Here is a 225,687-nt window from a genome sequence, read left to right on the forward strand (position 1 = left end):
GGTAGAGTTTTGATGATCTTCTTGGGGTAGATCTAATCACCTGGGCAGTTCATTTTGGAAATTTTATTAAAACGAGAAGAGCATTTTGGGCCCTTGCTGTTTGTCTAAAAAGTCACCCACACTGACATTTAAAGACATGACATGGAAGAGGTTCAGGGATTTTGTCATCCATCTCCCTCATTAGGAATGGTTTTGTGTAACTTTCTTGTTATTTGAGCCTAGGTTTGTTCAGAGGATTATTATGAAGGCTTTGATCTTAAAAGTCAAAGGACAGAAACCCTTTAGAGATCACAGCTAATTGAACCACCTTCTGATTGGGCCAAGTCCAGACTGAAGCCCTCAGCCCTTGTACGACGTTCTGCTGGCTGAGGCCGCAGGGTGGTGCTGGAATGGGAAGGTCCCCCCCCGCCCTCCCCCCCCCCCCCCGCCCCCATGGAATCAGACAGCAAGCACTGGGAATAACAGAGGGGAGCTGAACCAGAAGCCTAGGAGGCTGAAATGAGATAAACTGAGTCAGGGAGTGGTTGGGAGACAAGCATCTTAATAGAAACATCTGCAAAGGCTGTATACTGGCAGTTTTCGAAAGAGAAAATCAGAATGGCCAATAAACATATGAAAAGATGTTTAACCTCACTAGTAGAACAATGCAAACTAAAGCCACAATGAGATGCCATTTTATTAGTTCAGGAAAACCATAAAAGGTTGATAATATAAAGTATTGATCCAGATATGGGGAAATGGGTATTCTCTTACCCTGCTGGGAGGAGTATAAACTGATACATTATGTTTGGAGGCCAATTTTCTGCACCATTCCACACCTGTAAAAATTTATAATACAGAAGTGCTGATTCAAGTATTTTAAGATGTGTACAAGGATATTCATTGCACGTTGCTTGTAAAAACACAGGAGGAAACAACCTAAATGTCCTTTGGTCGTAGCAGAGCAGTTGAATGAGTTGCAACAGACAATGCGATGCAGTCCTGAGCAGCAAGTGAACAGGCAGGAGTGACTTTCTATTCACATGAGAGACGTCTATGAGATATGGCTCCCTTGTTGTCGAATTATACGGTGATTATTTGTCCCCAGGTCTACCTGTCTTTCTTGACTTGAGCATCTCAGAGACAGGAACTGTGTGTATGTTATCTCTGGCAGAAGCAGAATTTAAACTGAGACCTGATTACCTCCAAAACCTGGGGTCATTGCTTCACTCCAGGCTGAGCTGTTGGTTTGGAGTTGGTGAATGGGAGAATTGGAAATGGGGGAGGAGGAAGAACAGGAGAGAAAATGGAGAGAAGTGGCTTGCCCAAGGCCCCTCAGCTCTGTCCACTTACTTGGCAAGCAGGATCCAAATGGCTGCTCTGTCTGGTGACTAACGAGATGGTTCAGTCTTCTGCTGGACTGGAGACTACTTCACTTCTCTGAGGTTTAATTTCCTCCTCTGAGAAATGAGGGTAACAGCATGGCTCTGTTGATTTTGGTAACAAGATGGTCGTACAGTGCCTGGCACCACATCGATGCGCAGTAAATGTGACCTCTTCAAGCTGACAGGTGCACCCAGCAGTGGGGTTGATTGACAAGCTGGACAGGCAGGGGAGCCCAGGTTTTCTAGAGAAAGGGGAGGAAGGCTGATGGAACACAATGCCCCTGGAAGGCATTCCCCCCCCCCCCACCCCCACTGATACATTATGTTTGGAGGCCAATTTTCTGCACCATTCCACACCTGTAAAAATTTATACTACAGAAGTGCTTATTCAAGTATTTTAAGATGTGTACAAGGGTATTCACATCTTAAAATACCCCCCACCCCGCATTCCCTGTGAGTTGGCCCACAATGATGCTAATGAAAAGGCCATGTTCCCCAACAAAAGCACCCACCCAGCTCCCAAGCCTGGAGACAGCTTGACTCAGTGGATAGCTCTCATCTTTGGGGAGGATTTCAGCCTGTGGGTGGACAGGGGATGCAGGGTCCCTCTTGTGCTGTGTCTGGCCTCCCACTTGTTGGCAAACCCAGGGCCAGAAATCTCGCGGGAGACTGGACTAACTCACAGGGCATCAGAAGGGGAAGGACCTTACAGACCAATAAATTCCTTTTACTTCACGTATAGGGAAATTAAGGCCCACAGATGGGACAGGTTCAGACAGCAGCAATACTAGGACTGAACTTTGACTTCCAACTTCCTACTTTGGACTACCTGTGGGGCTGCAATCAGAATTAAAAAGTTGTGCTGAGCTGGTTGTGTGGACAATAGACAGGAAGGACTTGCCTGCAGGGGGAACAGCGTGAGCGGAGGTCTGAAAGTGGGAGGTCCATCATGGAAATGGTAATAAGCACAGCTAACATTTGGTGCCTACTCTTTGCTGGGCACTGTGCCAAATGTTTGACATTTATTGGCCCATTTATTTCTCATGACCATGCCACAAAATAGGCATTCTTGTTGTTCCTATTTTGCTCTGTTTCAGAAGAAACTGGAGCTCAGAAAGTTATGGCATTGTCCCAGGTCACACAGCTCGAAATGGCAGAACTGGGATTTAAACCCAATTTCGTCTGACTCCAAAACTGTAAGTCTTTCTAAAATTTTTATTAAATTTGTTGAGGTAACATTGGTTAATAGCATTATATAATTTTCAAGTATACAATATTGGAATTTGATATCTGTAAACACTATAGCATGCTCACCACCAAAAATCTAGTTTCCACTAGTTTTCATACATTTGACCTCCTTTACCCAGTGTTTCCCTGTGCCCTCTGGTAACCACCATTCTGTTGTCTGTATTTATGAGTTTGTTTTGTTAGCTTGTTATTTTTTTTGTTTTATATTCCACCTATGAGTGATATCATATGGTTTTAGTCCTTCTTCCATATGACTTATTTCAGTTAGCATTATACTATTGAGATCTATCCATGTTGTAGCAATGGCAATATTTCATCTTTTTTATGGCTGAGTAGTATTACCTTGTGTATATACCACATCTTCTTTACCCATTTATCTGTCGATGGACACTTAGGTTGTTTCCATGTCTTGGCTATTGTAAATAGTGCTGCAATGAACATAAGTGTGCATCTGTCTTTACAAATTAGCGTTTTCACATACTTCAGATAAATATCCAGAAGAATTACTGGGTCATATGGTAGTTCTATTCTTAATTTTTTTAAAACCCTCCATACTGGCTGCACTATAACTCTTAACCAGTCTTAACACCCCAGATATAGATAATGCATGTGGAAATGCTGGGCACTTAGTAAGCTTGAAAAAGGTAGTTGACAATTTCCATGATTCAGTCAAACTCACATTTTCCAAATGACTACTCAGTGCCCAGCACTCCCACATGCATTATCTATGTCTGGGGTGTCAATTACTGCTTCTGCTACTACTGTTGTGATTACCCACTTGGATCAATGTGCCAGTTCTTCTAGTTAAGGATAAATTCCCAAGTTTTAGTTGGGGAGCTGAGGCCCAGAGAAGTTAGGTAGCCTGCTCACAGCAACACAGCCGGCTGGGGACAGAGTGAGACATCAGACTCAAAGAGATAAGCAAAAAGGATGGCCTGGCCAAGTCTCAGGAGGTGGGGAGGGATGGGGCAGGCCCAGGCCCAGGGCAGCAGCCCCTTCCTGGCTTCCTGACAGCGCTATTGTTTGAAGCCTGTTCTTGGACATCCAGGAAATAGGCGACATCACTCCCAACAAAGGAGAGGAAGCTGCTTGAATGTTTCAGCTCCACCTCACGCGCTTGTCCTGGGGCTGGAGATGGGAGACCAGCCAAGGCCGCCTGACCCCTCAGCTCAGCCAGGCCATCCATCCCCCACCCTCGTGTCTCCTCTCTGCCTGTCCAAATCCAAACCCTTCAAGCCCTAGGAGCCATCACCAGAGCCCCGTTGGCACCCCTCTTGGTGAAGGTCTGTAGCCCCTCAAGTCCTGTTCCGTGGAACTCACCTTTCACCATGCTCCGTGGCTGCACCTTTCATTCTGGCTCCAGCTCTGGCTCTTCCTCACAGGGCCTCAGTTTCCCCATCTGTGCAGAGGCAGAACCGATCAGGTAGGGCTCTTTCACCTCCGATGCTCTGGAATTCTGAGTCCAAGAACTTTCCTGCCTGGATGAGGAGGAAGAAGTGTCCTGGGCAGCACATGGGACCCCAGAAAGAGGAGTTCCAGGGAGCAGAGCTGCCATTGCAGGTGGGACGAGGCAACTGCATAAAGCAGAAATCGGGAATGGTCTTTCTCCTGGGCTCTGGAATCAGATAGGCTCTGGGTTCAAATTCCAGTTCTACCATTTACTGACTGTGTGAACTTGAACAAGTTACACCACCTCTCTGAGCCTTTGTGTCCTCACTCATGAAATGCAAGCAGTAAGACCTACTTGGCAGAGTGGTTGTGGGAATTAAATGGGGCCATCCCTGGGCACAAATGGGGCATGAGGCATGTGGCAAGAACGTGGTGCCCTTTTCCTCACTTCAGTGACTTTTCTGGCAGGAACTGGACTGAGATGGAGAAATAGACACTGCAATATCCTAATTAAGAAGCTCAAAGCTCGGGGGGCACGGGGAGAATAGACACTGTTCTGTTTCCTGACTCTCTGAGTGTGTGTGAAGCATGGCCCATCTGTCAACGGGAGAGGTCTGTGTCTGGCATTTCCCAAGATCACAGGCCACTGTTGCCCAGGGTTGCAGTGTCCCCTGAGCATGTCTTGGTATAGAACAGAAAACACCGCCTGTAGGATTGGGACATGCCCTTGAGGGTCATCTGGTTCACCTTCTAATCTAGAACACAGTTAAGTGAGGCCTAGAGATGGCAAAAACTCCCTCCCCCGAGGTCACAGAGCCAGTCAGGACTGGAACCCAGGCCTCTAGCCTCCCAGTCCCAGGCTCTTACCACTGCGGAGGGCCCTGGGGTCTGAGAGGTTCCCTTAACTCCCCAGCTCTAGAAGAGACTCTTGGCTGGAAATGGGAGGGAGGCAGGCTCAGCTGTGCTCGTGGAGAAAGGATGATCCTGAGCCCCATCCTTCCCAGAGAGCCTGTCTCCTGGGGCTCCCCTTCGTTCCTGACCTGGCCCATCCAGCCGGGGTTGGTGACTTTGGCCCTTCTCTCCACCTCTCTGACCTCAAGCTCCTCTTCTGTTAAACAGACACCTTGAAACCCTGTAAAGATGAGGCCTTGTTTTAGACCTTTAATTTTGGTTACGGCTTATTTGAGACCAGAACCCCGTCTCTACTTCCAGGGGAGCCCCCTCCCCAATACTACACTGTCCCAGCCTGGCAATGGTGCCATCCTGGGGGTGGGGGAGGGGTGTGCAGGAGAAGAGAGGAGGGTTGGAGGTTAGGAGCCCCCTACCCTCAAGCCTCCCATCATAGGGAACAAATCTCCAGGAAGCCCAGCGGGGTGGCCAGGTCCCAGCGATAATTACAGGAGATGTCAGGAAGGCCCAGCGGTTGCCATGGCGACTTCCTGAATTGCAGTGCCTGTTCCTGCTGAGGCTTTGGGAAGTTGAGACAACCTGGGCAGCCCCTGCGCCTGGCTGGGCCTCTGCAAGGGGGCGGGCGCATGGGAACGTGGCATGCCTACTCATATAGAATCCGTGCACATGTGCGTGAGCTGGGGCAGCAGCGTGCGTGTGGCTGAAGCACACGCTCTGGCCTAGGATACATGACCCGTGCAAACCCTGACAGTGAGTGGAGCCTCTAGGGATGACGACAAGCGAAGGAACAGAGGAATCCAGGAAGGGTGTTCACGGCAGAGGAAGCGTCAGGGGGCGCTAGAGAGCAGTACAGGGAGCGGCTGGCTGGAGGATGAAGTTGGCCGGGCCAGATCATGCGGGGCTTTGCATGCCAGTCTAAGGAGCTTGGACCTTCACCTGGAGGCACTGGGGAGCCAGAGAGGCTTTCAGGCAGTGCGGTAGCATGGTTGGACCCAAGATCCCTCAAGCAGCCCAGGGAGGGTGAATGAAAGGGGAGAGAATGAAGGCAGGTAGACTAGTGTGGGGGCTGATCCTTCTTACCTGGCTGTATTTTGTTTTTAATTAGCATCTATCTTACTAACTCATATCATTTCCTTATTTATAATGTATGTTGTTTATTTTCTATCTTCCCCACTTGGATGCCAGCTCACAAGAGCCGAGGGGTCTGTCTGCTTCATTCATTGATGTGTATCAAGCACCAAGAAGAGTGTCTGGCACATAGGTACTCAATAAATATTTGCCAAATGAATGAATGAATGAATGAGGCCTGGACAGGAGGTGTGCAGAAGGGATGGAGAGAAGTATAAGGACGGAGAGAGAGAGAGATGTACCAGGTAAAATGGTTGGTTGGATGAAGGTTGAGTTGGTTATTAGTAGGTGTATGCCTAAGGCACTTCTGAGTTGGTGGGGGTGGCCCTGGCAGGTGCTCTTTTGACTCAGGTTGAGATTGTAGGATGATTCCAGATGGGATGCAGGATACTGGGGACACAATGAACTAGAGGGCCAGATGGGGAAATTGAGGCAGGCTCCATGTGCTGTGTGCTGGGCCTGAGGGCACTGGGAAGGAGCCTTAGGGTCACCAAACATCCAGAGTCTTCCCCTGAGTCCTCTGGGGTTTTCTGTCTTTAGCCTCTTCTAGATGCTGTCCAATGAGAGTCATACCATGTCATTTGAAATGTTCTAGTGACACACTACAAAACTAAAAAGAGACAGGTGAGGTTAGTTGAACAGCACATTTTACTTAACCCAATATGTCCACAATATTATCATTTCAATAGGTTATCAATATAAAGACTTGTTAACAAGATACTTGACATACTTGTTTTTGGTACAAAGTCTTTGAAAACAGGTATCTATTCCACATTTAGAGCACACCTCAGTTTTGACTAGTCACATGTCAAGTGCTCAATAGTCATATGTGACTACTGCATTAGACATACCAGTAATGAGGTCCTGGGTGGGGCTGAGTCTGTAGAGGTGGCGTGGAGACACCAGCTGATGAGGGATAAGGTGGGGGAAGGGGAACAACATGGGTCAATGCCCAGACTTTTCCTGCTGCTTTCTTTTGGTTCAGCCCTTCTCACTCCATCACTCAATCATGCAACACACTTTTAATGAGCAATTACTATATGTGAGGCATTGTGCTAGGTGCTAGAATAGTGAATTGGGCATGGCATAGCAATTCTTATTACAATGCTAGGTGATAGGAATATCACCTAGATGAGGAAGCAATGCCCAGAGAAGTTGAGTGTCTTTCTGGAGGTCACACAGCTAGTAAACCCTCTGAACTCTTTCCCCTGCCCCATGTTACATGGATCACCTAGAAAGTAAAACCCCCAGGAAGGAGGAGGCTGGGATACAGGTGGGATCTACAGAGATCTTTCCCAATGAAATGCATGCCTCTAGGCTCTACACCTCCCTGGAGACATGCTTCCTCTCCTCCCTCCTCAACATTCCCCCACCCCACTGCCTAGCTTTCATGCCCAGGCCTCGGAACCAGTATTTCCTGATTAACCTGGGTTTAGGCCACCTCCTTCCTGGATCACACTCAGTCCAGCAGCCCCCAGAAGGGACAGTGATTGGTGGCTTTTGCTGACTTTTGCTGACCTGGTGACAGCTCCAGAGGCTTGATTGGCACCAGCCTGGATGTCCCCAACTGTTCTTAGTGTTCAGAGGTGAGGGTTCAAGTCCTGATGCCTTTTTTACCTGTTGGTGACCTTGGGGAAGAGACTTTGACCCTCAGGTGTTGGGTCCTGCTTCCACATAAGAGGAGTAGCCTGCCCCTCAGGAGGAGGCCACATGATGGCCCCAAATCACAGTGTCCATGCGAGGGGTCACACAGGGCTTGGAACGAGACCATTTTTCAAGAAAGAAAAACTCGTATGAGTTTTGCTTAGATACCCTGACTCAGTGACCTTCAGCAGCTGGGGGCCTGGAGGGAGGGTTCCTTAGGAGGAAAAGCTCTGAAACATGTACCTGGCCTCTGTGCTCTGGGGATAAATCTGGCTCAAGGGGTCCCTTCCTTTGAGCTCTCCTTCATCCTATCATTTACTAAGAACCTGGTGCCAAGTGGACACCAAGTGAATTAAATAACTCTTCTTTACAGATGAGGAAACTGAGGCACAGGAAAGTTTGGCAAATTGCCCAAGGACACCCAGCCAGGAAGTAGCGGAGCTGGGCTTTAAGCCGTGGCCTCCTGGTCCAAAGCCATTGCCGCTGGCCTCTGTCCAGCACACCAAGGTTCCAAGGGCTGTCCCCCAGGAGACGCTCCCAGCAGCTGCCTCACAGATAGCCTGGGTCCCTTGAGGGCTGGGGTTAGCCATGCAGCAAGACACTCGTGTGGGGCCGAGCGTGGCCGGATTCACAGGTTGAAGACTGTTCCTCTGGGCTTCCGGCCTCCGTGCCTTCCCCCACAGCCCCTTCCCTGGCCGCCTCCCTTCCTGGCCCGGTGCTGGGGTGACCAGCGGGTGGAGTGGCATCCGGGCTGGGGCTCGAGCTGTGAAGAGGGTGTCTGGGCAGAGACTGATGGCCTGTCAGTTGGCTGCCAGCACATCCTCAAATTCTTTGTCTCTGCAGAGCAGGGACTATGCAGGGGGGTGGAGGGTGGGACACTGCAGAAGAGGGGGGTGTCAAGTGGCGGGAAGTGGGATATCTGCATAGCCTGCAGTCTCTGCTCTTGGCTAGTCCTTAGGCTTGGTCTGTGTTGTGTGTTTGTGTGTGTACACGCAAGTGTGTGTATGTGCACACATGTGTGTTTGTGTCTGAGGAAATCAGGCCCTTGCCCCCTGTTTGGGGGCCAGACAGGAGTTCAAATTCTGGCTCTGCTCCACACTTGCTGGGGAACCTCAGGCACGTCTCTTTCCCATTTGCTATTCCCTATGTAAAGCTGCGCTGATTAGAACATTTGGCCCTGAAATTCTAGAAGCCTTGGGGTTCTCTCAATGAAGGGAGCAGCAGGGGCTGGGTCTCACAACTGGGGAGGTGAATCCCCCGACCCCACAGGGCCTGTCAGTAGGGCAAAAGCTCCTCTGCCCAGCCTGGGCATCCTGGCTGACTGCAGGGCAATGGGGCTGAGGGAGGGGCGGCCAGGGAGGAGGTGGGGAGAACAGAAGCTGTCATCAGTCCTGAAAGAAACTGCTCCCCAGCAGCGCTTGAGCCAACCACATACACGGTCCTGCCAGGTCACCTGGCTGTAAAGGACACCCCCCCCACACACACACACACACAGAGTCACATAACCCTGCTCACACAGCCTTCCTGCACACACACAGCCACACTCAGTCCCGCCACTCAGCTCCATGGACTCACAGGGAGGGAGCCAAGCAACCGCTCTCTCTCTCTCTCTCACTCTCTCTCTCTCTCTCACACACACACACACACAGAGTTACAGGACACATGGTCACAACCACACAGGGCCCTGTGTATAGTCACATGATGACTTGCAGAATTGTAGGTGCCCTGGGGCACACAGACCCTGCTGCCAGCAAGCATGAAGTCCACACAGGCAAGTGTGCCCCTTTGGGGGGCAGCCACCCTGTGCCCAGCTCTTTGAAGAACCAGGGTGAAACCTGTCACAGGGGCCTGCTCTGGGTGGGGCCTGGGGTCATGAGGAGCCTTCTGTGGGACCCTGATCCCCCCTCTTTAATTAAAGGGGCTAGATGCCCCCCGCCCCCGCCCCCATCAGAATCCAAAGCACTAGGTATCCTTTCTCTCAGCGGATGCCTCCTCTAGTTCTTGGGGGGCGGGAGGGGGAATGCAGTGAGCGCCTCACCGAGGGGCAGACAGACTAGGGAGGAGAGGAGGAGGCGGGAGTGCCCAAGGACACAGCCAGAAGATGTCAGAGACAGGATTCGAACCTGGGGTGGTGAGCCCGCAAACCCGCGCTCTCCCCGCCGCCCACTTCCCACCTGCAGGGCTGGGGCCCCGCCGCGTGCTCCGTGCCCCTCCACCCCAGCACCCAAGGGCCTCAGGCACAAAGCCACTTGGCGGCGCTCGAGGGGGCGCGCGTGGGAGCGCGCGCGGGGGCCCGCGCCTCCGGCCAAGATGTTCCCTCTCGGCGTGATTGACAGGCTCGAGTGCCGAGAAACAAAATTGTTTATGCGCTAATGAATAAGGCCCTGATTGCAAGATCCTGTTTGGAAAATTATAGTGCGGCGGCGGCGGCGCGGCCGCGGCGGCCCAATTACAGCCCGCGCTGCATATTCATTTCGTCTCTCCTTTGCATCGAGATGAACGGGCGGCCCCGCGCCCTGCAAAGGCAACGCCAAATTTACTCCCAGGTTCCGCAGTCCTCCGCGCCATTGTCTGTCCCGCCACCTGCCTCCTGCCAGCCTGATTGCGGGCACCGGCGCGGCCCGGAGGCGCAAGGACGGCGGCCCCGAAAGTTCGCCCTCCCCCTTCTCCTTGCGCCCCTTCTCTGTCCTCTCTCTGCCTTCCTCAGTCGCCCGTCTCTGACTCCCTTTCTTTCTTCCCAGCTCTATTTCTCGCGCGTGTCTCTCCCTCTTTTCTTTCTCGTCTCTCCGTGTGCCTGACACACTTTCTGGGACTCTCTCTAGATCTCTATCTCCCTGTGTTCAGCTCTCAGGTCTGGAGTCTTCCAGCACAGGGACTTTCAGCCCCTTCTCCCCTCCCTGCTCCAGCTGCAGAAATTCTCTGGGTTCCTGGGTCCCTGGGAGCGGGGATGGGGGCCTGTCTGTTCTGTGGAGGCCGTGGAGGTAGGAGGTGGATTCCACCACCACCTTGGCCTTGAGGATGGGGTGGCTGGGCCAGTCCCCCAAACCAGGCTGCTTGGGAGAAAGGTTCTTCCCTGGGGCTGTTAGCTCCTGTCTCCCCGCTGCGTCCCCCAACACATCCTGCAGCCCAGGCACCTGGCCTGGCCAGGCGATGCTCTCTCCCACCTGGTGCCTTCTCACAGGGCTGTTGTTCTCTTGCAGGCAACCCTCCTGTCCTCCAAGCCCCCTCCTAAGCAGCAACAGGACAGCTCCCTCCCCTGAGCACCCTTGTTTCCAGGCGAGTCCTTCTGTTAAAACCATGGGCAGGGGTCTACACACATCTTTCTCCAGGGGCTTGACCTGTGGGGCCTGGGGACTGGGGCCAAGTCACCCTGGTGCCCAAACTAATACCTCCTCTGTGATGTGGGGACACAGTCACCCCATCCTTGTTGTAGGGCATTGGTGGGCAGGAGCAGAGGCTGGGAGGTGGGCCTGATGGCTCCCAGCCCACCTGGGCCCCACAGGTCAGGATCAGCGGTGCCTCCAAGCCTTGGTCCTCACGCCACAACAAGCACGTCTGCCTCTTCTCATTGGAGTCGCTGCCTTAGTCGACAGGCGCCTGCGGCCCAGGTGTGACCAGCCTATCTCCTGGTGATGGTGATGGTAGTGGGGGCTTTTCAGAGGGTGAGGACCACGCACACGGGAGGTTGTGCTCCTCCCTGGGGCCTCCTGGAATGACTAAGACACTCATTCTCGGGGTGGAATTGAGGAACTCAGATGTGCACAAAAATGGTCTGCCATGTACACCAACTGTTCTAGACAAACATCCCTGTCAGAGACAAACAAAATCTCTCTCTCTCTCTCTCTCTCTCTCACTCTCTCTCTCTCTCTCTCTCTCACACACACACACCCCCCTCCCTGAAAGACCCACACCATCTGAGGCTGGTCCCAGGGGCCGTGTATGAGACAGCACTGCCATCTGGTGGTTGTTCTGGTACGCTCTTTGTCAGGCTAGGCTGGCTTCCTAGAGTCACACACAGCTAAGCCATAATGGGGGCACCCAGACCCAGAGAACTGGGACTCCCAGGGAAGAAAAGGCATGCAAGTGTCCCTGAGGATGAGTTTCAGTTCCCTGCCCCTATTTCCATGTACCCCAGGAGCAGATCTTACTAACAGGAGGACCATCCAGGGATGGTGAGAGTGAGGGATGTCCCCATCCTGGAGGTATACAAGCTGAGCTGGAGCCACCTGCAGATTGTTGGCCTTTGGTGGCAGAGCAGACAACCTGGGAAGTCATCCCCAGCTTGGGATGATATATCCAGCCTCATCATTCCCCACCCAGTCCAGACACCCTCCCGTTCAGTTTGTTCATTAACCATCAAATTTGAGAGCTTCTCGGCACCTGGAGCATCCGTGTGGGATGGGTGCTGGGAGATGCAGTCGCCAAGGGTGGCAAAGCCATATCTCGGGGGCTTTCAAGGCCAGTCTTAGAAGTATTGACTTTATTTGGGGGTAACAGGGACCTGGGGACAGGCTCAGACAGGGAGGTGACATGTTCAGATGGGCATGTAAAAGCCCGCTAATGAGAAGAGGGTGAGGGCAGGAGGGCCAGCTGGGTGACAGCAGTGGCCTGGCCAGGGCAGGGGTTTGGTGTGGGTGGTGAAAAGGATGCAGATTCCAGAGCCATTACGGAGATTGACTCAACAGGCTTTGGTGAGGGATTGGCCTGTGGTGGGAGGGAGTAGGAGGAGGGGAGCATGACAGTGAAGTTCCCTCCGGGGATGTCAGTGCTGGATGGGGGTTCGGGGAGAGACGATGAGAACGATTTGGATCTGTTGAGCCTGAGAGCCAAGGGCACATCAAGGGGAGGTATCCAGAAGGCAAGTGAAGTCAGGTCTGGTGGCATTCCCGTGGGAATTGGAAGGCTATTGGTTGACAGCGAGTGAAAGCAATGAATGGGTGCGGTTACACAGGCAGGGCCCTGAGAAGCCCTAAGCACTGAAAAGCTGATGGTGCTCACCCTACCTTCATTAGTCAAACAGAAGGATGCTAAATTGTAGGCTATAACGTTTCATGTGTTATACAAATGCCATTATCATCAAATGGATGGGTTCGTAGAAACTGACATTTTCCTCCCCCTCTTCCTGGTCTGATGGCGCTCTGCGGCTACCTGCCTGCCTGCCCGGTGATCCAACTGCCAATCCAGGCAAGAGCGGCGAGGTCAGAGGCCCCGGAAACATCAACTGTCAGGGTCAGAGGGGAGCAGGTGTCACAGTCTGACAGGGAACAGTTGGGGAGTGTCACTTTGTTGGGGCCAAGGAAAGAGAGGATTTTAAGAAAAAGAGTGTGATCAGTCACGGGAAAGCCGAGAGGCTAAAGAGGTGAGGGTTGAGGATGTGCAGATGTGGCCATGGGGCTAGCAGGTGGGCCCTGATACAGACACCAGCTCAGTAACGGGAAGATGGTCCCCCCTCCGGTAGGTGTCCCTGCCTAATGGGACCAGCCTTAGGTGGGAAAACCTGGGTGCTTTGACCTTGAGTTCCTCCAGACTGAGAAACTGGAGGGGATGGGACCCCAGGGCAGGGGTTGAGGGAAGCTGGCCTGGGAAGAAGAAAAGCCGACCAACCAGTACATCTATGGACCTACAGTAGTACTTCAGGGGAGCGGCTGGGCAGCTGGTGGCAGTCCTTTCTTGACCACAAGAGGGCAGCATAAGAACAGGTCATGTCTTGGCCCAGCATTCTTCCATCTAAGGACTGTATTCCCAGGCTCAGACAGGGAGGTGGCATGTTCAGATGGGCATGTAAAAGCCCGCTAATGAGAAGAGGATGAGGGCAGGAGGGCCAGCTGGGTGACAGCAGTGATCTTGGGCTCCCTGGGTATCAATTTCTTTCCCTGTAAACTGTGGCAATTGGACATCATCATGTCCTAGAACAGGTTGGGGATCCCCTTCATTTCATAGGGAGAAACATAGATTTGCAAAACGTGCATAGATCCTGTGTCATTAGCATGCATATGCATATATGCACATACGCACACAAGCTGAGGCACACACTGACACATGCTCACGGGCGCACGTAGAGAAACAAGCAGACACACGCGGGGATGTGCCTTCCTCAGAGCACACCTCCAGGCCTCCCTGCATCCAGAGCAGACATGCCCCACCCCTTGGCAGGTGGGGGAGGGAACTTCAACTTCTTCTTGGAATGGAAGACATGGAAGGTGTCTTGGGCCCCATCTTGGATAATGTCGGGAACGTCTTTAGGTCCAGGGAGCTGTGGAGATTCTGGCGGCGGGTGAGGTGCAAGGCATGACCTACAGCTGAAGCCGCCAGGCCCCATGCGCTTCCAGCACCCAGGGGCTGAGGCTGAGCCGAGGGGCCCCCAGACCTATGGGCCCAGTCATGCAGCATTAAGGCCAAGTCCCCATCCTTTGGTGGCTTTGGCCGTGGCAGAGAGATGAGAGGCGCTGCATCATGCCCTGGGGTAAGGGTTACAGGGCCCCAGCCACCCACACAGGCAACCAACAGACCCAGGCCAGGCACAGCGGGGACAGGGAAAATTAAGGGATGCCTGAGTTTGCCATGGGGCTGGAGACTTCTGGGGACACCAGGGCAGCTGTGCCCTGTAGGAAAGCTATCCAGCCCTGCCCTGCAGATAGTCCTTGGACTGAGCCAGGACTGGCTGTGGCATTGGCCTCTGAGGTATAAGGGCGCCAGGCAGATCCTGGCCACAGAGGGGGCTAGGAGAGGAGGAATGCAGGCAGGCCAGAAGCTGCCCCAGGTCCTAAAGGGAGCCAAGCTAGCTGTTGCTGGGGTCCAGAGAGTTCCTCCTCTGGGTGCCCACTTGGGGCCTGGTACTTTGCAGCCATTGCTCATTTAATCCTTATCAAACCTCATACCAAGTCACATCGATAATTCCTTTGGCATTAAAAAAAAATTGATATACAATTCACCTACCATAAATGCACCATTTTAAAGCATACTACTCAGAATTTTTGTATATTCACAGGCGGGGCTAGAGGATCTGGAGGGCTCATCTGCCAGGCACTGAGCCCCTCTGTGCAGCCCTAGAAACTAGGAACTCATGGGAGACCGGCCAGGAAATAAGCCAGAGGGATTGGGATTGTGCAGCGGGCCAGCTGGGGGAGCCACCGTGGAGAGAGGCAGAGAGTTGGCTGCTGTCGGGTCACTACCCCAGCTGAGATGTGACTCACACCCAGGATCTGAACAAGGCTCAGGGTCTTTGCATCTGAGTACTTGGGGGTTGGGGGGTGTTGAAGCCTGCCCTCTCCTCTCTGTGTAACGCTGAGCTAGCCCCTGCCTCTCTAGATGCCACTTCCCCATCAGGACTCTCTGTTCTGGGACAGCACCCCTGAGATCTGAAGATGGAGATAGCCATCGAGTTCCTCAAGTCTCATCCATTGCAATGTACCGAGCACCTACTTTTTGCCAACCCCTGTGCCAGCATTGCCTCCTAAAACCCTCTCCACAACCTTACGAGGAACCTGAGGCTCAGAGAGGTTAGGCGGCTGGCCGGAGGTCACACAGTAAGTATGTACTGAGATAAAATTCCAAGGACTTTTTTCCATGGCCCCATTCATCCTCCAATTCCATGGTTTTTAAGTGCCTCTGCTTCAGAATGTGCTTCAGTTTGTCTCTGTATTTTTAGGAATTTTTCCTTCCCCCACCTCCCAGGTTTGGTTGCAAAAGGAGGGAGCATGGAGGGGGCAGAGGTTGCTGTCAGAGAGGTCTCCTCTGCCTCCCAAATTGCCTCTGGATTCTTCCATGGAAGCCTGGCAGCTTCTCCAGGCACACCTCCCTCCCTCTCTCCCTGCAATCCCCTGGCCTCTTAAGAAGCTGGAGGAACAATTGCTAATCAGCTTCCAAGAGAGAGACTGGGGAATGAATGGAGGAGCCAACAACAGGCCTCAATTGCTGGCAGCTGGTCCCCTTCCCCAGCCCCAGCCCCAGCGCTGGCTCCTCGCTCTCCTTCTCAATTCCAGTTTTCCTCCTCCTTTCAGATTTCCTCAGGTCTCTTCAGGTTTCTTCCTTAACTCGATGAAGCCACAGAGGTTAAGGGACACCTCCCCCTGCCTGGAACACCCATTCCTTCACTTACCTCCCCATGGTGAGGCCCCCAAAACGCCGATCATATTTTCATCTCCAAGCCTTTGCACACCCCACGCCTTCTGCATGGGCAGCCCTCCTCTAGCTGACAAACTCCTACTCATCTGCTAAGGCCCAGCGTACATGTCCCCTCCCACGGGACACCTGTTACTATAGGCAATGGAGGGGGGATACTGCTTCCTACCAAGATTGAGAGCAGCAGGGGGTCCCCTGGGTGGTAGGGTTTTGGCTTGGAGGCTGCAAGCAAGAAGAATCTTTTCTGCACTTCCCCATTCACCGTCCCTCTCTCGTTTCCCTTTCTCTTTTCTCATTTCTGACTCAGGGACTCAGGCTAAATGACCTTCAAGATCCCTTCCAACATCCCATGTTGATACTTCTGCCATCATCCTTTGGGGGCCAGGTGACTCTGTATGTATTGAGTGCCAGCCACGTTCCAGGCATGTTCTGAGCATTTTACCTGCCCTCACCCTGGAAGCTGCCAGAAGCCCCTGAGCTCCCTGAGGGCCACACTACTCTTAAGTGTGGTTCCGAGACTGGGGCCCATTACCCTGGTCCCTATCTGAGATGCATTGTGGTTGTCATGAGGGAGTTCCCTAACCACCTCTGGCTTCCTCCATCCTCACGGGGTGGGACTGCCTAGCTTCTCTAACTCAGAGGTTTTACTTGCTCTGGCCAATGCTAAGTAAGCAGAACTGTCACGCATCACTTCCGAGTCAAGCTTTAAAAACAAAAATACATGTTTGCATATAAAAGCAGGTGGGAGCTGTTCCATTTTATTCAGATCCTTGATGGGAACTTCTCTGCACCTCATCCTCCTTCAGCTTCTTCCAAAACCGGACCTAAGGCGCCACCTGGTGGCAGCCTTTGGTTCTAACATGGCAGAAAAACCCAGCTGGAGTAAAAGCTGCCCACATCCCTCTCCCCTGAACTGTTTCTTTCCCTGGATATGAACTTGCTGTAAACGTGATAGAACAACAATGGATGAACTTTTTTTTCAATATTTTTATTGATTTCAGAGAGGAAGGGAGAGGGAGACAGAGATAGAACCATCAATGATGAGAGAGAATCATTGATTGGCTGCGTCCTGCACGCCCCACACTGGGGATGGAGCCTGCAACCCAGGCATATGCCGTGATTTCCTGGTTCATAGATCAATGTTCAACCACTGATCCATGCTGCCGGACTGTATGTTGGCATATTTGAATCCAATGTTTTTTTCTGTATGTAATTTTCACATAGCTGAGGATTAGTGTATACCTATGTTTATGTATAAATACACATTCATATATATGGACTCAGTTACATTTAAACATATGTTGTATGTTTTTGTAAACAAAATCTTGGTGTGGGAGTTGGTGTGGGTGTTGGGAGCCAGGTGCTAGTGTCAGACCACCCTGAGTTTGAATCCTGTCTTTGCCCTTACTAGCTGTGTGACTTGGGCAAGTGACTTCCCTGAGTATCAATTTCCTTCACCATCTGTAAAGTGTGGTTAATAATGGGTCTTATCCTGGGCTGTTGGGAAGGTAATGACACAATGTATGCAAAATGCTTTATACAGTTCCCAGGACAGAGAGGTTTCTCACTGATAATAAATGACTATATAAAGCTTAGTCTGCCTTTCTGATTCGTAGCAGAAATCTCTAGAAATGGGATGAGTTTCTGGGTTCAAAGGATATCAAGGGCCTCAACGGTGATACAGTTTGTCAAAACTGAGAGGAAGATTTCAGCAAGATCCCCAGCACCACAGCTGTTCTCATGTGTCTCTATATTCTCCAGGCCCTGTTTACACAGAACAATTTTTAAGCATTGTAATTATAATGCTTGCACAGTTTTCTTAGTATTACATCGTCAACATTTTCCTGAAGGGTTAAAGCTGTCATTGACATTTGCCATAATTTGCTTAACTATTTCCTTACTGCTGAATATCTGAGAAGTTTAATTTTTTCATTCATTCATTCATTTGCTATTGAATGCCTACTCTCTGCCAGGCACTGAACTAGGCATTGGGGTATGGGGTCACCAAGAATAGTACACTCCTTGCTTTTGGCACTTGGATTCTGACCAGTGAGTCAAACCACTATCAGTAAATAGACAAGTAAAACTCTATCAGCAGTGGTGTGTGCTGTGAATGAAAAAGAGACACCTACTGGTGAGACCTACTTTTTAAAACGCTTGTATATAGTATTTTGGAAGTAGTCCTAGTCCCTAACTCTCACCTGCTCTTGCTCCTCAGCAGCCAAAACTGAAGCTTCTCTTTGGGGAATCCCATATGGGGTTGAATTTTCCACTAACATATATTAGAGCTTCCTGATAAGTCAGAGCTTTCAAACACCCGACATTGAGCTCAAATAGGCCTTGCTTCCTGTTCTTCCTTCCTCCAAGGCTTGTGTTTCAAACCGTCCAGCCTGCTTCCTCCTCCCCTCCCCCAAGAGGCTAATGATTATCATCATCTTAAATCTATGTGCACTGAGCCTTTTCCTCACCTTCCCCTCAACACAGGGCCACCACTAGCCCTAGGATCCTTTGAACCAATCAGCAAAGGTGCCCACTTTGGGCAGACAAAGCCTTGATGGGTGAGTCTTGGTAGGCAGGACACAAGTTGGATATCCGCTCTTGTGAGGCCTTGTGGTTCACTTGCATGATTCTGTATGGCAGCTCTGCCCACAGCCTCCGGAATGACCACCTCGCCTACCTTCTATCTTCCTGAGTCTTACTCCATCAGTTTATATTCTATCTCTCATGGGAAGTCTTATCTAGCATTCTGATCCACAGTAAATTCTTCATTCCTTGAAGCCCTAGTTTTTATTTTATTTTTTAAAAACTATATTTTATTTATTTTTTTTACAGAGAGGAATGGAGAGGGATAGAGAGTTAGAAACATCGATGAGAGAGAAACATCAATCAGCTGCCTCCTGCACACCCCCTACTGGGGATGTGCCTGCAACCAAGGTGCATGCCCTTGACCGGAATCGAACCTGGGACCCTTCAGTCCACAGGCCGATGCTCTACCCACTGAGCCAAACCAGTTAGGGTGAAGCCCTAGTTTTTAACTCTTTGCTTTATTTGGCACTTAATTGTATACTGCCTTATGATCCCTCTTGTATCATTATTTCATCTGAAGAGGTCTGATTTAGATTGAGAGATCAGAGGTATCTCTATAGATGTGTTATTTACACTGGGTGCTGAAGAAGTGGGCAGAGACTTATCGAAAGAGTGTCCCAGGCAGAGGAACGGGCGAGTGCCAAGGCCTCGAGGCAGAAGATGTATTAGATATAAGGCCAACACGAGTATCTTTACATGAAATGGCCTATGCAGGTTTGACAAATGAAGTGGGAGACACCTCACTAAGTTGTGAATTCATACTACTTTACGAGGCAACCTTTGTTCTAGCCCCTGGAAATGAGGCTATGGAGATTAATCGAAACAGACATATTCCTTTCCAGACTAATGGAGGAGGCTAAGATGATTTCAGGAGACAGGCCATGGTGGGAGGTTATGGTGCATGTCAGTAGAAGGGTAGAGGCAGTAACTATTTCTGCCTTTGGGGACTGAGGGAAGCTTGACCAAGGAGACATCCGAGTGGGGTCTGACATAGGAGTTTCCCAGGTAGAGACACAAAGGGAGAGGAAGTCCAGGGAGTGCCCAAAGGGATGGAGGCAGGAGAGAAGGGTGATTTCAGAGCGTGCCAACCAGGAAGGGTTAGGAAAATTAACATGCTTGGACTTAACCCTTTGCACTCCCTTGCTTTTTTCTTGATTCCTGCTACCGATGCTAACCGTGTCGAGTCACACTCGACATCCGAGTGCAAAAGGTTAATCTGTAGGTAGTGGGATAGGGGAGGTTCCTAAGCAGGAGAGTGGCTGGTCTGGCTACCGTGCAGAGAATGAATAGGGATGTGGAGTCAGGGAGACCCATGAGGAGTCTGGTACAATGACCCAGGCTAAACGCTTAAATTGGGACAATGATTATAAGAATGCACAAGAGAGGAAAGATACAAAAGACATTTTCATGTAAAATCTATAAGGCTTGGAAACGGACTGGTTTTTGGAAGGCCGGGGAGAGGATGAGTTAAAACTTTGCAACTTTCAAACATGGGTGCCTGAATGAAGATGGTGCCCCTTGCTGAGACCAGAAATACTAGGAGGAGAGATAGGATTTGGGGGGACAGGTTGGATAGGATTTGGAGAGAGATTGGGGTGCTGTGAGAGCTTCTCTTTGGTACCATGGACAGCGCCAAGGTTCTCCAGAGGCCTCGGAGTACAATATGTAGGGCAGTGGTTTTGGACTGTGGCTGCCTTAAAATCAGCAGAGGAGCTAGTTTAACATGCAGGCTTCCCGCCCACGCAGATGTTCTTCATCAAAGTCTCTGGCGCTCCTGGCGTTCAGGGGCCTACATTCTAAATAAGCCCTCCTGGTAACTCAGGTGCAGGTAGGTGATCAGCTGACGGTACTTACACACTGAAATAAAGCCCTCCCCTGGATTGGCTTTAAAAACACCTGACAGCCCAAAAGAATTGAAAGCAGGGACCTGGAAAGGTACTTGTGCACCCGTGTTTATAGCAGCATTAGTCACAATAGCCAACAGGTGGAAACAAGCCAACTATCCTTTGACGATGGACGGAGACAGGTGGTGGATAGCTACAACGGACATTATTCAACCTTAAAACGGGAAGAAGTTGTGAGACATGCTACAGCATGGATGGACTGTGAAGGCATTATGCTGGGTGACATAAGCTGGTCACAGAAGGACAAACACTGTACGATTCCACTGACATGAGGTTGCTACAGGGGTCAAATTCATAGACAGAAAGCAGGGCAGCGATTGCCAGGAGCTGGGGGATGGAGAATGAGGAGTTAGGGTTTAATGGGTATAGGGTTTCAATTTAAGAAGAAAAAGTTCTGGAACTGGATGTTGGTGATGGCTGTTGCTCAGCGATGTGAGTGTACTTAATGCTATTGAACTGTACACCTAAAAATGGTTCAAATGATAACTTTTTGTTGTTTATTTTACCACAAAACCCGATAGTGGTGAATGTCCTCAACTTGAGAGGGAATCTGTAGGGCTTCTCCCTGGCTTCCGCATCTCATTGGGAGCTCTCCGACCCCAGGAAAGGGGGCTCCCCTTCTCTGGATGGGGGCTCTCCCAGGAGCAGCAGGTGTGTCTTCACACGGAAAGCTGCTGCCTCAGGGCCTGGACTTGTCACGTCCATCATCGGGCTGATGGTGCAGTTCCTCACAATGGGAGAGGCTATGCCTCCTCCTGCAGACCAGGGCGTGGGTGGGGGGTGGGGCCTCTTGTTGGGGAGCTTTGTCTCTGCTCCCCAGGCCCAGGCCCAGGAGCCGCACTGGTGCCCAACACTTTTCTACCCTGCATGTCACCTCCAGTCTCTCTGAGCTCTGCGCCCTGGGCGGGCAGGCGGGCGCGCGCCGCTCCGCCCTTTCCCTGCCCCCCGCTCCCCCATTCCCGCTTTGCCCTCTTCCAAGATGGCCGCTGCCGCCTCTGTGACCGGCCTGGTCACGTGGTACCGCCGCCTGTGAGGTCGAAGAGGCCAGGACGGCGGCGATTGTCCCTCCCCACGCGCCGTCCACAGGCGTCGACTGCCCCTGTCAACCGGAGCCTGAGCGATCATGGCAACGGGCTCGGGCGGGGAGAGCGTGGCAGCGGCGGCGGCGGCGGCGGCGGCAGTTTGGTCGCGGCCCCGGGCGGCAGAGCGGCGGCGGCGGCGGTGGCAGTGGCGCTGGCACCGGCCCTGAGCGCCATGCAGCAGGGCGGCTCCGAGAGGGAGCTGGCGGCCGGGTGGGAGGAGGCGGCGGCGGCGGGGCCAGTCCGCGTGGACCCTGGCGCGTCCGGGGAGCCGGAGCGCAAGGCGAGGGAGGAGCGGGCCTCGGCCGGGGCCCCGGCGCAGCCCCGTGCGGCCGAGGAGGGCGACGCCCGTCTCCTCCGGCGGTCGCCGTCCACGCCGCCCGGGTGCAGGCCGAAGCCGGCGCCCGCGCGGGGCCTCGGGCCGCTCGGGAAGCCCCGGAGCAAGGGCCGAAGCGGCAGGCGGAGCCCGGGCCGCCGGTCGGACGGGTACTACTCCCTGCGGCCAGTCACCGTGGACAGCTCCAAGGCCAGGACCTCGCTGGACGCTCTGAAGATCAGCATCCGTCAGCTCCAGTGGAAGGAGGTGAGGCGGCCGCGCGCGTGGGCCGGGGGCGGGGGTGGGCGGGACGAGCCCGCGGGAGCCGGCGGCCCGGGCCGGGGGCGGGCGCCGCTCTCCAGTCACTCCCGGAGGCTGTCAGCGCCCAGGCCCGTTAGCCGCCCCTGCCTCTGGCTCCCCTACAGCTCTCGTCCCCAGCGCTCAGCTCCTGTCCCCCGACTTTGTAGATATTTGTTTGTATGTCTGGCTCCTCCACTAGCTTGTGAGTCCCGGAGACCTGGGACCCTCTCTCTTTCGCTTTTTCATTCAAGTTGTATTTGTGTGGCCCTTACTGTGTGACTTTTGCGCAGTGGAACAGTTTGTACTTTGTAGGCAGACAGACCCGGGTTCTCACCATACCCCGCTGCTTAGCCATGTGACCTTGAGCAAGTTGCTTTACCTTTTAAGCCTATTTCGTCCTCTGTAAAGTGAGGCTAATAATAACTATCTCACAGTTTTGTAGGTATTAGAATATTGTAGCATAGCACAAGTGTGCAATAAATACCATACTCTCTCTCTTCCTCCATCACCATTATGACCATCCCCACCACCACCACCACCGCCGCCATCCTCCTCATCCTCCTCAGTGTAGGCACTGTATTTTATGTTCCAGGGCTTGGCATGCAGCAGGTTTCAGTCAGTGGTAGATGAAAGGGTGAATGAAGGAATGGATTATTTGTTCCTGAACCCATTTTTGACCCCGTGGAGGCTGGGATGAAGCACCAATGACATCCAGACATGTCTGTTGCAGTTGGCTTAGTGGATAAAGTCATTTGACTTTATTTGCAGCTCCTAAGACTATTTAACTTGCTTTCATGTGTGTGAGGATTGTGATTTAGGGTAGTCGAGTCTGGAGACTTAGGCCCACATGGCCTGCTGATGGGACAGGATCTGCCACAGGCAGCTTGAGGACTCCGGGACTTAGCCCTGAGCCGTGGCTGTGGTGGATGTCCAGGAACAGTTATGAAGTTGGAGCATGCATAGAGACGGCCACAGAAAGGATTGATGAGGTCACAGGTTTGATGTCCCAGCAGGAAGGAGTCATGTAATGTGGAGGGAAGTTAAGAATCAGGCAGGGCAGACTTCCAGGTAAGTAGATGTTAGCCATTGGGGAATAACTCCAGGTGTCAGGGTCCTCAGCCTTGGGGCTTGGGATTGAGGGGAGGAGTTTCAAGCCTAGGACACCTGGAGAAAGTGAGGGAGGACTCCCGGATCTGGACAGGGTCCCAGGTTCACCCCAGAGATCTAAGGACCAGAACAAGATAAAATTAGAGAACTCATCAGTGCCAGAGTCCTGATGGAGAGAGAATCCACGAACTGAAACCAGGCCACAGTGCCAGGCAAGCTGATTGGCCCAAGCAGGGCCTATGCGTAGCTTAGCCCCGTGGGAGAGAGATGTGTAGCTGGCTAGATCTTGAGAGCCAGAGCCAGATGGACTCAGAAATCAGCAGGCCTTCCAAAAAAAGGTTCGTTCATGCCAACCCAGGTTCGTTCTCTCATTCCATAAGTGTTCATGGTGGATGCTGGGCCCTACAGATCAAAGATGCTTAAGATGTAAGATATTCTTGCCCTCAGGGATCTTAAAGTTCAGCAAGGGATAAAACACAGTGAAGAAACCACTGCAGCAATCACAGGGTCTTTGCTTCTGCTTCCTGAAACCCTCTTTTCCCAATTAGGTGTATGTCTGACTCTGTCACTTCAGATCTCTGATCAAATGCCACTTCCTCAGACAGGCCTTGCGTGCTGATCCCTCTTTATTCATTTATTTTCCATAGCACTAAACTCTACCTGACACTGTATTATGTACTGTTTGTTTATTATCTGTTTCCCTCATTAGAATGTAAGCTCTATGAGGGCAGGTGTTTTATTTTATTTACCTCAGCTGCTTGGCACATAGAAGGTGCTCAATAAAACTTTATTGAATAAATGAATATGTCATGTGATAAGTGTTTCTCTCACTCTATGTAAAGTTGTATGTGTTGTGGGAGGTGGAGGAGGGCCACTCAGGGCGGGCTTCCTGGAGGAGAGAGATGGGAGCTGAGTGCTGAAAAGGAGTAGGCGTTATTTAAGGACTGTCGACTCCGATCCCTGGTAGAGGGAGTATTTGGGCAAAGCAGAGGTGTATTTGGGGTTCAGTATGGCTGGATATTGAGTGGGTGGCACAGTAGTGAGAGATGAGGTTGGAGAAATGGCAAGGATCAGATAGTGTGCCACACTGTGGGATTTGGTCTTTTTTTGGAAGGCTATGTGAGTCACTACAGAATTTTACGTTTCTTCCATTAATTGGCTGTGATGTCTTGGCAAGTGCATTCAATGTTTTAGGCCTCAGTTTGCCTATCAGTTGGATGGAGGTGGGTTGAACTGGTTCAGTGGTTCCTAGTCTCTCTACTGCTCCAACCACATAATGGTGGTGTTATTCTACCTGAGACCTTTAACACTGGTGAAGCCAGTGGGGTGGGCACTTTCCAGGGCACTACTGGTAACCGCCCTGTTTTCCCCAGTGTGAGTAGGGATGCTCGTTCTAGTATATTTTATACCATAATTCACTCACAGTAAGATTTTACTATTAGATATATGATTATTTACTTAATGCCATTGTCTCCTATTAGTCAGTGAGATTCTGAGGACGGGTGGTGTCTGACTCATGTCCCTAGTGCCCAGCACATTGAGGGTGTTCAATGAATACTCACCAAATGATTGAATGAAATACTTGCAAAGGAGCCCATATCTCCTCTGAACCTAGAATGTGGAGTTTGAAAAGTGCCAGACTAGGTAAGCTTTAAAGTTTCTTCCAGCTTTAAACCCGGATTATGGCATTCTTACTACCGGCTACAAAGTTGACTTCATGACAAGTAACCTGTATGTAAACCAGGTCCTAACAAAGTTATATTTGTTATGCCAGCCCAGGAACTCTCCAGGCCTCGGTGTCCCATCTGTTACAGGGCGATGTTGGACAAGATCATCTCTAACGCTCAGCACTGACTTTCTAGCAGCAGGAACATCTACTGGAGGCTGCCATGCAAGGAATTGAGCCAGTGTGCCTTGCATGACATACTGTGCTTCTGCTGCAGGATTTGAGGGTGCCCAGCTGGCCGGCTTTGGCAGGTGGTGGGTGGGTAGCCCAGGCAGGAAATAAGGTCATAAATACCAACCAGGGTGAAAGTTCTGTCTCCTCTTTTGAGTGCATAGTGAGGGGCTACATGACACAGTCCCCTTAGCAGGGCAGCACCCAGTCAGCATGTGAATTCCCACATTTGCTCTGCTACAGGGCACAATCTCTCTCCCTCCTTTACTTTTCTTCATTCCACGTTCATTTAACAACAACTATAACAAACCCTTATATAGCTCTTACCCTGTCAGACACTTTTCTGAGCGTTTTACATGCATATAATGATTTCATTCTCCCAACACCCCAATATAGTAAATGCCTGATTGTCTCCCTCTTACAGAGGAGGAAGTTGAAGTGCACAGAGGTTAACTTATCTAAGGCCACACAGCTGGTAAGTGGCAGAGCCAGTATTTGAAACAGGTATTTCATTTGAAGCCAGCTGTCAGTTATGTCTTTCCCCCCTGCTCCCTTCTGGCTCTCTGTCTGCAGACCTGGCTTAGGGGTTGCAGATACAGATGTGACTGGGATTCGTTCCATGCCCTCCAGCAGTGCCCAGTGCAATCTAGTCCAGGGACAGACATACCCCAGACTGTTACAATCTAGTCTGGGAGTTGAGTGGGTAAAGGGCATTTCATACAGAGCAGGAACAAAAGCAAGGAGTACAGATCAGGTTTTATATGTAGGATGGGACGCTGGCAGCTTAGGGGGCATGTGGGAGCGTGGAGAGGGAGGGAGAAGGAGCCGGATCACAGAGGACACTGAAAGGCTGTACCAAGAAGCTCGCGCTTCTGCCTGGATGTGATCACAGGTTCTTGCCACATGCAGCCCGGGCTTCCCTTGCCCACTCTCAGTCCCAAGTGAACCACGCCAACTGATGATTCCGTTTTAGCCATGTTCACTCTGGTCAGGTCTAATTCAACTGTGCCCATAACCTTAAAATTTGTTTGAAAGGAAAAATCGCATATGTTAGCTCTGTGAACTTGGAGATAAGATGTAAGTTCATTGTAGAATAGGAAAATCATGTTTACAGGGTCACCACTGAAGTTACAACATGAAAGAGAGGGATGGTTTCTGGCTCATGGTAGATGATCAAGAAATATTTACAAAATTGCATGGTCCACTTCCAATCATGTGAGCCTCTCTCTTCATCTCCTATATATTCTTTTGTGGTTTTGACACACTCATTAAAGAAAACCTTAGGGAGAAGGCGCCTCAGAGAACAGATGCCACTGTCATTGTGAGCTGCCCTCCCTGGAGATGTAGGTTGTGTATATGCGCACAGTGGTGCCATGGACACCGGCTAATGTGGATGAGAGATTTGATAGAGGGACCTTTGTTGTAAAGGTGTAGAGGCCTGATGCACAAACCCTGTCCCGAGATCTACGTATTGCCGTGTGAGCTCTTTGTTTCAGAGACTCCAAACCATGAGGACAGTGACCATGTTTCTCTGTTCCAGATGGGCTGACACCTCTCCTGCATCACATCACCTCGTGCCTTGCTGCCTCAGCTGCTGTTTGTGTACACATTTGTTTCCCTGAGTGTGTTTGAACCATTGTCTAGTAATTTTTATAAATGCCTCTTAAACCCTTAGCAGGCATTTCTGATGGTGCCTTCTCTTCTCTCATCTGCTTCTGTGTCATCTGAATAAAGCCTTCTCATCCTTAATGGAGCTGGGAGAAGAGGACAGTTCCCCCCCCCCCCCCCCCCCCCCCCGCCCATGCCATCATCCCCAGGTGTAGTGTTACTTTTCTAGGAATTCCTTCAGTCCTCTGCCTAGGACTCTTATGAAGGCCAGCTTCCATATTTGCTCTTTATGCTGGTAGGGAGATTTTATTTCTCTTTGTGTTGGAACTATGAATTGTTGGAATTTAAGAAAGCAACATTGGAAAACTTTCTGGATGTCTGAGGTTATTTACAAATTCCTTTGTTCAGTTTTCCAAAACAATATGTGCTTATAAAAACATATACAGTTCACAAGTATATAAAATAAAAACCAAAAATCCCTGCTCCCCACTCTCTGTTCCCCTCCCTTCTCCCCCACCATTTCTTTTTGGAGGCAACACCAGTATTACAGTTTGGTATGTTTCTTTTCAGATTTTTTTCTAATTCCTGTATGTATCAGCATAACTAAATTGGGCTATGGTAACAAGCAACCACAAAATATTAGTGGCTTCACAACAAAAGTTTATTGCTTGCTCACACTTAAGGGTTCAGTGTGGGTTGAGGGTGGTAGTGGGAGACGGGGTTCTCATCCATCTTGGTTATTCAGAGACCCACGCTTCCAGCTCATCACAATAAGTCACTGAGGGAAGGGGGCATGTGGGAGAGTGGAGAGGGAGGGAGAAGGAGAGGGAGGGAATGGGAAATTGTGGCTTTTAAGACTTCTATCCAGAAGTGACTGCTCACATCTTATTCATCAAAGCATGGCTAACTTCAGGGGGGCTGGGCTGTGCTGTCCTCCCCTGAGGGGGTAAGAGGAGAATCTGAATATCGTGCCAGGGACTACTCTGTAGCTATACTAAAAACCATTGAACTGTACACTTTCAATAGTGTATTGTCTGGTATGTGAAGTATCCTATATAATAAAACCCTAATATGCAAATCGACCGAACGGTGGAACAACCGGTTACTATGATGCACACTGACCACCAGGGGGCAGACGCTCAATGCAGGGAGAGCACCACTCAGCCAGAAGCTGGGCATGGCTGGTGAGCGCAGCGGCGGTGGTGGCAGCCTCTCCTGCCTCTGTGGCAGCACTAAGGACCCCTCGGGGGATGTCCACCTCCCAGCTTAGGCCCACTCCCTGTGGCAGGCGGACAACCCTTGAGTGGGTCCCGGACTGAGGGACCCCCCCCCCCCGCAGTGCACAAATGTTGTGCACTGGGCCTCTAGTATTTCAATAAAGCTGTTGAAAAAATGCTACCTGCTTACCCAGTTCTCATCATTGAAGAATTCTTGTCTTCTAGGTTGTAATTGCAAATATGCTTAGAAACTCAAATTAGTCCAGTGCACCCTGTTAATTCTGCATTGCACTATTGTCAGGAAGGATGTCTTAAATTATGTCTGGTCTAATTAGCACATTACCCTTTTATTATTATAGACTGTAGGCCCGATGCACAAAGATTCGTGCAAGAATGGGTCTTCCTTCCCCTGGCTGCTGGCACCGCCTTTGCTCCAGCCCAGAGCCGCCTTCCCGCCTTCCCACTTCCCATGCTGCCCAGAGGCCCGGAGCAGCTGGGGAGGTGTGGAACGCCTGTGTCGTCACCATGGCAAATCAACCTGCCATCTTTGTTGGGTTAATTTGCATACTCACTCCTGATTGGCTGGTGGGTGTCATGAAGGTACTTCCAATTTGCATCTTTCTCTTTTATCAGTGTAGATGGGCTCCTTGGTTACCTGTGTCTAATGGAATCTTGTCCTGGTGGCATAAAGTAGTGGCAGCTGTAACAGTTATTTGTTTTGTTTTTGTGGGGGTTAACTTGAATATTTGCCTAAAGAATAAAGTTTATGCTTCTTATGAGGGCTCCATATAATTCTTTCTACCACCTGAAATGCAGTATAGCGTGGTGGATAAAAGCTTGGGATTTGTAGCCAATTTAACATTAGGCCAATTTTATTGTGAGCCTCAGTTTCTTTACCTATATAACTAGAGGCCCAGTGCATGGATTCATGCACCGGTGGGGTCCCTTGGCCTGGCCTGTACCCTTTCACAATCTGGGACCCTTTGGGGGATGTCAGACTGCTGGTTTTGGTCTGATCCCCACAGGCCAGGCCGAGGGACTCCACCGGTGCACAAATCCATGCACTGGGCCTATAGTATGCATATAAGATCTTTGGTTAATCTCTTCTCACCTTCCCCCTTCCCCACTTCCCTCTGAGATTCATCAGTCTGCTCCATGTTTCCATGACTGTGCATTGAGCATCTGTCCCCTGGTGGTCAGTGCCCATCATGGCTACTGGTCAAATGGTTGGACAGTTGCTTAGGCTTTTATATATATAGATGGACATCATATACCAGTAATCAGACCTCATGGAGTTGTTTGTTGCCAGCCTAAAAAGATATAATCATGTCAAGTCCTGGTACATAAAGACTCGATTGAATTTTTTTTATTACATCTGGCCCTAAGCTTCTTTAGACTTACTTCATATATTCCAGGCAGCAAACTCATCCTATCTTTGGCATTGCAGAGTTCAAGCCAGAAATAGAGAGCCAGCTGTTTGTAATCTTTGGGTTTTGGCCGGGTTTACTTTCCATGACAACATAGCTTTCTTTAGCCTGTGCACTTGTTACTTTCTTAAGGAATCTTAGGCTCTGTGTGAAACTACCTACACAAATCCTTATCCTCTTACTGGATTTTTATGACATTTTCTTTGAAATTACGAAACTTTATGACTCTCTAGGTAGGTTGCAATGATGTTCCTCTAATGGTATGTTCTAACTGTGAAAACTTCTTACTCCTAAGACATTTTTTTCTCGGAAAAAGGGCTGTGTGCAGGGAATAAAGGGAGGGGCAAATGGTCCCTCTTGGGTGACAGTTTAATAAGTGTCAGCTGGTCACTAAGGATTGTTGTTTGAAGAGTTTATGCAGCACTATTCCATTAGAATGTGCAGAAGTATTTCTGGAAAATATGGTGACTAAAGCATGCAGATATGATCTTAAGTTCTGAGGCTTTGAAAGGTCTTCATTATTCAACAAATATATGCTGAATGTCTACTGTGCCCCAAGCCCTGTGCAAGGCACTGTTAGTAAAGACATAATCAGACGCCATCCCTGTCTTGAACCAGGGCCACTTCTATCCCATACTGTCCTTTTGTGTGAATTAGAAAAAGGTGCCCCTGCTCCTTAAGGAGAAAAATATTAAATTAGTCGATATATTATTTATACTCAAAACAGATTTGTTATAGCAAATGAATTATTAGTGAGAAATGAATACTAGCTATTGAATAATATTTACATGGTAGAATGAAGTTCTTATTGATGTTAAACTTGGAATTCAGAAATATTCTGGCATAGTAAACATCAGATGATTGAACCCCAATATGAAACTTCACATTTATCTAGTGTACTAATACAATGAAGGATTTTTAAGAAAAAGTTAAAGGAACTCACCAATTATACATCAGATGTAATAGCAGATCTTATTTAGAAACATGATCTATTTTAGATGTTACTGGACCAACAAAGTCTTTTGGTAATCCAGTTTGTCAAAGGAGAACATATATATTGTCTTGTTAAAATAGACACTTGACTACCGTGTGCCAGAAAATTCTCATCATAAATACAAAATTGCCCAAATCATCTGATATTTATTTACCCAACCAGAATATTTCTGAATTCCCTGCTTAAATCAACAAGTACTTTCATTATGATAATATGTAAAATTACATAGTACTAATATTTGTTATGAATAATCCATTTGTAGTAGAGTAAAAAATATAATTATAAAATATGAAAAGTGTTCAAAACATTAAAGATGTCTGTCTGTGGACAGCATCATGGCACCCTTCTGCATGACCTAAAAAGCCAGATGTGGTGGCCTTGCAGGCCCCAGGCTAGCGGGGTAGACATAGCTGGTGATTCTAATGTGAGATGCTGAGTTCTACTAGCAGTGTGTATACACTGTGGTGGGAGACAGAGGGAGGCAAGACAAGGTCAAAGGCTTGTGTGTGTGTGAGAAATGAGTAAGGAGCATCATCTTTTGACATATTTGGCTGTCAAGTAGCCTCTAAACCTTCTTTTAGATTCCAGCTACTCTCTGAATAAGTGAGGTAGCTGAGTTACAGATTGGAGAGGTGTTTATACTTTTAATAAGACTGGATGCTCTCTCCTCTTGCCTACACCTTCCTGTGTCTTTAGGTCTCTGTTATCATAGCATGAATCAGCTTTATTGTTATAGCTTGTTTAATTTTCTTTCTTTCCCTGTTATAGTTTAAATTTTTTTCTTTATTTTATTTTTTAAAAATTTTTTTTATTGATTTCAGAGAGGGAGAGGGAGAGAGATAGAAACATCAATGATGAGAGAGAATCGTTGATCAGCTGCCTCCTGCACACCCCACACTGGGGATTGAGCCCGCAACCCAGGCTTGTGCCCTGACTGGGAATCGAACTATGACGTTCTGGTTCATAGGTCCTCGCTCAACCACTGAACCACCCCAGCCGGCCTCTTTCCCATCAAATTTTAAATTCAACTAGTGCAAGAGCCACATTTGTCTTGTTTATTATTGAATCCTTACACTCCAATGCACAATGCCTGGCATCTTATATAATAAGCTTTTGACAGATATTGGCTGAATGATTTTTTTATTCATTCCTCAGGCATTTCCTGAACTCTCATTTTGTGCCATGGACTCCACTGAGCACAGGGCAAACAAAGAAATGACCCCAAGAGTGAATCAGGGAGCTCACTGTCTAGTTATCACGCTCTAGTGGAGGAAGAGCAGTGTTAAAGAGAGATGGAGAGTAGCTGACTCAGATTCTGGCTCAGTTAGGGCCTCCTATAGCAGGGGCCTCTCAGCTGAGTCTGGATGGAAGAGAGGGGTGAGCAAGGTTTCCAAGGGGTAGAAACAGGACAAGTATTCAGACAGGGATCAGCATGTTGGCATGCTAGGGCACAAGGAATTGGGGGGACTGCAAACATTTATCTGGCTGGAATACAGAATTTGAGGAAGGGAGAGCCATGAATGATTGGACCTGAGAGGTAGGCAGGAGCCAAGGCTGATAGGTTGGGGGAGCCATTGGAAGGTTTTGAATAGGTGTGTGTGTGTAACAAAAATCACATTTGTATATTGGACAGAACCCTCTGGCTGTGGTGTGGAAGGTGTGTTTAGGGGTTGGGTGGTTAATTGGAAGTAGAGAAAACCCTGAGGGCAAAGACAGTGGCTTCCTGGTCAATTTCCAGCTTCTGGCAGGGGAACCTTCCAGCATCCCTCTGATGCAAGTGGTGTTTATGTCATTAGCTCTACCTTACAGATGAGGTACCCAGGGCCGGGACTGACCGAAGGACTCAAACCCAGGTCTTCGGTGATGCCAAGTCAAGTGCAGTCTCCTTGTCCCATGTTGCCAGGCAGGTTGGCAGTGCTGGGGAGAGAATTGGCTCCTGGTGTCTCTTCTCTCCAGGGATCGCTCTCCTACTTTCTTATGAGGGAGGAGACTCTGTCTTCCAGCCACCTAATGTGGCCCTTCAGGTCATGGTACCGCCTTCCCTTAGCCTCCTTCCAGGCAGAAAGAGATGGAGGCCCAGGGGGAGCTGAAAGCTGTCCTCACCAAAGCAGTGGGGAGAGATTTGTGGGCTATTGGCATTCTCATTGCCTGGGTATCACGCTGCTATTTAATAAAGGCCTCATTGCTTGATGGGCCATTACATAACCAATGATATATTTCAACTTCATTGAGGAGGAAGATGCAGAGTTAAATCATATTCAGACAGTGTGGAAACAAAAGCACAAAGAGGCCACTCACATGCATGGACCTCCTCCAAGGGGGAGGGAAGGGAACAAACCATCAGGGGGTCCCAGCTAAACCAGGCACACAGGTTAGGAGCTTTTGCATTTTTTTCTTACTTAGTGCTTGTGGAGAAGGTGCTGTGCATTCTGTAGGTGAGGAAGCCGAGTGCCTGGGACACTGGCCATCGAGGTGGAACTAGCATCTGAACCCTGGGTCCGCCCTTGCAGTGCCTGCTCCTTCCCTGCACCACACTGCCTCCCCTGTGCACTCTGTTCTCTCTAGGAGACAAACCATGACTGATTGTTGTGCAAAGGATGAATGGTGTGGAGGTCAGCAGCCTGTGCCAGTTTAGAGTGAACACTCCCCGAAGGCAGAAGCTCATCTGTCTGCCCCTGGTCCTGGCGGGGTGCTGCACATGCTACATACAGGGCAGTCCTGACCTTCACCCTCTCAATCCTTTCCCTCTTGTCCGCCTCCCCTCTCCTCTGCTTCTCTGCCCCACTTCAAAATCCAGTCAGTTATGAGCCTCACCATGAAGCCTCGCCCTCCGCACAGAAGCAGTGGCTTCTTCCTCTTCGTCCTCATGGCACTTGGTCCATCCCTCTGTACATATTGCTTTTCATGGGGGACAGTGATTTGTAGGGGTACCAAACCCTGAGCAGTTTGATGTCAGTGATGGGGTTCTGTGTGTGTGTGTGTGTGTGTGTGTGTGTGTGTGTGTGTTTGTGTGTTGTGTGTCTAGTGCCTGCCCTAGAGCAGGTGCTCATGCAGGGACCTGGAAGAATGGAGGACAGGTGCCTGCGCTGGCCTCACCTGCAGCAGGGGGCTCTCACTTGCCCTCACCTGGGAGAGTGACCACCCCTCCCCCCCACTCCTCACCCCAGCCTCGCTTGTCTTCTTTCCTGACACCCTCGCTGACCAATAGTGAACAGACTTGCTCTGGAATGTGTCTGATGTGACCACAGAGACAGGGCTTAGATACTCGGGCAGTTTCCCGAGGCACAGAGAGAGACTCTCTCAGTCCTCACTGTATCCCCAAGCTCAGTGACACTGTTGAACACCAAGGGATTTTGTGCTTCTCAGGATCTGTTTTCTTTGTTCACTGTGTGTATTTGTTAAACTAGGCTGAACTGTGTGACAAGGAGACACAACATGTAAGGGCTCAACATAATGGCAGACTCGCCCTTGTGAACAGCCTGGGTGGAGTTAGTTTGGTGGGGTATCGTTTGGGGACTTGGGGTCTTTCCTTTTGTGGCTCTGCCATCCCTCGGAGTCTCTGCATCAGCAGCCAGGCAGCAGGCAAGGAAGGCGTGAGGAGGTGCACACATGGGAGGTTTCTCTGAGTCCTGCAGGCGGCACAGAGCATTTCTGCCCACATTCCACTGGGGGGAGCTGAGACACATGGCACAGAGGAAACCTGAGTGGACAGGAGTGGCAAAAGCATTTTATTCAGGAGCTGTTGTAATAGGAGAAAGAGACCTGGGCATGAAAGTGGGCTCCACTCCAAGAACAAGTGGGGATTTAGAGCCAGGGAGCAGGGTGGGTCAGTGGGTGGAAAAATCCTAAGAGGAAACATAGGGGTAAAGGGGAACCCTGGCTAAACCAATTTGATAGGGTTCTTGCTGAAAACAGGCCAGGGAGGTGATAAGCAGGGTGGGAGATGAGGAGTCTGATTACATATCGAGGGGGATTAGATATTGGGGAGGTTCTTGCTAATATTAAGCAGGATTCTTGCTAAAACTGGGCAATGCAGAGACCAATATGGAAGTGCAAAGGTTGAGACCTAGGGGGAGAGGGTTTAGAGGAGCCTGATTGGAATTTGGTCAAGGAGGGAGTCTTTATCACTGCAAGGGGGACTGGGAAATGTCATCTACTGTTGTGTCCAGGAAGAGGAAGAGAAGGATTTTGGGGAACAGCCTGTGATCTGCCACAGTGAAGTGTGGAAAAAGGATTTGGAGTTTGTCAAAACCGGGTTCAAATCCAGGCTCTGCTCCTTGCTAGCTGTGTGGATTTAAATTAAATAACTCGTCCAAACTTGGAGCCTCAGTTTCCTCAGCTGAATAACGGTGGATAGTAACCCCAGCCCTAGACGGTGATTGAGAGATAAGTAGTACGTAATAGGTATCCAATACATTGTGACTATTATTATTACTCTAGGCACTATTCTCTTTATTATTGCTATGTATCTCAATTTTACTTGACTGAAAATTTATTAACATGTACATGATAAAAATCTACATAATGAAAGTATAAACACTGAATAATATGTATCTCACTCATTCTACCTTCAGTTCACTTCCTCAGAGGCAACCACGATGAGCAGTCTCTTGGTGTGTTTCCAGAGCTATGTCTACACAGGCGAACTAGTGTACACAGCACTTTTTATTTACCTAATGCTTTCAGGTGATACACTCTACTCTGCACCTTTGATTTCATTTAACAAGTAACTTAGCTATTGATTTATATCAGTGTATAGTGACTTACTGCATCCTTTCTTTAGGGCTGCGTAACATTCTGTAGTAAGTGTCTAGCACTTACTTAACTGGGGGCCCACTGATAGCATTTAACTGGTTATAGTGTTTTGCCACTCTATAAAGCTGCAGTGACCATGTCCTTGAATATTTCTCTGTGCACTTGTGTGAAAACTTCCATAGGATAAAAATCCTAGGATTCATACTGTGCATTTAATTCTCTTCAAAAGTAGGACTTAACATTTGGAATGCTTCTCTCTGAGAGCTGTTGTAGAGAGGAAGGATTGGGAATTAGAGACTTGGCTTGTCAGGAGAAGGTGAGGGATAAAGTACCTTGTTTTTTTTACATTTAAAGCCATTACTAACATAAACCTTTATTGCCTCTTCCCATGATGCCTCGATTCCCGATTCCACAGCAGGGATATTTGGCAGATTTATAAACCAATGCAAATGCAAATCGGCCTTTAGCTTCAGAGTTTATTTTCCCACATAAACAAATTGTCAACCAACTTTCTAAGTTCTACACCCAACAAAGGAGTTGGATTGACCACAATAAAAACAAAAGTCTACTTTTTGTTTGTTTTTGAGTGGCAGATGCAAACAGCATCCAGTGCTTTCTCTATATTAGCTATTTTTCACACATTATCTCATTGAATCCTTGCAGACCTTTGAAATGAAAAATATTATCCCTGTTTTCCAAACAAAGAAAGGAACTTGCTCAGGGTCATGCAAAACCAAGGTCTGAACTCAAGTCTTGATGACATACTACTCAGTGATCCTGCTTTCATGGGACTTAGAGTTTAGTTGGGAGTGATGGACACTTCAAAACTTATTACAAAAATAGTCATGAGTGACCCAGCAGGTATTCTTACTGAGGAAATCAGTAGAGCTTCACTGATTGTCAAGTTTTACCTATTGCATGAACATCTGATAATCAGTAGTGCCTCTTAAAGATTTTGTGGCCTTTCGGAGGAGGACCTGTTATGGCTGCAAGCTAGGTATCTGGCACCCTTAGGCCTGACCTCATTCATCTAACAACTCTCACGTGGCTAGTCCAGTCTGCATCTTTGGATGGTCTCAGCTTCTCAGTTCAATATTGCTCTCTGCATGACCCTGAACTCTGGCTTGGTGATTTGTGTCCTTCCCTGATGTCTTCCCCATACCCTTTATCAAACTTCTCCATTTAAAGCACTTTCTAAATTGTATGCCATTATTATTATTAATGACTCACCACAACCCCACACCACCACTCTGCTCCCCCTGTTCCCCAGCCTTTGAGCTGGTGTCACCTCGACACTCAATCTCTACTTTTTGAAAACTGGGTTCAGTTCTTCTAGCTCCCAGGAGATCTACTGCCTATGAACAAAAATTGGCACATTAAACTCCCTCCCATTCCCACATTTTCAAACATCATATCAAGAGAACTGCATCCATTGTATCCTGGGGAGGGCCAGTTTTTCCATAACATGGCGTAGAATCAGTGCTTTGTGCCTGTGAATCTTTTATATTAATTTCATATATCTTATTAGCTGTTGGTTCCATGTTAGCACACTCCTCTTGTTGGGCTATAAATTCACTCTTGTTTTATTTATTAACACACTTGTTAAGGGCCTGATAGCATTAGGCCACCACCTCTATTATCTCACTTATGGCTCAGAAATAACTCTGCAGAGGGGGTATTATTAGCTCCCTTTGCCGTTGGGGAAAGCGAGGCTCAGAGAGGTTCATTAACTTGTCCATGTTTCATCTAGTGAGTGGTAGGTCTGGGATTTGAACCTAAGTGTTTGGACTCTAATAAATCCGTAACCTCTCCCAGATGAAAGCTGCAGCTTGTAGTTTCTTATTAACCTGCTGCTTTTGTTACTCTACTCAGCTCCTTAATTAGCGATGACTCTGAAAAAAAAAAAAATTAGCGATGACTCTGAATCAGTAGCATGTTACTGAGCCTTCAGGTGTGGGAATGGGTTTTGTTTTGACAGAAGTCACATAATCCATACTGAGAAGACATTACTTAATCCAAAATAAGAGACAGTAAAAATCCATAGGAAATCTGGAAGAAAGGAAGGGGAGCATTTTAATTTGACTGACTGACTGACTGATCTCTAGAGGATTTTTATCCCCCCCTCCCCCCCCCCCCCCCAATTCCTTTTCTTCTTGGAAGGCTAAGTTACTTCAAGGAGCTCTGCCTGTTTCTTAAAAATATCCAGGAGCTGGCAGTTAAAAGTAAGCTCCTGTGTATTGGGTTTTAGGTTTCCTGAAGCCTTTACTTAGCATCTCCCAAGCTTGCCTGATCACAAGAATCACCTAGGGCATTTGCTAAAATTTGATTTCTCAGTAGTGGTGGGACCTGGTGACTTATTTATTTTTTTTAAACAAGCTCCCTTGGGCTATTCTTATGATCAGATGAGATTGGGAAACATTGAGCATCATCTTGGGAAATTAGACCCTCTTTGTGGAGTGGCCACCTTAGATTTGAAGCTGGTCACATTGTATGGCAGAGATGAGAACATGAATGAATTCTGCACTCAGAAAGCACGGGATTCAAACCCCCACCTGATCACTTAAAATGGTGTTATCTCAGGCACATAACCGAATGTCCTCATCTCCGGACCTCTGTTGCCATCTCCCCTGCCTGCAGACAGGACATGGTCTTCCTTTCTCTCACCACCTCCCCTCTCCTCCTTTGTCTCCTTATTCTTCAGCTCTCAGGGGTGCACTCCCAAGTCCCCTCAAGCTGGGTCACTCATGATTATTTTTGTAATAAGTTTTGAAGTGTCCATCACTCCCAACTAGACTTTTAAGTCCCATGAAAGCAGGAACCATGACTCTCATGATTATTATCCTATCTAATAAAGAGGTAATATGCAAATTGACCATCACTCCAACACACAAGATGGCCACCCCCATGTGGTCAAAGATGGCTGCCCCCATGTGGACACAAGATGGCCGTCACAAGATGGCCAGCAGGGGAGGGCAGTTAGAGGTGACCGGGCTGGCAGAGGAGGGCAATTGGGGAGGACCAGGTCTGCAAGGGAGAGCAGTTAGGGGCGACCAGGTCGGCAGGGGAGGGCAATTAGGGGTGACCGGGCCAGCAGAGGAGGGCAGTTAGGGGCAACCAGGCCTGCAGGGGAGGGCCGTTAGGAGGGACAAGGCCTGCAGGGAGGGCAGTTGGGAGGGACCAGGCCTGCAGGGGAGGGGAGTTGGGAGCGACCAGGCTTGCAGGGGAGGATAGTTGGGGGCAACTAGGCCTGCAGGGGAGGACAGTTAGGGGCAATCAGGCTGGCGGGAGGGCAGTTAGGGGCGACCAGGCTGGCAAGGGAGGGCAGTTAGGGGTGACCAGGCTGGCAGGGGAGGGCAGTTAGGGGCAATTGGGCCAGCAGGGGAGCAGTTAGGCATCGATCAGGCTGGGAGGGGAGTGGTTAGGGGGTGATCAGGCTGGCAGGCAAAAGCAGTTAGGGGCAATCAGGCAGGCAGGCGAACGGTTGGGAGCCAGCAGTCCTGGATTGTGAGAGGGATGTCCAACTGCCCATTTAGGCCCGTGGGATCGGGTCCCAGATTGGAGATGGTGCAGGCTGGGCTGAGGGACACCCCCCCAACCCCATGCACGAATTTCATGCACTGGGCCTCTAGTTTATTACTATAATGTTTATTATGTTAGTATTATGCCTCTTGTGTTCATTATTGCACACCCAACACTTAGCACAATGCAGTGTAAATGAACTCTGGGCTTTGTTCTCCTCATCTGTAAAAATGGATGAATACAGTATATCCACAGTGGTACCTGGAGATTACTGGTAAATGAAATAGTGAGCGTGGAAGCTACTGATATACAGTAGGCATCTAATAAGTGTTAGTTTTTGCCTTCCTTTGGAGAACCCACTTATGACTATTGTCCTGGATAGCTGATAGGTTATAACTAAGGCTTTAAGGCGGTTTGCTTGACACACTATTCTAAAAAGTCCCTAATATTTTTAAAGTTTTAGAGGTTAGTCGTCTATTTTCCTCCCAAGCCCAAAGACTGTCTTCCACTAGTCTTTTAACTTCATTCTGGTGATTTATTTTGAGGTCTCCAATAATTTTTCCTGATTTCCTTTGGCTAGCATTTCTTTAACTTTTCTTTATTCAGTTCGGTGCTAGGAATGAAAATGGCATAATTATAGATTGAATGTAGTATTTTAAAAAGATTATGCATGGTAGAATGGGTTTCAAAGATAGCTTTATGGTATCTCTTTTACTAGAATTCTTTAGAAGAGAATAAGAACATTGACTTGTGAAGATTTCTTCTAATCCTTTGACTGTGAAATCCAGGCTGATATTAGCTGAACCAAATTCAGAATTTTATCTTGTTTTCCTACCCAGTTAGGAATAACTTTTGCATGTGTGACTGCCACTCAGATTTAAAGTATAGGAAGACTTGCCCTTATGAGGTCTTTCCTCCCACATCTGGCCAATGGAGCTGCCAGTGCCCCTTATGAGGCTGAAAACTGAAGCAGTTTGCTTTACTTCTCTGTGCCTCTATATTCTCCTCTATAAAATGGGCATGAAAATTGTACTTACCCCTAAGGTTGTTAGCAGTTTTAAGTGACTGTATACCTTTGAAGTGATTAGAATCATGGCTGGCACATAGTAAGCACTTGGCAAGTGTGATGGTAGTTGTTTTGTTATATCTCAGCACCTAGTCCAGTAGCCAGCACATAATAGGCATTCAATTAATGTTTGTTGAGTGGGTGAACTAATTAATTAGGACTAGAATCTTAGGTCTCCTGATTTTTAATTCTATAATATTTGTACTTACATTATTTGCAATAGGATACAGGTTTTCCCAAGGCTAACTTTGCTGGTTCAATTTCTTCAGGATGCACCAGGAAAGCACCAGGTTTATAACACTGTGAAAATACAAAGGCGTTTAAACTGGTACCAGAGTGCTTAAAAACCTGTGGGCTGTGGAAGCTGACTGCAAGCCATGAGTGGGCTGGCTTTGCCTTAATAGACCACGTTAGCTGATCTAAAGGGTGATATACACTTAATGCAATTGCCCAATTATGTGGCCATCAGGGAAATGCCAGCTGTCATTGCCCACTGAGCTGGGCCATAAATCAGTTTGTCCTGAGGTCACTAAGTAAATTAAAAGGTATTACTTAAATACTTAGTAGAGACATAACATCCCATCACAAGGAGCAAGGGAAAGCAGTGACTTTTGCCACAGCTATTGGCTGTGTTAAGCTGTGAAAAATGAGGAGATTTGGAACTTGACAATGTAGTTCAACATGGGAAACAAAAGGAGACTCCAAAGTTTGATAAGGATGCTCATATTCTCACCCCTGCTCCATCTTATTTGGTTGTTATTGCTTTTAAAATAATTTCTTTTAAAATTCTGAACAGAAGGGGTAGCTCTAGCTGTGAACTAGTCCATCGTCCTTGAACTGGCCCACATCGAAGGGTGTACAATTCCTTTATAAGGAATGAATTGCCTCATTCACCTGCAGAGGCATTAAGCCCTGGGCTGGAGAAATTGATGACCAGAGCCTGCACATATCTGCTGTATGCCTGAGCAGTTTCACATTAAGATTTGTTGTGAGGCTTATAGATTCTTGTTCCATTTGGTTCCCTTTCTGTTATAAGACCCCATAGTCTTGCTTTATTCCCTCCACACCAAACCACATGCCATTCATTTCTCCAGTATCTATTACTTGCCAACACCCACCATACCCCTATGTTCTTGGCAAGGCACTTGGAATACAAAGAGAATTAAGATGTTGTTCCTGCCCTGGAGAGACTTCTAATCATGTTCCCTCGTGCTCTCATGCCTTTACTCCTAGGCTGACTTCTCCACCAGAGACTATCTTCCTGGCTCTGGGCTTAGCAAATTCCAGCTCAACAAATTTCTACCAAATCACATCTTTTCCCCCAGAGGAGTAACTCACATCCTGCTTCATGCCCCTCATGTGCTGGAGCATTTGCCACTATGCATTGTGATTTATTTACAAGTCCACATCCTAAAGACAGGGACTGTGCCTTATTCTTCTCTGAGTCCCCAGTGCCTACCATTGAGTTGATGCATAATAACGTCTACTGAGTGAAAGACTGAGTTACTAGAAGACTATAGCTGTTATGTAAGGAGTGTAGGAGAGCAGAGGTGGGAATGGAGCTGGAGAATAAAGGTGCTTTTCTAATATTTCTGTTACCAGCAGGGGGAGAGATGTATTCATAAATGTCCCATGGTGTAAGCCTTGAGTTTCTGTGGTCTGAAAGGCCCATGAGAGGCTCAGGGTCTTTCTGAGTGCCATCTCAAATTTATAATGATTACTTCAAGTAAAGTAGGTATGACCTTGATTAACCTGAATCATGTCACCTTATGGCAGGCTAATTTCTATCTTTCCCTTGAATATGTTGTCATTTCTTGTTCTTCTTTGGAGGGAGGTTGAGGAGTTGTGGTGGTTATTTATTCACAGATTCACAGTTATAGACAACAACATTCTATCCACTCTGAACTCCTTTGGATGTAACATTGGAGTTTAGTTGTTTGTTCCTGGTACCCACTGTCTAGGACAGCTAGGAAGGAGTCCCCCTCCCTTTCTGACCCTTGCCCTTTGGTTTTCTCTCTCAGTAACCACTCAAATAATGCACTCACCCTTTCTCCATTTCTCTGTGATTCATGAATTTGCACTTCTTGCTTTGACTTCTCTTCATGCCCATTCCGGTATTTCTAATCCTTTGTAAGCTAGTTCTAATTAGATGTCCTGTTGTCCCTTTGAGCTCAGTACTTCTAAAAGATAACTGTTTGTCTCCCAGATGTACTCCCATTTCTATTCACTCTATTCTGTTAGTGGCTCTGCTGAGCATGGGAATCGGAAGGTGAGGATTAGGTTTGGCAGAGGTGCCAGGAAGAAGCAGGCACTCAGAGCCAGAGTACTTTGGCAGAGGCGGTTCAGCACCCTGGAGAGCTCCCAGTGGGCTCAGTCCCCTACTCCAGACTCTCCCCTTTTCGTTCCCCACACGTCAGCCTTATTATACAGGGAGGTGTCCTTGTCTCTGGAATTTTATGGTTGTTAACGGAACCTCATTCATTTCTCCTAGGCTTTAGTTCTCTGGGGACTGAGGACATAATGGGCTGAGTTCTGTTCCCTGCTCTACCACTTACTGGATACACTACCAGGGACCAAGTTATCTAATTGCTCTGTGCCTGTTTCTTTAACTGTAACATGGAATGGTAATATGTCTACTTATGTGACAGTGTTGTTGTGAGCCCTGATTGAGATAGTGCATGTAAAGTATGCAGCATGTAATGTGAACTCAATAAATAGTAGCCACAATTTTAAAAATTATAGGTACTATTGGTACGATTATATTTTTTATAATATGTGATGGTATGATGAGTCAGTGGCCTGTCTCTGGGAGATTACAGGCTGGTTTTAGGGCCAGGAGGCACAAAGGAGTTTAGTGGGGGCAGAGTCTATGCTCCTTTATCTAGTAAGTCCCCCAGGAAACCACGTTTTTGTCCCTGGGGAACATTATTAAGACAGCAGTGGGTGATTTGGGGTCAGCACAAATCATAATCAGTTGTTGGTAAGGAAGAGCAGACCCTCCTAGGTTTGCAGAATGGGAAATACCTGTGTGTGGCAAATGGGGAACAGGCCTGAAGGCAGCTCGGGTGTTCGTGGCCACAGACAGAGGAGGCCTGGATCTCCAGGCTCTCGCTTGTTCTTCGCTTGGTCTTTACACATGCTTTTGTTTCCTCCTGTGGAAACCCCTTTCCCCCTTTCGTCTGGCAACTTCTCTCTTTCTCATCGAGAGTCAGCTCAAATGTCCTCGACCTCTCTGAGCCTTGTTTGTTTCCTTTGTAAAATGGGGATAGAATGGCTATTCATAAGGTTGTGTAGCAATTAAAGGTGACAGTGTGGGTGAAGAGGGTAGCTCAGAGGCAGGTGTGTAGTAATGCTCAGTAAGATAGTGGCTACAGGCATTACAACAATCTGCTTAGGTGTCTGGCTCAGCTGCTTCACTCTGAGCTCCTGCAAGATCAGGACTCTTTCATTCATCCTATTTTCACCTCTCCAGCCCCGTCTCCTACCACTAACCCTCTGCTCCCATAGGTGGAGCCTCTCAGTGTTCCCTGAGCGCTGCCTGCCTCAAAGGCACAACTTGCTTGTGTGTTGAATGAATTAATTGATGTCCTGGCCGAGCCAGGGTGCCTTTAGACCAGCTTTCAGTGGGAATTGCCACTGTGGAAAGTACTGAAATGTCATGGGAATCTGGGTAGCTGGGGATGAGCTTCCCCAAGAGGTGTCAGGAGTGACTTCAGGAAAAATTGTTTGATATCCTGGCTGGGAGGAAAGTGCTGCTGAAATGGGAAACCTGATTTGCTTTGTTCATTTCAGTTAATAAACACATTTAAAATTTTTATGTGGAAGAGACTTAGTAATTGGAGGCCTCGTGGTGGATTGATATAATTTACCCACAGTAAGGGAGTAGAGAGCAGAGAGATTACTGTTGATAATTTTGCAGAGTGTAATGGAGTTAATTTATAATTGATATTGGAGTGCTTTTCCATAGGCTGAATTATGATGGAATGGAGAGTCATTTAATGTGGTTATTTTGTTGTTTGTGTCACCCTTATGAATTGGAAAGTGGAAAAAGAACATAGTGCTAAATTGGTATCTAATCTTTTCAGACTATTTGCTAAATAAACTGGAATTTTAATTAAAACTGCAAGCTGAGAGGTAAATCACTTCAGAATTTTGTGAAGTGTTGCTTTTTCTTTTGCCTAATATAATTACTACTAATATAGTTTCTTTACAGGCGGGAAATTAGACATCAGAATAAATAACTGGAGAAGATTGCTGCGGGACACTGAAATTATGAAAGGGGCAACGTTATCTTCCTCGGCTTCCAACATGGGCTTTTTTTTTTTTTTTTCTGTAGTTAAATTGTTTGGTAACAATTTTGATCTCATTAAAAGTCTTTCGATCAGAAGCAGAAGCAAGGCAGAGGACAGGCCTTACCACAGCTCTTCCAGCTTCAATTCATATGTGTCATTTATAATGAATGGATTTAATAAAAAATACAACCTGCTTTGTATTAATTCAGTGAACAGGGAATGGCATACTTACCCAGAGTAACATACTTGCGGTAAGGAGGAAGTGGTGAACAGGAAAGGGAAACTTCATAGATCATGAAAATTGCTACTTTCCAGCAAAAGGTTGTTAATTACTAATCCTCCTGCTGTATTTATTGGCTCTATTAGAGGATGAGTAATTATTGTCTTCCTGGGAAACCCACTGAAGCCAGACGCGCCTGTATTAAACTGGAAGGCTCCTCAGTTCCACTTATCCCTGTGGGGTCCTCTCCATCCCAACGGCCAGGAACCTGGAGGAGATGGGCCACGCATGTGCCCACGGGCACAGAAGAGGCACAGAAGTACATGGAGTGGCAGAGTAATTCTTACACAAAGAACCATGCTTTCCCATGCTTCTTCCCAGAGCATTCTTTCTCTCTTTGCCCAGTCATCACCCCACCCATCCCCTTCCTCCCAGCCTTGGCTGGCTTCCTTGTCCTCAGTCTCTGTCCTCAGTCTCTAGACTCTACCTCCTGCCCGGCCCAGCCTTGCCCTGCTTGAGTGAACCTTGGCTCTCTTCCACCTGCAGAATCGCTTTCCAATTCCTCAGCTTGCCCGTGAGCCCTTCGTGATCTGTCTTGGCTCAGAGACTGCTCCAACTTTGGCTCTAGGCACACAGAAGCTCTCATGCTCTCCTAGATTCCCTGCCCTGCAGGTGTCTTCCCACTGCTTGATTTCCCTTTCTCTTCATCTCTGCCTGGCAAATGCCTCCTTCCCACTAGCTCAAATGGCCCCTCCTTGGTTAAACTTTCCTTGCCTTGAGTGGAAACGTTGCTCCTCCTGGGCTCTCACAGCACTTTGTCACACAGAACCTGCTATCTGTTAACACCTCTGTCTCTATCCCAGGCTGTCTGCGGAATCCCTGGGGCTGTGAATCACTGCTGTTCTCCAGAAGGTGGATTTGTTGAGGGCCAGCCTCTGCTCTCTACACGGGGGATGACTGGGGACTCTGCTTCTCTCCTTTCTCACCACGAGACTCAGTTAGGTGAGGAGCAATCTGGGAGGCTCACTTTCAGTATTCTGTTATTGGACTAATTGAGCTCCTACAATGTGCCGGGCCTGTCACAAATGCTCTTTTACTTGCATAGTTGTTTTTAATCTTCACCACACCCCCTGTGAGGGAGGCTTTGCTAGTCCCCTTTCTCAGATGATGAAACCGAGGGCCTTAGTCATTGGCAGAGCTGAGATTTGAATCCAGATTCTTGACCTCAAGCCAAGGAGCTTTCCTGCAAGCATGGGCTTTCTGCAGAGGTTAGGCACCCACCCAGAAGACCTACATGCTGCAAATCCCCTGGTGTAGCTTGTGCACGTTTTTCTTGAGGCTGGTCCTAGAAAACACCCTGCCCAGCAGCTCCTTTGGGTAATATCTTACCAGCCAGTAGATATGGGTGAAGGGTGCTGGGAAGGAGCAGAAGCGAGGAAGGAAAGCAGCATTGTTTGAACACCTCCTGCACACCAGGCATTGTGTGCCAGGCACGGAGGTAGGTGATCAGACACATTATTAATCCATCTAATAACCAATCACATTGCCATTATTGTCCCTCTGAGGTAACAGGCTTGACCTATGTATGGGCTTTTCCCCCAGCCCCATCCAGAGACACTGTGGTCATGAAGCTGGCCGGTCCCTCACCAGCACAGGGAGGCCTTTTCTTTCAGGCCCACTTTCCACAGGCAGGAAGGAGCCTGGCCCCTCAGTGGGGTGGTTGGTTGGCTTTTCTCACCTGGCTGAGAGGATAGCGATACCATTGCTGAGAGCTGAGTAATAGAGTGAGCCGCCCTCCCTCTCTTAGGCTTGAAGAGGGCTCACCTTCTTTGATATGCTCACATTTGTCATATAGAACCAAGCCACATCTGGGCACACCCTTCAGAATTTGATGGATTTCCACCAGTATTTTCTTTCTCTCTCCTTTTCTTCCTTCCTTCCTTCCTTCCTTCCTTCCTTCCTTCCTTCCTTCCTTCCTTCCTTCCTTTCTTTCCTTCCTTCCTTCCTTCCTTCCTTCCTTCCTTCCTTCCTTCCTTCCTTCCTTCCTTCTTTCTTTCTTTCTATTTAATATATTTTTATTTATTTCAGAGAGAGGAAGGGAGGAGAGAGAGATTGAAACATCAATGACGAGAGAGAATTCATTGATTGGCTGCCTCCTGCATGCCCCCTTCTGGGGATCGAGCCTGCAACCCTGGCATGTGCCCTTGACCAGATTTGAACCGGGACCCTTCAGTCCGCAGGCTGACACTCTATCCATTGAGCCAAACCAGATAGGTCTGTCTCCTTTCTTGATTGAAAAAAGTGTTAAATTTTTAGTCCATTCTTGAAGGGCAATTGCTCAGTCCTTTCTCTGTCTAACTGGCCTTCTCTGGCATTTCTGTGCCACATTCTTTCTTCTTTTTTTAAAAAAAAATAATTATTGTTGAAAGTATTACATATGTCCCCCTCCCCCCCCCATTTCCCCCTTCAGTCCTTCACCCCTCTCCACACGCCCCCCCAGGCCTTCAGCATTCTATTGTTTGTTCATGGGTTATGCATATATGCATGCAAGGTCTTTGGTTAATTACTTCCCACCCACCTTCCCCACCTTCCCTCTGAGATTCTGCACTCTGTTCCATGCTTCCATGTCTCAGCATCCACTCCATTCATCAGTTTATTTTGTTACTTAGATTCCACATATGAATGTGATCATGTGATACTTGTCTTTCTCTGACTGACTAATTTCACATAGCATGATACTCTCCAGGTCCCTCCATGCTGTCTTAAAGGATAAGATATTCTGTTTTGTTTGCTTGTTTTTACTACTGGATAGTAGTCCATCGTATAAATGTACCACAGCTTTTTTACCCATCTACTGATGGCGTTCCACAATCTTTCTTGAAGTGTTAACCACAACTTAATTTTTTATAGTTATATTTGCTCAGTTTTTTGTTCACAGACTAGTCCATCTATCCACCCATCTATCTTGGAACAGTCCAAAGAGCACAGTCTTTGGAGATAGACCAGCATGACTTCAAGTTCTGGTTTGCCACTTATTAGCAGTGGGATTGCATTTTAAAAGAAGTATTTTTGTTGATTTCAGAGAGGAAGGGAGAGGGAGAGAGAGAAACATCAATGAAGAGAGAGAATCATTGATTGGCTGCCTCCTGCATGCCCCGTACTGGGGATCAAGCCCACAACCTGGGCATGTGTCCTGACCAGGAATCAAACTGTGACCTCCTGGTACATGGGACAATGCTCAACCAACTGAACCACACCAGCCGAACAAGATTGTATTATTTTATGTGCAAAATGAAGGCATGTATGTGCAAAATGATACCTGGTACATAATTAGTACTCAATAAATAGTTATTGTTATATTCATTATAAAGCTATATTAGTCTTAGATTCCTTCATTTTCAGAATGCTTTCCTTCTCCATGACCCAGCTCTAAAACTGGAATGGTGTATACAGTATCTGTTGCTGTGTGACAAATTTCCCCCAAAACTTAATAGCTTAAAACAACACACATGTATTATCTCTGTGTGTTAGGAGTCTGAGCATGGCTGATCTGGGGGTTGTGGCTCAGGGTCTCTCTCAAGCTGCAGTTAAGCTGTGGGCCAGGGTCACAGTCTCTAAAGACTTGCCTGGGGTCCAGCTTACTCCCATGGCTGTGGGCAGGAGGCTTTGATTTCTTAACCTCTTCCTAGGCTTCCCCAAAATGTGTGATGATGATGATGATGAGAGAGAGAGAGAGAGAGAGAGAGAGAGAGAGAGAGAGAGGAGGGAAGTGCTTCAGTCTTTTTATAAAGATACTAGAGGCCCAGTGCACGAATTTCGTGCACTGGGGAGGGTGTCCCTCAGCCCAGCCTGCACCCTCTCCAATATGGGACCCCTCAGGGGATGTCCAACAGCAGGTTTAGGCCTGATTTGGGCCTAAACCTGCAGTTGGACATCCCTCTCACAATCCGGGACCGCTGGCTCCTAACCGCTCACCTGCCTGCCTGATTGCCCCCTAACTGCTCCCTTGCTGGCCTGATTGACACCTAACTACTCCTCTGCGGGCCTAATTGCCCCCAAATACCCTCCCCTGCTGGCCTGATCACCCCCACGGCTTTTATTAGTATAGATATGACCCTGCACAGAAGATTTTACTAACCCTGCTTTACAATAAGGGCTTGACGATTGAATCATTAGTACCAGACACCAAGATTTCCTTTCTTTGAATAGTGGAGGAAACAATTATCTTGTCTTTAAGTTGCCCAGAAATTAAAATGAGATAATGACTTAGAAAAGTATAAAAGCATAAAAGCACCATATAAAGACAACTCTTTAAAATGAAAAACACTATTTTTATTCTCCCCTACCTTCCTTTACAGCTTTTATTTAAACTTTGAAATTTATAAAAATTTCACTCCAATTTTCATTTCTTTACATTCAATATTATTTTGTATTGGTTTCAGGTTTTATATTAGTTACAGAATAGTGGTTAGACAATCATATACTTTACAAAGTGTTCCCTGATATTTCTAGTACCCACCTGGCATCATACCATCATTACAACATTATTGACTATATTCCCTATTTAAGTGACAATGGGTTTACAGGTTCCTTTCAGTCTTTCTTTTGTGTTGCTCGTCCTTCCTTTTCTTTCTCAATTCTTCCCTCATTTTCTTTATATAGTATCTCAATTGGCCATCAAAGCTCAGTGAAGGCACTGGGACACGCTTCATCTATTTTACAGACCAGGAAACTGAGGCCAATTCCAGTTGGCTGTGGAACTTGACTCAGCACACAGGAAGCCCTCAGAGCCATGCTCTTTGCGCTTCCTAAGGGGCAGCGGCCCGGCAAACAGAACAAACCTTCCAGTCAGGCTTCCGAGCCTCTTTCTCGAGCACCTCTTCATTGCTCCACATTCTTTCCTCTCCCTGTCCCCTGCCCCCCATTCTTTACTGCCCCCGCTTCTCCGGAGCAGGTGGAAGGCTTTGCACTCACTGCCTAGGCATGCTCTGCCATGGGGCAGGGTGCCGCAGGCTTGCTTTTGGGTCAAGGCAGGAGCAGGAGTCATTGCCTCTGAAGTGTGAAGGCCGCCTGAGCGAGGCCCATTAGCACTGGGAGCTTCTCTGAATCACATCAGTCAGTCAAGTACCCTGCAGTGCAGCACCCCTCCACTGAGGTGGCACCACCCCTCAACCCCCGCCTCAGGGGTGAGGGTCCTTGTCCCTCTGCCTGGGAGTCCTTTCATGCCCCTTGATCCCTGCCTGGGCTCTAGTACCCATCTGGCATCATACCATCATTACAACACTAATGACTATATTCACCCGCGTCATGGGGCCACTGCAGAACCTGTCTCTTTGCAGATGAGACAGATCCCCTTGGTCTCCGCGAAGCTATGAATCTGTGGCCAGAGGCCAGGTCTGGGTCTCAGCAACCCCATACCTGCAATGTTCCCAGGGACTCCCGGGAGCGGCTAGGCAGGTCTGGCCTCGCCTCCCTGGGGCGGCGATGAACCTGGACCCCTCCTGTGCCATCTGGCGCTGCCCACCCCACTGCCTCCCCAGCCATGGCCTGGTACCTTGTGGGCAGTGTCTGGCGCTGCCCGCAGGGCCTCCTCTGCTCCCGATGGACCCGTACCCCCGGAAGCAGGCCGTGGTGCTGCCCGCCCTGCCTTCATATGCAAATTATCTGCCATCTTTGGTGGGTTAATTTGCATACTCACTCACTCTGATTGGCTGTGGGCATAGCGAAGGTACGGTCAATTTACATATTTGTCTATTTTAGGTAAGACTAGTAGTCCTGTGCACAAATCCATGCGCCAGTAGCTCGCTGCCGCCCTCCCAGTAGCTCTCTGCCTGTTGCCCCACCCCCCTGTAGCTCCCCCTTCCCCTGTCCCCCCCTCATAGCTTGCTGCCCTGCCCCCTCATGTAGCTCTCTGCCGCCCGCTTGTAGCCAGTAGCTCGCTGCCACCCCTCCTGTAGCTCTCCGCCCACTGCCCTGCCCTCCTGTAGCTCCCACCTCCTGCTGATCCGTGATCTGGTTGTTACACTGTTGGTCATTATGCTTCATGGCGTAACGACCATTTGCATATTATATCTTTATTATATAGGATTAGCATATTGGAAGTATCCTAATATCAGAATGTCACTTGTGCTGTAGCTATTGGTCACATAGACCAAGTCTGTGACAATGTAGGTGAAGACTACACAGAGTATGAGTTCCAGGAAACAGGGATGGTTGGAGGCTCCCTACAACAGATGGGTAGGTGGGGGAGAGGGTAGCCTTCTGTCTGGTGGGGAGGCAGTCATATAAACAGAAACACCCCCCCAAAGTGGTGGCTGCATCACCCACATCAACCGGGTACAGAGGGGGCATTGGAGGGGACTCTATTAACTCTGCCTGGGGACACCATGGAAAGTACCCCAAGTGCAGGTTACCACGGTGTTTTTATTCCAGAGGTGTCCTAATGATGCTTGATATTTTCATGGCATCTTTTTACATTGAAGTTACTCATGAGGTGATTTCCTTGGACATTAAAAACAATAACCTGTCCTTTATAACAGCAATTTGCTGTTTACAAAATGCTTTTCCATGCATTGCCTCTGTCCACATAACAGCCCTGAGAGGTAGAAAGGTTTTATTGCTGTTGTTTTCCTCTTCAGCAGATGAGCAGCTGAGGCTTAGAGGGACAGGGTCCACATGTCAAGGCCTCTGGGTAGGGTGTGGTGGGTTGGGGCTTGAGCCAGGGTCTTCCCAGTCCAAGATGGTGCTTTGGCTGCTACACTTTCTTTGTGTTCCCCCTGAGGCTTCCGGCCCCGCGTTTTAAAGCTGCAGTTTGGGTCAGTTCCCTCTGTAGATGCATTACACATATGCTTGCCCATATCAAAGCTTATTTGCCACTTTTATGCCCAATCACTTGAAAGATTTTCTGTTCATGAAGAAAATCATTCACAAAGTACAGAAATGTGAATTGTGCTTTCATCAGCATGCACTGTGAAATTTCTTTTTGCAAAAGCCCTTGCGGGGGTTCAAACTTGCTCTCTGGGTCATTAGAAGAGAGACCTGAATATCAGTTCCTTAAGCACAAATATGCTCAAAGGACATTTACTGATTTCAATTCTTATCTGAGCCTGGCTATTTTGCAAATGTGTTTTAGTCCTTTTGTGCAAGAGGGAAAGGGATTTTGGGTCCCTTCAGGTGTATTTGCTGAAGGAGGAACTTCCTTTGTGGAAAAGATGGTAGCATGTAGTGTGAGGGTAGGTTAGTTACTATAGTTCATGTGTGACTGATAAATACCACTACAGTGATCAGTTCAAAATTAGTTGTGTGTAGCTGGTTAAGTACATGGGCCTTGGAATCAGGCAGACCTGGATTTATTTAATCCTGTCTCTGCCCTTACTAGCTTTTACCTTGGGAAAGTTATTTAATCTCTCAAAGCTTTGGTTTCTTCAACTGTAAATAGGATTAATAGTAGCACCTTCCTCATAAGGTTGTTGTGAGGATTAAATGAGATAACTTGTTTAACAATTAGACATAGCATTACCTAAATGTTAACTTTAATGATAACGATGATCATGATGATGTATTTGAGTAGCTTGAAATTCATAACTTCACATATTCATTCTAACATGGTATCTCTTAACAGCTAGAGGCTTCAGGGAGTCTCTGAATCTCCTGGAGTAAATGTGATGATGTGACCTTGAGAAAAATGGAGAGTGGGGAGTCTGGGAAGCATTTGTCAATTTTCAGTTGCCCTATGAAAATCCATGCACCATTCCAGGCCACAGAGAGCTTAGAGTAGAGCCTCAAATGACCCCTTAGTGTCAGAGGGTGTAATAAGCAAACAGTTTTTGATGTTGTTTTATTATGGTAAAATATACATACCATCTTAACCTCGTTAGGTGTACAATTCAGTGGCATTAAATACATTCACATTGTTTTTCAACCATCACCACCATCCATCTCCAGAACTTATTGCATGTTCCCAAACTGAAACTCTGTACCCATTAAACAAATAATTTCCTGTTGTTCCCTCCCCCACCCCTAGAAACCACCATTTACTTTTCCTAGGAATCTGACTACGCTAGCTGTCTCATATATGTGGAACCATACAATATTTGTCCTTTTGTGTCTGTTTTATTTCACTTAGCATAATGTCCTCAGGGGTCATCTGTATTATAGCAGGTGTCAAAATTTCATTCCTTCTTAAGGCTGAGTAATAGTATATGTATACCATATTTTGTTTATTGATTGATGGACAGTTGATGGACACTTGGACTCTTTCCACTTTTTGGTTGTGAATAATGCTGCCATGAACATTTGTGTAGCAATATTTATTCGAGTCCCTGAATTCTTTGGGTATATATCCAGAAGTGTAATTGCTGAATTATGTGGGAATTTTGTTTCCCACAGAAGTTTTTTTTTGCATTCCCAATGCGCAAGAGTTCCAATTTCTCTACATCCTTATCAACACTTATTATTTTTTATAATAGCTATCCTAATGGATGTGAAGTGGTGTCTCATTGTGATTTCAATTTTCATTTCCCTGATGATTAGCATTGTTGAGCATCTTTTCATGTGTATGCTAACCATCTGCAAATCTTTTTTTTGGAGAAATATCTATTCAAATCCTTTGCTTATTCTTTTAATTGGGTTGCTTTTTGTTGTTGAGTTGTAGGCAGTTTAAAATATATTCTGAATATTAATTATTTGTCAGAGATATAATTTTAAAATATTTTCTCCCGTTCCATGGGTTGCCCTTTCATTCTGTTGACAGTGTCCTTTCATGCAAAAAGTTTTAATTTTGATGAAGTTCCATTTATTATTTATTTATTTATTTATTTATTTATTTATTTATTCCCTGTGCTTTGGTGTCCAAGAAATCATTGCCAAATCCAATGCCATAAATTTTATCTCCCATATTTTTCCTGTATTTTCTTTAGTGTTAGCTCTTAAGATTAGGTCTTAGGCTCATTTTGAGTTAATTTTTGTGTATGGTGTAAGGTAAGGATCCAACTTTATTCTTTTTGCATGTGAACATCCAGTTTTCCCATCCCCATTGAATAGTTTTGTCATCCTTGTCAAAACCATTTGACCATAAATGCAAGGCTTTATTTCTGGGTTCTATATCCTATTCTATTGATCTATATATCTGTCTTTGTGCTAGTACCATGATATTTTTTTAAAACTTTATTTTCATTTTTTTTATTTAGGGCTATAATAGGTTCACAGCAAAATTGAGTAGAAGGAACAGAGATTTCCTTTATATTCACTGTCCCCACATATCACAGCCTCTTCCTCTATCAAAATCCCATACCAGAATAGTACATTCATTACAATTGATGAGCCTACATTGATACATCATTATCACCCAAAGTCCATAGTTTATATTATGCACCCTTGGTAGAGTACATTCTGTGGGTTTGAACAAGTGTATAATGAGTTTTGTCTTTTCCAGAATGTCATATAGTTGGAATCATACAGTATGTAGCCTTTTCAAATGGGCTTCTTTCACTTAAAAATATATACTTAATACCTTCCACCATGTCTTTTCGTGACTTGAGAGCTCATTTCTTTTTAGTGCTGAATAATATTTCATTGTCTGGATATACCATGGTTTATTTATATATTCACCCATTGAAGGGCATCTTGGTTGCTTCTAAGTTTTGGCAATTATGAATAAAGCTGCTATAAACATCTGTGTGTAGGTTTTTATGTGGAAATAAGTTTTCAACTCATTTGGATTTTATATCAATTGTTTATACCAACAATTATACCAACAATTGACATTTCAACAATATTAAATCTTCTAATCCATGAACATGGGATGTCTTTTTACTTATATGTGTCTTTTTTTTTTCATAACATTTCATAGTTTTCAGTGTACAAGTCTTTTGCCTCAGTGGTGATTTCCTTAAAAAAAAAAAAAATAATCTATATATATCTATATATATATATATTTAATCCTCACCCAAGGATTGAGGATATTTTTCCATTGATTTTTAGAGAGAGTAGAAGGGAGGGGCAGGGAGAAAGAAAGAGAGAGGAGAAAAACACTGACTTGAGAGGCACATTGATTATTTGCCTCCTGCTCGTGCCCCAATCAGGGCCGGGAATTGAACCTGCAACCTAGAAATTTGCCCTTGACCAGAAATTGAGCCAACAACTCTTTGTTCCCAGGGATGATGCTCTAACCATTGAGAAAACTGGCCAGGGCAGTATTGTATTCTTTTTGATGCTACTGTAAATGTAATTGTTTTCTTAATTTCCTTTTGGGATTGTTCATGGTTAATATATAGAAAAACAATGATTTTTGTATGTTGATTTTGTATCTGCAACTTTGCTGAATTTGTTTATTTCTAACAGTTGTGTGTGTGAGTGATCTTTAATGTTTTTACATATAAAATCATGTCATATGCAAACAGATATATTACTTCTTTCTTCCGAACTTGGATAGCTTGTATTTCTTTCTCTTGCCTACTGCTTTGGCTAGAACTTCCAGTAGCATGTTGGACAGAGGTAGTGAAAATGGGCAGCATTGAAAAAGATCTTTTTTAAAAAATATATTTTTATTGATTTCAGATAGGAAGGGAAAGGGGGAGAGAGATAGAAATATCAGTGATGAGAGATAATCATTGATCGGCTGCCTCCTGCATGCCCCCTACTGGGGATCGAGCCCGCAATCAGGCACTTGCCCCTGACCGGAACCGAACCCGGGACCCTTCAATCCACAGGCCGATGATCTGAGCCAAACCGGCTAGGGCGAAAAAGATCTTTAAAAGAGATGGGATTATGAAGCCTTTGACCTATTTAAAATTGTGTTTCTCTGTGTTCTCAGTATCTAGCACAGGGCCTGGCATGGTAATTATTGAATGAATGGATTTTTTAAAAAGGTAGTTTCTCAAAACAAAATGAGTTAGAAGCACTTCTGAATGAAGGGTTGATTGGGGAGAAGGTAGCAAGGATTGAGTTGTGAGCATATGCGTGTTAAGGAGTCAACAGTTGTCCCCCGACAGAGAGCAGGTGTTGGTCCCACATTTTGAGGAGCAAAACCATTTTGCATCGTAGAAACTTTGCTGGGAGAGTCTGCTTTTGAAAGAGCTACCTCCCTGATTAAGTTAATTCCCTTTCTTCATATTAGCACTTACCAGCTGGAAGAAAATAGCATATGTTGTATCTCTTTGTATTTATGACTACTGAATTAATAAGTTCAGTCCATTGGATGCAAAGAAAATGAGTGAAATGCTATACATTATAGATGGACTTGTTAATGCTAATAGAGTGTAACATATGCCTCACTTTGGCACAGTTTAGAAATAATGTGAATGATTTAAAGTACGTGAGTCTGTTTGCCTCATTCTAATTGGGAAAGCTTCGAGTCACCACCATTTCATTAGTAATGCTGTGTTCTTCCATTGGAATGTAGCCCTCTCAAATTGGAGCAGATAAAAATTCTGATTAACTGTAGTCTTAGAGTGGGAAAATTAAATGATCTTATTAAATGTGTTGGTATTTCTCTTCATCTGGACTTTAAACAAGCAGGTTCTAAATATGGACTAACATGTCCTCACTTTTTCCTTTAACAAGGGTCATCTGAGTTACAGATTTAAAAATACATCTAATTTTTAAATGCAGAATTTGGTAACTTTTACAACAATTCTGTAAATTCAGAATTAGATCAAATTTGATAATCTAGGCCAGGGGTCCTCAAACTTTTTAAACAGGAGGCCAGTTCACTGTCCCTCAGACCATTGGAGGGCCGACTATAGTTTTAAAAAAAACTATGAACAAATTCCTATGCACACTGCACATATTTTATTTTGAAGTAAAAAAACAAAACGGCAAAAACACCCGCATGTGGCCCACGGGCCGTAGTTTGAGGACGCCTGGTCTAGGCTGTGGTGGAAAGTGCAGGCCCTTTGTCTCAGTGAGGGAAACCCTATAGCTTGTGCAAAAAGCAGGTGTGTTTTAAGGATACAAGACTGTCTTATAGGACCCAAGGACAGGAGGACAGCCAGGCTCAGGAGGTTCTGAGTCCAGGACCTGGAAGCCCTAGGCCAGTGATGGCGAACCTATGACACGCGTGTCAGCACTGACACGCGTAGCCATTTCTGATGACACGGGGCCGCATGCCGAGGATGAAACATTTGCTGCTCCTGAGGATGAAACATTTGCGACTAGAGTCTTGGAGTTAGTTTTTTCCTCAAAGTGACACACTACCCAAGTTATGCTCAGTTTTTTGGCGAAGTTTGATACACCAAGCTCAAAAGGTTGCCCATCACTGCCCTAGGAACTGGGGTCCCTCAGTATGTGTCTCCAAGGCCACAGCGTCTCACCTTTACTTTATCTCTGCACCTGCTCCTTTTCTGTCTCTCAGCAGATTGGCTGCCTTTGCTTCCCTGTGCACACAGTGAAGCACAGCTGCCTGGCTCTGGCTTTTTATCACTTCCAGTTCAAGGGCCAGCCGAGGCTGCCCAGCATCTCTGATTTCCAAATTCCTGGGAGAATCTGGTTATCTCATCTTGAGTCAGATGACCACTCTTGGTTTGTTCATTTATTTATTTAAAAACTCTTACTGAATGCCAGGAACTGTTTTAGGCACTGGGGATGCATCCTGCCCTACGGACCGTGTGCGCGCGCGCGCGCGCGCGCGTGTGTGTGTGTGTGTGTGTGTGTGTGTGTGTGTGTGTATGTGTGTGTGTGTGTGTGTGTGTGTGAAAGTGTGTGTGTGTGAGAGAGAGAGAGAGAGAGAGAGAGAGAGAAAGACTGTGAAAACTCATTCTTTCTGGGTTAAGAGTTGTAGTTTTCAGAGAAATAGAAGAATGGCTTGGAATCCAGATAGGCCTGGCTTTAGATCTTGATTCTTCCCTTACCAGCTCCTGCGTGACCTTGGGCATATTAGAATACCATTCTCAGCCCCAATTTTCTCATCAGTAAAATGGGAATAATCCTAGGTAGGTAGTTATGAGGATTAAAATGAAAAGGTACCTGTAAAGTCATGAGTGTAGTGCCTGCCACATGGAATCAGAACTCCACTCTCCTGGTTGTGACCCTGAGCAAGTTACTTAACCTGCCTGAGTCTGTCTCCTCACCTGTAAAATGGGAAAGAATATCAGCTACGGCACGTGCTTATTATGAGGACTGAATCATGTGATGTGTGCCAGGGTGCTGGGAGTTTGTACACAGTAGACATCAGTGTGGTCACTGCTCCTCTTGCTCTTGTGGTGATTAGTCCCTTTTTTTTCTTTTTCTTCTAGTTCCCTTTTGGCCGCCGCTCGCCCTGTGACATCTACTGGCATGGTGTTTCATTTCACGACAACAACATATTCTCTGGTCAAGTGAACAAGTTTCCAGGTATCCACTGTTATTTTTGTTGTTGGCATTTACAAATGTTTCCAGGCTGGGTCTCAGGGTACACTTGTCCTCAATAACATGACAGTGCTTTGAGATCAAACTCGAGATCTCTGCTTTGAGATCAAACTCGAGATCTCTTCATTGGAATTGCTGCCTGCACTCTGCCCCGGCGCCATCACCTTGGGAGGGATGCTAACGCAGAGGAATCAGGACTTAACCCACCAGGGGGTTGAAGATTGGAGGCTCAAAAACATCAAAAGACAGGCTTTCCAGGTCTGATTCCACTGGTAAAAGGACATGATTTTCACTTTTTCAGTTATAGATATAACATGGGGGTGTGGTGAGGGGATTATATTATCAAAATGAAAAAATAGACCATTTTACTTAAATAATTTGCAGGAAACAGAAGTACTAAAATTCAAGGAATATGTCACAGAAATGGGGTTAGCAGTTTTCATTTTCTTGAAGTATCACATTTGGAGGTACTGTTTTAAAAACCAAATGCACTTTTCTGGGAATAATAGGTGGCAGAACCTCTGCTTTTACCCAAAGCCATTATCCCAGTGAGACTTACCTGCAAGGGAAAGTGGCATAGCCAACATTTTAAGATACCCCCTCAGTCCACTCCCTACCACCCCCTGTGCTTCTGCTGTGACTGCTATTCATTATTTTTAATGGCTAAGTGAAGAGGTTAGTTACAGTGAGTGGAGGTGCTTGGGGGAAAGGAACATTGTTGAGCTGGGTCTGATCATAGCCAAAGCGTCTTCCACTGATTTTCTGAAATTTTAACAGATGGTTCCAAGCATGTTATAATATAATAATAAAAATGGTTTTTAAAAAGATCATCACCTCCTTTAAGAAAACCACAATGTGGATATTTCTGTATTTCCTCCCAAACCTTAACCCTGTTTATATATCTTTTTGACATAATTGCAGTCAGAGTGTAGTTGCCTGGATATAAGGTGGTTTCTCTTAGTGTTATATTATTTATGTTTATTTTATTTATTTATTTACTTATTTTTTATTAAAGAAATTATCTGCTTTAAATATATTTTTAAAATTGATTTCTGAGAGGGAGAGAGAGATAGATAGAAGTGTAAATGATTAGAGAGAATCATTGCTCGGCTGCCTCCTGCACATCCCTGCCTGGATCGAGCCCACAACCCATGCATGTGTCTTGACTGGGAATCAAACTGAGACATCCTGGTTCATAGGTCGATGGTCAACCACTCAGCCACACCAGCTGGGCTATGCTTATTTTAAAAAGGAGAATCAGTTTGTTTTTTTCCTTTGGCAATACATGCCACATCTGTAAGAAAACACCTCTCAGAAAACCCAGTATCCATACATTATACACTGGCTGGTTGTGCCTTGTCCACTAGGGGCTTTTCAACTGAGCATGCAAACTGCCCCACGCCACATGTGGCTGAGATTCACATAGAAGGATATAGGTCAGGACACACAGCTTACCAGCGGGTCAGTACCCAGCATGTCTCTCCAGCGGAGTCTTTGCAAGGGTTCCAGGGGCTAGTGTCTGGCCCCTCGAGAGAAAGCTCAGGTGCAAGGAGATAAGACCCACATTGGTGGATGGGAATCTGTCTTGGCTTAGATGACTCATAGGACCCAGGATCTCATGTAGCTACTCCACAGCATAGCTTCCAGGGTTCCCGCCAGGGTCATGCTAAGTGACAAGCATCACCACTCTCAGGAAAGCCTGGAGTCCTGGCTTCCTACCTGGTATTTATGCAATTTGCCAATCAGGGTCATTTTAACCATATCCTTTGTTGTCTAGTAACACAGCTGACTCTCCACCTTTATTGGTTTCCAGGGGAACAGAATTAGAAAATTAACCTGAGGTCAAATTTGTCCTTAGAGAAGGAGAGAGGATTTTGTTACAGAACAAGAATGATGCTTGCAGTCAGGGTTCTTGCACACGGTCTAATGGAATAGTTATTGCTTTCAGTCTTACTGCGAAGAAAAAGGTGACTTTTGTTGTTGTTGTTAATCCTCACCCGAGGATATTTTTCCATTGATCTTTTAAGAGAGAGTGGAAGGGAGGGGGAGAGACACAGAGAGAGAGAGAAACGTCAATATGAGAGAGACACATCAACAGATTGCCTCCTTCATGATCCCTGACCAAGGCCAGGGACCAAGGTATATGACCTTGACCAGAATCAAACCTTTAAGTCTCTATCCACTGAGCAAAACTGGCTAGGGCAAAAAAGGTGACTTTTTGGTGCTACTAAAGGACTTTTTGGGATATCAGGAGAGCATAATCTGAAAGAGAACAACTCTTTGAATGAGGACAGAGTTCCTAAGACCTGAATCTTAAGTGAGGCTTCATTTACATTTCTGATCTGCTCACGTCTCATCTAGAGAGAAGGAAAAAGGTAGGAGCTATGACCCTTCATTCAGAACACAAATTAGAAATACAGAGAAAAATATTGCCAAAGGCCTGGCTTCATTAAAGGTGAGAAAAGGATATTCATCTCAAAGAAGCAAGTTTATCCCATCCTATATTCCACCTGCCAGTGATTAGCACATATAATTTTCCCCTTTACTAACAGCAGTTAATTAGCTCTAATGACAAAGTAGCACCTCGAACCTCTAGGCAGAGGGACAGTGTGGCCACAAACTTCGCTCTGAGAAAGATGGCAGTCCTCAGCAATGGGTGATCACTGAGCAGTCTGTCCTTTGGCTCCAGTTTGTGTCCAAGCTTATCTTCTGTCTCTGATATATCCCATTATTTAACAAATGCACTTTGTATGCATTGTATGTTACTTATAGCATGTCCTAGTGGACGTGCCTGGCAAGTATAAACACTTCCCACACTGAACAAGCAAAACTTTTGGACATGCATATGGGAGTAATTTATTTTATTTGTGTTAGCACGTTAGATTTTAGCCATTTTTCTATGGACAATTTCCCTCAAAGTTTGTTATTATATCTTAACTGATGAATTAAGACTTTCTATAAAAAATAATCTGCTTTAAGAAAGCCTGAAACTCTCAATTCTCAGCTTACCAACAAGTCTTTTGATGAGTTTCAGGGTCTGAGATGTTGACAGCACATGGCGGTGGTGCCTGAGAGCCCACCCTGAGGAGGGGACTAGGGAAGGGACTCCACTGAGGAATCCATGGGGGCAGCCATCTGGCAAGCACTGGGCTGGGCTGGGGACTCAAGGACATGGAGAGAGGCCTGTGGAGAGGGAGGTGTGATACCAAATATGTGCTGTGCTAGAGGAAACTTGGGATGCTGGGGGGGTTTGGAGTTAGGACACTCGCCCTCATCCATATTCGCTTGGGATAGGTGGGGTGAGAGATCCTGGAGAGGAGGATTGACATGTGAGCTGAGCCTCCAGGGATGGAGGGGTCTGAACCTCATGTAAAGCAAGGGAGCAGAGCTGGTGCAAAGACATAGACTGCTTAGAACTCACTGCTCACTCAGCCAGGGGAAGTGGCCCACGATGGTTAGAAAGGGTCACATGTAATAGGGGCAGCGAGTGATGCTAGGCAGGGACAAAAGGTCATGGGAAGCTGCTGAGGAATTTTAAGCCACAGAGTGACATGGGCCAGTTTGGATTTCAGAAAGGTCAGCCCAAGGGGTGCATTGGAGGTGGGTGGAAGCTGAGAGAGGAAATGCAGAGAGAGCTAAGAGACTGCTGCAGCATCCAAGCAAAGGAGGTGAACTTATCAGTGGGGGTGGGAATGGAGGAAAGAGGATGGATCTGAATGGATTGTTTGTTTGACCTCTGGTTTGTGTTTCTGTTATAAATGATATTTGGATTGAATAATGCTTCCAGTGCAGCTCAGATTTTATTTTGTTCTTGTTTTTGTTTTTTAAATTGGGCAAAGCTGTTACACTCTTCTGTAACTCCACACGGGAAGAGATCTACCAGGTCTTGTGACTTTGCTGCAAAAAGAAGAACTCAGGCCTGGCCTGGGGGGGAGTGGCAGGAGGCAAGACCTTGGTGTGAGAAGCTCCAACCTGCTCTAGGGGGTTTCCCAGTCGATAGGGGAACTGCCGAGACAGGGGCATCTTTGGGATAGACCTTGATGAGAAACGTAGATACCCAGTCAGCCTCAAAAGAACATGTTAGTAGGCCCTGAAGTCACAGACAGGAGGACTCCAGGAAGAACATTGGAGAGAACAAGGCAAAGACGTTGCTCAGGTACCAGGAACAAAGGACAGGTTTCTAAAATTTGGGGACAAAGCAATGGAACCCCAGAAAAGCAGTTGAACTCCTCCTCATTTAATTGGACTACAAAGTTGGGGTCAAAGAGTGCCTTGTTCCTAGTCTTGGGAACTGATGGTTAGACCTAGGCTCCACCTCAGGTCAGAATGGGTCCCAAAGCCTAGGGCAGAGGTCACAGATAGGGTCAGGCAGATTCTGGCAGTGACCTCCCTATTCACACATTTACTCTGGGAACATTGGCTCTGGCTCAGCTAGAAGGCCGGCTACTCTTGCCAGCATCTTATTGAGAGAAGATGGCACGCCTCACATCTGTTTCTGAGCCACTGCCCGAGGGTAGGGATGCCAGCAGCTTCCTCATGGGCTTAAGTGAAGGGTGGCATCACAGCCAAGATATGGTAGCGGAACAAAGGTGGTCAGTGGACTGAGGGAAGTCTACACAGGTGCTTGCTGGAGACAGGTGTACTGGCGGGGTTAGGGCTGAGCTGTCTATAGCCAGCAGGCCGGCAGGGTCTGGGAAAGGTTGCCATTGGTGGGCAGGACTGCTTCTGAAGTTGACTGTTTTCAGTAGAGGACTACCTAGAGACAGACACAAAGGTAAACTCGGAAACAGATCCTTAGCTGGTATAGAGACCCCCAGTGCGCAGCACAGAAGGAGTCACTGCAGATTGAAAATGAGTATTTACTTCACTTGCTGGACCTCGATTTGCATAAAACTTTTCTGGAACATTCAAATGGCACCCCTGTTCTCAGAGCACTTCTGTCTGCATTGTGTGTGTCCTTCTGACCTGCTGAGTGGTTTCTGAGCCTTTCCCGGTTACAGCGCCCTGATGTGGAGCATACCACCACATTCTGGTCAGGAGGCAGCATCTGCGTGATGTAAGGTGCTGCGCCACAGTTCGTCCCGAGGGTTTAGTTTAATACTAACAGGGACCTTAGTCAGACACGAGTGAAGAGTTCCCAAGAAAACGGACAATTTGTTTTTGTGTCCCCTGTGTTCAGCTCCAGTGTTTCCAACTCAAAATTTCATAGGGGAATAAAGAGGAATAGCTTTGATTTTCCAAACTCATGCATATTTCTTGGGAAGCTCAGGACAGTGTCCTCAGTGAGTTTATTTTATTTTATATCGAAGAGTTCACATTAGAGCCCAGTTTATTAGAACTTTTTAAGCCCCTTTATTTCTTGCTTAATCCTTCTCTATATCCTTCTAAAAAAGAACTAAGAACCTGGGCATTGGCATGTTGAAGCTGCAATTTTTAGGTTTATCACTCTTTTTAATATGCTGAGGGAAGCAAGAAGTAGGTTATTAAAACCTTCATTCTCAAGTGTTTACCCTTTGCTTCCTGAACATGGCAGTTTAGAGAAACTTCGTTCAGTCTGATTGTGGCCTCTTGGAAGGTGTGATAATTCGGACATGCCGAGCTAATATGAAGCTTGGTACTTTCTATTAACAAAAATAACTTCGCTCAGCCCTAGCTGGTTTGGCTCAGTGGGTAGAGTGTTGGCCTGCAGACTGAAGGGTCCCGGTTCAATTCCAGTCAAGGATTAAAAAAAAAAACAAAAAACTTCACTCACCAATTTTCTAGTGTAGCTCTCAGGGTGAAGAACATTTTGTTGTTGTTGCTGTTAATCCTCACCTGAGGGTATTTTCCCATTGATTATTAGAAAGAATAGAAGGGAAGGGGAGAGAAACATCAATGTAAGAGAGACACATCGAGTGGTTGCCTCCAGCATGTGCCCCACCAGGGCCAGGATCAAGCCTGCAACTGAGGTATGTATCCTTGACAGGAATCGAACCCAGGACCCTTTGGGCTAACACTCTATCCACTGAGCTAAACAGGCTAGGGTATGAAGGCCATTTTTAGCGGCAATATTTGCTTTGAGAAATAAACATGCCTAAATATAAAATAATTTGCTTAAAATTTGCTAGGGTAAACACTTACTTCCCTTGTCGGTGTTACTCAAGATGTGAGAGAAAAAAAAAAAACTCACCATTCTTTTCAAATGTTTTATAAGTGAGATATTTCAGTTCCCTCCGGATAAATTAATGAGATCTGGTCAATGTCTGCATCAGTACTTAGAACTGAAGAACTCCTATGGATTCCATTTCCCCTTAAACTATAATTATGCTATGATATCTTCTCCAGTCCATGTCCTTATTCAGGGAGATAGATTTTATGCTGAAAGGTATATATACTTTTATTTTATATATTTAATACTCATGAAAGATTAAAACAAACAATTTAATTAAGCTTCTCATGATGTAAGCACAGTCTACTAGATGATATTCTCTAGGGTATAAGATGGAAGGAATCCCAAAAATAGGTATGGTGGCCCAAAATTTTAAAAAGATATTAAGTTTTAAGTGTAAGATAATAACTGCGTCTCTTTATTCATTATCTAGGGGCTGACAAAGAACGTAGTAATAAGCTAGGGGGAAACTCATTCCTTTGAATTGATGTTTCATTTTTATAAGGAAAAAAATTCACCTATCACCTCAAGTTTGTCATGAATTTGGTAGGTCTTAACAAACGATGAGTCACCGCTGTGGGGAACAACTCATACCATTTTTTTTAATCCAGTCTGAAAAGTGACTATGTCGGGTGGGTGGTTTTAAAAGTCCCAAACAATGGCTGTTTTATAGCTAGTGGCCCACTGTTGTTAAAACCTCACAGCTTCTCTCCTCCCCAGGCATGACGGAGATGGTGCGTAAAATTACTCTGAGCAGAGCAGTGAGAATTATGCAGAATCTCTTTCCTGAGGAGTACAACTTCTACCCTCGCTCTTGGATTCTGCCTGACGAGTTCCAGCTCTTTACTGCTCAGGTAGATGGCACTCCGTCCCATGGCCTTGAATCATACTGTGGTTGCGACCGTGTCCTGGGTCCTGCGTGCTGGGAGCTGGGGCCAGAGGTCCCCAGGGAGCTGAGACTGGCCAAGGGAGTTTCTAACAGTACACAGTAGGTGTTGGCAGCGACCACGGCAGATTGCAGAGTTGAACAGGTAGGGTGACAGGTAGGTAAACTGAAGAAGTCCTGACATGAGGAGACGGTCCTGATACTGATATTTGAAGCTGCATCAGGGGGTCCGGGTTTGGGGAGCCAGGGAGACAGAGCAACAGAGCTGGAGCAGATGGCTGAGCACATAAGAGGACTGGGATTATGAGTGAATCTGGAGGTGTGGTCCCAGGGTATGAAATGTGGGAGATCAGGCTCCGCTTCAAGGCGTGGGAGTAGGTCTGACAAACTGAGGGGCGGGAGGAACCTTTTAAGTGTCAATTTGTTCCAGAATCAGTATTCAAATCACCCATTCCATATTGAAGCAGTATGTTTGAGCATGAAATATTTAGTTGAAAGCCAAATGGCCATATATGTTTTAGTCCGTTTCTGGACTCTACTTTGTTCCATTCATCTGTGTGTTTACTTTTAGCTAAGAAAGCTATGGCTTTATCAGGTAGTGCCAGTCTTCCCACTTGGTTTATCTTCAGAATTGTTTTGGCTACTTTTGGTCTTTTGCATCTCTGGATCAATTTTATAATCAGTTTGTCCCATTTCTACAAAGAAGCCTGCTAGGACTTTGAATCTATAGCTCAGTTTGGAGTCAGTGGATATATTAACAGTGCTGAGTTAGATACATGACTTTTTATTTTTTTTTAAATTTAAATATATTTTTATTAATTTTAGAGAGGAAGGGAGAGGGAGAAAGAGATAGAAACATCAATGATGAGAGAGAATCATTGTTCTGCTGCCTCCTGCATGCCCCCTGCTGGGATCAAGCCTGAAACCTGGACATATGCCCTTGACCAGAATTGAACCCAGGACCCTTCAGTCTGCAGGTAGACACTCTGTCCCCTGTACCTATTTCCCACTCCCTCCCCAGGCCTTCACCAATCTATTGTCTGTCCATGGGTTATACATATATGCATACAAGTTCTTTGGCTACTCTCTTCCCATTCCCCCTTCCTTTATTTGTATCTTCCTTAATTTATCTCAACAATGTTTTATAGTTTTCCCTACAAGTTTTTATTTTTTATGTTAATTGTAAATGATAGTTTTGAATTTCATTTTCCAGTTGTTTGTTGCTAGTTATAAACATCCAATTAGCTTTTTAATTTTGAACTGTATCATATGACCTTGCTTGATTCCCTAATTAATTCTAGAAGTCCCTTTTTGTAGATTAGGATTTTCTATGTATAAAATTAATTCATCTGTGAACGAATGTTATTTCTTCCTTTGCAATCTATATGCCTTTTTTTTTTTTTTTCTTGTTAAACTGCCCTGGGCTAGGACCTCTATACAATGTTGAACAGAAGTGATTGGAGTGGACATCCTTGCCTTGTTCCCAGTCTTTGGGGGAAGCATACAGCCTTTCACTGTTACATATGATGTTAATATTAACTAGAGATTGTTCATAGATGCCCTTTGTTAACTTGATGACGATGTGTTCTGTAGTTTACAGAAAGTTTTCATCATGAATGGGTGCTTAATTTTGTCAATGCCTTTATGTATCTGTGAAGATGATATGGTTTTTTTCTTTATTTTGGTAATATGATGAATCACTCTGATTAATTTTTTAAAAGTTAAACTAACCTGATACAAGACCTACTTGGTTCTAATATATTATTGTTTTTATATACTGCTATATTTTGTTAGGATTTTCTGTGTCTTTGTTCATGAGAAATGCTGGCATTTGATGTCTTTGTTTGGTTTGGTATCAGGCAATCTTCATTAAGTGATTTGGCAAATGTTTCTTCTATTTCTTGAAAATTTTATATAATACTAGTATCATTTCTTCTAAGTTTGATGGAATTCATTATTGGAGGTATTTGGGCATGGAGCTTTCTTTCTGGGAATATGTTTTTTTATTTTTAAAAATACATATAGGTAATTTTTCTTTCAAGGGACTAGTCCATTTTATCTAAATTGACATAACATTTTAAAAAATAGTATTTCCTTATTATTTTTTAACGTCTATGAGATATGTAGTGATCCTCCCCTATTTCATTGCTGAGATTAGTAATTTGTGTTTGCTTTTTTTTATGATCAGTCTAGCTAAAGGCTTATTACTATTGTTGCTCTTTTCAAAGAACCAATTTATGATTTTATTATTTTCTCTCTTGTTTGTCCATTTTCTCTATCATCAATTTCTAATTTTTATTATTTCTCTCTACTTCTTTTGGGTTTACTCATCTCTTCTTTCTAAAATAAAAAGCTATTATTATTTTTTAAATTTTAACTCTTTATTGTTTAAAGTTAAAATAAAAAGCTATTTTAAAGAGGAACCTAAGTCCATTGATTTTAAACATTAAAGCAATAAGTTTTCCTCTAAGCACTGCTTTAAATACATCTCAGAAATCTTTGTATGTTACATTTTCATTACCATTAAGTTTAAAATGTTATATAATTTCCTCTAAGATTTATTTGATCCCTGGGTTATTTAGAAATGTGTTGTTTAACTTCTAAATAATTTGGAATTTTACCAAAACTTTTCTTATTGATTTCTAATTTAATTGTTGACATAAGAGTGTATATTCGGTATTACCTTGCTCATTTTAACTTCATTGAAAGTTGTCTTATGATCCATATATTGTCTATATTGGTGAATGTTTCATGTGCATTTAAAAATAAAATATACTCTGGAGTTGTTGGGATAGCATCCTACAAATGTAAATTAGGTCAAATTGGTACTTGGTACTGTTCACGTGACCCTTACTTATTAATTGCCTACTTGTTCTGTCAGTCATTGAGAGAGTATGTTGAAGTTTCCAACTCTCATTGTGGACTGTCTCCTCATTTTAATTATGTCAGTTTTTGCTTTACATATTTTAAAATTCTGTTCTTAGTTTGATGATTTGACTCTTTTATAAGGTAACTTTCCTTTCCTGAAGTCTACTTGATATTAATATAGCACCTCTGGCTTTCTTTGGCTTAGAATTTTCATGGTATATCTTTTACCAGTCTTTTACTGTTAACCTGTCTACATTTTTTAAAGAGTGCGTCTTTTTGACAATGTGTTATTGGGGTATGGTATTTTATCCAGTTTAACAACCCTGCCCTTTAATTGGTGTGTTTAGCCCATTCATACTTAATCTAATCACCAATATGGTTGGATTCAAGTATGCCATCTTGCTATTTCTTTTCTATTTATACTATATGTTTGGATTAATTGAATATTTTTAGTGTTTTGTTTTATCTTCTCTTTAAGCTTCTGAGTTATACTTCTTTTAAAAGTGTTTTTGTTTTTGTCCTGCCCCTAGAATCTAGGGTTTATAACGCATCTTTAACTTCTCACATTTACCTTTAAGTATTTCCTACTTCAAGTAAAATATAAACACCTTACAACATTATATTTCTACTTCCACTCTTCCTTTGTGCTATTGTCATATATTTTACTTCTGTGTTATAAACCTCATAATACATTATTATTTTTTCTTTGTAAAGTCAATCTATATATATAAAAGCCTAAGGGACTGTTATGACCAAATGACTGGAATGACCAGAATGACCGGTCAACTAGTCGCTATGACATGCACTGAACACCAGGGGGCGGACGTTCAATGCAGGAGCTGCCCCATGGTGGTCAGTGTACTCCCATAGCCAACCTCCCACGGCCAGCAAACCTCCTTTGATCCCTCCCCCTGTCCTGCAGGCCCTGTCCAGCAGGCCCCAGCTGGCAGGCCCTCAGGCCCCAGCAGGCCTGGCCCCAATCGGGACTGGCCGAGACAGCCCCAATAGGCCCTGATCACCTGCCAGGTCTAGAGATCCCACCTGTGCACGAATTTCTTGCACCACGCCTCTAGTTATCTTATAAAGAAATTGAGTATATTTGTCTTTTATACTCACCCATACATTTACATTTTCAGAATTCTTCATCCCTTTGTCTAGCTCCGGGATTCCATCTGGTATTATTTTCCTTCAACTTAAAGAATATTCTTTAACATATTTCTTGTAATGCAGGTCTGCTGATGACAAATTCTCTCAGCTTTTGTTTGTTTGGAAATACCTTCAGTTTTGTAAATGTTTTTAAATAATTTTGGACTTACAAAAAAGTTGCAAATGTGTAGTAGAGAGTTCACATATACCTTTCATCTAGTTTCCCTTATTATTAATATATTATACAAGTACTAAAACTTAGACATTAGCATTGGTATAATATTAGTAAACTATCTATACACCTTATTTGAGTTTTTCCTACTTTCCTACTAAGGTCCTTTTTCTGGTACAGGATCCACTCCATGATCCCTCATTGCATTTAATTGGTAAAAGTACTTAATAATTACAAAGAGATATACCTCCTGATTTTTATCTGCCACATGTGGGTATAGGACCAGCACATTGGTTTCTCCACCCCTCCTGCCAGTGTGGCTTCTTCTTCATATCCTTAGTTATAGGAGTTCTGTTTAGCTAGATTTCAGATGGTTCTGAATGATGAGTTTTCTGTAGTTTAGTTGTAATTTTGATATAGTTGTGGGAGGATTTGAGTATCACATTACCTACACTGCCATCTTCACTGGAACCCAGGGGTCTTCTTTAATCTCTTTGAACAGTGATTTTTGTTTTTGTTTTTAATGTACAGCTCTTTCATATCTTATGTTAAATTTATCCCTAAGTATTTCAAATTTTGACACGTGAGCAACCTTTTGGTTTTAAACTTCAACTTCTCATTATTCATTGTGAGTATATAGAAATATAATTGATTTTTATTTGTTAATCTTGAATCCTACAACCTTGCTAAACTCTCCTAATAATTCCAGTAGCTTATTTTGAAGGTTTGATGGGATTTTCTATATAGACTCTCATGTTCTCTGAGAATCGGATGGTTTTATGTCTTGCTTTCCAATCAGACCTTTATTTATTTTTCTTGCCTTATTGTCCTGGCTAGAATCCCCACATAGTGTTATAAAGGCAAAAGAGATGCTGAGGGTTGTATTAAGACATTATATCTTATGTAGGGAAGGACAGATGTGAGGGATATTTCGAAGGAGGAATCTATAGGTCTTGGAGACAGATCAGAGAGGGGTATGCAGAGGAGGTACAGTTGATGTTTTCAGGAATCTGGTGGGGATGCAGTTGCCAAGATGGGAAGCCCCAGAGGAGGAGGAGGTTTAGTGGGAAAGATGGGAAGCTGAGCAAGTGCTTGTTGCTTAACTGTCAGCTTTCTGAGTTTAGCCATTCAGATAGACTCTTTATCTTCGGTAAAATGGGGGTGTGGGGGGTGGCAATTGCTCCATCTCTTTCTGTTTTAGCATTCTAAACTCTCAAGTGTCACAGTCCATTTGATTAATGCTGAAGGTACTTAGAATGGTTAGTTCCCTAATATAAAGGAGGAATTCTTTGTCTCTTAAAGCACAATAATCTAGAATCTGCTGATTCAGGGTCTGGCACATGCAGAACAAGACTATGAAAACCCTATCATAGTAACTCACTGGAAAGCCCTGGTACCATCACTTATTTCTCATGGGATCTCAAGTAAGTCTCTTCTCCTCTCAGCCCCATTTCTCCAACTGTTAAATGGGGAAATGATTATAACCTCGGAGTGATTGTGAGCATCCAGTGAGTATTTGATGATGAAATGCTTCATTAGCTGCAAATCTGAATTAAAAAAGAATACATGTGGCATTCTAATTTTAATATCACCTTTGTTTTAATACAAAATTATACATTCAGTTTAAGAATTCAAATATAGGGATGTATAATGTAAAAAGTGGAAAAATATTCCCACTCCTCAGAAATTACTGGACACTTTAGTGTATATTTTTTCAGCTATTTCCTATTTATAAACAAATATGCACTGTAACACACATGGCTTTTTTTCTTTAAAAATGGGATTTTACCATACATTCTCTTTTTTAGCTCTTTTCCCCACTGAATATGTTTTAGGCATCTTTCCATGTCAGCACTATATAGTAATCAATTGTATGAATGCACCATAACTTTAAAAATTACTTCTCTATTGATGGACATTTAGGTGGCTCTCAAATTCCTTAGTTTAATAAGTAATGCTGTTGGGCATTCTCTCAGATTTATATTTTTCTACACCTGTGCCAGCATTTCCTTCAGGTGGACATCTCAAAGTGGAATTACAGTATTAAAGGGTTGTGCATTTACATTTTGACTGGTAAAGCTAAACTGAAGGAATCATTAGAAATGGTGCATTTAATTATGAGGGTAAACTGTCTTGTCAGGGCCATGGCAGTGAGCTCTCAGAGCGTATGTGGGCTTTGCTTTGTGATTCTTGGTAGCAACAGGAAGAGGTCTGAGTAGCTGTGAAACATTCTAAAAACTGACACTGTGAGTATTTTATTTCTGACATTAATTAGGATTAAATTTGCTTCATTAAAGAAAGGGGAAGATCCTCACTCCTCTGCTATAACCATTTGCAAAACTGGTTCCCAAATATGATCAGCAGGTGGCACCAGCGGGAAGCAAGTAGGATTCTCAGTGGAAATTTCTGTGAAAATTAGAGGAGGATGCAGGCTTCCTTTCCAATTTTAGCAGATGGCCAATAAAAAAATTCCTTGGAGTTTATTTTGCATATGGTCTCCCATCTGGGTATTTGAGAAAAGTACAGTTTTGTTATCAAAACAGTATTTATTATGGTGAAGGAGTTTGTATTTCGCAGAAGAATTTTTCAGTGAATAAAGCCAAAAAGCTGCTCAATAATGCTTTCAAGTTTCTTGGAGGGAACCAGTGAGCATGGTGTCCTTCCACTGTCCTCTCCAGTTACCCTCCTTAGTTAGCTTTGATTGATTCAGCTCCTCGAGGCTGAATGAAGCACATTATTTGCAAAACCCCCAGGGAACAATGTTCTCCACTGGCTTTAGAACTAGGAAAATGTGGACTTACTTATAAGTGGGTCAGAGTCCAGGCAGAAAGAAAAGCTGCAATATGAAGCATATGTTCCTTGTCCTCATCCCACGTTTATCAAATAAACTTCTGGTGAGTTGCTTATTTGCATAATTTTCCTTCATTTGGATAGCATGCTGATCTGACTGACCTTCAGGGCACCCGATAGTTGAAGTTCACCTACAGGGTGAAGTTTAAACTCCTACACATGCCTTGCAGAGCCGCTGCCCACCTCTGCAGCCTCAGCATCCAGTTTCCCACCTCTTCCTCTGGATCCTTCCATATTGAACTGCTTTAAGTACATGCCTCTTGCACACGCCTCTCCTTTTGCCTGGAGCACTGATCATTATCCTTCCTGCCCCTCTCCCAACTCCATAGCTGCCTTCTGTCACCTGACAAATTTTGCTAATTTTTCAGACCCCTGCTTATCTTTTACTTTCTCTATAAAGCCTACTCTGTCCCTCCCCACTGGGAGGCATTTTGGGTTTCTTTCTTCAATGTACACTGCACTCATGTTTATCACACTGTTTAGTGACTACATGTTTAGTTATCTTTCTCTCCTGCTCTAAGTTCCACGAGGACAGCGAGTGACTGGATCAGTCTTACTCATCATTGTATCCCTAGAGCTTGTCACGGTGCCTGGCTGTAGTGGGAAGTCAAGTATATTTGCCAAATTGAATTGCAAATTAATATGTATGGTTTAAAATAATTTCTCTTGTGAGTTTAGCCATCAAAAGTTAGCTTCTCCAAGGCCAAGGGTATTAGCCTGACCCAACCTGTCACTTTAAAAGGGTGTGGGCCACACCTGGGCCATGAGGAACTTAACAAAGTAATGCCATCCAGTGAGATGGTTGTTGGGCTGCTGACCTTTCCCAATGATGCCCAAACTCTACCCCACACAGAGTTCTGCACATGGGCAGCAGGCTTGGGAGCCATCAGGGAGACCAGAATGCCTTCTGCTTATGCAGCCTGGCAGCCTGGGAGGCCAGAGTTCTGGTGCATAACTAGTAGAAGACAAAACAGAAGTGAGGGGATTCCAGCTGTCAGAAGCAGGCAGATGATTCAAAGCTGCTGGCAGAGACGCTGTAGGAGCCATGGTTTCACCTCCCTGGCTGCTTCAAGTTTTATTGCCTTTGTTGCCAAAAATAGAACTTCACCGCCTGCTTAGATATATCATGCTGTTCTTGTGTCCCTTGCTTAACAGCTCAATTTGTTTACTGGAAAAATATCATCCGAAACTCAAGATGGTGCTCATCTCTGGAAAAGCATGCTTAGGTCCTACTCATTAGGACATCCTTTTAATTAGCCCGAGTGACACTGGCATCTGTGTGGTGCTTCGCAGTTCACTGTGTGCTTTTTATATGCATGGCCTGTTATTCTCCCTCAATTTGGGGAATTATCATTATCCCCAATTTACAGGTGAGAAGACAGAGGTTCAGAATCAAGGGTTCTTGCTCATGGTTACACATGACTCTACAACAGCTAGTGCACTCAGACCCCTGACTCAGTACAGTTCAAACATTTCCTGAGACCTACTAAGTGCCAAGTGGTAGGGGTACAGGTTCAATGTATCTTTGCCCTATGCAATCATTTAATGTGAAATGAAACACTGAACCAGGGTCAGGAGGCCTGCTCCACTTCTGGTTCTACCTCCTTTCTCCCCACCCCCCAGTTTTATTGAGATATAATTGAGACATAATATTGTATATTTTTACATCATGATGATTAGATGCACACATATATAGCAAAATGATCATCATAGTAAGGTTAGTGAACACATTCATCATCTCACATAATTACAATATTTTTGTGGTGAGAACATTCAAGATCTACTTTCTTAGTAACTTTCAAGTATATAAACCAGTATTGTGAACTATAGTCACCATGCTATGTATTAGATTCCCAGAACTATTTATCTTATAACTGGGAGTTTGTACCCTTTGTCCAATATCTCCCCATTTCCCTCATCCCTCATCCCTCATCCCTCATCCCTCATCCCTGACAACCACAATTCCACTCTCTGTTTCTATGAGTTTGCCATGTGTTGCAAATGGCAGGATTGCCTGGCCAGTGTGGCTCAGTGGTTGAACATTGACCTATGAACCAGGAGGTCAGGGTTTGATTCCCAATCGGGGCGCATGCCCAGGTTTTGGGCTTGATCCCCAACAGGAGATAGCTGATCATTGATTTTTTTCTCTCTCTCTTCCTCTCTGAAATGAATAAAAATTATATTTAAAAAAGCAAATGGCAGGACTTCCTTTTTTATGGCTCAATAATATTCTGAGAGAGAGAGAGAGATAGAGATATTTTCTTTATCTATTCATCTGTTGATGGGCACTTAGGTTGTTTCCATGTGTTGGTTATGGTGAACAATGCTGCATGAATCTGAGAATGCAGATACCTCTTAGACATAGTGATTCCATTTCCTTACCCAGAAGTGGGATTCTGGATCATATGGCAGTTCTAGTTTTAAATTTTTTGAGAAAGATCTATATTGTTTTACATAGTGACTGTACCAATTTACATTCATACCAGTAAGTAGGAGGTGACATCTCATTGTGGTTTTGATTTGCATTTCCCTGATGATTGGTGATATTGAGCATCTTTTCACTTACCTGTTGGCCATTTGTATATCTTCTCTGTTCGGGCCCACTGCCCATTTTTAAAAAAATATATTTTATTGATTTTTTACAGAGAGAAAAGGAGAGGGATAGAGAGTTAGAATCATGGATGAGAGAGAAGCATCAATCAGCTGCCACCTGCATACCCCCTACTGGGGATGTGTCAGCAACCAAGGTACATGCCCTTGATCGGAATTGAACCTGGGACCCTTAAGTCCCCAGGCCGACACTCTATCCAGTGAGCCAAACCGGCTAAGGCCCACTGCCCATTTTTAAATGAAATTATTATTGTTATTTGCTATTAAATTGTATGAGTTCCTTACATAATTTGGATATTAATCCCTTACCAGATATATGGTTTGCAAATATCTTCTCCCATTCTGTAGATTGACTCTTCGTTTTGTTTATAGTTTGTTTTGCTGTGCAGAAGCTTTTCAGTTTGATGTCATCCTGCTTGTTGATTTTGGCTTTTGTTGGTGTCATATCCTGCTGCCACCTCTTAGCTGGGTATGGGACCCTGGCCAAGTCATCTACACCCCCATTTCCAGGCTTCAGTGCTTCCTCTACAAGAAGAAAAGATTGCAGAACATCACTAAGGTTCCTTCCACTTCTAACCTTTTGATTCTGTGAGTTTGGCTTTCCTGGACTTCCATAAAACTCTCTGCTGGAGTTAAAGTTCTTCACAAATTTCTGTTGCCAAGGTTTTAGTTGGAGCACAAAGGGCCTTATGTAATCAATCATCATCTTGCAAATGCTGGGTCAGTGCAGTCCTGGGCATAGGGAAGCGCTGATGGTGAAGGCTGCCCTGCAGCTGCTTCTGGAACTCCACGGGGGCCGGCTGGCTCCTCACCTCCACCTCACCCTCCCAGGAGGGTCACTGAAGCTGTATCTGCACATTCCGTCCGAGCCCTATGGGGTGGTTGGCTGAGGCCAGCAAATATTGGCTAAGCCAAGACATCCTTCCTGTTGGTTCCCTCTAAAGCCCTTTCAGAAAGATTCATATCTGCCCAAGTTCTTGTACCTCTGTCTGTCTCTCCTGCCAGGGACAACCTTCCTGTGTTTGTCCACCCGACAAGCTTTCTGAGCTTCCCTGTGTCAGAGTTGATGCCACCAAATCTATGAAGGCCTTTTCTGATACCCCCTCTCCCACTCCACCTCCCACTCTCCTGCCGCCCAGACCCATGGACAGTTCCTCTGGGACCCCTTCTGGACTCTCCCTCAATTATAGGACCCCCAACATGCTATTTTGTGGCAGTGCTTCTGGTTGAGAGATAGTGAGGCAAGGGCTCGGGTCATTAAGACCTAGGTTAAAATCCTTCCTTCATCACTTTTAAAGTGTGTACCTGGATAAGTTACTTAATTATCCTGAGCCTCAGTTTCCTCAAAACCTGTAACACCACAGGGATGCTATGAAAATCATACTCTATCCCCTCAGTGAATGGACATTTACTTATCTTCTGTCCCTGTGAAACTGGGGGCTCCCAGGGAGCTTGGAGAGTCATTTCCATCTCCCCTGCCCAGCACAGGGGATACTCAGGCATATGTGTGTGAAATGAATAATATGGAAAGAAGTTTTGTGGTCTTTGATGGAAATTTAAGCTAGTGCTAAGACTGTTTACACAAAGTATTATGGGTATTTCTGGCTTATTAGAAATGGCCTTATTTTAATTTTTAATAAAAATCTAATCTTGAGACTAGTCATCTCATTATTTGATGATAGGTCATTTAGGAGGGAAAAGAGCTAAGACTTCTCTTTGACTGAATGGCATCAAGCTTGGCTTAAACATTTTCCTGTTAAGGTTCCCCCTCCCCCCACAAGCAGACTAGTACAATAATACTTTTAAAAGTAGAAACTCTATTGTTTAATTTCTACATTTCAATTTGGTCCCAAATACATTTAGTACTTTAAATGACAACTATTATAATCTTGCTGCTTTGCAGTCCTGATTTTGTATGAGGAATTTTGAGGTAAGTACTATCATTAAAGGGCTGGTGCTTTAACATGTCCCCCACTCCCCTCTAAAGAAAGGCAAGCTGTGAAAAAGTGAAAGAGGTAAACATTTTTCTGGGAGACTGTTTTAAAGGTCAAGAAAACCCTGCTTTCTAAAGCGAAGAAAAGGTCATCTTTCACCCTTCAATTTTTGTCCTTTCATTTCATTTTGCAAAAGTTTTTCATGATGTCGCCTTAGTCACTTGAGTAGAGATGCCTAATTTTCTATAAGAAAATAGTGGAACCAATCTTGAGATAGATCAGTGCCTATTTCAAAGGGAAATTATGAAAATTGCTCTGCCTGTACCTTCTTTCCTCATTTCCAAAGAAATGAAGAAGCCTCTCCTACTCTGTTTCTTGTTCAACTTCTTTTCTGTGTAATGGCTTCTTGGAGGAGTGCTAATGAAAGGTGACGCGAAGTCGAGATTTGGATTTAGAAAGATGCTGTAATTGAATTCTCTGGCCTCATTAATGAATGATTCTCTTGTCCTTCCCTCTCACCCAAACTTCCACTGACTTCCTCCTTGCCTCCTCCTGAAATTAACCCCATACATTTTCTAGAAGGCTTAGAAGAGTAGGATAAAAGGACTTGTTTGGTTAGAATAGATCTAATAAGTGCTTTTCTATTCTTTTGGAACTAATGGCTCTCTTCCATTTTCTTTTAACTTTTCATTTTGTCATAATTTCAGACTTACTGAAAAATTGTAAGAATAATAAAGTTTTCTGCACACCCTTCACTCAACCCCAAATGTTAACATTTTGCTACATTTGCGATCCCCCCTCTCCATTTTGAGAGTAATTTGCATACATGATGCCCTTTTACTCATAAGCATACCGTGCATATTTCCTAAATAAAAGAGTATTTTCTTTTATAGCCACAGTGTAATTATTGAAATCATGAAATGAACATCGACCAATACTATTTTCTAATTTAATCATATTCAGAATTTATTCAGATTTTGACAATTGCCCCTTTAGTCTCCTTTAACCTGGAAGAATTTCTCAGTCTTTTTTCGTTTTCATGCCAGAGGTATTTTTGATGAGCACAGGGTATTTAGCAGACTGCCCCTCAATTTGGGTTTGTCTGGGGTTTCCTCGTTAGGTTCAGGATATACATTTTTGGCATTGAATAGCACAGAAGCTGTTTTTCTCAGAGGTATCATCTCTGGGGGCACATGCTGGCAACATGTCTCATTACTGGTGACGTTAACTTTAATCATTTGGTTAAGGTCGTGTCTGCCAGATTTCCATGGAGGAGTTGCCATTTCCCTCTTTCTAATGATTAAGTATCTTGAGGGAAGATATTTAAGACTATGTAATATCCTGCTATTCCTCAAACTTTTACCTCTAGTTTTAACCTCGGTTAATGATTCTTGCCTAAATCAGTTATTATTGTGATGGTTGCCAAATGGTGATTAACCACCATTCCTTCTGCATTTGTTAGTTGAGTTTCTACTGCAAGGAAGAACTTTGCCTTTTAATTTATTTATCTATGTGAATATGCATGCACATTAGTGTGGACTCGTGGATTCTTATGTTATTGGATGTGTTATAATCCTCTTTTATTTATTTTGAAGCTCAAATGCTCCTCGATTTGTCCAGTGGAGCCTGGTGTCCTCTCAGCAGCCCCTGTTACTCTCCGAGCGCTCTGTTCTGCCACGACAAGAGGCCCCAGGCTTTGTCGTGTTTTCCCTGCACCAGCCTGGGAATCAGCCAAATTTCCAAGAAGCCCTAGTGTTTTTGTGCTGGTGCTGTGGGTGCTCACTGCTATAGGGGTGTCATTCCAATGCCCTCCCCTTTTATAAACATATTTTGGGACATTCTCTTCACCATCATGAATGAAATATAATCAACCTTCACACATATTTTTTTAAAAGACAACAACACCTAAATGTTGTTTAAAAAAGAAAAATAAGAAAAAGTTCTTTATAACAAAATTTTATACATTTCAATAAGTAACTGCTCTGGGGGCACAGTTACATAAGAATATGTAATTAAGTGGCCTGATGCTTGCATCTAACTGTAATGAATGAGTTTGGATTTAAGGAAAGTAGGACAATTTGATTAAACATTATTCATATTCTTTCTCATATGTCTATATATTATACATGATATCATAAATATGATATTTTTAAATATTTGGCTTTTTTCTTTTTTAAAATATATTTTTATTGATTTCAGAGAAGAGGGGAGAGGGAGAGAGAGAGATAGAAACATCAATGATGAGAGAGAGAGACAATGATTGGCTGCCTCCTGCACACCCCCAACTGGGGATCAAGCCTGCAACCTGGGCATGTGCCCTGACTGGGAATTGAACCATGACCTCCTGGTTCATAGGTTGATGCTCAGCCACTGAGCACACTGGCTGGGCTAAATATTTGGCATTTTACTTATTTATTTATTTATTTTGAGTTTCTTTCTGGGCCAACAGTTCTTTTGAGACCCAATTTCAATGTCAAACAGTTCCTTATGTGCACATGTCAGCAATGATATTTCAGTTCTGGATGGTGGACAAATGGTGGTAATGCAGGTCCGACCCTCTCTGGTTTGGTCCTGGGCAACCTGCAGTGACGCACAGCTGTTGACTGCTAGTATGGCAAGGCGATGTCAGCATCTTCCATCTCTGGACTGCTTCTCTTCTGTCTTCATGGCTGGAGTAGTCCTGTCGATTCCTCTCTGTTGCCGGAATCCACATGGTCTCAGAGTTGTTTTCTGAAAATATACAAACATATTCTCGACCAAAAGTTAATAAAGGAATATTTCCTATAAATTTGACTTGGGATCCTTTTTCATTTTTTGCCCAAATGATTTTTCTCTGGCTTGTTTTGACACCATGTATGTTTTTCATGGGTGTCTTGCTTTTAGCATTACAATTAATTATCTAAAGTACAAATTTTCTAGATGTAATTTACTTACAGGATATTTTTCCTTACATGATATTCTTCTACTATCCCCCCTTTTTTGATTTAAATATTAGGAGGCTTTATATTTGGCATTTTAAACTGTTCTTTACATATAATCACATTGTGTTACGTGGGTAACTCAGATAGCATAAGCCATGTGCCTTTAGTGACGCAGTGCTTCTGAAATATTCGATAAAATTCCAGGGCGGGGGAGGTGAAGTATAATTTTCCCTGTATTTACATGGTTGTTGCACTCCTGGAAAATGGTGGTGCTCAACTTAAATCATGTGGGAAATTCTTTTTGTTTACATGTGACAGTGGATAGGGGGTCTAGGCTGTCTCTATGTATACATAAATAGGTCTTTCACTTTATGAAGGTGTGGCGGGGCTGCCCAGTGCGTGGCAGTCTGGCATTCAGGCCCCTGCCCATCAAATGCCAGTAATACTCTCCATTCACTGGGACAACCAAAAGCACTCCCCAAAATTTCCAAAACCCTCCCTAGGTGGCAGTATTGGTCTCACTGAGAAACACTGATTGATCTCTGTGGAGCAGGAACATTTTTCTCTTCCTTTAAGAAACACAAATACCTGTAATGGCTTAAAGGCGTTTAATTTCTAACACTTTCCAGATTTGTGTCCAACACTGCAGGTTTCCCTGATTTCCACCTTACTTTGAGAATGAGGATTGACCCCGCTCTGTGTCCCTGCCTAGAGAGGGAGGCAGCCTCGGTCTCACTGCACACAGGGTGGGCGTCCCCACAGGGGAACAAGGTCGTGACCTCTCATAGCACAGTGCTATCCTGTAGGCAGTCTTGTCATAACCCTTGTTCTCCAGAGAGCTTCTAGAGAGAGTCCTGGAAGTCCTAAGCAGAGAAATCCCTCCATTGTATAGATGAGGAAACTGAGACACAGAGAAGGAAAGAGGCTTGGCCCAGTCACACAGCAAGTCAGAGATACTCCTGAGGCCTAGAGACCAGAGAATAAACAAATGTTAGGGATTGGAAAGGACCTGAGAAACCATCCAGGCCATTCCCCCTGGGTGACCAGGCTCCAGCCTGTACATGATCATCTTTAAAAATAGCTGGTTCCTCCTCTGTAAAACTCAACAAGGACTCTGCCTCATGGGCTGTTGGCAGACGCTCATGGGATGAGTATTAAATAAGATCGCTGTAGACCACCCACCACGATGCTCAATGAATGGCTGTTTCTTTCTCTTGCCCCTTTCCTCCCCCCAGTGTGACACGTTTAAAGCAACTTCTAGATATTTAGGAAGCGCTTACAGCTCGCGATAAAAAGGTTTATCAGAGTAAAAGCACTCAGACTTATCTCTGCTGTGTGTGGACTCCCCCTTTGTTAGATAACCGGGAATGCTTTAAAAAGTATCCGGGCGAACCACTAACAAGGAGATCAATCCTATTTGGATTCAAGGTGAGGGCAAAAGAGTAAATGGTCCCTCAGATTAATTGTTGTATATTTAGTGTTATAATACATATTGACTAATGTCACCATTGACTGATGTCACCGTGTCACCATGTCTTATACATGGAAATGATAATCAGTCCACATTATTAATGAGAATGTAGGTGAGCTCCTGTCGGTGTTCTCCAGGTGCATTACAGTTTTACAAGTGTTCCCTGGGCATGCATGGCTGGAAATGCTGGGCCAGAGAGCTTTATTGTAATCCCATGTTTTACATGGATGAGGTTAGTGTTGCTGTAGGGTAACAAATACCCTACTATTTTTTGTGCACATCTCTCTGTGACTGTTAGTTTATGGGATTGTATCCTGATATCCTGAAATGCTGTCCTGTTGAGTTGTAGCACAGCTGCCCTGCCTTTATGGGTCATAGGCGAGGTCTCAGAGCCGAGCCTCCCGGGACCTGATGGCTCCTAGGGCCTGGAAGACACTTCCTGCCACCGCCTGGGGGCACACTGAAGAGCCCTGGCACGCTGAGATCAGAGTCTCTAAACAAAACTATGTAGTTGCAGTCTCTCCTCTGTTTATCTCCCTTCTGTTCCCCTCAGGTCATTGATAAAGGCTTTTTAAAGCTTTACATCTGGTTGTGAGGAACTAAGGAAAGTGTTGGAGCCCATGCTTGGTTCCGAGCACTGAAGGGGGTCAGTGACTAGTGAGATATCCCCCAAGGGAAGTGGATTTGGGGGAAGAGACAGCGGAGCCTGTTCCCACATGGAGAGATGTCCTCCACTCCCTCTCAGATTTATTAAGGAAACCGGGAAGTTTTCTCACAGGTGACTCTGAAGTTAAGTGATGGCCAGAAGTTAGGAAGGGACTGCTGGGCTGACATTCCCTGTGAGCCCATGGAGAGCTGAGCCCAAATTCCCGTTCCGTGGTCACCTGCTCCCATTGAAGTGAAGGGGGGTGGGGGGACCCGCAGTGTTTGTTTAAGGAAAAGTGGCGTACAGAGCTGGCCTTCCATGGCACAGGAGGAGTTTCTTTGTAAAACTCGCCCAGCTTGGCTGCCAACCAGTGCGCTCATTTAGAACACCACAGAGCATCGGTGATCAAAGGCATGTCGGAGTAATTCCTCCCATGTCAACACCTTCCCGCTTCTCCCTGACATTTAAACCAGCGGCTGGAATCCAGTGCTTGTGGAGACCCTGACCTTACTCTCCTGATGTAAACGATCAGGCTAATGACTGTCTGGTCCCCGGCAGGCACTTGGCTGCCCAGCCTGGTTCTCGAGTAGATTGGTGTCTTGGCTTGCGGGTTTCCATGCAGTAGAGGGAAACCTCTAGTTACAAAATCCCAAAATGAAAATGCTGTTACTTATCTTGTAGATTAGATCTCCTGTGTACATGGTGACAGGCCTGGCCCAGTGCCTGGCACTCGTCATTCCTGCAGTGGGTGGAAGGGCATTGGGAGGGAAGATGCCCGGTGTGAGTGTTGCAAAGTAGGACACGGATATTCTCATAGTTGTTAAAGTGCAGTGTGTAAAGTATGGCAAGAATGTAAGAGGCATATGAGGGACTCTGGTGCTGGGAAGGAGGAAAGCTAGGGATTTGATTATAATGGAGTCATATACATTTGAGGTGAGCTAAAGATTATTTCGCCAGTTCATTAGCAGGAAAGCCTCAGTATCGGAAAAACGATTTTAGCTGGAAGGGGAGCTTACTCAGCAATCGAGTGTTGTGTTCGGATGGAATCAGCGCGATGCCTTCTGGGACCTCAGTAGGAGACTGTGGGGAAGAAAGGAAGGGAGTGAGGCCTGTGAGGCCAGGGCGGCAAACCAGGCTGTGGACTCTGCCCAAACCTCTATGGCCCAAAGGAGTAGAGAAAGGCTGCCATCCAAGGGGACCAGGAAACAGCTGAGACAGGCCCAGTCACCAGGGAGCCAAGCTGGTCTGAGATGAGCCTCAGTAGAGAATCTGGAGGATGATCAGGAAACCAAGGCAGAGTGATCCAGTAGAATGAACTGATAACAACAGTAGTGCTGTGCTAAGTCCAAATGCGAGGCATTATTTTATCCTTACAGCAGCATGGGAGCTGGGCACTGTTCTTCCTGTGATGGGAGAGGACACTGAACACAGGTCAGGTAGCTCAGCCAGGGCCCTGCTGCTAGGAGGCAGCCGATCTGAAATTTGAACCCAGGTCTGTCTCCAAAGCCCATGCCCTGCATTCTGCTGCTCCCCACGGACACTCAGATACGTGGCCCCAGTGAAGGTGAAGGGGAGCAGCAGCCTAGGGGCCCCCATGTTCAGGGATGCCCCAGGGCCCTTAGGAAGTAGCTTCAGGCCCAGCAGGCCTGGTCTGAGCCCCTGTGCTAGGGAAACTCAGGGGGAGAGGGGGAGGGTGGGACAGGCCAGGCAGGGCTGACTGGCCTGGCCGGTGAATCAGCTGTCCTTGGGTTCTCACTCCCCTCATGTGGCTCCAGCAATAAAGGTTCAGGTGTTATGGGGGGAGCTGAAAGGAACGTGGACAGTCTCACAACTGGTTCCTTCCTGTTAAGCAGGATTTATTGTCCCAGGTGTGTTCTAGAGTGGGGCTTTGATTGTTCACTAATGATGGGTAGATTATGGCCACGTAAAGTTGCTATTGACTGAAAGTGGGATCCATTGCATTGCCTTGACAACACCTGGATTTGGGCAAAGTGTGCAGAGTGGCTCCTCTTTGCTATTTGGTTGTCATGATCAGAAGGGCCAGCTTCCCCAAGCTGCCTCGTGATGCTGTCACCTCCCAGGTAAATTTGAGAGCACCTTCAAAGGAAAGGGCACCTTGGGCCCAGGACTTCTGGCCGGGGGACTGCAGGCTTCTTACTTTATTCTTTGGACCTCAAGGTCCTCATTCTTCCTAGAATGGAGATTTGATCATTAAATAAGGTGACAGCTCTGAAAAGCACTGAAATTTATTGTAATACCAAACGCACGCGATATTGTATTGAGAACGAGGAGAGAGTGCTTATTCCTAAGGTCTTACCTGAAAGACCACTTCAGATGTGCCCATCAGTTATGGTAGAAAGAACCTGGGGTTGGAAATCTGGAAATTTTATGCTGTAGTTCTGGCTCTGCCACTAGTTGTGTGGCCTTGGTCACGTCTTCCGTTTCTTTGTTTATAAAGTGTGTGTGTGTGTGTGTGTGTGTGTGTGTGTGTGTGTGTGTGTGTGATAATTCCTTCCTGGCTAGATGTAGAGATATAGGCAACTAGCTCTGTGGCTGTGTGGAGTCTCTCTTCTTACCCTGCTGGCCCCAACTCAGGCAAGATGAGCAGGTTGGCTTGGCTATAACTTTGTATTCCCACAGTGATTTCCCTTCTTACTGTATTAAACAGAAGTTCCTACACCTCAACTGCTTTGAGTTTTCCCAAAGAACATAGTTGTCATGGAAAGATCACAGACTTTTGACTCTGATCAACTTGGTTTCATTAAAACTTTACTGCCCGTTGGCTGTGTGACCTTGACCCTGGGACTCCACCCTTTCTTGCAGGGCTGTTGTGAGGATTCCCTGGATGGTGGCTGCATAGCACATAAGGCAGGAGATGTGTTCCACGGGTGTTAGTTTTCCCTTTCCGCTTTCTTATCTTTAAAATACTTTTGTTTCTATAGAAGAAGTTAGTTTACCTGGCAATCTATCAACTAGATATATGTTAATTAATGTTTCTGGGTTCATAAATGCTATGGCAATCTAGCTTTCTTATCACTTCATTTTGGAAAACATTTATTACGCACTCACTCTGCTATATACTGGGAATAGCAGTAAAATAAGACCTGGTCTTCATCCTCAGCGAGCACATCCTCAAATGGGAGAGACGTCATCACAATCAATAATAATAGCCTACCATTTGTTAGCCCCGGCACTTCACATTCTTTGCCTTTTTTAATCCTTATACTAACCCTATGGCAGAGGCATTACCATTACTCTCATTTTCCAGGTTCACAAACTGAGGCCGGAGAGGTAAGGAAATTGTTGAGGGTTATGTAGCTACTAAGTGGCAATAGGGCTGGGCTCTCTAGCACTGGAGGGAGTCTAGCTTCAGCACCCATATTCTTAGCTTTCATAATGTATTTAAATATCCTATATAATAAAAGCCCAGTGACCATAACAGCAGAACGACCAGAATGACCACTTGACCAGTCGCTATGAGGTGCACTGACCACCTCTTGGTTCCTTTCCCCAGCCGGCAGGCTCCCATCGCCCGATGGCAAACAGGGACCCAGGGGTGGGTGGCAGTGGATGCGGGCAGTGCCAGCCTGGCTCACTGTAGAAGCTTTAGCCATCATCTGCGGACCGGAGGACCCGGATCTCTCCCCCAAGCTCCCGGCCCACATTTCCAGACAATTATAGAACCTCCCCAGCTGGGTGCCCTCTAGGTCCCTCTATCTAGCTCAACCTCTTCCCGGCATCCCCTCCAGTAGTCGGCAAACTGCGGCTCGCGAGCCACATGCGGCTCTTTGGCCCCTTGAGTGTGGCTCTTCCACAAAATACCACATGCGGGCGCGTACGTACAGTGCAATTGAAACTTCGTGGCCCATGCGCAGAAGTCGGTTTTCGGCTTGGGCGAGTCTATTTTGAAGAAGTGGTGTTAGAACACTCAAGGGGCCAAAGAGCCGCATGTGGCTCGCGAGCCGCGGTTTGCCGACCACTGCCCTAAACCCCTCTCACTCCTCTTACATGCCCTGTGAATATAACATCATCCACCTAGACATTCGGAAGTTGTCCCACATGCTCCTGTCTCCCTCACCTAGTCACCCAGTCCTGTCGATCTTACCTCCAAAATATTCCTCCAACCAGCCTCCTTTCCCTAATCCCACTGCGAGCCTCGGCTCAGGCATTTCCCCTCTGTCCCTGACCACATACCCTACCCCCAAACTGTTTTCTACGCAGCAGCCAGAATAATATTTCTAAATACATGGCTAATTATGTTGCTCTCTCCTCAAAACCTTCACAGACTCCTCATCACTTCAGGACATTGTCCAAACTTTCCAAAATGATATTCAGGGAATGGCCCTCTCTCATGCCCAAGTTTGGTCTTCCATTCCCCTTCCTCACTTACCCCTCATTCATTCTAGACGTGGGTTCTGGAACCTGCCGCCTGCGCTCAGATCCTGACTCCAGTCCTGCTGGCTGTGTACCTTTGGCAGATTTTTTAACATTCCTGGGTCCCCATTTCCTCGTCTGTAAAATAGGACTGTTGAGGATTGAATGAGACAGTGCGTGTGAAGTGCTTCCAACAGTACCTGACCCCGAATACGTGCCCGGTGGGTTTGGGCTGATGTGATTGTTGTTGCAGTGATCTGGCCCGGCAGGTCTCAGCAGTCAGATTTCAGTACACTCCCCGCTCCACCCACTCTCTGCTCTCTAGCCATCGGGGCTCTTTGCAGTTTCCCAGACACACGCCACTCTCTCCTGCCTTCATAAAACCCATGTGGCAGCGTCTTCCTGCTCAGATCTTCCTCTTTGCCTCAACTGCCTACCTCACAGTCTGGCCCTGGGCAGCCTAATTTTCAACTGACTCAGGAATTGCCTGAATGCTGGGAGTAGGGATTTGCCCTGAGTGTGAGGCTCGGTCTTCTGAAGCTGGAAGGGGAAAGGGCTGGTCCCTGCACCCTGTCCAGCATGTGCTTTGTGACATGTTTGTCTCCCCAGAGGCTTGTTTTTGCTTAAGATCTGCCTGTGCCTGTGCCATGAAGGGTCTGGGTTGCTAAGATTGAACATACATCCACCCGAGTGATAGAGGACTACTCTAACTGGCTTTGACTTCCCGGGTATTGCAGATACAGTTTCTTAAGAAATCGTCCTCCTACCTGCCCCTCACTGCTAATAGTGCTTTATGGCTTGGTATTCCTGTTGCTGAATTTCTCTCTCAAAATATTTTAGCTTGCTTCCCCCAGATGCCCAGCCAACTTCCTCAAGTGCATCGTAAATCTCCCATCCAGATCCGCTCTGGTAGATTATCCCGATGTGCTGCTCACAGCAGCTCAGTATGAACTCTCCGCCGATAAATGTCACTTACATGTTTATAACACAGCCTTCAACTGTGGTGATGTCAAGATAAATCATTGTTAGAACCTGTGTGCTGGCAGAAGCCAGGAACCTTAGTGTGACCTCTTTATTTTATAGGTGAGTACAACAGAGGCCAGGAGGTCAAGTGACTCTTTCAAGGTCACTCTCCCAAGGTCACCTGACTGAAGTGGGAGTAGGAGCTAGATTTTCTGTCTTTCGCTTCAGTAGTCTTTCTATTATACCAAAAGCTATTTCTTTTCTATTTTTTAATTTAAAAAATTTTCAACTTTATAAAAATTGTGGGAAAATATGCATAACATAAAACTACCGTCTTAATCATTTTTAAGTGTCCAGTTCAGTGACATTAAGTACAGTCACATTGTTGTCCAACCATCACCACCATCCATCTCCAGAACTTTTTCATCTTCCTGAACTGAAACTCTACCCATCAAACACTAACTCCCTCCCCCAGTCTCTGGCGACCATCATTCTACTTTCTGTCTTTATGAATTTGACTACTCTGGGTACCTCATAAGTGGAAGCATACAGTATTTGTCCTTTTATGTCTGGCTTATTACTTCACTTGACATAGTGTCCTCCAGGTTCATCCATGTTGTAGCAGATGTCAGAATTTCCTTCCTTTTTATGGCTGAATAATATTCCATCGTGTGCGCACACCATATTTTTTTAAATCCTTCTTTTGCTGATGGGCACCTGGGTTGTTCCCACCTTTGACTATTGTGAGCAATGCTGCTATGAACAAGGAGGTACAACTATCTGTTCACCAAAAGCTATTCCTTATGAAAATCTTTATATTTAGAGGCACTCACTGCTGCCTGCAATTGCTATTTTTTTTTTCTAACAGAAAGTTTAGAAAATACAAAAAAAGCGCAATGAGGAATATAAAAATTACTGATTTTTATGGCATATATTTCCAGAATTTCATATTCATGTTTACCCAAATTTTAAAAGTTTATATAGGCTGAGAAAATTTAAACAGGTGGGCCAATCTGTGTAGTAGGGAGGACCCTTGAAAATAGTTAAGACAGAGTATGAAAATTGAATGTGACCTTGGCTAACCCTGGCATTTTAGAGATGAGTTCATCCCAGAGTATAATCTTATCTTTACAGTACCACAGCTTTTTAGTGGTGCTTCTTTAAGACAATTTTAAAATCTTAATAGAATGTCTTACTGCTAAGAAGAGACAGAATTTTGAATGTGGGGAGTCGGGGGTTGTCCCAGTTATATTTCTCAAATATCCACTAGGGGGCGGTAAAAGACACATAAATTTTTTAACAGGCCAGATGACTGCCAAGCAATCAGGCCACCACATCCTCGTGGTATCTCTTTCAGCCATCAATGCATACAGTTACAAGATAATGGATTTCACATCCAACAGCAGGTTTGGGTAAAAATGGAGATACCATCAGCTTTAGCCTAAGTGCAGGTCTTCCTCATGTTCAAGCTGACATCAATGCAGAAAACTTCATTTAGTATGTTAATCCCAGATTATCTTTTTAGTTAAGTCACATTAGTCCAGTGACTCTCAAACTGAGTGAACATCAGAATCACCCACCATGCTTTTTTCCAAAATACACCTGCCCAGGTCTTTCCCCACATCTATTAAATCAGAATTTCGGGGGTTGGGGCCTGGTTATATAGATTATATTTAGATTCTGGTCCATGACTTCTTGCTAAGAACCAATGCATTAGTTCTTAACATTAATAACTTTAAATAGCTGGGAGGAAAGGGTCACCCTTGAGTAAAACCTCAGAGGAGAATGGATTTGAAATTTTAGAAAATCTCTCTCCCTTTTTAAAATAGAAGTTGCTGAAAGGTCTGGGGGCTGGGGAACCACATTCAGCACAACTATCTGGCTTTCCCATCGACTGTGCCAGGAACCCAGACAGAAGGTCCTGGCAAACTCGGGGTCTGTGCTTCCAGTTCCAAGGAGGCCATGCTCAGGGGCTACCCACTTTAATGTGAAGACAGAGACCAATACTGTCTGCTCCATTAAGAGAATCTTTCCTATAGTATTCAGGAAAAAGAGACCTTTGATTTTATCTTATCAGAGGTAAAAATGACGCAGGGAATGTGCAGTGGGGTGAAAAGACCTCAGCTTTCAACTTCACCATCCCCCTAGCCAGTTGTGGGACCCAAGCAAGTCATGTCACCTCTTAGAGCGTCAGCTTCGGCATTTGAATTATAGAGGACTGGGCTGTGCTGATCTCCGAGGATCATTCCAATTCTAAAAATTCAGCGATTCTGTTAGCATTAATAATCCTGATTTGTATGGTACTACGCTGGCAAAGAGCAAAAGAAATATCCAGTAATGCAATGAATGGCAGAGACTATTGACCATGTAGTTTAATTTATTTAAGGCATATACTGGATTCAAAGGAGAAAATATTGCTCCTGATAATATATTAAACTGTTAGCATCTTCAGCATTGCAAAAGCTTTCCAGAGGGAGGAATTACCCATCGGTGCAAACCTGACATTTTTCACTTCCTGATCCATAACTGCCATTTCTCCAGCACACTTCTATTTACTGTAAAGGGCCAAATGTATGAATGCTTTGGATGAATATTAAATAACTACACATCAACGTCAAGGTCACAGTTGTAAGAAAGGATTGGTGGAGGGCCCAGGGAGGCTTGCATTGATCTCTGGTGAGGTTCCATTCTCGAATCCTGCTGACAAGGGGGAAAAATTGATGTGGGCCATTATTAAGGCTTTAAGTGTTTCTCCATTGTTAAAGATCTTTTACAAGCCTGGAGTAACTGATAGTGCCCAAGGAATTGGCAAAAGCTTCACTTAGAAATATAGGCTGGTCAGAGAGATAAGTAAAACTCAGAGTGCACATGTCCTGGGTTGGGCTTTCACAGCAAAGGTGGAGGCCAGGGCGAGCCCAGCGCTGGGGCATGCCGCCTGCACTCTGAGTTACAGACTTCAGAATGGAAGGAAGGCCTGTTCTTGGGCTCTTTCATGCCAGATGTGGCAGAGAGAGTGGCTTTAAAGCCCATCCTTGAATTTCCTCCAGCCCCTTCACCCCGTCCCCCTGTGAAAACCTCCTCTCCTGGCGTTCAGCCCATACATTCCCCACAGCTGCATGAAGGATATGACAAGGGTCCGGGGGAATTGGCTGCATATGAATTATGCAGACCTGGATCCAGACTGACTGTCTGGACTGGTCAAGTGGCCTGGATAATTATGTGAATGTCCTGCTGACCTGGAGCTGGTAGGACAGCAAATATTACGGATGGCAGAATCTAGTTTCAAAAGGTCTCAATAGACTGAAGGATTGGCTACGTGTACTAGGTGAGCCTGATAAGAGATATAAATGATGAAACTAGCATTTCTGTGCACTGGCTCTGTGTTTAGTATTGTGCTTGGCCCTTTGCACATTTTTGTTTATTTCTTCCTTACAGTGATCCATGAGGGTTTGTTTTATATTCCCATTTTTAAGACAAGGAACTCAGACATGGCAGTACAAAAGGAGGTACAAGCACATTAGAGTCTTTGATCTGGATTCCAATCCCAGTTCCGCCCCTCTGTTAGCTGGCAAGTTACTCCATCTTTGAAAAACAGCCTCAGCTAGGCTTGATGGCTGCCTTGGATGTGTCAGGGCCTGTGGGCTTAGCCCTTTGCATTTATTATCTCATTCATTCTCAGAACACTCTTTCTCCTCTTTTACAGATGAGGAAGGCACAGATAACTTAAGTAATTTGCCCAAGGTCACACAGTAAGTAGTAGGGCCAGGATTCGAGACCAGGCAGCCTGACGCAACGCCCAGACTCTTAACAACTGATGCACCATCTCCTGCTTTCTGTATCATAAGAGGAGAGGCACCATATTTTCTTAGATAACTTACGTAAAGTGCCTGGCACATAGTTGGCACTCTTAAACAGTAATAGATCATCATCATCATCAATTACATGACTTGTTCAGGGTTATAGCTAATAACCGGCAAAGATCTGGGATTCGAACCCAGGTCTAATGACAGCAAATCCACTGTGTTCTCGATCTCCCTCTTGGAGGACAAGATTGGGGGGAAGCCTTGGGTTACTGTGTTGGTACCTAGCACAGTGTTATCTCCCTGGCAGGTGCTCAGTGAGTGTCACATAGGCAAGACTCATGTTGTTACTCATTCACTAAACATTTGCCAACATCCTGCTCTGTCTTGGGGGTCCAGAGAGAAGAAAAACATCATGCTAACCTTTCTTTTCTCCCCCCAGGTTCAAATGGTGAAAGACGGTGACCCCTCCTGGAAACCCACTTTTATTGTGAAACCTGATGGTGGTTGTCAGGGTGACGGAATCTACCTCATTAAAGACCCCAGTGACATCCGCCTGTCAGGGACCCTGCAGCGCAGGCCGGCGGTGGTCCAGGAGTACATCTGCAAACCTCTCCTTATTGACAAACTCAAGTTTGACATTCGCCTGTATGTCTTACTGAAGTCCTTGGACCCCTTAGAGATTTACATAGCCAAAGATGGACTCTCCAGATTTTGTACAGAGCCATATCAGGAGCCCACTCCCAGAAATCTGCACCACATCTTTATGCACTTAACCAACTACTCACTGAACATCCATAGCGGTAACTTTGTCCACTCGGATAGCACTAGCACAGGCAGCAAAAGGACTTTTTCTAGCATTCTTTGTAGGTTGTCTTCCAAAGGCGTTGACATCAAGAAGGTCTGGTCTGATATCATCTCCTTGGTGATTAAGACCGTCATTGCCCTGACTCCAGAGCTCAAAGTTTTCTACCAGTCGGACATCCCTGCAGGGAGGCCGGGGCCCACATGCTTCCAGGTAACCATCCCTGGTTCCCAGCCGAGAGTTCCCAGCCTTGGCCTCATGGGGGATGAGCGTGGGGGAGGGGGAGTGGCCAGAGATGGGGAGGGGTGGTTGCTGGTGTGATAAACCGGGGTCCAACTTCTGCTTTCTATTTGCTAGCTGTGTGATTTGGGGTAAGTTACTTCCCTCTTCTCATCTATAAAATGAGACAAACAGTACCTCCCTTAAAGGATCAAGTATCTTATAAGAATTAAATGAGACAACATATGCAAAGCACAGTGCCTGCCATTCATTTATGCATTCTTTCTTTCGGCAATTTTTACCGCCAGCTGAGTAGGGGGCCGGGCACTGTCTGAGCTCCTAGTGAGGCAGTGGCGTGATGGGACAAGGGTCAGAATTTAGGGGACTGAGCCAGAGTGTGGTAGGGAAGGAAATGAGGATGAGGGTAGAGCATTCTTTCAGGTCATTTGGCTGTGAAGGTGAGGGTGGGGTGGGGGGTAGAGGAGGAGGGAAAGAGGGACATGGAGTTCAGGCACCCAGAAGGCACAGTTTTCTGCCACCAGATAAACAGAATGGGAAGGAGATAATAAGACGGAGTCTGGGACCCTCTCCATCTAATCTTTTAAAGTATCTTGCAGCATTTGTATATAAAAAAGAATTCACGGACATATATGTAAGCATATATTCACAGAACAACAAAATAATCATCCCCAGCCCACCTCCCAACCCCAGAGTTCCAATTACCATGCTGCTCCCCATCCCATTCTGACCCCCGAAGCATCCATTATCCTGAATTTTATGTTTATCGCTTCCTTGCTTTAAAAATATTTACAGTACCCTGAATGTATCCCTAAACAACATATTGTTTGCTTTGCTTGCTTTTGAGCTTTGTGAGAACTCTGTTATAAGGTGTGTAGACATAGTAACATTCTTTCCATGCATGTTCATGGGAATCACTGGTGCCGTTTGATTCCCACTGCTGCAGAGCCCATTGTGAGTGTGCACAGTCTGTTCATCAGTTCTCCTGCCAGTGAACACTAGGGTTGTTTCTAGTCCCCTGTCTAAAACCGTGACAGGGAAGTAACAGCTGAGAGGAGGCTGGTCCCGGAGGGGGTGGGGAGGTTGCACTCCAGGGAGGCTACCTCAGGTGCTGGGCACTAGTCAGCGGGATTTTCAGGCAGGCTGGTGGAACCCTTTGCGGGCGGGAGGGAATCCAGGCAATAATCAGTTTCAGGAGGGGCTAATTGTCATCCAGAGACCTGTCCGTAGGCTCTTGGACTCCCAGGCTTTGGTTCCCAGGCAGGATGTCCAGCTCAGCCATCAGGTACGTAGCTTATGGCATTAGAAAGGGTCAGTGGGGAGAACCTAGAGGTAGCACCAGAAAAAATAGGGCCTGGCCGGAGCCATCAATACGTTAGGGCAAAGGAGACAGTTGCAACGTGGAGGCATCCAGGGGTCATCCTGGGGACTGTGTGGTCACATCTGTTTGGCCGTGACAGCTATTCCAGGAGTATCATGTGGGCCTGGCCTGCATGGCCAAGCCACAGAGCCCTGGCACAGTGAGAGTGCAGGGTGGAGGGCCAGGGCGGTTGTCTTGCTGTGGACAAGTGGCCTGGGCGGCCATTGGGGTGGAACCAGGGGCCCAAGCTGTGGGGAACTGGAAGGCAGACAGGGAGAGAGTCACTGGTTTGGACAGATCACATCTAGCAAATGGAACCCCAGTCCTGTGACCATTTTCCATTGCTTGACCACACTAAATGCTTCCGGGCCTGGGGTCAGGGGAGGAGCACAGCACCAGAAGTAAACTCCAGGGGGAGCTCTTGGGCCTCTGCTTCTTTGTGAATGACCACTCACTTCCCTACCTGCCTCCCTAGGAGCCTTGTGAAGTAATGTAGGTGAAAAGGCTTTGACAACTAGAAAGTGTTAGGTATTTGAAATGTGTTTACCACACATTTCAAACTCATAGCAATTGATAAAATATTATCCTTTTCTCCTTGGAGTCCTCTCTTGCTTTTTTTATTCGTATCACTTGTTAAAACACTTGTTAGTTTGAGTTTCATACACCTGAATTAACTTGGAACCCAAAGATTTAGGGACAGTGTATGGTTCTGCCATTGACTTGCTGTGTGATGTTGCATAAGTCACTTAATTTCTCTGTGCCTCAGTTTCCTCAACTACTTACAGGCTTGTTGCCCAACTCACATGAGATAAAGATTATGCAGGGCTCTGCAAACTATAATAATGTTCTGTGCATGTATAGTATGATGCATTGTTTCTTTGCTATGAAGCCTCTTTTGCTTGTAGCTTGGGCCTGGCCCAGACTGCAGCATTCCAGGACATAAACCCCAGCCGGTAAAAGTACATTTATCTTAAACATGTGACTGTGACCCCTTTCCAATCATAGCCACAATAACTACTTGGGAAATCGTGATGGCCCATAGCGGCTGCTGGCATAGCTCGGGCTGTGGGCAGGCTTCCTGTAATGTGTTGCCTAGGAACGTGGCCGCCCTGTCATTCTGGCCTTTCCCCCTGTCATTTCCCTGGTCGCCCCCAGCAACATATCCTCATGTCAGTCTTCTTGAGGGCAGAAGTGTGACCTTGGCTTAAACAGTGAGGTCTGTCTGGGTGTAGATGATTCATGTGGCAGAAATGCACAGGCGGAGGAAAAGTTTCCAGCTCAGCGTTCAAGAACATCCGATCCCAATTCCATTGCTCGGTCTCTATCTGCCTATAGCTCCGTGTCTAATTCTCTCCTTGGCTGTGACCTTCTCTCCTTCCCCCCGCCCCCATGTCTGGAGGAGACACCTTCCCTAGGTCCTCAGGTGCTTCTCCTCTTTCTTCATTGTTCTTGTGACTTCCTCCTGCCCCTTCAGCCCCAGACAGCCCATGGGAAGGAGGGGAAGAAACAGTCTATGGGTCTTGCAAGGCCTTGGGTTTTGTTCTCAGATGCCCTGGGTTTGAGCTAATCCCAGCTCCTCCTTCCAGCACTTCTAGCTGCAAGCTTGGCAAGTTAACCTCTCTTTACCCCAATTTCCTTATCTGCAAATAGAGATACTATTTGTATCTACCTCACAGAACTGTTGTAAGATTGAATGAGAGAAAGCCATATGGAACATTTGGCACAGTACTGAGCACACAGTAATCACTTAATAAATGACAGTTTCAATTATTATATCATTTGTTATTTATAACAACAGTTCTCAAACTTGTCTCTGAGGAAGCGCCTTGAGGTTATATGAAGCCATGAAATTGTCACATTTTAAACATAATGGAACACCAGTGTTCCTAGGCACCTAGTTTAAGAACCAAGTCCTTAGCTTAGTGTTGGCTGCCTCCCAGCCTGGCTCCAACCTCACTTCCCCCCCTCACCACCCCCCCCCCCCATACCCTTCCTGAACCTTGTAGGCTCACCAAATAGAGCCAATTCCTGTCTCTTGGGCATAATTTGTGTTTGTTCTCTTCTGTCTTGGCCTGCCATGCTCTCTCCTATTCTTGTAATTTTTTGAAATCCAATGCTATCCAATAAGATACTGCTCAAATCCCATCTTCTCTGTTAAGCCTTCCTTGACCACTTCTGATATCAGGCTTTTTTTTTTCTTTTGGACTCTCACACACGCCCTGGGTATTCACTGAGACGAGCTAGTTGTGGGGTATGTGGGTATGGATGTGCCCTTAAGAGGTACACAGTTGAGTGGGGAAGACCAATATGTGGGAATTCCTTGTAATAAATGTTGTAAGAGGACACGTGCAGAATGCTGAGAGAGCACAGAAAAGGGAGTCACTAACTGCCTAACTCAATTAGGGAAGGCTGCTCAGAGGAGGAGATGCTTAAGCAGGAGCTTACAGCATGAAGAATTCACCAAGCAGAAAATGATGAGGGACACAATGCTCTCCTGGTTTCCCTCCTGCCTCTCAGCCCCTTCCTCTGGACCTGTCAGTGTTGGAGATTCCCAGGACTCAATACTCCGAGAGCTCCTGTCTTATCTACAATCACTCTCTGATCTCATCCAGCCCCAGGGCTTTTAAGGATCAGCTATGTGCCCTTGACTCCTAAATTTGTATCTCCAGTCTTGACCTCTCCTTGAGCTCCACACTGATATAACCAACTGCACACTTAATCTTTTTACTTGGATTTCTAGTGGGCATCTCCCACTTGACATGTGCAAAATGAAACTTGATTTCCCTCCTGAAACAACTCTCCATTGTCTTTCCTGTTTCAGTACATGAATAGCATTCAATTAGTTGCTCAGAACAAAAATCTGAGTCATCCTTAGTTATTATTTTTCCTCCTTTCTATATCCATTCTGTAAGCAACTCTTGCAAATAGGCTTTAAAATGTAACCACTTCTAACCAGCTCCACTGCTACCATCCTAGGCTAGGCAGCCATCACCTTGCACTTATACCACAGCAGTAGCCTCCTAATTGATGCCCCTATTCCCATTCTTATATCTGTAGCCTCTTTTTCTCACTGTAACCAAAGTGATTCTTTTAAAACATGTCAGATCAAATTATTTCCCTTGTGCAAACTCTCCAATAGCATTCTCATTGCATTTAAAATCCTGGCTCCTTACCATGGCTTACAAGATGCTACATGATTTGTCCATTGTCTTTTTACCTGACCTCATCTCCTACTACTCGCTCTCACTCTTGCTCCTTGATGTTCCTCACAAGTGGCCTTTGTTTTGTTGTTCATTCAGCCTGAAGTGCTTTAGCTTAGCTCTCCAAATCACTTATTTGCTCACTTCATTCAGTTCCTGTTTATATATCACCTCTTGAGACTTTTGCTTCTGGTCATGATGGAGTAACAAAGACTGGACCTATACATACAAAACCAATACATTAAAAAAAAAAAAAAAGTTCTTCTCTCTCTCTCTCTCCCAATTTTTTTTTGGGGAGGCAACCAAAATTTTTGGTGGCCTTGCTTCGGCAAGGCTTAAAAAAGAAAAAAAAAAAAAAAAAAGGACTGGACCTAACCCCCTGCAAACAAGTATAACACCAGACAAAATGCATGAAATAACTGTTTTAAGACTTTGAACAATAGATAGCTCAGCACTGGGATTCCTGAGGAAAAGGGGACTAAAACTACAGTTGCCTTGGTTTTCTGTTTGGGGCAATTTCTGGAACATGGGAGAGAAAAACCTAACAGATCCCTGTGACCTCAATGAGTTGAGGAAATGGAGATCAAATTTTGGGAAGGCTGAGGTGGCTGGAATTCTGTGGGCAGAATTCTGAAAAGGATGGAGCTAAGGTGTATAATTATGTACAAAATTTTTAAAGAAAATATGAGCTTAATGAAGAGAAAATGGAAGTTATTAAAAAGAACCAAAATGGAACTTCTAGAGAAGAAAATACAATGACTGAAATGAAAATTTCACTGGATGGGATTAACAGCACATTATACACTGAAGGAAAAATTATCAGTGAACTTGAAGACATACAATAGAATGTATCCAAAATGAAACAGAGATAGGAAAATGGCAGGAAAAATAAATGAACAGACCATCAGTGACCTGTAGTACAATAGCAGGTGGTCTAACATGTATAATTGGAGTTCCCTGAGCATAAGAGACAAGGAAGATACAGAACATTGTATAAAGAAATGGCCAAAGATTTCCAAATTTGACAAAAAATATAAACCCATAGTTCAAGAAGCATGAGAAGCTCCAAGTAGGATACATAACCATACACACACATGCTCACTCAAGGCTTATCATAATTAAATTATGGAACACCAATGATGATAAAATTTAAAAGCAGCTAGAGAGAAAATAAATACACATTGTGTTCAGAGGAACAAAGAATAACCAACAAGTTAACATCAGCAACTGTACAAGTCAGAAGACAGTGGGATGACCAATGTCACCTCAGAAAGGACTTCCCTGACCATCCTATCTAAACCACCAGACCCTCCCTTTCTCCCACTGTTACACTCAGTGTTCTTACCTTGCATTAGTTCATAATTCCCATGTTGTGTCTCTGTCTCCACTGGAATGTAAGCTCCAAGAGGGCAGGATGTTAAAACATCCTTTGCCTTGTTCACTGCTTTATTCCCAGTGCCTAGAACAGTACTTAGTATTTAGTAGGTGCTCATTAAATATTTGATAAGTAAAATTGTCTTCCAGGCAAAATAGTATAAAGGCAGAGGGGGAGTGAAGCATTCTAGAACTACTCATAGTTCGGCACAGTTGGAGCCTGAGATGTGCAGTAGTGAATGGGGGTGGGGGTGGGAGGAAATAAAGCTGAGTGTGATACAGATGCCAGATCAGAGAGGAATTTGTAGGCCATGCTGTGGAACATGGGCTTCATTCTGTAGGTGGGGATTTTAGGCAGAGGAGTGTTGGTATTCTAATTGCATTTTATAAAAATACTGTGTCAGCCCCCTGTGCCCAGGGAAACAAATGGGAAAGTCCCGGTGCAAGATGGTGCAGACCTCATCCAGACGAGGAGCCGTGAGGAGAGGGCAGATTTAGATAGTTCTTTGGAGGTATAATGTACAAGAGTTGGTGTGCAGGTAGATAGAAAGGATGAAGGAGAAATTTTTGGCTTGTGTGATTGGGTGATAAGGAATACTGTGTAGGCAAAGTCAACTTTAGAAAGATGGTATGTTAATTATCTATTGCTGTGTAATAAATTACCCCCAAATTTAGCAGCTTAAACTGGTAAACTATTGTCTCACAGTTTCTGTGGATCAGGAGTCTAGGCTTAGCCAACGGCCTGTGGCTCAAAATCTCTCACAAGGCTGCAGTGAGCATGTTGGCCAGGACTGCAGTCATCCCAAGGCTTTACTGGGAAGAGATCCTCTTCCAAGCTCACTCACATGGCTGCTGGCTCAGGTCCCCGCTTTCTGCCCCTGGCTGTTGTCCCACCTGGGCCTCTCCATTGGGCAGCTCACAACACAGGCTGGCCTCCCTCAGAGTGAGCAAGCAAGGGAGTTAAGGGAATGCATGCCAAGGTGGAAGTCATGATAGTTTATAACCCAATAGTGGCAGTGACGTTCCATCATTTCTGCCCTATATTATTAGAAAGAAGTCACCAGGTTCAGTCCACACTCAAGGAGAGGGGATTATACCAGGGCATGAACAGCAGGAAGTCGAGGTCATTGGGACCTTAGAGTTTGCCGACCACAGATAGTGAGCTTGGAGATGTTTGATTTGAGGAGTCTGGGATCTCAGTTGGAATACCCTGGATGCAGATGGATGAGTAGTTTTGGATCTCAGGAGAGAATCCCCTCTCCTTGGAATGTAGCTTGGAGCTTTCACATTAGTGTTCTCCCCAAATTTGGAAGCTACTAGAAGTCAGAGATGAAGACTAGAGATCTTTGAGTCCCCAGGGTCCCCCTCAAGTAGGAGGCGAGCAATACATACGTGCTGACTGAATTACTTGGAGGAGGGCAGAGTATCACATGATCGAAAAGGTCTCTCTCTCTCACCATTTGACAATTCCTGCTCTACCATGGAACCAGAGAGAGACCTCCCCCTTTCTAAGCTGCAGGTTTCTGGTCTGCATAAAGCAGATCTTATTCCCATTTTACAGATGAGGAAACTGGGGCCTAGAGCTGCTAAGTAACTTGCCTGTAGATACACAAGTTAAAGGCAAAACTAAAATTTGAAATTAGCTCCTCTGGACTCAAAGCCACAGATGTCATTTCTGGTCAGTGAGACGAGTAGGAAACTGGAAGGGGGGTCAGCATATGTTGAGTGCCTCCTATATGATGAACGTAGTCCTAGGTACCTTTTCCTTCCATGAGCAACTGCCCGGCAAGGTAGCCACTATTATCTCCATTTATAACATACCTAGAGTTGTTTAGCTAGAATGAGAGACTGAGCTGGAATTGCAGCCTAGGTCTTTCTGACTCCAAACCATTCTTCAACTACATGCACCAAAGTTTGGGTTCTGGAAAATATTATGCCACTGGCAGGTTTAGGTCAGTATGGCTGATGAGGTTTTGTCACCCCTTCTCCAGCATTTCTATAGCTTTACATTCACGAAACCACTGTGTGTTGAACTGGAAAGAGCCCGCAGGTGGAGAAAGTACGAGTCCAAACTTCTAAGATGTAGCAAAAAGTAAGCGTTGATGACCAAGGATGATAAACGTTGGTACAGCAGCCCGCCATTCCCTGTGGCCTCATCCACATCACATGTCTCAGACCAGGTCTGAAGTTAGATGGATGATGTCACCAGAGTCTCTTAAAGGCCTCATCACTCATATCCACTTGTCATATATTATTAAGCAGATCTATAATACATGTAACATTTTCTACTGGATTTCCATTTTTTTTTCTTTTCATGACCAGGGAAAGAAAAATAGAGTGAAGATGACTTTTCCCAGCTTCTCATCCTTATTGTCCTTCTTTGAAGAATAACCTTGTCTTGCATTATCCCCCCAAATGGTCATTTAGGCTCTGATTTCATTAATAAGGATAAAGCCACAGTTTAATAATTATCATTTAAGTGATGCATATTCTATCTAGACAAGTAAATGGATTTCCTCCCATCTTTTTGAGTCTATAGAGGAGGGTGCAGCTATATCTTTTTCTTTTTTCACCTTTATTCTCCACATTATTTTTTGAAACGTTGGGATTGCATCAATTATGTTATAAGCTTTCTATCTTATCACCTCCTGTAGAGATAATGAGAGGTCTCTTAAGAATCTGAAAGAACCTGACATCCTCACTGTCTGAGTCTGAATCTAATTAGGACCTGTGATCTCAAGGATGAGGAAGAATTATCTAGGTGAAGGGTTGTTTCAGGCAGATGCACGGGTGGCTTAGGGCTTATAAGGAATTGAAAGAGGCTAGAAGAGGAGTAAGCCTCACCGAGTCAGCATGCTGGGTTCAAGGGCAGATGGCCAACAAATGGTTAGCTTTTGGAGTTAGCTTTGGGTGTGGGCCAGATTCGTGAGCATGTGATCTGCGCAATCACCCAGTGCCCCATGGTCAGAAGGGCTCCGTGCCTGGTTTCGTGCTCTGTTCTCACTATCGTGACATTGTTAATACTTTTTGAACAAGGAACTTTGTGTTTTCATCTTGCATTGGGTTCCACAAATTATGTAGCCTTGTCCTGGTTGGGTGTGAAATCCGGCTCTGTCACTTACTAGGGAGGCGGCCTTGGGGAAATCCATTGGCCTTTCTGAGACTCAGTTTCTCCTTCATGGAGAGTATAATCTCTACTTTAAATACATTGTCACGTGGATTAAATGAGATGGTGAAGTTACTGGTGCCTAGTAGGTGCTTATAAATATTCCCTTCTCCTTAGCTAAGATGGTATATCAGAATCATCAGGGGAATTTGTTATTCAAAATACATTTGCCTGCATTCCACTCTGGAAGATTCTGACTCGGAGGTGTGGATTGGGGATGCACAGTGGTTGTGAAAGGGGTCCTTAAATGATACTGATATACACCCAAGGTTGAGAAAGGTAGCCTTGGGTTTTCGGAGATCTAGCTAAGAAGCAACTTAATAGAGGAGAGCAAAAGGAGAGGGAGAAGTTGATGGACTACTACTGATCCTTAACATAATGAAAAACCTGTTAAAGAAGAAAGAGGTCATCATCTATAGCACTTCAGATGATGGTGATAGTGCTGCAATGCACTGTGGGAACTCATCCCATTATCAAGGCGCCTATAAAATGTTCTGCCGTCCATTTGGCTTGACAAGTATGCCCAGAGGAAGAGGGGCTGTGGACAAGAGAAGCCAGGGTCAAGGCCCAGGTTGGGGGCCACATTTCAATTTATTTTCACTTTACTGACCTTTACACCAACCCCAATTCCTGAAAAGAAATTGCAGCTAAAGGGAGTAATTCTGAATTATTTTTATCCTGTGCAGATTTTAGGCTTTGACATTCTTCTAATGAAAAATCTGAAGCCTATACTACTTGAAGTTAATGCAAATCCCAGCATGAGAATTGAACATGAGCAAGAAGTAAGTCTTTTGAGTATCTCATTGAATATATTGCCTTATAGCTGATGTTTCTGCTCTCATATTATTCACTTGGCTAAACAAGATTCAGCTTTCCCAAATTTGCACAGCAAAGTTCTGTTTGAGTCTAAATAACTCCAGTTTTGTTGAGCTCTGAATGTAGTCTATTAATGTAAGACCTATCCGACCTGTGGTAATTTCCCAGCATGCTGTTCTTCTAGTTTTTTTTTAAGATCTAGAAATGTAGAAGCAGCTGAGCCTTTCCATCAGTTTTGACATGAACTAATTAGCCTCGGGAGATGAACTAATTGAAATTCTATGAATATGATTTAGCCATGTCGACATGCTTGAATCACTAAGATAAATAGTACATTTAACAGTGGTTATATTACCCCCCCCCCCGAAAAAAATGCATTAAAAAGACTGGAAGGAAATACATCGAATACTAGTAATAGGTTTTAGGGGGATTATGTGGATTTTAAAATTTTTCTTAACTCCTTTCGATATTTCTAAATTTTCTACAGTGAGCATGTATAATTGTAATAACCAGAAAAACATACTACTATTTTTCCTCCTCATGCATTTTGTTAATTTGTAAAAGGAAACTGACATTTTTAAGGTAGTTAGTATACAGGGAGCCTTTAAAATAGTCTCGTCTAGATTAACATAAGCAAACTCGACCACTGGGTACAGACAGTCACTTGATACTGAATCCCTGAGTCTCTCCTCTGTAACATGGAATTCTTACCCATTCAAGCTTTCTCCAGGGGTGTTTGAAAATGTCCCCAGCCTTGTCGATGAGGAGGTGAAAGTGGCCGTGATCAGAGACACCCTGCGCCTCATGGACCCACTGAGGAAGAAAAGAGAAAACCAGTAAGTGCTTTTTGTATCATCTATTTCTATCAACTCTGCTCCCCATGCCCTATGCAGCAGGTAAGTTAAGTTCTTGGAACATGTTAACATCATGAGTGAGATTTACATATGAAATAATTGAATGAATCATTTTTCATTTATGAATATCAGACTCCAAACATAGTGACTCGGAGATGGAGACTTGCCTATGAATTTCTAGGTAGTTGTTATCTGAATCTGAAAATCTAAAAGCCCACATCCCCCTAGTGACGGTGTCACACCACTGTTGACGTGGTGCTTCTCTTTGAAATCCTCAAGCAGAGGGAGAGAGTAAAACAAATCAGAAGAGGGCCACAGGTACCATGGATGTGGTGAGTAGATTGATTCCTTTTTATTTTCTTCATGATGGCTGCACTCTTTGCAGTATAAACTTTTCGTTTTGACATTTGCAGAGCCAATTTATTGACTGCTGGTGCTTCTATAATATTTACAACAGTTATAGTTCCTGTCAGTCCCACCTACCCAGTGGACGTCATATTGGGATGTTGGTGAAAGCATGCCCCCCTCTCATGGAATCACCCCTGAAATGAATGACATTTCACTTGGGTATTTTGTTTTGCTTTCCGTAAATTCCTGGCTTCCACAAAGTAAGGGTTGAGTAAATATCACTGTGGTGGTTTTAGGCAGAAAAATCAAAGACAGGCATTTCAAATAGCACTCCCCATACCCCCCCACAAATCAGATGGACCCAAATGCTCCCAGACAAGTAAAGCGCTTGTCAGCTATGGTTCCAGGCTGTGAGGAATGCTGACTTCCCTAAGCAAGTGGTGTTTTGCAGGTTCCTGGACTGCAGCCCCTCACCAACTGGGCTCAAGCTCAAATACTGTTAGAACCACCCTGCAGTACTGCCCTCCTCTTGGCTGCATTCTCGAATCGTCTGGAGAGCTTTCAGACACACCAGTGCAAGGGTCCCCGCTTCTACAGATGTTGATTTTAATTAGCCAGGGCAGGAAGCCTGGCCACAGACATTTTTGAGGTTCCCTAGGTGACTCTACCATGCAGCCATGGTTGTCACCACTGCCCTGCAGGAAATGTCACTCTGATGGAGTGTTTGTCATACTCTGAGTCAGGCTGGGTGGTGCCTGCTTGACTGAGTTCCCCTCCACAGTGCACTTCACCATGTGAGGTGCACACTGTCATTGTTGGCAAGACTCAGCCAAGGATGGTCACCTCTCATTTGCATGGGCCAAGCCTGCCAGATGTGGCTTTCACCCATTAGACATTTAAAGTGACAGCGTGGCAGGTCTGCCAAATCCTCGGAGCAACTCAAACACTATGGCAGCCAGACAATGTCCATATGTGCATGCTTGCAGCTGCGTTCTTGAGCCATCTTTAAAGAAAAGCGGCAGATTTATGCAGCTTGGTCAGATTAATTGCAATATAACTCATTTCTCGAAAATCTATGATGAGTATCTAATGGTTATTGATCTCACTAGTAGAGATTAGGTCTTGAAAGACTGGTGAGATTTTGGTGTCATGCTGGTACAAGCTTTTCAAAGGTGACCTTGATACATTAGCATTCTGGTTCCTTCGGTGGGAAACAAGTTCAAAGGCCATTGTGTGGCCCAGCCCTCTCAAACTCTGCCACCAAAATCATTTTTGCATTAAGTGGACCTGAACGTGATTTGCTTTCTTTTTCTTGTTCTAAGTTGTTTTGCTTTACCTCCTACACCTGGCATTCGGCATAGCTCATGTGAGCTGTGGATGCGATTTTTAATAGCAGTGGGACACAGAGCCATTAGGAAGGATGGGAAAGGCATTTACAACTTATTAAGTCATAAGTGGCAGCACTTCATCTTTAATTTAAAAAGCATTGACTTTTCTTTTAATTGATAACCAGGAGCAGTTTGAACTTCAAGAATCTGACTTCAATTCTAATATAAAAATTCTTTCATCTCACCCTTTCCTTACCGACAATATTAAGGGTATATGTTAATAGCTAAATGTGATTACTTACATTTTCCCTTAATTTCATCTTAAAAAAAAAAACACACCAGCAATGATTGTTCATGAAAGCACTTAGTAATATGTGAGGTGCACTTCTATGCAAGAGATTATTATGTTCATTTTGATAACTTTACCAGGCAGAGAAAAAGGCTGAAATTCGTCTCCACTCCTCTGTGTAGAAATGTTTCAGGATAGCTTGGAAAAGCACCATGTTTATGGCCACAAAAAAGGCACAGGGTTGCACTGAATCACCCGTGTCCACTGAGACCATGTCACTCGAACTGTAGGAAATGATGTCACATAGACTTCTCAGCTGGAAGTTACCTTTAGAAGCCAGAGCTTTTGCGTTTGCATAGGATGTGACCTAAACCCTTGAAAACAAATGGTATGCTAGCCTTTCTCTTCAACTTGTTAGCAAAAGTTGTCCCTCAGTAGCTCCTTCTTCAGTACATTTTGTCAGCAAGATTGCTGAGGTAGGTCTTCATTTTTCTGCACAGACTGAAGGCAAAAGGTTGCCTCAACTGCTCAGATCTCTAAATTCCTCTGAGATGATGCAGAGGGGGCATTAGAAGGGCCGAGGATGTGTGTGCATCATGCATCTTCACACACCCCGGGGGCCTGTAGGCTGCAGTCATGTTCATGGCGGGACTGAAATCAGTCCTCATGCCTTTTCTGGGGTGAGAATTTGCTGATACCCTTTGGCATAGTTGAAAGAGCTTTTTCTTGATCTAGAGAGACTGAGATGCAAATTCTGACCAGGGGGATGTTGCAGAGCAGTTTTGAGCCTCAGTATCCTTTTCTATAAAATGGGGATAATAACATTTATTTTTTTATTGTTTAAAGTATTACACATAGTAGTATATATATATATATATCTCCCTTTTTTAAATGAAACAATGTGCAAAATTTGTAATATGTAGTAGGCACTTAATAATGCTTCGTTTACTACCCAACAATAAAGTTATCTACTAAAACATTAAAAAAACCCACAAAAAATAATGCTTACTTCCTGTTATCTTTTCTGTATACTTAAAGTAAAATCTTGAGTTTAAAACCAATAATATATCCTAAAACTGAAGCTACTAGATCACTTTGACATTGATGCTGGTTGCCAATGGAAACGTCTGTTTCCAACTAGCAAGATGTAACAGGCCCAGGCATATTTATTTGTTGGGTTAGGAATAAAATCACTGTCATATGAGAACTATTTGGAACTATGATAACATCTACTGGTATATAATAAAAGCCTAAGTAACTGTTACAGCCGAACAACTAGAACGACCAGTCACTATGATGTGCACTGACCACCAGGGGGCAGACGCTCAACACAGGAGCTGCCCCCTGGTGGTCAGTGTACTCCCACAGAAGGAGCGCCACTCAGCCAGAAGCCAGGCTCACGGCTGGTGAGCACAGCAGCTGTGGCGGGAGCCTCTCCTGCCTTCATGGCAGTGCTAAGGAGCATTGAGCCTAGCAGTAAGGAGCAAGCAGGAGGGCGGTAAGGAGCGAGGGTTCCTGAACTGTGAGAGGGCGCAGGCCAGGCTGAGGGACCCTCCCCTCCCCAGTGCATGAATTTCATGCACCAGGCCTCTAGTTTTGTAGTAAGTAGTTAGTATATTCATTTTCATACGAGGGCTCTTTGGAGGCACTGTTGGGACATTGGAATGGGGAGGCTAGTGGGATGGGACTCTGGAACCATCATATATCTATACAAACACATATGTGGAGGTAAAAATTGCATAATATAAAATTAGCCATTTAAAAATGTACAATTCGCCTTGGTTGGTGTGGCTCAGTTGGTTGGAGCATCGTCCTGTACACTGAAAGATGCGGGATTTGATTCCCGGTCAGGGCACATGCCCAGGTTGTAGATTTGAGCCCCAATCTTGATCTATGAGAGGCAACAGATCAATGTTTCTCTCTCTCAAAAAAAAAAAAAAAATCAATAAAAAAATAAAAGTGCACAATTCAGCAGCACTTAATATATTCGCAATGTTGTGTAACCATCACCCCATCTAGTTTCAAAATGCTTGTCACCTTGAAAGGAACTTCTGTACACATTAAACAGGCACTGCCCATTGTCCCCTATACCAATCTACTTTCTGTCTTTGGATTTACCTATTTACCTGTTCTGGACACTTCATATAATACTCAGTCTTTTGTGTCTGGCTTCTTTCACTTAGCAAATGTTTTTTTGGTTCACCCATGTTGTAGCATGTATCACAACTTTATTTTTATGACCAAAATAGAGGCCCAGTGCATGGATTCGTGTACCGGCGAGGTCCCTTGGCCTGGCCTGCGGGGGTTGGGTCGAAACTGGCTCTCTGACATCTCCAGAGTGGTCCTGGATTGTGAGAGGGCACAGGCCAAGCCGAGAGATCCTACCGGTGCACAAATTCGTGCACATATACATATAAGATCTTTGGTTAATCTCTTCCTGTCCTCCCCTCTCCCCTTTCCTCTGAATTTCATCAGTCTGTTCCATGTTTCCATGCCTATGGTTTCTGCTCCTGCATTGAGCATCTTCCCCCTGGTGGTCAGTGCACATCATAGCTACTGGCTGGTTGACAGGTCGCTTAGGCTTTTATATAGAGAGATAATATTCTATTATTTGGATATACTACATTTTATATTTATTTGTCACTTGGTGGACATTTGGGTGGAAGCCATCTCTTTTTCAACCAGAATGATCTGTTTTCTATTTTGGCATTCTACCATAGATTTCATTTGAGGGAAAAGAAGCTTTTTTGCTACAAGAAGTTTTTAAAACCTTTGGTTTAATCCAACCCCCTTATTTTATGAATGGAAGCACAGACTATTAGAATTGGAAGGGACCTTAGAAACCATCATGCCAATCAACTCCCTGGTTCAGGAATCTTCCTCCTACAATCCCTGACAGAGGAGCAGTGTCCACAAGTCACTGGACATGGCACCCATCAGGTCTGGGATGATGTCCTCAATCTCTGATCATTGCTCCAGGAGCTTGGCCAAGTGGCTTTGTTCTCTGATCTTGTCTATAATATGGGATCCTGGCATTTCCTGGGCTGGATTGTCATGGTCGTCATATGAAATGACACATGGGGGAGAGCCTTAGACAAACTCGAGTTCTTCAGGTCACCAGGTGGCCAGTCAGACTTTATAGTTATGCTGACAGTGACAGCTACGTCACCAGCTATGGGGCAGCCTAACAGAATTGTGTGTATAGTGGTTCTGAATCGTAGAAGATAAAACTAAGAAGGAGGTCAGTAACTTGCCCCAAATCACAAAGCTGGTTAGAGGCAGAGCAGATGAGCTGTGGGTCCCCTGACTTTTACCCCAGGGTTCTCTTCGCTTTGCTACAACGCTCCATTGACCTTCAGCTGCTACTTTAATTCAAAGCTAAACTCATAAGATAAGGGATGGAAATCAGGAAAATCAACAGAAAATCCTCCCCTGCTCCCCTTATTAAAAGGTATTTGGGTAGCTTGAAAAAACTTTTTAAAAAATTTTATCAGAAGTAGAAGTGAATAAATTACATTCCCTGATTATTTTAAAAACAAGATGATGCCATCAATTGATTAATTTGGGGGAAGTCAGTTTACCCCTTAAAGGAGCCATTTTACTCATATTTTGCTCCTTTTCTGGAATGTAGATATTTCTGGTAACCAGATTCCTTTCTCAGGAATCATAATAAGTTAGGACCCCAGAGTAATAAAAATGAAGCCAGAGACAGGCTTGGAGGACTCCAGGGGAATTTTCTTGCTATCACGATGCCATGCAGTGCCTGGGAGCTGGGTGTACACTGCTTGCCTCCTATTCAAAAGTGTATTTTTGGAACCTGCCTTATATAAGGCACAGAGGCCCCTTTCCCACAGTAACGTTTCCCCCTCCTCTCCCAGTTGCATTTACCTCCTGTCACCATAACAACCAGGCTTATTACACAGGCAGGGCTCAGCCTGCAGGGCAGCTTTTGCCCTGATACAGAGAGGATTGTCCTCTGAGAGCTTCCCTGGGAGCTCAGGCTCCACTTCTTACCTTGACTCCAAGGATGGCCCCTATGCCATGTTCAGAACCAACATGTTAGGTGAATCCCCACCTGAGGTCCATTCCACATGGAATCTAGGATAGGTGAGACATTCTAAGAGAACAGAGATCACGGAATCTTTTGGTGGCTCCATTCCATGCCATCGGGGGGAGGGGAGGGGCTCATTTCTTCCACCAGGAACGTCCTTTCATCCGTTGTCTTGTTTCAGATCCAGCTCATCCGAGGATGGTAACTCTGTCCAGGATTGTTGAGAGCACATTAATCAGAGGTCCTTAGAGCCCAGACCTCTGCCCTTAAATTGGCAGTATGTCCTATTGAAATCCCCTCAACACTAGACGAGAGGTTTCTACACTATCTCAACTAAATATACCTTTGTACATGTAGAACATCACCTTTCTCATCAGAGAGTGTTCTTCTGGGAACACTTTTTTTCAGGAGAATGGCCTGTCCATGTGTGCACAGCTGAAATTTTGGTGAAATTCTTGGGTTTTGTTGATTCCTAAGGATTCCTTTGTGGCAAGACCCCAAGCATCTTTGAATATTTCATATAAGTCAAGAATCTAGTACACTGGGAGATGAATATTTGCATATCCATTTGCATTTCAGTTATACCATGTGTGCATTTGAGAAACAGGTATTGATTATTTAGAGTTTTTATTGAGCACTTACTGTGTGTCAGGGAGAAGACTACAGAAGTGAATTAGCTCACAGGCCAGTTGAGGAGGCAAGACCCACACATAAATATCTGTGAGGCGGAAAGTGTGACAAAAAAAAAAAAAATGACTAAGAAGAGGTGGCACTAGAGATGGGTTTAAAGGATGCATAGAATTTGAAGCATGAAAATGGATAGAAGGCCATCCCTGGTGAAGGAGACCAGGCACAGGGCTCTATTGGGGGGAACTTTGGGAATTTGAGTCAGCTGGGGAGAAAGTGTAGGAAGTGGATTAGTAGAGAGGAGGGACTTCTGGGAAGGGGGATGGAGACCCAGAGGCCAGAGGTGATGCCTTGAATGTCAAGCTAAGGAAACCAGAGCTTGTTTCTAATCAGGAGTACAGGAAGGATTTAAGGGTATCTGTGAACCCAAAACCACACAAAATTGTGTTTTTCCTGGAGAAAAGGCCAGAAATTCATCATAATTTCAAAAAGTTAACCCAATAGTTCTGTTATTATCAGAGGCTATAGAGAGCTGAAGCACTTTGTCCAAGGTTGGGTGTCCTGGCTTCAGATACGCTGTGCCCCCCTCCAACCCTCGGAAGTCCTCACGTTTTAGATGGCAGTCAGCAAACTGAAAAATGTGCATGCACGTTTTAGTGAGAGCAGACAGGACATGACTGCTGATAGGTGCATTATGTTGTGTGCAGGACATAAAACCAGGCAACTCTCTTCCATTGAAAAATGTGGAAGAATTAAGTCAGAAGTAACCAGCACGCGCCTCTCTTGCATGAAGTTAGTTGAGCAGGAACCATTTCTGAGGCTTATGGGGAAGGTGGAGTTTCCTGAGCTGATGTGAGAGTGTCTTTTCAGAAACCATTAGACAGGAGCCGAGCCGTCTGTCCGCAGGGAGCAAATGGGACAGCGGACAAGCATATAGCTGGTCCGTCCCCATTCTGGGGAAGTGCAGTGCGGAATCCTGCAGCGGCCCGTCCAGAGCCATTCCAGGTGGTAAAGGGATAGCAAATGTACTTGGAAACTTCCTTACACCTTGCTCCAGTGAGCCTTAAATGTCTGTGTGCTTTCAACCAGGAGCTGCTGGCGTTGGGAAGGAGGTGGTATGGTCTGCGCTCAGGATACCAAGGTTTTGGTACCAATTCTACATGACCTCAGACTTGTCACTATCCTTCACTGAGCTTGGTTTTCTCATCAGAGAAACAGTGGAGGTGAGGGCTGCCCCTCTGCCTCTTTCTTTTTATTTATTTATTTATTTAATATATTTTATTGATTTTTTACAGAGAGGAAGGGAGAGGGATAGAGAGTTAGAAACATCGATGAGAGAGAAACATCGATCAGCTGCATCCTGCACACTCCCCACTGGGGATGTGCCCGCAACCAAAGTACATGCCCTTGACCGGAATCGAACCTAGGACCCTTGAGTCCACAGGCCGACGCTCTATCCACTGAGCTAAACCAGTTAGGGCCCTCTGCCTCTTTCATCAGCTGTTTCTGGAGTGCTTACCATGTGCAGCACAGTAATGTGTCCACTCAGCCCCAGTTCAGCCTCACACAGCTGCATGCAGCCAGTACCATCACTGCTCAGTTTATACTAGTAAGTGAGGACGCTGAGACTTGGAGAGGCTGAGTGACACCCCCAAGACCTCACTACTTACGAGCAACAGATGGAGACATAAAGCCGGGTCTGTCTTACTCTCGCCTTGAGAGAGAATGTTTGTGAAGGTATTTAGCCCATCAGAGAGATGTGTGTCCATGAGGTGTTATCATTACCTGGTTGGGTTTCCGCCTTCCTTGTAAACTTTGGGGCACGGACTCATCTCTTTATCTGCAAGCACTGAACATGAGTAAGTACCTATGGCTGATTGATTATCTCTTGTGAGGAAGCTCTGTGGCCATTTCATTTTCAATAACCTTCAAAACCAGAATGAATAAAACATAAGCCAGTGTGCAGAGAACACCAACTTAAAGCAGGACCTACACTTGAGACAAAAGAAAATAGTACCAGACGAAAATTATTTGTGTGCAGTGTGCCTCCCGGCTGGCAACATTTTGAAGTTCAAAAGAGGGCAGGGTGAGCCAAGAAGTAGGTCTGACCATATGATGTCACCAATATTAGACCTTTCCTTGGATCTACAAGAATGGCATTTTTCATATGATTCAACCTAATAGCTGGCTTGGAGTAATCATGGCAGGCTTCTTGGAGGTGGTAAGAGCTTGTTTATATTCACTTGAGCTTGGTTTGGTGAGAAAGTGTAAGTTTGGGGGAGGAAGGATGGAGGCAGGAAGCTGGGCCAAGGGGTTAGCAGGATTGGGGAGGTCCATGGCAGGCCAGGACCACCAACCATGCTTCCTTTGGGGTGGAGAGGACAGGTGCTTCTCTGTTACACACTTCTTACTACATTTTTTTTTTCTCATAGAAAAATCATATGTGCTTATTGTAGAAAATTAGAAAATGTTGAAATGTGTATAGCATGAAATAAAAGTCTCCAGCAAATTCAACCTCCAGACTTAAACTTTATTAACGCTTTAGTTCATAAAAACAGTAAAATTTTCTTCTCTCTATATTGTTTTAGAGTTGGGGCCATGTTATATAATTTTTATGCTGTTTTAGTTTCTTTCCATTGTTTTGTGTGACAGTAATTTCCCCTTTTGATTAACAACTCTAAACATCATTTTCATCAATGGCTGGGGCAGAATCTGCCTCCGTGTTGGTGAGTGCTTCATTTAGGTCCAGCATCTTGTGCTTAAAGCTCTGCGTGCAATTTGAATGTTGTCTTAGGGTGGAGAGAGCCCTTGAGGAAGCAGACCTGGAGATCCACTCGGGTTTGTAGTGCACAGGGGTGAGCAGAGTGAGTTAGAGAAGGGGCCCGGAGTCAGAGGCTTCATAGCGAATCCTGGCACTGCCATTACAGCCGTAAATGGTACGGTTCTCTCCCTTCTCTGAGCTTTGGTTTCTTCATCCATAAAAGGGAGTTTGCAGTTGGATGTTTTAAACCCGCAGAGCAATGTGGAGTTCTTAAATTGGAGGAAGGGAAAAATGTTACTTACTCCTAAGAGCCTTTGCCATGGGAAATGTCCCATCTGAATGCATTTAATTAAATGAAAAAATATATATACAACCTGGCAGCTTTTTTTTTTTTTTTAAAGGAAAAAGAATGTGAAGGAAGAGCTTGTGAAGTCAGTGGGAAGGGAGCTCCAACAGTGACAGGTTCATCTTTGGCTGTGGGGACGGGTTTGCTTTCCCACTAATTATCTGCTAGATTAAAAGAAAAGAAAGATAAAAATTAAAGCCAGTCTTAGTAATCATTTGAAAGCTCTTGGTTATCACACCAAATGGTGGGGAGTATTCTCCAGCTGCTTTCTTTCCTTTTCTTGTTACACAATTTCCTTTTTTCTTCTTCTTCCCTTTAAGCAGCATCACAGAGGCTGGCAACTCTCAGCAACAGAGGCTAATGTGAGGGTGGGGAGGAGGGTGGAATCTGCACAGTTCAGCATGGGAGGATCCACCCCCAAGCTCATCCGAGCTGCGAGCTCATCACAGTGAGAATCAGCAGCACTCCTTGTCCAGCTGTGGACTGGCTTTCAGGGTGTGCATTTCCTGTCGAGGTGGATGTCTTCACTTGCTTAGAGAGGATGGCTTTCTTCCTCCAGACCGTCCCTGCCTCTGCAGCCCCGGGGTCAGCCTGGAGGAGCTGCTAGCACGTGCCTGAGTGAATGCAGGCCTGCATGCGTGAGGGAATGAGTGTTGTGGGCCTTGTGCTGGCGGCGAGGGCAGGATGCAGTGGCAGCTCCAGCCGTGAGGGCAGGGTGGAGACAGTGAGAGGGGGCTAGGCAGGGAAAACAAGGCCCCCTGAGGGCCACAAGGCAGAATAGACACGGGACCCTCAAGGCACAGAAAGAACTCTAGCTGGGTGGTTCACAAAAGCTCCAAGCTGGAAACAATCGAACTGTCCATCAACAGGAAAATACATGCAGCATGGGTATTCACTCACTGGAATACTATATGTCAATGGAAACGCACAAACTATAACTCTGTGTGCTGATATTAGTGTTGAGCAGAAGAGACAGGTCATGGAAGAATATCTACAGCATGGTTCCAATGAAATAAAACTCAAAACAGGCTAAAGTAAACTTTACTTTATAGTGATGCAACTGTAATGGCAAAAGTATGAAGAAAAGCAAGGAACAATGAATGATCAGAGAGTTTACGGCGGTGACTTCTAGGCAGGGTTTGGGAGAGGCAGATGTGCCCTGCGAGAGGCACATGGCAGTTGGGATCCTGGCTCTGCTCTAGTGCTTACCCTGGGACAGCTGCATAACTGTTAGTCTGTTTTCTACACTTTGGCATGTGTGATCTATCACAATTTTACAGGTGAAGGAAAGCAGTCCAGGGAGGTAGGATGATAAGAGAGTAAGCAAGGAGGGTTTCAGATGCTGCAGGACCTAATGGGTCAGGCCAGGAATTTGGCTTTTTTCACCCTAAAAGCAATGGACACATTTTAAACAGCAGGGCATGATGATATTTGTGTTTTAAAAAGATCATGTTGGCTGTAGCATGAAAACCAACCTGGAGCGAGGCGAGGATGGGTGTGGGGGCAGCAAAGAGTTTTGAGAGATGGTTGTGTGGATTAGATGGCAGTGGCAGGGATGGAGAGACGTCACCTTCAAGAGGTATTTAGGAGGATGAGTGGTAAGACTTGATGATGAATTGGATGTGAGAGGTGAGGGTGGAGGAAGAGTCAGGGAAGGGGCCGGTTTAACAGCTGGGTGGCTGTTGGTGCCAGGGAGCAGCTTTGTGCGGGGAGGGAGAGCACAATGCCGGATTGGATACTTCCACGTGGTCTGTCTACTAGTTAGTTGGGTACATGAGCCAGGGGGGCAGGAGAGGGGGTGGGTCCCATTATGAGAATAAATGTTCCCTAAAGTAGATCAAGGCATCCACATGGGCAAACCAGACACTATGTCGTCCAGGGATCCAGGGGAAACTGGTGAAGTGGAGTGAGCTGAGGGGGTCTAGGTGGAGATCCTGACTCTGCCCCTCTTTCTGGCAGATTCTTCAGCTCCTCCCAGCATTGACTCTGCGGCAGCATGCTCATGGGCTCACCCGCTTGCTGGCTCCATTGCTGGGCACAGAACCATCCCGCCCTCTAGGCACCTTTTGCATATTGTCATGCTGTTTTAATTTACTTTTAGGCTCTCAGAGCTGTGCGGGTGCCTTGGTGTCCTTCACAAGCACCTGGCCGTGTGCCCTGGCAGGAGGAGTGACGAACTAAGCTCTTGGCGCAGGTGGGGAGGGTTTCTCTACTGCACCTGCTTTGGGGGGCTTCCCTGATCAGCCTCCTCTTCTGCGCGTTACCATCATTGCCATGGTCACCCCACAGCTGTACAGTGCTCTGCAGCTCAGGGAGTCATTTCAAAGCCAGTGACCTGGAATAATACTCATCCAGCCATGCAAACGAGGCAGGTGCGAGTCATCATTCCCATTTTACAGGCAAGGACGCGTGACATTCCACAGGCTTGGGTTTTAGGAGAGGGCATTGCCAACGATGGGAACATTTATCCACGTGTGCAAATCTAGCCGAGGCCTCTGATAAGTTGTACTTGTGCCCGCCATGACCTCTCTCAGGTGCTGCCAGGGACAGTGACTGGAATCTGTCCTCAGAGGCCCGATTAGAAAGTGGGCTGGACATCCTCCACTAGGAGGAAAAGGTGAGGAGAATAAAAGGCCCCAGAGGATTCTTGCCATTTTTAGTTTGAAAGGTTGTTGTGTGGGAGAGGGGATAAAACTCTGCAGCCTCCAATGGGCAGAACAAGGAAACATGGCTGAAATTTGCAGAGAGATTTAAGCTCAAGGAAAGGAGAAAGAAACAAGTTACTTTACTTGAAATATTAAAGGTTGGATCAAAGGAGTAGTGAGTTCACGTAGCTGGAAGTATTTAAGACGAGACTAAGTGGCCACATGTAGGGAAGGTGCGCCAGCTCTGGGATCAAACAGACCTGAGTTCAGTTCCTGGTCCTGAGATGGTGGGCCAGTCACCTACCCTCCCCGAGTCCCGGTTTCCTCACCTGCACAGTGGGATAAAGGTGCAGGTGGGCTGTGAGCATCCAGCAGGGCACCAAAGCAGACCGCCGGGTGCACTAACTCCACAGTGTCTCTTGAGTTCCTATTAGTGTCATGACACCCGTCATCTGGTTTAATTGTCACCAGGTTGCATGAGCAGGCCTGCCCCTCCCATCTGTGGGGCCTGAGAAGAGCACACATTGAGGTCCCAGCCTCCTGCCAGCCCTCATTCTCTCCCCCTCCCAACACCATCCACCACTGCACAGGGTGGGGAGGTTCCCCAGTTCACACACCTAAGCCCGGTGGGCACTGCTCCTCAGGTATTGGGGGCGGGGGGCACTGGGGGTATACCTGAAGCACCATTCATCCTTAGAAGGATGGACTCCAGCCATTGAGGAGGGGACTTACAGGGTGCTGGGTGCCCAGAGAGCATGGGACACAGCCATCGTGTGGGCATGTCTCCGTAGCCTCCAGGACTGCTTGGCCCATGGGAGGGGGGCTGCCAGACTTGGCCTGAAGCAGGGCCCTTTCAGTGCAGATCCCGGGCAGGGCCTGGTAGCCAAGTCTACGTAGCCAAGAATTTTCTGCAAGATTCTCAAGTGGTGCTCAGTTATCTTGGGTATGCTGGGCATGAGCAGGCTGAGAGGAAAGGGACAAAGCCAGAAAGTGGGGAGAGAGCAGGGGGCTGGGATGGGGCAGGACAGAGCCAGCAGCCAAACTGTAACTGGATCAGGGATCTTATTTCCAAGACAGTGGCGGAACTGCATGGGCAGGGTGTTGCCCTTAGAGTCCGTGGGCGGAATCAGGGAGCCTCCTGATTCTGGGCTGTCCAGACAATGGGAGGGAGATCTGAGAGCACAAGTGGCTCCTCTCGGAGTGGGGCTGGAGCTGGGGTGGGGGAGAAAGAGGCAAGGACCAGGCCTTAGCCATCTAGCCTGAATTTCAGATGGAACTACAGTCCTCTTAGCACAGCCAGCATGGCGGCCGGATGGCACAGCTGGCATCACACTCTGGGTCTGAGTCAGCAAGACCACCGTAGAGCCCCTTGAACGGGTGCTTCGGCATCTGCTAACTAACCCCTGCTGAGACCAGCACAGACCCTAGGCTGGATGGAGGCAGAGTCCTTGGATATACTAGTAGGGTCTTAGAGCCTGCAGCTAAGGAGGGGCCAACAGAAAAGGCTGTGAAAACTGTATGGGCAGCTCTCAAACTTTAGTGGGCGGGGGCTAGAATCACCAGGGTGCGGGGGGGGGGGGGTCGTTGCTAAACCCAGATTGCTGAGTATCACCCCCAGTTTTGATTTGTTTGCATGTCTAACATGGTCCCAGTTGATACGGATGCTGCTGGTCCAGGCACAACAGGACACCAAGAACCACTTGCCTGCCAGCCCCCGGTCCTTTGTCTGTTCCAAGCCACTTGAGGACCCAGCCCCTCAGGCCCTGGGGAGTTTGGCACTGAGCTCTCATTGGGGTTGTCAGGACTCATTCTTATGCGAAAGAGATGTCCGATGCCCCTGGTGAAGGAGGCGCTGGAGACAGTTTGTCAATAACACAAAGAACAAGACGCCCCAGTTTTCTATAATTCTACTCATAGGTGTCGCATACGCTGCATATGACCACAGAACTGAAAACACAGGGCCGCTTCATAAATTCACGTTCCTGTTAATCTGTTTCCTTTTCCTGCCGTTCTGTGCAGGTTTCTTAAGACAAGTGAAATATTAAGTGATTGTAAAAATCTAACCTTTAAGGCACAACGGAACCCTTATAACACACTTCTTCTAATGAGGGGAAATGTTGCAGATATTTCCGTCTCTTCTAGCTGGTTTGCAGGCAAAGTCCTTGACGCATCCTTAATTTTGACTCAGCCTTTCTCTACAGCAGAACAAGTGGTGGAGAAAATTTTTCTCTAGGCAACAGCAACATTTCTGTCTCATTTGTTTGGTTTTCCGCTGGAACGACAGCTTGCGGGGTTGCTAATTTGAACATAGGTCCTTCTAGGAATGCAGTGTTCATGATCAGTAAATACATCAGGTTGCAGATTTTAGCCATTTAATTGCTGAAAATGGGAATGTGTTCTTGCTATGAATATTTAAAAATGAACAACAGGCAAATTGTATTTTACTCCCAAATTTCACTGTAGTTCTGAACCAGTTTCCATTTCGGCATCATCTGATTACCCGATGCTGTGAGCAATATTTTTCTTCAGGGAATTTAGTAGCGGGGTTACTTTGTTCCAAACCACAGACAAGGCATTTACAGGGAACAGGTCATCTTAGCACCATTTCGTTCATCCTCACCTTCATAAATACCCTTGCTGGAAATGGAACTTGAACCAGTACTTTTTATAAATGAGCTTGTAGCACCGTGTAATGGAAAAGACAAAAGGTTCTAGAATTCAGTGGGTTTGAATCTTGACTTTTCTTCTTGTTCACGGTGTTGGGCGGGGCAGGTACTTAACTTCTCTAAGTCTCTGTTCATCTATAAAATGTGTTAATAGTAATAACTACTTAGGATTGTTGTGATCATTACATGAATTAAAGTACTTAAATGCATAGCATAATGACTAGACATGCTAACTTTTAATAAGTAGTAGATACTTTGTAATTATTCTTCCTGTGATTATACAAAGTGCTGAGCACACAGGAGTTCAATAAGTGGTAATTACTACTATTATTATTATCAATATCATCATAATTCTTATTGATGGACACATTAGATATACAGTTTCCACCATGCAAAAATATGTTTTATTTTCAAAGATATTTGATCCAATGGGAATTTATATGAGTAAATGGACAGTTTAGTAAGGTTGAAGTAAATGAATGATGCTCATATTAATACTTTAATGAAAATAATCACTTATGCAAAACATTTGCTCAGTTTGTGCCTCAAACTAAAAACGGGTTTTGTAGATTTTCAAGAACTCCTCTGTTGCACCACGGGTTATGGTCTACCCATGGAAAGGCAGCTCTGACTATGGCAGATGACCTAGGCTGGGAGTCAGGGTCCTGGGATGAATGTCGGCCCCACAGCCACCTCTGCATTTGACCTTGGACAAGCCCCCACACTTCAGGCTGTGGTTTGTTCATCTCTAGAGTCAGCTATGGTGGGAAAATGCTGGGAGCCCCTAAGTGCATGTGATTTATTCCCTTTAAAAAGAGAGATGTGAAAAATTTTTAAAAAGAAGATTTCATCCTTTAAAAACCCTTAGACTCTGCACATTTTGCCAGTTGCTTTAAACCGCCAGCTAGTAGGTGCCAGATATTTGCGGCAGGCTTAATTGGAAGTTGTGTTCTTCATCTGCAGTGTGCGCGTTCACACTACATGTGCTTCTGACAGCTCTCGCCATCCGGCCTCCTGCTTCCCACCCGAATGAGTTGCCTCTCCACTGCATTCAGAACACTCTAGTCCTGGTCACGAACGTTAATTAGTCTGAAGAAGAGAAACAGGATTGTGCTTCTAAAAATAGTTCTGATTCAGTAGGCCATTTTTTATAATCTTAGTGCTTCATGAGGGTGACATTACAAGGCTTTACATTTATTCTCTGCCCAAGTTCATTGCTAGCATCTTTGAAATTGGTGAACTGGTGCTTGTAATCAGGGGATGGAATGGTGCTTATCTCTGTGCTTAGCTATTGCACATGTGGTCCAGCATCTCCCATGGTTTGATCTCAGCACTTACTCTACCAATTATTTGCGGGAAATCTTTCCTCTGGTCTTGGAAGCCTGTTGGCTTGGCCTGTCATAGGGTAATAGTTTGGAAGCATGATGTCAGAGAAACAGACAGACAGGTATCACTCCGGGCAACACAATATAAGAAAAGGAAGGAGCGCTGGTGTGGGAGACCCGAGTCCTAGTCTTGGCTCTGCCACTAGTAAATCCTAGTCTTGGCTTTACTCCCACATGCTGTAGGCCAGGCACTGTGCTGGGACCTGTGGGTGTGAAGCTAATTCCCATGGCTCCTCTGCCCCGCTCCATCACCTGGGCTCTCTCTCTTCACCGAGGGGCGTGGGCTTGACTGCTGAGAGCTCTTTCTATTCTAACATTCTGTATTGGTAGGAATAGTCATAAATCTCAGGCTTGTTATTTAGTGGGCATTTTGGTAGAACTCTGGCAGCAGGCAAATCTCAGAAGGAGTTCCAAATTATGGATGGCTGTTTTCTTAGCTTGGTTTTACCTCCATAAGGTTTGTTGTTGGCTTGTGTGTGTGGGTGTAGGAGGGGGAGTAATCTCCATAAACTGGTTCTTGGCTCCATCTTAGTAATTGGGAAAATTGCTTTCAGATTAAGATCTCAAGGTGGGTAGGGTATGCCCTTGTACTCGTCTTGATTTCGGATGTAGTCATTTGAAGTTGTTTTTTATCTTTTAGTTTGTTTTACATTTTAGTTTGTTTTACATTTGAGTTGTTTATCCCTGAACTCTCCCATTTTTCTCCTCCTTAAACTATGTGTCCTAATCTGAACTCAAGGAGTTAGGTTCCTATAGGGTAAGAATGTTTGGGGCCATTTATCACGTATTTGCTGATGCTTAAGCTATCTCTTCTTCAAGAAAGAGCCATGCCTGTCTCGAGGTTTATCTGTGCAGCGGGGATCGGAATGGACAGACTCTCTGACGGAGGCCCAATCCACAGCCCTCTCTTCCACCTAAATTCTGAATTACTGGAGAATAAGATACAGGACTAAAGAGGATAAGAGCCCAAATATCACCTCCATTATGGAAATGGTGATGCTAGAGAATGTCTTAAGTCTGTGGGCAAATGAGACTCCTGGTGTTGAATCCAGAGAGATTCTTGCAGGCAGCACCGCCCCCATCCCCAGCAGGACTGTGGGATCGGGAGCCTGGTGTGCAGCAAAAGAGGAAGGGAGGAAGGGCCGAGCGTTTTCACCCATTTCCTCCCTCCAAACTCATAAAAAAAAGACATTTTATTTCCTCGGGGGTAGAGCAAGGGTGGGGCAAAAAGAAGCCCAAAATATTCTCCTAAGTGGGTCCTGACCCTGGAAGAAAAATCAAGGGTCGGGAAACAATGCCTTCCCCCAAAACAGCCACACTCACCTCACAGCAAGCAGATACTCAGAGGTTAAAAGGAGAAGCTTTGGAGCCTGATAGACCCGGGTTCAAATCCTAGTCTTCACTTATGGTGTGTGATCCCAGATGAAGGCCACCACCTGGCTAAGCCTCACCTGTGAAGCAGCAGTCACAATCAGGCATTGGGAAGGCAAAGCGAGATCATCCATAGGATGCCAAGCACATGACAAGTGCTCAATAAAGAAGAGAAAGTCAAATGCGATAACAGATAGAAGCGTCCTTTGTAAATTACACAATTTCTATAACTGTGAAGAAGTATTGCTATGCCTGGTGGTGGGATTAATGAAATATAATGTAATATTCTACTTGCTATGCAACACTGTTAGTGCCGCCGATGTAGCTTATTTAAATAGGCTGGGGGTACCCCGTGGCTTGTGCGCGTCTCTTTTCTATCAGCGTTTTGCACAGAAGGTCCACAAGCCAGAAGGAGGAAGAAATTAAATTAACGAGAAACTTCTATGCATCAGCATGACCATTCCTCTGATTCCAGCTATTTTTGTAGATTCTCCTGAAAGCTGTCGTGTAATTCTCTAGCGGCCATTAGAAAGTATTCACTCCATTTAATTTATGCTGAAAAATCATTAGTGGGAATTTGACACAGGCCTGGCATGTTCACAAGCCGATACTCGGCTGTCAGGCTTCAAGGGACAGCTCCATTTGCCGGAGGCACCCTTGAAAGGGGGAGAGAGGGAGAGAGGAGAAGAGAGAAAGGGAGAAGGAGAGGGAAAGAGAGAAGAAGAATGGGAGAGGGAGAGAGGGAGAAGGAGAGGAAGAGGGGAAGAGAAATGGGAGCGGGGTGAGGCTGTGGTTCCTCTCTGCCTCCTCTTTGTCCTTCTCTGTCATCATCTGCAACATCACCCTTGTCCAGTGTTACCGCGACCAGCTATTTTCTTGGTTAGTTTGTACCACAGCTCTAGGAGGTCTTATTATCTGCATTTCACTCTTACAAAGTCCACCCACTGACCTGGGCAGAGTCCAGCTTGGGAGCAGGTTTGGGTCATTCCAGTGCCCTGGTCTTTTCCTTGGGAGGAACTCTCAAAGGCTGGAGGAGAAGGCTCATGTGTGTCATTGTGGCATCCATGTCACTGACATTCGGCATGAACCCTCAGAGCATCCCTTTCCTTGGCAACTGTTATATCTAGTCAATATCCTTGCCTCAATTTTCTCATTTGCAATATGGAGGTAATGGTAGCTGCTTCACAAGGCTCTCTAGAGGATTAAATGAGATAATGTACCTAAGGGCTGGGGATAGGGCTTGACATGTAATAGTTGTTCAATAAATGTCAGTGCTGGAACCATACATGAAAGCTCATATCTGTCTAGCTCATTCCTGGTTGTAAAAATAGGCACTCAGTAAGCAGTGGTTTCCTTTATTCCTTTTCCATTTACAATCCTCTTCAACCCCTAAAAGCACTGGCCAGCATATCTAGGCTTATAGCTATGGAGCCATGCTGGTGGAGGAGCCATGCTGTGAGGGAAGAATGCGGCTCAGAGCCGCTGGAACCCGAGATCACAGAGGGCGGGTCACTTCTGTTAGTCTCTCCTGTGCTTCCTCAACAGGAGGCTCCGATCCAGCGGTTCAGTATCGGAACTCAACCTATCTGGGCAGCTAACGCAGCGACAGGGCTGCCTGGCCGCTGGTTTCAGTGAACATTTTCTATTATGCTCCCGGTGGGAGATGGAGCACCTCAAAACACCGTGTTCCACACTTTTACCTTCCATTTCCACTGCCGCTAAGTGGCTCTGAGCCGAGCTCCCCCAGCAAATAGCAGCATACAAAGCGCACTGTACCCATGCGGCACCTTAATAAAATTACAGGTGTGCATTTTCTACAGGCTCAAAGTGCATTTCTTTAAGCCCCCAAACTCCTTCAGTGTGAACTGTTTGGAGCTGAAATCTTCTAAAATGCATTACACACCTGCTTCCTGAATTTGAAGGAAAATAATTTGACTTTTTTTTTCTCTCTCTTTTCTTGGTGCCTTGGTGTTAAGAAGTGTGCTGGTAAACTGGCTTTCAGAAACAAAACCAACAAAACCAAAAAGCCCTGATTTTGTAGTGTTTGCCTATGTCCATGGTGTAAATATTTCTACAGCAATCAATTTCAAGCGGTGAGTGATTTTTAACAACCAGCTCCAGGAAGGAGTTGATGGGCAGCTGGAGCTCCCAGTGAAGGGGCAGCAGAGCAGGTTGGGGAGGACAGAGCCCAGCCGTCAGACCTGGACAGTCCTGCCTTGTCCTCATTCCCTTCCCTGCCCCCCACACCTTGAGAGCTGGGTTATCGGGGCCAGGATAGTTAACCCAAACTTCTTTATATATAAACTGAGGTAAAATGACTACCCCAAGGATGATGGCAAGGACTCAGTAAGGTGACATGGGTCCAGGGTCCCAAACTCAAGTGTCGTAGAGGCCAAGCAGGTGACATAATGAAGGCAGCAAGCTGGCTGGATCTTTTGGCAAACACCTAAAACAGCGATTCTTGAACTTGGCCGGGGAACTTCACCTAAGCCTGGGCCTCACCTCAGATCAATTAAACCAAAATTTCTGGGGGACCCAGGAAGGGGAATGTTTTTGTTGTTTCCAGAAATTCCTCAGGGAGAGCAGTTCCTATGACAGGATTTGTTCGTGATGGCTCATTGTGGACTACTTTCTTTAAAGGACTGAGACATTGGCTTTCAAAATAATTTCTCTCTCTAATATTGTCCTAAATGGAAACGTTAAGGTTAGGGTGAGTTTGGGGAATTGTAAGTACTTTGGTTTGGATGGAAGATGATGGTTGTAGGAAGCAGCAGGGATGAGGCATGGTTAGATTACAAAGTGCCTTAAATGCCAAGCCAAGGAGCTCTAGATTTGCCCGTGGGCAGGGCGCAGCACCCGGCAGACACTTTAGGGGAGGGATAGCAGTGACGTGATCTGTGGTCGGGCGGAAGAATCATCTACCGCTGGTCCACTGAACAGACCAGTGAATCACTCACCCTCCAGAGCGGTCCTCCACCCCAGCTTGTGTGCCTGCTCTTCCATTTGCATAATTTACCTTTAATTATCGCTTTCATTATTTTCACAATCCAAGCTGGCAGAATGGTCTGATGCCAGGGGGCATTAAACTGATGGGACCTCAGAAGACCTCCTTTGTTCATATTATCAATCTTAGTATTTTTCAGAGATTTTATTAAAAGAGATCCTCTGGGGTTTGTTTTCAGCTGTATTTTCTGGAGAGAGCATGGCCCACGACTGTCCTTGCGCCTGACTTCCCTCTGTGTGTGTGCATTTTTAAGCTGGTGTCACTCACAGCTCAGGGAGCGTCAGTTTCTAATTAGTTGCTTGTTAAACCACAGGCCTCCAGATTGTGCTGCTAAAATTACTAGCTTATTTGATGAAGAATCCCTGCTGGTAATTTTTTTTTCACCCTGAAAACAAGCATATCCGGTGTTTTACTCCTGCCACGTTTTTCTGAGATTGTTGTTGTTACTGTTACATGTTATTGTTACTGTGTATGGTGCCAGGGGCAGTGTGGGTGCTTTGCAGATATTATTGTTTTGTTGAATGTTCACAGGAACTTTGCAAATCCCGTCTCTTAGAGGAAGAAATATGATCTCAGAGAACCCAAGGTCACACAGCGGTAAGGGTCAAGCCCAGCCTAAGGCTGGGCTCAAGTCCATGTTCTGTGCTACAATCTCTTCTCTGTAATGTGCTCATTTTATCCACTTGCCTATGGTAAATTGGCCACATTTTATGATTTGGAATTTGTATTTAGTTAAATAGCATCTGGAATGTAATTTTCAAATGCATCTTAAAGAGTAGAGCAGGGATGTAGATTAAATACCACTAATTCTTCCCCTGACTGTTGTCATCCCACCTGAGTTCACTGAAAGGAACACATTCAATCTTTCCTGACTTACTATAGCAGTAAAGTCCCAACTTCTAAAATTACAGCAAGGGCAAGAATTCAGTTCTTCAGTGGTTATTCGTGGTGTAACCAGCCTTCCTGGGCTGGGTTTATCATCGTTAATTTGGTCATAGTTCATTCCTCCTCCCAGGAAAATGATAATTGTATAGAGTCACTGTTGAGAGATTTTTAAAACATCACATTGCCTTGTTTGCTTGTTTTTAACTCTCTCACTGTCAGCTGTTTACTTTTTTATGAGGGTAATTGTTATTCTTTGGTCAGACGTGAAAAGCGAGGAGGACAGGCTATAGAACCACTCACTCATTGACTCAGCAGACACTTTTCTGAGCACCTGCTGTGTGCCGATGCTTTTCTAGGAGAGGGGACAGAGCCGTGGAGCAGACTCATGCCACCTGCTGTCATGGGGCTTGCATTCCAAAGGAGAGAGGGATGTTAAATAAGTACGTTAAGGAGAAAGCGTGGAGAAGGGTGCTCTGGTGCCTGTGAGCATGATGATGGGCAACGAGGGAGACAATGAGGCATGATCCTTCCTCTGAGCTGCTCTCTGTATATACAGGGGAGACAGACGCTTCGACAAATAGATACAAATGCTGGCTTCTGGGCATTTGTCGGTTTAACACTTGCTATTTTCATTATTCTTGAGCAGTATGAAGATCTGCGAAATATAGCAACTTGTCATTTTGCTGAGCTGTACATTTTCTTCCATTGTAAAGGGAAAGATTTTTGCTTCCTGGTAAGATAATTTGGATATAAACAGTAGGTGAGTTAAGTGTCTGGGGGGGTGGGGTGAATCTTTCCAGTGCCCAAGGAATCAATCTGCATAGGTCTTATTTTACTTATTACTTCAACACATCTTTAATTTAGTGTCCGTACATTCTGTATACCTAAGGGGAAAGCTGGACTGTCCAATCCCTGTGCTGGAGAAGGGAGAAAAAGATGCATTAAGAATTAGAGTACAGTTGGCCCTAGACAGTCATGAGGGACACTCATGAGGGACTGTTGTGCCTCTTTTTTAAAAAAATATTTTTATTGATTTCAGAGAGGAAGGGAGAGGAAGAGAGAGATAGAAACATCAATGATGAGAGGGAATCATTGATTGGCTGCCTCCTGCAGGTTGGACTGAGTCCGCAACCCAGGCATGTGCCCCCGACCGGAACCGAACCCAGGATCCTCTGGTCCGCAGGCCGACACTCTATCCACCGAGCCAAACCAGTTAGGGCTGTTGTGACTCTTTAAGTTTATTACTTATTGTTGTGCAGAAACAAACCAATTGTTTATTGATCAGCTAGACTCATTCGTCAGTTAAGTGACTTACTAATTCATACCTGCCTTGTGGAAGGTGTGAGTCAAGGTCATGCAAGTTGTTTTACATATGTCATCTCATTTCATTCTGGTGGCAATCTTGTGATCAGGATTTTTACCTTCATTCACTCTACCGCATGCCATGACCTTCAGGATCGTCAATGCCAAGGGCTTACTGGGCACCACCCCTAAGTTCTGTAATACATCTGTGAAAGGACATGAGAACACTGAGCAGTCCACTTGCTTGTGGGGACTTAGATGCACCTTCGCGGGGATGTTAGACGGAGTCCTGCAGACTGAGAGAAGCCCATCAGGCAGAGAAAGGGACAGTATCAGACAGAGGAAACCACATGTGCAAAAGCATGAAACTTTGTTTTGTTTTTTTGTTAATCCTCACCTGAGGATATTTTTTCCATTGACTTTTAGAGAGGGAAAGAGACAAAGAAACATCAATGTGAGAGACACATCGTTTAGTTGCCTCCTGCACACGCTCCAACCAGGGCCTGGGATCAAGCCTTCAACTGAGGTCCGTGCCCTTAACTGAAATCGAACCTGGGATCTTCAGTCTGCGGGCTGGCACTCTATCCATTGAACCAAACTGGTTAGGGTAAGGCATGAAACTTTGAAAGCACATGCTATATTCAGGTAAAAAAAGAGATCAGAAATTTGGAGGGCCAGGTGGGGCAAAGACGGATTGGATCCAGCCGTTGAGAGGCCTGAGTGTGCTTGGAGGCAGAGTTGACAGGATTCCTGTGGCCCCTCGAGGAAGGCAGGGAAAGGAATCGGGATACTCCTGGAAATGTGGTCTGAGCCACTGGAAGAAACTGGGAAGAGGGAGTTGGTGGTCTATACTACCCAAATGTCTCTTGGGGGACAGTCCCACAGATGGACTGGAAGAATGAGAACTAGAGGTCGGCTGGCAGATAGGAAAAGAATGCTCTGAATCAAGGCATTTGGCAGTGGAGCTGAGAGAGGGATCTACTAGAGACCATTCTTGGCTTGACTCAGTGGGCCGGGATCACTGGGATCTGATAAGGGGAGAAATTGGAGAACTTGCTTATGGGGAGGTTGAGAGTGTATCAGTTAATCTAGGTCAGGAATGCAGCAAGGAGAATAGATTTCAGGGGAAGACATGAAGTCCAATTTGGGACAGGCTGATGTTACCTGGGGGACTTCCAGGTGGAAGAAGTCTAATGGCTGCCATAAAGGCGAGCCGAGAGACGTCCTAACATGGGCTGTGAAGCAGACCACATGGGTGCAAACTCCAGCCCTGCCACTTGTCAGCTAAGTGACCAGGACAAGGTGCTTACCCTCAGGTAGCCTCAGTTTCCTGTGCGTTTAAAATGAGGACATTAGCAGCACCTACACTACAGATAATTATTTGTGAGATACATGTAAAAGAAGTTCACAGGGCACTTGGCATGTTGCCGGTGCTTGATAAATGTTGCCTAGTGTTATCATTTTGTCATTGTCATTATTGATTTCATAGCCATCAGTACATCAGTGGTAGTTGAGGCCATTGGTGTAGATAGAGCACGAGAAGGGGTAGAGGAAGAATGAGGTTTCTACCTCCGAGTCTCTTAGAAGCCAGTGCAAAAGGCATGTGCTTGTGTTCAGGGCTCACTTTCGTGATGGATGTGGCTTGACTTGAAAGTTTCTTAAAATTAATTGTAATTGTAGACGGTAAGGAGTCAACCACTGAATGTGTCTAGCGACCCTGAGGTCCCCCTTGTACAAGCGTTCTTCTGAACATGCGAGTAAGATAATGACAGGCTCAGCACAGCTAAGATATTTTAATGAGGAAAAATGGATGTAAACGGCAGAATCTTAAATGCATTAATTTTCAGCATTGTGAAATTAATTGGCTCCCACTCCTGGAGCAGTTGGAGTTCTGAGGAGCGTCCCGTTTTTACTGTTACCTTTAGCCAACATTTCTGGGTTCAATGGTGAAGAAAGACCTCTTTGTTTAGTTAGAGTTGAATCATGTTTTAAGACATTATTATAATTAAAATTATATTTCCAGTGTCTATGAAATAGAAAAAGAGGAGATCAGCAAATGTTTAATGGAGCCTTCTCTGTACCTTGTAGTGATGCAGGGTATCTAGAGAGACTCCAGATGATAAATGGTGATAGCCCAAGGTGCTGTCAGAGCTCAGGGGAGAAGGTGACTCCCTCGGCCTGGCGGGTCAGGAAGCACTCTCCAGAGAAGGTGACATTTGAGGTGGGCCTTGAGGGAGGCCAGGAAGACAAGGGAGGATGCCAATCTAACGGGAGGCCAGGTAGGAGAACGTCACAGTGGTCCAGGGAGTCTGAGGAGATCTAACCAGGCACTGATGCCAGGGCCATTTTACCTCTCCTATGGTGTGTGATGAGGTGTGGGTGCGTGAAGGAGAGGGATAATCAAGAAAAAGAGAGGAGGTCATAGCTGACATACAGTTAGAACTCCATGGGAGGGAGAGATGGAGAAATCGAAAGGGTGGGCAAGGGGAGAGGCTGTAGGTTACCATGAGCATACAATTTAATGTAATTTAGAAATAGGATTTATGACCAGCAATCAAACACGTATTCAAATAATCTAACGTTGCCACTGAAGCCCTTTGCTGGTACACTGTTGTTTGAAAGACTGGATAAACTTTGATCTGTGCCATTGTTGGAACCCCTGAGAGTGAGTTGATGTCAGGTTCCAGTTACGAAGGAAGACAAGCCTCTTATGGGTGTATACCTCCATAAGATCTCGTGATTCTGTCACTCTCTCCGTCTTTACTGTCACCACCATGTCCTGGTCACCGTCCTCTCCGGTTTGGATGGCTCTAAGATTCTCATAACTTATTTTCTCCTCACCTATCTTTTCTCCACCCATTTTATTTTTCCTCACAGCAGCCAGAGTGATCTTGCACTCAAATCTAACGGGTAAATTCCTGCTTAAAACACTTCAATGGCTTTTCACTGCCTGATAGGCTAAAGATAAAAACCATCTGAAATGCCTAATGAGGTTGGCACAACCTAGTCTAGACCAGCTGTTTTCAAAGCGAGGTCCTCCGACCCCAGACGCCCAGGGTTCTCCAAGATCTTTTCAGGATACCTGGAGGGTCAAAACTGTTGTCGTTATAATAATACTAAAACGTTATTTGCCTCTTCATTATGGTGACTTGCACTGATGGTGTAGAGCAGCTCTGCATGCAAACAGTACTAGCACTCACTGTGTTCTTCGCTGCCAGTTTAAAACAAACGAAAAACCAGATTCACATAAGAAAGTCCTTGAAGAAACAGTGCAAGTTATTAATTTAATTCAATCTGAGCCCTGAGTGCACTTCTTTTTAATATTCTGTGTGACAAAATGGCAAGTATAAGCCGAAGCACTTCCGCTGCCGCCTGAGACACGGTGCTTGTCTGGCAGAAAGCTCTCGAATGATGGTTTCGGTTGCAAGCTGCACGAGCCCCTTTCAGTTATTCAGATGTGGGCATTTGGCAGATATTCCCTTAAAACTGAAAAAAAAAAAGTGAGCTTTTTCAAGGAAAACAACCAATAGCATTTGCCACCAATGATAAGATGGGAACTTTTAAGCAAAAATTTGAATTTTAAGAAAACTTATATCTATTACCATGAGCTTAACAGCTTTGCAATATTTAAAGATTTTTTTTCATGAGCTCAGTGGTAATATTAATGAATGTAATCTTTGAGTATTGTATAATGAATTGTACAACATTTGGACAATCTGCGTAAATCATTGTTTTCCAAATGTCCAGTGCATGATGTTGGAATATTCTGCATGGGTTAAAGAATCATGCAAAGTGCAAGAAAGACCAATAGATTTCCTAAAAGAGTGCAGAGAGTTTAGTAATATGATTTCAGCTTCCACGTTGGGACTGACCTTTAAGAAAGCGCCATTTGACAAGGTTTTTATTAAGCCAGACATTAAAGCAATTTGTACAAATATAACAATATTTTATCTGTTGTTGTTTTTGGGAAAATATCCTCACAAAAATGTGATTTACATTAACATATAATGCATTTATTATTGTTATTTTTAATGAATGTTTTTTTAAGTTGTCCATTTAATTTCTATTACGGTAAATTGGTAGATTCTAAGAACATAAAAGGACTCTTGAGACCAAAACATTTGAGAATCACTGATGCAGACCCTTAACCTAGAGATGCAGACCTATGCCTCACCTTACATCACTCCTGATAATCCCGACTCCCCCCAAACTGCCTTCTTTCCATCACTCCATCACTTTGTGGCTGAAAAAGAGGCCACATACTAAACCTGACAAGTGCAGGGGAGGCCTGCACAGTGGCCTTACAAACTGAGAACGAAAGTAACCACACAGGATGGTCTGAACACAAAAATTCCTAACTAGAAGCGACTCATGGTGGGTAGTCATGTCCTAGGTCAGTGGTCAACAAACTCATTAGTCAGCAGAGCCAAATCTCAACAGTACAACGATTGAAATCTCTTTTGAGAGCCAAATTTTGTAAACTTAAACTTCTTCTAATGCCACTTCTTCAAAATAGACTCTCCCAGGCCGTGGTATTTTGTGGAAGAGCCACACTCAAGGGGCCAAAGAGCCACATGTGGCTTGCGAGCCGCAGTTTGCCAACCACGGTCCTAGGTGTATAGTTTCCTTGACAAAGGTCAATCTTTACCTTAAGTGAGCCTGTCTATTGTATTTTCCATCTAAAATAACACACTTTTGAAATGTCAGGCTGATCTTCTTCTCCAGATCTCTCAGGGCACAACCTCCCATCAAAGCACGAGACCACAGAACCTCTCATGTTATCTTGTCTCCCCGCCGCCATGCCATCTCTATGTGCTGCAAGTGTTTATTAACTATCATGTACCACCCCCAATGTAAAGCAAGTGGGTGTTTCTCTATTTTGCCTTTTTATCCCATCCCAGAGACTTCCCCCACTTTGCTTTCTCCCGCCCCCTTAATCTACCACCCATGGATTTCGTATAACCCTCCCTATGTCTCCTCCTTTTATTCTAATGCATAAAATAAGCTACAAAATGGTCATTCTCTGGAGCATTTTCTCAGTCTATTGAAGTTTTGCTTCCCAGCAACTGTCATCAGTTTGGCCTCAAATAAACTTATAAAAACTTTCTACAGGTTTGGACTTTTCTTAACATCGACACGTTCCTCCATTCTGTCTCCCTTCTGCTTCAGGGCCTCTGCACATGCAGTTTCTTCTGCCTAAAACACACTTGTTCCCGTTCTCCAGGTTTCTCTTATTACCTCTGCTCACTCTTACCCATCACAGCTCAGGAAAGCCTTCTCTTCCTGTATCCATTATGTCCACTCTCAACCTTCCCTTCCACAGGCTCCATGTTAAAATATACATGTTCTTCCACTCTACCTTCAGATCTAAACTTTTTCTTAAAATATATTTTTATTGATTTCAGAGAAGGAGGAGGAGAGAGAAATAGAAACATCAATGATGAGAGAGAATCATTGATTGGCTGCCTCTTGCACAGCCCCCACTGTGGATCGAGCCCATAACCTGGGCATGTGCCCTGACTGGGAATTGAACCATGACCTCCTGGTTCATAGGCTGCTGCTCAACCACTGAGCCATGCCAGCCGGGCTAAACTCTTGTTATGTCCCTCCTTTATCATTTCCCCTTTGTGCCTCTTTTGCAAGTACCACCTCCTCTGATGTCTGTTGTATTATATTAATCACCACCTGTCTCATACAAGAGAGAGGAATAATTAGCCGACATTTCCAAGGCTAAGGGAGCTGCTGATGAATCTTATCCTTGAGATTTCATACATTTTTAAGAGGATCCTCACATACCTCTTTACCGGCTCCAGTGTAATATGCTCGCTGGTTTCTTTTCAGCTCAGGAAGAAAAACATCTGCATTTTGTCATTAATGAAGCCGATTTTCCTGTCTCATATAGTCTGAATTCCCTGCAGTGGGCACTTACTTTTTGTATCTGCCAAACAGCTCATTTTAATGGTACATCATCTTTTCTGTGAGCCCCAACCTCTTAAAGTGTAAACTCAGACCTCCCCTATCCTCAAGATCAGTGGGAATTAGCCTTATTATTCAATTTTCCTTTAAAAAAAAAAAAAAGGCAGGTTATCGGGATCTATCAGTCTGCCATACTGCTGTGAAAGGTTTGATGCTATTTTCTTTTTGAACCGTTGGAGAAAGCCTTTGTAGTAGCTCAGGCCTCTGTGCCGCTGATGAGGTCTGGGAGTGGAGCTCCTCCTGGCAGCTAGTGACCCGGACAGGCCTCTTCCCCCATTTGTGAAATGAAGGGCGTTCACCAGAGCTCATGCTGCTCTGAGACGGTGATCCAAATGCATCCCGAGAGCCTGGTATGTGCCCAGGCTGCGCTTGCTACCGAGCCGGGCTGCAGCCGCAGGTAAACGGGCTTGTGTTCCCAAAGAGGACAGTGTCCTTGGAAATCAGATGCTACATTAGGTGCAATACACACTGATACTCGCTTCATAATATATACATATGTACACACGTGTGTGTGTGTGTGTGTGTGTGTGTGTGTGTGTGTGTGTAGTGCTCACCTTGTGCCAGGATCCTTGCTACATCCTGGGCACGGTGGAGGCAAGTGAGTACAGTGTATGAAGGTCAGCTCTCAAGAACTCATGGGCTTGTAATGGAGACAATAGAATGTACAGCCCACTGGACCCCAGAGCTCAACAGGCAGGACACATGCTGTAAGAAATACAGACCGAGAGGCCTTCAGAGTGTGCTGACATCATTGAGAAAAGCCATAAAGGAGGATGGCGAGAGAGGAGCCAGGGTTGGCACCCACATTTCTTTGCTGAGAATGCGGTAGGACTTGTACCCTTAGGAAAACGGGGTGAGTGAGGTGGCTGGCCTGATGGGACAGTGCCCTGTGGGAGGATCCTCTGTAGTGTCTTGAGGCATATTTCCAACGTTCATCAAATTGTTTACAGTCTGTGGGCATTTCAGTTCTTCCTGGGGGAGGGGAAGGTTGAGTAGAACAGGCTGGAAAGACAAGGGTGGGGCAGTGTGGGAGAACATTTTCCTCCCCTCACCCGAGGCTGGTAACAGAGCAGCTGATTTCAGCCTCTCAGCCACTCAGCTTCCCCAGTTTCTCTCTGGGAGAGGTCTGCGTGCCGCAAGGCGCTCTGAGGATGTTGGTGGCCCGTCACCATTAGCACGTGCTCTCTGCCCCGAGCGCATTAGATCATTACTGAGCGCTCTCGGCGCTTGACAAATGTGACAGCTGCCGCTCAGGCAATTTCCTAGTGAACGGCTGAGCCGGGTGGAGTGGGTAGATAGCTGGCTTCACCGAGCAGGGAAAGCTAATACTAATCATTAGGTCTTTGAACCTTGCCATGTTACCAATTAATGGGAGAATAAAGTGAAACGAGTAATTAGATGGGTTCCAGCCCACTGGCTGTGCTGCCTGCCCGAGTGCTTCCCGTCTCCACACTGTGTAAAGGAGTACAAATTCAATTACGGGGAAGAGGGGCAGGGTGGGATTATGTGGCTTCTAACGCTGATGGCCGCCGTCCACAGAAAACATAAAGTGAGCACTTACTATGGGCCAGAGTCTGTGCTAGGAATGTGCCTTTAAACACGTTTCCTCAGCACTGCTCTTTGAGGTGTGGATGGTGTCTCAGCTGCATCTCAGACACCCAGAGGTCAAAGTGCAGGGAGGCGTCGTGACCGCCAGCACCGCCTGACTGTGAGTGGCACAACTGGCATTCAAACCCATGTCTGCCGACCCCAGAGTCCGAGCCCTAGCGCTCTCCCTATTGTCCTCTCTGCACGGGACACCATGTTGCTGCTCACATGCACACGTCTCCTTTAAGCCCCACAGCACCCTACCAGGTGGGGAGTGAGTATGCATTCTGAATTCCCCCGAGAGGGGCCTGAGGCCAGAGAGGTGGCTTGCTTGCTGGGTCCACTTGGGGAGTTGCAGGCAGAGCCTGGTTTCTGCCCGACAAAGATGTCCTCTCCATTCCCTGGGGCTTCTGGTCCTTGTCTACACTGGGGTAAGCGCCCTGGGGCCCTGATGGCTCAGCCTTCAGCATCTCAGCACCCCTGTAGCCCGTAAGGCCCTTGTGACAGCAGCAACCCGGGGAGTTAGGAGCTCCGGTCCTTCTGACCCTTGGCCCAGGATTCTCCAGTGCCGGCCAACTGGCTGGCGCTGGGTGAGCCATTTCCTCTCTTGCAGCAGGTGACTTCCAGGACCAGCACTGTCTGGTGCAGATTGATATGGGATTGAATTTAATTCATCACCAGCCTTAAGCTTTATTACTGAGTGACACGTCTTAAGATGTGAAACGTGGTTTTAGTAATTGTGTAACTGAGAAAATGAACCAATTTGTATCTGTATTTTCCCCAAATGATCACTTCTGGTTACTCTCATTCGCCCTCAAACTACTAAGTAAAAGAGCTCCTGGAGGCCAAGTGCCTTGAAGAGCTGAGCGCCTTTCTCTCTCCCCCTGAGCCCAGTTACCGCTATTGCATGCTTTACCCCATAACGTACAAATCACAGCCACACGGTCCCCCTGGGAGTTTCAGCTGGTCCAGCCAGGAGCATCACTGCTCAGTTCTCTTTTGCCTCGAATTTACTGCGTGGTCAGAATAGGTTCCCTTGGACCTCAGTTTTCTTAGATGATGGAATTAGACTGGGCCATCTTTAAGGACCTCTTTTAGTGCTCAAATCCCGTGATTTTCCATTTACTGACCTCTCATTGCCTCTCATTTGGGGAATAAAGTGTTCCCTGTAAGTGAACTATTTTGAAAAGGCAGGCACTTATTCCACTTATCACCAAAATTTAACAGTTTAGTTACTCACAATTGAAAATCTTTACAAAAGCTTACATATATTTCTTTTCTTAACTACAGTAGATATTAACTTTTTTAGGGTCATCATTTTGCATATCAAACCATAAGACCTTATTGCCCCAAAGAACTGTGATTCACCCCCCTCCCCCTCCACATACACCTTGTTCTACAAATGCTCAAAGGAGCCAAGTGGCCTGTGCACTCTGCTTCCTTCTGTCGGGCTCTGATGAATTGCTGCCCTGAGACCTGGCCTGTGTTCCCAGCACTCAGCCGCACAGAGCGAGCACTGATTCCTGTTTCAGGAACAAGTGAATGAGCGCATATCCCTGTGCACGGCTCTGCTTTGTAGCACTGGTGTCTGATTGTGATATTTTGTCCCCTCCCTCCCCCCGCCCCCCCCCCCCCCCCCACACACACACACATTTTTCAGACACTCCTACACCAGGAGAGAAGCTACGAATGCCCCTGGCTCTCCTAAAACAAGATGCATGAGTTTTCTGGAAGCTCTGTAGTCCTGGGGCCTTTGGGCTCCCTTCATGTTGGAGGCTATGTTTTGACAGCTGAGGGCCTGTTCTACTGAAAATCATAGGGGTTGTCTCTAGTAGGCTAAAGATTTTTTTTTTTCCAAATAAGAAGAAATAAGTCATTTTATACCAGTGTGGCAAGTGTATGTTGTGTATGCACATAAAATTGAACAAAAGTTTTTAAGATACTCTATCATGACTATAAACAGCATCAAATTTACCATGGAGGGGCCGATTGAGAAGTGGTTCTGAAACAGAATTCTTGATCTTTCTAAATCACAGACACCATGTGTCCCACACCCCTCTTCCCTGGTTCTCAATCATCTACTCTGATATGCTCTTTAAGATTGTGGTCCCTGGAGCACCCCCATCGAAATCTCCTGGCTCCATATTAAATAATATCAAAGACTCTGGGCTTGAGGCGAGAAACATACATTTTAACAAGCTCCTTGGGTGATTTCTTAAGCACACCAAAGTGTAAGGGTTATTGGCCTCTGTGGTAAGATCCAAACCCAATACCATGGGACATAGAAGGTCCTCCATGACCAGGTCTTGCCGCCTTGCCAGACTAATCTTCCACTATCAGGGAAGATCACAGTGGTCCCGACTGTAAGACCAAATAAATTATAACTCCCGGCCCAGCACTCACTGCTCTTCCTTCTGCGCAGAGCTCTCATTCGGCCCTTGCTTTGCCTGGCTGACTCCCCGTCTCCCACCAACATCCTGCTCAGGACGAAACCCCCAGAAGTCTGCCCTGACTTCTCTTAGTGTCATTAGCATCAAAAGATGCCCATTTTCTGTGCTCTTGTAGTACTTACTATTTTATTTCAAAACTATTAGCCATCTTCCTTTCACTCATAGACTGCGAACTTCCTGGGAGCAAGGAGGGGGCCTCATATGTCTCTAGACTCCTTTACCTGGCAGTGCCTTTGTAGATACTCCATCCATGGTGCTTTCTTTTGTGTGTGAGTGTGTGTGTGTGTGTGTGTGTGTGTGGTGTGGTGTTGTTGTTGTTTTGTGTTTTTTTTGCTTTTTGAGATTTACTGATTTAAATAGCTGGATAAGAGTTCAAGGACAGACAGTTGATAGAGGATAATGGTGCGGACATTTGTTGAACAAAAATAGTTACCAGGAAGGTCAATACCAGGGGAGAGTATAAAACCCAGAGACAGTGATGATAATAAAATCTCTCTGTGGGCATAGGTGTACCTATGGGGCATGTGCTCTGTAAACAATTTCAGTTCATTTTTACAATAGTGCTGGGGTGGGGGGGAGCATTATTCTCTCCATTGGCTGGGTCAGGAGACTGTTTTAGAGACATGCAGTGGTGTGCCGAAATACAGCTAAATTCGTGGGATCCAAAGCCAAGTGTGTCTGATGCCGAAGCCAGTGCTTCAACCTTGACGAGAAAGAATGACTGAAGGGAAACACAGCGGTGACATGGAAGAGAAGAGATGGTCTTAGCTGACAGCAGATTGGACCCGAACCCCCCACTCTGCCACTGCCAGCTCTGCGACAGGCCACCAGCTACGCCTCCTCCGCAGCCTCAGCTTCCTGGCCCGCACCAGCGCGATAAGAGCGCCGCCTCTGAGGGCTGGCGGGGCCTCCTGTATGTGCCATCCTTAGCCCAGCGCCTGGCACTGGGCCCACACATAGTAGATGCTGGCCGGTGTTCCACCGTAGGGTTGTCCTGAGAATGAAAGGAATGAACGAATATGAGTAAGTGCTTAGTAAACTGTATGGCACTGAATAAAAGAGGAGTTATTTTTAGATTCTAAACAAAGCGTGGTGAGCAGAGGCCTGGAGGCCGGGTGGAGCGAGCATGTGGGTGGCAAGGAGAGTTTGGAAGCGCCTGGCGCTCCAGGCCCCAAAGCCTTGTGCCGGGAATGGGACGTGGGCAGCGCCTGGCCTGCCCAGCACATCCTGGCAGTGAGCCCAGACCTGGCCCCTCACTGAAGCAGAGGCTCTGCACATCTAAAAACTCGTGGCTACTTCCTGGCAGGCACCAGTGAAGGGAAACTTCAAAGCGTGTGATCCCCTTATAACTCTAAAGATTGAAAAACCCCTCAAAAGGCGAAATAGCCTCAGAGCCTTCACGTGGGTAAACGGGTGTCTTTGAGAGGAACACAAAACCTGGGAGAGATTGATGTGCCAGAGCTCCCGTGGCACAAGAAAAGCAGGAAGGCAAGATGAAGGCTTTGTCTTCGGATGAACGCCCTGTGCCTTTGATCCTGAGATCAGAGGCCCTGGATGCCCACTCCCTTTCCCCCGCAGTGGGTGGTGTTCTTCAACAAAGGGTGTTGGAGGAGGGGAACGGGAACTGCCATCCTTTCATTCATCCCACAGACCTGCCTGGAGCCGATGCTGTGCCAGGCTCTGGACGAGGCTCTGTGCACAGAGAGATTGCAAAGGCCACCGAGGAGCATGTGGTCTGCCCAGGAGGCAGCGTGGGAGCCAGGAGAGTCCTGGTATGAGAAGCTATGGGAGCCTAGGGAGGAAGCAGCTCGTTCGGCTTAAGGGTGTCTTGGGGGCTTCCCAGGAATTGGAGGAATGATGAGTAGCTGTTGGTGAGAGGAGGAGGGAGGGCATCTTGTGCAGAGGGAAGAGCATGAGCAGAGGCCCAGTCATGAACAGGCCTGGCGTGTCCAAAACGAGAGGAGAAGGGTCATCAGAGGAGGGGTGGGCTGGAGGCCAGAGGCTGGCATGGTGCTGGGGGCCAGGCAGTGGGGGGGCCTCACCCACCCAGCCTAGGCTCCTGGGCCTCTGAGCCGCCAACAAGCACCGGGCTGACATGGAGTCACTTTCTGTGTGTTTTAGCTTCAGCCTCAGGAACAAAACTCTACATCCTCTGCCTGTCATGGTCTTCGGTCCCTTGTCCCCCCTTGAGAAATGTCCTGGTAGAAGATTGGGGCTGAACATCTGCCGTGTTAGACACCCACAAAGAGTCTTTCAGGAGAGAAATGGGGCGCCAAGTGCCTGACTGGCTCTCCTCAGTGTCCGCTGAGCCTGTTCTCCTTGCCGTGAGGAGAGATCTCTTGTAATGAGATGATATCGTTGGATTAGAACAGGTTGAAAAGAAACAAAATCAATATTTTGCCGTTTGTTTCATGATCTAGAGCCCCAAACCTGCTTACAGACATGTTGGTTAGCTTCCAGTCCCTGTGACAAATGACTGTCTGCGGGAGAGATAAATGTCTCTCAGGAGCCGGGGGAAATCTCCGGAACGCATTCGAGATGATAAAAGTGGCTGGGCTTGACGATTTTGCTCAGGTTAAAAAAAAAATGCTTGTTATCCCCACAGGTATTTCTGCAGGAAATTGCCTGGGTCTGTTTTTTCTCTCTTCTTTCTGGAAGAGCCCAATTTCACGCTGACCCCTGCCTTTTCATCAGGGCTCTCTGCCAAGCTCTTCTCTCCACCTGCCGTCTTCTGTTTCATCCTTAAACTTCTCATCTTCATCCACAGAACCCTTGCCTGCCCTTCCCCCATGCCCCGCTCTGCCAAGTCTTTTCCATTTTCCTCTGAAAGGCTTCTTCTTAGCGTCTTCTAACTCTGAATTTACGTTGTGGTTAAAACTAACAAAGCAGCCAACCTCAGTGCCATGTAGAGAACTCAGGGACCTGGGAAAACCAGGGCCCCTCCTGCTACCCCGCATTGTAAAGCAGCAGCCCCGTTAGGGAGCTGGGAGGGAGCAAAATGAGTCTGATTCAACAGCATTGCTATGCACTGAGCACCTACTATGTGCCAGGCCTTGTGTTGGATGCTGGGAGCATGAGAGAGTTGGTGGCTCACCCCAGTTGGTGATGTCTGGGAAGACTGTGGAAAGCCGATGACCACACTAGTCTGAAAGCAGACACCACGGAGGGAGGAATTCTCTCGTGTGAGGATGAAAACCAGAGTGTCCCTTCCCTCAGAGCTAAAGGGAGGCAGGGTGACACTGGAGCCAGACAGCTCAGGGTTGGAGCCCTAAGTAGCTTTTGTTAGCCCTGTGAGCAGGGAAAGCCACTTACTCTCACTGGGCCCGTTTCTGCACCTGTAAAAAGAGGTGCCGGACAGCTAGCGTCCTTGGGAGCACTAAACGTGATTACTCTCTTAAAGCACCTGGAGCAATGCCTGGCCCACAGGGTGTCTCCATAAGTGTTGGTGTCACCTGTTTCCAAAAAGGTGCTCTTTGCAGTTTTTGAACAAATTAGTAAACAAACAAACAAGCAAACAAAAAACCCCAATGGTAATGCTAAAAACAAAAATTTAAAAACAATGAAATAAAACCCAACCTCAACCTCAACTTCTCCCAACATAGTGTGTGCTTCTCCAGACCTGTTTGCAGGTGTGCCTTTAATACTCTGTTGTGATTTGCAAGCGATTGACTTCTGTGAGTCTTCAAGGGACTGGATGGCTCAGCCCAGTGGGGTGGGTTTCAGAAACGCCCTCTGGAAGGAGGGGGTGGAGTTGAAGGACAGCAATAGCAGCAGCGGATGTTGAGGGAGTGCTGACTGCTTGCAGGTAGCGTGCCCAGCTTCTTAGAGGTGTTATCTCCTAATCCTGGAAACCCGGAGGAAAGGGGTTTAGTCTGTGACGGTCATGCTTCCCCGGTTTCTCTGTGGGCTGAGATGCTCTCCAGGGCAGACCATCAGCCCCTTGTACTTTTCTCCCTCTTCCTTCTAAGGTTTGGGATTACTTCCCTATATCTGCCCTTCGAGGCTGCCTGCTTTGCTTTCTTGCTCTCTCCCTAACAATCCAGTGCTCCCTCTTTGTCTAGCCATCCCCAACTGGAGTGCCTCCTGACTGTGATCACTAAACTGGAATCCTCAAGGTGCTGAAAAAGCAGCAGAAACAAATCAGCAAGTGCCAGAATTTCTCCTAAACGGGCTCAGCCCCAGGGAAGGATCACTGAGGTTTAATTTACACAACAGCTGTGCTTCTAAAAGGGTGTGTAAATCAGACCAGGGGTAATTGAAAGGCACTAGGAAAAAAATTTGTTACTTAAAGGAATCCTATGGTGAGCTCTTTTGTAAAACAAATCTCACTGATCTTTTGAGGTCCAGCTCTAAAGTCACCTCTTCTGGGAAGTTCTCTCTGATCACCTCCCTTCCCCTGACTGGATTAAGCCCTTCCTCTAAGTGCCCTTAGGACATTGGTTGGTGCCTCTGCCTAGCAGCCTGATCCAACCTGTCTTGTGATATAAATAGATCTTGGCACCAAAAAAGGTGTGAAATGAATGTTTGCTGAGTGAAGAAAGAAGGAACCAGTGAATTAGACTCTGCTCCCCGAAGAATAGACATATGTCTGATTTAACTCTTCTTCTGCACACCGCCAGCAAGTCTTCCACCAGGATCTCCCTCTTCAAGCAGATATTTGAGTGACCGACAGAAAACAAATGAGTGTCTCTTAATTCACCCTTTATGCAAACCCCTCTGTTAACAACAAAGCGATAACTGATTTTAAGATTAGAAATTGGTTGGCAGGAGTCAAGGTAATTAAAAGACAGAAGGATGTCCCCCACGCTGTTCACATTAATTGAACGTCCTTTTTCTCCTTCCCTTCCCCAGGCAAAGGGGTCCTTGGGCCTCGGTAGTAGGTAGGGGTGTTCCTCCCTCTTTGAGAGCACCTCCTCTCCTGTGATGGGGCTGCTACATTTACATCACTGAGACGAAATGACCATGGCCATATTTGGTGGCATGAATGCGGCCTACAATCTTAGAGACTGGTCTTTGTTTTTCAAGCGGACACACGACAGTTTTGAGACGGAAATCTTAGCCTTGGCCTAGATTCTCCCTTGGCCCACTTCTGTAGGATGGGACGGTCATCTATTCATGTATAAGTCTTGTTAGGCACATCAACTTAAAAAAAGGATTTGATTGACTACCAAAGAAAATAGCTTGGGTCCACATTTGCAAGACAGTCTATCTACTTCCCAGTGATTTGCTGCCTAGTGACATCCAGGAGTTTACTGAAGGACATGGGATCCGTGTGATCGCGATCGTTGTTCTGGGGACATTGTTCCACTGCCTTTCCTGACTCTGCTCCCGTGCTGGCTTTGCGGTGGGAGATGTCATAAGAAGCATTGGTTTTAAATTTACATTTCAAAGAACTGAAAACAGTGCGTGGCACAGAATTAAATCATATGAAAGTGTTAGCTCTTAGTGTTAGGTTGCTAGGGAGGACGTCATGCCTACCTCACTCGTTGGCTCACCCCGGGGGACATTTCTCTCTGGCATCAGTTCCAGGAAAAGCTGGGCTTCTCCTTGAGCAACTGGCATGTCTTCTGTATCGGAACAGCTTGCTGTCAAAGTGGAAGCTTTCAAATTTTGTTTCTCTCTTTCCTTTGGTTATCAGGAAGCTTGGAGCCAAATCTGTGACCCGTGCCCCCACCATCCACAGTGCCAACCATTGGAGCATGTGTTTCTTTGTGTTTAGTTCACCTTTATCCTGGTGTTCTTATCCTACCCATGCTCTTTCTTTAACACTATTTATATGTGGATCCATTTTAAAGCATCTGTCTATCTATCTACCTATCTACTATCTACTATCTCTCTGCAAGCCACTGCATATCCTTTTTTTCAAAAGGTCATGCATGTGCATGTGTTTTTTATTATTTTATTATTTTTTTATGCATGTGTTTTTAAAAAAATCAAAATTTAAAGTATTTCAAAGGCCAAAGCCATCTAAGTATTTATCTCTAATGAATGGTTTACGAAAATGTGGTATATTCATACATTGGCATATTATTCAGCCTTAAAAAGGAAGGAAATCCTGACCTATGCTACAATATGGATGAACCTTGAGGACATTATGCTAAATGAAATGTCAGTCACGAAAGTACAAATACTATATGATTCTACTCATGTGAGGTACTTAGAGTAGTCAAACCCATAGAGACAGAACGTATAATGGTGGTTGGCAGGGCTGGGAGAGGGAGAAGTGGAGTTAGTGTTTAACAGATATAGAGTTTCAGTTTTACACGCGGAAAAGAGTCTGGGATGGATGGTGGCAATGGCTGCAGAGCAGTGTGAATGCATTTCATGCCACTGAACTGTACACGGGAAAATGGTTAAGATAGTACATGTTATGATATATATATATTTTAACACAATAAAAATCACACTATTTTAAAGTATTTCAAAGGGATGAAACTCTTAAAGTTATATTGCCATCTTTAAAGTCACCTAAGATTGATTTTATTAAAAAGCACAAAAATGGCCATAACTGGTTTGGCTCCGTGGATAGTGCATCAGCCTGCAGACTGCAGGGTCCCAGGTTCGATTCTGGTCAAGGGCAAGTACCTTGGTTGCGGGCACATCCCCAGTAGGGGGTGTGCAGGAGGCAGCTGATCAATGTTTCTAACTCTCTATCCCTCTCCTTTCCTCTCTGTAAAAAAAATCAATAAAATATATATTTTTTGAAAAGCACAAAAATGAATACTTTAAATTTATAATCAATTAAATTAGTCCCTATTTTCTCCATCATGTATTCTAACTTCTAATCTTTATAAAATATCCCTGTTAAATGGACATTTACTTTTTTATTGACAAGTACCATTCACAGAGAAAAGCGCATGATTTATGCTGCATTGCATACTGCTCAGTGTATTGTGTACTGCCCAGGGAATTATAAAGTGAACACACTGGGGTAACGAAATCCGGAACAAAAAATGGAACACATCAGATGAAAGCCCTCCCCTCCAGACCTCTCCCTCCACCCACTGCCTTCTCCGCACAGGTAACCACCGTCCTGATTCCTAACACCATCTGTTCTTTTTGCCTATTTTTGAACTCTACATATAAATGCAGTTTTACATAGATTCTTTTGTGTCTGGCTTCTCACACTTAACATTATGTTGGTGATAGTCATCTGTGTTGTTGCATATAGTGGGAATTCATTTTCATTGTTGTATGGAATTATATTTTGAAAATGTGTCCCAATGTATTTTTTTCTACGTTCTATAATTATTGAGCATTTGGCTATCATTTCATGTCCTTTTGGGGAGCAAGATCAGTACGAGAAGAAATTAAATGTGTGAATGAAGGAACTTTTTAAATTGTCATAGATAATGCCTCTTCACTCCCAGTGGCTGGGCCATAGAGCCTCTAGGGCCAAGTTCCTCCCCCATCGGAACTTCTTGGAGAGCCCCTGTATTGCCCTTAATGCCATGTGTCCAAGATTCAGCTTGGTGGCACCATTTATTCATTCATTCAGCAAATACATATTAAACCTCTATACTATGTGCATGCATTGTTTTGGGCTCTGGGGATACATCCAGCATGAGAACAGATGGCAGTCGCTATCCTAAGGGAGCACAAGTTCCAATGGCATGGAGTTCCCCCGCCAACACTCTATTTCCCATCACTCTGCGACCTCCAGTCAGTGCTTACCTGCGTCAGCCCTTCCCTGTTAGGCCTCACTGAGCCTGGCCCTGCACATTCAGCCTTCAATCAAGAATGTGAGGAGTGCCTCCCACCCAAAACCCAAACTGCTGCTCCCAGTTTCCCCACCCCACACTCCAGACACCTCAGTCCAGACACCTCAGCTCCCAGTGCTGATCTCGGCGTCAGCAGCTCTGAGAATCGGCTGCTCCCCACCCCTCTGGCCCATGGCCTACAAGGCGCCTGGGTAAGTGAGGCTCACCTCCTGCTTCCCTTTGTTCAAGGATCACAGGTCTGCACTGCCTACCGTCCAATGATAACACTTTCCTCAAAAACTGTCTTAGCTTTATGGTTGTTTAAGGCAGGAGTGTACATTTGCTATCGCTCTTTCACGGCCCAAGGAATTGTATGCTTGTTGTTTTAATGGCCCCATATTATTCCATTATATGGGCAGAACTTGATTCTAGTGGATTTTTTAAAGTGCAATTTATTTCCTATAGAGCAATGAGAAATTTAAGATTTAGAGATTATATCCTTGTCCCTAACTCATGCTCACTTCACTAGATGCTGGGGTTGCCTTTTTCCCCTTCTTTTTTTTTCTCTTTTTTTTCCCTTCTTTTTTTATTGTTGTAAAATATACATAACCTGAAATTGACCAGTTTAGCGACTTTAAAGTGTACTGTTCAGTATCATTAAGTATATTCACAATGTTGTGCAGCCATCAATTCTAGTGGGTTTTAAAGGTAAGTGTATTTATTGAAGTTAAAGTGACTTCTGGCATGAAATAGAAAGCATACTTGTGAGTAAAATATATGACTTTAACCTGTCACTGGAAAGAATATGTTTTAATTTGTTGGAATATTTTGGCTACCAGTAACTGAGAACCCAACTTAATTTGGCATAACTCAGTTCAAGGAAATGAATTGCCTCCATGAAAAGATGTCGAAAGCTGGAGTAGCCCTAGAGTTGGTTAGTGTGGTGGCCCCATGACATCCTCGAGCATCCAGGTGCTTTCCCTCCTTTGTCCTCCATCCTCAGCACAGCGCTCTGTCCTCAGGGTTGTTCCCCTCTAGTCACTGGGTGGCCCCAGTTTCAGGCATTGTATTCCAAATTAGCAGCATCTCCAGTCAGGAAAGGGGACCACCCCTCCCCACGTGTCTCTAGAGAGTCAAGAAACCATTCTTAGAAGCCCCCTGTAGATATCTTATTACATCACAGCCAGAATTGGGTCACAGTCCCAAACCTACATCAATATTGTCCATCGTGGGAGTGAACTCACCCCGTGCTGCATCTTGGGCTGGGGTCAGCCTCCCTTGAGGCATGTGGCCTGAGAAAGAGCATGGATTCCTAAATAGCATGTGAGTTCTGCCAGGAAAAGGGAAGGGAGGAAATGGATGTTGGATGGGTCATCAATCATGTCTGCAAACTTCCCAACCCTAAAATAAACTGGCCTGGGTTCTGAGTAAGAGACATTTACCTGGTGAGAAACTACGTTTGCCTAAATAAAATCACAAGAATCTTCACTAGAGATCAGGTTTCCTAAGAATTTTTCTAACCATCTGACTGTCATCAGCTACAAATCAAAGTCTAATGTGGTTAGCCATCCTCAGGCTCACAGAAGCTCATGATTCCTTCAGCTGGGGTGCCATTTCCTCCGTTCTTACTTCCAGCCACCTTTTCATGCCCCACTCAGTAAGAATTTCCTCTGACACCCTTCCCTGAACCCCAGAATCAAAATGAATTTTTCCTTTTTCTGTCTTTTCTTTCATTCTGCTTTGCATAACCACTGTATATCCAGGCTTATCCTCCCCCCTTTTTTTTTCTTTGTATAAAATTATAGAAGTAATACTATATCTTCCTTGTAAATAATTCAGACACTGTGTCAAGTATATAAATTGAAAGGCCGATTGTCCCATTTAGCCTTTCCCTCAATCCTAGGCCCACTTTCCAGAGATAACCACTGTAATGATTGGCTTTATCTGGTGTTTTAACCTCCAAAGAGGTGTCAGTTTGTTTTCCTATTGTAAATTTTAGAAAAATGGAATCACACTAGGCACTCTACTGCTCATGTGTTGTTCTATGACTTGCTCTTTTTACTTATCAGGATAGTAAGGGCATCTTTCATATCAGTAGAGCCAGCTATAGACATTACAGTTTCTATGGCCTGAGTGTTATTCCATTTGGGGGCCTTACCACACTTCTTACAATCCCAGATGATAGGCACTTGTTATTTCCACTTTTCCACATTTCAAATAGTGTTACCAGGAATACCCCCAACCCCACCACAGTGTGTGTGTGTGTGTGTGTGTGTGTGTGTGTGTGTGTGTGTGTGTATTTGTCTACATATGCCAATATTTATGTAGGATAGATTCCTAGAAGTAAAATTGCAAGTTCCAAAAATAGGTGATTTAAAATTTTGATAGCTCCTGCCAAATTTTATGAGTGGATTTTGGGGCCAGCTGCTGCTGGTGTAAGATAAGTAATTTCCAGACTTTCTGACTTAATAAACCAATAAATGTAAAAACACATTGTGGAGATAACATAAAGTAGCCAACATTTTCTTTTTCTATGTAAGGAAAATGGGGCGGGGGGAGTACCTATCATTAGCTTGAACCATGTAAAACTGACATTTTTAAAATGTCAAACTAGTCTAGGTTTGTCTGAATAAAGTAATAAGAATATTTTTAAAAGTATGTTTTTATTGGTTTTGAGAGAGATGAAGGGAGAGGAAGAGGGAGAGAGAGAGAGAAACGTTGATGTGAGAGAGAAACATCAATTGGCTGTTGGGCATCCAGCAGAGCACTGGCGTGTGGATGGAGGGGGGACTCAAGAACTGATGGGGAACACCCCACCCCTAGCCCCATGGCCCAGCTTCCTCTCCCCGGACCTGTCCAGGGACTAACACAAAAGAGTAGGAGGCAGGACTTGTAAGGGCTGACAGAATGAAATGCTTGGGACTTGGATGTTATTTCAACATGAGCACTGGGCAGAGACATAATGCCCCTGGTCCTCTGTGCACACAGCCTTCGGGTGTCAGTTCAGTAGCATCTCAGTTTTATTACATCCATCACAAGCAGCTTAAGGCTTCCAAAAACACCGTCCAAGACAGGTGCTGAGCCTGTCAGTGGATTAGAAATATCCTTTCCATTAAGCATAAATTAACTTAATCACCGGGTGCGAAAGATAAGCAACATAAACAGCATCCCCCGAAGCTTTCATTAAAATTAATATTCTATTTAAAATTTAGCTTGTATTTTCTAGGACCTGAACCCCTTCACAGAGGTAATATCTGCTGTAAATTTTACACTGAACTGAGTGGCAGAGATGAACGGGCCGAGGACAGTGATGTACTATGCAATTTAACTTTGCCTCCTGGACTTCTTTTCGCCAACGGATGGATCTGTACGTCTTAAAGAAATAATTAGTCTCATCTTTGACCATTTTCAGAGGCCGTCAGGCTGATCCAAAAAAATGAAACTCTGAGTCAAGATGACTAAGAGCAGGGGCTTCAAGGCTCACTGTTGAGATCTGTGTTGTGGAAAGTGCTCTTAGGGTAAGACAAGCAGAAAGCGGTGCTGATAATGAGTTGCCAGGGGCCCTCTAAATGGCTTGTTTGTCTGGGGTGGAGCGGGTGACTGGAGAACAGAGACAGTGTCAGGGCTCCCTGCATTCCTTATCAAAGGTCACAGGAGAGACGACCTTGAGGGAATCCAGCAGGGTCAGCATGGTGCTCAGGCAGACCTGAGCTTTGGATCCTGGTTCTTTTTCCCGACTCTGGTCTTGGGCAAGTCTCATAACTTTTCCAAGCCTCGCCTTCTTAACCTGTAAAACGAGGAAAATAATGTCTGCCTCATAGAATCATTGTGAGGGTTGGGGATCATCTTAGTGCCTGGAATTCACCCCATCTTGGTGCTTGCTGAATGCTTACTATTATTTATTCATCTCAGAAATAGTTGTTGAACAATTGCCCTATGCCAGATTCTAGACGAAGTGCTGAGGATGCAGAACGTCCTAAGAGCCAGCGCCGACTCCCGAGATGCGGAGAACTACTTCTCAGCATGTTCTAAATACAGGAAGTGGTTCGGTGCCTGAGTTCTGGGGGGAGATTTCCCTGCTTCCCGGTAGTCTTGTGGTGATTGCTTGTACTAGCCCTTACCCTTCTTCTCTCCTCTCTCACTGCTCTCCTGCACCACACCACTTAGGCTCCTCCTCCATTACCTGAGTTCCAGAACTGGGCCCATTCTGCCCACACTCGTGTTTGTTTAAGCACGTGGTTTCTTTTGCATGGAATCCAGGCATTTCTCTCTTTCTACCTGCCCCCTTGAAGGCTCTACCCCAGTCTTTCACCCTCTTGGCCCCAGCGCAGTCCCCCATGGCAGGGGGGGGCCCTGTTCCGCTTTGTACCTCTAGTACCCGGCAGTGGTACAATTAGGGTTGGAAGAATGAATGAACAAGCAAACAAGGTACTCAATTAGGGTTGGAAGAATGAATGAACAAGCAAACAAAGGATTGAATTAGTTGATTACCTGTCATGGGCTGAATTGTGTCATGACCAAAATCTGTATGTTGAAACCCTAACCCCCAGTACCAAAGCATGACCTCATATGGAAGTAGGGTCTTTATAAAGGTAACAAGTTAAAGCAAGGTTGTTAGGGTGGCCCTAATCCAGTATGACTGGCATCCTTATAAGAAGAGGAAATTTGGACCAGGGAGAAGACGGCCCTCTACAAGCCAAGGAGAGAGGCCTGAACACCAGCTCTTAGAGGACAAACCCCATCTGCGTGCGTGTTCCTCAGACTAGATGCTCGTCCAGCTGGAGAAATCTCTGACCGTGTGGACAAACAAATGAAGAGATAAGGGGAGAAAACCACTTGAAATGAAAGATGACTTTATTAGTTTCCAATATTTTATGGGTTCCCAGTGCAGCACTGGCAAAATGGAAGATGGATCTCTGCATAGTTCATGAAACACCAGCATGTGGCAGGATTTTCTCAGGCAAGAGCTAATTATTCTGCTTATAATTATAATAGGGAACTAGGCTGCTGGACATGTGAAAGCCTGAATGAGTGTCATTATGATGGCAGTGTTGACACTGCTCTTGGCTGAAGAACTGTCCCCTGCCTCACACACTTGAGAAGAGAGAAACAAGGGGTCTGATAAAACTTCAGAACTGGGAGGGGCATGGAGTCATCTATTCCAGCCTGCTCATTTTACAGGTGGGAGAACTGAGGCTGTTCGAGGGGAATGAATTGGAGTCACCCAATGCCTAGGCTCCTGTTCATTCTTCTACCCACCAGAAGATTTCTTCTCCCGTAAGCCATCCACAGGCCCTGTGTTTGGGCACTAGATATTCACACCCAGCTTGTAGACAGCCCTCTGCTTCATCCACCCCACCCCCCCTTCTTTTTTAGGAGGTAGGTATCATTATCACTCTTTTATAGATGAGAATATTGATCAATGTCATTGGATTAATAACCAGCAGAACAGGGACTTTATCCCTGGCTGTCTTACTCCCAAACTTCCCACCATTCCATGCTTTTTCTTAATGAATCTTTATCCCTAGGCCTCAGACATTTTTTCCCAGATATGTATAACATATTTTAAAATACTATCCATTTGGTTCAAAGTAATACATTTTTCATGGCAAACCAGCATATGTGTGAGAGTCCCTGGAGAATCAAGTGGTAAGATTTAGCAGATTTCGAAGGTCTTACCTTTCTTTGGGAAGTGGCTACCAAATGGAAATGAGTGAGCAGGTGACCTAGACACAGGCAGGTGCTGGGTCATGGTGACTGTCCAAAGACTGTTGAATGATTTGTAGAGAATTAACTAAAGGCGGTAGTCTCCAATTAACGGGAGACCAGACTGTCTCCTCTGTTTGGCATGCGTACTTTCCCTCGTCCATGGATAACCTTTTAGTAGGATCACTGAAACCTCTGTGTGGTCGTCATTTCTCCGAGAGCTCTGGGAAGGCAGAAAGGATTTCTCACAGTCACCCCTCCCTGCCCTTCTCTGCGGTTTCCCTTTCTGTGGTTTCAGTTACCCTCGATCAGCTACAGTCTGAAAACATTAAATGGAAAATACCAGAAATAAACAATTAATAGGTTTTGAATTGTGTGCCATTCTGAGTAGCATGATGGTATCTCATGCTGTACTGCTGTGTCCCACCGTGACGTGACTCACCCCTTTGTCCAGCAGATTCACGCTGTACACGCTCCATGGCTATTACTCACTCGGTAGTAATGTTTCCATTATCAGATCAGTTATCAGAGAGACACAACACATTCACATAGCTTTTATTATGTATGTTGTTATCATTGTTCTGTTTTATTATTAGTTGTTGTTAATCTCCTACTGTGTCTAATTTCTAACATTTATCGCAGGTGTGTGTAGAGGAAAGACGTAGTATCTATAGGGTTTGGTACTACCTAAGCGTCTTGGAACATATTTCCCGCAGAGAAGGGAGGACTGCTGTATTCTTCTCTGGGTTCCATCACTTAGCACAATGCTACCACCTGGGAGGTCCTCCATAAATATGGGGGAAAGAATGAATGAATTTTTCTTTCATTTTGGACCCACAGGCTTTTTAGCAGAAATAGTCTCGTCTTCTGACCATTGCTGTATGGACAGCCTCAGGGCTGGCATTACACCTCCTTCTGTTTTCCCTTTGGGTCCATCCATTACACCAGATTCCTAGCAGCACACAACCCACGTGCTTACCAGCAAATTGAAAATCAATCCTCCTACCATTTAGGTGTGCCTGTTATTTGTTGATCTTCGTGCTCAGACTTGGGAATCACACTAGGTATGCCTGCTAGGAGCTCCCAGCCTATCGGGCAACATGAACAAATAACTCAAATCTAATGAAGACCAAAGCAAGTATTAACTGAGGCCCCAGCGATGAGCTATGGGAGGAAGGGTGATTAATTCTGCCTGAGGGAATCAGGGGAGGATTCATGGAGAAGACAAATATTTTTTTTAAATTTATTATACTAGTATAAATGCATTCTGAGCAGCTGACATCCCAAGTTCACATTCTACACAAGAAACTCAAAAATAGAGTTCACTGTTTCCAATACTGGCTGTTTAGGGTGCTAACTCAGGCTCGGATTCATAGCTTAGAGAGCTGGATATAAAGAATAATTAGAGATACAAATCTCAATGATGTTTCCTATGATTAGGAAAGTGACTATGGGTCACTTGAAAGATATTGCTTAATATCAGTTCTTCTAGTTTCACACTCTCCTATGTGAAATATTTTTAAACCCATGTTTGTGTTGAAATTAATAGAAAAATGTGTCACCCTATTTTATTGTGATGTAAGTAGTTAACTTCAGGGCAAACAAAAGATTATAGATTTAAAAACTTTGAATTGGTGACTATGAATTTATTCCTTGATAACTTATAAGGTCACAGACTAAAGCCAGATTATATACCAAGGGCCTTAAAAATGTTAATATCTCTGTTCTCAGAAATTTCATTTCTGGGACTTTACACAAAAGATATAATAAAAAATTTTGAGAAAGTCTTCTGTAAAAATTTTCATCCAAGTAGTAAAAAAATCAGAAACAATCTAAATATCCACTAGTTTGAGAGATAGTCATTCAGTCATTAAATATGTTTATAAATAATTGTGGCAAAAGGCATATAATAAAATGTTAAATGTAGGAGCCGGCCACAAAATTGTATATATAGTATGATTTCAACTATGTGAAAAAAAAATTATATTCATAGAAGAGGACTGGAAGGGAATTTGCCCAAATATTAAAAGTGAGTAGAGGCCTGGTGCATGAAAATTCATGCACTGGAGGGGGTCATCCCTCAGCCCGGCCTGCCCCCTCTCACAGTCTGGGAGCCCTCAGGGGCAGGAGGTGACCCGGCGATCAGGGGAAAGCGATGCCCCCATCACACCTGTGCTGCTGCCACTGCCGGCAGTGCAAGCCTAGGCCGGCCCTGGTTACCTGAGCCTCAGGCAGCCCTGGGAGGCTGGGCAGCCACCATCTGAGGCTTGCCTGTGCCTCAGGCCAGCCCTAGGTGGCTGGGCAGCTGACATCCGAGGCTAGCCTGTGCCTCAGGCATCGGCTGGGCAGCTGCTATCCAAGGCTTGCCTGCGCCTTGGGCGTTGGCTGGGCAGCCATCATCCGAGGCTTGTCTGCACCTCGGGCCATCCCTAGGCAGCTGGGCAGCCGCCATCCAAGGCTTGCCTGCGTCTCAGGCCGGCCCTGGGTGGCTGGGGGGCTGAGGGTGAGTCTGGCCGCCCTGTGCGCCTGCCACTCCCCCAGCGGGGCTGAAAGGACTGGGGGACTCAGGCGGGGCTGAGGGGACTGGGCGTTGCCATCTTGTGGCTATGGGTGTTGCCATCTTTGTGACGGTGTGACGGTCAATTTTCATATCCCCTCTTTATTAGATAGGATAATTTCTGGATAGTGAGATTATGTATAAGAGTTTTGTTCTCTTTTTAAAAAAATATGTTTTTATTTATTTCAGAGAGAGGAAGGGAGAGGAGAGGACTAGAAACATCAATGATGAAAGAGAATCATTGATCAGCTGCCTCCTGTATGCCCCCTACTGGGGATGGAGTTCGCAACCTGGGCATGTGCCCTGACCAGGAATTGAACTGAGCCACACCGACGAGTGAGAGTTTTCTTCTCTTACCTACATAGTTCTTTATTTGTTGCATCTTCTACAAAGAGACATGATATTACAATATGAAAACCAGTGATATTAGAGAGAAACCCCACAACTTGGACTTGGGTAGGAATATACAGCACTGGCTAGCTGTATATTTGAGGTCCTGGGCAACGTGAGACAGAGCGTTGGGAACTTTTCAAAGTGGAAGAGCATGACCAACCAAACTCGGATTGTTTGGGTCCATAGCTGAGGACATGTGATGTCAGGAGGAGCATGGAAGGCCAGGCACTAGTCCACACTGGTAACCAAGCACTGGTGGCCTCGTGGTTTCATGAGCTCGCTTCATTCTCCCAAACTTCCCACCATTCCACACTTTTTCTTAGGGAATCCTTATCCCTAGGCCTTAGCATGCAGGAGTACGGAGAATGGGATCTGCTTCCTTGGTGGACGAAGCCAGCAGAGAGCCAAGTCAAATGGGCAGGGACCTTGGTCAGGCATCCTCCTAATGGGCAGCTCCTGGGGGGAGTGCCAACCAGGCACTGAGGCAGAAGCCCCGGTGGGTGGAGTTGACCACCTCCATGAGAATGGGGTTGGTAGCCACTAAGTCGGATTTGCTACAGGCAGGATTCCCGGCTTAAGCTAAAAGAACACCCTGGGCTCAGCTGATTGCAGTTCTGCCTGCTGGGCCAGGCCTGGCTCAAGGTTTGGGCAGGGCTGAGCCTCTGCCCGAGGTCCCAGGACTGACTCTGTGGGACTCCAGCTGCGAGGGCTGGCTGATGAGCTCCAGGTGAATGTATATTAAAGGCATAATCCTATATAATAAAAGGCTAACAACCAAACAACTGGTCACTATGATGTGTGCTGACCACCAGGAGGCGCGCGCGGAACATGGCAGGTGTCAGCTCTGGCGGAATAGTAGAGCAGGTGAGCAGGGGCACCAGACCAAGGTGGGGTGCCAGTTGCTGTCATCAGGGTGAGCCTCTGGTGGTTACTGAAGATTCTTTGCTCCCATGTGCCGCGGTCCCGCCCGGCACTCTTACCTGCTGCAGGCACTGGCCCTGCTCGCACCCACTGCTGGCACCAGAGCCGCTGCTCGCACCTGCTGCTGGTGCCCAGTACTGGCCCAACCGCTTGGCGCCATCAGCACATGTGAGCGGCGGCTGCTGCCCTGATTGCCCCTCAGGGCTTCTCCACCTCCCCCTGCTCCTGAGGGGCAATTGGGGCAGCAACAGCCACTAGTACCCACAGTGCTAGCCCCACTTGCATCTGCTGCTGGCGCTGGTCCCAATTGCTCTGTGCTGTCAACGGGTGTGAGCAGGGCGGTGCCGTCAGGGCATGGGAGCAGCGGTGGTGGGAGCGGGGCTGCTGGCAGACAGGACCAGGGGCTGTGGTAGGGGTCGGGCGGGGGCGCGGAGGATGGGCCAAGACCCACCCCTGTGCCCATTGGAGCTTTGCGGCCCACAGTTCCTTGAAGGTGCATGAATTCGTGTACTGGGCCCCCAGTCCTATCTAATAAAAGCATGATATGCAAATTGACCATACCTCTGCTACACCCACAAGCCATGCCCACCAGCCAATCAGGAGTGAGTATGCAAATTAACCCAACCAAGATGGCTGCAGCCGCAGAGCGAGCAGGAGGTTTGGGTTTCCCCGGCAATGGAGGAAGCCAAGCTTTCTGCACACCCTGGCCAGCCCTGGACTCCACTCAAGGCTACAAAGTTTCAATTATAGAAGATAAATAAATCCCAACAAAAATGGCAGCAGCCACGGAGCTGGAGAGAGCAGGAGGCTTGAGTTGCTCCTGGCGATGGAGGAAGCCAAGCTTCCGCAGCCCTGGCCTGCCTTGGCCTCTGCTCAAGGCTACAAAGTTTCAATTATAGAAGATAAATAAATCCCAACAAAAATGGCTGCTGCCATGGAGCAAGCAGGAGGCTTGGCTCCGCTCAAGGCTACAAAGTTTCAATTATAGAAGATAAATAAATCCCAGATACCAGGGCCTCCACTTGGGTCGCCGGGGGGCGTGGCCGGCCTGCAAACCACCACAGGCTCCTCACCTAGGCCACCCCACGCCCCAAGGGAACCCCCACCCTGATCCGGGACACCATTCAGAGCAAACCAGCTGGCCCCCACCCATGCACCAGGCCTCTATCCTATCTAATAAAAGAGTAATATGCCAATTGACCATCACTCCAACACACAAGATGGCTGCCCCCATGTGGTCAAAGATGGCTGCCCCCATGTGGACACAAGATGGCCACCACAAGGTAGCCAGCAGGGGAGGGCAGTTGGGAGGGACCAGGCCTGCAAGGGAGGGCAGTTGGGGGCAATCAAGCCTACAGGGGAGGGAAGTTAGGGGTGACCAGGCCAGCAGAGGAGGGAAGTTGGGGACAACCGGGCCTGCAGGGAAGGTCAGTTGGGGGGGACTCAGGCCTGAAGGGGAGAGCAATTGGGGGGGACCAGGCCTGCAGGGGAGGGCAGTTAGGGGCAATCAGGCTGGCAGGGGAGCAGTTAGGCATCAATCAGGCTGGCAGGGGAGTGGTTAGGGGATGATCAGGCTGGCAGGCAGAAGTGGTTAGGGGCAATCAGGAAGGCAGGCAGGCGAGCAGTTGGGAGCCAGCAGTCCTGGATTGTGAGAGGGATGTCCGACTGCCCTACCGGGATCGGGCCTAAACGGGCAGTCGGACATCCCTCGAGGGGTCCCAGATTGGAGATGGTGCAGGCTGGGCTGAGGGACACCCCCCCGCCCCCCCCCGCCCCTGCCGCCATGCATGAATTTCATACACTGGGCCTCTAGTCATATATAAAAGCCAAGCAGTTGTCACTGTCCCTTTGATGACCATTATTCAAGATGGAGATATTTCTAGTTGTTAGATTTTCTCCAGTGCTGTTTCCAGAGAGCTTTGTCATGAATGTGGGAATTCAAGCAGTTTAGGTTTCCTTTTCAGACTTGGAGTGTGAAGCGAAGTGAGCCCATTTATTTAACCCAGGCTGTATTTAGTATCCCTGAGCCGTGCTGGGGAAGCCTGCGGATCTCTAGCTGTAAATGACAGTATAGATATTGTTCCATTCAAGCACAGAAGAGCATACACCTCAATGTCTTCTTTAAATATTTTACATTTGCCTACCCCTAACCCTTTAACCACATCACTGCATCTGTGCTCCTGGACAGGTCTGTGAAGTGTGGACATGGCCAGCCCAGAGAGCTTGGTGACTGCTCTATACCAACCACTGTTTATACCTACGTGTGTGTGTGTGTGTGTGTGTGTGTGTGTGTGTGTGTGTGTGTGTAAAATGAGTGTTCTGAAACATTTTACCAAAATAATATATAATCTCGTATTTTATATATTATATGTATTTATATAATATATTACTTAGTCTTTATAGCAACCTTGCAAGGGAGCTATCTCCATTTTAAGGATGAGAAAACAGGATCAGAAGAGCTAAGTGACTTGCCCAAAGTCACACAGCATCTAAGTGGCAGACTTGGGACTTGAACCCCACCTGGATGTCTGTTACTCTCCCAGTGGCACAGGAGGGGCTTCCTCGGCGCTGGGGTCTGTGCCGTACTCCTTGCAGTTACTCCAGGCTCCTCCCTGCAGTCCAGGCACCTGCACTTTTCCTTCCACATATCTTTCTGTGCAACCACGAACATGTCTGTTTCCACCAATGAGAAGTGTGAGTCACTCCTGTTGGGAATAGTTAGAAAAAGATGACCTGGGAGTTGGGGAGGGAAGAGGGGAGAGGGAGAGAGAAAGGCAGCACAGAGCAGGTTGGCCACTAAAGCTGAGAGGGAGCCAAGGGAGCTAAGAGATGTGCTGGGCTTTAGGACAGACTCCCACGTGGTCAAGAGGAGAGGAGTACCTGGGTGAAGTGGGCCCATGGTGCAGTTCCTGGCCTGGAGTTAGGAAGTGGGGGAAGTGGGGCTGGAGCCCCCTGGAGCTAGTAAAGGGTGTGGGAGTGTGGTAGGCACGTCAGGAAATTGCTCAGTATCTGAGCACCGCCCTGAGGTGGGAGCACCAAGCATTTCACACTCATAGCAACCATGTGGCGCTGGTAGGATCCAGAAGTTGGGGTTCAGCAGCTGGTTATTCAGTTAGAGTAACTGAGTGTGTAGAAGTGGAATACACACACTCAGTCACACCCACAGAAGCACACACAGACACAGACACATAGGAACAAGGCTCGTCCTGAGCCTTTTCTGCAGCAAACAGGACTTGTCCCAGTCGTCTCGTTCAAACTGTGAGGGAGAAGCTCCCGAAGATGTCTGGGAAGTAAAGCGTGGCAGCTTGTTGTTCCTAAATGGGAGCTATGGAAGGTAAAGATAAGATGCAGTATTTCGTCCTCTGTCTTTACTGCTTTATTTCCATGAGCATAAGGCTGTCATCCATTTCCTTCTGCCCTGGCCCCCTTCCCCCAACTTTTCTTCTCAACCATGAATTCTTTCATCTGAAAGGAATCTGACCTTGAGGTTCTGTGTCTGCATCCTTTAGAGCTCTCTTCTCTCAGATGGCTCCTGCATCAGCTGTAAGCTCCTTGCCAAGTGGAAGCCCTGTGCCCAGTTTATCTGCTTGGTGCCAGCTTAAAGACGTTTGGTACCTACAGCTTTGTCAGACCATTTGAGAAAGCATGGAACCCAGGCCATCGCTGCGCCCTCCCCACGGGTGTGTAGTGTCCCCTTTCACAGCTTGGCTGGTGGGGCTGGAGGAGGCCTCCAGGCCATCCGTCCTGCAGCCGCCCTGTAGAAGTTACTTGTGTTTGTCTTATGAGAAACAGCTTGCAAAAAAATAGTCCCTATGCCTTCTGATTTCAGCTTCCCATGTGTTTATCTGGACAGAAAACACAGATCTCTCTAGTTTTTGACAGAATGCCTTCAGCAAAGCTTCACCTGTCAAAGCTTTCCATAGTCAGGTGCTGGGCAGCCGAGTCACGTAGCTGGAACTCTGCATCTCCCACCTGTAGCTGCGCCTCTCATCTCTCAGTAGGGGACGGTCCAGCGGCATGGGCAGGGGGATGGGGAACAGGAGTAGAGATGTAATGAAGACTATTCCCAGTTCTCCCTTAATGAGTGGGAAGCAGCCTGGCAAGAGGGGAGAAAGATTTTGACAAAAGAAAAACTCGACATGAATCCCTGTTCAGCCATTTATCTGCTGTGTGACTTTGGACAAATTACTTGCACTCTCTGAGCCTCAGGTTCCTCATCTGTAATATGGAGATAATAATAACCAACCCAAGTTAAAAGTAGTTTTTTGTAGAAGGGAGATCACAACTATGTGAAATCTCACATGCCATGCACAGGAACACATACTTGGGGAAGGCAGGGGCACGGAGAGCCATGCTGGGAAGAGAACACCAGCGTGTGGGCAGTGGCAGTGTGTGGGCGGCGAGACAAAGGCTGACTGGACTCTCTGGTTCCTCCTTCTGCTTTTCAGTATCTTTAAATATTTTTTTTCCATGAGCATCTATTGACTTTATAATGAGAAAAATAGAAAATAAATAAGAAGCATAAAGTAGAAAAAAAGAAATAATATGCTGTAAGTACCAAGCATCAGTTGGCTTGGTAAATGGTAGCTATTTTTACTAATTAGTCATCACACCTAAAAATAACCATTAGGAGTAATGCTTTCCTCCCAGCCAGAGGTTGTGCATTGGTCTGCTGGTGGCGGCGGATAACTCCCACTCCCTTCCCACTGAAAGGGGGTTCTGGGTTCACTTCCAACTGGGGCCACCCCTTGCTCACCTTCCTGATCCTTCCACCAACATCCTGAGCTCCAGACTCTGCATGGCTCCTGCCGCTGCCCCCTCCACGCAGTGCGGCCTCCAACAGCACCCCTGTGCCCACGACAAAGGGGAGAGTGGCCATGGCTGTGGCTGTGGCCGGTGGACACTGCCATCCCTCCGTCGATGGCAGGCCATTTGTCCAGGGGCCAGTAGGACTGAGAGGATTGAGAGTCACATCTATTTCTTCTGTTTGCATAGCAGAGAAGGTCCCTGGGAAAAGTTTCCCCGCATCTAAAGTGAACTTGATGCTGCTTGTGGGAAGATTATGGAAGTACAAAAGGTTTCCTTCTGTCTAAAGTGATTACTATACTGATGATACGGTCAGGATTTAGCTGAAGTGAGAGTTTTAGACTAACCTATCAAATTCCTTAAGGTCCACTAGGTTCAACCAGAAAGAATTAAAATTCTGCATTAAGGAAGGAGGAAGCGAAATCCCTGCCTAGCTGTGAGCCTGTGAGTAGGTCGGTCAACCTCTCTGAACCTGTGTCCTCAGATGGAAAATGACAGATCTACACAGTTGGTCCCTGAGGCGCCGGAAGTTTTCAATTCCATGGCATGCTGGTTATAAACACAGTCAGTTCTGAGGAGAGGACTTAGAGGTCTTCTCTGCTCAGCGGGCAAGCTGCCAAAACATGATGGCTAAGACAGCAAAGGACAGGAATTCTCCCTGGAGCCGATACTTCTCAGTGTGGCCCCCCAGAGGTGAAAGTGATGCCAGGACTTCAGCTGGTGGCTTCTAGAACAGCAGAAACAGCAGATCTAACACAGCAGATCCCTCTGTTGCATCCGAGTGCCAATACTGAGCTGCTAGGTGTGAAGTGGCCACCCTGTGCCAGGAGCGGTGGTAGGTGCCGCCCATTCTGTACATTGTTTCTAATCCTCAGGTTCCCTGCAGGAGCGGCATGGCCCCTTTCTCACACATAAAGCAGTGGCGACTCAAGAGCTGGCTCATTTTCCCCTAGACATTAGCTGTGCAACTGCAGTGTGCTTGGTACATGCTTTGAGAATCGAAAGTGAGTGAGATTATCCTGCCCTCGTGGAGCCGGGCATTTAGAAACAGCTGCTGAGTAAATGAGCAATTACAGTCTGTGTAAGACTCCAAAAGAAGTAAAAGTAGGGTGCCATGGAGGGTACTGGGGGAGGGCATCCGTGCCAGCAGAAGAGGGGGGGGCGAGGTGACATATGACATTCTGGGCAGAGGCAACAGCACGTGCAAAGGCCCGGGCTGGGACATCACAGAAGGACTTGGTGAGCAGCGCAGTCTGGCTGGAGTTGACACGGGAATGTGGTATGGCCAGGGCTGAGAGCGGCACAGCCAGAGCATGAAAGGACTTGACCAGGCCAGAGAGTTTAGACTCCATTCTGCAGACAGAGAGGAGCCAGCCATTCATGCATTCACTCACTCAGCCAACACTCATGGGCACCTACTGTGTGCCAGGACTGAGGAGTCAGTGTAAACAAAGTCATCAAACCCCTTGCCTTTGTGAAACTGACCCTCTTTATTGAGTCTGCAGGGTAAGAGGGCAGGAGATGGACAATAAACAAAATATAAATTAGTAAAACCTATACTCTCATTAATTGTGGCAAGTGCTAACAGGGGCTCTGGAGGGCTGGGGGCGCCTGTAAGCAGAATGGTGGCGGTCACAGGATGGGCTTGCCCCCATGGCATGCTGGGACCCCCGCAGTAGACTGCTGAGGAAGGAGTCAATGATGAGACCAAGAGGAGCCTGGAACCCAGAGATATGGGGTAGGGATTGGAGGCCAAGGCTGCAAAGATAGGAGTGGAGACTGCAGCGGGGAAGCTCCGGGCTCACTGGGAAGTGGGCATGGCTCACCCCAGGCCCCCACCGCCCCACTCCAGAGCCATTCAGGCTGGACTCCCAAGGAGCACACCCGCCAGCTGCCCTGGCGGAGGAGACTGTCTGAAGGCAGGTGTATTCTGGACTTGATCAGCCTGTAGGGGCGGAAGCACTCTACTCAGATCACATCCCTACCCCAGGGACAAAGGAGAGGACAGCTTTCTGTGTCTGCTCCCAAGGAGCCTCTGCCCGGAGGATCTGGAGGAGTTTGCATCTTCGGCCCACATCCCCTCTTCACCTGCGGGACTGCAGGGAAAGTGTCTGTCACATTCCTAATTGCTCGTCTGCCTTCTGGCCCTCTCTCCATCTCATGCCGAGACACGATCCGCTCACTTCACATGGGATGCTGCTCAGGTGCTTTCTTATCTGAGTTGGAATTAAGTTAAGTCCAGCAAAGTTCAGTCCCAGGGATCATTGATATGTGCACAGGCAGTGCATTTCCCATTCAAGTTCTCAGCGGCCAACTGCAGCCGATTAACGTGGGGAGAGAAATTGCAGGCTATCACTGGACCACTGCGGGCATCCATATGCATGAAGCCCAGGGACCTGACTCCCTTGCAGAATTAAGCATCACCTTTAGAGGGACCAATTTCAGAGAGCTCGCTACTCCCCACCCCCACCTCCCCCAACTGCTACGCTGCTGCAGGTCTGCAGGCACGAAGGAAGCCAAGCCGCTTGGGCTGCCCACAAGCAATCTGTGTTCTCGAGGAGTTTGATGGGCTTCTGCCACTTAAGATATTGGTCACATTTAGAAATATTCAGCTCCAGTGAACATGTCATGGCTGAGTATAGGAAAAACATACCATTCTCTCTAGAGCTTGCCTGAAACAACAGACTTGTTCCTGAAACAGATGTTTTGTGAAACCCACTGTGACAGGCTCATCAGGGCTGGAGCCGGGCCAGCACTAGTTACCAGCCTCACAAGGACACAGACGTCTCTGCCGACTTCCGTTCATCCCCCCGCACCTGGGCTTGGAGCAGATACTCCCTGTGGCTCCTCCTTCTGGCTCTTGGGTTCTTAAGTTAAACATTTTACAAACCTGATATTGTAGATGGAGGCAGTTCGCCAGGGGTGCCCTGGGGAGAAGTTTCCAAGATAATGACTCAGAATTTCTTAGTTTGGTTCAAGTAACTTGTGTGGAGGACCTACGGTGCACCAGGCACCATTCTAGTTGCTTTTCAGTTACATGATCTCATAGTAGCTCTCTGAGGTTACCCATTTCAGAGATGAGGAAACTGAGACCTTATATGTATTGATTTCCTAGGGCTACTGTCAGATGTTACCATTAACAGAAATGCAATCCCTCACAGTTCTGGAAGCCAGAAGTCTGAAATCAAGGTGTGTTACCCCTCCTGAGGGACTCTCCCAGGAGCCAACCCAGGTGACCTTGGGCAAATTAGGTCACCACTCTTGTGTCTCATACAAAAATGGGAGTCCTGGTGAGAATCATGGTAACCTCAAAGGCTGTAGTGAGGATCAAAGGAGAGCGGGTGCTTAGCACACAGGCATGAAATCAGCAAGAGCCCAGGCACCTTGACCCCACAGTCTCTGTGGAACCGCGGCACTTACTGCTTCCGCTGCTCGGACTCCCCAGAATATTTGAATCAGAGCCTCTGAATGTAGAGGGGACAGTGGGGGCCTTCTATACAGGTCCCCAGAAACTAGGGTGAGCAAGAGAGAGGAGCCAAAGCCTACTTGAGGGTTTTGAGCTTGGCTCCTTGGGAGGCTGAATTTGCCAATAACAACATGGAAATGGCAAGAGGCCGTTGAGGGGGTAGGGGCTGGGGAGCAAATCCTGTTCAACTTGGATGCAAGTGGGATGTCTGAGTGGATTTGACTGGCAGGTGATGGACTTAAAAGGTGACTTTTAAAAGCCAAACAGAGCTTAAGAATGAAGGGAAGAATTGAAGCACTGTCACGGATGGAGCCTTTGGGGAGGCAGACGCTAATCAGGAAAGAGAAAAGGAAAGGGTCAGTCCTCACCAGTTTGTGGTCGTAGCACTCAGTTTTCTTGCCTGCAAAATGGGCACACTGCTTTATTCTTCCCCAGCTGCATTAGACCACAGATGGGAAACATAGACTGGGCACTGCACTGTAGCAAGAGGCACCCATGCAGGCGCGAGGCCGCCGTTCTCCAAATGCTGAGCATGACACAAGGCACAAAAGGCGCTTTCCCTCTCTCTGCTGAGGAGTCTACATCTGCTCATTCACCAGGTTTGAACTGGCCTTTCTGGTAGCCTCTACATCCAGTTATCACCAAAGGTCTACAGGATAAAAACTGGAATTCCTCCATTCCCTGGCGAGGGGTGTACTTTTGCCAGCAGTTTTTTTAAACAGATGAGAGTATTTCTCTCATGAACCTGGCCCTTCATCCCCCCTCCGCCACCTCCCAAATGTCCCCCTTGCTCCCCTGCAGGACAGGGTAGGTCAGTCAGCGTTGCCATGACCACCAACAGAGGCCAGCTCTGACTTCAGCTCGCTGTTCATTAGTAGGGAAACCAGATGACAGACTCACTTTTGTTTTCTTTCTGGGAGAGGGGGTCCCCACCACATGCACACTGGCATGGAGACCTTGTATTCCCACCAGGTGAGTTGGTCAAGTGGGATATTCATGTGTCTGAATGGTGCTTGGAGAGGCTGCTGTGAAAGAAGGAAGTGTCAGGACTGGGTGATTCTGGCCACTGTTGTCCCAATAAATGCACTGCTCATTAAAGCTGTCCCTTGAGGGAGTAGCGAGTGTGCAGTAGTCTCTAGACCCCGATCTCGGAGATGTTTAAGCTGTCTCGTATTGAGGACCAATGATATATCTGGCATTCTTCACATTTCTTTACATTTGGTGTTCCATTTAATGCTCACTAAAACCCTGTGCACCAATTTCCAAATGAGGAAACTGATGCTCAGAGCAGTTGAGTACCTTCCCCAAGGACACTCAGCTAGTAACTGGCAGCATTGGTGCTAAAACCCAGGCCTACTTGATGTGTAATCGCTACAACTCTGCCTCCCTGCCCTAACCTTATACTTGAACTTAAGCAATCTCTGAGAGTCTCTCGAGCCATCAGGGAGACATCACTGAAAAGATGTACCATGATAACTAAACATTTAGTACTTCTGTGAGAAACAGCTCTGTGAACTGTCTGGATGTCTGCTTGGGGAATTGTGCAATGACAAGTGAAATTAAATACTTTAATGGATTTTGACAACAACTCTGTTAGGGGAATTCAAATTGCATGAAGAAAAAAGTTCGACTTGCTCTCTGGACCTGATTGCTAATATGCATGCCTAATTTATTAGCTGCATTTTTTTAAAACCTAATTTTGTTAGGATCAAAGTTCTCGAAGGAAAAGAACGTTGTGGACTGGAGGAGGCAGTTAAATCTTCCTGGAGGATGTTGGGCTTGCGCTGACCCGATGGCCCTGATTTTTGAGGAGGGTATGCTATAAATGTGTCAAGTGAGTGATAACTACCATTTCTCTAGCACTCCAGCCAGGATGCCTGCCTCTTGTTTTATGTCATCCCATTGCGTCCAGTTTTACAGAAGAGAAGCAGGCTGAGCAATAGTGCGACTTCCCCGAGGCCATTCACTTAGTACAGAGTGGACCCAGGTTGACTATTATTCTTATTACCATAAATTACTTTGGTTGTATTATTACGCTAAGCAATGTCTTTATAGAACCTTAAGCTGAAAGTGACACCCAGAGATTACCCTGTCTGTTTTCTTGCCTTTCCTCATTTATTTGTCCTGAAGAATACGTATCTTACACAGTCGTTTCTCAGCACATCTGCTTTTGCATCACCTGTTACTAGTAAGTGGGGAATACTATGAGGGGAGCAAAAATGGATTTATTTTCTTCAAACGCGCTGTCTATGGGAGAAAGAAGCCACGGGCTTCAGTGGCCATAATGTAAGTTTAGAAAATGACAGATTCCACAAGAAAGGAAGTGCTGTGGGAAATTGGAAGAGTGTATTTCTGGGTGGGAGGGATCAGGGGTGGCCTGTCCTGGCATTTGAAGTGAGCTTTGCAAGGACGAGCAGGATTTGGACCTGGCTGTGGGCAAAGGAGTGAGCAGGACATAGGCAGCCAGGCCGCGAGGGGACCTTGGAGTCATCTCTGTGTGTGAATGAGGTGGCCCCGGGAGGCTATGCAGGGCAGGAAGCAGGTCAAGGACAGGCTTAGGCACCACCCACCAGTAAGGGCCCTCAGAGGAGGAGCAGAGAACAGGAAAACTAGGAGAATGCATGGGCACAGATGCATTCAGAAAGAGTGGCCAACTGCATCAGATGCTGTGAAGAGCTGAGCTGGAAAAAGATCAAGGTCGATGGCAATCAGGGGATCCATGGTCAACTCTGAGAGACCAGTGTGTTTGGAGCAGTAGAGACAGAAACCAGTGTGCTCACACTGAGGTCAGGCGGGAATAGGGTGTGCAGAGTGACTTCCTGTAGGTCATGCTCCCAGGGTGAAGGCTGTGATTGTAGTCTCCTAGTGGGGGGCCAGCAGAGGACCCCCTAGGATTTCCCTAACCTCGATTGAAGCCTAGAAAAAACAGGGTCACACAAGTCAGACAGACCCAGGTTACCACATGATACCGTTAGGTGTGTGACCTTGGGTACTTCATTTAACCTGACTTTAGCTTTGGTAACATCTACCCCGTATTGAGTGCTTACCGCATGCCAGGTGTGGATCTAAATGCTCTGTGTGTATTCACCCATTTAATTCTCACAGCACTGCTGTGACAGGGGTAGAATTATTATCCCCATGACACAGATAAAGACACTAAGACACTAGTAGGTTAAGACCCTTTCCAAGGTCCCCAGCTTGTTAGGGACAGGATTCCAACCCAGACAAGCTGGCTCCAGAGCGTAGGTTAATACCGTATTTCCCTCTTAGGGTCTCAGTGTGGCCTAACCAGGATAATTAATGTATTGGAGAGTTCCTGGCCCATAGGAGGGGCTCAGTAAGAGTTACTCTCCTTTCCCCCTGACCAAGTGCAAATGCAAAGTCAGGGCTGCATTGCCTCAGACAGTCTGTGGGATCAGCTCCATGGTCCTCACTCACTAGTGCAAATCCCATACAGAAAGACACACAAAATTGCCTTGGAAAGTGGGATGCAAATGCCACGAGCCTCTGGGACACAATCCAGCGAAGATGGTTGTGCATTCAACACCTGGAATGCAGGGTTGACCGGCAGGACGCACTGGACTCCCTTGGTGGGGAGCACCTTCAGGGCAAATCAGTAGCAAGTGAAATTCACAAAGCCACCATTTCATCTGAAATCTGAGAGGGAAGGATATTTGATGTGAGACACGCCTACTGAATGCCTGGATCCTCATCACTGGGCACACAGTATACAAAGGAGAATTAGGATCCCTATAGAAAATGAACTGGGTTTAGAAGAAATTGAATGCCAAAAAGAATTACAGTCTCGACAAAAAATAACTTCTACACATGGTTTTCCTCCTATTGTCTGTATTCACATAGCTCTAGACTTTGGTACAGAACTGTGTTTAAACACTAAAACGCTTTGTTTTGCAGATAGACACTAAGCATGTAATTAAAAGGATCCCTTCATTAGCAGAACTAGACAATGAAAGCCCAAGTTGGCCTTCTCTGCTAATTTTGGAGGTTGTAAAAGAGAGGCTAATACAACCACTGATTATGGTTGTCACATAGTGCCTTGCTGTTCTCCAGAGATAGACAGGTCTTCCCAGTAATCGGAGAGAAAAAGAGGAAGAAAGATTCATTCTGGAAGCCAGAAGAAGAGGGCTGTGGTAGTGTAGGGGTTAAAATGTGGTCTCTGGAGACAGCCACCGGTTTCAGTCCCAGCTTATCACTTAGGCAGGCCACTTAAACTCTCCCAGCTTCAGTGTCCTCCAACGTGAACCTGAGCCAATTATTGTGTCTAATTAATTGAATTGTCATGAGAACTCATTGAAACAGTTACTATATTTACTGCCAGATATTCTGAGCACCTACTATGTGCCAGGAATGTATTGAGGCTATAAATGCAGTCATAATAAATGAGAGCACCGCCTGCCCTCCCAGCTGTCAATCTAGTAAAAGAAACAGGCATCAAACAGTTGCACAGATCACCCTTTCAGTCGTGATAATGACTGTGAAGAAAAGATGATGATGATGATGATGATGATGATGATGATGATGATGTACAAATCTGGAAGGTTGTCTAGAAAGGGATGGTTGATTCTATCTCCAATAGCTTTGGGAAGCTTTTTGGAAAAGGTGGCACAGAATCTAAGATGGGAAAGAAGAGCGTTTTTCAAGGGGAAATTGGGAACGAGCATTTAAGAGAGGCGGGAGGGGTGTGCAATGTGGAAGACAGGGCAGTAAGCAGGCAGTGACCAGACGTGCCTGCCCAGTGGGGCCCTGGGCAGCCAGCACAGACAAGGCTCAGAGTTTGAAACATCCTTCTCCGGCTTCTGTAAGAAGCTAGCACGAGCCTAATCGTCCACAGAGAGACAGGGGTGGTGTACTCAAAGGGCTGAGAGGGACTCGGCAACCCTTTGGGGCAAAAGAATTCTGGGCCCTGCCTGCCGGAGTGGCTGGGAGAGCCTGGAGCTTCTCCCTCAGTGCCAGAGTTCCAGCCTCTCTGGCATTTCAGCCCAATTGTGATGTAGTTTTCTCCTTTTTTTTTTTTTTTTTTTAATTTTCTTAAGGCTCTGGACAAGGAATCAGGAGAAGTGGGCCTGCCTTTGCCACCACCTTAAGCAAGTGGCATTGCTTCGACTTCCCCATAAAGAAAAATGAGGTCACTGCTAGTGCCCCCTCTAAGCCCACAGTTCAACTTGCTCTGTATGTGGAGAGAGGCAATTACTTTGTGGCGTTGTTTTGTGACATCAGTATCCCTCAGTAGAGAGCCAGGGTATCAGATAAGGGGCAGAATTCTAGTGGGGCTTGAGAAAATGGGACTCATGTGGGGCTTTAGTTAGGTTGGGACAAGAGGCAGGTGCAGTCCGAGCTTAGGCAGTCTGCGGTGAGATTCCCCAGGTGGCCTAGAGGAACAGGGCCACCGTCTGGTGTCCAGTTACGTGGGCTGGGGTGGGGCAGAATGTCGGAAATTGGTTAAAGAAACTCCATACTTTCCTGAGTTCCCTTGGAGGCTGGTGACTGGACTGGGGGCCTCTCGTGATGATGGCACAGGGGAGATAAAGATGTGGTGAATCTAATCAAGGTGTCTCACAGGTATTGAGGCTGTGCTAAGCACCATGCATTCCTTTGCTCTGTAATTACATCAGTTCTGAAGGTTAGTACCATTATTATTCCCGGTCTACATGAGAGGAAACTGAAGCGGTGAGGCTATCTGACTTGCCCAAGGTCACCCAGGTGGAGAGTGCAGAGCTGGGATCTGCTACGGAGCCTGAGTACCCCCTGCCTCTCCCTCGGACCACCTGGCAGCACCCCTCCCTGGTCTGTGAGACGCTACAGCTCACTAACTGCCCGAGCTCTGAGACAAAGAGCAAGAGGGATGAGGCGGAGACACCCGCTCTGGGCAGAGGGCAGAGCAGAGCCCTGTTAGAAAAGCAGCATATGGGAGGTCTTTGAAAAATGAGTCGTCAATTCCTTCATCCAGAAAATGAGAGGACTGGGCCCCATGAGCCCTGAAGGCCCTCCCAGCTCCACAGTAGTGTGATTTCTGGTTGTGGGAACGGTGGCCATAGAGTAAGCCCTCGAGAGTGTCCTTGTGTTCATGCATTGCCTGGCCTGGCAGGAAGATGTTCCTGCAGATCCCGGGTCAGGCAGCTCTGGGGATTCATCCCGAGCAGGGACAGAGACCTGGCCTGCTGCTGCTGCTGCTGGCCCGTCGTTAATTCACACGCGACAAACTGTGCGTCAGTGATTTATGTGAGCCCAGAGCTGATTTGTTTGGCAATCAGTGGAACAGCCCCGCCCAGACAAGTGCGGGTCCCTCCCAGGTCATCACATGGAGGTCAGTTACAAGCCTCTGAGCAAACGCCTCTGGGTGCTTTCTAGAAAGGCTGTGCTTTGTCCTAAACAGTTGTGTGCTGGGCTTAGGCTCAGCACCCTCCCAGCCACTCTCCCTTGTAAGCCTCACACCACCCCATAAGTCAGAGACTTCTGTAGGGGAGGAGAAAAGGAGTTCAGAGAAGTTGTGTAACTAGGATGAGTTGTAGTGTGGTAAGAGTGGAAAGCACCTGGGCTTTGAACTCGAATAGATCCAGGTCAAATCCTCATGCTCAGCCATTTAGTAGCGGAGCATACTTTGGAAAGTGGTTTAACCTCTCTGAAGCTGATTTTTTTCTCATCAGGAGAAATAGGGCCAATGGGGCCACGTACTGTACCTAATCTATAGGCTCATTGCCAGGGTCAAAGGAGATGTGACAGGTAACCCACCTGGCCCTCAGGTGCTCAGTGCCTGGTTACTCCCGTGCATGGAAGCAGCATCGTGCAGTAGTTAGAAATAAGGAACTCTGCCTCCTGGGTTTCTGTTCCTGATCCACAAGTTGTTTAGTTTGCATCTTTGTGCCTTGGCTTCCTCATCTGTAAAATGGGAGTGATGATAACACCCCTTCATAAGATTTCATAAGATTAATTGTTTTTAATGACAGTTCCTGGCACATAATAGGTGCTGCCAGTACCGTCAACACTGTGTGTCCCTGTTGGTGTTACATGATGCCATGGAAGAAAGTGGCCAAGTGAGTTGGAAGTGGCCAGGCAAGCGTTCAGAGGCCAGCGGATGAAGGGGAGCAGGTGGGAACAGACCCAGTGTGGGTCTAGGTCTTCTAGGGACTTGAACGTCAGACAAAGATCTCTCATTCAGACTTTTTCCTCATCAGTTTGGAAACACATGCCTCACCCATTCTGTAGTCTGTCGCCTTCTCTTCAAATAGCATAGCATCACCATCAAGCAAATGGGGCCTCGGTGATGGCAGACATTTATCAAGTGACAGAGCTGGACGACATGGTAGTTATGTTTATTTTTAGTGCCTTCATCCTCCAACTCTTTAAATTAGCTGCTGAGCTAATTTAAGGGACGTCTGCCACACATAGCTAGCAGTTTCCTCAAGAATGCCAACGTGCATTTGAAATTCCAAGTGACTGTGGGGACAGGTCTCGGCCAAATTTCGGGGGAGGAAGCCCGCTTACCTCCCTTGGCCAGTGCAGCGCCACTGCCCACCAGGCTCTCCTGCTGGATCACAGGATCGCCGGGAACAGGAGCCAGGGCATTCTGTCCCCATGGTCAAGCATTTCAGTCACCTTTCAGCTAGACTTTAGCCGGCATCAGCATCAGGTCAGGGCTTACTAAAACAGATTGCCCACTCGCTCACAGGTTCTGAGTCCACAGGGCTGGGGTGGAGCCAAGAATGTGCATTTCCAACAAGCTCCCGGGTGATGCTGATGCTGCTGGTCCAGGGACCGCCCGTGCTTTCGGAATCATTGACTTGGATGTTCCAGTAGCTTCCTGGCATCACCCATCCCCGATCAGGGTCAATCCCGCTGACAGATTCAGATTCCTTCGTCTTCACCGCACTTCTCTCCCCCAAACCCACCAAACCCAAGCCCCCTTGTCTGACATTCCAGATCCCATGAGACCCAGGCCCACATGGGCTTTCAGGTCATATGCCCACCTGTTTCTCTTCAGGCATACCGCCTCCTGCTGAGACCCAGCAAACCTGCTCTTTCCACATGCTCTGGGCCCCAACTCTGGACACTCACGTGGCCACCTCCACCTCCTCAACGATTGCTATGGATGGGGCTTGTCTTTCCCCACTGGGTCAAGTGCTTCTGGACTGTGCGCACCTCACCTGTGTGTCCCAGGCCCCAGGGACAGGTAAGTGCTTGGGAAGTGACTCATGAATGAATAAATTGTCGAAGGGATGCCTAACTAAAAATGGAAAGTATTTCTCTGAGAGAATTCGAGCGCCTTCTCTGAATCGGCAACTTTACCTTGCTTTGTCTGCCTTTCTCTGTTGTTAATTTCTGGGAATATATATGGCTTATACAGAAGAAGAAAAGTCTTTGCTTTGATTTCAATCAAATTATTAGCATAAGAATTATATAGTGAACTAAACATAGAGTGTTTAGTGAGACAGTCCTGAGTATAACTTCTGATCCCACTATTGATTTGTGACGTTGGGCATGTATTCAGGTTCTCTGGGCCTCAGATTCCTAATCTGTAAAATGGGACCAGTTTCTACCTACCTCATAGAACTGTTATGAGGGGCAAATGAAATGATATGTTGCTTGGCACAATGCTTGAAATATATATAGCAGGTCCCCAGTAAATACTGGTGATTTTTGACAGTTGGCTTGCCAGGCAAAATAGAGATTAGGTGCTTTTTCACAAGAGTTTTAATAAAAATAATTCCATTTTATTTGAAAAACGATAATAAACCATTCTGGGATGCTTTCCCCTATTTTAATGAATCAAGGATACACCAAATTCAATTTTAAAAAACTACCCCAAAGGACTAGTAAACTGGATTTATATTTTTTTACTAGTCACTTCTATTTCATAAGCCCGACATTTCCATTAAAGTGCTATTAAGTAAAAACAGGATTTTATAGTATTTGTGATAACCTGGATCTCAATGTGATAACTGAAATTATCTCCAGCAAAGATACTATTTCTCATTGTTTTATTTCCTCTTATATATCAGCTATATCTTTACTACCTTCTTCCAGTCAAATAAAACCCTTCCCCCTGAATTTGTGGTTTTGAGTCCAGGAAAATGGCTTCTGTGGCTTGGGAGGCCCTTTTCATCTTGAGGTTGTTAATTGGGATGCAGGAAGGAAGGGAATGGTGGTCATCCACCCGCTAAGTGCTGCAACCCTTGAGAGAAATGTGAAAGGCTGTGTGGCTCTGGGGGCAGGTGGGATGCAGGCTGTAGACCCTGGAGGGAGACATCCTCTGACATGCCATCGGGAAGACCTGAGAGGTCCCCATCACCAGGACAACCGAGCTAAGGCCACCACGCTGGAGGGCCTGCTGACTAAATGGCCCGTTGGTACTGATGTCTACCTAGGATTAAGGTTTTTTCTCTAAAATGACATCATTGTGAGACTGTTCTGGAACTAGAGAGGGTTTTGTAACATTGTGAAGGTACTAGATGCCATTGGGTCATACACTTCAAAATACTTCAAAATGGCGAGTGCATGTTATGTACATTAGACCATAATAAAAGGCAATCGATGACGTCATTGGACAGAATGACTCCAAGGCTGCGTCTAGTCACACGTGTTGTTTCTGAGGGAGCACATCACTTAGGTCACCTGACTGTTCAAAGACAGGCCATGCAGACACTCACTCCTTAGCTCAGTGATGGTTCAGGCACAATACAGAACATTGCGTGTCCATGAGAAATTGAGCTCCTGAAAACATGTTCAGTGCCACAGGAAGATACTTACAGCGTGCAAGTAGAAAGATTTTAACTGCGTGTCATGTGATCCTAACTTTACAGATAAATCAAACCGTTAACACAGTTCATCCCTGACTCGTGGGGTTACAAATGGTTTTGATTCCGTAACACATTTCTCAAGTTGTCTACAAAGGGCATGAATTACTATTAGAGCCCATAAAAACGATTTAAAGCAAACAATAAATAGCAGTACTTAGGGTTTTGTAAGCCCCGACGTGCATGTGATGTGCTGCAGAGTAATGATGGCAAAACGGAGTGAGCACTGGTGAGAAGCACGGGTTTACGACTCGGGGCCAGCCAGGGCTCAGAGGTGCCCCACCCTGCTGCGCCTCAATGTCTCCATCTGGAACAGGGGTACAATAACCACAGACTACCTCACAGGGCTGCGTGAAGAGCACACGAGAGCGTGCAGGTGGCACAGTTGTGTCGATTGGCACTTTTTCTGAGCTGTTTTCCTGGTCACTAAGTGAATTCACACCGTACATTTCCCAATCTTCCCTTTAACAACAACTTAATGAGCGCTTATAAAGTTGGTGATTGCCACTTATCCAGTAACTTAAGCGCTAACTTCCAGCAACAGTGCCGTTTGCCTTTTCACATCTTTCTTCCTGTAACCTTAATAGGAGAACATTTCATTTCATCTGAGAAGGAACCACCTGGCTTTTACTTCGTGTCTCCAGTTGAAGGAGATGAGGATAAAGCCAGTTTGGCTGCCGGAAAGTTGCGCCCCCTGGTAACTTGGGCTGCTCCCCTTTGCAGGAGGGAGCATTTGTATCCCCAGAACACTGTTGAATTTTCTTGAATATCAGAATAATTTCATACAACATCCTGACTAAGGAATCACAGTAATATAAGCATTTTTTGTATGAGTTCCAAATAAGAAAATAGTTAAGCCTGAAAATATAATTGTGCCTATTCCTAGAAACAGATAACTGATGTATCTTTGCAAATTGTTCATTTAACCGTGCCTATGGCTTCTTGCCAACCCTCAATGAGATTTTTATATTTCTTAATTATTCAATTACTACCCATAAGTAAGAGTTTAAAAATCAAATCCAGACTGTTTCATAATAGATTATTCTCTTGAATCCTGAGTACATATAGTCAAGGAAGTTGTCCTATTGGGAAACCGGGATGGTAGGACGAGGGAAGCATAAGTTTCCAGTGCAGGCCTGTCCTGGGTCTGAATCCTGGCTTTGGCATGGACTGGCTCTGTGAGTGTGGGCAGGTCGCTTCTCTGAAGTCAGTTCTCTGGTCTTTACAGTAAAAATGGCGACAATACCCACCTCCCAAGGTTGCTATAAATCTAAAGGAAAGATTATGCAAGAGAAAGTCTCTCTGTGCTGTAAAGCCCGCTCCAATGGGTTCAATCGTTAATCCCTTTTGTGCTTCAGGTCTCAGCAACTGGAGAACCCACCAGCGGGAAAGGAAGATCCTTCCAACAATGATCTGGCCATCGCCTCGGAAGGCAACCCCAAGCCTGAGACCCACCTGCCCTCCATCTGCCTCAAGCAGGTGTTCCCCAAGTACGCCAAGCAGTTCAACTACCTGCGCCTGGTGGACAGGATGGCAAACTTGTTTATCCGGTTCCTGGGAATCAAGGGGACAATGAAGTTAGGACCAACAGGCTTCCGTACCTTCATAAGGTCAGTGAGACCAGCCCTTCTGACCTGGGCTGTGGGCAGGGTAGGGTCCAGCCCCACTTCAGGCCAGTCCCATCTGCCCTACTGCTCCTGGGTGGGGGGTGGGGGTTATGGTGCTGGGTCAGGGCCCCCTACGGTTGGATCTGACCAGTGTCGTCTTTGTTGAATGAATGAATGAATGAATGAATGAATGGATATTATGAGTATGACAGCATTCACAACCTTATGTTGTGGTAAAAAAACAATTCTGTGCTACCTTGAACTAGGTCCTTAAACCACATATAAGTAATTCATTACCCCCTGGACTCAGACAGACCTGGGCTTCCTGAACTGGGCTGATGTTCTCCCAGCAGCATGTGGCTGTGTGGGGAGCGTTTATGAAGCCACAGCCAAGAGACAAGTACATCTTTCCAAAGTGTCAGTTTCAGGAGAGAAAAGTTAAATAATTCAGTCAATAAATAATTTAACACGTTTGCTCTATTATAAAGATAACAAGGTTATATTATAGAGTATAATACAAATTTTGCATGATTTTCAAGATAAAACTAGATTTTTGCTGACGCCTGCAAAATAAGCCATTGCCACTTTATCTCTTTAGATTATTCGTTATTTGCCTCTTACCTGGGACACTTGGGGGCAATACAGGAGCACGTGGACGTACTAGCTGTGTAACCCTTGGGCAAATGAATGACCATCTCTGAACCTCAATGGACCTATCAAATGGGGTGAAGCTCCCTGTACCCCAGCACAGTGTGTTGTACACCTCAGACAAACTGTCAGCATTGATGCTGCCATTGTTTTTCTCATCGTTGGTTTTACTATTTCTACCTTGCTCCTCAAAGTCACACCCTTCATGGTTTATTCACTAAAGCAAATAATTAGAAGTCTTGACTCAGGAACCATTTTTGTCCTAGTTTTCTCTAAGGGAATTTTACTCTAGCCCTCTGATGTTTCTGAAAGAATGGTAAACGGCAGTATCAGCAGAATTTTTGCCATTTCAGTAACCCTGAAGTAGTATTTGCTCGGTGATTTTGAGAAGGGTTTTGTGTTAGTTTCAGGGGCAAAAGGAAAGCTAGTGGAAAAGCACAGGCTTTGGGATCTGGCTGGCTTCAAAGCCAAGTGCATTACTGTGTAACTTTGGGCAAGTCCCTTGTCTCCTCTGAGTCTCATCTGTAAAATGGGAACAATCTCTCCTGCCTTGCAAGGTTATCATGAGGTTGGGATGTAATATATCATAAAACACCTGGCCCAGTGCCCAGTTCAGGGGAGCTGTTTGTTAAATGGGCATCTGATTATTATTTCTAGTAGGCAGTTGAAATTTTCAAGAAAGTCAACAGACACCTGTTATTTCCCTGAGAAAATAACCACTCCCTCTGACTCACTTAGGAATTGCATTGGATGTGCAGTAATGGATACCCACCTATAAATGGTTTAGATAGTGCAATTAGTTTCTGTCATATAACAGGAAGTTTGGCAGTGGGGGATTCTGGGGCTGGTTAATGACTCCACAAAGTGATTAGCACCCCACTTTCTGTCTTTCTGCTCATCCCGCCTAAGCATGAGCTTCTAGCTTCAGAGTTGCCTTGTGGTCACAAGGTGGCTGCTCAAAATCCAGCCATCATGGCCAAGTTCCAGGCAGAAAGAAGGAAGAAAAGAGGATGAACGCCTCTTGCTAAATGAATTAGACCCCTTTCCAAAGCTTTCCAGAAGCTATATTCAATGACTTCCATTTCATCTATCTTCTTGGCCACTGCCATCTGCATGGGAAGCTGGGAAATAGAATTTTTCTGTATATATCGCTGTCCTAATATAGTGACTATGAGGAGGAGGAAGAGAAAAATAGGTAAACATTCTCTGCCCCTTTGTGATTGCTGTGGCCTGGGACCTAGGGAAACAGCTCAGTGACAGGGGCCCCACGTCATGAGGGCTCTTGAGGTGCCGTGGAGTGTGCAGGGACAGAGGGGAGTGATGAGGGTGTGCAGTCTTCTCTCACATGACACGTCCGGGGGCTCAGACCTTCTGGAGCTAAGGCCGGAGGTTCCCGGACCCTTCCCAGCCCCTGTGCCACTGCACAGAAGGGTCCACTCAAGACCCGCAAGAGTGAGGGATGGCTCGGCTTTATGTGGACAACAGCCTGGGCGCTGCAGGGGACTGGCCCTGGGAGACCTGCTCTGTCTCAGCCTCGTGTGGGAAAGGACAGTGTCTGGTTTGACCTAACAACTTCTCCCAAGCACCCAGTAGCCATAGGACAATCAGAGACAAATAATGGCACCCCACCTGCCCTCAGGGATTCTCAGTCTAACGGACAGCACACAGGGAACAAGTCATTAAATGCAATCCTTGGCAGAGCCATGGGGTAGCAGACAGAATAGGGGACAGAGGAGGGGACCCTTCCTCTGCCTGGTGGAATCAAGGCAGGCCCCCCAGAGGAGGCAGGTTTGGGCTGTTATAAGCCGGAGTTTGCCTGCGAGTGAAGGAGGCCTACCCAGTCCAGGCATCGGGGAGAGCCTGAGAATGGCGTTCATGAGTGGCTCGTGTTCAGAAATTAGGAAAGGTTGCTCATCAGGCGAAATTGATGGTGGAAACTGAATGCTTCCTTTTTATTCCTAATAAAATTCAACTAAAGTGGAAGATGGGGGGATTAGAAAAGCTAGTGTACCATAGGAATCACAATCTCCGGTGGTTCCAGGAGCAGGCAGGAAGCCACCCAAGTGCAGTGACTGATCTGGAAGAAGGAGGGGAGGACAGCCTGGAGCCTGGAGAGCGCACCCACGGGGAGGAAAGACCTGGGCTAGTAGCCCCCAGCTTGTGATTTTTCGGGAGAAACTAGAACTACTGGTTTCTGTGTAGAACCTCAATATATGTATATCAATGTTGGCCATTCAGAAAATAACTTTTAAACCTTATGGGGGTTCACTGAAAGCGTGGCTGCCCTCGAGAGCACGGGTGTGTGAGCGCCGGTGTGAGAAGCCAGGAGCACAGCAAGAGGACTGCTGTGTCCACACGCTGCCCTGAAAAGAAAGCAATGGGGAATGGTTCTCGCCAAGAAGATTCCTACAATGCGCTCAGACTGGAACTGGGTGACGTCAGAAATATCGCTAGAGATCTGTCTCTGTGTGATCAGCTTTATGCTTTTCCATCCCTTTGTTCTCTATAATTAAGGACATTTGCATGAAAAAATGAATTTGTGATGTTGGAGACTGTTAGGTCCTGCAGCCGTCATTCCCCATCTGTGTTAGTGTGTGTTAGAGGGAGGACAGTGACCGTGAGAAGAGAGCTGATGTCTGCAGGTGGGATAGTGACGTCTGCAGGTGGGAGAGCGGCAGCAGAGCAGACGGGCTCAGACAGTGAGCCACCCCCACCTCCCCCCCTCCTGTCCCCCTCTCCTCCCAGCACACACACACACACACACACACACACACACACACACACACCCGGCAGCAAATGTCCTGAGTAATTAAGATGCAGGAAGAAACGGAGAAAACGTTGCACGGCTGTTAATAGATTTTTCCTTTTTCAAATGTACCAAGAGATCCCAACAGCAACTTAATCATGAAAGACAATACCCTCTGCTTTCAGATTTATCTAAGTATGTTCGGCCTTGCCAGCTAAATTTAACAACAAGCATTTTCTCTTGCTAACAACTATTCTCTCTCTCCTTTGTACTTCGTTTAAATTTCGCTTCATTATGAATTAATAATATTTATGCCATACGTCAAATTGAGCCAAGTGCCTTCTCTGGAGCACTGCTCGGGAGACACATGCTGGCCGGACAGACGGAGCCTCCGTTCAGAGCCCACACAGGGCAGAGGCCGCCCTTGGCTTTCATCGCTACCACCACTCTCTCTCCACGTTCCTCGAACAGAACTGGAGGGAACAAAATAGCCAACATTCCGCTGAATTTATTTCCAGTGACCATCGCTCACAGTGTGCTGCACAGATCAGCAGTTTCAGGAGTGAGTTATGCTAATGCCGGTCCGGCCATGTCCTATTTTTCTCTTCCACCAGGAAATGAGGAATAACGAACTGTCGTTTTCTTGTCTAGACTTAACTGTCTAACCAGCTTTCCCTGTCATCTCCTCGGGAGGCACATAAGAGTAGCACAAATTACCATGAATTAAGTGCCTCTTTCTCTGTCTCCTCTTTATTATTATTTCATAATAATTGCTGGGGTGTGGAGACTTCTCTTTCTCTGAGAAATAGAAATGATCTGGCTCCTCAGTGTGACAGCTTCCTTTGAGGGAAATGCATTTGTGTTGTTTTCCTGCGCCTGGATTGCTAATTTGGGGGCGTCCTGTGTAATTCACTAAGAACACGGTTTCCGAGCATGTCCTCCATCAGGATTTGACATCAGTTCCCACACACTGCACTGCCATCTCTGGAGCCTGATAACTAAACAGTTTGCCGCAACTGGGCTGGTTTCTAGACAATGGAGGCGGCTGCCCCACACTCTGAGCATTTTTGCTTCGTGCAGACTGTCCTGCTTGGAGATCCCCGCTCATCCCTCCGTGGTCTCTGATCCTGATCTCCTTTTAAATTAGAGAATGTTTTTCTCTTTTCCCCCATTCTTCCCCCTTCTCTCAAAAGGAGATATAAATAGGCTTCATAATGGGTAGCTGGGGGGGGGGGTAATTTTCTGAGAGGCAACATGGTGTGTTAGAATGTTCTAGAAGGGAAGCGTAAGGAGTCTTGCCTCTCCTCTGTCATTAACTCCTCCATGACTTTGAAAATCCCCCTCTTCCCTGATGACCTCTTTCTGGCAATATTGTGAGAGTCCACACCTGGGGTTGCAATAGCCTTTAATATGCTATATGCATTATTAACCAGAGTTGCTTCCCCTCGCCCCCTAGGTGTTTAGATAGTGGCTTGTGTTTTTTAAAACAAATATTGATCATTTGTTAGCTTCCACCTTATAGACATGTCTCCAGGTAAAAATAAGCTCCCTCTCTGCACAGAGAAGGATGAACACAAAAGAAATTCTATAAATAGGATTTTATGGAGTGGAAAAAGTTGGCGTCTAAATTTCCCATGAGGTGTCGGTAGTTGTTGAAAGGAAATGGGGATGATCATTTCAAATCCTTCTATACTTGGGATCCTAATGAACTTGAATGATTTGTGATTCTCTCCCATCATCTGTGCCCAAATTCCTTTGATTCTAAAAACAAAACATCTCTTCAAGCTGGTTCTGCATCATGGAGGAAGGCTGGGAGTATTTGCCACTTCCCCACATGTTCCAGGCACTGAGCTAGTCCTCAAAACAGCTTCGTATGGTGAGTAGCCTGATTCTTGTACAAATAAGGAAATTTAGATGCAGAGAGTGTCAGTGACTTGCTCAAGGTCACACAGCAAGTTCAAGGTTCAGGATCCTGTGCGTTTGGCTGTACAGCTCACTTTTTCCATGTACATTGCTAGCCCATCTTTTCTTAGGAATTTTTCTGGCTTCTCATGGTACCATATTGCTTGGACTCCTCTTTTACTGAAGAATTTATTCTTTAATCATTTGAAGAACTGCATCCCAGGACAAAAAGGGAAACTGTTCTTAAGGATTCAGGGTTACCAAGGCTTCTCATCTTTACCCCAGGCTCCGAGGCCACTTCCACTTCCGAGAGTGGTACCCGAGACTGACCCGGCTTTGCATCACTTACTGGGCCCAGAATACTACCTGCATGTAGTGGACACAAAATAAAGTCTGCATTGAGTGGATGGATGGATGAAAATTAATTCTAAAGTCTTGACCCCCAGAGTCCTTCCCTTTTGGAATGTCTATTGAGAAAGTTATAGCCACAGATACGAATCTAGGAGGACCTGTATCCCAGTGACCCTGTCATTGTCCCAGCTTTATATCCCAAAGATTCCCAGCGTGGGCTCTCTAGAGTCTCCTGATTTCCTGCCTCTCCCGTCCCCCCCTCCCCCTCCCGCCCCCGAGACTTTGTGTCTTGCATCCTGGGTTCTTCCTGGGGCCCATGGCTGGGCCACCTCCCCCACGTCTCCTCAAAGCTCCCAAGTCTACCACTCTATCCTCCAGGGGATGACTTGATGTGGATTCCAGCTGTGTAATTTCGGGCTGCGTCTCAGCTTACCCATCACTGAAATGGGACTAAGAATACCTCCCTCGTAGAGTAGTTGTAAAGATCCAGAGAGCTAATGGGCAGGAAAAGGCCTGGCATGCAGATGGTGCTCCCAAAATTGCCTACAGAATCAAAATCCTTTTAAAGCACTTCCTGCCCACTGCAGCCAGCATGGATTCCTCCCGTCCCCGCAGCAGATGTTGCGATCAACTGTACTTGCCGGCATCACCAGGGAGAACGAGTTTCCTTGGAAAAGGGATAAGTGGAGAATTCTTTTCGGTAAATTACGGCTCCTGCTAAAAGTTCGACACTTCTATTTTCCACCTGTCAGGAAAAAAAATAACTACATACCAGCGGTCAGTTCGGTTTCACTCTTTCTACTCTATTAACCCACAGAGCAAGCAGCGGCACTCCTGTCCTGGGGGGAGCAGGGAGCCCAGCGGACACTGATATGATAATTAGAGAAAACCGTGGCGTTCCTGATGAAGCTTTGGAAGGGAGCCGTGCAGGGTGTTGGAATACCTGGGGAGAGACGAGCCCCGCCCCAGGGAACCCAGTAGAGATAGTCATCGTGGTGACCGGGGACGTGACAAACTCTGCGTCCACTGACATGTTGTTACTGGGGCTCAATAACTGTGCGCTGATGTGCTTTGAAGTCTGCCACGGTGACTGGTGATTGAAATATGGAGCCAGCCCAGGAGGAAGCGGATGTGAATTGATGGCTTGAGAAACATGCACAGGGCTGGCGGGGAAGAAAGGGAGGTGCGGGGAGAAGCCAGAGTGTGTGTTAGCGTATAAGGAGCACCAGCCACGTCCAGGCACCTGCCGGCACACTTCCGGCACCCTTGTTAGGGATGTGTGTGGGTTTGGAGAGGGGCCGCTGAAATGCCCAAATCCTGCTTGCCAATCAACCCCTGGCCTGTCGGGTTCCTAAGAGAGATATTCTCACAAGGGATGATGATAAATGGAAAAGCAAAGAACCCCTTTATCATTACCTGGGGGGCGATGGATGTGGACATGTTTGGAAAGTTGAAAGCAGCATTGAATGTAGTTCGGCCAATGGACAGCTGGCCGAGAGGTCTGGCTTTCAGGACTTTCAGGCAAATCCAGCCAGTGTTGGGACTCTCCTCACAGCACAGGCCAGGCCAGGGGAGCTGAGCCCTGCACCCACATGTTGACTGGCCAGCAGCGTTTCTCCAGACTGGACAGGGCCACTCACCACAAGGTCAGCCGCAGGCAACCTCTCACAGGCCGAGCTGGTTCAAGTTCTGGAGGAGGAGAGGAGAAAGGAAAGAGATGGGGAAGGAACCAAGAGTTATCGTGGACCAAGCAGGTGCCAGGCACCATGCCGGCTCCTCATCCCATCTTCACATCAGCCATGTGGGCGGGTATTATCTTCATTTAGAGAACAACAAATAAAGGCTTGGAGGTTTAAGTAAATCACCCACAGTCGCAGGATTTCTATCTTGGTCTGTCGAATGCCCAAATCGTGCTCTTTTTTTGTGTGCCAGACTGCCTCCCACATTTCCAGACCAAAAAAACACACCAACAAATAAGACACAATTGGGGAGGAGGAGGATTCTAAACACCCTCTGTGACTTGGACAGGGCGCACCATTGCTGACATCAGACTGAAAACCTGGCTCTCTTGGCCTCTCTGCTCCTAAACTAGGGGCCATCTGAAGCTCAGAGCCCTGCCCTCTCCCTCCTCCTGTGTTCCCTGGTGACTCCCCTAAAGTCAGGAATGAGCATCAGGGGTCCCCAGCGATGCTGCCTCAGCCCACACACAAGGGCGTGGGAGCCTTGGCTTACAGTGCTGACTTGGGCCACGTAAAATCTCTGGGTGACAGACAGATGGGTGAAGTGCAGAGGCCTCGAGCCCGTCTGCAGATTTGGCCCCAGGACTCTCCTGGTGAGTGTTTCCTGGCGGGGGCGGGGGGGGTCGCTTCTGCACAGCAGTGACGCCTTCACGGGTGCTGGTGACGCGTTGTTATCATTGGGTCACCTGAGCATGCCTCTGTCTGCTGTGGGGCACTGGCCAGAGAACACGGCACTGCAGGCCCAGCTTTCCTTCCCTCTGCAGAGACCAGCGGAGGGGAAGGGGAAGACACGTGCAGGGTGTGTTTTGGAATGTGGAGTCCCCATTTCCTCTGCAGAGCAGACAGAAACCTACATGGATGTGTAGGGACAGGTGGGCACACTTCATTACAGATGACTGCTCTTTGCAGCCCATTAAAACCCTAATTAGCTAATACAGGAGCCCACATGATCTAACCTCAACTTACATTTCCAGCCTTCTCTCCCACCATTCCCTGCCATGTACCCTTCCTTAGCTCCAGCCCTGGGAAGGGAAGGCCTGACGTATAAGGAGCACCAGCCTCGTCCAGGCACCTGAATATAATTAGAGAAAACCGTGTAGGGACACAGCCCAGGCAGAGGCCTGGACACAAGACAGAACAGGACGGGTTTGGCCCAGCAGTGACATGTCCTTCCCGTCTTTTGCAGGAATTGCAAGCTGAGCAGCAGCAGCTTGTCCATGGCCGCTGTGGACATCCTCTACATCGACATCACAAGGAGATGGAGCTCCATGACCATGGACCAGCGGGATTCAGGTACCTGGCGACTGGCCTCCACCATGTCCCGCGGGAATTCAGTACATTTTCTATTCCTTCTCTTTCGGGGTCAAGGTGGGGGAAGGAGGAAGGTTATTCCAACAGCGTGAGGGATTGTGCTGAATTTGAGTTCAGGGGCACTGTATGCCACAAGGCTGTGCCCACCCAAATTCTAATTCCCCCAGTAGAATCCCTTGTTTTTGCTTAAGGCTTTGGTTCTATTCATACTGGGAATACTCTGTCACCTGTTCATTCATTCTTCCCTCTGCACACACTCGCTGAACACATGCTGGGCCAGGCCCTGGATGGACCAGAGTGAAGAGTGCTCGGTTCTCACCCTGAAACAATGTGCTGTTGAATGGGAGGCAGATGAGAGCACAATACTAGTGCCGTGGGATATGAGCTGTGGGAGGGAAGCACGGAGAGGCTCTCGGGGCTCCCAGGGGGCGCTCCTAATAAGGGACACCCGCAGAAGACGTCCTGGAGAGCCAGGAATGCCATCCGCTGATGCACAGGGTGGGACAGACCGCCTCCGGCAGGGTGCTGCCTGTGAAAGGCTCTGGGAACCCCAAGTGTCTTAGGTGGGCTGGAGCGAGAAGGGAGGGGAGAAGGGGAGGATGTGCGTTTGCAGGGGCTGCTGAGGCCTTGAAGGTCACACGGACATTTCCACTTGAGCCTCCAGGTTACATGGCGTCGAGGCTTCAGTTAGAAGGATCCACCTTTAGGTGGATGAGTTTCTGATCTTTTTCCTTATAAAGGGTGTTTTTCTACAAAGTCATAATAACCATACCTGACATTTGTACCGCTCATCACAAAGTTACAAAGTGCTTTCATGCGTACCCCTCAATAAGTGTCCCCGTGCAGGAGGTATCACCGGGCTCATTTCACAGATGAGTAAACTGCAGCTCAGCTCACCTGGCAGCTCCGGTCCCTTGGCACCGGCTTCCCTCCGAAAGGGACTCGCAGAGGAGGGGCACCTGGGAGCAACTTGCTCCTGTGATTTGGTGGCGAAGACATGCAGTGGGGTTGGGAGATCCAGGTTGGAACTGACTCTGCCTGTTCTAGGATGTAAACTTGAAAAGCCATTTCACCTCCTAATCCCCGTTCTTCTCCTGTAAATGGTGCCAACGATGCCTGCTCTCTAGGTGCTGAGGCCTCCTGTGTCAGGGGCGTGAAAGCCATTAGAGCCCTTGTTGGCAGTTAATCTTGTTAGTAGGCACCCCTTAGGGAGAATCTGGGGTGCGCCGTCTGACAGCACATGCTCCCTGCCAGATCCCGCGCACACGTGTGGTCTGCCCTGGGCCACAGCCTCCTGACACAGGGACCAGCAGGCCCTTCCTGCAGGCTCGGTGCTCAGGCTGCGTTTGCTGATTGGCTTCACAGTTGGTAATGATGCTCCCACCTGCCCATCCATTGTCGGGTGTTTCCAACGTGCCACGCCCTCTGCCGGGCCCTTTACCTGTGCAGCACTGGCTAGAATCCTCCTGGAGACAGGTGTGGTTAGCTCCACTGTACAGAGAGGGAAACTGAGGCTCAGAGGCATGGCTGGTGGGTCAGGCCCTCACTCCACACTGCCACTGCCCCTTCTCGGTTGCTTTGTCCTACTACTTGGTCCTAGAGTAAGATGACCACCAGCTCCCAGCCTTGCTTTAATTCTAAAGCAGACCTCGGGGAATAGCAACACTCGTTGAACCCACAAGGTGAGCGCTCCCGTGCGTCTCCACAGTGGGCGCCCCTCGCAGCTTCCCTGGCAATAGGAGGGTAGGCAGATTAATTACCATCTCGGGGGCCAGAGCACTCATGTGACAGTTGAGCAGACAGCTTTTGCTGACGCCTTCAGAAAGTAAAGAGTGTTTGCTCTGTGAGTTGAATGCGGGGAGTGGTGGCAGGATCCCAGGGAAGGGGCCAGCCGAGGGGGTGGGGTGGCAGTGGAATTATTAAATATTGAAATTGATCAGGAGTTGCCGCAGGAAGCTATTTATCATGTTTTATTGCTTCAAACTAGCATTACCATCTGGCCCGTTGTTAATTCTGAGCAGCTTTTCCTGTTTTGTTTGCCTCTTAAATTGCTCCCTGGACATGGAATCCATGGGGGGTGTCCACAGTTCAGGCATGGAGAGATTTTCTGGGGTCTGCCAGCTTTCTGGGGTCTGCTGACCAAGCTAAGGAGATAAGAAAAAGACTTATTTTTAGCGCATTCTGACAAGAGAGTCCCGGGCTGGGACCCTCCAGGCCTTGCGCCTGCCTCAGCCGAGAGTGTGGAGTAGTGATAGTAATAGCTACAGTGTTGAGATGGTCTTATAGGTGCACACATCATTGCTAACCCTCACACCAGGCCTGTGAGGGGGTGAGCGTATCCCATTTTACAGATGAGGGTCCTGAGGCTCCATGAGCAAAAGCGACTTGTCTAACCCATAGCCAGTGCATGGCCTCTGGCCCAGGACACCATCCCCAATCCAGGGCAACGCCAAGCAGTGCTTCATCCTTTGATTGACTGAGGAGGGGTGGGGCTTGTGAGGCAGGAAGGTGAAAGGTCAACTCTCAGCGCACAAGACCTGTGCAGGAAGGAACTGGAGTGGGAGGTAGTGTGGGAGTCCAGGTGCCTGTCTCCCCTTCCTTCACGCTGGAGCTTGTGCCCCGTTTCCATCGCTCCTGAAAGGAAATGACAGGGTCTGGGGGAGAGGTAGTGCGGGCTGGGCATGAAAGCCAGGAATGAGAGCCCGTCTGTGCGGTGATCTCAGGGTCACTGCCGTCTCTGGCTGGTGCCCAGTCCTTGCCTCCTGAGAAGGCTGGTCCAACGCCCTGATTCCCAAAGAGAAGGAGCTTCTGATGCCTCCATGTTCTTAGGACCATCCAGGAAGCGACTGATGGCAAAGGAAGGCATGGTGGTTGAGTGGTGGTTCTCCTTTTGGCGAGTCAGCAGGAGACCAGGGGTCCTTCCTTCCCCCCATGGTGCTGGGTCCAGGCGTCTCAGTTAAATGCTGGCCAGAGGGGTGGGTGCCATGTTCCAGAGCCGCTGTGGGGCTGACAAGAAAGAAGTCAGAAGAGTGGTAGAACGGGGGTTCTCATTCTCAAAGGGCACACACTCCTTCATTCACAAGCAGGGACTGAACGTGTTAGCGGGTATTGGGTCCTATGGAAATATATCAAGAGAAATCATATTTGCAGATCCCACTGTCAAGAAAAAGAATAGTAATAGAGACCATTTGCTGAACATTTACTATGTGACAAATAAAAAATACTTGTTATGAATGCTTATTATGAGATAAGGGCTCTTATTCCCATTTGGCAGATGAGAAACCTGAGGCTTAATGAGAGGATGCTGGGATTTCAACCAAGAGCAGCCTGCCCATTGCCTTTGCATTATTCCCAGTTCTGTAGCCTCTCAGTGCAGAGGACGCACAGTTGACACATAGGATCAGGCAGGGCCAGAGCACAAACAAAGGAAAGCAGCAGAGGAAAGATGCTGTGAGGGTTAAGAGCGAGAACACGTATAAAGCACTTGGCATGATGTGTGACCCAGAAAAGGCACTCACTATGTGTCCTGTATCCCTGAGGGCCTAGCACATGGCCCAGAGCACGCAAGAGGATCTCGCTCGGTGCCCAGTGAATGTCTGATGAGCAGACAAATGTCAAAATAAAAAATGCCCGCATCCCCGAAGCAGGGAGATGTGAGTGTGAGAACCAGGGCTTGGAGTAGCAGTGATCTGCTTGACAGGGTCTCCCTTTCTTGTCCTCACTGTCCAGCCGAAAACGCCAGCCAGTTTGGATAAGATCGTCACCCAGTACCCACACCAGCTGTGTCCAAGTGCTCATGCCCCGTCCCCTTTATACAAGGTAGCCCAGACCTTCCTACTGCCCTGATGAGACTTCGGTGCCCACGCAGGGGGTTAACCTGATTCCTGAACCTTTATGAACCTACCCTTGAAATGGAGAAGAAAAGGGGTTTGTAAAAAGAGCAGTGAGGGGGGAAGAACTAGTAAGAAAAAGCGTGCACGTTCTAAAATCTAAATCTCAGACCATCCTTTTGAATAGGCTTGTTTTCTATTAATTTTTGTTTCATTGGGCCAGGTGCACAGGATTGGATTAATCCTAATCCTTGGTTCATGAGATACTTCCATCCTGGTCCATGCATAGCCTACTTTTATTTAGTTAACTTACTTTTAATAATGGCATAAGCATTCCCTAACTCACCACCCAAAACAAGAGCTAAGACCTGACAGTAACCCACATATAACAGGTGGCTCTTCACGACACCAGCCCATTCCCCGCCGCTCCCACCCAAGGGACCCTCCCCTGCATCCGGTGCTCATGGTCCCTCGGCAGGCTGCCTTCCTGCCTGTAAGACTGTCAGTGACTGTTCAGGAGTTGATGGAATTTAGTAATACGCAACCTCACATTCCCCAACAGGCCAGTGTAATTGTCATTTTAAAAAATTAAAGATTTCAACTTCCAATTTTAGCATTTCTAGCAAAACACAGGAATCCAACTGAGGGCATTATCAGCACAACTGGGGTGTGGGAGCCTCTGGTTGCACAGCATCAAATGAAGAAATGAGTCTGTCAGTGAAGTTGAAGTTACTTCATGTAAATTGTGCTCACGAGCTGCTCCTCATCATTGAGACTCTGCTCTCAACTCTTCCCAGAGTGGCCTCTCACTTCTCTGTTGAGAGACGAGGACAGCATTCAGATCGGGCAATGAAAGGAGGGGTCGGCGGTGTTCTGGTTGAGAGACAAACATCTCACTTGCAAAGGGGACATGTGAGCCCAGCACCTGGGCATCTGACACAGGACCAATGTCTTGGGGCTTCTGCCCCCTAACAACTGTGTTCACTTTGTAGCCAGATGTTTTGCTGTTTTAAGATACAAGCTAAAGGTCCCTCCAAGTAACCAAGGGAACAAGATTGCAAAGCAAGAAAAAGTAGACTGGAGAGTCCCCCCACCACCACCACCCATGTGAACATGAGTGAGGGACACCTGTATGCATGCACAGCACACATGAGCACATATACACATCCCTTGTTCACGGAGAGAAATCTAAGAGTGAAATGGCTTAATGTCTGATAGACGCTTTGACCGAATAAGAAATATTTCCTCCACTGCTTAAAGAACGCCTGAGCTCCGTGCCCTCCCTCCTGGGGCTGCCTCGGTTTGACTGGCAATATAACCAAAGCCCGGGGCTCTGGGAGCCGCCATGCCTGCCTTCGAACCTGGGCTCCATGACTTGCTCCCTATGTAGCCTCTGCAAGTTGTGTACCTTCCTCTGAGCCTTGCTCGCCCTCTGTGAAGTGGAGCTGATCATGAAATCATTGACATGGATGAAGCGAGACAAGGCGCGGGAAGCACTCAGAGCAGGGTCTGCCGCAGGGAACGCTCAGTAAGCGGGGGCTGCTACTGTTGTTATCCTGTTACTCTCACTGCACCCCTCTGAGGAAATGCATCCTGGACACTTACTCATGCCAGGCGCCTGCAGGTGTTGGGAGCAAACAGGAAGAAGTGCCTGCCTTGAGATGCTCACAGCCTGGGAGAGGGATGGAACAGGTGGCAACAGACATCCCTTGGTGCCCGACAGAGTGCTGGGCCCGCCTCACCTCTCTCTCCAAGACTGCCCTCCCGCCTTGGCCTGGACTGTTGCTGTAACAGCCTAGTGCCAGGCTGCCCCTTTGACCTACTGTGTGTGGCTGAGGACAGGAACCCCTGGGTCCAGCTCAGGCAAGTGGGGGCGGTGGGGACTGAGAGGGCCGGGAAGGCTGGTATATGCAGCAGGACACGCAGCGAGGAGGCCTCAGGGCTGCAGGCCTGAACAGCCAGGACCAGTCTCTCTTTGGTCCTGCCGTGGTCTCGGAAGACCAGTCTTTACCATTCCTCCGTATGTCCGCTCTCACACTGGTGGGCACTTGCTGACTGCCCTGGGATGACCGTGTTGGCCACCAGCCCTCTTCTACATCACCTCTCAATTCAGAGCCGACCACCAGCTGCCTGCAGTCACTGGTCTCATGACTCCAGCTCAGTGAGTGGGGGCCTGGCAGACTGGACCCCTTCCCACTCACGGGCCATCAGTAGCCCCACACACGCTTGCTCCCGCCAGGTGGCCGGCCACCTTGGAGGTCCTCCACTGCAGGCACTCGGCTGTGCAGGAAACCCCGCCCCTTGCACACACTGTCGCCTCCAGGAGCCTTCCTCAGCCCTCCAGCTGGGCTGGTCCCCCTTCCCATGGCTCCAACAGCATCCAGCCCTGCTCCTTGACCACACAGATCACGGTGCTAATTCAACACTGAAATGAGAGTGTGGTACCTGCCCCTTAAGCTGGACTAACCTCCATGAATAAGAACGATTGCCCCCTCAGGCCTGGCGCTCTGCCTGGCACAGTGGGTGTGCAGCAAACCCAAGTCCAGTGGAGGAGGCATTAGACCCCGACAATGAGCTGATCCTGTGGGTGCCTGAGTCGTGTTACTGTTTCTCCCCAAATTTCCTCAGTGGACTTCAGATCACCTGCCTCCTATATTTTCATTAGCTGGAATGAGCCCCACTGAAATGTATTTGGTTAACTAGGTACTGAAATATTTGAAAGTATTTTTACTTGGAATGTTTAGCACAGCCTCGCTTATGCACATACATGGACGCCCCCCTCCCTCTGAAATTCGGGGACCATGGATAAACTAGGCAGGTTGCACGCAGCGCCTCACACGAAGTGTCTGGCACAAGTGACATTCTTCAGCCTTGAAATCATCTTGGAGTCAGATGGGCCTCTCTGGATGTGCGCCCTACACGCTTACCAAATAGTCAGTGTCAGAATTATTTTAATAAAAGCAAGTGAGCCAAGAGAAACGCCAGCTCCCTCTCCCTCGCACAGACACTTCTCAGCCGTTAGCGGCAGGCCGCGCTTTCTGTAATTCCGCTTTCCCTTAGTGAGGACCTCCAGGAGCCCAGTGTTCACACCACAGCCCCTTCGACAGGCCAGCGCCTGCTCTTCATCATCCTCTCCTCACCTCCCGGATGCAGGGACCAGGAGCCCCGCCCACTGTCTGGTCTCAGGACCCTAAAAAGAGAAGAAGAAAACAGGAATGGTTTTTTATGCAGCAGTCCCCTTTTCTCAGACTTGCTGCTTACCCTTTCCAGATCTTGCGGAATAGCGGCGGCAGTATGGAGTGTTGTGGGAAAAGCATGAGCAACAGAGGCAGACAGGCTGTTCAATACCCCGCATCTCCCTCTGGGAGCCCCAAGAGGGGGCACTTCAGCTCTAGCAGCTGCAGTTTCTCTTAAAGTAGAACGGGTGACATCCACCTTGCCTTGCTGTAAGGATTTAGTAAGTAAGGAAGTAAACGGGAGCTCTTTTTCTCTTTGTTTTAACCACCATAGTTGTTCCTGGCATGTGCGTATGGTTTACAGATTACAAAACAGTTTTCCAGTCCATTTGCTCATACTCCCGTGGGCTCAGTCTTACCCGCAGGACTCCATTTAGGGAGGAGGAAACCAAGGCTCAGAGGGGTAAAGAGGTGCTTGGGGGCAGAGCTGGCACTGGGTCCTGAGATCCGTCCTATGCTGTCTGCGAAGTGACAATAGTCACAAGCTCCTGACAGTGGAAGGACCATGTCAATCCAAAAATGTCCCCAGGCCCAAGAGCCCAATTCGGTGATTGGGGCATCCCTAAGCGTTGGGCAGAGCTCTGTTTGGTGTCTCTGAACCATAGTCCATGGGATGGATGCACTACAGTTTTTTAATCCATTCACCTACTGAAGGACATCTTGGTTGCTTCTGATTTTTGGCGATTATGAAAAAAGCTACTATAAACATCTCATTTGCAGGATTTGGGTGAACATAAATTTTAAACAAATGCGGGCAAATACCTAGAAACATGATTGCTGGATTGTATGTTAAAACTATGGTTAGCTTTTTAAGAAATTGCCAGTCTTCAAAGTGGCCTTATCATTTCATATTCCCACAGGAATCATTGCGAGTTCCTGTTGCTTCACATCCTGTCAGCACATGGTATTATCAGGTTTTTTGATTTGGCCAATCTAACAAGTGTGTATAGTGTGTTATAGATATTCTCTATCAAGTGGAGGAGTTCCCCCATTCCTAGTTTGCTGAGAGGTATTTTTGTTGTTTGGTTGGTTGGTTCCTGCTTTAAAATCATGATTGGGTGTTGAATTTTGTCAAACGCTTTTCTTGCATCCATCAATGTGGTCCTATGATTTTTCTTCTTCAGCCTGTTGTTGTGAAAGATTACATCATTTGACTTTTGAATGTTCAGGCAGCCTTGCATGCCTAGAACAAACCCCCCTGCTTATGGTGTAGAATTATTATTATTTTTTTATATATTTTATTGATTTATTACAGTGAGGAAGAGAGAGGGATAGAAAGCTAGAAACATCGATGAGAGAGAAACATCGACCAGCTGCCTCCTGCACGCCCCCTACTGGGGATGTGCCCGCAACCAAGGTACATGCCCCTGACCGGAATCGAACCCGGGACCCTTCAGTCCGCAGGCCGACGCTCTATCCACTGAGCCAAACCAGCCTCGGCATGGTGTAGAATTATTTTTATACATTGTTTGGTTCAATTTGCTAACATTTTGTTGAGGATTTTGGCTTTGTGTTTATAAGAGATATTGATCTATAGTTTTCCTTTCTGGAAATGCCATTATTTGGTTCTGATATTAGCGTATGCTGGCCTTATGAAATGAATTAGAATGTGTTCCCCTCTGCTTCTGTACTCTGGAAGAGATTGCAGAGAATTTGTACTGTTTCTTTCTTAAATATTGGGTAGAATTTATCAGTGAAGCCATCAGGGCTTAGTGCTTTCTTTTTTGGAAAGTTATTAATTGTTCATTCAATTTCTTTAATGGATACATAAGCCTATTCAGATTATCTGTTTCTCCTTGTGTGAGTTTTAGTAAATTGTATCTCTCAAAAAATTGGACCATTTAATCTTAAGTTACCAAATTTGTGGGCATAGAGTTATTCATAATATTCCTTTATTATCTTTTTAATGTTCACGGGATCAGGAGTGATTATCTCTTTTATTTCTGATGTTAGTAATTTTAAATTACTAATTAATAGTCTAGTAAATCTTCTTTTTTTATTTCTTGGGTTGCCTGACTAATTAGTCCTTAACACATTAATTATTGATCTTTTCAGAGACCCACCTTTTCTGTTAATTCATTTTCTCTATTGAGTTCCTGTTTTTAACGTCATTGATTTATACTCTAATTTTTATTATTTCTTTTCTTCTGCCTACTTTGGATTTAATTTGCTCTTCTTTTTCTAGTTTCCTAAGGTGGAAGTTCAGATGATTGATTTTAGATATTTTATCTTGTCTAATATATGCATTCAATGCTATAAATTTCCCTCTAAGCACTGCTTTCACTGCATCCCACAAAATTCAGTAAGTTCTATTTTTATATTTATTTAGTTCAAAATATTTTAAGATTTATCTTGAGACTTATTTTTGACCCATATGTTGTTTAGACATATACTACTTAATCTCCAAATACTTTGGGACTTTCCCGTTCACTTTCTGTTGTTGAGCTCTAGTTTAATTGCATTGTGGTAGGAGAACAAACTGAGATTTTTATTCTATTAAATTTGTTAAGGTGTGTTTTATGGCCCAGAATGTAGTGTCTTGTGAATGTTCCATATGTATTCTGCTCTAGTTGGATGAAGTGTTTTAGAAATGTCAATTAGATCCAGTTGATTGATGGTGCCATTCATTTCAGCTATCTCCTTACCGATTTTCTGCCTGCTGGATCTGTCAATTACTGATGGAGGGGTGTTGAAATCTCTAACTATGAGAGTGGATTTGTCTATTTTCTGTGCAGTTCTATCAATTTTATATGTATTTTGACCCTCGATTATTATGTAATGCCCATCTTTATCCCAGATAATTTTCCTTGTTTTGCAGTCTGCTTTATCTGAAATGAAAAAGTGACTCCAACTTGCTTTTTGGCTGATGTTAGCATGATCTGTCTTTCTCCATCTCTTTACTTTTTAATCTATGTCTGTGTTTAAGGTAGGTTTCTTATAAGCAACATGTAGTTGAGTTTTGTTTTGTTTTTGTGTTTTTTTTTTTAATATATTTTATTGATTTTCTACAGAGAGGAAGGGAGAGGGATAGAGAGTTAGAAACATCAATGAGAGAGAAACATCGATCAGCTGCCTCCTGCACACCCCCTACTGGTGTGTGCTTTTGATTCTTCCTTAGTGTTTTAATCTCTTACCGCAACCAAGGTACATGCCCTTGACCGGAATCAAACCTGGGACCTTTCAGTCCGCGGGCCGACGCTCTATCCACTGAGCCAAACCGGTTTCGGCTTTGTTTTGTTTTTTATCCACCCCAATTAAAAAATAATTTTTGTCTTTTAATTGATATATTTAAACCATTCACATTTAAAGTAATAATTGATATAGTTGGGTTAATAGCTACCATGTTTACAACTGCTTTCTACTTGTTGCACTTGTTCATTGCTTTTTTTTCAATCTTCCCTTCTTTTCTGCCATCTCTGGTTTTAAGTGAGCATTTTATATGATTTCATTATTTTTCTTTTTTAACATATCAATTATATTTCTTTTTTTAATTCAGTTGTCCTAGCGTTTACAATGCACTTTTCCAACTATAATAAATCCATTTTTAAATAACACTATGTCATTTCATAGAAAGTGCAGGTGTCTTATGATAAAACTATTCCCATTTGTTCCCTCCTGCCCCTCACAATGTTGATAGTATTTATTTCACTTATTCCTAAAATATTATCACCTAGTACATTGTTGCTATTATTAATTTGAACAGTAACCTATTAGATCAATGAAGAATAAGAAAAATTAAAAGATTCTATTTTGCCTTCATTTATTCCTTTTCTGGGTCTGTCATTAATTTTGGAAACTTCTCAGCCATTATTAGTTCATATAATCTGTCTCCTTTCTTCTCCTTCTGGTATTCCCATTACAAGTATATAACACCTTTTGTCATTGTCCCACTGTTCCTGGACATTCTCCTTTCTTGCATTCTTTTTTCTCTTTGCAGTTCAATGTGTGATGTTTCTATTGACATATTTCCAGCCTGACTGATTCTTTCTCTGGCCATGTCCAGTCTACTGGCAAGTCCATTGTGGGCATTCTTCATTTCTTTTATGGTGTTTTTATTTCTAGCATTTGCTTTTGATTCTTCCTTAGTGTTTTAATCTCTTACCTACATTACCCATCTGTTCTTGAACATTGCCTATTTTCCTCATTAGAGTCCTTAACACATTATTTATCTTTATTTTGAATTTCCCATTAGATAATATTCTAATATCTTTATCGTATGTGAGTCCAGTTCTGATGCTCACTTTGTCTCTTCAGACCATGCTTATTCTTGTCTTTTAGCAGGCCTTGTAACTTTTTGTTGAAAGCTGGACTTGATATATCTGGTACCTACTCAAAACTAAGGCAATCAGGCTTTTAATGTGAGGCTTTATGTTAACCTGGCTGGAAGCTGGGCTGTACTTAATGTTCACTGCAGCCGTGGGTGCCAGAGGCTTTTGTTTCCTTGGTTTATTTTCTCTCCCTCTTGCCTTTGGGTTTCCCAAAAACTCCTTTTTAAATAGAGTCTTTGTCATGCAGCCCACTCAGTTGTAATCCACTGTTGTTATATTGGAGCCCTACTGATGTGGTGGTAGAGTACTGCGGAGAGAAAACACTTTATAACCTTGTAATTAAATCAGATTCTTCCTGGACTGTGACTTTAGAAGTGTTTCTGAACCGCAATTCTTTGTCTTTAAATTCTAATGGCCTGTGAAAAGCTGCACAAATCACAAGCATTCCAGAAGTGTTCATCATACAAACGCTTTCAGAGATTTTCCATGGAATCCCTGGTGAAATCTGGGTTTAGTCATTTAACCTGAGAATGAAGTGAGAACCTCATGAGCTATCTGATCAGGTTGCTGTCTCTAGTCAAGTAGATGGTCAATTTAGCCAAGACAGAGCCTTACCCAGCCCATAGTTCACCATCTCTCTCATGGGGCCAACTCCAGTATTCACTGGTAGCATTCTCTGATGTGTGTTCATCTTACTGCCACAAAATTGTAGTATTTACAACCAGAAAGGCCTTAGAGATCATTTATTCCAATGCCCATACTTCACAGATGAGGAACTCTGAGACCCTGGCGAGTTAATGGGAGAACCACCTGCTTTTCATTGGCTTTCTACCTTCCCTCCCTGCTCTGTTTCTAGATCTTTCTAAGAAGTAAATCACACATTTCTTTTTTAGATAGCCAGCATACACGTTTGTGATGAAAACTACACTCTGCTCATCCTTCGTCCCATGGAGAGAAGAGAAAGTAGGGTCATGCCCTTGGAGTGCCCAGCATCCCACTGGAGGACTTGGGAGACTTCCATGGCTGGGTGTCCTTGACCTCCATGTATTCCCTGAGGTCTAGATAAATCAGTGGTTCTCAACTGGGGGCAATTTTGCCCCTTCCCTATGGGACATTTTTGGTTGTCACAACTGCGGAAGGAGGTTGCTATTAGAATCTAGTGAGTAGAGGCCAGGGATGCTGCAAAACATTGTGTAATGTACAGGGCAAACCCCACAATAGAGTCCTCTGGCCTCAAATCTGAAAGGGGTTGAGGCCGAGAAACCCTGAGATAGAGTATACCCCTTGAGTATCTCCACAACAGCTCCATGTGTACTTGAAATGCTTCCCTAAAAGGCAGTCCCCAGAGCTGTGGGAGCAGTTCCCTGTGCCCCACCACAGTCATAAGAAGCAGCTGCCGCCCAGCTCAGGGCACAGGATGGCAGCCTGCTGGGAAAGGGAGCACACCTGGACTGTTCATGAGACCTTACGTGACTGAGGTGCTTTTTTCTCGGTAGTAGGTGGGTATCTCTGCCCACACTTCCCCACAAATTGCGTCTGTGAAGGGAGGAGCAAGCTTATATAAGCGCAGCCTCATACAACCTTCTGTCGCTTTGGCACTCCAGGGCCTGGGACACCCGCTCCCTCCTGAAGTCTCAAAGGAACGTGGTTCTGTTCTGAACAGGCCCTGCAGGATAAAATCAGAGTTCTTCAGCCTTGAGATTGGCCTGGCCAGCCTCCTGCCCACCCTCTGCCACCCCAGCCCCCAGCCGCGCCCCACTCTCCTCCCACACACCCTGTGCAGCAGCCACAGGCCTCTCTGGCCAGGCCAACACGCTGCCATCTATGCCTCTGGTCAGGCACATCGCCCTGCCTGCCATGCCATTCCCTATCTTGATGGCCTGGACAGTGCTCACATGTGAGACCTTTGTGAAGCTTCCAGGCCCCTCTCCCTCCTTCCTGTCAGTCATGCCCTCTTCCGTGCTCTGTGGGTTCCTGGCACATTGGGCCCTTTATTCTCCGAGTAGCTATTTCCTGGACCCCTAAGGGTTCCCTGTTGCTCACCTGGTTAACACGGGTCGCACGACCTCAACTCTACCCCTTCTTCTGCCATTGATGCTATGTGATCTTGAACGAGTCACTTGCCCACTACACTCGGTGCACCTGGTAACCAGCGGTGGCACTGTAGTGTGTTCCTCACATGGTCCCAAGTAGAGGAGGTAATAGAATCCTCACCAAGCTCAGAACTCTCCCTAACTCGGTTTGCAGTGGTCCCCTCGCCCCTACCCAGACAGCCCCCTGCTCCTGAAGTGAGTACAGGGAGAGGAACGTTTTCCTGCACTAATAAAATTACCTTCTCTAAAGAAGGCAATTTGCATGTTAATGTTTTGGGTAATTCTGTGCAGCTCCAATGCCCTCAGGGCTGCAATTTCTCGCTGACAAAGTGACAAAAATAAACTCCCGCATAAAAGAGCATTTCTCTTCTCTCATTTGTACTCTAAAGTGACATTCTTAATGTGAGTCAAGTTGAAACCCACCTCTCTGTCTTATTTTTGACACTGATCTGTCTCCCCTCACCTCTCCAAGTGACAGGCCGGTTCCTCAGAGCTCCTAAAAGGGGTCTCTCCTGAGGACAGGGCTCAGTCCACCTCCAGGGCTCCTGACTGGTCTCCTGTGAGTCCCAGAAGGCCCAGCCAGTTCACTGGGGCAGGCAGAGGGAGCCAGGCAGCGCTGTCTTTGCTGGCTGAGAAGGTGGTCTAACTGCCCCCAACTGGACTATTTGAGAAACGAAGAACAGCTGCAGTGGATGGAGATTCTGAGCCTCTGTCCCCAGCAGCAGATGGTTTCTCTGCCAGGCTTAGCCCCTCTGATGGCTTAAAGACAGTGGAGAAAGGTCACATTTACAGGGCATCTTCCATGGGCTGGACACCAGGTGGGGCCCCTTCCCTCTATGAAACCTCCCTCACTTTCCCCCTCCAATAAGAGCCAGGCAGGGTAGGTAAGAGTTGAGGCTCCCAAAAAGAGCCAAAGTCCCCTAGCAGATCCTGGGTTTGACCTTAGGCCTCTGTGATACAGAGTCAGGTTCTATCCTAAATGGATGCTGAAGGCTTGCTCACAAAATCCGTCAGTGACCCAAGCAGGGAAGGGAGGAGAGAATTGACATTTGTCAAACACCTACCACGTGCCATGAGCTACACAGATCGATTTCATTCAGTTAGTCAGCTGATGTTCAGTTAGTCAGCTGATGTTCAGTGAGGCTGACCACATGGCAGGTACTAGTAGTGATGGGATGTGCAGTGACCAGTACCCAGGCCCCAGGCCCCTGACAGTCTAGGAGCAGAGATGGACAGACACTAAACACAGAAACACAAAAATAAATGTGATGAATTCTTTGAAATAAAATAACTGTTTTTAAGGAGAATAGCAGAGAAGGCCTGATTTATATTAGGAGGTGGATCAGGGAGCTGAGATCTAAGTGCAAACTGGGTGGAGACCAGGGAAAGGGTGTCTGGCAGAGGGACGGCCCGGGACAAGAGCCCCAGCTGGGAAAGTGTGTGGCACCTTCTAGGAGATGAAAGACAGCAGGGCGAGGGGGCAAGACATTAAACATAGGGGCACTCAGGACAAGGGGGTGCACTGGGTTTGGAGCGCTGCAGAAGCAGGCTCAGAGCGGGTTACCGAATATGGATTGTGTTCCGAGTGTTGTGGGGCAGCTTAAAGCAGGAGAATCCCCGGCTTGGTTCTTGCTTCTAAAAGGTGCTCTGGGTGCTGGTAGGAAGGGGGCAGGCTGGACGCAGGGACACCTGCCAGGAGGCTGCGAGGGAGCCCAGGGGAGGGATGGCCTCTCCCGCTGTGGATGGGTGTGGTGGTGACGGTGGAGATGGAGAGCAAGGGTGTGAAGTACTCCAGATGTTGGGGGAGGAGTTTCAGCATGGTTCTTGGACTTCTGGCTTAAGCAAGGGTTTTATTTATTGAAATGGGTAGGATTTAAGGAAGAGTAGGATTCGGAAGGGAAGACCATGAAATCTATTTCTAAGGGGCTTTTAGAGATGCTAATGAGATATCACAGTTAGGGGGTCAGCGGGGGAGCAGTCTGGCCTGGAGATAAGGACGGGAGGCATGGCTATTTAAAGCCTAGGCAATGAAGGACAGCAGGAGAGAAGAGCAGCTGGGCCCGGGCCAGGTGAAGCAGAGAGAAGCCAGCAGAGGACAGGTGAGCCTGAGCCGGAGTTCCCAGGAAGATACAAAGAAAAGCAGGCCAGTGGGGTGTCAGAGCGAGAAGAGAATTTTTCAAGAAGGGAGGTGTCCACGTACATTAACAAATGCTGAGGAGAGAGCGAGCTAAGAGGAAGGGAAGGGACAGTTCCCAGTCTTTTGGCAAAAGCGGTCGAATGTCCCCCCAGTGAGCAGGAGGAAGGCCGTGGAGCAGCGGAGTGGCAGCATCTTTCTGGGAAATTTGGCTCATCAGGGAGCAGTGATCGAATGCCCAGTGAGATGCCCTGTCAAGGCCGCCTCTTCAACAATGCAAGACCCAGGGTATCTGATGGCTGATGGGCACGATCCAGGAGAAGGGAAGAGACTGAGGAGCAGGGGCAGCAGGCACTAACTCCAGACCACCTGCCTCTCCTTCCTTAGGGCTCTGTACGCTTGCCTGCCTCTCCCAGGCAATTCCAGGCTTCTCCTTTGCATTCTAACACTCCACTCCCCAGTTCCACAGCCCTCTCTCCCCTCCCTGTGTCCCCTTCCCTTCCACACAAGGGCTTGCATCCCCCTACCCCACCCCCACATCCACCTGACAGGTGGTCAGGTGGTATTAATCATCGGCTGCTGCCTTACAAATCCTGCAGAGCCAGGCCATTGTGGGGAAGCGTGAGATTTGCTCTATGGGAAAGCAGCCCAGTGGGGAGGCTTTGCACACGTCAGCTCCGAGGTAGAGCACACACAGCGAGAAGGGGCCTCCTGGGGACGTGCTGGGCACCCCACACTGGAGATGGCCACGTGTGGGCTAGATGACCGTTGTTTGCAGTGTCAGGGAGGGCAACCTCGGCTGCGAATCTCACAGGGAAAGTACGGGAAGCTAGACAAATAGTGCTAGAATCAGTTTTGCCGACTCACGATTTACGGCTTCTTCCCCGCCTCTCTGAGTAAACCTGACACTGGGAGGGCAGACTCACAGAGCTTAGGTTCAAATCCCACCACCACCTCCAGTCTCGGACTCGGGGGAACGTCTCTACCTCCCAGCACCCCAGAAGCCTGCAGGGCCAACCAAGACAAGAGCAAAGCTTCGATATGTCATTAAACACAGGTGAACAACCAAAGGTGGAATGGGATCCTAAATGCACCTACCACCCAGATTGCGTTTAGAGGATTACCTGAGAGGGTCCCAAAGAGCTCGCCACAGTGCCTGGTATGTACTAAGCATGCGCCATATGCCAGCTGCTCTTATTCATTCTTGTTGTTTTTGGTGTTATTATCATGTAAGGTCTGGATTGCAGATCTTCAAAGTCCTTTCCGAGCCAGGGATTTTGAGCACTTGCTGAGGAGTGAGTGTTGAGCCTCAGAAGGTCCCGTTGGAGCCATTAATCACACAAGAAGGGTCTGGAATAGCACGAAGAAGTTGCAGGAAGTGGTGACCAGTCCTAAGACTGTCTTCCCAGATCATGACTTAGGGACTTGTGTCCATGCTGTGTGGAATCAGGGGTGACGCTGAATGGGACTGGACCTCTGGGGCAGTCTGGGGCAATGGTGTGACCTGTGGTCAATGAAATGATGGAACAGCTGCCTTCATCTTTGATTATGTTTGTTATTGGTGCTGCAGGCCCCGGGGGTGGGGAGGGTAATGGTTTTCTGCAAAGTCTGTTTACGGTTCCTTCCTGACCCTTATTAGTTTTTCCATCTAGCCAAGGACAAAGTTGACACTTAAACACTATGACTGTGAGAATGTGACTTCCGTGCCGAGCTCTCCCTTTCTTCTCTGGAACGATGGGCTGTGAGAGGAGGTTCCCGCCTGGTGTGGGGAGGGGCCATGTGGAGCAGTGTTGGCTCTCAGCCCCACCACTCTCCCAACAGTGTGACCTTGGGCAAGGGAAGTGTGACCTTGGGCGAGGGAAGTGTGACCTTGGGCAAGTGGCTGGGCTGCTTGGGTTGCTGTGAGATTAAATGAGCATGCACAGGGAAAATGCACCGTAAGAGTCCTGGCGGGCAGAGCGTCCTCAGTAAATGTGGTGTGTGATTTTAGTTACCATTTTTAAAACATTCCGTAGCTGCCATCATCCCAGTGCTTCTGGAATCCAGAGAAATTGCCCAGGCTGCCGCTCATTTTACAGAGGGGAGAAGTGAGGCCAGGCGCTGGAGGTAACTGCTCAAAGCCACGCAGTGCACAGGCGCAAAGACCTGACCTCCCTGCAGGGTTTCCTCCTGTGGCCCAGTCCGTGGGCTCATTCATCCTGCAAACACTTGTTGAGAGCCGCTCTGTGAGAGCTGGAGAGGGAGGCAAAGGCCCCCAGGCCTCGCCACAGTCACGTGTGGAGACAAGCAGCCAGCTCCCTGCATGGAAGGGTAAACCAGTGTCCTGAGAGCACTGTGGTCGGTCGCTGTGAGGGGAGGGTGCAGCATCAGAGTGGGGGTGACGGGCAGCGGCGCCCCTGCTATTTTGAAGCATGTATTGAGCTTTTCTGGGCAGTGCCTTGTAAAAGGGGCAGACAGTACAGTCCCCACTTTACAGGCAAAGAAACAGAGACCTTGAGAGGTGACAGGACTCACTAGAGACTAGACAGCTAGTTAGTAGCAGAGTTGGGACCCAGCCCAGCCCGTCTGACTGCCAGTCACTGTTCGACAGACCTGAATGCCACCTCACCGGGAATGCCCAGGTTTGCTGTCCCTGTGCAGTTCCTCGAGACACCACCCCCTACACACACACACACACACACACACACACACACACACACACACACACACAGGCCTGGAGAGACCCAAGTGATGTCTGGGGCCCGTGCGGCAGCAGACCGGGAGCCAGGCTGGGGGTGCCCAGGAGTGGTGAGCGGACTGGGAAGCTGGTGATTAACCACCCGGAGTCACGCCGCCTTCACAGATCGCTCTTGTGGGGAACATTCCACCGCACGGAGAGGAATCACTGAGCTAATTCTAGTCAAGATCGCTCAGCTTTATTTCCTACCGACGCTTCCAAACGGAAGGCTGTGTACTTACACATTTAGGATCGCACTGTGAGACAGAAACGTCTATTCTGGGTGAGTAATGGGAAGGAGATTGAAGGGCTGGGAGAGAGAACGGACTGGGAAAAGTTGCCCTCGCCCAGCTCACTAGCACCGTGAAACCGAAGTCCTAGCAAGGAGCTCAGTGTGTCCAGAGGAAAAGAAACATCTCCTAGCCAGTCTGGGGCAGTGTCTCTGGCAGCCCACAGTGATTTAATTATCTCACATGCAAATGTGCCCTGTGAACTAGAAGATGGTTCGTGGGTGTCCGATGTAGGCAAGCGCGTGCCATAGGCAAATGGCTGGGCCTGGGAGTCGGATGGGCGTGGGTGTAAGTGCTGCCTCACCCACGTGGGGGGCCATGACAAGCTGCTTGCCGGTCTGGGTGTTTTCCTCAACGGTAGATGGGGAGCACTTGCAGGAGCATCGTCTTCCAAGCATTGCTCTGAGGGCCAGATAAGGAAACGGATGTTCTTTATAAATTGGCAAGTGCTGTGCACTCGCAGGTATTATTCTTGTTTCCATCCTTAAGCCCCAAAATAGACGATGGGATTATCAGAGAGCAGCCACCAGGGCTGTCACTAAGCCGGGTGCAGGACCCCTCCCTGGGAGTGCAGGGGGGAGGACTGGAGCCAGAGGAGCCTGTGGGCCCGCCCTCCGCTGCCGGATTGACAGAATGAGGCCATCTTCTGTCAGGGGCCGCATCCCAATATCCAAGTGGCCGTCTGGGTGAGAGACGTGCGTACGGCTACAACTGGAACGTTTCAAAGGCCGCTTTCTCCAGCGACATCCGTCAGCCCAAATGGAGTTTCAAAAAAATACTCAACAGCTTATCTTGGGGCGTGGGAGGCAGGTGGGGACAGCCTTGTGCAGAGCCTGGCAGACCGACTGCGCCTGGCTGCTGGCAGCCCACAGAGGAGGAGGCCGTCCCTCACTTGCTGCAAGGCGGGCGTCTCTTCTTTCTTCTCAGCAACTGGAATTAACCCTCCTTGCAGCCGTGGAGTAAAGAGTCAAGATAGTGGACCTGGGGTCTGCCGCCTCTCAGCTGTGTGTGACTTGGACCTCTAATGCGAAACGGGTTTGAGTTTGATGCTTCCACCTACCTGCTTCATACGGTTTCTGTGGAATTAAGTTAAATAACCACACTTAGCCCAGGGCCATGCACTTAATGAGGGCTCAATAAACATTCACTGTTATTGTTTCCTTTCATTACTTTTACTGTAATGGGTCACTAAAGCAATGTTACCAAAGACATGCTTCCAACTCTGATCAGAGCTGCGAGGGGTCTTAGGGGGCAGGGAAGAGGGTAGGATTAGTTATATTTCTGATGAGTGGCTCAGGTCATTTTAGAGACTTGGCTAGTGGTAGGAGAGTGTCCCCAGGTGCTGGGGTGCACCTTAACAGAGCTGAGCATGCTGGGGTGCTGTGGGCTTGATTGTGTCCCTGCCAAGTCCATATGTTGAAACCCTAACCCCAATGTGACTGTATTTGGAGACAGGCCTCTAAGGAAGTAATGGAGGTGAAATGAGGTCATAAGGTTGGGGCACTGATCTGATGGGACTGTGTCCATATAAGAAGAGAGACCAGAGAGCTGGCTCACTCTCTGCCATTGAGGACACAGTGAGAGGTGGCCGACTGCAGGCCGGGAAGAGAGACCTCACCAGAGCCAAACTGCCGGCACCTGACCTCCAACTTCAATGACGTCCCTTTCCTCTTTACTTCCTCGTCTATTTTCCACATGTGTATTAGTTAATAGATGTCAAAGTAGAACATATATGCAGAAAGCTTACATTGTATTTTTTTTTCAAAGTAATACAAGTGCATAACTTCTAATTTAAATAGTAGCAAAGAGCTCATAATTAAAAGCAGCGGCCCTTGCACCCCCTCTTTCCATGGCCTATTTTAGAATTCATATGTGTTTACTACAGAAAATATAGACAAGCAAACCTAGTATAACATTAAACCACATTTCTCATTTTAGAATTTCTTCCAAATCATTTAGCCATGCATTTTTCCCCGGGAAAGGTCCTCAGTGTATTTTTTCTGTGCATTATAGCTCTAATCACTGTCTGCCTTCGATTAAGGGGAGGAAACAAATATTTGCTGAGTAGCAGGCGCTCAGCCCTTGCTGCTCAGAGTGTGTTCTGAGGGCCAGCAGCCAGGCATCATGGGAGCTTGTCAGGAATGCAGGGTCTCAGGCACCACCTCAGATCTGCGTTTTGACAGGATTGTGGTGCCCGGGATGCATGTTGAAGCTGGGGAGGGCTGTATGGACTCGAGCTGCTCACAGGCGCCGTCCACGCACTGCTCCTCACAGTCCCGATCAAGAGGCTGAGCCAGCATGCAAACACGTGCTGCCGCCTTTGTTGGGAAACGTGCCTCAAGATGCTGCCAGCTGAACTAAACAGGTGATTGATGAGAAGGGGGACTTACATTCGGGCCCGAGCTCCTTATCTTGTCAGGGCCAGGACACGCAGTTCCCGGACATGGCACCAGGCTGCAGACCACACCTTGGGTAGTGCTGCTTAGATCACAAGCAGGCAAGTTCGGGGCTGGGACGGCACTGGATCGCGACCTCTTCCACTCTGCATGCGCCTGACTCTCCCACCTACAGTGACACACACGCGCAGGCAGGCACATCCTAGGAGAGCCCTGGCCCCGGACTCGGTGATTAGGAAGCGTCTGCCTCTTGATTCCCTGCCTCTCTGTCCCACCAGCCCTCTGTGTGCGTTACAGGGTTTTCACCAGGGTTATTGTTCCCATTGTCAACTCCTCCTGTCAGGGCCAAGCAGAGCAGGGGACTTGCAGCGCATCTGGAGTCAAAAGAAGCCGAGCAAAGAAGCCTTGGTGGACTTGGAAAGAGACAGAACAACTTTGCTCAGCTCAAGTTCCCAAGGGAAAGAGCTCTCAGATCCCAGGGTCCACATAGACCCCAGTATTTACAAACTCCAGGCCTGGCTCCACCTGTGGTGGCAGAAGTGGGTGAAGAATGCCTCTGAGCCAGAAGCAAGGCCCCTGGGAAGGTGTGGGCCGGCAGAGGCAGAGCCAGCCTCACCTCAGGCACTGCAGGGTCTTGGGCACCACCTCAGACCAGATTCGGTCCAGCCTGTGTCACCTTCCCCAAGGAGCCCAGGGAATCCCATGAATTTGGGTCATGGGTTCATTTTCACTTGGCCATTGGGAAGCCTGAGAACCCTTCATACCGCACAACTTAGTTAAACAAATTGGGAGTTAAAGTTTGAATTTTCAGGCCACTGTTCTCTGCTGTGTGACCTTAAGGAAGTTACTCAACCTTTCTGAGTCAGTTTCCTCGTCTGTAAGGTGGGGCATAATACTAGCCTCGGAAAGGTGTTGTAAGGATTAGTGATAATGTCTGTAAAGTGCCTAGAACCAACTCGTTCATTCATTCAGCATGACGATATGGAGCACCTTTGGGTGCCTGGGACTGGAGGTGCAGTGGTGAGCTGGGGCTCAGAGCCAGCAAGGAAGACAGAGTGTCAAAGAGCCACACAGACGAGCACTGGGCAAGCTGTGGTGTGCGCTCCAAAGGGAAGTGTAGGGGGGCCGGGGCAGCTGTGGGGCCGGGTCTAAGCTGGGAGCCAGGGAAGGTCTCTGAGCAAGTGGTTTTGAGCTCAGATCCCAAGAAGTAAGAAAGGATATTCCAGGAGCACAGAGGGGACTACTGTTAATACGATGCAGAATATAGTTTTGGGTAGAGAGAAGGGGTCAGTTGTATTTTACTCTATGAGGTAAAATTTACATACAGCCAAATGCACACATCTTAAGGTCCAAGTTGATGACTTTTGACAAATACACCCACAAAGCCAGCACCTCTATCCAGATGTGAAACATTGCCATCAGATTGGGCTGACCTGAGTAACTGTCTCCGGTCTGGTGGAATCAAAGTCAGGGCCTGGCTTTTAACAGGAACATTTTTTTGGTGGTGCAGAGGGCTACAGCTTTGGACTAGGCTTAAATCCCAACTCCACCACTTCCTACCCAGAGGACTTGGCCCAGGTCTCCCCACCTCTCTGAGACTCAGTTTTCTCATCTGTAAAATAGGGCTAATTAAACCTACTGCATAGGGTTGCTTAAAGGATTGAATCTGCCAAGGGTTGTATATGCCCAGCTGGGCGTGTGGTGGGTAGGCGCCTGTGATTGAGCCCTGTTGCATTTCCAGAATGGGAACTCTGGTGGGAAGCGCTAGCGATTGGAGTCGGGGCAGCTGTCGCACACCTGCTAACACTGGTCTCTTCCCCACAGGGATGTGCCTGCAGGCCTTCGTAGAGGCTTTCTTTTACCTGGCTCAGAGGAAGTTCAAGATGCTGCCCCTGCACCAGCAGGTGGCCTCGCTGATCGACCTGTGTGAATACCACCTGTCCCTGCTGGATGAAAAGCGTCTGGTGTGTGGCCGGAGTGGCAGGTTGGGGAGCCGGCCCCCTCACGGTGGCATGCCCCAGGAAGTCACCCCGGCTGCCCCGCTGGCGGAGGGCCACCTCCCACCCGGCACAGGCAAGCTCTCCCAGTCCCCACGCGCCCTGTCCTGAGGGCCACTCTGTCCTCCCGGAACAAGCAAGCCCTTCAGGGCTGGAGAGAGGCCCTGGGCTCCCCACGTGGAGGAACGCCGGCTGCTGGGATTCCTGCCGGGACTCTGCGAGCTATGGGTCCTGCGCTTCGGGAGGCCGACTGACTCGCGCCCACCTTCCTCCCGGTGCCTCGTGGTGGTAAACCTGTTTACAAGTCACAGTGGACATATGACATCCCAAAGGCGACAGGTGGCATCTCCTAGTCTGAGCTCATTGGAAGCGACAGCGGGGGTGAAACTGTTGTGTTTGGGGCACCAACGGCCCCAGACTGCGCTGTGGTGAGGAAGGGACATGAGGCAGCCGAGTCCTGGGTCTGCGGGCCCAGAGGGAGCATTGGCTGAAGCCCGGAAGCATCATGCCTACTTCCTGTCTCCGCTCTGCGGGATGGAGTGGAAATACCCGAGACTCTCCCATCCGATCATGTGCTACATTGGTGTAGTTAACAGATTAGCCTCATTTATTTCATTAGCTTGCCTTTTGCTGCAGTGTTCAGTTTGTTATTAATTAAGAAATAATTAACTAAGAAGTCACTAACTACGGCTCCTCAAGTCTTCAAGCTGGCAGGAGCCACAGGGGTCATTTTGCCTGATTTTGTTTGACCTTGACCCCAAGGCAGGAGTCCCATGGTTGTATGGCCTCTGACTGAAGCCCTCCCCGTTTGGGGTGCTCTCTGTGTGGCCAGCACTGCCCAGGGCTCCTGTGTGCTGGGCATCCTGGGTGAGAGGAGGAGGCTCCTGAGGGGAGGAGACAAGACCGGGTGAGGGTTAGGAGGAGGAGGAACATGAGGCCAGACCCAGGTGCCAGAGGTGGTGCGAGGAAAAGGGGAGCTCCTTGCACAAGAGTGGGCTCCCCTCCTGTCTCCACCTGTGTCCCCTCCTCTCAGAGGGGAAGCCACAGGGGCATTGTGGGTATGGCCACGGGCAAGTGCGGACCTAGGGCCCACCCACAACACGTGGCGGAGGCTGCCCTTGCAGAGTCACGCTCCCCACAGCGTTGTTGGATTTGGGTTAATGTGGCCCTTGCTCAGAGGGTCCCCTTTCATGCGTCCTGGCAGCCCTGGGAAGAGCTGACATCGCACTCCGAGTCAGGAGGATGCCAGGTCTGAGGGCATCAGCACAGTGCCTGGCACACAGGAGGCTCGGGAAATGCTCAGAGAGGAAGGGCAAGGAGGAGGGTCCTGTGGGCAGGAGTGTGCCCCGGACCAGCACGTCTGTCCTCCGCCTCCTCGGCTGTCCTTGTCTTCCCCTCCCACACCCCGCCCTGTCTCCGGAGTCCCCTTCGCTCAGGCCCACTGGAGCAGGTGAGGCAGCACAGAGCCGCACACCGTCCCCAGCAACTTGCACTCAGCCTCCCAGGAAAGTCTCTAAACCCAAAGAGAAGGTTGTTAATCAACATCCTGCCCACTCTTAGCCAGTTATTTTACAGCAGGACCCTCCTTCCCGCCAGCCATTCTCTCCAAGAATGACACCTGCTTCCCCTGCATACGCTCCCAGGCAACGCCCTGTCCTGCGGCCTCCTCCCTCCTGCTCCTCAGAGCACAGGCTGCTCCGCCAGGGTCAGGGTCTAGATCTAGAAGGGTCCCCATCCCTGCAGACACAGCAGAGTAAGCCCCGCCCCCCACGCCCCATGGGGTATTAGGGAAATGAGGCCGCTGGTTTACAGGAGGCCTGATGGACGGGCCCTGTTTTCCCGATGCTGTTGATCAGAGGCCACTCCATTGCCAGAGTGAGTGATGGGAGACCGTCCCACCTCTTCAGTGTCTAACGGAAGCCCCACCGTGTTCACCCTGCTGGTAACTGGCGCCGGTTTTGCAGGGTGTGACTGAAGCGATAGCCAAAGCAGACATCTCCTTCCTCCTAGCAGAGAGGCTGGACCCGGAGCCCAGGCCAGAGCCCAGCCCTGTGCTTGCCTGTGGGATAAGCCCGTCTCAAGAAGGCCCTCGCCTCCACCGGCCTCCCCTCCCCCCTCCCTCCAGCTGATTCCCGCAGACTGTCCAGCCACCGGCCCTCACTGTTCCCCTGGCTGAGTCCCTGGAGGGCAGCCTCCAGCACGGGCTCTCCTGCCTTGTTTGGGGTGCGTGCATCACTGGGCATGGGTGATGTCGCCGCGGCACCGCGGCCTGGCCAGAACAGGGCAGCAGAAGGTGCTTGTAACTGCGCGTTGGGTCCAGTGCAGCTGTTAGCAGGGCCTCTGGAGACGGCACCTCCATCTCCTAAACATGCCTCCTTCCCCTGTCTCCCTGGGGCTCTGTCCACTCTCCCTAGCTCAGACCTCATCATCTCTCACCCGGAATTCATCTGTCTCCTGCCTCTCCACCCCTCAATCCATCCTCCATCCCTCAGATGGAAGGAACTCGGAGAACCACAGGCTGACCACAGGAACCCCTACTCCAACCAACCCTCATCCCTTCCCCGATGAAGCCCCAGCCCTTGATGCCAGCACTCAAGGCCCCTCATAATCTAACCTCTTTCTTCCTAAAACACCCTAGATCCACTCCTGGCCCACAGCTCAGGCGCCCTGCCCAGACCCCGTGCTCCCACTGCTCTTTGTATCTGTTGTTGTTTTTTAATCTTTATTGTTGGAAGTATTACATAGGTACTTCTTTTTCCCCATTAACCTCTTCTAGCCCACTCCCTTCTGCCCCCACCCCTCCCCCAGGGCCTCACCACCCCATTGTCTGTGTCCACGGGTTATGCTTATAGGCATACAAGTTTATTGGTTGATCTCTTCTCACCCACCTGCCTTCCCGCTGAGGTTCAATAGTCTGTTCATGCTTCTATGTCTCTGGGTCTATTTTTGATCATCAGTTTATTTGGTTCATTAGATTCCACATATGAGTGAGATCATGTGATACTTACCTTTCTCTGACTGGCTTATTTTGTTCAGCATAATACTCCAAGTCCATCCATGCTGTTGCAAATGGTAAGAGTTTTTTTCTTTTTTTATTGCCACATATCCATTATGTAAATGTACCCCAGTTTTGTTTTGTTTTTTCACTCATCTGCTGATGGGCACTTAGGCTGTTTCCAACTCTTGGCAATAGCTCTGCTATGAACATAGGGGTGCATATATTCTTTCTGATTAGTGTTTGGGTGTCTTAGGATACATTCCTAGAAGTGGGATCAATGGGTCAAATGGCAGTTTCAATTTTAATTTTTTAAAGAAACTCCATACTGTTTTCCATACAGTCTGCATTCCCACCAGCAGTGAACTAGGGTTCCCTTTTTCCACAACCTCTCCAACACTTGTAGTTTGTTGATTTGTTGATGATAGCCATTCTGACAGGTGTGGGGTGATATCTCCTTGTCGTTTTGGTCTGCATCTCTCCAATGATTAGTGACTTTTTCATATGCCTCTTGACCTTCTGTATGTCCTCTTTCGAAAAGTGTCTATTTAGGTCCTTTGCCCATTCTTTAATTGGATTGTTTGTCTTCCTTTTGTTAAGTTGTATGAGTTCCCTGTATATTTTGGAGATTAACCCCTTATTGGGCTCTCTTGTTGTTTTGTTGATGGTTTTTTTGCTGTGCAGAAGCTTTTTATTTTCATGTAGCCCCATTTTTTTCTCTTTGGTTTCCTTTGCCCTGGGACAGTGGTCGGCAAACTCATTAGTCAACAGAGCCAAATATCAACAGTACAACGATTGAAATTTCTTTTGAGAGCCAAATTTTTTAAACTTAAACTTCTTCTAATGCCACTTCTTCAAAATAGACTCCCCCAGGCCGTGGTATTTTGTGGAAGAGCCACACTCAAGGGGCCAAAGAGCCGCATGTGGCTCTCGAGCCGCAGTTTGCTGACCATGGCCCTAGGAGATGTATCCGTAAACATATTGCTTCGATAGCTGTCTGAGATTTTGCTGCCTATGGTTTCTTCTAATATTTTTATGGTTTCATGTCTTACATTTAAGTCTGTTATCCATTTTGAGTTTATTTTTGTGTATGGTATAAGTTGGTGGTCTAGTTTTATTTTTTTGCATGTATCTGCCCAATTTTCCCAACACCATTTGTTGAAGAGACTGTCTTGACTCCATTGTATGCTCTTGCCTCCTTTGTCAAATATTAATTGAGCATAAGGCTTGGGTCAATTTCTGGATTCTCTGTTATGTTCCATTAATCTATATGCCTGTTCTTGTGCCAGTACCAGGTTTTTAGTATAGTGGCTTTGTAGTATAACTTGATATCTGGTATTGAGATCCCTCCTACTTTGTTCTTCTTTCTCAGGATTGCTGCAGCTATTCGGGGTCTTTTTTGGTTCCATATAAATTTTTGGATAGTTTGTTCTAGGTCTGTGAAATTTGCCATTGGTATTTTAATGGGGATTGCATTGAATCTATAGATTGCTTTGGGTAGTATGGACCTTTTAATGATGTTGATTCTACCAATCCATGAATACTGTATATTCTTCCACTTGTTTAAATCTTCCTCAATCTCTTTTTTCAGTGTCCTGTAGTTTTCCGAGTACATGTCTTTTACCTCCTTGGTTAGGTTTATTCCTAAGTATCTTACTGTTTTTTGTCTTTGTATCTGTTTTCACCATGTGGGAAGAGAACATTCTGGTTCTTACCACGATGGGAAGGCCACAGGGTGCGGGCCCACTCTGTGCTCGCCTGTCCTTGCATTTGCTGTCCCCTCTCTCTCTGTCCAATGGAAACATTTCTCTTTCAAGGTCAAGCTCAAATGTCCCCCATGCAAATCCCCTAAACAGAATGAACCACACCCTCCTAAACCTGTGAGAACCTGGGAAGTTCCTTCATTATTATCACACCTGCCCTGTGGCATCACAGCATTGCTCCCACCAAGCAGTGAGTTCTTTCAGGGGCAGGCAGGGGCAGGGTTCATGCCGGCCCCTGGGTGGTCCATGTCCGCTGTCTCTCCTGCTCCGCAGCAGCCTGCCATTGCGCAGGGGTGGGGTGGGTCAAATCAGATGATCTCCACGAGAGTGCTGACAGTGGGGTGGGGTGGTAGGACCTGCTGCGGAGGAGCCCACTCAGAATGGCGCTCTGTGCCTTTTCTAGAACCAGCTCCCTTCCCACCGAATTTGACATCAGTTCAACACAGCACAGTTTACAAAGCACTTATACAGCCCCTTCTCATTCAGTCCCCCTCAGCCCAGCAAAGGATAGGGGTTCTCATCACCGTCTCTTCACATATGGGGACTAATGTGCAAGGCCTCGTGGCTGAGCCTGGACTCCTAGGGAGGTCCCCTGGCCCCAAACCCCATGCTCCTTTCTCGGCACCATAGCTGTGCAACCCAGCAGGGAGAGGGTTTGGGCCCATTTCCCAGATGTGGAAGCCCGCGTCTCAGAGAGGCTGGGAGAGGCTGGGGGCTCAGCTCAGGGCTGTCTGGTCTGACCTCTTCTTGCTGAGCCCCCAGAAGGGCTCTGTAGGCCATGTGCATCCAAGGGCTCTGGGTCCCTGAGCCTCGTGAGGGGGCACAGGCCTCTCTCACTTGATCTCTGGGAACGCAGAATGAAGGATGGAAAGGATGGTACACATAGAAGGTGTTTCGTAAAACAAAGTGCTGCCCAATGCTGTGTTGTCTTCAGACGGGCTCTCGTGTAAGCCAGGTGTGGGGGGGTTGGGTGGGGAGGAGGGAAAGGTTCCTTCTTGAACGTTGTAATCCATCTAGACAGACACGGCAGCCGCCCGCTCCCTCAGTGCCTCCCCCCATCCTCCCACACGAAGACATCCCCGGGCTGAGAAATGGCCTCTGCTGCTCCCCTGGCACCTGGCGTTTGCCTTGTGATTGGCGGAGTATCAGGGCAGAATAGCTTAATTGTTTTAATGTCTTGATTAATGGCCCTGCAGTTGAGAATTGGGCTTGAGATGCTGGGCATCTGAGCGTCTTCCCTGGAAGCTCAGAAACGGCGCCCTGTCCCCTCTGGGAGCCCGGTCCTCTCTGCAGGGTGTGAACTCACCGCAGACCCGCCTCTCCTTGATGGAGCCTTCTGCCAATCTCCTGCTTGGTTTGATGGATGTGAGGGACATTTCCCCGCGTGGCATATGGATTTCTCCCTCTTGGGATACGTTCACATTGTTTTCTGTACCCGGGGACAAAGGAGCTTTGCAGAACAGTCAACATATTCAATTACCTCCATCTCTAGTAACCAAAAGTCTTGATTTGTATGTAACTAGAAAGGCCCAGTGCTTGTGCATACGGTACACACACGCGCGCGCACACACACACACACACACACACACGCGCGCGCGCGCACATACATGCACATACGCATGCTGAACACCACTGAGCTTTGGTATAAAATGACAAAATGACTGATGTTCTTCTCGTTTCTGACCATTGGCCTCTGAGTCTCATGTCGGGAGCAGAGAACGGGGCTCGGTGCACCGGGGGTAACACATGAGCCCACCAAGAGCTCGCGGAAATGCTTGCTCCCACGCGGAGGCGTTTCCTGAGGTTCAACCAGCACCCTCGTCTCAGGCCACCGGGACCTGCCAGCTTCCCCGGGTCCCTCCCGGCCGCAGAGGCCAGGCCAGGAGCTGGACAGTGAACGAAATCAGCGGGATGCTCTCCCTTCCGAGTGGGGAAGACGAGGGCTGAGAATCCCAGAGGAGGCCCTGGGTCATGGTGGGAAGGGCGAGGGAGGGGCTGGGTTTTGCTGTCTGTCACTCTCACTAAGTGACCAGGGACTTCACCTCTTTGCCCTCGTCCTGGCCTCTACGGGGGAGACCATGCCATCATGAGTGTGAGGAGCCTGGCTTGGGACCTGGCACCGGGAAAGCATCTTAATAAATGTCTGCTGAGGGAAGGAAAGAGGGAGCCAGGGAGTCCTCTGCCCACCTCGTGGCTCCCTGCGGTCTGGCCAGAGGGTCTGGTGCTCGAGCCTCCTCCCTCCGTGGGGGGCTTTGCTGCTTGCTAGGCTGCTCCTGCCTCTTACCGGCTTTTTAAAATTCTTTATTAAATTTTCATGGCGCATAAAGTCGAGGTTCCATCATTCGGCCTTAGTTGTCTTGGTAACTTTGTAAAATGCAATAATAAAATGAAGCTGAGTGTTGCTAACAGTCTCATTTATATAAACGGCCGCAAAGTATTGATGATTTTGTTCTGTGTGATAATGTTTGACAGCAAGTCCACCAGGATGGACAAAGCTTATTCATTTTGGGACAATTGGTGAGAAAGGGGCTTCTTTTAATTTTTCCTTCCCTGATGGCTAATGTTGGCCTGGGAAGCTAAATGTTGCCTCAAGGAACCTGGGAGACCCCGGGGCAGCTGGAGGGAGGTGTTTGGAAAAACCCCCACCTTCATCTACAGGGGAAAGTCACCCTTAGGAATGGGAGGGATGTGTCCCTGGAGTTTGGACACCTGTCAGGGGCTCTGTGGCAATGGCGGTGAGGCGGGTGGCTTGCTCCCCTTCTACAGCCGAGGCCACCGTAGGGGCCCTGGTGGGACAGCATGGAGAGGGAAGCAGCCGAACACATTATTATTGCAGGTCAGCATGGCCCAGGCCCCCATAGAGCCACGACACCAGAGCCTCCTGCCCCAATGCCAGGGCTCCTGGCTCCACGCAGGGTCCAGGGACGACACTTCCTCTGTGCTCACACGCCCCATGCGAAGTGGCACCTGCTGCGGGGAAAGGACACAAGCCTCGTCCGGGCAGAGAGGGGCCTTGGCGCAGGGCTCAGAGCCCCTTGCTTCAGGGCAGCCGGGAGTGTCCCCACGTTCCGCAGTCTCCACGTACTAAAATCTGGAAGACTGTCATGCAGTTTACATAACTTTCCTTTTTAAAAAAAGCTTTTGAAGAGTTTTGAGTCTGGTGGTATATCTGGAAAACTCACCTTCATGGAAATTCATTCTTCAAGGAGCCTGGGTAAAAATGAGAACCACGCCTGGGAAGGACACTCAGCCACTTGGCATCTTGTTGCTTTGATTGTTTTTTAAAACATGCAATGGCTACACACACACACACACACACACACACACACAGTGCACACGTGAGGGTAATGCATATGTGTATGTATATATATAGCCAACAGCACAGAACGACATACATTGACAAGTCATTTTCTATTCACGCCTGTCCCTCAATCCTCAGTCTGTTCCCAGAGGCAAATACAGTTTCTGGGTTTGCGTGTCCTTTCCAAGCCAGCCCCACATGTGCAAGAATCCTCACACGTGAGTGATACCCCTTTCCTCCTTTTGCACACTGACCTGCAGTCTGCTTTTTTCACTTAACACTGTTTCTTGGACATCGTTGCAGGATGCGTATGTGCAGGCTGGCTCAGTTTTTTATTGGCATCACGGCATGCCGCTATATGACGCACTGCAATTACTTACAACACTTGAGTTTACGGAACTGGTCCCAGTTGATGCTTTTAGGTTGTTTCCAGCTTTCTGTTGCTACATACAGTCCTTCAGGGATGTTCTTGCACATGCATCTTTCTATATAGGAATGAGTGTGTCCTATAGTCGAATTGCTAGGTCAAAGGGTACATGCATATTAAACTGCAATCGCTATGTCAAATTGCCCTCCAAAGAGACTGGACCAATTTTCAGTCCCGCCAACAAGGTGAGAGGGTCAGTTCCCCCTCCTCCCAACATAGCTATTGTCAAAACGGTGACCTTTGCCAACTGATGGGTGAAAAACATGTCACATCCTGATAATAAATGTAACGTTTGTTTCTCTCATATGATGAAGTTGAGACTTTTATGTGTTGAAAAGCCATTTGTATTTCCTTTTCTATGAGCTGGCTGCTCATGTTCTTTGCCTATGTTTCTACTTGTCTTTTTCATGTGGATTTGTAGCATCTCTTTGCAGATGAAAAGAATTCACCTATTGTCATATTTTTGCAAAATATGTGCTCTATCTGGGCCGTTTTTCAGCAGCCAGCTGTCTCTCTGCTTCCAACACACTCTCCGAAGGCTGCCTGAGTGGCCTTTCTCTAATGCCAACTGGCCCTGGCCGGGGTGGCTCAGTTGGTTGAGCTTTGTCCTGTACATTGAAAGGTCGTCGGTTTGATTCAGGGTCAGGGCACATACCCAGGTTGGGGGTTTGATCCCTGGTTGGGTTGCGTGCAGGAGGCAACCGATGGATGTTTCTCTCTCACATCAATGTTTCTCTCTCACTTCCTGTCTTCCCCTCTCTCTAAAATCAATAAAAACATATCCTCAGATGAGGATTAAAAAAATAAAATGCCAGTCTGATCATGTCACCGTCCTACCTAAAGATATAAAACAGCTTCCTGCCACCTGGGTCCAGCTGAAATTCCTCCCTTGGTTTGGGGGGTCCTCCTTTTGGGGCCCAGTCTTTCCCCAGCCAGGCCAACAGGGCCACCATGTGCAGCCTGAAGGCTGTGCACCGCACTGGGGGCGGTGCGGGGGAAATGACATACAGAGAACCTCAGGTGCGCCCCCTGGAGGTGAACACTGGGGCAGGCTGCTCAGCCAAAGCCTCTCCCCCAGAACCTGACCTCAGGTCTCACCACACTTTTGGCCATTCCCCAGGGCTACACCCAGGCTCTTCCTCTGTCCCTAACACCCTTCCATCCCTGTGCGCTGGTGAGCTTCCTACTCACCCAGCAGATGACAGTCACCTCCTCTGCAAAGCTGATCCTACTCCCCCAGGCCAGCTCATCCCTGCCTCGGGCCCCCACAGCCCTCCTGTGTTCCTTTAACCCACTTCAAGGTGATTCTCACTCTATTGAAGGACAGTGCTCATTCACGTCTGGATCCCACCCCAGCCAGAGCCCGGCACAGAGGAGGTCTCAGGGAACGTGTGGAATGAATGAATGACTGGAGGTCGCCTTCACGTGAGGAGTGAGGGGTGAAGCAGGCTGTTCTTCTGTATAAATGTCCATTCAACCCTGCAAAATGCAAGTTCTTAAAAAGGCAGCAGACTGGTGCTTCCCGGGAATTCCAGTCTGCAGTGGAGGCCTTTGTATTTAGTAGGTGTTGCTCTTTTCAGATGATAAAGCAAAGCCCTTCCAGGGAGCAGGTTGCCTCTCTCCCCTAATTCCCTGGAGGGGCATCGTAATCTCCGTGGGGATTGCCCAGGGGCCCAGGGAGCTGCCTGGTCTGTAAAGGTTGATGGGGTGCAGGCACTAACGCAGCTCCTTCTCCCCAAACGCCCTCCTCCCGCCCCTGTTGGGTCAGCCCTCACCGCCCATCCCTCCTCAGATGGGAAATGTGGCCACAGCTCTCCTGCTCTGCTGTCATCACCCACTGGGCACCTGCGGGCCTCCTGCTACTTGGCTCACCTCCTGCCCTCTGTTGACCTTTCCCCTGCATCCTGGAGACCCTTAAAAGTGTGAGTTGGGTAATGGTCCTCCCAGCTGCTCTTTCCCCCATGGCTTCTCCTCACTCTGAGGATCAAGGTGAGTCCCTGCCTGGCCCCTGTGGCCCTTACAGCCTCCCCGTGCCCTGCACCCCATGGGGTCTGTGCCTTTCCAGCCCCTCCCCCCCAGGCACCGTGTCACCTGGCGAAGGCCTGCTGAGCCGGCAGGGCTCCGTGTCACCACCCCTTCCCCCTACTCCCCACCCCCACTCCCCACCCCCACTCAGTAACTACTGAGAACCTTCTGAGCGCCAGCCAGGCCCTGGCGAGGGGACAATGTGAGCGGACCTGGCCCTGCCCGCCTGGAGCTGAAGGGCAGACAGCGGTTAACAGGTGCAGAGGCAGAGGCGAGAGCAGAGAGGAGGGCTTTGCAGGGCTGGGTGTGCTCAGCTCCGAGGGGCTGGCCAGTGGGAGATGTCCTCCTCCTCCCTCGGGAGGGAGTTCGGAGGACAGCACGCTCAGGTTGTGTTTTGGGAGGTAACGGAGTTCAGGGTTTGGAGGGTGGAGTGTGGAGCTGGTGGAGCACGCCTGGGCGTGGAGAGGCTGCAGCAGGGCGTGGGGGTCCAGGCGGGAGGGGATGCAGCTGGAACCCGGGGGCACTCAGGACTCAAGGCTTATAGGAGGAAAACGGATGGCCCCTCACGTCACGTGATTGGATGCCATCTACCTCCCTGCGTGAGGGCAGGGTCTTGTCCGTCCTGTGAGCAGCACTCACAGAACCCAGCACAGGCTCAGTCCATCACAGGTGGAAGTTCTGGGAGTGAATGAATGGGTGAGTGAGTGAGTGAAGGAATGACAGGTGAGAGGGAATCGTGTGGAGTTAATGAATTTAACAGACGGGGAAATTGATGCTCTGTGTTGTGGGGTGGGGTGGGGTGTTAGCTGGGGGAGCCGGTGACAACCCTGGGGTGGGGCACAGCCAGCAGCAGACCCAGGAGGGAGGCCACAGGCTGCCTGCCCAGGCCCCGTCTCCTCCCACCTCTCTCACAAATCCCTGTTTTCATAACTTGTCATTTCCCCACACACCCACAGGCAGGAACACACACTGTCCCAATAAATAAATCTGGGCCACTTTTCAGCATCGTTTAACGTCCCAGGAAGGTAGGATCACGTGGCAGCCAGCAGCAGCCCATTAGCCGGCAGGCTGAAGCATATCATATTAAATTCCACGGCCGGCGGAGCCCGCGAGACCCCGTGCGGCTCGGAAGTCTGCGCTGATTTATTAGAATGCGATCCTGCTGCTTATTCCCCATAATGAACACGTCGCCCCTCCTCCTGCCAGGACCCTGTTCCCCAACCTCCACCCGGGAAACAGGGCCTTGCACTCACTCCCTGCCTACAGCTGGAAAGGAAGAGGGGACGTCGTGGGAGGGAAATTGTCGGGGGCAGGTTCTGGGCTGGGGGTGAACCTGGATGCTGTTTGCGGAGTCAGACTCAAGGCATCGCACTACCTTCCTGCCCGGCCCTCTGCCCACTGCTCTCTGCCCTGGGTCTCCCCCATCACCTCTGGGGAGCCTTCAGCACGGGCGGGCCAGGCGCACCAGCCCAGCTGTGCACAATGGGACGCATCCCCACAAAGCTATACAAGCCACACCTGACAGGCCCACGTGCAGAGCGCACCCACGGATACCCACCCATTCCAGCGTGCAGGCTACACCTGCGACGCCAAACACACCACACCCATCACAGCTAGTATACCTGGTACATACGCACACACACGTTCACTTCTACTTGTGAATTTCCAAGCAGCAGATGAACTTTGTTATTAATTGCCTCTTTTATTGATGGGTGGTAAATATATATATATATATATATATATATATATATATATAGCCTTTCCTTTTTTGAACCTACTATGTGGCAAGCATACAAAATTGCATAAACTTGGACCCAAACCCACATCAACAACCTGACGACCCCTCTGCCGCAGAGGGAAGCCCAGCGCTACGTTCTTTAGAATGTCGCATCGATTTTCCTCTTAGGTTGGTTCCTTTCTGTTTCTGTGAGTTCAACACTGCTGGCCCCCAAAAATGGCTATTTCATGGTTATATTCATTTGCTTTCCTTGAATTATTAGTTTAGATGAGTGTATTCTCACTTACTTATTGTCCATTGCTATTCCTTCTTTGCGACTTGTTATTTCATATCTTTGCCTGTTTCACTGCTAGGATAATTGTTTAATTCTTCAAATTTCCAATTATTTGTCTTTTGCGATATTCTCAGATAATTCTTTGAGTTGATTTTCTAGAATGCGATCCTGCTGCTTACTTCCCATAATGAACACGTCGCCCCTCCTCCTGCCAGGACCCTGTTCCCCAACCTCTTCCACAACTGACTTTTTTTTTTCCTGCAAAAAGCTTTATTGTTTCGTTTGGTCCCATGCATGGGAGAGGGCTTCGGGGTGGTTACAGAATGGCTAGTAGTTTCGGGGAGAGGCTCAGGTAACAGCCAGACACCAGGGGATGCAGAGGGGCCCCTCAAAGGCCTCGGGCTCCAGAGGCTCCTAGTCGTGCTGGAGGGGGAGCCTTGGAAGAGGGACTCGCCCCGCCCAGCCTGGGGGCCGGCAGCCTGCGGAGGTGGCAGGTGTGGCCCATCTTCTCGATGAGTTTCCCCTCCTCACCCGGAAGTGGTTCTCCGGGAGGTCACAGAGCTGAGGGTCTGCGCGGGGAGAACCCAGGGCCGGCAGCTCCCAAGGGCCTGGGTCCGGCTCCTCTCCAAGGCCAGGGCGGCCCGTGGCTGAGTTTTGCCCACTCATCTGGGGAGGCCTCAGCCCGTCCTGGAAGAGAATGGGCCACCGCGCTGGTTTTGCATCTTTAAGAGCCGCCCAGCGCCCTCAGCTTCTTCTCCGCCAGCTCGCAGAAGGAGTGGCCCCCGCCCCAAGACCACATCCTCATGGAAACAGCAGCCCCGAGAGAGGTAGGTGTGCGGGGCCCGCAGAGGCAGGCTGGCCGGGCGGTTGACCGCAGCCTCCATCCACCTCGGTGGAATAATTGTGACGAATTGGGGAGCTCATGGTTGTTTGGCAACAAGGAGTTAAGGTAGAAAAACACCCGGTGTGTTGGCTGGTCCCGGAGGTGGTTGTGAAGGGGGTGACTGGATAAGACGGAGGAGAGTGGCCGGAGGCTGGAGGAAGGGGCGTCCCTGGGTCTGTTCTGTCCAAACACCGTTGAAGCAGGAGACAGGTCCGGGACCGCCGAGGGCACTGTCCATAACTGACTTTTAAGCCCCACGGAGTTTTTGGTTCTTATCAGTGATATTCTTTTTTAAAAAAATATTTTTATTGATTTTTAGAGAGAGAGGAAGAGAGAGAAAGAAAGAAACAGAGAAACATAGATGTGAGAGCCGGATATTGATTGGCTGCCTTCTACACGCCCCCTACCAGGGATCGAGCTTGCAACAAGGAATTGAACCGCATTCATTCAGGACCTCTGGATAGGCTGCCGCAGACCTGGCACGCTAAGGCCGGGCGCGCCACGGGAGCAACGCACGGCTCTTGGCGGTCCTGGTTGGCCGGCTCAGTCTGCGCCTGTGCCCTCCCCTCCCTCAGGGCAGGCGGGGCAGCTCCACCTTCTCCCCCTTCAGGTTGCTTCTCCTCTCACCAGCCTACACCTGTTCTTCCTGCCTCGCTTGATGCAGGAGTCACCAGGATACTTGTTAAACTTCAGAGTCCGTGGGACTAAGGTATAGAAGCAAACTCACATGTTATAAAACACATCTGTTTATGTGCACATGCATATGTGTGGATGTATACTTGAATTGTAGGTATATGTGTATACGTATATACATTTATTTCCTCACTGTCTGCTGAAAAGGTCAGCAAGAAAGGGCATTCCAGTCGCTCAGATCTAGCTTTGTAATGTCATTCCCCAGGGCTTTTCGGAGACATGACTAATCCCATAGCTGGGCCAAGGTAGGTACAAGGTGAGCTGAGGCATCTCGAAGTGCCAGAAAGTCAGGAAATGCTTGGAAACAACACTGGGGACATGTCGCTAGGACACGGGCACCAGTTTGAAGGGGCTCCCTGTGGCCAAATCTGGGACTCTTTGAGCACCAAAGTAATTAAGTAGAGTAATGAATTAGAAACCCTTAATAATAGGACTTCATGAGTCCATACCGATAATAAGACGAAAGCAAGTACATGGGGAGAAGGGAGGAGGCCCTTTGCGGGGAGTCAGCTGGTGAAGTGGAACGAGTTCTGGAATTGACACATCTTTTGCAGCCCTCCCAGGAAGGACTGGATCCATCGAGAACCATTATCAGCCCCAGCCGGTTTGGCTCGGTGGGTAGAGTGTTGGCTGCAGACTGAAGGGCACCTACCTCGGTGGCAGGCTTGACCCCTGGCTCTGGTTAGGGCACGTGTAGGAGGCAACCAGTCAATGTTTCTCTGTCTCTCCCCTCCCCTCCATTCTCTCTGAAAATCAATGGAAAAAATATCCTCAGGGGAGGATTACCAACAACCACAAAAAAGAATCATTAATAGTTGCTAAATGTCTAGGAGGACATTTTTATAAGGAGCAGGATTTTGTGTGGGTTCAAAAGGTCTCCTCACATACTGCTCATTAGTTGTAAGCAAGGCAAAAAACACAACAAAACCCAGTAATCATACAATGGCGACATTCGACCACGCCTTGGGCAGGTGATCAAGATTAACATCACCAGCGAGGGACAGATGGGCGTCATAAAGACTTACTATGTATGTGTGTGTGTGTGTGTGTGTGTGTGTGCGTGTCATGTGACGTTACATGCTACCCTGTAGATTTGTGGCAGGAAGGATGCAACCCCGTTGCCTATGGTTCTGTGGCCCTGGAGGGCACTGCCTAGTTTTGACCCGGGCCAGACAAAAACACGCCATCACGCTGAGTGGCCTCGGCATAACTTCACCACTTCTTATGGGGATCCCTCACCAAGACTCCCCACCAGGGGTTCTCATCCCACTCTGGCCCGTGTCCCCGGCTCCCCTGCCTTCCGCTGGGCTCCTGGCTGAGGCCGGCTCTGAGGAGCCCAGCTCTGGCCGAGTTGGGGAACTCGATGCCGTGCCCTGGAGGGGTCTTTGCATCTGTTGTGCTGTTCTTTCATCCTGGACTCTCCAACTGCCTTCTGCTCTGGAAAATGCCCTTTTATTCGTCCTTGATCTCTTTCTCTTTTACCCTTTTCTCCCTCCAGGGGTTCCTGATAGCTGGACCGTGGACAGCCTGGATTGAGGCTCCAGTTTTTTCCCCTCTTCTACTCTCTACCTGCATATTTTGTTCTGCTTTCTAGGACAATGCCTCAACTTGGTGTTCCCGCTCTTCTATCGGATATTTTATTTTTATTAAAAAGTCTAATAGGAGCTCCTTCTTGATCTTGATTTCTTTTTCATAGCATCCTGTTCTTGTTTTATCTCCCTGAGAATGTTATAGTTCAGAGTTTTGTCATTTTTTTTTTTAAATGATCTTCTCTTTCCTGCATTGTCTCTATTTCCTGTCTCCCTTCTTGGGCTGGTTGATTTGGCCTTTCCCTTTCATGCTGCTAGTTTTCTTTGAGCTGTTATATTTGCAAATGGGAGGTTTTGTTGCCATTGTGAAGCAGAGGCCTGGGGAAATTCTCATCTAGTGTCTGTTATTCATTGGGCACTTCCCTCAACTGTCTGGGGCGGAGGAGGGGTCTGGCTCCCTGTGCTTTTTGCAGGTGTGTATACACACTCACAGGGCATGGCGATTGGCAGGGGTCATTCTGGGATGCTGCGACTGATGCACTCTTTGCATTTGGGGGAATATCTGCAGGTCTTTTCTCCGAAGCAGCCAGTTTTTCCAAACAAGTATGTTCCACCCAGTTACTGGGGGAAAGATGCCTGGCCCTGGGCATTCTGGGAGCAGAGAAGGCTCTCATGGGGTGGGCACTACTGAGGGAAGCAAACGAAAGCTCACCTTACGCCTCCCACCTGCTGTCCCCCCACACCTCACAGAGTCCTCTGCTTTACCTGGTGTCCCCACGTCAAGAGCATAACTGTTCAGTTCCTTCAGAGAAAAATGTCCAGTTCCTCACAAGCTGTTGGGGGGTAAAGAAGTGTCCTGGCTGGCAGAGCAGGAGGAGGTGGCTGGGGTCCGGGCATCCTGTTTCCAACCTGGTGCCCTGGCTGTGCCTCGCATCAGTCTGGGCCTCTGGCCCCTGAGCCTCTTGACCAGCTTCCATCTGTTCTCTTATTGACTAACTAGAGGCCCATTGCACAAAGATTCATGCAAGAATAGGCTTTCCTTCCCCTGGCTTCGCTCCCGGCCACCCGGGAGCCTGCAAGTCCTTGCTCCCAGCGGAGCACCACTCATGTAGCTCCCTCCGCCTCACCTCCCTCCCCCTCATAGTAGGCGTCCAGCCCCGCCCGGCTGCTTCGCACCTGCATATGCAAATTAATCTGCCATCTTTGTTGGGTTAATTTGCATGCTCATTCCTGATTGGCTGATGGGCGTTGCAGAGGTACGGTCAATTTGCATATTTCTCTTTTATTAGTGTAGAAGATATCTCCTTCCATGTTAATTTTGGCCACTTTGGAGAAGTGTCTATTTAGGTCCTTTGCCCATTTATTAATTGGATTGTTTGTCTTCCTTTTGTTTCGTTGTATGAGTTCCTTATATATTTTAGATATTAACCCTTTATCAGATGTATCATTGCCAAATATGTTCTCCCATACAGTGGGCTCCCTTTTTGTTTTGTTGATGGTTTCTTTTGCTATGCAGAAGCTTTTTACTTTGATGTACTAATAGTTCCATTTGTTTACTTTCTCCTTACTTTCCTTTGTCCTAGGAGATGTATCTGTAAACATATTGCTATGAGAGATGTCTGAGATTTTGCTGTCTATGGTTTCTTCTAGAATTTTTATGGTTTCCCAACTTACATTTAAGTCTTTTATCAATTTTGAGTTTATACTTTTGTGTATGATATAAGTTGGTGGTCTAGTTTCATTTACTTGCATGTACCTGTCCAGTTTTCCCAACACCATTTATTGAAGAGACTGTCTTAACTCCATTGTATACTCTTGCCTCCTTTGTCAAATATTATTTGAGCGTAATGGCTTGGGTCAATTTTTGGGGTTTCTGTTCTGTTCCATTGATCTATATGCCTGTTCTTGTGCCAGTACCAGGCTGTTTTGATTATGGTGGCTTTGTAATATAATTTGATATCTGGTATTGTAATTTTTCCAACTTTGTTCTTCTTTCTCAAGATTGCTGCAGCTATTCGGGGTCTTTCTGATTCCATATAAATTTTTGGAGTATTTGTTCTAGATCTGTGAAATATGCTGTTGGTATTTTAATAGGGATTGAATTGAATCTATAGATTGCCTTGGGTAGTATGAGCACTTTAATGATGTTAATTCTACCAATCCATGAACACGGTATATTTTTCCACTTGTTTATATCTTTCTTTATCTCTTTTTTCAATGTCCTGTAGTTTTCTGAGTACAAGTCTTTTACCTCTTTGGTTAAGTTTATTCCTAAGTATCTTAACATTTTTGTTGCAGTGGTAAATGGGATTGTTTGTTTAGTTTCTCTTTCTGAGAATTTATTATTGGTGTATAAAAAAGCCATTGATTTTTGGGTGTTGATTTTGTATCCTGCTACCTTACCAAATTCATTTATTAAATCTAGTAGTTTTTTGGTGGAGTCTTTAGAGTTTTCTCTGTACAATATCATGTCATCTGTGAATAATGAGAGTTTACTTCCTCTTTTCCAATTTGGATGCCTTTTATTTCTTCTTGTCTGGTCACTGTGGCTAGGACTTCCAGTACTATCTATAATAATAAAAGCGTAATATGCTAATTAGACCGGACAGCTGAATGACCTTCTGGACATCATTCTGGATGTCCTTCCGGACAAAGCCATGGTGGCTGAGGCAGAGACGGGGGTGATCAGGCAGGCAGGCAGAGGGGTTAGGGACAATCAGGCAGGCAGGCAGGCAGAGGTGGTTAGGGACAATCAGGCAGGCAGGCAGAGGTGGTTAGGGGCAATCAGGCAGGCAGAGTGATTAGAGGTGATCAGGCAGGCATGCGAGTGGTTAGGGGTGATGAGGCAGGCAGGCAGGCAGGCAGACGAGTGGTTAGGGGTGATGAGGCAGGCAGAGTGGTTAGGGGTGATCAGGCAGGCAGGCAGGCAGGTGAGCGGTTAGGAGCCAGCGCTCCCGGATTGGGAGAGGGATGTCCGACTGCCAGTTTAGGGATCCCTGTGGGATCAGGCCTAAATCAGCAGTCAGACATCCCCTGACGGGTCCCGGATTGTGAGAGGGTGCAGGTCGGGCTAAGGGACTGCCCCACCCCATGCACGAATTTTGTGCACCAGGCCTCTAGTGTTGAATAATAGTGGTGAAATCGAACATCCCTGTCTTGTTTCAGTTCTTAGGGGAAATGGTTTCCGTTTTTGCCCATTGAGTATGATGTTGGCTATAGGTTTGTCATACATGGCCTTTATCTTGGAGATAAGTTACTTCTATTCCCACTTTGCTGATAGCTTTTATCAAAAATGGGTCTTGGATTGCCCTGGAGGTTTGGCATGATGGATGGAGCATCAGCCTATGGAGTGAAGTGTCCTGGGTTCGATTCTGGTCAAGGGCACATGCCTAGGTTGTGGGCTTGATCCCCAGTGTGTGTGTGTGGTGGGGGGGGTGTGCAGGAGGCAGCTGATCGATGATTCTCTCTCATCATTAATGTTTCTATCTCTCTCCCCTCTCCCTTCCTCTCTGAAATCAATTAAAACTATATATATTTTAAAATTGTTTAAAAAAATGGGTGGTGGATTTTGTCGAATACTTTTTCTGCATCTATTGATATGATCGTGTGATTTTTGTCTTTCAATTTGTTTATGTGATGTATCACGTTTATTGATTTGCATCCCTGGAATAAATCCCACTTGGTCATGGTGTATGATCTTTTTAATATATTGCTGGATCCGATTTGCTAATATTTTGTTGAGGATTTTTGCATCTATGTTCATCAGGGATATTGGCCTGTAATTCTCTTTCTTTGTGGTGTCTTTATCTGGTTTTGGAATTAGGATAATGCTGGCCTCATAAAAAGATGTTGAAAGTGATCCTTCCTCTTGGATTTTTTTGAATAGTTTGAGGAGTATAGTTGTTAGTTCTTCTTTGAATGTTTGGTAAAACTCCTCTGTGAAGCCATCCAGACCCGGGCTTTGGTTTGCTGGAAGGGTTTTTTTTTTTTTTGTTGTTTTTTTATTACTGCTTCTATTTCATCAGTTGTTATTGGCCTATTCAGGTTTTCTGATCCTGATTCAGTTTTGGGAGATTGTGTTTTTCTAGGAATTTGTCCATTTCACCCCCATTGTCCAGCTCGTTGGCAGAGAGTTGCTCATCAATTTTATTTATCTTTTCAAAGAACCAGCTCTTGGTTTCATTGATCTGTTGTATTGCTTTTTTAGTCTCTATGTAATTTATTTCTGCTCTAATCTTTATTATTTCCTTCCTTCTACTTACTCTGGGCTTTTCTTGTGGTTCTCTAGTTCTTTAATAATACTTACTCTGGGCTTTTCTTGTGGTTCTCTAGTTCTTTAATATATATATATATATTTAATATTTATTAATATTAATATATATTAAATATTTATTAATATTAATATATATTAAATACATATATTTAATATATATATATTAAAGAACTAGAGAACCACAAGAAAAGCCCAGAGTAAGTAGAAGGAAGGAAATAATAAGTAGAGAGGAAGGAAGAGGGAGAGATAGAAACATCAATGATGAGAGGAATCATTGATTGGCTGCCTCCTGCACGCCACTTACTGGGGATTGAGCCCGCAACCCGGGTATGTGCCCTTGGCTGGAACGGAACCCGGGACCCCTCAGTCTGCAGGCCGACGCTCCATCCACTGAGCCAAACTGGCTAGGGCTCTTTCTAGTTCGTTAAGTAGTAGGGTTATATAGTTTATTATTACTTTTTCTTGTTTTTGAGGTAGGCCTGCAGTGCTATGAACTTCCCTCTCAGGACTGCTTTTGCTGTGTCCCAGAGATTTTTTCCTTGAATTCTACTTTGTGTGGCGCCGCCCCAGCAGAGCGATGGCAGGCCCTGATTGTGGGGACTGGGGACAGTGGTACATAGCACTGAGGGGGCCGTGGTTTTGGCGATGAGGTGCTGGTGCGCTGGGGAAAGAACAGGAGGTGAGGAGGCAGAGAGGGCAGGTTCCTGGAGGCGGTTCCGGCTAAAGAAGGGGAGGGAAGAAAACCCAGCTCGAGCAGGTGGAAACCCAGCACGTGGAGAACAGTGAGGCTGCGGGTTAGGAAAATGAAGGCAGCAAGGGGTGGGAGGGGAGGGCCTGGCCAGCACCTGCCTCGGGAAGAGGACCCCCTCTTCCCGTTTGCTTCACATCCCTGGTGTGGCGAATGGGAGCAAGCTGAGCGGGGAAGGCGGGCAGGCGCCCACACGGGACGGACGAGGAGCTGGGTGCTTCTGTTGAGTTCTCAGCTGCCCAGAGAGCAGGGGCCATTGGTGGACCCAGGACTGATGTGGTCAGAGCATCTGGTCAGAAGAGGGGCCGAGGAGGGAGACACAGGGCTAAGCTTGGAGCGGACGCAGAAGAAACACAGGGAGCCTGGGAGGAAAGAGGCCTATAATGTGGGAGCTGACAGGGAGGGTGTGACAGAGGAGACGAGGTTGAGAGCCTGAGTGGCCAGGGGGCTGAGCAGGTGGCTGAGGTCACCCAGGCTGCCGGGGGCGGGGCACAGTTGGGTGGCAGTGTGAGGCAGGGGACGGGGCCTTAAGATGTCTTAATTGCTAAGCCTTGAGGAGCATGGGTTGGGAGAGGAGGATGCAGCGCCCCTCCCCGCCCCCACCCCAATAGATGCACAAGGGTTTGGAGCTCCCCCAGGGCTCAGACAAGGGGCTCTGGGGGTCAGGCTGGCGAGGGTGGACAGCAGCCAGTGGCTCTGCTGCACCCTCCCACCCCACCCCTGAACCAGCCCTCCTATTGGAGCCGCCCTGGGGCTTCTGTGGAAATGCTGCACAGCTGGGGCCCACGGCCCTGGCAGGAGCCGAGACACCTGTGCAGTGACAGGCCAGGGTGTCGATCTGGTGATCTGGCCGGATGCAGCCCTGCCTCTGCAGAACCTTGGCCCCCGTGTGCCATGCTGAGGTGGGCAGGAGCTGGGCCTGGACTTGCCCCCTCGGAGCCAGTCTCGCCACATGTGCAAAGGGGACGCACTGACCCTTAGTGGTTGTTGCGTGGTGCCTGGGGCCTGCTGAGTGGGACCCAGGGCTGCAAGGTCCTCTGAGCACAGGTGCAGCTGAAGGGGTTTGGGGGCGTTTGTTCACAGTGGAGGCCTCGGGTTCGGTCTTGCAGGTGGGAGTGCTTGGGAGAGCCTTATGAGTTGGAACCTTCCAGACATCGGAAGGTTGGGTTCCGTCCAACTTTGCCATGACTTGCTTGACCCTGGGCCAACCTCTTCCCCTTGATGGGCCTGTCCCCTCCTGGAGGCAGACTTCAGCAGGTGGGCCAGCATCTGAAGCAGAGCTGAGCAGGAGCTGGTGTCTGCTGCAGGGAAAGTGTGGGCCCTTCTCCCAGGAGACCCTGGACCAGCAAAGACCTCA

At 47.0% G+C, this 225,687-nt stretch overlaps 1 protein-coding gene and 2 long non-coding RNA genes across 4 annotated transcripts; 1 reads left to right on the top strand and 2 right to left on the bottom strand.

The window, feature by feature from the left end:
- Positions 1–21,147: 21,147 nt before the first annotated feature.
- TTLL11 (tubulin tyrosine ligase like 11) lies at positions 21,148–204,299 on the top strand. Its single transcript, XM_054727447.1, has 9 exons — positions 21,148–21,955; positions 57,323–57,419; positions 64,303–64,436; positions 90,666–91,241; positions 101,052–101,147; positions 101,902–102,017; positions 171,776–172,027; positions 180,597–180,703; positions 203,509–204,299. Exons 1-9 carry the CDS (start codon positions 21,161–21,163, stop codon positions 203,790–203,792), a joined length of 2,457 nt encoding a protein of 818 aa, XP_054583422.1. The 5' UTR covers positions 21,148–21,160; the 3' UTR covers positions 203,793–204,299.
- On the bottom strand, positions 33,483–41,998 carry LOC114235354 (uncharacterized). The gene is made up of 3 exons (XR_003621540.2): positions 41,624–41,998; positions 39,788–39,878; positions 33,483–33,938 (listed from the first exon to the last, which is right to left on the bottom strand). It is a non-coding gene; the product is annotated as an uncharacterized LOC114235354 (long non-coding RNA).
- Positions 78,448–108,080, bottom strand: LOC129151683 (uncharacterized). Of its 2 annotated transcripts, none has more exons than XR_008558330.1 (4): positions 108,015–108,080; positions 101,893–101,994; positions 82,103–82,166; positions 78,448–78,778 (listed from the first exon to the last, which is right to left on the bottom strand). It is a non-coding gene; the product is annotated as an uncharacterized LOC129151683 (long non-coding RNA). The 2 variants fall into 2 exon arrangements; XR_008558331.1 differs by lacking the exon at positions 78,448–78,778 and adding an exon at positions 79,563–79,935.
- Positions 204,300–225,687: the final 21,388 nt, after the last annotated feature.

Source organism: Eptesicus fuscus, chromosome 15 (assembly GCF_027574615.1).
Source record: "Eptesicus fuscus isolate TK198812 chromosome 15, DD_ASM_mEF_20220401, whole genome shotgun sequence".
Classification (NCBI taxonomy): domain Eukaryota; kingdom Metazoa; phylum Chordata; class Mammalia; order Chiroptera; family Vespertilionidae; genus Eptesicus; species Eptesicus fuscus.

Bases quoted from the DNA above. Each gene is read 5' to 3' on its own strand.
- TTLL11 (XM_054727447.1), top strand. From the start codon at position 21,161: ATGTCACCTCCAGTCTCTCTGAGCTCTGCGCCCTGGGCGGGCAGGCGG. The intron at 21,956-57,322 runs GTGAGGCGGCCG...TTTTTCTTCTAG, and splicing joins GTCAGCTCCAGTGGAAGGAG to TTCCCTTTTGGCCGCCGCTC. The intron at 101,148-101,901 runs GTAAGTCTTTTG...TACCCATTCAAG, and splicing joins GAATTGAACATGAGCAAGAA to CTTTCTCCAGGGGTGTTTGA.